This window comes from Haliotis asinina, chromosome 6 (assembly GCF_037392515.1).
Source record: "Haliotis asinina isolate JCU_RB_2024 chromosome 6, JCU_Hal_asi_v2, whole genome shotgun sequence".
Lineage (NCBI taxonomy): Eukaryota > Metazoa > Mollusca > Gastropoda > Lepetellida > Haliotidae > Haliotis > Haliotis asinina.
In genome coordinates, this window is record NC_090285.1 from 68383507 (window position 1) to 68652319 (window position 268813).

General features: G+C 40.3%; 9 protein-coding genes across 11 annotated transcripts; 6 read left to right on the top strand and 3 right to left on the bottom strand.

The window, feature by feature from the left end:
- Positions 1 to 86334: 86334 nt before the first annotated feature.
- On the top strand, positions 86335 to 89176 carry LOC137288016 (uncharacterized). Its single transcript, XM_067820375.1, has 2 exons — positions 86335 to 86343; positions 88190 to 89176. The coding sequence occupies exons 1-2, from the start codon at positions 86335 to 86337 to the stop codon at positions 89174 to 89176; spliced, it is 996 nt and encodes a 331-aa protein (XP_067676476.1).
- Positions 89177 to 121967: 32791 nt separating this feature from the next.
- On the bottom strand, positions 121968 to 137579 carry LOC137288106 (2-oxoisovalerate dehydrogenase subunit beta, mitochondrial-like). Its single transcript, XM_067820501.1, has 9 exons — positions 137418 to 137579; positions 133776 to 133853; positions 133050 to 133118; positions 132022 to 132155; positions 129577 to 129732; positions 126686 to 126857; positions 125256 to 125401; positions 124685 to 124771; positions 121968 to 123243 (listed from the first exon to the last, which is right to left on the bottom strand). The coding sequence occupies exons 1-9, from the start codon at positions 137551 to 137553 to the stop codon at positions 123103 to 123105; spliced, it is 1119 nt and encodes a 372-aa protein (XP_067676602.1). The 5' UTR covers positions 137554 to 137579; the 3' UTR covers positions 121968 to 123102.
- Positions 137580 to 137936: 357 nt separating this feature from the next.
- On the top strand, positions 137937 to 149297 carry LOC137288107 (arginyl-tRNA--protein transferase 1-like). Of its 3 annotated transcripts, none has more exons than XM_067820502.1 (10): positions 137937 to 138043; positions 138911 to 138974; positions 139465 to 139886; positions 140844 to 140971; positions 141313 to 141402; positions 142599 to 142760; positions 143154 to 143335; positions 143675 to 143774; positions 144879 to 144996; positions 146061 to 149297. In XM_067820502.1, the coding sequence occupies exons 1-10, from the start codon at positions 137950 to 137952 to the stop codon at positions 146237 to 146239; spliced, it is 1539 nt and encodes a 512-aa protein (XP_067676603.1). In that variant the 5' UTR covers positions 137937 to 137949; the 3' UTR covers positions 146240 to 149297. The 3 variants fall into 3 exon arrangements, with proteins under 3 accessions (XP_067676603.1, XP_067676604.1, XP_067676605.1); XM_067820503.1 differs by lacking the exon at positions 142599 to 142760 and adding an exon at positions 142404 to 142565 and having other exon boundaries at positions 137941 to 138043; XM_067820504.1 differs by having other exon boundaries at positions 137949 to 138043; positions 140850 to 140971.
- Positions 149298 to 156471: 7174 nt separating this feature from the next.
- Positions 156472 to 160909, top strand: LOC137288110 (uncharacterized). Its single transcript, XM_067820505.1, has 5 exons — positions 156472 to 156643; positions 157119 to 157431; positions 158032 to 158102; positions 158446 to 158755; positions 159326 to 160909. Exons 1-5 carry the CDS (start codon positions 156557 to 156559, stop codon positions 160048 to 160050), a joined length of 1506 nt encoding a protein of 501 aa, XP_067676606.1. The 5' UTR covers positions 156472 to 156556; the 3' UTR covers positions 160051 to 160909.
- Positions 160910 to 163114: 2205 nt separating this feature from the next.
- Positions 163115 to 168137, top strand: LOC137286911 (uncharacterized). The gene is made up of 5 exons (XM_067818936.1): positions 163115 to 163184; positions 163344 to 163668; positions 164530 to 164606; positions 164968 to 165307; positions 165461 to 168137. The coding sequence occupies exons 1-5, from the start codon at positions 163173 to 163175 to the stop codon at positions 166288 to 166290; spliced, it is 1584 nt and encodes a 527-aa protein (XP_067675037.1). The 5' UTR covers positions 163115 to 163172; the 3' UTR covers positions 166291 to 168137.
- A 1219-nt stretch (positions 168138 to 169356) lies between these two features.
- LOC137288111 (uncharacterized) lies at positions 169357 to 184537 on the top strand. Its single transcript, XM_067820506.1, has 5 exons — positions 169357 to 169804; positions 176791 to 177127; positions 177752 to 177831; positions 179184 to 179493; positions 180256 to 184537. Exons 1-5 carry the CDS (start codon positions 169796 to 169798, stop codon positions 181266 to 181268), a joined length of 1749 nt encoding a protein of 582 aa, XP_067676607.1. The 5' UTR covers positions 169357 to 169795; the 3' UTR covers positions 181269 to 184537.
- Positions 184538 to 185786: 1249 nt separating this feature from the next.
- LOC137286342 (inhibitor of Bruton tyrosine kinase-like) lies at positions 185787 to 233057 on the bottom strand. Its single transcript, XM_067818142.1, has 26 exons — positions 232916 to 233057; positions 222693 to 223297; positions 221999 to 222095; positions 221286 to 221410; positions 220593 to 220703; positions 214298 to 214383; positions 213793 to 213877; positions 209269 to 209386; positions 205071 to 205242; positions 203476 to 203599; positions 202518 to 202707; positions 202056 to 202221; positions 199390 to 199495; positions 198695 to 199152; positions 198464 to 198553; positions 198039 to 198159; positions 197103 to 197199; positions 196709 to 196810; positions 195870 to 195987; positions 195484 to 195544; positions 194507 to 194821; positions 193700 to 193929; positions 192537 to 192671; positions 191840 to 191992; positions 191442 to 191655; positions 185787 to 190071 (listed from the first exon to the last, which is right to left on the bottom strand). Exons 2-26 carry the CDS (start codon positions 223014 to 223016, stop codon positions 189928 to 189930), a joined length of 3942 nt encoding a protein of 1313 aa, XP_067674243.1. The 5' UTR covers positions 223017 to 223297; positions 232916 to 233057; the 3' UTR covers positions 185787 to 189927.
- Positions 233058 to 239277: 6220 nt separating this feature from the next.
- LOC137286931 (vacuolar protein sorting-associated protein 33B-like) lies at positions 239278 to 242903 on the bottom strand. The gene has a single exon (XM_067818971.1). It carries the CDS (start codon positions 242876 to 242878, stop codon positions 241091 to 241093), a length of 1788 nt encoding a protein of 595 aa, XP_067675072.1. The 5' UTR covers positions 242879 to 242903; the 3' UTR covers positions 239278 to 241090.
- Positions 242904 to 258665: 15762 nt separating this feature from the next.
- Positions 258666 to 263628, top strand: LOC137288017 (uncharacterized). Its single transcript, XM_067820376.1, has 3 exons — positions 258666 to 258696; positions 261681 to 263314; positions 263602 to 263628. The coding sequence occupies exons 1-3, from the start codon at positions 258666 to 258668 to the stop codon at positions 263626 to 263628; spliced, it is 1692 nt and encodes a 563-aa protein (XP_067676477.1).
- The last annotated feature ends 5185 nt before the right edge of the window (positions 263629 to 268813 follow it).

The window sequence follows — 268813 nt, forward strand, 5'->3', positions numbered from 1 at the left end:
GGCAGTATGACAGGGTACATTTCAATATTCTGGCAGTATGACAGGGTACATTTCAATATTCTGGCAGTATGACAGGGTATGTTTCAATATTCTGGCAGTATGACAGGGTATGTTTCAATATTCTGGCAGTATGACAGGGTATGTTTCAATATTCTGGCAGTATGACAGGGTATGTTTCAATATTCTGGCAGTATGACAGGGTATGTTTCAATATTCTGGCAGTATGACAGGGTATGTTTCAATATTCTGGCAGTATGACAGGGTATGTTTCAATATTCTGGCAGTATGACAGGGTATGTTTCAATATTCTGGCAGTATGACAGGGTATGTTTCAATATTCTGGCAGTATGACAGGGTATGTTTCAATATTCTGGCAGTATGACAGGGTATGTTTCAATGTTCTGGCAGTATGACAGGGTATGTTTCAATGTTCTGGCAGTATGACAGGGTATGTTTCAATATTCTGGCAGTATGACAGGGTATGTTTCAATATTCTGGCAGTATGACAGGGTATGTTTCAATATTCTGGCAGTATGACAGGGTATGTTTCAATATTCTGGCAGTATGACAGGGTATGTTTCAATATTCTGGCAGTATGACAGGGTATGTTTCAATATTCTGGCAGTATGACAGGGTATGTTTCAATATTCTGGCAGTATGACAGGGTATGTTTCAATATTCTGGCAGTATGACAGGGTATGTTTCAATATTCTGGCAGTATGACAGGGTATGTTTCAATGTTCTGGCAGTATGACAGGGTATGTTTCAATGTTCTGGCAGTATGACAGGGTATGTTTCAATATTCTGGCAGTATGACAGGGTACGTTTCAATATTCTGGCAGTATGACAGGGTACATTTCAATATTCTGGCAGTATGACAGGGTATGTTTCAATATTCTGGCAGTATGACAGGGTATGTTTCAATATTCTGGGAATATCACAGGATAGATTTCAATGTTCTGGAAATATTAACAAGGTACACAGCAGTATTCAGGGTATGTACTGAGTCAGTAGTGTTACACAAAGCTGGGGGCATTTCTGTATTCTGGCTCTATGTTATCAGTTTCCATGAAATCCCCAATATGATAACCAAATAATGGTTAATAGTTGTTGATATAAAAAATGAGTCAGCTCCTGAAGCAGTAAATGAAAGAATGTCTCATTAAGAAGTGATTTTGTTTGTTTGTTTGTTTGTTTGTTTAACCCTGTACTCAGCACTATTCCTGCTATATGGTGACAAACGAGTCTGGTCCAGACAATCCAGTGATCAACAGCATGGGCATAGATACACGCCACTGGGATACAATGAAATGTCAACCAAGTTAGTCACCTCTTTTGACAAGCATGGCTTGCTGCAGACCAATTCTAGCCTGGGTGTTTTGTGAAGAGTGAAATGAATGAGTGAGTGAAAGAGTGTGTGAATGAAGGAATGAAGGGGTAAGTGAAGAAAATGACCATGTCAGTAGGTGAGTTAAAGTGAGTGAGTGGAAGCAGTGGGTGGGTGGGTGGGTGAGTGAGTGTTTGAGTGAGTTACCATTAAACCAGCGATGATGATATAACAATGCTACAATATTGTTCACCTCTCTCCCTCAAGCAATTAACACTTAAATTCTTCAGTGTTCTACACAATTCCAGGTGTCTTAAAATATGCCACAACAAATACAAACCTTGCTTGCAAAGCTTAGCTTAAAATACAAAGAAAGACATTATTTTCTAAATGCTTTAATGAATCAGTTTCCCCGTTCTTGTTGCCTGTATGTGCATGTGGCATGGTGGGTCTACAGTCATCTTCCCAGGGCTGGGAACAGAAAATAGGTCGTCTTTGTTGCCACAAGCTTTTAGGTTGCCCTGTCAGGGTGCTTATATCCTTTCAATCATGGCTGTTTACAAACATGAATAATTCTGTTTGTCAGTGCTCTCATGCAAAATGCCAAAAACGATTTACAATTTCACATTGTTTGCTATGCTTTCTTTTTACCATCACATATCCTCCCCTAGAAGTCTTCTTTCTGCACTTCCAAACCAGGAAGTTGACAGTTTTTCATATTCAAAGAAATACAAAGTGATAATAAAAGGAAAGTTTAAACAAATATGAAATATGATGTTGAAATCCTGGAGATATTGCTGGTAAAACCAAGTACAGACAGCCTTTGATGTATGCAGCTGTTTAGAATGTCAATATGCCATCTGATGATTTCAAATTTGACATTCTGGTGAATGCATAAGGCAGCTTTGAGAGTGAGTGAGTGAGTGAGTGAGTGAGTGAGTGAGTGAGTGAGTGAGTGAGTGAGTGAGTGAGTGAGTGAGTGAGTGAGTGAGTGAGTGAGTGAGTGAGTGAGTGAGTGCTTATGTTTGTCACATTCAGCAGTTTTCCACCTATGTATCAGTTAGCCTATAAATGATCCATGCTGTCTGAGACCAGACCTGACCATCACGCCCCTTTGGTCACCTGTCGCCATGTCGCCCAGACCCTTTCTAGTCCCAAATCCTCACATGTATTCAAGAATCCACACACATACACAAGACTCACACGTACACTAGAATCACATGCACACTAAAATCCCCCTATGTAGATAAATAAAGATTTGTATCCCCTGACATGGTTCCTGAGAATCTTTACCCCTGGAGACCCTCTGTGACACAAACATGGTTCCTGAGAATCTTTACCCCTGGAGACCCTCTGTGGGACATGCATGGTTCCTGAGAACCTTTACCCTGGAGACCTTTTGTGGGACGTGCATGGTTCCTGAGAACCTTTACCCCTGGAGACTCTTTGTGGGACATGCATGGTTCCTGAGAACCTTTACCCCTGGAGACTCTTTGTGGGATGTGCATGGTTCCTGAGAACCTTTACCCCTGGAGACCCTTTGTGGGACATGCATGGTTCCTGTGAAGCTTTACCCCTGGAGACTCTTTGTGGGATGTGCATGGTTCCTGTGAAGCTTTACCCCTGGAGACTCTTTGTGGGACATGCATGGTTCCTGGAAACCTGTACTCCTGGACACTCTGTGAACGGACAAGCAGAGGTCCCTGGGAACATATTCTACCCTGGAATCTGTACTTCACTGTTACTTACAGGAAAAATTGTTCAAATATTATCAAACTGAGAATAAGTCTCCATGGCTCAAATCATTAATCATATTGTTGCTGAAAAGATCTGAGCCTGCAGGGACTGTGTTGATTGGGTTGGCTGCTAAATGTTTTCAAGTTTCAAGCATGTTCTCAAAGGACCACCCACTCTGGCCATTGATGCTCAGAAGCACCTGTATCTTACTGGTGTTGACAGTATCTTCCTAGTGAAGTAAAGAGTCTGCAACAGCAGATGTGACATCCTCATCTTCTGCTAGAGAGATTCTCTCTTCAGGTTTTCCTTCAAAGTGTACACAAAGTCTACATGGATGGCCTATGGAGTTAGCTGTTTCAGTTTGGGATGCTTGAAGACCGTGCAGTGACCAATTTTATCATGTTCATCAATGAAGCCACTTTGAGGTTGACAGAATTATGTGGCCTGGTTTGATTGGACATAGTCTGTAAACATGGGTAGCATTGTATGAAGTATATGTGCACTCTTGAGGGTGGACTAAACATGCTTCATACTTGTGGTGTTCGGGTGTGATTTATGACTTGTTTAGATCCCATATACAGCTATATCAAACATGGCTTATGCCAGTCATCTGAGCTGACAGATGTTGATATATATACACTGAGTGAGTGAGTGAGTGAGTGAGTGAGTGAGTGAGTGAGTGAGTGAGTGAGTGAGTGAGTGAGTGAGTGAGTGAGTGAGTGAGTGAGTGAGTGAGTGAGTGAGTGAGTGAGTGAGTGAGTGAGTGAGTGAGTGAGTGAGTGAGTGAGTGAGTGAGTGAGTGAGTGCTTATGTTTGTCACATTCAGCAGTTTTCCACCTATGTATCAGTTAGCCTATAAATGATCCATGCTGTCTGAGACCAGACCTGACCATCACGCCCCTTTGGTCACCTGTCGCCATGTCGCCCAGACCCTTTCTAGTCCCAAATCCTCACATGTATTCAAGAATCCACACACATACACAAGACTCACACGTACACTAGAATCACATGCACACTAAAATCCCCCTATGTAGATAAATAAAGATTTGTATCCCCTGACATGGTTCCTGAGAATCTTTACCCCTGGAGACCCTCTGTGACACAAACATGGTTCCTGAGAATCTTTACCCCTGGAGACCCTCTGTGGGACATGCATGGTTCCTGAGAACCTTTACCCTGGAGACCTTTTGTGGGACGTGCATGGTTCCTGAGAACCTTTACCCCTGGAGACTCTTTGTGGGACATGCATGGTTCCTGAGAACCTTTACCCCTGGAGACTCTTTGTGGGATGTGCATGGTTCCTGAGAACCTTTACCCCTGGAGACCCTTTGTGGGACATGCATGGTTCCTGTGAAGCTTTACCCCTGGAGACTCTTTGTGGGATGTGCATGGTTCCTGTGAAGCTTTACCCCTGGAGACTCTTTGTGGGACATGCATGGTTCCTGGAAACCTGTACTCCTGGACACTCTGTGAACGGACAAGCAGAGGTCCCTGGGAACATATTCTACCCTGGAATCTGTACTTCACTGTTACTTACAGGAAAAATTGTTCAAATATTATCAAACTGAGAATAAGTCTCCATGGCTCAAATCATTAATCATATTGTTGCTGAAAAGATCTGAGCCTGCAGGGACTGTGTTGATTGGGTTGGCTGCTAAATGTTTTCAAGTTTCAAGCATGTTCTCAAAGGACCACCCACTCTGGCCATTGATGCTCAGAAGCACCTGTATCTTACTGGTGTTGACAGTATCTTCCTAGTGAAGTAAAGAGTCTGCAACAGCAGATGTGACATCCTCATCTTCTGCTAGAGAGATTCTCTCTTCAGGTTTTCCTTCAAAGTGTACACAAAGTCTACATGGATGGCCTATGGAGTTAGCTGTTTCAGTTTGGGATGCTTGAAGACCGTGCAGTGACCAATTTTATCATGTTCATCAATGAAGCCACTTTGAGGTTGACAGAATTATGTGGCCTGGTTTGATTGGACATAGTCTGTAAACATGGGTAGCATTGTATGAAGTATATGTGCACTCTTGAGGGTGGACTAAACATGCTTCATACTTGTGGTGTTCGGGTGTGATTTATGACTTGTTTAGATCCCATATACAGCTATATCAAACATGGCTTATGCCAGTCATCTGAGCTGACAGATGTTGATATATATACACTGAGTGAGTGAGTGAGTGAGTGAGTGAGTGAGTGAGTGAGTGAGTGAGTGAGTGAGTGAGTGAGTGAGTTTTTTTTTCCATGGTGTTTTTGAGAAGTATCTGCACTCCAGACTACTCCATTACCCACTCACCACCTCACTGCAGGTGGCATGAGACGCAAGCCTTTACACTGAGTCTTTATGAATGCAATAAACATATTAACTCAGCATGTTTATTGCAACTTTATCCTAAAAACCAATTACACTCTGACTTCTCCTCAACCCTTGACATAACTCTGCCAAGCTCTGCTCTAATGTAAGGATGTAAAACAATACATAAATGTTGACTTTCATGATGAATTGCAGCAACAGATACGTAGCAATAACTTGAGGAATTCAGTTTGAAGCTTTTCAAGCATCTAGTAGCCCTAACAATTTATAAGTCAGAAACAAGAAAACAAATCATTAGCAGTATATACTGTACCCGTTCTTCATACTGAGACTGGGATCTATTTCATTACTGACTGGATTTTTTGTAATTGTAGGTGTCACAAATCTAGCTGTCCATTCCCACACACCAGTCAACTTGCTTACAACAAAGTTGTTAAATGTCTTTAGCTGAGGCTTTTGTCACAGTTAGGCTTAGACTAACACAATTTGTCTACACAATTTGTTAGTGTAGTATAAACATATGCTACACAAAAAGATGGAAAGGAAACTGAGACTTTATACATTTTAATTTCCTACAGCTGTGGAAATCTATACTGCCATATATTCTAGTTTTGTGTGGGCTTCCTTAGATATATTTGCTTCAGGATCTGTATGACAAACTACCTCAGATCCTGCCAAGTATAAAACACGAGATATGTGATACGGATATGTGCACTATATGTTCAGCAGTATACCCCATGTGTTATACCCATAAGAAACATCTTCCAAAAAAATTCCACAAGCCCGTTCCCTTAAATAACCATGAATGACTTATCAATTATTGATGACAACAAGACTTAAGCTAACCACATTCTGACCCACCTGTGGCATTCAGTGCAAATACATGCAAAGACAAGCCAGGTGTCCACTAAAAGAATGCATGGGATTACACACAGTACAAAAACATAGGAACAGTCTCAGAGATGTCAATGATTTATGTAATTAGGAAGTGTCTTCTTTATGTCCATTATAAAATGTTTCGAAAAGTTTACTCAGGACTTGTTGTGATCATGATCCAACAACTTGCAAGGAAGAGTTGTAGAATGTTCTCTGAATATTTTGTTGAAGGAGCATGCTCAACTGAACATCAAAAGGCATCCTATGCACTTGTTTGCTTGTCTTCCAGGTTGATGAATGAACTCCCAGTTCATAACGCACCTAGATGACCAGGAGGAATCTGTGTCACATGCTCATGAAATATACAACAAATCACATTTGCTTTTTATGTCTCTGCACTTTGTGTATTTTGATAAAGTGATATTACAAATACATCCGAAACTAGTTCACAGTGACAATGTTTTTTTTAATATCCTGCTGGCTACACCCGCCATGATTTGCCATCATCAAAACATGACATACAGTCATAAAACATGTGGGGCATGTGTACCTGTGTATAAACAGCCCTCACTCTTCTGTACCATTGTATGACGCAACAGCTCACTGAATTTCACAGACTCGTCGTGGAAGAAACCCAGTGTACTGAAATCTTCTAAGATGGATGTTATGTGATGTCATAAAGGTCCATCCACAAACAGTTTAGTCAATGCAGCACATTGTTTCCCTGTAACAAGCCAGTCTGTAAACCTTGGTAAATATACAAATGTGATGAACCTGCACCGACATAGTATTTGGATAAAAAGTGATAAACATAAAAGTCATCCATGACTAGAGAATGATATGTATTCTTATATTTCTCCCCATGAAGATCAAGGTTAGAGTTAGTTATCAGAAACTCATGCTTGTTGTAAGAAGTGACAAATGAGAGCAGGTGGTCTCCCCATGAAGTTCTTGGTTAGAACTAGCCATCAGCAACCCATTGTGAGGGGTGACACAGCTGATGTCCATCTGTTTCTTACTCCATCAGACTTCCATCTGTACCCAATCTGACTCCATCAAACTTCCATCTGTGCCCAATCTGACTCCATTAGACGTTCATCTGTCCCCAATCTGACTCCATCAGACTTCCATCTGTACCCAATCTGACTCCATCAGACTTCCATCTGTAGCCAATCTGGCTTCATCAGATGTCCATCTGTACTCAATCTGGCTCCATCAGATGTCCATCTGTACCCAATCTGACTCCATCAGACTTCCATCTGTAGCCAATCTGGCTTCATCAGATGTCCATCTGTACTCAATCTGACTTCATCAGACGTCCATCTGTTCCCAATCTACCTCCCATCAGATTTCCATCTGTACCTAATCTGCATGAGACGTCCATCTGTTAGTGATCTGGCTCCACCAAACTTCCATCTGTCCCCAGTCTGGTTCCGTCTAACTTCCTCCATCTGTCCCCAAGTATCAACAAAGATCTTGCCAAAACCCATTTCAAGTGGAACAATGACATCACAGCAGAGAATTATTGTCAGGAACAATGATAAAAAACATCAGTTAAAAGTCTAAAAGTCTTTTTGTGTGAGAATTTGATCAATATCTTTGGTGACAAATCTGGAAGCAATGACACTGTTTTGAATTTTTTTTGTTAGCGATTTTGAGGCCTGGTCACTTAACCTTTTTTCATAACAGGATTTTTCAGTCAGAGATGAGACAGAAAGGAAATAGTGAGTGAGTGAGTTTGGTTTTACGCCGCTTTTAGCAATATTCCAGCGATATCACGGCGGGGGACACCAGAAAATGGGCCTCACACATTGTACCCATGTGGGGAATCGAACCTGGGTCGTCGGCGTGACGAGCGAACGCTTTAACCACTAGACTACCCCACCGCCCCGGAAATAATATAAGTCAAGTATGATATGAGGTTAATATGGAAAGAATATGAGGTTAATATGGAAAGAATATGAGGTTAATATGGAAAGAATATGAGGCTAATATAGAAAGAATATGAGGTTAATATGGAAAGAATATGAGGTTAATATGGAAAGAATGCCCACAATATCATGTTTAGAAAAAGCAGATCTATCTTTCTGTCCATTATACTCAAGTAAAGTGTTTGCCAAGTTTACAGTAAATTGTTACAGATATATTTTTGTGTGATTGTTCTTGTAACACGGCTATGAAAGATGAGCTGTGGGGAGATGTATGCAGGAAGTGAGTGTGGTGTGATGCCATACATCACATGATGGGACTGTTAATAAATGGCACACAAACCTTCTTTTATCAAAATCTTACATTATCTGTCTCAAATAACCGTAAACCCCTTTGCAGGCGTCTTTAGTTTATATTGCTTTTATGGCCAGCCAAGGCATTATTCCATACAACGTGAACAGTCCCTATGTAAAATTAGTCAACTAGCCAATTAGCCAACGTTTCCAAGGTGTGAAAACCACACCTCCATTGAGATGAGGAAAAGAAAACATCATGTAGATTTGACCTTGTAACTGACTTCAGCTTTTAATAGACTAGCCTTCAGCTACAGTTTCCTCTTAACATGCATAATATCTGTCCCGACATTTAAAATGTACGGATATGTTGAGAGAACAGACTCAACACCAGTACGATAAACTAATAAACATACAGGAGCATCACCTCTTGAAGGCTCCAGGCAGAGTAAACATTTTGAAGCCACTTGAATATTGTACCAGACTACCACCATCATGAGCAAAATCTTAATTCTGGTGTCATGTAAACATTAAGCTTGAAAAAAAAGAGGTAAAGGTTTGGTGTGGTGTTTATGAGTCGTTTATAGACCCTTACTCCGATGTTAACGGTGTTAAAAACTGTATATGTCATTAACCTGTATTGCCTCTGTGAGACCTCAACCGCCATCATGACCAGAATGCTCCAACAGCTGCTAAAAAATAAACACTTCACATTTACAGTGCTATAATAGGACTTGGGTTGTTATGGAGCCATGGAGTGGCTTGCTGGAAAAGGTTCTCCCAGCGGTACATCATTTGGTCTTAATGCCTCCTTGACCCTCAACAACTTCAAGGTCACTCCATGCTCTGAGGTCTGGTAATGCATTTCGCAGATATGGCTGGTCATGGTATGGTCTGGAAAAACAATATGGCCTTTATAATCAATATTTTTTCACATGCCCCCAATGTCTTTGTAGAAAGTGCTTATCAGTAGCTTCTCAGATGCCCGGCTAGATATCAGGAGAGCACACATACACATGTGAGATAGATTCAGGATTATGAAGAAGCTTTATTAAGTACAATAAAAAATGTCTTGGTAGACCTAATCTGAACACACTGTTTCAAGTTGATATTGGCACTTAAAAGACAAGGTACAATGAAATACCCAAGAAAGATAGGACAAGGTCGTTTCGGGTCTCATTTGTGTTGTGCTCTGTAGGGGTCAGCGTAAGTACAATCAAATTATGCAAAACATAGCTAAAACAATCTGTTGACAGTAACATCTGTGCGTCACCACAGGTGGTTGTGTTTACAATCAAATAATGCAAAACATACCTACAACCAACTGTTTATGGTAACATCTGTGCTTCACCATAGGTGGTTGTGAGTACAATCACATAATACAAAACATAGCTAAAACAATCTGTTGACAGTAACATCTGTGCTTCACCGTAGGTGGTTGTGTGTACAATCACATAATACAAAGCATAACTAAAACCATGAGTTTAAGGTGCCATGGGTTATGTCCAATCAAATATCACAGAATGCTGCAGCTAGAAAATGTGGAATTACCAATCAGGCTAAGAAATCCCCAAACTAATATTTTGCAGAGTTTACGTTAAACCACGATCTGGCAAAATATGTTTGTTGTTGCAAGTGAAACAGCATATTAGTCAGGTTTCCAACTGTCCTGCCAAAATAGTAGGACATTGCACCAGTAGTCAACACCACAGGCCAACTCAACTTTGTGACAGATTTCAACCAGAGATGACATATTTCGGTCAACAATTCAGTGCGAAGTCAGTGCTTTAATGTTTTCAATGAGATGCTTTTGGCACTTACACTGGTTGGTTTTATAAATGAGTGACTTCAAATGGCAGTAAACATGTCAGATGCAGGACAGATGGGGTCTAACAACCAGACACTACCAGGGTATTGTATAGCCAGACACAACCAGGGTATTGTACAACCAGACACTACCAGGGTACTGTACAGCCAGACACTACCGGGGTACTGTATAGCCAGGCACTACCAGGGTACTGCGCAGCCAGACACTACCAGGGTACTGTACAGTCCAAGAATACTGCGGTACTGTATAGCCAGACACTACTAGGGTATTGTACAGTCAGGCACTAGCAGGGTACTGTACAGCTAGATGCTACCATGGAACTGTACAGCCAGGCACCACCAGGGTACTGTACAGCTAGACGCTACCAGGGTACTGTACAGCTAGACGCTACCATGGAACTGTACAGCCAGATACTACCAGGGTACTGTACAGCTGGATGCTACCAGGGTACTGTACAGCCAGACACTACCAGTGCACTGTACAGCTAGATGCTACTAGGGTACTGTACAACCAGACACTACCAAGGTACTGCACAGCCAGACACTACCAGGGTACTGTACAGCTAGATGTTACCACTACCATGGAACTGTACAGCCAGATACTACCAGGGTACTGTACAGCTGGATGCTACCAGGGTACTGTACAGCCAAACACTACCAGGGTACTGTACAGCTAGATGCTACTAGGGTACTGAACAACCAGACACTAACCAAGGTACTGTACAGCCAGACACTACCAGTGCACTGTACAGCTAGATGCTACTAGGGTACTGTACAACCAGACACTACCAAGGTACTGTACAGCCAGACACTACCAGGGTACTGTACAGCTAGATGCTACTAGGGTACTATACAGTCAGGCACTACAAGGGTACTGTATAACTAGACGCTACCAGGGTTCTGTATAGCCAGACACTACCATGGTAATGTACAGCTAGACGTTACCAAGGTACAGTACAGCTAGACACTACAAGGGTACTGTACAGCCAGACATTACCAGGATATTGTACATCCAGACAGTACCACGGTACTGTACAGCTAGACCCTACAATGGTACTGTACATCCAGACACCACCAAGAGTGAGTACCAGTGATAGAGCTAGCACCACTTATAGATACCATTCAGAAAATATTTCATTGTTTTCCAGACACTACCAGGCTACTGTACAACCAGACACTACCAAGAGTGAGTGTGTACCAGTGATAGAGTCAGTACCACTTACAGATATATACTATTCACAAAATATTTCATTGTTTTCCAGACACTACCAGGGTGCTGTACAACCAGACACTACCAAGAGTGAGTGCGTACCAGTGATAGAGTCAGTACCACTTACAGATATATACTATTCACAAAATCTTTCATTGTTTTCCAGTTAGTCTGCAGTGACATGATCTTTAACTTTTTTTAGCAGTATAATTACCTCCATCAAAACATAAAAGTGAAAAGATCTCATGGTTGATGAACACATTTAGTATGCATGACAACGAACTGTGTGTAACAATGCGTTAAGCAGAATGGACCCTGAGGGTATAAAGAGAGTTCAAAGCCAAATTTACCTCACTTTGAAACATTGTCCTCTGACTCAGATGTTACTGTGGCTAATTATTGAAATTTATGCTTCATCAAAACAAACCACAAAGCAAGATTATCTTAGGACATATATGGAAGATCAATACAGCAAGTCATAAGTCAGGTTTTGCTTCACACCACACGTCTGAACTGCTGTTCAGTGCTCCAAGTCATATCATACCCATCTAAAAATTCCACACTATATCACATTCCTTTTATCTGAATCCTAAACTATGATAAACAATATAAATTTGTTGTCTTTGATGACATCAAAGGAAACCCTACATCCCAGGGCCAAATGTGTCCTTTGATTCAAGCAGTGGCAGAGAAAATGTTGAATGTTAAGTGCATCTCCAGTTTAGAGATAGCTGACTGATAGAAGTTGGCTTCTTCATCACTATCATGATAGCCTTACTGAGAGAAAAAGTTGTCTTGGAACAGTAGCCTCTACATCAAGCTCATACATGCCACAGATCTTATCAGGACTAGGGCTGTGAGTGGGTTAAATCCTGCTCTGAACCGTATTTCTGATATAACATGGCAGGTGGAACAGGATTCAAACCCATTATGTATATGTTCTAATCTCAGAACATGTATACCCAAGAGAAGGAACTCTACACAATGACAATATGTCCCAATATGAAACATGCCCACAAAATACCATAAATGTCCTCCTGACATGCTTTTCTAAACTTTGTACATGATAAAAATAATAATATTTATGGGTAAAGTAATCAGTTGTTTCATGTACAGAATGGTCAGTTGCTCAATTCCATATTAGCCTCTGGCAAGTCCATATGTACTCTTCAAAAACTGTAGGGGAACCTGAACTTTGAAGTTGGGTAGAAAGAAAACCCATTTAGGAATGTTACAATGTCATTCATCTTGTGTATGCAGCATCATTACATGTTATCACCACACGCAAACACAATGCACAGTACGCACATGCACAACATGTCAGCCTCCTACACGTGCATGGGGTGTCATTATGAATCTTGGTGTTTTTTGCAGATTGATAAATCACTGTAGACCATTTCTGATAATTTTCTTGTGTCTGTGCATGGTCAGGGTTTTCAGGGTTCAATCACACACTACTGACTGAAATTTTCATGTCATACTCCAGTCACCTAACAAGGGGGATAACTGAAGAAAAGTAAGTAAAGGCAATGAAGGCAAGTTTCCCACATTGAGGGGCATATAATCTACTACAGCTCACTGTCAATATGTCAATGGACAAAGATACCCCAGTTCCATCCTGAATGGAATCCTATTCAAGGCTGTGATGTGATAAATGTTTTCTTTATAATGTAATCTTTATAATGCAGAAAGCAGCTTGTGATTATTCCTCTAAGACCTCTACATTCACGCCTGAGCAGGGGAGACAGACACACACACACACTCCCCCACATCTGGTTCCAGATCAGTGACTCCTCACAGTCTTTATGGTTACCAGTGACGCTGACCAGTTGTTTTTTTTACCAAATTGGATATCCCATGATATTATTTTAGGTAGGAAAAGTTGCTTTTGCTTTCAAATGATAACCAATTGACTTTCCTTAGTCTGTTCTCTCAGAGGCATGATGAGGAGATGGAAATTTGATGTAGTGAGTTTGACAGTTGGTGTCATCAGATGGCCATCAATGTCATGCTCACTCATGTCGCTGTTACCGAGGCCAGTAACAAGCATGTGGGAGGCCTCCACCACTGCTAACGTTGTCTACATAGTCAGTTACACACATCTCCCCCAGTCTTACACTAGTCTCCGAGGTAATAATTAATATAAGACAAGTATATAAATGGTATCTTCTTACTTATTGTATAACACAAAGTTTCTGGTCCACTTCTTGCCCCTTCTTCCAGCAAGAACTGGTCCAGAAACATTGTGTTATACAATAAATAAGAAGTTGCCATCCATATACTTGTTTTATATGTTCACCAACTTCTAAATACCTCTCAATAATCCAATGATTATTGGTTCAAAGGAAAATTTCTGGATAGTATCTAAATAACAGACTATGGAGACCTAAGAATCTGACTGTCCGCTTATCTAGACTTGCCCCGTGAAAGGGTAGAGCTTCTATACATGCCAGGACTTAGCACTCACTACAGCCTTAGAACAAGTGTAGTCCTCCCCATGATAAAGTACTGTCTTAACTATAGGGAGAATTTAAATGAAAATGAATGTCTTTGAACACATTTTGGAAGTGGTATACATAAAGCTGTGAATTTACAGATGTCAACTTTTTTATTTGAGGAGCACAACATTTCACCTAATAAAGGCGTAAGATATACACCGAAATGTAGTGTTCCTCAAATAAAGATGGCATCCATTATTTCTCACCTTCAAATGAGAAATAGTTTATTACATTCATCCACATGATAAAGATTATTCCATGAGTTCTTCAAAGCACTGTTACAAATCGGCAGACTAATATCATAGATATGTAAAACAAACAATTTGAAATAAATGTGTAAATTTCTTATTCTTTAATATTTGGGTCCCTCTTCTGGTTGAACATGTAAACTAGAAAACTGGGATGGATTATGGAGGAAAATCTCATTTAATATCTCGGTTCTGAAACTGAGGAAAACACCACAATAGGAGTTATTATCATTGAACAACCATTTACAAAGAAAAGTGATAATATTAAAAGTTATCAAAGGCCTGATGTGCCATGAAAGCTGGAAACTGACATCATTAAATGTGAGGATGAATTCACCAGGAAAGGGAAGCTGGTTTTTGAGAGGCAATAAAACATAGTACACAACAACAACAACAATCTCCATTCACATCAGTCGTTTGATGCAACAAAATTCTGAGTTAGAAAAACTACATGTTCCACTTTAAGCATATATATTCTAGAACATAGAAATTACATGTTTCACTTTAAACAACATATTCTAGGTTATGAAAACAATATGAATTTCAGGAAGTAACTTGTGTCTTAATTGTGTCTCAGAAAAAAACCCTGTGATTTCATGGTTTCCACTGAGCAATTCATATTTCAAAGTCTTGTTTCTCAGTGCATGATTACCCAGAAGTAACTCTCAATGGTTTTCAAGAAGTAACTTGTATCTCAATAGTGGTCAAGAAGTAACTTAAATTGTGTCTCAGTGGTTTAGGATTTCCAGCATGTGACTTAATGGTGTCTAAGGAGTAATGCCTTGTGTCTTCATGGCTTCCAAGGAGCAACGTGTCATAACATTTTCCAAGGAATTACTTGTTTATAAATGGTTTGCATGAAGTAAGTTGTTTCTAAATGGTTTCCGAGAAACAGACTTGCTTCTTAATTGTTTCTAAGAAGTAACCTGTTTCTAAAAAAAGGTTTCCAAGAAACAGTTTGTTTCTCAACGGTTTCCAAGGAATAGACTTGTTTCCCAATGGCTTCCAAGAAACAATGTCTGGGTCAATCATTTTCAAAGAGTAACATTTGTCTGAGGGGTTTCCAAGAAACAACCACTGATGGTTTCAAAGAAGTAACATGTGTCTTCATGATTTCCAGGAAATACTTGTTACACAAATTGTTTCCAAGAAATGGCTTGTTTCTCAATGGTAGCCAAAAGTTATTTATTGCTCAGTTGTTTCCACGAAATATCTGAGCCATGATTAGTGGTTTCCAAGATGTAACAATAGGAATTGGGATGTGTTAGTCTCTAAAGATTAGTGTTTTTTTCTTTAAATTTCCTGAAGCAGACAATGTGTTTGCTGATTGTGTTCTCATTGATTTGTCTGGTTCAGACTTGATAATTTACAGCTGCCATGTAGCTGGAATATTCATTTCATCTTTAGTTTTGAATTTGTCTTGGTGTTAGAAAGTATAAACACTATACACATCAGCGTTATCAACATTATTCAATGAACACAACATGCCTCAGCTCTAGGCGTAATCCCATGCTGTCAGTTAGTCTCATGGACATGACTGGTCATTATGAGGTCACACCTTACAAGGCCATATTGTTATTGACATACCTGTATGTGAATATCAGATCGATCTTGTGATAAACTTAAGTCTTGATGACGTGACCTGTGAGTGACGTGACATCAAATGTTATGCTGACTTACTGCTGACTACACTGCATTTTAATACATATAGTGAGTAGTAAGACATTCAAAACAAACTCAATCTAACATGAATGTGTTAAGCACTAGTCCATGTAAATGTTGTCCTGCTAATGAAGGAAACAGAATATGATTGCATTGCAAAGCCCAATATTGACAAGAATATTTTGTGATGCATGTTTGTTTCTTCACAAGTGACACCAAAAGTACATATTTGGCACAGCCATGTATATTTATCACTTTCACGGCTGAAAAGTAGAAGAAGACTGCACTGATTGTTGTATGTATGTGTCATTATTACACTCACCTATCTTTCTTGGTCAGTGTTTCTTGGTCAGAAAATTGCCACACAAAATATTACCTTGTATAGCACATTAAAAGGATGTCAACTATACCAGGCAGTGGAGTATCAATATTGACATACTTAGTACAGTGCCAGTGAACTGAGGGCAGATGAGCACCATTGGTCTGTACTTTGTCACCAGCCATCAGGTGAGCAAATGCTATGATCTAGAGAACATTTATATGTACATGTAAGAACAATAAAAGTGATAAGACGACGCAGGAGTAGGCTGACAGGGGAAGACAACACTTTTGCTGTTTTTACATACATGTACATATATATAAGTCTCATACCATTCATCTGATGACTGAACCTCACCCCACCTCTAAGCATCCAACAGCAACGTCTTTTTTTTAGTTAAAAATGCCAACGTTTGTCTAAAAGCTAAACCATCCTTATGTAGGCAATGTCCCTGCTAGCATTTCCTCAGAGCAGCACATGCATATTGCAAACCACTATTTTCCTATGACATTCTCTTGAAGTTGACATTTCTTAACCATGCATTTAAACTTCCAAAGATGTGTTTTGTGCTGTGTATTTCTTCCCTGTACACAAACAAGTGAATGGTAATGCTGAGATAATAACAATCAAACACTAATTTTATCAAATACTAGTAGTTGATATTTCCTTGATCAATATTACTTTTGTACGGAAGCGTATTAGCGCCACGGTGAAAATTTTTTTGAGTGTTACTATCTCCTACGTAGGATTTAATATCTCCTACGAAGGATTTAATATCTCCTATGTAGGACTTAGTATCTCCTACCTAGGACTTACTATCTCCTACGTAGGACTTATTATCACCTACGCAGGACTTACTATCTCCTACGTAGGACTTATTATCTCCTATGTAGGACTTAATATCTCCTACGTAGGATTTATTATCTCCTACGTAGGACTTATTATCTCCCACATAGGACTTAGTATCTATGGATCTTTAATATCTCCTACATAAGATTTAATATCTCTTATGTAGGACTTAGTATCTCCTACCTAGGACTTACTATCTCCTACGTAGGACTTATTATCACCTACGCAGGACTTACTATCTCCTACGTAGGACTTACTATCTCCTACATAGGACTTAATATCTCCCACGTAGGATTTATTATCTCCTACGTAGGACTTATTATCTCCCACATAGGACTTAGTATCTATGGATCTTTAATATCTCCTACATAAGATTTAATATCTCCTACGTAGGACTTATGATCTCCTACATAGGACTTATTATCTCCTACGTAGAACTTACTATCTCCTACGTAGGACTTTAAATCTCCTACGTAAGACTTACTATCTCCTACGTAGGATTTATTATCTCCCACATAGGACTTAATATCTGCTATGTAGGACTTACTACTTAGTATCTCCTACATAGGACTTAGTACTTAACATCTCCTACGTAGGACTTACTATGTCCTACGTAGGACTTAATACCTCCTATGTAGGACTTACTATCTCCTACGTAGGATTTAATATCTCCTACGTAAGACTTATTATCTCCCACATAGGACTTAGTATCTCCTGCGTAGGACTTACTACTTAGTATCTCCTACGTAGGACTTAGTACTTAACATCACCTACCTAGGACTTATTATCTCCTACATAGGACTTAGTATCTCCTACATAGGACTTATTATCACCTACGTAGGACTTACTATATCCTACATAGGACTTATTATCTCCTACGTAGGACTTAGTATCACCTACGTAGGACTTACTATCACCTACGTAATACCTACTATCTCCTACGTAGGAGATATCAGAAAGACTATGTAGGAGATAGTTAGTCCTACATAAGAAATAGTAAGTCCTACGTAGGAGATAGTGACACCAAAAAAAATGTTCGCCATGGCCCTAATATGCTGCTGTACTTTTGCGATTCTTTTTTGGAAGAGTTTATATGTCACCAACCTTGATCCATACAACCCATTACTTACATATAACTTATACTAATAACTAATACTTATATCATACCTCACCAACATATTACCTATATATGCTTGCACTCATCCTTTACAACCCATTACCAACTTATGTATCCAATGAAGTCCTCTACAACCCGTTACCAACATATGTAGCCAGTGTAGTCCTCTACAACCCTTTACTAACATATGTATCCAATGAAGTCCTCTACGACCCGTTACCAACATATGTATCCAATGAAGTCCTCTATGACCCGTTACCAACATATGTATCCAATGTAGTCCTTTACAACCCGTTACCAACATATGTATCCAATGTAGTCCTTTACAACCCGTTACCAACATATGTATCTAATGAAGTCCTCTACAACCCTTTACCAACATATGTATCCAATGTAGTCCTTTACAACCCGTTACTAACATATGTATCTAATGTAGTCCTTTACAACCCGTTACCAACATATGTATCCAATGTAGTCCTTTACAACCCGTTACCAACATATGTATCTAATGAAGTCCTCTACAACCCTTTACCAACATATGTATCCAATGAAGTCCTTTACAACCCGTTACCAACATATGTATCCAATGTAGTCCTTTACAACCCGTTACCAACATATGTATCCAATGAAGTCCTCTACAACCCGTTACCAACATATGTATCTAATGAAGTCCTCTACAACCCTTTACCAACATATGTATCCAATGAAGTCCTTTACAACCCGTTACCAACATATGTATCCAATGTAGTCCTTTACAACCCGTTAGCAACATATGTATCTAATGAAGTCCTTTACAACCCGTTAGCAACATATGTATCCAATGAAGTCCTCTACAACCCGTTACCAACATATGTATCCAATGTAGTCCTTTACAACCCGTTACCAACATATGTATCTAATGAAGTCCTTTACAACCCGTTAGCAACATATGTATCCAATGAAGTCCTCTACAACCCGTTACCAACATATGTATCCAATGTAGTCCTTTACAACCCGTTACTAACATATGTATCCAATGTAGTCCTTTACAACCCGTTAGCAACATATGTATCCAATGAAGTCCTCTACAACCCGTTACCAACATATGTATCCAATGTAGTCCTTTACAACCCGTTACTAACATATGTATCTAATGAAGTCCTCTACAACCCTTTACCAACATATGTATCCAATGAAGTCCTTTACAACCCGTTACCAACATATGTATCCAATGTAGTCCTTTACAACCCGTTAGCAACATATGTATCTAATGAAGTCCTTTACAACCCGTTAGCAACATATGTATCCAATGAAGTCCTCTACAACCCGTTACCAACATATGTATCCAATGTAGTCCTTTACAACCCGTTACCAACATATGTATCTAATGAAGTCCTTTACAACCCGTTAGCAACATATGTATCCAATGAAGTCCTCTACAACCCGTTACCAACATATGTATCCAATGTAGTCCTTTACAACCCGTTACTAACATATGTATCCAATGTAGTCCTTTACAACCCGTTAGCAACATATGTATCCAATGAAGTCCTCTACAACCCGTTACCAACATATGTATCCAATGTAGTCCTTTACAACCCGTTACTAACATATGTATCTAATGTAGTCCTTTACAACCCGTTACTAACATATGTATCTAATGAAGTCCTTTACAACCCGTTAGCAACATATGTATCCAATGTAGTCCTTTACAACCCGTTACTAACATATGTATCTAATGTAGTCCTTTACAACCCGTTACCAACATATGTATCCAATGTAGTCCTTTACAACCCGTTACTAACATATGTATCTAATGTAGTCCTTTACAACCCGTTACCAACATATGTATCCAATGAAGTCCTCTATGACCCTTTACCAACATATGTATCCAATGTAGTCCTTTACAACCCGTTACCAACATATGTATCCAATGTAGTCCTTTACAACCCGTTACCAACATATGTATCCAATGTAGTCCTTTACAACCCGTTACCAACATATGTATCTAATGAAGTCCTTTACAACCCGTTAGCAACATATGTATCCAATGAAGTCCTCTACAACCCGTTACCAACATATGTATCCAATGTAGTCCTCTACAACCCGTTACCAACATATGTATCTAATGAAGTCCTCTACAACCCTTTACCAACATATGTATCCAATGAAGTCCTTTACAACCCGTTACCAACATATGTATCCAATGTAGTCCTTTACAACCCGTTACCAACATATGTATCTAATGAAGTCCTTTACAACCCGTTAGCAACATATGTATCCAATGAAGTCCTCTACAACCCGTTACCAACATATGTATCCAATGTAGTCCTTTACAACCCGTTACCAACATATGTATCTAATGAAGTCCTTTACAACCCGTTAGCAACATATGTATCCAATGAAGTCCTCTACAACCCGTTACCAACATATGTATCCAATGTAGTCCTTTACAACCCGTTACTAACATATGTATCCAATGTAGTCCTTTACAACCCGTTAGCAACATATGTATCCAATGAAGTCCTCTACAACCCGTTACCAACATATGTATCCAATGTAGTCCTTTACAACCCGTTACTAACATATGTATCTAATGTAGTCCTTTACAACCCGTTACCAACATATGTATCTAATGAAGTCCTTTACAACCCGTTAGCAACATATGTATCCAATGAAGTCCTCTATGACCCTTTACCAACATATGTATCCAATGTAGTCCTTTACAACCCGTTACCAACATATGTATCCAATGTAGTCCTTTACAACCCGTTACCAACATATGTATCCAATGTAGTCCTTTACAACCCGTTACCAACATATGTATCTAATGAAGTCCTTTACAACCCGTTAGCAACATATGTATCCAATGAAGTCCTCTACAACCCGTTACCAACATATGTATCCAATGTAGTCCTTTACAACCCGTTACTAACATATGTATCTAATGTAGTCCTTTACAACCCGTTACCAACATATGTATCCAATGTAGTCCTTTACAACCCGTTACTAACATATGTATCCAATGAAGTCCTCTACAACCCGTTACCAACATATGTATCCAATGTAGTCCTTTACAACCCGTTACCAACATATGTATCCAATGTAGTCCTTTACAACCCGTTACCAACATATCTATCCAATGTAATCCTCTACAACCCGTTACCAACATATGTATCCAATGTAGTCCTTTACAACCCGTTAGCAACATATGTATCTAATGAAGTCCTTTACAACCCGTTACCAACATATGTATCCAATGTAGTCCTTTACAACCCTTTACCAACATATGTATCCAATGTAGTCCTTTACAACACGTTACCAACATATCTATCCAATGTAATCCTCTACAACCCGTTACCAACATATGTATCCAATGAAGTCCTCTATGACCCTTTACCAACATATGTATCCAATGTAGTCCTTTACAACCCGTTACTAACATATGTATCTAATGAAGTCCTTTACAACCCGTTACCAACATATGTATCCAATGTAGTCCTTTACAACCCGTTACTAACATATGTATCTAATGAAGTCCTTTACAACCCGTTACCAACATATGTATCTAATGAAGTCCTCTACAACCCGTTACCAACATATGTATCCAATGTAGTCCTTTACAACCCGTTACTAACATATGTATCTAATGTAGTCCTTTACAACCCGTTACCAACATATGTATCTAATGAAGTCCTCTACAACCCGTTACCAACATATGTATCCAATGAAGTACTTTACAACCCATTACCAACATATGTATCTAATGAAGTCCTCTACAACCCTTTACCAACATATGTATCCAGTGAAGTCCTTCACAATCCGTTACCAAAAAATTTGGCTAATGCATCCCTCTACAATCCTGTTTAAATGTATGCATCACACATGATGCCCACAACACCCTATAAACATATGTTTAAAATGTAGATCTCACAAAACTGTAGAAAACACATGTTAACAAAACTTGGGCCTCATGACACTATGAAAGATACAAATCCAATTCAGGCCCTTTACAAACATATGTATCCTACACGGTACTGTACAGCCTGTTACAAACATACCATGTATCATAGGCCTCTAGAACCCTTTACAAACATATGTATCAAACAAAGGCCTATAGAACCCTTTACAAACATATGTATCAAACAAAGGCCTCTAGAACCCTTTACAAACATATGTATCAAACAAAGGCCTCTAGAATTCTTTACAAACATGTGTATCAAACAAAGGCCTCTAGAACCCTTTACAAACATATGTATCAGACATAGGCCTCTGGAACCCTTTACAAACATATGTATCAAACAAAGGCCTCTAGAATCCTTTACCAACATATGTATCAAACAAAGGCCTCTAGAATCCTTTACCAACATATGTATCAAACAAAGGCCTCTAGAACCCTTTACCAACATAAGTATCAAACAAAGGCCTCTAGAACCCTTTACAAACATATGTATCAGACATAGGCCTCTGGAACCCTTTACAAACATATGTATCAAACAAAGGCCTCTAGAATCCTTTACCAACATATGTATCAAACAAAGGCCTATAGAACCCTTAACAAACAAATCTGTCAAACAAAGGCCTCACAACTCTTTCAGGAAAATCTCATCAATTAGGTGTGTACTGTGTACTGTACTCTCTTCCTCACATCTCACTTCTATAGACCATTTGACAATCTCCTTTGACACAGATCTCCTTTCCCTGGTAGAGTAAATACTACATCTGTTATAAAATATATCTTAGAAACTAACTTTGAGGTTAATATTTATGAAAATGTAAATTAAAATCTAAACAATTTTTAATAGATGTTTTGAAATACTGGGGCAACTCAGAGATATAAATTAATCATATTGGTTCGTACTTGAAAAAGTACTGTGGCTTGAGGTGTCATGGAGTGGCACTGTATTGATCCTGGGGTTTTAAGGACGCTCAGCCTCCTTAATCTGCCACAGCGTGCCACAACCTCTCTATTATAAAGCCTAACCTTTGACATATTCTCATCGAGTCTTTGTCAAATGTTGATTAATGGATCTCAGTTCTACAGCAACTACTTTTATTTTTACTTTTATTATTTCATGTGAATGTAAAGTTCGTGAATTCATTTAATGAGAGGGGTGTTTTGTAGGGTTACAGAGTTCAGTCCTTTCCCTCAGATGAAAATCCTTCTTCTGTCAATTATACTGATGGTTCAAGGTCACGCTGTCACAAGTGTCACATGTCTACAACAGATACGTCAGACTTATCATCCAAAACTATAACGCGCCACCAGATAGCATTTTGTCATGTAATTTTTCATAAGACCTAGCTATTACAAAACATTCTTCGTTTTGATACATGACAACCCAGCTCCATGGTTGAGTTGTTGAACCACAGCACAGTTCTAGATATTTGGACTTGTTTCTTTATCAATTTGCAAATAGGCAACAGAACTAAATTTTCATAAAACTGTGAAATTATATCATAAATGTAAAATTATATCATAAATGTGAAATTATATATAAAATGTGAAATTATATCAAAAAAGTGAAATTATATAAAAAATGTGAAATTATATCATAAATGTGAAATCATATAAAAAATGTGAAATTATATACAAAATGTGAAATTATATCATATAAGTGAAATTATATAAAAAATGTGAAAATATATCATAAATGTGAAATTATATGAAAAATGTGAAATCACATCATAAATATGAAATTACATCATAAATGTGAAATTATATATAAATGTGAAAATGAACTCCGGTCAACTCTCAACAAAGATGATCTTTCCTGATTCACATTGTTCCTGTGGACACTAAAACGTGACTTTGAAAGTAAAACCCTCAACCATGAAATGTTAGCCATGTATGGACACCGTGGTATGAATGGTCTGAATTTCACTGCACAGGAAAGTCTCATCTTTCTCTTGCTGTTGTCATGGTGGTAGGACCCTATCATTTTATGTTTGTCTCCCAGAAGCAGATATATAGCACATGTCCAGTGCAAATGCTTGTCTACCTAAAAGTAACCCATGAGGATTCTTTGGTTGACATGGTCCAGAGTAGCATATGCTTCTTATAACATGGAAACTGAGAAAGGTGGTCTGATTTGATGACCATCATCACTGTATGTCGGTTTCTGTGACACAACAAATTTAAAGTACTTTCCCTCAAGTGGGTTTCTAGGAAAATATATATCATGGACAAACAGTTTCAGTTTCTTTCACATGGGTTTCCAGGACAGAATAGGTCTAATGACCTGAAGGTTCTCTTCTTGTGGGTTTCTGGAACTGAACAGGTCTCAAGAACCAAAGGTATCTCTATTCCAGGTTCCAAGAACAGACTGGGTCTCAAAAACTGAAGGTTGTTCCCCTTTAGGTTTCCATAACAGAAGTGGTCTAAAGAATGTAACTCTCCTGTGGGTTTCTGGAACAGAACATGTCTCAAGAACCTAAGGCTTTCCTCCTGTGGGTTTCTGGAACAGAACAGGTCTCATGAACTGGAGGCTTTTCTAAATGCCACTTAGTATTCTCCTGTTGGTTTCTGGAACAGACCAGGCCTCAAGAACTAAAGGTTTATCTCCTGTAGATTTCTGGAACAGAACCAGCCTCAAGAAATCAAGGTTTATCTCCTGTGGGTTTCTGGAACAGAACAGGCCTCAAGAACTAAAGGTTTATCTCCTGTAGGTTTCTGGAACAGAACCAGCCTCAAGAACTAAAGGTTTCTCTCCAGTGGGTTTCTTGAACAGAAAGGCCTCAAGAACTGAAAGCTACTCTCCTGTCGTTATTCCAGAGCAGATGTCAGATCCCAATTACAAAATGAGTGTTTCCTTATTGATATTCTGAGAGAGAACAGGTTCCCTTTACCCAAAGGATTTTCACTTATAGGCAGTAAGATCCAGAACAGGCCTCAGTGTTCCATGGTCATTGAAGGGCCAACTCATTTGGAAAACATGGCAAGAAACTGAAATGAGAATAATTGTGTATTTAGTCAATCAATCAGTGTTTTGTCGGGTCTTGATTTGATTATTAACAGGCTGTTGGGATATAGACTGTAGACCAAAGAGTAAATAACACTCTCTTACACCTGACCTGTGTAGCCAATGGATGAATTAAGCTCTTCATGTGTTGCCATAACAACCAAAACCAGCAATGATGCAAGTAGACCAACTGTAAGTCCATAACATGTTGTACCTTCTTTTATGTTTGATATAACTGCAAAAACATTTCAGCTGTATTCTTTTGTATTGACACTTAGTACATCTCCTGTCACAGGCATTGTTACTGACTTTTTGAATGGGCATTGTGTGAAGTCTCAGGAGAAAGAAAAAATGTGTCTACTTGAACAGCTTCAGCTGACTTGTAGCTACATTTATTGGGAGACATCAAGTCAGTGCTATGGTTGCCAAAACTGTAGGTTTTATGTAACAACACTTCCATTATGAATCTGATCAGAAAAGGAAGGTTACATCATTAAATATTTCACAACTGTATTGCATTAAACCTGTGCTTACAAACATATTGCAGGCGCTGTTTCATGTGCTGGATGAGCTAGTGTAATACTTGACCCTAACAATGGGACAAATGGTATCGGGTGGTCAGGCTCGCTGACTTCACTGACCCATGTGATTGTATGCCATGACTGATGATCATGATATTGACCGCAGGATTGTCTGGTCCAGACTCCAAAAATTACAGACCACCAACATATAGCTGGAATATTGGTGGGTGTGGTGTAAAACTAGTCTCACTCACTCACTCACTCACTCACTCACTCACTCACTCACTCACTCACTCACTCACTCACTCACTCACTCACTCACTCACTCACTCACTCACTCACTCACTCACTCACTCACTCACTCACTACAGGCTGTTGGCTTGGGAGCACCGGGTGTTATGTGGCAGTCATTGTATGGTAGATACATAGTGCCATCTGTGTCAGAACACTGCATAGTCTACTTAATTATTCTATGTTGAACAAAACCTATACTTTCTCTTCCATCTGATAAGGTAAAAATTACATAATATTCTTCACATTTGATATAGAAAATTAATAATCCAAATGAGTTTTTGGCACATTGTGCAGAAAGACATCTGGCATCATACATATTTGAAGGTATTGACTGGAAATAATTTCACATGTAGATAACGTCAATTAGAGAAACCTCAAACAACGTGGAACTTGGTGTGCTGTATATCCTGTGCAAGCCTAGCTTGCAAGTTCCATCTTTCATGAGGTGATTAGTCCCTGCATAGGAGTACCATCAACACATTTCATTAAACATCTGTAGTGGTAAACTGTATCTGCTTATATAAAACATTAAGTAATTCTTCAATAAAATATGCAAAAACAAAACAGACCATAAGCACAATTCTAATGAGCTCCCATTTTTAACCTTTGGCCTTGACACACTAAATTAATAGTTTCAGACAGCGTACTTGGGGCAGTTTTTATATTTCTTAACAAAGAGCCATGATATGAATATATCCATATAGCCTCTATTTCACCATAATATGAATATTTGTATATAGTCTCTATTTCGCCATAATATGAATATATCTCTATAGTCTCTATTTCACCATAATATGAATATTTGTATATAGTCTCTATTTCACCATAATATGAATATATCTCTATAGTCTCTATTTCACCATAAAAAGCATTGTAGCTCAATATTTTAGTTTGACTCCTGAATGTCGGTAACAAAAATGAAGAGAAAAAAACATGAAACAAACTGTCATGGCCTAACTATGATAAATTATTTTGTCAACCAAATGGTTTTCTGGGTGAGAATAGGGGCTGGTCACCTAAGCCTGTCACCACAGATGGTCAGCAACATCAGTGTCTCCCAGTCCACACCTCAGTCATAGTACTATTTCACAAAGAAGGACGATTAACATTTTGTAACAAAAATGTCCAAATAATGCTGTCATTATTCTTTTCACAATTTTATTGCTTATGAATACATTTATTTTGAAAAAAATTTAGATTCTTTCCATGAACTTAAGGATAAATGTATTATAATAGCAGACGTAAGTGAGCTGTATCATCATCTTGGTTTGTTCCAGCCAATAACAGAGCATTTTGATGTCATGTGACCTCGGGTCAGCTGGGTTCCTCTGATAAAGTGGCAACATGTAAAAACAAGCATGTCAATGTCGGCCTGCTGGACACATGATGTAAACACAGACCTGGGGCCTGCACAAATACACATGACATGCAATAACACTCTATCCAGCTATAGACAGGCGTATTTGCACAGAGTACATGTCATATAGAATTACCACAGGCCACCTGCTCATAAGGTGTCCCCTTTATGTCAAGTCATACCTGTGTATAATGCCCCACCTGATACAGGTGACAGTAGCCACATATATTCTTCAGAAATATTCTCACAAAACATTTTCCATCGAGACCAGTAGGATGTGTCTTCCTTGTATGTTTATCTTAAGTCATATACACAGTCAGGTACTAAGTAATGAAGCCCACATTGTGTATGTTAGGTGAACATGTGACTTGCCTGTGCAAGTGTTTGTGATGTGTACCACTTAGGTGTGGAAGGACATGCGCACCCATGGACACAGGTTGTCATGGTTCTTTGACAGGTATAAAACACAAACTCATGGTATAGACAAAATGTTACACTGGATATATCATACCTTTGTGGCAATGGTATTTGTCATTTGTATTTAGAAAACTGGCTTACAGGGATCAAACTAAAATCCAAGACAATCTCTGCATCGCTATTGTTCATCTCTGTTACCATATCAAGAAACTGTCTCTGATTGGTCCTTTTGAAGTAACATACATCCTCAAGTAACATACACTCTATGGTGTTGAGGAGCAGTGAGGTAGCCTAGTGGTTAAAGCATTTGCTCATCATGCCACCCACCCAGGTTTGATTCCCCACATGGACAGAATGTGTAAAGCCCATGTCTGGTGTCCCTGCAGTCATACTGCTGGGACACTGCTGATAGAGGCGTAAAATCAAACTCAATCACTATCTGCTAAAATGGTCTGAGAAGTATTACAGCTGATTTATTGCTGTGACAAAAGGTATAAGAAATCCCTTTTGAACTAGGAAAATATAACAAACAAGTCTAAAATATTCAATATTATAGCTAAAATGGATAGAATTATCATTAAAACACCCACACGTTATCAGACATGAGCGGGTCACCGCAACTTGATAATGCCTACAAAATGCTTGATGACGGGACATTATCAAGTCTGTTGTTAGGTGTCGTCATAAGAAGCTCAGCTGTTGAAGTTCAATCACCTATGGCTCATTTGAACTTGAGCTCATTATTGGGCTCGTTTGAACTTGAGTTCATTACTGACGATATATCTTGCTCACATTCGTGACATGTACTATGCTATACTAAATGAAACTTGTTTCCACAGTGAGCAGTCAGGCATGGAGTGTCAATCTTGAATGTAGATGATGTCATTGACTAACAGATGTTGACAGGCAGAGGCACACAACTCCAGCATAATTCCGAGTGTAAGTCTGTATGTGTCCATCAACACAACAACCGGCCTTTATATGTACTGACACAGTGTTGGGAACATTTGAGTCCAGCATAGCTGTATTGCCATTCAGTTAGAACTTTCTCAATAGCTGAAAGTCAGCAAGATAAACAACCGCTCAAGGGAGGCAACTCTGAAGGGCTATCTAAAAAAGCGTGAAACTAAAATATTATTGCCAATGAGGATACATAATGCAATATGTGACCCTTAAATAACTATCACCTAATCAATGGTTATACAAATTAGAAAAAACACACTTTCGTAACAGAAGGCTTTGTCCTCTTCATGGGTTTTGTATGGACCAGAATATAGACACAAAACACTTGTAGTATACTTAATTTTTGTGGCATTATCTTTGGAGACTAAGTAAAATAGAATTGTTATCAGCAAGTACCACATCTCCTTCAGTCCTCTGTATCATACAGCTCTGCATTCTACACCTGTGTTTAACTTTCCTGCACTGAAAAGCTGAGTTCAGCATCAACTCAGATGTGTTTGTGGGTATTCTTGATATGAAAAAACAAACAGTCTTCCCACTCATCATCCTGACTCACTTTAACTTTGAAATTATGTTTTATTTATACATGCTGCTCCATCAGGTGTAGAGTGTGCAGAAAAAAATAACCTTTAACTAATCTGAAGCTCATTTCTCAATTTTAGTCTTACAGCTGTTGATCACATCCAATGAACACAAAACTGGCTCGTAGCCAGTCTAAACCGGCACTGTTTTCAGTGTTAAGTCCTTCAAATACGCAGGAAGGAGGCTCACATTGTGTACTGTACTTGGTCCTTCAAGTACACACTCAGTAACAAGGCCCACTTTGTGTACAGTGCTTCGGCCTTCAGGTACACACATAGTCACAAGGCCCACTTTGTGCACAGCACTTGGGCCTTCAGGTACACACTCAGTAACAAGGCCTGCAGTTGTACTCCACATTTGATAGTCTCTTGGTACATACACATAAAGGATTGTGTTCCTGCCTTACTTGATTAAATCTCCCATACGTTTAAACTAACAAAAATTCAGTTTGGTAAATGTCAAGCACATCCATCAAAATTTTATGTATAACATTCTTTGAGCTGTATGTATGAAAATATGCATGAGTGTGTTATATAAATGTTGTAGCTCAGATTGTGTAATGCTATATGCATATTATCAATGTATTATCATTAAAAAAAATATCATTAAGGTAGAAAATAGAGATTACAACTTAATATTAGTGATTATTAGTGATTATTATTAGTGGTTCTCTAGGAGTTGGTGAATCTGTAACAAAGGAGACAACTTCTTGTTTACTGCATCAAGCAATGTTTCACTGTAGATCCTTACACAGCTGACTTTCAGCCTGATAACAAAGTAGGAATCTTCCACAAGCTTTGCTTTGGGAATCAAACAAGCGGGCTATGGGGTAGCCTAGTGGTTAAAGCATTGGCTTGTCATGCCAAAAACCAGGGTTTGATTCTCCTAGGTACAATATGTGAAGCCCATTTCTGGTGTCCACAATCATGATCTTGCTAGGATATTGCTAAAAGTGGTGTATCCCAGGATATTGGTAAAAGTGGTGTGTCCCAGGATATTGCTAAACTCACACAATAAACAAGAAGTTGTTTTTCATAAACATGTATTGTTTTTTATTGACTCACTATCTTCTATAGGGCTAATCAAATAATCACCAGCAATATTACATGAAAATATGTTCTGGGGGAATATAATGACACATCACAGCATCGTTAGTGTTGCACAAAGATCTGATGTGTTTGCTTTCTGGAGTAGAAAATTGTCCAGTCACATGGAAATTATTTCTTTACATGATGATAAATTGTGCAAATATAACATACTGAATTAAAAAGGCAGAGTTAATGAATTGAAATGATCACTGATATCAGTTTTCAAACTGCAGCAGCATTTGACAAAGTAACACAACCCGTGCCATTAATGATGAACATTGTCCACTCTGGTAAAGGAAGTTGGCAGTATGGAGGATCATTGCTGTGATAAAACTTGATGACTAACAACACTACAGACTGTTACCCTGTGATGGCAGTCTAGTGTAGTTCAATCCATTTCTAGTTTCCTTTGTGTTTGAAAGAAAACCAAAACCATAAAACAGATAATGAGAGAGGAATAGCTAGCTACTTAATTTCTGTGCATATATTTGCTTACTAATGTTGATTTACAATGGTTTACTAGTTGTGCAGTTAACATTTAATTTCAGATCAGCAAATAAAATCAAGTCCTGACCTTATTGCCATGCCATTGACACTTTATGCTGTTCATTTTGGAACCCTGTGAATTGCTTTATTTACCCTGCTCATACATAATTCCTAGATGCCCAAGGTGACCTTATCAATATTCAGAGAATAGCCATCATGAAACACGTTGAAATGTAAATTCAAGTCTCATCCTAAACTCAGCGGGTATGATTGAAGAAATACAATAGATATGCTATACAGTTTCACTACAGCATTTCTAATGTTACCTTTAACAGTGAAAATGCTGTTAAATAGCAGCATCTAAATGTCACGGAGGTAAAGCATTGAAATTCGTCCAAATAAAATGTAATAAAATATTTCTCCTGATGATGCAGATTTCTTGCTGTCAACAGACAAATACATCCACCCACCAATGTTTCCATAAAGCAACAAGCTGTATGGTTGTGTGACATGCGTGTGGGAGTGTGGCAATCTGAAGTGCCCACAGCCACTAGCTGGTTAAAGATCACAGATAACAATTGCTTTACCAAGAATATTTTTTTTCCATTTGCATACAGATGTGCTGGCATAACTTGATAAGGCCATTAAAACAAGATATGTTTTTTGTTCTTTTAATAATTGGGGCTGTGGAGGAATCAATATATACTATGAGTATATCAGTTTATTGAAACACACAGGGTCTTTCTATTTAGATTTACTTGTGGTTCTACACCTTTGGCAACAAAAGGTTGAGGAATAAATAAATACTATGAGTATATCTATTTATTGAAACACACAGGGTCTTTCTATTTGGATTTTCTATCTAAGGAAAGGACATTATAGGTAAGAGGAGGACAGTCTATGTAAGAGCCGGAGAATCTGTGTACTAGTTTTATGTAGGAGGCAGTTATGAGCACATTTGCCGAAGTTAAGAGCGTAAGGTGTTGTGTTGGTTGTGATATGGTCATCATGTATTTGGGGGCATGATGTGATAGCTGAGAACTGACCTGTTGTCTCAGGGAGGTACATCTTTAAGTCTTTACCATTAATTTCAGATCAGCAAAATCTTAAGCATTAAGTTGGTGGCACAGTCACATGTGACCATGCAGGAGGAAATAGCTGGAGAATGAGGTAGAATATCTGTCAACTGTGTTACAGCTGCTGGCAATGCACCGGATGCTCACAATTGTGCATGTTATGAGAGATTTCTGCAAAAACATATTTACAGCTCATAACGAGGGAGAAAACAAACCTGACAGAAATTAGCCAATATTGTGTCTTTCCGTCTGCAGGGTGTACCTACTTAGTGAAAATATGCAGCACCAGGTTTAGATGGTGCTACAAGCTGTGGCAATGTCCAAAAAACCACTGGGCACATACCTTCACAAATACAGGACTGAATAAAATCAAGAGTTACACAGCTATCAGTAAATATTTGAAATCATGTTCTGCATGCTGAGATTACATATTCAAACCTAAAGGGAACATGCAATGTTGATTTGAAACATTATTTATTGCCTCAGCTTATTAGAAATGATTCAGAAAAAGCATCAACTCTCAATAATTCTGATTCAGATGGCTCTTTGTGAAAGATCTTAGTCAGCGCATTGAATACAATAAACAACATGGGATTTCTTCTTTGAGAAGCATTTAGAAGTTAGACCACGAGCAAATAATAACAAATGGATAAACAACTTGCCAGCTGTGAAAAAGTTGTATATTGTTATCAATCCCTGTTTGTTCGATTTCCTATTTTGTTTTCCTAAATAACTGCAGCGTCAGCATTATTTGCCCAGCCACCTGGCAGTGCAGCTTTTTGTAAGTATGCTTGTCTGTGGTGGGTAAGTCAGTTTAAATTTAATGGTAGAATGAGATTAGATATGTTGATCAATAAAGAAAAGAGCGATGGGCTTCCATCCAACACTGATGTTCAAGAGGTACTTCATTACCTGGCGCCTCCACAATAAGTGTGTACTGGTAACGGATGTCCTGGTAACGGATGCATTCTCATTTAAATCAGATTGCAATTCAGGCATGATACCTCTCCGTGTAAAGATCTGATGACATCTCTGTCATGAGGTCATGGTTGGTCAGTTTTATAGCCAATCAAGTAGCAGGTTTCATAAACACTTTGGTTTCATTTCATGGGAAATTTGTATCCTAGCAACAAATAATGGCACACAATTTGATTTCCTCATTTGTACACCATTTTGGGGGTGTACACCAAAAAATGTCAAATTTGTAAACATCTGCAATGATATAAAAACACATGAGACTTTACTACTTGCCATTCAGAACTCCATGATTTTGTTTCATTTCTGTGATTCAGATATGATATGCTTGTCTGAAAATGTTGTCCACTGTATGAGACTTTACTGGTTTCTTGTGTGGCTTTACAGCTGAAAAGTTCACCTGACACAACATTCAATGCAATTGTCCTGACAACTACTCAGATGATGTCTAACAGATTAAAAGGTTATAAAATGATCAAGTTTCATGTCCCTTTGAACAATGTTTCAGTAATATAATATCATAAAGCGGCTCTAATTGTGTATCCCCAGGTACAGGGAACATATCAAACTGATCAGGGTAAGAAGCGGTCATGGTGAAGTAGCATTATGGCTACAGCGATGGCTCGTTAACAGGTGAATCTGGGAATCAAACCAGCACCAGCACTGTGACAAAGGGATACAACTCTGTATGGCCGGTTGTGAAGCTTAAAGGAGAATATGAGAGAATTTCAATAATTTGCTGTGTGAAAAATAAAGTCATCAAAAACATATACTCAAAGTTTCAAGTACAAATAATGAATATTTATGTCTTAATCGTGAAAACAGTTTCTATTATCTCAGCTTTGGCCATTATGCATATTCCGCTGGAAGTCACGTGACCTTTCCGCTTGTGACATCAAATGTAACTAGTTTCCAAAGACCAAGTGCTCCAGTAATACAAGTTGTGTTGGTTCTGTCATTTTAGCAAATGGTACGATGGTTTATTCAGTTGCCTGGGGATCCATGGAATCATTGAACAATGAAAAGAGCCACCTCTTCATCCATTTTCCATGTATAAAGACATTTAGGTAAAAGAAATATTCTGATCATTCCGAGTCAGGAGCGCTTACTTTCAAGACCCGTTGACATCGGAATGCACTCACCACAGTCACACCTAAGACTATATTAAAGTACAATGAAACAGCTCTGTGTGTTTGAACTGTAATACCATCGTTTATGTAATTCATCTGTTTAAACAGATTAATTCATACTTCATGAATTAAGTTTATACATCACAATTTGGAACCTTAACAACATAAACTGAACTGATAAAACCGATTATACGACAGTTGTTAATATGACAAACTTACAAAAAGAGAAATGTTATTCAAAGATGTCCCACTTAGATAAACACTTCTAATGCATTTATCTTGCAAAAGCGGTTATTCTTGTATAAATACATTTATTATAATTGTTTGCCACCATTTCAAGCTCTCTCTACTCAACAAACATCTGTGCTATAGTAGCTTTATCATGGGCCTCTGACCCCCTAGCCTTATGAAATAAACACAAGCTGACGAACTTACTAGTCTGTGTTCCCGAGTTTTCCGATGTTGACATCAAGTAGTCAAAATGTTAAAATTGTAAGTAATTATAGCTACCTTTGTCTCCTGTTCTCATTGAAGTGGTCAAAAGCATGTCAAACTATCTCCCTCAAAGCTAGTAAAGTAATTTGCTCCATGTATAGATTATTTCATAACAGTAAGCATATTTCCTTCACAGTTGAATGTAAAACAGTTTATAGTAAAATCATGCCTGCATTACTATATGGTTCATGAATGGAGGGGCTAGGTATTTTGGATGCACAGAAAAGGTACAAACTACATACTTAAAATCTTTTCTAAATGTTTGCAAGTGTGCATCAAATAAGACCATATTGGGTGGGTGTGGTAGATACACACACGTTTCTGCTCAAAGGCGAGCTATAAAGTTTTGGTTAAAAATGGAATGGAATCACACCGCCTTCCTCACCAGTGTTATCTATTCCTATTAAGGCTTGATGAAAATGGTAAGCATACATGGGTTTCAGATGTCTGTCACTTATTTTTCAGAACTGGTGTACCATATATTTGGATAGAGCAAGATGCAGTGTGTGTGTGTGTGTGTGTGTGTGTGTGTGTGCGTGCGTGCGTGCGTGCGTGCGTGCGTGCGTGCGTGCGTGCGTGCGTGCGTGCGTGCGTGCGTGCGTGCGTGCGTGCGTGCGTGCGTGCGTGCGTGCGTGCGTGCGTGCGTGCGTGCGTGCGTGCGTGCGTGCGTGCGTGCGTGCGTGCGTGCGTGCGTGCGTGCGTGCGTGCGTGCGTGCGTGCGTGCGTGCGTGCGTGCGTGCGTGCGTGCGTGCGTGCGTGCGTGCGTGCGTGCGTGCGTGCGTGCGTGCGTGCGTGCGTGCGTGCGTGCGTGCGTGCGTGCGTGCGTGCGTGCGTGCGTGCGTGCGTGCGTGCGTGCGTGCGTGCGTGCGTGCGTGCGTGCGTGCGTGCGTGCGTGCGTGCGTGCGTGCGTGCGTGCGTGCGTGCGTGCGTGCGTGCGTGCGTGCGTGCGTGCGTGCGTGCGTGCGTGCGTGCGTGCGTGTGTGTTGTCTGAGTACACAGACAGACAAATACAATGTCTTACTATGTCTTTCTATCCAATAGAATTCCATACCTACCAGGTCAATACCACCCTGCCAGTAATGAAGAGGAAAGGGTATATGTCTACTGAACTCATCCTTGACACAGCTGGTTATTATGACTCTGTAGTACCCAAGGTACAGGGGTATATGTCAACTGCACTGGTCCCAGATGCAGTCGGTTGATATGACTCTGTAGTACCCAAGACACAGGGGTATATATCCACTATTTCGTTCCTGATGCACCAGGTTGACATGTCACTGCAGTACCCAAGGTACAGGAGTATACGTCCCAGATATACCTGGTATATATTCAGTATTAATGTCTGGTACATATTCAGTATTAATGCCTGGTATATATTCAGTATCAATGCCTGGTATATATTCAGTATTAATGCCTGGTATATATTCAGTATTACTACCCCTTTCATGTTTGACCGGTGTTGCCTCAAGCATCACTTAATTTCCCACAAAAACTGAACACTTCATTCCTTTAATGTACACATACCGTGTATATGTTTCACTTAGCAGGAAAACTCTGAGTCAGCAGTTTGAGTGTGGAATTAACTTTCTTCATTTCCTGAACTAAGCAAAGGTGTTTTTTATGCCCGGTCTTCTTTCTCTAGGCTTGCAGGGTTTTTTTCCAGAATGCTGGCTGTAACTGAGCAAGTGTCCTTGCTTCCTGTGATGTGCACATGGGTCCAAGAATGTGAGGTTTGTGGGAAAACAACATATGCTTAGCTGATATTCAGCTCTTGTTGCATCTGGTTGGAGGCATTAAATGTGTCATCCCATTGTGCTGTGTTTTGGAGGCACCCAGTGGTGTTGTGTCTCAATTCCATGGTGTGCCCAGAAGGCATCCCTTAATTGGTATTGAATTTCATTCATCTTGTATTGTATTTGGGGATCTCCTGGTGTTGCGTTCCTGGGATCCCATGATGTTGTACTGAACACTATGTATTAATTCTAATTTATTTCATTATGTGAACATCAAGATCTTTACACTATCAACAGCACATAGGACCATATGCTTTGATTTGATATGCTTCACATCCTGATTTTGACACTCCATTGTATAAATGGTATGCCATTGTTTACAAAGCTATTAAATTATCATATTAAGCATGCCCAGTAATATAAGCCATATCCAATGTGCTAGGCATTTCATATTCCAATTGTTAAAGCATGTTTTTCATGGTAGAAATGTAAAAATCACATTTGAAAGTAACACTGACTGTGGCTACTAAATTTACCTCTTTTTTGATTGTTTTACAGTCATTCTAATAAAATGTAACTTGAATGAACTTGATTATAATATTAATCTACATGAACAAACAGATGCATGTGAAGATTCTGAATTGTTATTCTTGAACTGATGTTTTGAAACCAAAATTAAGCATATATGGCATTATCTTCTAAATCAATTTGACTGCATGGATTATGTTTATATATATTCTAGTTGCTATTTCACCATTGTCTAGCTTGGCTTGTCTAATTTGCTGTAGACTTGAGTAAATATTACATCAGGTGCATATCCTCAGCAGTATTGAGTAGCACTATTCCCCATACAGGGGATGTGACAGTAACAGCGTGGAACCCTGATGGGATGGTCCATCATGCACCCCACCTCCGTTAACATCTGCGAGGTGGGAGAAGGGGAGGAGAGCTCAATTAACGCCATGTTCCCTAACAACCGGCCTTTATCTTGGCAATCCAACCCCCATGGAAACCTGAGGGACAATGAACACTGATGAGCATTTCAAATGATAGTCTCTTATCTTCCGTGTAACCTTCAGCTTTTGAGGACAGGAGGTCACTGTAGGGATGCATGTGCAGCTTCAAAACGCGTGGTTTATCAGTGGATATGTTTTGTAGTGTACTGACATTCAGCGGTGCCTGGAAGTAATGCCTTTTTTAACCAGGTTAAAATTATATATGCCATTATAACCAGGTTGGCCTATTAACCAGGTTGCATTATAACCAGGCTTCCATTATAACCACGTTGGCTTTTTTAACCAGGTTGACCATATAATCAGGTTGGCTTTTTAACCAGGTTGCCATTATGACCAGGCACGTTAAGGATGGACATGACTGACAATATAGAAATGTATAGAAAAGAACCAAAACATAATCAACAATTCATACTACATGTGTTTACTCCAACATGATTTATACAATTTCCATACATACAATGTGCAACTATCAATACAAGTTCCACATATACAATGTGTCACTATCAATACAAGTTCCACATATACAATGTGCAACTATCAATACAAGTTTCATATATACAATTTGTCACTATCAATACAAGTTCCATATATACAATGTGCAACTATCAATACAAGTTCCATACATACAATGTGTCACTATCAATACAAGTTCCATATATACAATGTGCAACTATCAATACAAGTTCCATATACACAATGTGTCACTATCAATACAAGTTCCATATATACAATGTGCAACTAACAATACAAGTTCCATATATACAATGTGCAACTATCAATACAAGTTCCATATATACAATGTGTCACTATCAATACAAGTTCCATATATACAATGTGCAACTATCAATACAAGTTCCATAAATACAATGTGCAACTATCAATACAATTTGGCTTAAAATGGCTTCAATGAAAGTTTGCCAATATGTTCTCAACTGAAATTATTATTCTTTCTATTAAACTTGAAATTCACTGAGCAGTTTATTTTCAATATCTACCTGAAATTATACTGCTTTTTAGAAAATTATAGCTGGTATGCCTATATTTATACTAACATGTTGTCATGACTGGTACATTATCCAGGAGTGCCTGTACCACAGCAGTGCAAGCAGCAGCAGGTGTCCAAGCAATTTACAATTATTTACCCCAAGAGAAATTCATGCTGACCGTTTTGTTGACCGATGAATCTCAGATGAGTAAGTAAACCAATACGACAGTGAAACATGAGTGAAGCATTAACTGAATGTGATTGTTGAATCGTGGTATGTACAGTGCATTCACAAGTGACACCTCCACCCTGCAGCAAGCTAGTCATCAAGCCTGGTGCTACTGCCTGCAGACAAACAGCTAAAGTACACTTGTTGTAGGACATACTTGAACTAAGAAATACTTTAGTGAACAATCACTGCCACACAATCAGACAAAGCATACAATTTGAACAAACAATATGTGAGATGACAGTAGCACTTGTTGAGGGTTTTTTAACTGCTTTGAACAAACACCTGCTACAATGAAATCTCACAGGTAGACAAGTTCCTAACAGAAGATGGCATCTGACCCACATGCACCTCTCACATCTGACACTTCATTCAATTAGTATATTTTCATTCCAACCTGTGAGAATGGAGACCTTTTATTAACTTCATTAATTAATTGTGAAGACATTAGTATGTATAAAATATCTTCAGAAATAACAATTACATACATTTATTACTCACCCAAGGAAGATACTGCAGTGTTATGTTTTTACGGCAATATTACACTAGTGTAATACCACTGGACATGTGACATCAGAGTGAGTGAGTGAGTGAGTGAGTGAGTGAGTGAGTGAGTGAGTGAGTGAGTGAGTGAGTGAGTGAGTGAGTGAGTGAGTGAGTGAGTGAGTGAGTGAGTGAGTGAGTGAGTGAGTGAGACTAGTTTTACACCACACCCACCAATATTCCAGCTATATGTTGGTGGTCTGTAATTTTTGGAGTCTGGACCAGACAATCCTGCGGTCAATATCATGATCATCAGTCATGGCATACAATCACATGGGTCAGTGAAGTCAGCGAGCCTGACCACCCGATACCATTTGTCCCATTGTTAGGGTCAAGTATTACACTAGCTCATCCAGCACATGAAACAGCGCCTGCAATATGTTTGTAAGCACAGGTTTAATGCAATACAGTTGTGAAATATTTAATGATGTAACCTTCCTTTTCTGATCAGATTCATAATGGAAGTGTTGTTACATAAAACCTACAGTTTTGGCAACCATAGCACTGACTTGATGTCTCCCAATAAATGTAGCTACAAGCTACAAGCAGATGAATGTGTGAGTGAATTCAGATGAGGGACTCGAATAACTAGGCCATACTTGGGGATAGAGGAAACAGCCTTCACACATTGTAGCCATGAACAGAATCAAACCTAGACCTTCCTTGTGATGAACAAATGGTCTAACCATGTGGCTACTGGACACAGGAGAAACTGACTGGTGTCAGCTGGGAACAGTGACTGTGATGGACAGAAACATGAGTTAATTATGACCTCACATATATTGTGGGCCCTCTATATCCCAACTTCACCTGTAGAGGCACACCAGGATTACATCAAGAGACTCCGGACTCTACAGAAACACAGCACAAAACAGGTACATGCACCAAACAAAGCAGTTCCGCAATGGCTTTGCTTGGAGTTAGCCAGACTGGCTCTGAGACTGATCCCACCCCACCTTGAGGGTGTTTACAATCAATTGCTCCGACGAGGGGCCATTGTTGACAAACAGATCATTGAGTGAAATGACAACTTAACTCACGTTTAGACAGTATTTTGTTATGCTATGAAGTCTGGTCAAGTAAACACTACTGATCTCCTTGAGCTCAATAAGAAAGAGGAAAAAAGGTAAGTGAAAACAGACCAAGACACCCAAGTCCATTGTTGACTTGACCTCTAGGTCAAGGTCAGGGTTACCTGATTGCACTTAGTGAGTGGTCTTCTTGAACACTAGTGATTTACTGTTCATGGAAATGGAATATTTTACAGAACACAAATCATGTAGTGTTGGTCTGCTTGCACAGCAGGTCTTGTTTAGTGAATTGCCGACAACTTGTCAGCTGAAGGTAAAACATGCTACTCCGAGAACCAGCAATCATACTGAAGCTATTTGTAACATTATTCCACCAGGATTAATATTCCTTAGATTCAAGCCAGGAAACTCAATGGCGTCGTAAATGTATTTGTACACAGAAAAGGATATAAAAACATATATATACTTAAAAGTGGTTCTGGATATATCAAATAGTTTCTGATCGTTTTCTTGTTTAATGTTTGTCCACAGACATACTGATGAAGGAGGGTCACACATGGTCGGTTAGAGAGCCAATTTAGAGTATCGGTGGGATAGAGAGACGCTTCAGAATGTTGCTATAGAGTGCTGGTAGGGTAAAGAGCCACATTAGAGTAGAGTGGGGTAGATTGCTGGTGTAGAGTGCCACTTTGGAGTGCTGGTGAGGTACAGAGCCACATTAGAGTGCTCATGGGGTAGAGAGCCATTTTAGAGTGCTGGTGGGGTAGAGAGCCACTTCAGAATGTTGCTGTAGAGTGTTGGTAGGGTAAAGAACCATTTTAGAGTGCTGGTGGGGTAGAGTGCCGCTTCAGAATGTTGCTGTAGAGTCTTGGTAGGGTAAAGAGCCACGTTAGAGTGCTGTGGGGTAGAGTGCCACTTCAGAATGTTGCTGTAGAGTCTTGGTAGGGTAGAGAGCCATTTTAGAGTGCTGGTGGGGTAGAGAGCCACTTCAGAATGTTGCTGTAGAGTGTTGGTAGGGTAGAGAGCCATTTTAGAGTGCTGGTGGGGTAGAGTGCCGCTTCAGAATGTTGCTGTAGAGTCTTGGTAGGGTAAAGAGCCACGTTAAGGTGCTGTGGGGTAGAGTGAAACTTCAGAATGTTGCTGTAGAGTCTTGGTAGGGTAGAGAGCCATTTTAGAGTGCTGGTGGGGTAGAGAGCCACTTCAGAATGTTGCTGTAGAGTCTTGGTAGGGTAGAGAGCCATTTTAGAGTGCTGGTGGGGTAGAGCGCCTCTTTGGAGTGCTGGTGGGGTAGAGTGCCACATTAGAGTGCCGATGGGTAAAGAGCCACTTTAGAGTGTTGGTGGGGTAGAGTGCAGCTTCATAGTGCTGGTGGGAGGGTAGCCACATTCATAGCACTGGTGGGGTAGAGAGCCACCTTAGACTGCTTGAGGGGTAGAGAGCCACTTTCATAGTGCTGGTGGAGTAGAGAGCCATGTTAGAGTGCTGGTAGGGTAGAGAGCCACTTTCATAGTGCCGGTGGGGTAGAGTGCCACTTTAGAGTGTTGGTGGGGTAGAGAGGCACTTCATAGTGCTGGTGGGGTAGAGAGCCACTTCATAGTGCTGGTGTGGTAAAGAGCCACCTTAGACTGCTGGAGGGGTAGAGAGCCACTTTCATAGTGCTGGTGGAGTAGAAAGCCATGTTAGAGTGCTGGTGGGGTAGAGAGTCACTTTCACTGCTGTCATTTGTTATCAGATAGAAAATAATTTGCGTTGTTGTTTTAAGGACTAAAAGGTCATTGTGACATACCATGACATGCTATTATACATCTGGTGAGGAAGTCAATATTTCATTCAACCAACATACTCTGGACAATTGACAACTGAGATTCAGAAATATATTTTAGTACAATCCAATAAAATATGCATTCATGCATTGAATGCATTCACTTCCAGTAAATACTAGACCCCTTTCCTGATAAGATATCTTGCTGCAAGGTATAGACAGAGAGGTTGAAAGACAAATGTCTGTTGGAACAAACAGATAAAGTCAACATACAGCTGAATGAGACAGCAGATAGTACATTGCTAAGATAAAATGAGAACCTGCAGAATTTTGACAGTCTTAAACCATAGGCTCCTGGGAACCAGTTAGTTATCCCTTACAACAAGCACTGGGTCCTGGGAACCAGTTAGTCATCCCTTACAACCTGCACAGGATCCTGGGAACCAGTTAGTTATCCCTTACAACCTGCACAGGATCCTGGGAACCAGTTAGTCATCCCTTACAACCTGCACAGGATCCTGGGAACCAGTTAGTCATCCCTTACAACATGCACAGGATCCTGGGAACCAGTTAGTCATCCCTTACAACCTGCACAGACTCCTGGGAACCAGTTAGTTATCCCTTACAACAAGCACTGGGTCCTGGGAACCAGTTAGTCATCCCTTACAACCTGCACAGGATCCTGGGAACCAGTTAGTCATCCCTTACAACCTGCACAGGATCCTGGGAACCAGTTAGTCATCCCTTACAACCTGCACAGGATCCTGGGAACCAGTTAGTCATCCCTTACAACAGGATCCTGGGAACCAGTTAGTCATCCCTTACAACCTGCACAGACTCCTGGGAACCAGTTAGTCATCCCTTACAACAGGATCCTGGGAACCAGTTAGTCATCCCTTACAACAGGATCCTGGGAACCAGTTAGTCATACCTTACAACCTGTAAAGAATCATGAGGACAAGTCAGCAGAGATGCCCAAACCCAAAGTGTTGCAAATAGTAGTTTCAATGTTCAAAATTAGTAGTTTGACCATACAATTAGTAATCAATTAATAAAATTTCCGCCGGAACTAAATGTGTCAAATCGCAAAGGTATTGAAATCAGGTTTGCTAAAATTACTTTTGTTACTTGCAATCATTCCAGTTCACATATGTCACTAAATATGATGAATGGAAGGTGCATGAGGTCTAAAAATATTTTTCATCATTGAATGTATCTGTTTTTGTCTATATATCTGAATTTTAATGCACTTTATTCAAATTTCGTAGGATTTCGTAGTGGATTCATATTGACTTAGTTTGAAGTTCGTAGAGGTTGGCATCTCTGAGTCAATCATCCCTTACAACCAGCACAGGATCCGGGGGACCAGTTAGTCATCTCTTACAACCAGCACAGGATACTGGGGACCAGTCAATCAGCCCTTACAACAAGCACAGGATACTGGGGACCAATCAGTCTTCCTTTACAACCAGCACAGGATCCGGGGGACCAGTTAGTCATCTCTTACAACCAGCACAGGATCCTGGGGACCAGTCAGTCATCCCTTACAACCAGCACAAGATACTGGGGACCAGTTAGTCATCTCTTACAACCAGCACAGGATACTGGGGACCAGTCAATCAGCCCTTACAACCAGCACAGGATCCTGGGGACCAATCAGTCTTCCCTTACAACCAGCACAGGATCCGGGGGACCAGTTAGTCATCTCTTACAACCAGCACAGGATACTGGGGACCAGTCAGTCAGTCCTTACAACCAGCACAGGATCCTGGGGACCAGTCAGTCAGCCCTTACAACCAGCACAGGATACTGGGGACCAGTCAGTCAGTCCTTACAACCAGCACAGGATACTGGGGACCAGTCAGTCAGCCCTTACAACCAGCACAGGATACTGGGGACCAGTCAGTCAGTCCTTACAACCAGCACAGGATACTGGGGACCAGTCAGTCAGTCCTTACAACCAGCACAGGATACTGGGGACCAGTCAGTCAGTCCTTACAACCAGCACAGGATACTGGGGACCAGTCAGTCAGTCCTTACAACCAGCACAGGATACTGGGAACCAGTCAGTCAGTCCTTACAACCAGCACAGGATCCTGGGGACCAGTCAGTCAGCCCTTACAACCAGCACAGGATCCTGGGGACCAGTCAGTCAGCCCTTACAACCAGCACAGGATCCTGGGGACCAGTCAGTCAGTCCTTACAACCAGCACAGGATCCGGGGGACTAGGATCATAGAATTATACTGACTTCTGCATGGGATATACCTGCGAGATGGACGGCAAAGGCTGTATGTATATGTGTTTGCATATACATGTTTGATGTACTTTAAAACATGCACTTAGATCAAGCAGAGAAAGCCATTGCAGAATCAACAGTGCACCTTTATCCACATTCCTCTTCACATTCTTCTTGTATGTTCTGTATGTTTATCCTCAAACATGTTCATTTAACACAATCTATGTGAGATGTCAGATGGCAGTATACAAGGACGGGTCAGTACAGGCAAACACAGGACGTCATCCCTTGCAAGAAGTACAAACTCTGGTGGAGGAGAAATACATGAGTGTCTCACACTCCTACAGTCTGTGTGTATGTGCTGCATCATGCTGTTGTTATCCATGTAAATACTGGAAACACAACACGTAGAGTGACTAATATGGACCTAACATGGACTTCACTTGAACATGATGTGGACTAGATATGGACCTAACTCAGACCTGATGTGAACCTCACTCTGACCTGATGTGAACCTCACTCTGACCTGATGTGAACCTCACTTGGACCAGTTGTGGACTTGACTTAGATGCAACTCGGACATGATATGGGCGTGCTGGATACATGTTTCTCAAGATAGTCACATCTCCATTCCCAGATGTGGCATTACACTGGCAAATTGAAAAATAACTCAGATTGAACATGTGTAAGTGGGATTCATTTACAGGTTTTAAGTTTTAGTGTCAGCAAGTGAGATGAGCTTAAAATGATAGAATGTTGATGGTTCTCTGTGTTTTTTATCATGGATGAAACATATCTTTGAGTGAGTCGTATATTCTCAGCCAAACAACAAAACTTCACACAGCTAAGCGCTTCAAATATGTACAGGTTGATACAGATAATATAACCCTACAAAGAGGAACAATGATAGCAGAAAAAGTCAGAAAAAGTTGATTTCCGTCACTGGCTGTAGAGTTGTCTGCCATTTCAACAAATTTCTTATCTGTGGACAATCTGCTGGAATAATGCGCATGCTAGGCACAGCATCTAGTTGTTGGAGACAGTTCACAGTGAAACATGATACTGTTTATCAGCAAATGGAGACAAAACAAAAAGTAACTTCACAGGAAAAGCATTACCTGTTCAGTGAACACTCGGGCTTCATGCATGGTAGAGCAACTTTTTGACTTTTTGACTTATGGAGTCTGCTTGTCTCCACAGCCGAGACAAAACCTTGTAATGGGTTGGCGATAGGGTTGATGGGGTGGTGGTTGGGAAGAAAACAATTGACAGTCATCACCCATGTGATGTGGGATTGAGTTGTGGGGGCCCAGGATTGAGTTGTGGGGGACTAGGATTGAGTTTTGGGGGACTGTTATTGAGTTGTGGGGGAGCGGGCTGGAGTTGTGGGGGAGCAGGATTGAGTTGTGGGGGAGGGGGCTGGAGTTGTAGGGGAAAGGGATTGAGTTGTGGGGGATGGGGATTGAGTTGTAGGGGAACAAGATTGAGTTGTGGGGGACTGGGATTGAGTTGTGGGGGACCAGGATTGATTTGTGGGGGACACAATTTGGATTATAAGATTATTGATGAATACAACAATCACACAAGGTTGTTGCATACAACCTTTCACCAGACTCAGACTATTACAAATGGCTATGAAATCAACTTTATTTTTAAAACTGAAAAACAGAGTCTCGTAACCTTTATAGCCATGCAGCCTGCTTCTCACCAGCTGTGTGTATATGAGCTAATACTCCATGTGGTGGTATGTAATATCACAGACCTGTTTACAAATGTGCCCAGATGTTGTATATACATTGGGCAGTAAGGAAACAGTCTACAGTGTAAGGGGTGTTATTGTCTACCGACAATGGTAAGAACAGGTGTGGGAAGGAATATGTATGGCAATCATACTAATCAGCAGAAACATTACTACCACTTCACTTATTCGTTAATAATCCATTTTCAGTAAATTTTCTAAGGTGTCTGTTAACTAGCTTACCATCTGCTTGGAAGAGAAGACTGATACAGCTGTGGACCAGCTCAAAGCACTGGAATGTTCCCGAGGGAATCTAGCAGAATGTCACATGATATCTGCAAGGGTTGAAGATGTCTTTCTGTATTATTTATTGTTTACCACATGGTTTACCCGATTCAGTGTTTGTTCACAACAGCCATCTTTGTGACTGCTGACAACTCATTGGATCCAAACTTTATCAGTCTTATAACAGTTTGGTCCAAATCATATCACAGCAACATACTCCTTTAGTGGAATAACATGTAAATCAACTAGATGATCCATGATTAGATATCACCTACTGCATGTGACCACACAAGTGGGCAAAATGGTATACAACCACCACCTTATCACCACCTTGATGAAGACATCACCACCATCATCACCACCATCACACCCCATCATCATTAGTACCACCCCATCATCACCACCATCACACCATCACCACCTCATCATTGTCATCACCACCCCATCATCACACCATCACCACCCCATCATCGTCATCACCACACCATCATCACACCATCACACCCCACCATCATCATCATCATCACCACCCCATCATCACCACCATCATCACCACCCCATCATCGTCATCACCACACCATCATCACCACCATCACACCCCACCACCATCATCATCATCATCATCATCACCCCATCATCACCACCCCATCATCGTCATCACCACACCATCATCACCACCATCACACCCCACCATCATCATCATCATCATCATCATCACCACCCCATCATCACCACCATCATCACCACCCCATCATCGTCATCACCACCCCATCATCACCACCATCTTCACACAGTCACACCCCATCGTCGTCATCCTCCTCCTCATCATCATGATTACCACCATCATCACTACCGCATCACCACTATCCCATCATCACCACTATCCCATGACCATCATCACTATCCCACCACCATCACCAACCCCCCAGTCATCACTATATCACCACCATCATCACTACCGCATCACCACCATCCCATGACCATCATCACTATCCCACCACCATCACCAACCCCCAATCATCACTATATCACCACCATCATCACTACCACATCACCACCATCCCATGACCATCATCACTATCCCACCACCATCACCAACCCCCCAATCATCACTATATCACCACCATCATCACTACCATCATCACCACCATCCCATGACCATCATCACTATCCCACCACCATCACCAACCCCCCAATCATCACTATATCACCACCATCATCACTACCACATCACCACCATCCCATGACCATCATCACTATCCCACCACCATCACCAACCCCCCCAATCATCACTATATCACCACCATCATCACTACCCCATAACCACCATCTGTCACTTTATCACATAACTACCACACCCATCATCATCACCACACCCTTTAAATAATCACACCCATCACCACTACCACCTGACGCTACCACCACCATCACCACCACCATCACCTCATCTATATGTACATATAGACACTATGTATATACACATCAATACATGCATTTAGTAAATGCCTATCTCTATCAATATGATGTCACATTCATATAGTGTGTGTATACTATTCTGTATGCTGTGTAATCAGTCAATGTATCTAAAATTTAGTCTTGAAGACAAACTCCACGGTAAATTACACATCCAGGCCTGGTAGGTGAGGTCTACTGTACCAATACCATGCCTGGACATCAAGTGTACAGTATTGTGTATCTCATATAGGACATGTGCTTTCAGCTCTTAATTGAAACATATTAGCTTGCTTTACTATCACTCAATCAACAGAACGGTCTTATTAAAAACATACAGTGAAAATGTAGGAAATTAGATGCAGTAGCTTGATAAATCCGACTGCGAATGTTTTGACTGAAGGGGGAGGTGGGAGGTGGGGGGTGGGGGTGGTGGGGTTAGGGGGTGGAACAAAGGGTCCACTGCCAGCTGTTGCCAGTGGTTACACTGCTCAAACTCCCACATGCTCCTACAGCCCTGTAAAAAGTTTAACAGATTGTCAAGCTCCTGCTTTCCTCAACACAGCATCATATTTTTTCTCAAAATGATCTCATTAAAGAAAACGGAAAATAAATAAATTTGTTACTATGGATAGTATGTCTTAATAGCAATGAAACAAATAGAGTTCTAGTCACATCTGAAAGTTATTCTCAAGTAGCACCGAATGTTTGAACATTTTAAGCGTTAATATGATCTGGGTAATATGATCACTACAGTTTGGAAACAAGGTGAGACAGCAATGCTTTAAAACTGATGTGGATGGATGGCTAAAATTAAGGATGATCCTTCACAAATTTAAATTTAGGCCTTAAAAACATGTGAAACAGCAGCTGCCAGTAGACTGGAAACTGATGAGAGTGGTGATCTAATCAAGGGAATAAGTGCTTGATTAGGTTGAAAGTAAATGGAACACGAAATGAGCTACATGCTGCAGTTAATGAGTGTAAAAAGTCTGTAATAACAGTGCATTCACAAGTAACCTGCCAGTCAGTCTGTGGTGAAAATAGGAGTTGTCAGTAGGTGACATGTCACATTACCTACTACCTAATCTGCAGGGGTTTGCATCCCTCCCTCTTTGTCCTGAAAGTTTATTTAATGACCATTGAAACTCTTTCTTTGAAAAATGTATCTGGCTAGTTCACCATTAAGTCACATGCAACACACCATCCAGTGACATTCAACTCACCATCTAATGTCACACACTTCACCATCCAATGATATGTAAGTCATCAACTAATCTCATGCAGTTCAATAACCAGTCACATGCAACTCATCATCTTATCTCATGCAGTTCAATAACCAGTCACATGCAACTCATCATCTTATCTTATGCAGTTCAATAACCAGTCACATGCAACTCATCATCTTATCTCACGCAGTTCAATAACCAGTCACATGCAACTCACCATCTTATCTCATGCAGTTCAATAACCAGTCACATGCAACTCATCATCTTATCTCATGCAGTTCAATAACCAGTCACATGCAACTCATCATCTTATCTCATGCAGTTCAATAGCCAGTCACATGCAACTCATCATCTTATCTCATGCAGTTCAATAACCAGTCACATGCAACTCATCATCTTATCTCATGCAGTTCAATAACCGGTCACATGCAACTCATCATCTTATCTCATGCAGTTCAATAACCAGTCACATGCAACTCATCATCTTATCTCATGCAGTTCACTATCCAGTCACATGCAACTCATCATCTTATCTCATGCAGTTCACTATCCAGTCACATGCAACTCATCATCTTATCTCATGCAGTTCAATAACCGGTCACATGCAACTCATCATCTTATCTCATGCAGTTCACTATCCAGTCACATGCAACTCATCATCTTATCTCATGCAGTTCACTATCCAGTCACATGCAACTCATCTTATCTCATGCAGTTCAATAACCAGTCACATGCAACTCATCATCTTATCTCATGCAGTTCAATAACCAGTCACATGCAACTCATCATCTTATCTCATGCAGTTCAATAACCAGTCACATGCAACTCATCATCTTATCTCATGCAGTTCAATAGACAGTCACATGCAACTCATCATCTTATCTCATGCAGTTCAATAACCAGTCACATGCAACTCATCATCTTATCTCATGCAGTTCAATAGCCAGTCACATGCAACTCATCATCTTATCTCATGCAGTTCAATAGCCAGTCACATGCAACTCATCATCTTATCTCATGCAGTTCAATAGCCAGTCACATGCAACTCATCATCTTATCTCATGCAGTTCAATAGCCAGTCACATGCAACTCATCATCTTATCTCATGCAGTTCAATAGCCAGTCACATGCAACTCATCATCTTATCTCATGCAGTTCAATAACCGGTCACATGCAACTCATCATCTTATCTCATGCAGTTCACTATCCAGTCACATGCAACTCATCATCTTATCTCATGCAGTTCACTATCCAGTCACATGCAACTCATCATCTTATCTCATGCAGTTCAATAGCCAGTCACATGCAACTCATCATCTTATCTCATGCAGTTCAATAACCGGTCACATGCAACTCATCATCTTATCTCATGCAGTTCACTATCCAGTCACATGCAACTCATCATCTTATCTCATGCAGTTCAATAGCCAGTCACATGCAACTCATCATCTTATCTCATGCAGTTCAATAACCAGTCACATGCAACTCATCATCTTATCTCATGCAGTTCAATAACCAGTCACATGCAACTCATCATCTTATCTCATGCAGTTCAATAGCCAGTCACATGCAACTCATCATCTTATCTCATGCAGTTCAATAACCAGTCACATGCAACTCATCATCTTATCTCATGCAGTTCAATAACCAGTCACATGCAACTCACCATCTTATCTCATGCAGTTCAATAACCGGTCACATGCAACTCATCATCTTATCTCATGCAGTTCAATAGCCAGTCACATGCAACTCATCATCTTATCTCATGCAGTTCACTATCCAGTCACATGCAACTCATCATCTTATCTCATGCAGTTCAATAGCCAGTCACATGCAACTCATCATCTTATCTCATGCAGTTCAATAACCGGTCACATGCAACTCACCATCTTATCTCATGCAGTTCAATAACCAGTCACATGCAACTCATCATCTTATCTCATGCAGTTCAATAACCAGTCACATGCAACTCACCATCTTATCTCATGCAGTTCAATAGCCAGTCACATGCAACTCATCATCTTATCTCATGCAGTTCAATAACCAGTCACATGCAACTCACCATCTTATCTCATGCAGTTCAATAACCGGTCACATGCAACTCATCATCTTATCTCATGCAGTTCAATAGCCAGTCACATGCAACTCATCATCTTATCTCATGCAGTTCACTATCCAGTCACATGCAACTCATCATCTTATCTCATGCAGTTCAATAGCCAGTCACATGCAACTCATCATCTTATCTCATGCAGTTCAATAACCGGTCACATGCAACTCACCATCTTATCTCATGCAGTTCAATAACCAGTCACATGCAACTCATCATCTTATCTCATGCAGTTCAATAACCAGTCACATGCAACTCACCATCTTATCTCATGCAGTTCAATAGCCAGTCACATGCAACTCATCATCTTATCTCATGCAGTTCAATAACCAGTCACATGCAACTCATCATCTTATCTCATGCAGTTCAATAACCAGTCACATGCAACTCACCATCTTATCTCATGCAGTTCACCATGAGATAAACATACCTACGATAAGGTAGCCATGTCTTTCCCCACATGCTACCCACCTTACAAACATTTCTCTCCTTATTCTGAGATACCTGATGTGGATGAGCAAGTTAACAAAACACCTCATCATGTTCGAGCATTAAATAGCTATTTATCAGATCACTTTTTGCTGTAAAATAATACCTTTGAATAACAAACATAATTGTTCCCCAGGCCCAAAGTGATTCCATGTCGTCGTTTTTAATCAATCATGTAATAAAAATGAGAGCCGATTTAATAAACCAAGTCTGTTATCTCTGTTTTTCAATGAAAAAGAGTTTGCATTGTGAGATATTTTCCTGGAAACTAGTCTGCAGGAGGAGCCACCAGTGGCCATCAACAAACACAGAAGTGCAAGCTCAAGAGTGATGATCATGAACGCCCAGATTAGAAGATGATGCAGCTGACATCTGTTGCTCAATAACAGAGCTGCAGCTGTACCATTATATCTTGTTTTGTAATCATGACCTTGGCCAAATCTTGGCTGGGCCATGCTGTCATGAAGTCATAAAAATCTGCAAAGACAACTGCTCCAAATAAAACAAGTAAAACACACCAATCATGTGTCTACGAGTGTGTTGAGCACTTATGGTCACCAACTGACACACGGTTAGTCTATTCAACAGGATACATGTTGTCATTCACCCTCTGACACATGGTTAGTCTATTCAACATGATACATGTTGTCATTCACCCTCTGACACATGGTTAGTCTATTCAACAGGATAGATGCTGTCATTCAACCTCTGACACATGGTTACTCTATTCAACAGGACAGATGTTGTCATTCACCCTCTGACACATGGTTAGTCTATTCAACAGGACAGATGTTGTCATTCACCCTCTGACACATGGTTACTCTATTCAACAGGATAGATGTTGTCATTCACCAACTGACACACGGTTAGTCTATTCAACAGGATACATGTTGTCATTCACCAACTGTCACACGGTTAGTCTATTCAACATGATACATGTTGTCATTCACCAACTGACACACGGTTAGTCTATTCAACAGGATACATGTTGTCATTCACCAACTGTCACACGGTTAGTTTATTCAACATGATACATGTTGTCATTCACCCTCTGACACATGGTTAGTCTATTCAACAGGATAGATGTTGTCATTCACCCTCTGACACATGGTAAGCCTATTCAACAGGATAGATGTTGTCATTCATCAACTGACACACGGTTAGTCTATCCAACAGGATACATGTTGTCATTCACCAACTGACACACGGTTAGTCTATCCAACAGGATACATGTTGTCATTCACCCTCTGACACATGCATATGGTTAGTCTATTCAACAGGATAGATGTTGTCATTCACCCTCTGACACACTCTTATTCTATTCAACAGGATAGATATTGTCATTCACCAACTGACACATGGTTAGTCTATTCAACAGGATAGATGTTGTCATTCACCAACTGACACGCGCTTAGTCTATTCAACAGGATAGATGTTGTCATTCACCCTCTGACACACGGTTAGTCTATCCAACAGGATACATGTTCTCATTCACCCTCTGACACATGCATATGGTTAGTCTATTCAACAGGATAGATGTTGTCATTCACCCTCTGACACACTCTTATTCTATTCAACAGGATAGATATTGTCATTCACCAACTGACACATGGTTAGTCTATTCAACAAGATAGATGTTGTCATTCACCAACTGACACACGGTTAGTCTATTCAACAGGATACATGTTGTGATTCACCCTCTGACACATGGTTAGCCTATTCAACAGGATAGATGTTGTCATTCACCAACTGCCACACGCTTAGTCTATTCAACAGGATAGATGTTGTCATTCACCAACTGACACGCGGTTAGTCTATCCAACAGGATAGATGTTGTCATTCACCCTCTGACACATGCATATGGTTAGTCTATTCAACAGGATAGATGTTGTCATTCACCCTCTGACACATGGTTAGTCTATTCAACAGGATAGATGCTGTCATTCACCCTCTGACACATGCATATGGTTAGTCTATTCAACAGGACAGATGTTGTCATTCACCCTCTGACACATGCTTAGTCTATTCAACAGGATAGATATTGTCATTCACCAACTGACACATGCTTAGTCTATTCAACAGGACAGATGTTGTCATTCACCAACTGACACACGGTTAGTCTATCCAACAGGATAGATGTTGTCATTCACCCTCTGACACATGCATATGGTTAGTCTATTCAACAGGATAGATGTTGTCATTCACCCTCTGACACACTCTTATTCTATTCAACAGGATAGATATTGTCATTCACCAACTGACACATGGTTAGTCTATTCAACAGGATAGATGTTGTCATTCACCAACTGACACGCGCTTAGTCTATTCAACAGGATAGATGTTGTCATTCACCAACTGACACACGCTTAGCCTATTCAACAGGATAGATGTTGTCATTCACCCTCTGACACGCGGTTAGTCTATTCAACAGGATACATGTTGTGATTCACCCTCTGACACATGGTTAGCCTATTCAACAGGATAGATGTTGTCATTCACCAACTGACACATGGTTGGTTAGTCTATTCAACAGGATAGATGTTGTTGGTCACCCACTGACAGTTGGTGAGTGCTGTTGACAGGAACAGATGCTGTCATTCATCCACTGATGATGAGTCTTGTTAACAGAACAGATCGTGCCATTCGCCCACTGACAGTGAGTACTGTTAACAGGGCAGATGCTGTTAATCACCCACTGACTAGAACTGATTTTAATAAGCTGTCATCCGATGACATAGTAACTTGAGCCCTAAGCAAAAACCAGTTTGCCTTTAACTTCTTTTGAGCAGTTAATAAGGATAAACTATACATCATTATTGTAGAAGTCTCAATAAAGAGGTTATCCAAAGACATGCCAAACCAAGTGTATTGCAGTTTTGCCTCCAATAAATGACTAGAGTGTGAAGAGTAGAGTGCTGAAATATTCTTTGTCTTACATATATTCATTGTATGAAAAGACAGCTTCCATATTCAATATGAAACTGGCACTTTCAATGTGCCAGGGATACCATCATGTCGACTGTCCATATATATATGGAAGTGACTTACAGTATGGTTCAAAATTATTGAGAATAGCTAAAGCATTTCATATTATTAAACGAGAACAAATCAGATAAAATTGAATGTATTGTGAAAGTGAACTGACCTTTTCATGTTGTGTAGGTAACAATTTAATATTTTATCAAGTCTCCTTGAGCTTCACGGCACAGTCTAAGACGGGTAGGCATACTTCCTATCAGAGAGGTTAGTGTCTCGTGAGTTATGCTGTCCCAGTATCGGACCACTTCTCTCTTCATGTCTTCAATTTTTGTCAACCCCGTTTGATTCACACATTCCTTCATCATCCCCCAAATGTTCTCAATGGGATTTAAGTCAGGACTATATGCAGGAAATGGTAATGCAGTCACATTTTTCTCCTGAAACCACTGCTTGGCATGTTTTGCGGTGTGTTTAGGATCATTATCTTGCTGCAAAATCCAGTCATTTCCATAAAACACATGTGCACTTGGAAGGAGAAAATTATCTAATATGTTAGTGTAGCGTTGACTTGTCAGATGTCCCTCAAACACAAACACCGGGGTCGTTCCTAATAAGGATATCCCTCCCCATACATGAAACTTTGGGCAGTATTTAGGTCGTCGATACAACGGTGCTGACGCAGATTTTGTCCATATTTTCACATTATTGGGATATACCCATATTGAGCTTTCATCAGTAAAAATCACATTTTCCCAGTCAAAGTTTTCATGTGCCAAACACCACTCAACACGCCTGTCTTTATGTTCTTGTCTCATGAGAGGAGAAGGAATTCCAGTCTTTTTCTCCCATCCAAGATCAATCAAATTTCTTCTAACTGTAGATTTTGATACAACTGTTGATCCCCTTTCTATCATTTCATACCTGATGTTGGAGATGCTTGCCCTTTGCTTTTTAGACGCTAAAATTCTCAGCCGGACGCGATCTGAGAAGTCCAATTTTCTGGGTCTCCCTGCTCCTTTCTGGTGCCCAAAATCCTTTCCCTCTTTAAAATTCTTCCTAATCCTATACACAGTAGAAAGAGGAGTTCCTGTTCTTTCTGCCAATGTATTTACATAATCAATTCCTTGATTACACAACTCAAAAATCAACCTTCTTTTATCTTCAGCAGACATTGTTCACAGTGCTGAGGAAAATGACGTCTGCTACAAATTCAGGGGAGGTAACTCTAATTGTACTATACTCAGTAGGCCAAGATGAGTTACCTCCCTTATACCATTACTTAGTTTTAAGTATCAGTGAATCAGCTGAGGTGTTAGGATAGGTCAAAGTAAGAAGAAAAATTCTCAATAATTATGAACCAGACTATATTAGCCCTCTGATGTGAGACAACCACTCACACTGTGCCAGCATCTTGCTGTGTATTCCAGCTGTTCTAGACACCTGATAGCCAAGCGCAGATATCATCTGTTTAACCTGACAGGAACAGACACAAATTATGATAAAATGGGTGGATTTTCCTTCCCGTTTTATCTCTCATTTAGATAACTGTAAGATAACTAAGACAATGTGATATCCTATCTAAGTTGATAAGTAGTTGTTGGGATAGAAGTACCACTGAGTCCGAGTTGTTGGAAGTCATCTGAAACATTCAGCAGAAGAAACAACTGTAGTGAAATACAATTAGTGTCAGTTGTCATGAGTAAGTGACTTACTAATGTGATTCTTGGATGGGTATTACACCACTGCTTGCAGTAATGTTCAAGAATAAACATCTACTGATGATTTCAGTTTAAGAGAATACTGATAAATATTCTAAAATGATCCACATTGTATATTTCATGTAACTATGTAAAGGTGTTTAAATTGTTAACTTTTACATTGCCAGTTGAACAATGTGTAGTAAAGGCAAATTATGAAGCATGTGTCTCTTATATGAGTTTTAAACTCAACTTAGTCCAAGAAATAAAAATATCTATTGATATATATATACTAGTGAAAAAAAGTAGTAGATATTCAACATTAGTTGTCACAACTATTGATATTTCATACATGTAATGAGATAAATAGTTTAACAGTGTAACATCTGTCACAGATTTGCATCAGTCGTTGATCATCAGATATTTTTGTTTGATGATTGGTCATTAACCATGAAAAGTCAGTAATGAACATTTCATGAATCCACCACTATTCTCAAGACATTATCTGATTCGACATGGCATACTTCTAATCAAACACTGAAAGTCAACTTTATTCGATCTCAAGCTTCTTGCAGGCCATCCTGAAACACATCAGTGAGCAATGACACCATAGGTGCCTCCAGGATGGCACCATGGTTACAGCTGCCCAGTGCCACACCCATAAATAACAGTTTTAAAGATGTTCTGCCAGTCACAGAGATGACAACTCCTGTCATTACAGAATTATAATGCTCATTCTGTCAAGGAGGTCCACTGTAAACTTTGATTATCTAAAAACATTTTCTCAACAGTGATTGGTTAAGGGCTGCTGTTCTCGACATCAGCAATGTCTTGCAGTATTGTGAAGGTCTGTCAGTTCTAGCACTGACCTCAGGCATAAAGACTTCTTCTGTGTAACCTATTACAAATCATCTGTCTGAGAAGCACTCAACCACAGCATCAGAACACAGACACTCTGATGAAAAAGTTCTGTATGCTATTTGTCATCCATGATTAACCAGTTTGACATCTGCCATCAATGTTATTAGTCTGTCAATATGTAACATATGTTATATTTGGGATTGCACTTTCGCAGTAAAGTACAGATTCTAGTACTTTAGTTTTGTTGGAGTCACATTCCAGATTTTCAGTCATATTGATACAAAATATTCCCATATGTTGTATCATGCATTCTTCTTTGTTTTGGTTCTTGGACATTTCTCATTCAATTCTTCATTCTTCGTGGACTTGTGAATGTGAACTCTCCACCTCTACATTGAATAACTGAACATGGTGATCTCCTGTAACAAGGTTATCTGACCATGATATTATGGATTATCAGTTGTATACAAGTTCAGCAAGTCAGCCCTAATGTTTCATAATGGTGACATCACAACTTCCATGAAGCTGTCAAAATGTGACTAAAAGGGCACCTTGGGAATAGTATTTAAAGAGATGTGTTTCCTTTCCGTATGTTTCAAGGAATGTGAGTGAATATATGGTCCAGAGATCCTTGAGTCTGCACTATGCTGTTCAAACAGAGGTTCGAACCCAGAATAATCCTGACCAGCATCATACCCATGCTCGTTTGTTTTACATTAATAGGAAAAATGTCCAAACCATGCAATAATGATAATGATTTCCTCCTGTTTGCATCTCAAGTACACTGTGACAACAGGCTCAACATTGTTCTCTGTTCCTCTTGGTGAATATGTCCTGATCTGATGAGGAGCTCACCCAGTCTGATCATGCCAGGATCATTGAACCCTATTTGCAGCATTTATCTGTTTAAATCTGTAAGGCTAAATAAAAAAGTGAAATGTTTCTCAGGCATCAGTGCGTCACTTATATGTGTGCACATAACAACTTTTTATAACCATTTCAGAAAAATAACTTTGACTTTGCAGCGCCCCAGTTATCCATTAGTCCACTATAAGAATGACTGTCTGTAAGAACAAGTGTGACCGACTCGACAACTCATTAACACATGCTAAACTTTCCAAGTTGTATTTCTGTGTGTTCCTCCCTCTGTCCTTCCGTCCCCGAAAAACATTTCATTTTTGTTTATGCCACCTAAACTATTATGGCAATAAGATTATATTTACCATGCACTCAAGCATGCTCAAAGCATTAACTTGATTTGTCTTGGAAGTATGCATCTCAAGCTGCCTATGAGATGCTTGAAAGTTAACAGTCATGTTAAAATGTCATCCTACCAGGTACCCATTGACTCTTGGAAGAATAGATGCACATTTTCATTGATGTCCGTTGCCTAAGGAGATACATATACTGCCTGTGCATCAGAGTGGAGTCAAGCCAAAGGCCTAGAAACTCTGAGGAGTGAACATGGTGACAGTGTAACTACTCTCCATGTTTCTTAGCTTCACTTGAAGTGTGACCTGTTGTACCCAGTACCACATACCACACACATCAAGTGTTGGTTGCGTAAAGACTCCTGGAGTCACATGTATAACTGTACTCAGTATGATGGGCTGCAAATAAGGCTGCTCTGCATATCACCACATCAGTGGCACAGAGGTTTGAATATCCATATAGATTAATTAACACCATCTGTATTGAAAAAAATATTCTTTCATGCAGAACTAGTCTGCAGGAAAGCAGTATATACTGTCAACCACAAATGTACAAACCAGGGTTAAACCCACTCTATATACTGCAGACTGCTACCTGATAACTGTAAATTGTTCTTTGCTTGTCAGCAGACAGACACAGTCCACACAAATCCTGTATATGTGTTATCTTCAGGTAGATTTGAGTCATAATTAATCAGAAGCAATTTTCTCACTACACACATAAATCTGCCGTTATGGTATGAATTGAAAAGATGCAGATTTCATCACAGCTCTCGTCATAATCCAGTTAAGGAAAGCTATTTAAGCTATTATGAAACTACCATAATACACCTGAGTGAGCAGCTTCTGGACGTATTATCTGACATTCTTATGAACATAAATAAATAAACTTTCATTAACATCCCTTGTTTATAATGGCAGGAGAAATCACATGAAACTAAATCCACAAGTGAACTGAATGATGACATGCCAGTTAGCTGTATGTGACATTTACAAGTAGGGTATATGGAACAGAACCTGACTCAACTGTATCATAACTGTGAATACTCAAAGCCAGTTAGAAAATGATCAAATGTAACATGTTTCATTTGGGATTTACTTTCTCAGTAAAGGAAACAGGGGTGTCTGAGTGGGTTAGATGGCTGACATTGTGTGCTGGCCATTTGATGCCTGACTCTCAGGGTGTGGGTTCATGAATCCCAGATAGGATCCGTACAGAGATGTGTAATCCCAAATATAACATGTGTTAAGTGTATCATTATTGGTCACATACTCCAGCTGGTCACACACTCCATGTAACACTTGATCTTGATAAACATCTTGATGTACATGTAGAAGGCCTTGCATAACACTGCTCCAACATATCTCGAGAGCTTGACATCCCTTATGAGCCACCACCATCTTTTCCATCAAGTGAATCCATGCGTTGACTTTCTTTATCAGAATGACCAATGTCCGTCAGTGCTGGCAAAAGACAATGGTATCTGAATGCTTACTTTATTCATACAGCTTGAAAAACAGGGTCAGCCCCAGAATTCATGGGTCAGTCAAGTAATCAGAGCCAGAACATTTTGTTTTAGGCCTGAGAGTTTCAGTGTCAAAATATCTGGATAATACAGCTGGAAAAGAGCAGCTTTGAATAACAAACCAATAACAAAACAAACATGAAATGAGAGAAAATCACCATTTATTGACATGAACAGTGTCGACAACAAACATGATTTCAGTGTCAAGCAAGGCATACTTACCCTTTCTGGTAGCATGAGGAGTACTTCAGAAAGTGTTCAGCCTTGAGCCTTCTACGCTCAATCAAATTTGTTTCAGCAGATAAGCAATACTGGTTAAATATTCAAAATATATATCAAATATTTACATACAGTATGTCGTACATGCTGACAGGCATCCAAATGCAAGAGATCTGATATCTGAGACAGCCTACAGCAGGAGGGATTTTTAGCTTGTATGTTCATTCACCAGAGCTCAGGTATGCACTGAGGAGCCATATTATGGCCATGTCTATAAACACAGCAAGAAATGATGAAATAAGACAAATATCACTACAGAAACAACTTCCATGCCTTCACCGATGTGGTCAAATGGACTTCTCAAGAGATACAGACAGGATCATGTCTTATACTCTCACCATTGTTCACTTGAGAAAACAAATGAATATAATGATTATGATAAACTTTAAATGAAGTCTATTTAATATAGCTCTAGCTAAATATTTGTCTTGGTGATTGAGATACCTGACAAGGAATCAGTCAGTTTGGGTTAAAGTAGGTAAATTTCCTTGTGAGCATTTTCCTCCCACAAAATAAACCGGATAATGTTAGAGAGATTATTATAAGCTAGCCACATTCGTTCAGGAATATAAAAGCTTCCAAATTAAAAGTTAGTAAACATGTCAAATTTTCTTCACTGAAGATGTTTATTTATTTGAAACATGTTCCCAAGAAATCATTTGCTGAAATGATAACTGACATTGAAATCTGTTTTAAACTGAGTTTCTACGATAATCAGATGCTGCGAATCAGGACTTCAGAAATGTAGTGCAAACAGAGATGCAGACGTCAAACAGAGGTGCAAACGTCAAACAGAGATGCAGACGTCAAACAGAGGTGCAAGCTTCATCTCAACAAAAATCTTGTGAGATTCATCTCAGAATCTACATACATCTTGTGAACTTCATCTCAGAATCCATATAAATCTTGTGAGCTTTATCTCAAATTCTGTAAAAATCGTGTGTGTTTCATCTAAAAATCTACACAAATCTCACAAGATTCATATCAAAATCTTTATACATTTGGTGAGCTCAATAACAAAATCTTAACATCTCTTGTGAGCTTAATCACAAAATCTCCATAAATCTGATGATCTTGCCACAAAATCTGTGTGAATCCCATAAGCTAAATCTGTAAATACACATTCAGAAATTAGGAGATGTCTATTTCTAAATGTTCATGAATGAAAGGCATTGCAACTTTAAAATCACATGAAGCAGGTGAGCTACAGCTATCACATGTTATCCTCAATCCCCTCATGTAATAATACAGATATGACACCTATCTCTGTCCCACAGTGACTATCAACATGATCATTCACATCACTAACAAGAGGATTAGAACACCCTCTTTGCCTAACCTTTAACCTTTGTATGGGTAAATGTCATCAATAATGAATGATGGCTGTTATCTATGAATAACTCATGGATGTGTGGATATCAAGGTGTTAAAGACTGGACCTGATAATCGATGAAGGTGCAACAACTGATGAGGTGTGCAGGTGCAAAGTACAAGTGATGAAGGACAGAGGAGCAAGCTACAACAGGTGATGGAGTATGGAGGTGCAAGCTTCAACAATTGATGTGGGGAAGGAGGTGCAAGCTACAACAGGTGATGAGTTATTGAGGTGCAAGCTTCATCCGGTGATGAGGGACAGAGGTGCAAGCTACAACTGTTTACAGGTGACGAGGAACTGAGATACACACTACAACAGGTGATGAGTTATGGAGGTGAAAGCTTCAAGAGGTGATGAGGGACTGAGATACAAACTACAACAGGTGATGAGTTATGGAGGTGAAAGCTTCAAGAGGTGATGAGGGACTGAGATACAAACTACAACAGGTGATGAGTTATGGAGGTGAAAGCTTCAAGAGGTGATGAGGGACTGAGATACAAACTACAACAGGTGATGAGTTATGGAGGTGAAAGCTTCAAGAGGTGATGAGGGACTGAGATACAAACTACAATAGGTGATGAGGGGCAGAGGTGTAAGCCACAGCAGGTGATTAAGTATGGAGGTGCAAACTTCAAGAGGTGATGAGGGACAGAGGTGCAAGCTACAACTGTTTACAGGTGACGAGGAACTGAGATACACACTACAACAGGTGATGAGTTATGGAGGTGAAAGCTTCAAGAGGTGATGAGGGACTGAGATACAAACTACAATAGGTGATGAGGGGCAGAGGTGTAAGCCACAGCAGGTGATTAAGTATGGAGGTGCAAACTTCAAGAGGTGATGAGGGACAGGATGCAAGCTACAACAGGTGAAAAGACAAGCACACAGGTATTGTAAAAGTTTCATTTACATACCAGTATTTGTCTTAATCCAGTACATTATTTGGTGCTCCTGGTTTGTGACTGGCCAACACTAATCCTGTTCACTCATCTTGGATTTAAATTACTCACAGTCCCATGAACCCTATCCACTGAGAAGTGAACCAGACGTGTTTTTACTGCTACTAGTTACCTAGGTGGGCCAAACCTGTAAGAAATGGGTGATTTTGTGTTTAACCTGATAAACAATTCACTAAGAGCTTTCTGTTATGAGACAACTAGAGCCATCTAATTATTTCATGTTTTTGCAGTCTGATTAAACCTTTGAGAAAACAATCACTGGTTTCACTCACTATAAACACACTGAGTTAGATTGAACAAGTATATATGGATGACAACTTATTTAATTCTAGAGCGCAACCTTTCAAATCAGGTTCTTGTATCATTTTCAAATGTTATATTTCCAACTTCTATGATGCTATCTGAATGTATTCAAACTGGATGAGTTTCATCTCAAATTCTTCATACATCTGGTGAGTTTCATCTCAAATTCTTCATACATCTGATGAGTTTCATCTCAAATTCTTCATACATCTGGTGAGTTTCATCTCAATTTCTTCATACATCTGATGAGTTTCATCTCAAATTCTTCATACATCTGGTGAGTTTCATCTCAATTTCTTCATACATCTGATGAGTTTCATCTCAAATTCTTCATACATCTGGTGAGTTTCATCTCAAATTCTTCATACATCTGATGAGTTTCATCTCAAATTCTTCATACATCTGATGAGTTTCATCTCAAATTCTTCATACATCTGGTGAGTTTCATCTCAAATTCTTCATACATCTGATGAGTTTCATCTCAAATTCTTCATACATCTGGTGAGTTTCATCTCAAATTCTTCATACATCTGGTGAGTTTCATCTCAAATTCTTCATACATCTGGTGAGTTTCATCTCAAATTCTTCATACATCTGGTGAGTTTCATCTCAAATTCTTCATACATCTGATGAGTTTCATCTCAAATTCTTCATACATCTGGTGAGTTTCATCTCAAATTCTTCATACATCTGGTGAGTTTCATCTCAAATTCTTCATACATCTGATGAGTTTCATCTCAAATTCTTCATACATCTGATGAGTTTCATCTCAAATTCTTCATACATCTGGTGAGTTTCATCTCAATTTCTTCATACATCTGATGAGTTTCATCTCAAATTCTTCATACATCTGGTGAGTTTCATCTCAAATTCTTCATACATCTGATGAGTTTCATCTCAAATTCTTCATACATCTGATGAGTTTCATCTCAAATTCTTCATACATCTGGTGAGTTTCATCTCAAATTCTTCATACATCTGGTGAGTTTCATCTCAAATTCTTCATACATCTGGTGAGTTTCATCTCAAATTCTTCATACATCTGGTGAGTTTCATCTCAAATTCTTCATACATCTGGTGAGTTTCATCTCAAATTCTTCATACATCTGATGAGTTTCATCTCAAATTCTTCATACATCTGGTGAGTTTCATCTCAAATTCTTCATACATCTGGTGAGTTTCATCTCAAATTCTTCATACATCTGGTGAGTTTCATCTCAATTTCTTCATACATCTGATGAGTTTCATCTCAAATTCTTCATACATCTGGTGAGTTTCATCTCAAATTCTTCATACATCTGATGAGTTTCATCTCAAATTCTTCATACATCTGATGAGTTTCATCTCAAATTCTTCATACATCTGGTGAGTTTCATCTCAAATTCTTCATACATCTGGTGAGTTTCATCTCAAATTCTTCATACATCTGGTGAGTTTCATCTCAAATTCTTCATACATCTGGTGAGTTTCATCTCAAATTCTTCATACATCTGGTGAGTTTCATCTCAAATTCTTCATACATCTGGTGAGTTTCATCTCAAATTCTTCATACATCTGGTGAGTTTCATCTCAAATTCTTCATACATCTGATGAGTTTCATCTCAAATTCTTCATACATCTGATGAGTTTCATCTCAAATTCTTCATACATCTGGTGAGTTTCATCTCAAATTCTTCATACATCTGATGAGTTTCATCTCAAATTCTTCATACATCTGGTGAGTTTCATCTCAAATTCTTCATACATCTGATGAGTTTCATCTCAAATTCTTCATACATCTGGTGAGTTTCATCTCAAATTCTTCATACATCTGATGAGTTTCATCTCAAATTCTTCATACATCTGGTGAGTTTCATCTCAAATTCTTCATACATCTGATGAGTTTCATCTCAAATTCTTCATACATCTGGTGAGTTTCATCTCAAATTCTTCATACATCTGATGAGTTTCATCTCAATTTCTTCATACATCTGGTGAGTTTCATCTCAATTTCTTCATAGACCTGATGTACAACATGTGATGCATTAAGAAGATCCCTTGCTACAAAAGGCCTCACAAACCTAGGTCTCCCGGGGAACTGTCAGACTTTGCAACAAAATAAGGTTTCATTGATTGGTCAAGAATGTCAACAGTCTCTCCTGATTTGTTTCCTGAATCCTAATATTGCCTTTCATAATGGTTCACTTGTCTATAGTACTGGATTGCAGAATGTAGTCATAAAATAACATTTTGATATGTATGTATGATTGAATCCAGTGAATACTGTGGCCATTGAGGTGATAATGTTTCATTCTCTTCCAGATCTACCAATTCCATTGAGTAAAGTGTTCAGATGAAAGATGGATTTTGTTGTGATTGACGACTGAGTCATTTGATTTGATGACAGGCCATCAGTCATCTGTACAAATCATCACACATTTGGAGTGTGTTGGACTGGCAATCTGGTGGGTAACATGTCCCTATGCATGGAGCTGTCTTGTGCTGTAGGAGAGAGTAATCTTACCAATCAGTATTTATTTCTCCATGATTCCTACTGACACGTGACACTGGTGTTAATACACGGATACTACTGAACAACACACAAAAGGGTGGATGGATAATTTGTTTACTGCCCTATTTCCACTACAAATCAAATATTGCTTCTTCTTCTTACAGTGGTCATTATCTTCAGTCTCAGCTGCACAGCTGCTGCAGCTGTGGGATGAAGCACACCCTCACAGCAATAATCATACATTGAATTAAGCTGTACACAGACAGCATATTGCTGATGAGGGACTTCATGCTAGCAGGTGCTTGTGTTGAGAATTCTCCACTGTGAGTACTTGTGGAGTGAGATTGAAGAAAATGGAGGCTGTTTAGTCAAAGATCAGTATTGAGTGTCTGTACATATTTTTTCTCACTTGTTGGATTGACATGGTCTTTGGTCATGGTTATTGCTAACATGAATAACTTTATTATGGTGGTGTTGGAACAGAGTGCGCAAGTGAGTTTAGTTTTACACCACACTCAACAATATTCCAGCTATATATTGGCCATCTGTAAGTAATAAAATCTGAGCTAGACAATCCAGTGATCAACAGCATGAGCATCAATCTACACAACTGGAATATGATCACTGCTAATCCAGATGAAGGGGTGGTGGCTGTGAGCACTGATGAAGGGTGGCTGGTAGTTTGTCTCACAGTCCCCGATCCTCATTACATGTAATTATTTTCCCTACTGCCAAGACCTCTCTGCAATGCTAAAGCCCTAAATGAAGCAAGTGTGGATTTCCTCAGGTTCAGAATCTTTTCTGGTCTCCCTGGGGCTCCTTTTCAGTTTATATGGGTTTGTTTGTTACTATCAAAATTATATCTATTTAGAGACTAAGCGTTAGTCAGGGCGATTGGCAGTGAAAGCTGGGATCAGTCATGGAGGGGATGAAGGGTGGATGACGATCTTCAGATGCTGCTGTAATCAACTGTGATGGGTAGGCATATCTAAGTAGGTGAAAACTGTCGGGAAAGAGACATTAGTGAAGAAAGAATATAAGCCAACTGTACATGTGGATTAAGGGAGGGGTGAGAGACCCTGAGGGTAATGGTGGTTCACCTGCAGGGGTGGGGGGCTGAAGGCAAACAAATATCACAATGCATATGTTACTCCATGAGGGGTAAGGTGCATCCATTGTACATCTGTATGGAGACATATACAGTGTAGGTGTGTGTGGGAGGACTACATGTGTAGTGGAGGTGGAGGTAGGGGGTGGAAGGTTTGGAGAGTGTCACATGCAATCTTTCAGCTGGGAAGGCTGCAAACAGAAGAAATGGGAAAAGAGAGATGGGTTTACAGGGGGAAGGCGGACACAGAGGAAGATGGAGATTTCGAAAAGCATTAACACCATAAACTCACACAGAGACCAACTACATACATGTTACATGTTTGCATGATTGTGAATACATTTCATTTATTGATTATCTACTTATCTCTGGTAGCTTGTTAGGAAGCGAGGTGTGATACTGTGTGACAAGACAGGTTTTCTGCACGCCACATCTACATGAAACAAATGTTGACACAGCTCACTCTGTCACTGTTCATCTGTTGGTAGTGTAAATGTTTCTTGCTAAAGACCCTTGATTCTAGTATCCCATGTTGGGTAACTGAGATGACCTTCATGGACGTCTGGGAAATTTTCAATAGCATGTCCCACTGTGCCACTGACTGTGTGTGGTGGTGCGGGAGGGGGGGGGGGGGGGGGTATTGGTTGCTCATATATGTTGCTCATTCAGTTCATCATTGGTTCGTCTGGTCCAGGGTCAGTTACTGACAATCTGCTCTACTTCAGCTGTAATGTCACAATTGTTTAAGAAATCACTTTTGTGTATTATTTTGTAACCTTGGCGTTATAGATGTAACATATCCAGAGAAGCTGTTCTTGCCAGGATGGAGGATTTCTACATGTCATGTAATATGTCATCACAGGTTCAACAGAAACACCTACCTCTCATTCAGGAATTGGTTCATACATTTAAGACAGGGATCTGGTGGTATATAATTGCTAAGTCTAGCAATAAATCTATTATGGTACAAATACTATGGAGATTTGGGATCCAGTACCAATGAGGAAAGAACATGTCTTTAGGTTTGAGTCAAGCTAAATGTAGACAGCAGACTTCTTCCTCAGTTAGAATACTAGCTTTATGTGTGTCACCATGTCATCATCATGCAAACCATGCTCTTGATCAAACATTTAATGTAATGATGTTTACGATGTTTAATGCCTTGTCACTGGTAACAAATACAGATTTTCCATCTAGATGCTGACTTTGACTACAGACCTATTGTCATGTCCGGCAGACGGGTTTGTAACACAAAAATATCTAGCATCTAGGTGTTCATTGTGGTTGCTGTGGTCATACACTGCATAAAAAGTAAGTAAAGTCACAAGATCAACACACTAAGTTCATTCCAGGACAAATTAAAAAATGCTCACTGAAACAGCTGACGCCAAACCTCATTTTTCCATGTCAGATTAAGAAACTGTGGTAGGCAAATTAGCTTGTTGCGGAACAAAGTTAATATTCTATGCTCCGTGACTGCTTGCTCTATTACCGCCAATCGTCACTGTTACGATCAGGGTGACTAAGAGTTTATAGTCTCTGCGTTGAAAGGGTAAACATAACAACCCAGTATGCATAATGAACTACAAGGTTACAAAGTTAGTTTTGAGTGATCTGGATCAAAATTAGAGTTCCAGTTTATTCAAGCCTCAGTTCAACAGTTAACCAAGCCAATAAGTATGTATGACCCAATAACAGATGTAATTATGAGGCAAAGAAGTCATCATTTCTGACCCACAAAGGGCATTATGTGAGATCTAATTTTCAGTGCTCGTCCTTCTGACAGAATGACCAAAAAAACTAATATAGAGGAACTTAACATTTCAGACACTTAACAACAGTAATCAACCTTTTCTAAAAAAAGTGCCATTCTTAGAACTATATATAGATAATGTTACAAGTAGTCTTATTGGACCTCTAATACGTTTTGACACAGTATTAACTGAAAAATATACCATGAACTATTAAGGTCCAGACGGCAATGTACAGCAGGACATTGTCCTGAAATGTTCTTTACTTGATGTTACTTGTTTTGGGTTTACAGGTAAAAATATCCTTAAATTACATTTTATATTTAATTTAAGATTCTTCTTCCTGTATTTGAAAGGTTATTTTAGCATATGTTTCGCTCCTTTGCTCACGAAGCCAGTCTTGCTGGAGTTGAACACAAGCATACATGACGTCTTTTCTCTTCTGTGTTGGTCATGTCACATGGTTACTTCCTCATCTGCAGATATTCTAAATGCCTGTCCAGACTTCGCATTTTACACGCATTTTTAACTAAACACATACATTTCATTTGGACAGAATATGAAAAAATATTCAGACTGTTTTCAACTATGAATGGTACTATATGGGTATCAGTGTCTTACAGCACATCCTCACATTTAAGTAATTCAATACATGTGATATTAATACAAAACGTATAGATCAAAGTTCAAGGAAAACTGTTAATGATAAAAGTTTAACACTTGCTATTCTATGTGACAATTGCACAAGTGAGGTCAACCCAGGCTACACCCAACTGTGAGTAACCTCCGAGTTATCAAGTCATCAGTGTCAAGTCACAGGTTATTATTGGCTGTACTGTAAGAAAATTACCCTGGATTCATATCTTGTGACTTTAGTCTACCAGTTGTTAGGAAAATTGCTGTGTGTTTGAGAGGATATAGCTGCTATATAGCATGCAGATTGGTCTGCTGAAAGCTTTGGTACACAACATGAAGGAGGAGAGCATACAGAACCTGACATAACAGAGGTACAGACTTGATATAACAGAAAGTAGAGAGCTTGATATAATGGAAAGTAGAGAGCTTGATATAACAGAAAGTAGAGAACTTGAGAGAACAGAAAGTACAGAGTTTGAGAGAATAGAAAGTAGAGAACATGATATAACAGAAAGTAGAGAACCTGAGACAACAGAAATGAAAGTAATAGCTTGATAAAACTGAATGTACAGAACTTGAGAGAACAGAAAGTACAGCACTTTGAACAGAAAGTACAGACCTGAGAGAACAGAAAGTAGAGAGCTTGAGTAGAGAGAACAGAAAGTACAGAACTTGAGAGAACAGAAAGCACAGCACTTCAAACAGAAAGTACAGACCTGAGAGAACAGAAAGTAGAGAGCTTAAGTAGAGAGAACAGAAAGTACAGAAATTGAGAGGACAGAAAGTAGAGAGCTTGAGAGAGCAGAAAGTAAAGCGTTTGATATAACAGAAAGTACAGAGCTTGAGAGGAAAGAAAATTAAGAAAACTTAAGGGACCAGAAAGTAGAGAGCATGAGAGAACAGAAAGTAGAGAACTTGAGAAAACATAAAGTAGAGAATTTGAGAGGACAGAAAGTAGAGAACTTAATATATCAGACAGTACAGCACTTTGGAGAACAGAAACTACAGAACTTGAGAGAACATAAAATAGAGTGCTTGAGAGACCAGAAAGTAGAGACCTTGAGAGGACAGAAAGTACAGAACGTGATAGATCTACAGTAGATAATTGTCTCTGTAAAAATAAGCATACTCCAATGCTGAAACAACAGCTGAGGTGGACAATGCCCTGTGTCACACACAGCTGAGGTAGATAATGCTCCATGTCATGCACAGATTAAGTGGACAATGCCCTGTGTCACACACAGCCGAAGTGGATAATGCTGTGTGTCACAAACAGCTGAGGTGGATAATGCCCTGTATCACTCACAGCTGAAGTGGATAATGCCCTGTGTCATACACAGCAGATGTGGATAATGCTGTGGCACACACAGCCAGGGTGGACAATGCCATGTGTCACACACAGCCAGGGTGGATAATGTTGTGTGTCACAAACAGCTGAGTTGGATAATGCCCTGTATCACAAACAGCTGAGTTGGATAATGCCCTGTATCACAAACAGCTGAGGTGGATAATGCCCTGTATCACACACAGCTGAGGTGGATAATGCCCTGTGTCACAAACAGCTGAGGTGGATAATGCCCTGTGTCACACACAGCTGAGGTGGATAATGCCCTGTGTCACACACAGCTGAGGTGGATAATGCCCTGTGTCACACACAGCTGAGGTGGATAATGCCCTGTATCACACACAGCTGAGGTGGATAATGCCCTGTGTCACACACAGCAGATGTGGATAATGCTGTGGCACACACAGCTGGAGTGGACAATGCCCTGTGTCACACACAGCCAGGGTGGACAATGCCCTTTGTCACACACAGCTGAGGTGGACAATGCCCTGTGTCACACACAGCTTGACAATGCAATGTTGGTTTTTATACTGATCTCAAACGAGAGGTGATCAAGTTCCATGGGTAAACACATTTTTATTGAAATAAGATAGATACATGAGAGAGCCAATTCATCATAACAATTAAATATATTTCAACTAGTTGTGATGCATCCATACAACCCCAAAATATATTTTTATTCAATTCAATTATTTTACCCACAAAAAATAACTGGATATCAACTTCATCTCAACTGTTCCTTCCTCAACTAGGCCATCTGAAATAGGGTTTCAGCTGGAACATTAATCAACAGAAATAGAGTGAAAGTGATAAAACAAGTGTGAAAGGTCACGACACAGTGCCCCTTGTCTTGGAACCACCAATCTATGGCACTGAAGATCCATCAGACCTATACATAACACAAACATATCATTATATTGGAGTTAAAGTATGATCAAACTCAAAGTTCAAAGTGTTCAGTTCCATGGAACTTTATCATGTGTACAAGATAGCAAGAGATATCAAGTGCCATTAGTTTGGAGGCTGGCACTGCACTTCTGGCAGCTTGGCAAGGCCATAAATTTTCAAGATCTCTTAAACGCTGTGGTGATGATACTTAGGAGTAACATGTTTTTAATGTCAGACCAGCTTTTGTTCTTGCCTTCTTCAGGAGTCTTTTGGAATTTTAAGTAATTGCATAATCTTTAAAATATATATTTTCCTGAAACTATTCTTTATGAACAGATATTATTTTATTAATTTGATCAAGACTTTTCTATGTCACTGTGTTTTTCATCATCCAAGACACTGATGGGCTCTGTGTAACTGAACCCATCTTACTCACTCACTCTGTAACACATACTTGGGTTGTCTGCTTCATAAATTTCGTCTCAAAGACTGGGAAGTTTTACAAAAAATAGGAAGTGAGGAGCCTCGTCAAAACCTGTTCATGTTGGAGGGCTGTTGACATTAATGAACTTGTGACTTCTGCACACAAACAGCAAAATATTTGTTAATCTTTCACAAATATGCAAACATACTCTACAAGGTGTGAAGCATGTTCAAGATGGTCCTGTTTGCAATGGCATCAGCAGCTTGAGCTGTCTTCCTTCATCTGCTTAAATAGTTTCATTAAAATCCTGCTTGTTTGTTAACTACCTCAAGTCTTAGGATGTTTAAATCTAACATTTTATGACTGTCTGGTAAGTAAGAGCCTATGGTCAGTGTACAGGAGCTTAATGCCCCTTGAGCAAGGCTGTATCTGCAAACTACTATGTTTGCAGGCTTTGTCTGATCATAACACTGATGGGAATCAAATCTGCTGACTTTATCCTGACAGGAAACTGATCCATGATTCAATAAATATGTTTATCTCCTGCCAATGTAGATATTTTCATGTAGTGATGTAAATACAAGAATAGGTAAATATATTAGGGCTTTCTCACTGTTCCACCACAAAAAAAGCATGGTGTCAGTCACACCGAGTTTATTCATAAGGCACACAGCAAGCCAGTCTTTTCGTGCAGGCTCAATATATTGCAAAGCTTTATTTTTTGATAGTATTCTGCAAATTTCATAGCAAAATTCATGTGTAAGCCCAGTTGCATGGCTATGATGAGGCCAGAGGCAAATAGTCTGTGGTGTGTTACAGATTCCTCCACTTCTAGTAGCACTGTAAATGACCATAGAAACATAGTGAGTTTCTGTACAATCACGCCATTAGTTTACAGAATTTTTAAGCATTTAGATATTTTTCGGAAATAGCTTTAATCCTCTTAAACCTTTACAGGACATACAGTTTGAAAGTGATGTTCCCCATTACTACATATACTACAAAATGGATATTCTCCCCTGATAATACCTACATATCTGTCTGTTTTAGTAAATAAATCATGTGCACTATCGTGAAAGAGCTATTCTAAACTTTCATAATGAAAAGATATGGTCCTGCTATTGGAGCTGTCTCAGATATAGTTATAGTAGTGATTTTCTTTGACCTAAGTGTACAGAAATTATGCTATTTGGGGGTGTTCTTACCTTTTAAGGCCAAACATACTGCATCAAAAAAGTAACTTCACAAAATGTTATTTCTAAAATAATGAATGCTTTTCCTCTCTATCCGAAATGGGATCCCTAACTTTCGACTCTTGAAAAACACTATCAAAACCCACTCAAACCTATCCATTCGTTGTGCAAATGACATTAGTGCCAAATCAGGTTTTGCATGTGCAGTCGATTACTTGATCTTCACATTGAAGTTTTCTTCATTTGCATGTGTTTGCATTGGCCTCAAGAATTGAAAAAAAACAACACTTTTGAACCAAAGTTCTAACCTTACTTTAAATGCCACGATTGTCATATGTGCATCATGAATGTGCTGTTGGCATGTTGCAAGCAGGATGATCAGTTATTGACGTCGCAAGAGCAATGGGATCCAGCCATCATACTGTGTAGGTCATCTACAACAAACTGGCACCACTTCTGATCCCCCAAGGTCGGGTTGTCCACGTGTGACGTCACGAGCAGAAGACCATCAAATCGTCCTACGTCACCACATGACAGATGTTTAGAGGCCAACTGTCCTCACAGACCATTTGAAATCGGTTGTGGGCTGCCAGTCTCCATTCTCGACGTCCATATTGTGACTTGACATTCTGTATACTCATGTTTTGGAACAGCGGTGTATCTAATGGAACTGATTGTGGCACTGTCAGTGTATCGAGTACATCACACAGATCTCAGCAATGAAATAATAACAACTTAACCATCTTGCCATCTCTTGTTCATTTATAGTGCCCTGAAGAAAGAATGTGAAGTTTCTTTTTTCACTCATTATAGCTTGTACAATACTTATGCATGCCTTCCAGTTTCTGTAACCAAAACTACCATTTATGTGTATATTTTAACTTTGGACGCAGCAATATATTTTCACATGGCTGTTTTCTTGGTTATCTTGAAGATGGTATATAAAATAGAATGAACTATTTTTAATAACTAGGTTAAATATGATGACTGTGGTTTCTAGAGAGTTTTTCTCTATACAGTATATATTAAGGTTTGCCTGCATGCAAGGTTCCATCACTTTATACATCATAAATACACATTAACTTAGTTGGTCTCCAGTATTAGATGGCACATAGCTGCACAATGTGTGTGTATGATTAGTTCAGATCCAACTATACAATGTGTCTCTACATTAGCCTGGACACAACTGTAGAAAATGTTTCTACCATTAGTTCAGACCTAACTATAGAATGTGTTTCTGCCATTAGCCTTCACCCAACAATAGAATGTCTCTACCATTAGCCTGGACCCAACAACAGAATGTGTCTCTGCATTAGACTGGACCCAACAGTAGAATGTGTCTCTACCATTAGTCTGGACCCAACAATAGAATGTGTCTCTGCCTTTAGACTGGACCCAACAGTAGAATGTGTCTCTGCCATTAGACTGGACCCAACAGTAGAATGTGTCTCTACCATTAGCCTGGACCCAACAATAGAATGTCTCTACCATTAGCCTGGACCTAACCATAGAACGTGTCTCTACCATTAGCCTGGACCCAACTACAGAATGTGTCTCTGCCATTAGCCTGGACCCAACCATAGAATGTGTCTCTGCCATTAGCCTGGACCCAACCATAGAATGTGTCTCTACCATTAGCCTGGACCCAACAACAGAATGTCTCTACCATTAGCCTGGACCTAAGCATAGAATGTGTCTCTGCCATTAGCCTGGACCCAACCATAGGATGTGTCTCTGCCATTAGCCTGGACCCAACAGTAGAATGTGTCTCTACCATTAGCCTGGACCCAACAACAGAATGTCTCTACCATTAGCCTGGACCTAACCATAGGATGTGTCTCTACCATTAGCCTGGACCCAACAACAGAATGTCTCTACCATTAGCCTGGACCTAACCATAGGATGTGTCTCTACCATTAGCCTGGACCTAAGCATAGAATGTGTCTCTACCATTAGCCTGGACCCAACAACAGAATGTGTCTCTACATTAGCCTGGGCCCAACCATAGAATGTCTCTACCATTAGCCTGGACCCAACAATAGACCCTACCATTAATTGGGAAGCAGCAACAGAAATAAATTGTCTCTAACCTAATGTATGGAGACCAAAGAACATGAGTGAATTTCAACAAATTTCAAAACAAGATTTTTATTTCTGAAAGTGTTATTTCATAAATCCTCAGCAAGGTTTGAAAGTTATTAGAAAACAAAACCAAGAAGCTGATAATTACAATAATTTCTTCTACCCTGTTGCCATGTGTCCTACTAAACACTGGTAACTATGAGGTGATGTTGCATGTGTCCAAAATCACAGTGTAATATATTTTCAAACACAGTTGCTCATACAAAGAACTTTGTCCTGAATAACAGATTCAGTTGCCTTGAGTAACTTCAATCTAATTAGTATCAACGTCTCAGGTAACACAAAGTAATAAGTTACAGAACTCGTTAGTATCATTTTATGTTTCTGGAGACTAATGAAAGCACTAAAGCAGAGTTGAAGGCCATGTTGATCAATCAACCCCACAGCTAAAGTATGATGAATACATTTCTGACAATACAGCTGCCCTCAACATACTCCCTGCATACAATAACGTAAGTGAATCAAACATGTGCCAGCAAGATAAACCCCATCAACCAGATCTGGGAGGAGAATTATACATCAACTGTCCTTTGTTCAAAGTCAGAATGTTCATTCATGTACAATGTCATATGTCGAGAGCTCAGTTACCTTTGACGTCCAAGGTGACTCAGTCATTCAATTGTACAGGGTCTACTAATAAATTGTCAACACAGGAGAATGCTGAACCCGTGAGAATGAAGGGAGCTGTGACATCATCAAGGCTTTCACACAAAGCCATGTTTGTGTTGCTGATGCACAGACAAAACCACACACCTGTTTTTACAGCAAGGTGCTACCAATGGCAGGGTCTAGGGACACTTCAGGAAGTTACCATCTGAAGTCTTGTAGGTGGGCTGTAGGGACACTTCCACACATTAGACCTGAAGTCTTGTATGTGAGGTGTAGGGACACTTCAGGAAGTTACCCTCTGAAGTCTTGTATGTGGGGTGTAGGGACACTTACCGAAGTAAAAGCTTCAATTTGTTTCGAGAAATCGAGATCTTCCACACATTAGACCTGAAGTCTTGTAGGTGGGCTATAGGGACACTTCCACACATTAGACGTGAAGTCTTGTATGTGAGGTGTAGGGACACTTCCACACATTAGACCTGAAGTCTTGTATGTGAGGTGTAGGGACACTTCCACACATTAGACCTGAAGTCTTGCATGTGAGGTGTAGGGACACTTCCACACATTAGACCTGAAGTCTTGTATGTGAGGTGTAGGGACACTTCCACACATTAGACCTGAAGTCTTGTATGTGAGGTGTAGGGACACTTCCACACATTAGACCTGAAGTCTTGTAGGTGGGCTGTAGGGACACTTCCACACATTAGACCTGAAATCTTGTATGTGAGGTGTAGGGACACTTCAGGAAGTTACCCTCTGAAGTCTTGTATGTGGGGTGTAGGGACACTTACCGAAGTAAAAGCTTCAATTTGTTTCGAGAAATCGAGATCTTCCACACATTAGACCTGAAGTCTTGTAGGTGGGCTATAGGGACACTTCCACACATTAGACCTGAAGTCTTGTATGTGAGGTGTAGGGACACTTCCACACATTAGACCTGAAGTCTTGTAGGTTGGCTGTAGGGACACTTCCACACATTAGACCTGAAGTCTTGTAGGTGGGCTGTAGGGACACTTCCACACATTAGACCTGAAGTCTTGTATGTGAGGTGTAGGGACACTTCCACACATTAGACCTGAAGTCTTGTATGTGAGGTGTAGGGACACTTCCACACATTAGACCTGAAGTCTTGTATGTGAGGTGTAGGGACACTTCAGGAAGTTACCCTCTGAAGTCTTGTATGTGGGGTGTAAGGACACTTACGGAAGTTACCCTCTGAAGTTTTGTATGTGGGGTGTAGGGGCACTTATTCTAAAAATGCAGTTAAGTTCAAAACTCAGTTTGAAATTTGAGTAAAAGCTTCAATTTGGTTTGAGAAATCGAGATCTGGTCTCTATGGTGCTCACTCAGGCCTTACTTTCAGACCTGGTCTAGATGGCGATCAGTTTGATCCAGACTTAGACTTGGTTTCTATGACGATGACCATTCCCATACTATATACTCAACACACACTATGACCTGATCCCAACTTACAACAAGCATGATTTCCCCTCGTTTTCCAGTTTTGTTCAGTTACAAAGTGTAAAAACATAAAATGTCTCTTAAATTTAAAACCCGAACAGGAAAGACGATGAAAAAGTTTGTAATCTTATCGGTCTTGTTTGCTTTCTAGATTCTCCTCTCAACACTAGCTTGTAATCTCAGTGTAATCATATGGGGCCTGTCACCAAACACAACCAGCTAGACCAGCTTGCTCTCATATTGTGTTTACACACAGAAAAACCTTGTTCCTTCTTAATCAAGAATTATTATGTTTGAACAATGTTAAAAATTCCTTAACAGGCAGCTCTCATTATTCCAAAATATGGCCTCACAGTGAGATGGTGCATACAAACCATATCCCTTATATTTCCTGTATGCTACTACTTCCCTAAAAATATCATTCTATTCTCCCCCTCAGCCGTGGCTGCCCTAGTTTTATGTGCTGTCATAATTTGCTGTGCAGTGTTGTGTCCCTTTGGCACAACAGACACCTAAGATATAAATCCTGCTTTGTCCTGATTGTGTTTCATGGCACAACAGACACCTATGATATAAATCCCACTTTGTCCTGATTTTGTTTCATGGCACAACAAACACCTAAGATATAAATCCCGCTTTGTCCTGATTGTGTTTCATATTAACAATATATGCTGTCCATGGAATGGTTCTCATTATGTCAATCACTGGATTGTGTGGGCCAGACTCGATTATTTACAGAATGCCATGATTTAGTTGGAATACTGACTCTTTGTACATAAACTCTAAATAACCTAAAGCGCACACTGAATTTACATCAGTTTCTCAAAAGCCCATCATACTTAATTTATGACTGCCATGGATCACCTTTGGAAGTGGAATATGATACAGAGTCTCGGCCTGGTAGTTGAGCATGCAGTGTTTCTGAGAAGTGGCTTCACTTATCTCACATAGCTGAGGAGCTTCTTGGAAACGTAAACAAAGATATACAGGGACTTTCTCAAAATCTCTGTGGCTATTTGTTCAGCTCTGTTGTAGAAGTGTCAACAGACGCCACTACCACTCAAAAGGGCAATGAGGAATTAAGGTCCTTATTGTTTGTACTGTGAGTGACCCCTAATTATTTGTAAACCTTTTGGTGGTCATCTGAGGACTTGTGGTAGCTTGCAGCTATTTATAGACATGACAAAACTGCAGCAAATGTGTGAGGGGCCTAAAGCATGGACTGGGTCAGTCTACCAGTGGGTCAGTGAAAGAGGGAAAGTGGTTTCACAAATATGTTGCTTCAGTCAAAGGTGATTATTGTGATTTGAAACCTCTAATCAATTCAGAAAGTGTTTAATAGTTTTGTGAAATTGCCATCAAATAAAACATTCAATAGGAGGTGGGAGATTTCACAAAAATAAATTTCATTATTTGACCAAGAAGTATTTATTGTTGGGGTACAAATACCAGGTACCCTAATGGCTTAATTTGTGGTTAATTCCATTCCCTCACAGGGTACTGACCAAGCTAGATTGAGATAAAATGGTGAAACAGGCCCTACTATGCACATATCCATGCTCAGTTCTGGGTGGTGGGGTAGCCTAGTGGTTAACTGTCTACTCATCACACTGAAAGCATGGCTTGAAATCCACATATGGGGGTACAAGATGTGAAGCCATTTCCTAGTGTCCCCTGCTGAGACATATGCGTAGTAAAACTCACTCACTCACTCACTCACTCACTCACTCACTCACTCACTCACTCACTCACTCACTCACTCACTCACTCACTCACTCACTCACTCACTCACTCACTCACTCACTCACTCACTCACTCACTCATGCCAGTGTTCATCTAATCCCAGTTTCAGTCACTGAAGTGAGGGTCCTTAAATTCCTGCTTGGTAACAGCAGCTAGATTAACTCAGCTCCACTCTGTTACATGGTTTCCAAACCTATAAATCTACGTTCACAGTAAGTCTGATCATCACTACTTATATCTAACATTTCCTTAATCCGACATTTTAAAGCACACTCCTGATCCTACTCAGCTAACAGTTCCAGTTGGTGCATCTGCCCAGGGAATCTATGTATTTGCTCTCATTCAACACTACCACCCTGTGAGTTGTGCATGAAGAACTTGCCAGCCGTGTGTTAGTCCATTAAAACATGAAACAGAGAATGGCATACTGAGGGTCTCTCCCATGAGCTAACGCATTCAGCAAGCAGACTGGCATTGCTGTACAGACATGTAAACTGGGAGTTGAGGGTTAACTGCTTCCCCTCCTGATTGTAGATACGTTGCCCTTTCATCCAGGTAACTCCTCACCTGTTGATCCATGTGTATTCTGGCTGGACAAATACTATCAGAGTAGTATATAGTGGAGTGTTCGGTGTCCTGTTGGTGGTGTGTTGGATATCCTTTTAGAGATTGTTGCGATCGATGTCTTTTCTGAGAATATTGTGTTCGGTGTCCTGTCAGTGGTGTGTTGGATGTCCTCTCAGAAAATGTTGTGTTCGGTGTCCTGTCAGTGGTGTGTTGGATGTCCTCTCAGAGAATGTTCAGTGTCCTATCTAAGAATGTTGTGATCGATGTCCTTTTACAGAATGTTGTGTTTGGTGTCCAGTCAGCAAATGTTGTGTTAGATGTCCTTTCTGAGAATGTTGTTTTTCAGTGTCCTGTCTGAGAATGTTGCATCCAGCGTCCTGAGAATGTTGTGTTTGGTGACCTATCAGAGAATGTTGTCTTGGGTGTCCTGTCTCTGAATGCTGAACTGGGTGTCCTGTCACAGACTGTTGTCTTGGGTGTCCTGTCTGGGAATATGGTTTTGGGTGTCCTGTCTGAGAATGTTTGTCTTGGGTGTTCTGTCTGAGAATGTGTGTCTTGACTGTTGGAATACTGACTCTTTGTACATAAACTCTAAATAACCTAAAGCGCACACTGAATTTACATCAGTTTCTCAAAAGCCCATCATACTTAATTTATGACTGCCATGGATCACCTTTGGAAGTGGAATATGATACAGAGTCTCGGCCTGGTAGTTGAGCATGCAGTGTTTCTGAGAAGTGGCTTCACTTATCTCACATAGCTGAGGAGCTTCTTGGAAACGTAAACAAAGATATACAGGGACTTTCTCAAAATCTCTGTGGCTATTTGTTCAGCTCTGTTGTAGAAGTGTCAACAGACGCCACTACCACTCAAAAGGGCAATGAGGAATTAAGGTCCTTATTGTTTGTACTGTGAGTGACCCCTAATTATTTGTAAACCTTTTGGTGGTCATCTGAGGACTTGTGGTAGCTTGCAGCTATTTATAGACATGACAAAACTGCAGCAAATGTGTGAGGGGCCTAAAGCATGGACTGGGTCAGTCTACCAGTGGGTCAGTGAAAGAGGGAAAGTGGTTTCACAAATATGTTGCTTCAGTCAAAGGTGATTATTGTGATTTGAAACCTCTAATCAATTCAGAAAGTGTTTAATAGTTTTGTGAAATTGCCATCAAATAAAACATTCAATAGGAGGTGGGAGATTTCACAAAAATAAATTTCATTATTTGACCAAGAAGTATTTATTGTTGGGGTACAAATACCAGGTACCCTAATGGCTTAATTTGTGGTTAATTCCATTCCCTCACAGGGTACTGACCAAGCTAGATTGAGATAAAATGGTGAAACAGGCCCTACTATGCACATATCCATGCTCAGTTCTGGGTGGTGGGGTAGCCTAGTGGTTAACTGTCTACTCATCACACTGAAAGCATGGCTTGAAATCCACATATGGGGGTACAAGATGTGAAGCCATTTCCTAGTGTCCCCTGCTGAGACATATGCGTAGTAAAACTCACTCACTCACTCACTCACTCACTCACTCACTCACTCACTCACTCACTCACTCACTCACTCACTCACTCACTCACTCACTCACTCACTCACTCACTCACTCACTCACTCACTCACTCACTCACTCACTCACTCACTCACTCACTCACTCACTCATGCCAGTGTTCATCTAATCCCAGTTTCAGTCACTGAAGTGAGGGTCCTTAAATTCCTGCTTGGTAACAGCAGCTAGATTAACTCAGCTCCACTCTGTTACATGGTTTCCAAACCTATAAATCTACGTTCACAGTAAGTCTGATCATCACTACTTATATCTAACATTTCCTTAATCCGACATTTTAAAGCACACTCCTGATCCTACTCAGCTAACAGTTCCAGTTGGTGCATCTGCCCAGGGAATCTATGTATTTGCTCTCATTCAACACTACCACCCTGTGAGTTGTGCATGAAGAACTTGCCAGCCGTGTGTTAGTCCATTAAAACATGAAACAGAGAATGGCATACTGAGGGTCTCTCCCATGAGCTAACGCATTCAGCAAGCAGACTGGCATTGCTGTACAGACATGTAAACTGGGAGTTGAGGGTTAACTGCTTCCCCTCCTGATTGTAGATACGTTGCCCTTTCATCCAGGTAACTCCTCACCTGTTGATCCATGTGTATTCTGGCTGGACAAATACTATCAGAGTAGTATATAGTGGAGTGTTCGGTGTCCTGTTGGTGGTGTGTTGGATATCCTTTTAGAGATTGTTGCGATCGATGTCTTTTCTGAGAATATTGTGTTCGGTGTCCTGTCAGTGGTGTGTTGGATGTCCTCTCAGAAAATGTTGTGTTCGGTGTCCTGTCAGTGGTGTGTTGGATGTCCTCTCAGAGAATGTTCAGTGTCCTATCTAAGAATGTTGTGATCGATGTCCTTTTACAGAATGTTGTGTTTGGTGTCCAGTCAGCAAATGTTGTGTTAGATGTCCTTTCTGAGAATGTTGTTTTTCAGTGTCCTGTCTGAGAATGTTGCATCCAGCGTCCTGAGAATGTTGTGTTTGGTGACCTATCAGAGAATGTTGTCTTGGGTGTCCTGTCTCTGAATGCTGAACTGGGTGTCCTGTCACAGACTGTTGTCTTGGGTGTCCTGTCTGGGAATATGGTTTTGGGTGTCCTGTCTGAGAATGTTTGTCTTGGGTGTTCTGTCTGAGAATGTGTGTCTTGACTGTTGGAATACTGACTCTTTGTACATAAACTCTAAATAACCTAAAGCGCACACTGAATTTACATCAGTTTCTCAAAAGCCCATCATACTTAATTTATGACTGCCATGGATCACCTTTGGAAGTGGAATATGATACAGAGTCTCGGCCTGGTAGTTGAGCATGCAGTGTTTCTGAGAAGTGGCTTCACTTATCTCACATAGCTGAGGAGCTTCTTGGAAACGTAAACAAAGATATACAGGGACTTTCTCAAAATCTCTGTGGCTATTTGTTCAGCTCTGTTGTAGAAGTGTCAACAGACGCCACTACCACTCAAAAGGGCAATGAGGAATTAAGGTCCTTATTGTTTGTACTGTGAGTGACCCCTAATTATTTGTAAACCTTTTGGTGGTCATCTGAGGACTTGTGGTAGCTTGCAGCTATTTATAGACATGACAAAACTGCAGCAAATGTGTGAGGGGCCTAAAGCATGGACTGGGTCAGTCTACCAGTGGGTCAGTGAAAGAGGGAAAGTGGTTTCACAAATATGTTGCTTCAGTCAAAGGTGATTATTGTGATTTGAAACCTCTAATCAATTCAGAAAGTGTTTAATAGTTTTGTGAAATTGCCATCAAATAAAACATTCAATAGGAGGTGGGAGATTTCACAAAAATAAATTTCATTATTTGACCAAGAAGTATTTATTGTTGGGGTACAAATACCAGGTACCCTAATGGCTTAATTTGTGGTTAATTCCATTCCCTCACAGGGTACTGACCAAGCTAGATTGAGATAAAATGGTGAAACAGGCCCTACTATGCACATATCCATGCTCAGTTCTGGGTGGTGGGGTAGCCTAGTGGTTAACTGTCTACTCATCACACTGAAAGCATGGCTTGAAATCCACATATGGGGGTACAAGATGTGAAGCCATTTCCTAGTGTCCCCTGCTGAGACATATGCGTAGTAAAACTCACTCACTCACTCACTCACTCACTCACTCACTCACTCACTCACTCACTCACTCACTCACTCACTCACTCACTCACTCACTCACTCACTCACTCACTCACTCACTCACTCACTCACTCACTCACTCACTCACTCACTCACTCATGCCAGTGTTCATCTAATCCCAGTTTCAGTCACTGAAGTGAGGGTCCTTAAATTCCTGCTTGGTAACAGCAGCTAGATTAACTCAGCTCCACTCTGTTACATGGTTTCCAAACCTATAAATCTACGTTCACAGTAAGTCTGATCATCACTACTTATATCTAACATTTCCTTAATCCGACATTTTAAAGCACACTCCTGATCCTACTCAGCTAACAGTTCCAGTTGGTGCATCTGCCCAGGGAATCTATGTATTTGCTCTCATTCAACACTACCACCCTGTGAGTTGTGCATGAAGAACTTGCCAGCCGTGTGTTAGTCCATTAAAACATGAAACAGAGAATGGCATACTGAGGGTCTCTCCCATGAGCTAACGCATTCAGCAAGCAGACTGGCATTGCTGTACAGACATGTAAACTGGGAGTTGAGGGTTAACTGCTTCCCCTCCTGATTGTAGATACGTTGCCCTTTCATCCAGGTAACTCCTCACCTGTTGATCCATGTGTATTCTGGCTGGACAAATACTATCAGAGTAGTATATAGTGGAGTGTTCGGTGTCCTGTTGGTGGTGTGTTGGATATCCTTTTAGAGATTGTTGCGATCGATGTCTTTTCTGAGAATATTGTGTTCGGTGTCCTGTCAGTGGTGTGTTGGATGTCCTCTCAGAAAATGTTGTGTTCGGTGTCCTGTCAGTGGTGTGTTGGATGTCCTCTCAGAGAATGTTCAGTGTCCTATCTAAGAATGTTGTGATCGATGTCCTTTTACAGAATGTTGTGTTTGGTGTCCAGTCAGCAAATGTTGTGTTAGATGTCCTTTCTGAGAATGTTGTTTTTCAGTGTCCTGTCTGAGAATGTTGCATCCAGCGTCCTGAGAATGTTGTGTTTGGTGACCTATCAGAGAATGTTGTCTTGGGTGTCCTGTCTCTGAATGCTGAACTGGGTGTCCTGTCACAGACTGTTGTCTTGGGTGTCCTGTCTGGGAATATGGTTTTGGGTGTCCTGTCTGAGAATGTTTGTCTTGGGTGTTCTGTCTGAGAATGTGTGTCTTGACTGTTGGAATACTGACTCTTTGTACATAAACTCTAAATAACCTAAAGCGCACACTGAATTTACATCAGTTTCTCAAAAGCCCATCATACTTAATTTATGACTGCCATGGATCACCTTTGGAAGTGGAATATGATACAGAGTCTCGGCCTGGTAGTTGAGCATGCAGTGTTTCTGAGAAGTGGCTTCACTTATCTCACATAGCTGAGGAGCTTCTTGGAAACGTAAACAAAGATATACAGGGACTTTCTCAAAATCTCTGTGGCTATTTGTTCAGCTCTGTTGTAGAAGTGTCAACAGACGCCACTACCACTCAAAAGGGCAATGAGGAATTAAGGTCCTTATTGTTTGTACTGTGAGTGACCCCTAATTATTTGTAAACCTTTTGGTGGTCATCTGAGGACTTGTGGTAGCTTGCAGCTATTTATAGACATGACAAAACTGCAGCAAATGTGTGAGGGGCCTAAAGCATGGACTGGGTCAGTCTACCAGTGGGTCAGTGAAAGAGGGAAAGTGGTTTCACAAATATGTTGCTTCAGTCAAAGGTGATTATTGTGATTTGAAACCTCTAATCAATTCAGAAAGTGTTTAATAGTTTTGTGAAATTGCCATCAAATAAAACATTCAATAGGAGGTGGGAGATTTCACAAAAATAAATTTCATTATTTGACCAAGAAGTATTTATTGTTGGGGTACAAATACCAGGTACCCTAATGGCTTAATCTGTGGTTAATTCCATTCCCTCACAGGGTACTGACCAAGCTAGATTGAGATAAAATGGTGAAACAGGCCCTACTATGCACATATCCATGCTCAGTTCTGGGTGGTGGGGTAGCCTAGTGGTTAACTGTCTACTCATCACACTGAAAGCATGGCTTGAAATCCACATATGGGGGTACAAGATGTGAAGCCATTTCCTAGTGTCCCCTGCTGAGACATATGCGTAGTAAAACTCACTCACTCACTCACTCACTCACTCACTCACTCACTCACTCACTCACTCACTCACTCACTCACTCACTCACTCACTCACTCACTCACTCACTCACTCACTCATGCCAGTGTTCATCTAATCCCAGTTTCAGTCACTGAAGTGAGGGTCCTTAAATTCCTGCTTGGTAACAGCAGCTAGATTAACTCAGCTCCACTCTGTTACATGGTTTCCAAACCTATAAATCTACGTTCACAGTAAGTCTGATCATCACTACTTATATCTAACATTTCCTTAATCCGACATTTTAAAGCACACTCCTGATCCTACTCAGCTAACAGTTCCAGTTGGTGCATCTGCCCAGGGAATCTATGTATTTGCTCTCATTCAACACTACCACCCTGTGAGTTGTGCATGAAGAACTTGCCAGCCGTGTGTTAGTCCATTAAAACATGAAACAGAGAATGGCATACTGAGGGTCTCTCCCATGAGCTAACACATTCAGCAAGCAGACTGGCATTGCTGTACAGACATGTAAACTGGGAGTTGAGGGTTAACTGCTTCCCCTCCTGATTGTAGATACGTTGCCCTTTCATCCAGGTAACTCCTCACCTGTTGATCCATGTGTATTCTGGCTGGACAAATACTATCAGAGTAGTATATAGTGGAGTGTTCGGTGTCCTGTTGGTGGTGTGTTGGATATCCTTTTAGAGATTGTTGCGATCGATGTCTTTTCTGAGAATATTGTGTTCGGTGTCCTGTCAGTGGTGTGTTGGATGTCCTCTCAGAAAATGTTGTGTTCGGTGTCCTGTCAGTGGTGTGTTGGATGTCCTCTCAGAGAATGTTCAGTGTCCTATCTAAGAATGTTGTGATCGATGTCCTTTTACAGAATGTTGTGTTTGGTGTCCAGTCAGCAAATGTTGTGTTAGATGTCCTTTCTGAGAATGTTGTTTTTCAGTGTCCTGTCTGAGAATGTTGCATCCAGCGTCCTGAGAATGTTGTGTTTGGTGACCTATCAGAGAATGTTGTCTTGGGTGTCCTGTCTCTGAATGCTGAACTGGGTGTCCTGTCACAGACTGTTGTCTTGGGTGTCCTGTCTGGGAATATGGTTTTGGGTGTCCTGTCTGAGAATGTTTGTCTTGGGTGTTCTGTCTGAGAATGTGTGTCTTGACTGTTGGAATACTGACTCTTTGTACATAAACTCTAAATAACCTAAAGCGCACACTGAATTTACATCAGTTTCTCAAAAGCCCATCATACTTAATTTATGACTGCCATGGATCACCTTTGGAAGTGGAATATGATACAGAGTCTCGGCCTGGTAGTTGAGCATGCAGTGTTTCTGAGAAGTGGCTTCACTTATCTCACATAGCTGAGGAGCTTCTTGGAAACGTAAACAAAGATATACAGGGACTTTCTCAAAATCTCTGTGGCTATTTGTTCAGCTCTGTTGTAGAAGTGTCAACAGACGCCACTACCACTCAAAAGGGCAATGAGGAATTAAGGTCCTTATTGTTTGTACTGTGAGTGACCCCTAATTATTTGTAAACCTTTTGGTGGTCATCTGAGGACTTGTGGTAGCTTGCAGCTATTTATAGACATGACAAAACTGCAGCAAATGTGTGAGGGGCCTAAATCATGGACTGGGTCAGTCTACCAGTGGGTCAGTGAAAGAGGGAAAGTGGTTTCACAAATATGTTGCTTCAGTCAAAGGTGATTATTGTGATTTGAAACCTCTAATCAATTCAGAAAGTGTTTAATAGTTTTGTGAAATTGCCATCAAATAAAACATTCAATAGGAGGTGGGAGATTTCACAAAAATAAATTTCATTATTTGACCAAGAAGTATTTATTGTTGGGGTACAAATACCAGGTACCCTAATGGCTTAATCTGTGGTTAATTCCATTCCCTCACAGGGTACTGACCAAGCTAGATTGAGATAAAATGGTGAAACAGGCCCTACTATGCACATATCCATGCTCAGTTCTGGGTGGTGGGGTAGCCTAGTGGTTAACTGTCTACTCATCACACTGAAAGCATGGCTTGAAATCCACATATGGGGGTACAAGATGTGAAGCCATTTCCTAGTGTCCCCTGCTGAGACATATGCGTAGTAAAACTCACTCACTCACTCACTCACTCACTCACTCACTCACTCACTCACTCACTCACTCACTCACTCACTCACTCACTCACTCACTCACTCACTCACTCACTCACTCACTCACTCACTCACTCACTCACTCACTCATGCCAGTGTTCATCTAATCCCAGTTTCAGTCACTGAAGTGAGGGTCCTTAAATTCCTGCTTGGTAACAGCAGCTAGATTAACTCAGCTCCACTCTGTTACATGGTTTCCAAACCTATAAATCTACGTTCACAGTAAGTCTGATCATCACTACTTATATCTAACATTTCCTTAATCCGACATTTTAAAGCACACTCCTGATCCTACTCAGCTAACAGTTCCAGTTGGTGCATCTGCCCAGGGAATCTATGTATTTGCTCTCATTCAACACTACCACCCTGTGAGTTGTGCATGAAGAACTTGCCAGCCGTGTGTTAGTCCATTAAAACATGAAACAGAGAATGGCATATTGAGGGTCTCTCCCATGAGCTAACGCATTCAGCAAGCAGACTGGCATTGCTGTACAGACATGTAAACTGGGAGTTGAGGGTTAACTGCTTCCCCTCCTGATTGTAGATACGTTGCCCTTTCATCCAGGTAACTCCTCACCTGTTGATCCATGTGTATTCTGGCTGGACAAATACTATCAGAGTAGTATATAGTGGAGTGTTCGGTGTCCTGTTGGTGGTGTGTTGGATATCCTTTTAGAGATTGTTGCGATCGATGTCTTTTCTGAGAATATTGTGTTCGGTGTCCTGTCAGTGGTGTGTTGGATGTCCTCTCAGAAAATGTTGTGTTCGGTGTCCTGTCAGTGGTGTGTTGGATGTCCTCTCAGAGAATGTTCAGTGTCCTATCTAAGAATGTTGTGATCGATGTCCTTTTACAGAATGTTGTTTTTCAGTGTCCTGTCTGAGAATGTTGCATCCAGCGTCCTGAGAATGTTGTGTTTGGTGACCTATCAGAGAATGTTGTCTTGGGTGTCCTGTCTCTGAATGCTGAACTGGGTGTCCTGTCACAGACTGTTGTCTTGGGTGTCCTGTCTGGGAATATGGTTTTGGGTGTCCTGTCTGAGAATGTTTGTCTTGGGTGTTCTGTCTGAGAATGTGTGTCTTGACTGTCCTGTCTCAGAATGCTACACTGGGTGTCCTGTCAGAGAATGTCAAATGCTACATTTGTATTGTTTCCTTATTCTTTTGTGTGACAGGAGATAATAAATATCATGAAACCTTTGCAAACTGATTTTTAACACCTTAATAATTGACATGATCATATTTGTGTGCATTAAATAAAGAACAAATTACTTGTGATTTTCAGCTAGCTAGTCAGCACTGCTTTAACAATATATTACCTCCATCTGCCTCAGCTACATCTGACCCACTTCTGTCTGACCCTTCTACATCTGTTCCTACCTCCACCTGTCCCACCTCCATCGGCTAGCATCTGCCCCACCTGTAACTGTCCTACCTCCATCTACCCCAACCTATCTATATCTGCACCACCTACATCTGTCCCACCAATATCTGCCTCCCCTGCATCTGGTCTGCCTTCATCTGCACCACCTACATCTGTCCCACCAGTATCTGCCTCCCCTGCATCTGGCCTGCCTTCATCTGCCCCACCTGCATCTGCTCCACCTCCACCTGTCCTACCTCCATCTGCAGCAACCTCTATCTCCACCACCAACATCTGGCTGACCTATGTCTGCCTCACCCACATCTGCCCCAACTACAGTTGCCCCATGTCTAACTGGCCCATCTGCATCTGCCTGACCTACATCTGCCCCACCTGCATCTGCCCCACCTGCATCTGCTCCAACTCTATCTGCACCTACAGCTGCCACACCTATATCTGTTACACCTACATCTGCCCATCCTCCATCTCCTCTGCCTGCATCTGTCCATCCTCCATATGCTCTGCCTGCATCTGCCCCACCTCTATCTGCACCTACAGATGGCCAACTATATCTGTTATACCTACATCTGCCCATCCTCCATCTGCTCCACCAGCATCTGCCCCACCTCTATCTGCACCTACAGCTGGCCCACCTATATCTGTTGCACCTACATCTGCCCATCCTCCATCTGCCCTACCTCTACCTGCACCTACAGCTGGCCCACCTATATCTGTTACACCTACATCTGCCCATCCTCCATCTGCTCCACCTGCATCTGCCCCACCTCTATCTGCACCTACAGCTGGCCCACCTGTATATGTACCTATATCTGCCAAACCTCCCTCTGCTCCACCTGCATCTGTGTCCTCTCACTCGTCTGCTATCTGCTGTTTACATCAACACATCACCATTTCAAGTATTATTCTTTTTCTTACACTAGTGTTTGCAACACTTTAATTTACCAGTTGATCATCAAGGCCTATGCTACCTAAAGGCTTTGAAATCTACAGGACCTGAATGAAATCTGCAGGCCCATTTGGTTAAAGGTAAACCAATAAAAACAAATAGACTACATTGTACACAGTTTCACACTGTTTCTATGAAATCAAGCGAAGCCTGTGGCACACAGAGGAGTTTGTATTTGTTAGACTGGTGTTGACATTTCACGCCAAAGTGCTGAAATACCAGGAAGTGAAGCCATAAGTTATTGTAACATGATGGATTGTGGATGATTCCCGAGAGTTCGTAAAGTAAAAACGGAGGAAACGGTCCAACTGAAAAATAATAATTTACAGACAAAAAAAGACATTATTTCCTGAAGGCCATAAGGGCCTGCACATATTTGAAACTGCCAGCCCGACACAATAACAACTGGCGCTGGGTCTCCTGGCCGATAGTTCTTGAATGCTGTGCATAACCATCGGTAATTCATAATTTATGTTTAAATATGCATATTACATCATGTACATTCCTTCCGGCCAGTAGGAGGGTATGATGGAATACTGTAACTAGGCATCAGCTTCATACTAGCTCTGTCAACAAGTTTCTGACATTACTTATTCCTGTAATCCAAGTGATACCCACTAAGAAATATACACCTGATGTTATGAAAGGTCAATAGATTAATACTACTTCACATCTGCCTAACATTTCCTGCTGCATCTCAAGCTTCACTTTGTGTCTGTGGGGATTATCTCCCTTGATTTGGGGTGTGGTCCATCATGTTTAATTGGGTTATTGGGATGTAGGATAGACAGCACTTGATATATTGTCACCAACAAGGTACTTATTAGCATTCTGACAGCTTGCGTGTTTGGAAACAATCTTAGACAAGGGAAGATTACTTGGGTGTCACACTTTTTGACTCATCAGTTGTATCTGGCGTAACTGGGTCACTGATCTACACCAATTCCACCAGACTGGTTGCTGCTCGTGTTATGAAATATTCCAGTGTAACCAGATGATATTCCCGAATTCTTCACTGGTTTGCCTCAAGTGTACATGATAGTATAAGGGCACATCCTCACATTGATCAACAATGATGAAACATTGTCTTGGAATTAATTGTGAAATGTACTCATCATTGTGACCCCTCAATATTTCAGTAACTTTACATTCATTTAGTAACTCAACAATGAACCAATCAATCAATGCATTGTCATTTAATGCTCTGAACAAAGGATGTTGTTTTCACACAGGCCCTATATGCCAGGATATGGCTGCATTCAGTCTGTGGAAGTAAACGTACACACACAAACACTAACTTTGGACAAATCCACAGTGCAAGGTAGCAATTATTAATCAACGTATTATCAATTAAATTATTTTTTCATTTGACTCTCACACAGCATCTCCACATGCATATAACATAACGTGTTATGTGTTTGTCACATCAAACCTTTATTTCTAAGGTTGAACAATCCATGCTGGCATTAGGAATACTGAATGGAAACCTTTGCCAGGTAATCTGAGTTGTGCAATATGTTAAGTTAAGTGGTAACATGATTAAACTTTCTCAGCTTCTTCCACTTTTTGTATGAACTTTGGACTCACACCTAGCTTTCTACAAATGGAATTAGTCCACATCTGACAGTCCACATACTTTTTGTACCCCTCATCTGTACACCTGGAGCCTGTTTCCAACATGACAAACTGTACAACTTGAGGCTGTCCTGTTATTGTGTCACAAATGTTTACATATAATGAATGCTGTAAGTGACTCTGAAGTACACCAGTCATGTCTCAGAGAAAGGTCAACTGAACATATTTAGATGTTTTAATCACTGCTACCAGCACAGCAAGCAAGTCCATCATGACATCCATCTCTAACTTCATACATGCCCAATAGTTCACATTAGACAGAAATAGAATAGAAACTTTATTCTTCACTAAACCTCAGTGATTAATAATAAAGTACTCGGTAATGAAAGGTCTTCTGGACAAAAGTATGACTTCATATATGCCTGATAGTTCACAATAAGTAGAAACAGAATCGAGACTCTATTCTTCTCTAAACTGTAGTGATTAATTGATGCAGTTCTTATGTTTTCACCTCTTTGGTGAAACCCATGAGTGAGGGTACCAGCAAACCAAGAAATCTGGGGTTCACATCTTTAAGTGGGTTTCTGCCATGCCAACATACACAATGAATGGCAGCACCTGAGACAACTGGACCATCCTGATCACACTTAGAATGGTAGTCTACTGATGCTATGCACAACATCGAGTCAAACAAACACTCAGCATCTAGGCTAAACTAAGGAGCCTTAACATCAAACTTCACCATTCAGAATCTTCCTACTTATCACACATTAGGCTACATGCTACAACATTTGAATGTCTGATGGGTGAAACATCCTTTGCAAGGCCTATTATATAGAGGTGTTGTTAAATTTCCATAAACCAGGAAAATGAAATTATGTCTAAGCTAGACAAAACACTAGGTTTGATGTGAATCTAACAGCATTACAATTTACAGATGCGACATCACAAATAGCACTCCAATCAAATTATGTATTAACATAATTGAGACAAGCTTTAATATGAGCAATAATCTGTTTACTTTGTTGAGAGATGTTTCACGTACAACTGGGAACATTGTGTAGCATGTTACCCACTCCCTATCCAATACCCCATGGAACACCTGCACATATGTTCTGCTTAAACACACTTTAGACTCATAAGGTTCACCATATAGCTGGAATATTGCTGACTGCGGCAAAAAACTAAACTCACCAAACCATAAGGTTCAAGGGTGAGGATGAGACTGACTGGAATATGAGTGAGTGAGTGAGCTTAGTTTTATCCTGCACTCAGCAATATTTCAAGCTATAAATACTCTGTAAATAATTACGCCTGGACCAGACTATCCAGTAATCAACAGCATGAGCATTGATCTGCACAATTGGGAATCGATGAAATGTGTCAACCTAGTGAGAAAACCTGACCACCCAATCGCAACAGTTGCCTCTTACAACACGGATGGGTTACTGAAGGCCAATACTCTAGCTAGAACCTTCACAGGAACAAAGACGATATGATTGGCTGTTGAATCCACATCTGTGCTGAGGCGACATCAGGATGCAGTGATTCCAGATCATATACCATGACTGACTGTAGATTGTTATACACTGACAGTTGAAGATCCTGATAATAAATCCTGTGTAGAAAGCAAATCAAGGAACAACCGACTCAACAGGTCCGATCCGGATGCTGAAGAACCAAAGGCAGCTACTTCAAAGGCACGTGATCTCTACTGTGTCTCAGCATGTGTCATTGCTGAATGATGATTAAGAAAACAGAATTAAAATTGTTTGAATGATCTACTTAACTCTGCGGTTCAAGTGGTCAAAGTGTCTCTTCAGTTCATGACAAAAATGTGAAAAAGATATACAGGAGAGCTGGTCCTATGGAGCAATAGTTCAGCTGGTCTTCAACCAGCTACAATAACGAAAGAAACAAAATATAACATTTTCACACAAACGTACTGATGAAAACCCATTTAAGTCAAAATAATTTGCAGAAATTGAATTGATCCTCACACACTTCAACGAAGATCAAAGAAATGAATTCTGGTGATGCGCACCTTGTCCAGGCAATGAGCACTCAATCCTCCTTTGAAAGAGCTGACATGGTGATCCTGGACAAATTCATCTCCAAGCTTAAAAATACTGGCTACATCAAATGGAATTCTAAGTGGAGTTACCCAGAGAGTGAAGGCAATAATTCCAACATAATTCTGTCCAATTTGACTTAGTAACATGATTGCCATGAAAACACCATTTCCAGCTGCTCAAAAGTCCCACTACGCAATGTTGTGACATGCACATCAATTTTGTTTTCACTCAAGTGCAATTCTCAGCGTTTAATATTTGCTGATACGCACAAAACCAATTACTGTCGTATTTTTATCATGATGATGAAATTAACTGTCCTTGTCGAAAGGTCAAACCTACAGAATCAAGGGCACAGTTGGAGGAATGTATAATTTTCTCATTATCAACAATCAAAACACCTACGCAAGCACTGTTTGGACGTATGTAACAATGAGCTCAATACATGTATTATGTGTCAAGAATTAGCAACCAAAGGTCACCTGACTTGCTGTGGACTTCTTGCTCAATGATACATATCACAGTAAAAAACATATGACATTTGATGACAATATGGTACAGATACAATATAACATTTGATAACATAATATGTAGAAGTCAAAGTCACTAGACTTTATCTAGTGCTTTGCAAGCATTCCCCGTAAAACACAGATGTACATCTGTGGGCTATAATCAGCTCATGTTTCACTATTCCCAGTGATCACCGAGAGCACACAATGTCTAATACCATGTTAAAGAATATACAAAATTACATATGTAACTTAATCATAAATTACGCTTTTGGGTTCTAGAAAGTGTTCACTGTATGTCTGGAGATATGTTTTTTTCACTAAATTATTTATACAAAACTGTTCACAATTAATTCAGCAAACTTGTGGATCAAGTTAAAGGCATTAGATCAGCAACTGCTGCAGGCTAGGCCAGATTACTACAGTTGACGCCTTAAATCACACATTTAGTGACACAGAATGGATGCATTAATCATAAAAGCCATATTATCACTTGTTAAAGTTTGTCTACATTATGTCAACATAACGGTAACTTGTCAAATTGTCCCATAAACAACATCCAGCTTTCAGCTGTACCAGGCTGCTATGCATATTATGCTACTAAACATAATCATTAAAATTTGCTTCCAGAATAATGCAATATTAATATAATTCTTCCAATCATTGCGTTAAATTTGTTAATTTATTAAATCCTATTCTACTAGGAATTTTTTAAACCAAACCTGTACAGCTGACGACAATTACCCACTTTGTTCAGGAGAAAACGTAGATGGTAATCCTCATCACTGCACACAAAACAAGGCCAAGCAGTTCTGGATATATAATTTCCTATAGTAAATCATTTCGTTTTGTGATGTTTTATCTAAAATATCATGACAGTTTGTTTGAACAATGCTTATTGACATCTAACTTCACAAAAGGATCTGTCTGGGCTCCACAAGTCTGGAATGGTGTTTTAGTAAATGTGATCTTGGCAATGACTACCTCCCTGACCTGAGATACATTTTAGTACATCACTTTTTTATTGCTGTTACTACCAGGACAAAATGGATGGAAGAACATCTGAAGAGTGTGCAATAAATAAAGTGTCACATAGGTTGTTTGGTGGCTGATACTTGCCTCATACTCACAGAATACACTATAAATACAGAAATTCTAGCAGACACTTACAGTCTACTCTGCTTTAAACAATGTCCTATGCCTTACGAGAAGATTTCATTGCTTTGCCTATCTTCTCCAATTCTCTGATATTTCTTTGATTTAATTTCTTTACTGTGGCAACATGGTATTTAGGCTGGAGGTGCACCATGGGAAACAAACGCTCCCTGGTCCAGCTCCTGCCATGGTGGATCTGTAATCCATGATTACACACGTGGGTGGGACATCAAGATCAAAGTCAGTAAAATAGCCACGATTTATCTCAATCATTTATGGAAATATGGGGGAAATTGCCAACATTAAACATTATCTAGCTTTGTTCATGAGGACAGAGCTGTAAACAGCAAACAGACGTTTTGGATTTCAACTCTCAAAATGATATTGTCCTTGATGATATCATAATATTTAGGCCTTATTGTTTATAATGTGCAAGTTACATAGGTGTGTTTGTGTAACACGGATTGTGGTCCATGTAACAAGGGTTGTAATGAGAGTAACAATGAGTGAGTGAGTGAGTGAGTGAGTGAGTGAGTGGGTGGGTGAGTGGGTGGGTGGGTGAGTGAGTGAGTGAGTGAGTGAGTGAGTGAGTGAGTGAGTGAGTGAGTGAGTGAGTTTAGTTATATGTCACATTCAGCACTATCCCAGGTATATTGTGTCAATCTGTAAATTATCAAGACTGGACCAGACAATCCAGTGATCAACAGCATGAGCATTAATCTGCACATTTTCTAAACAGATGACGTGTCAACCAAGCCAGCGAGTTTGGCCACCTGATTCCGTTAGCCGCCTCTTGTGACAAGCATGGGTTATTGAAGGCCAATATTCAAAACCGGACCTTCATGGGTCAGTGAGAGTAACAAGTATCACGGGTTGTATTAGAGTAACAAGTATCATGGGTTGTATTGGAGTAACAAGTATCATGGGTTGTATTGGAGTAACAAGTATCATGAGTTGTATTAGAGTAACAAGTATCATGGGTTGTATTAGGGTAACAAGTATCATGGGTTGTATTGGAGTAACAAGTATCATGGGTTGTATTAGGGTAACAAGTATCATGGGTTGTATTAGAGTAACAAGTATCATGGGTTGTATTGGAGTAACAAGTATCATGGGTTGTATTGGAGTAACAAGTATCATGGGTTGTATTGAAGTAACAAGTATCATGGGTTGTATTAGGGTAACAAGTATCATGGGTTGTATTGGAGTAACAAGTATCATGGGTTGTATTGGAGTAACAAGTATCATGGGTTGTATTGGAGTAACAAGTATCATGGGTTGTATTGGAGTAACAAGTATCATGGGTTGTATTGGAGTAACAAGTATCATGGGTTGTATTAGAGTAACAAGTATCATGGGTTGTATTGGAGTAACAAGTATCATGGGTTGTATTAGGGTAACAAGTATCATGGGTTGTATTAGAGTAACAAGTATCATGGGTTGTATTAGAGTAACAAGTATCACGGGTTGTATTAGGGTAACAAGTATCATGAGTTGTATTGGAGTAACAAGTATCATGGGTTGTATTAGAGTAACAAGTATCATGGGTTGTATTGGAGTAACAAGTATCATGAGTTGTATTGGAGTAACAAGTATCATGGGTTGTATTGGAGTAACAAGTATCATGGGTTGTATTGGCCACAGTAGGCAGAATGGACTGAACTGGGTTTACAGGAGGTCCAGTTAAGTGACAGACCCACTGTATCCCGTGGGCCAGCCTTTCTGCCCCAGCTGTCCAGTGTATCAGTTGAACAGGCAGGGCAGATCTCCTCTATACCACTTATGCAGTACAACCTGACAAGATATGTCATACTTAATCAGCAAAGGGTGTTTATTGTAATAAAAAAAAAAAAAAATTGACAACTGGGTGTTCATCAAGGAACTTGGCTTCCCTTTCCAGCAGCTTAAATGTGTGCGCCCAGTGATTAAATGTGCTCTACCTGGGCAGAATGCTCGTTCACAGCTGTCAGCAAACTCCTTGTTCCATCATAATTTTCAAGCACATCACAGCTGAGATATGGTTTTTATCATTAATCCGCTGCCATGGACTTAGCCCATTCACATTGTGTCTCAGCGATCATGTGTTAAGTGACTGGGGAAATCCCGAAGGAAAGCAGTAATATATTGGCATAATAATGTAAAGACACATATCAAATACATTTCAACACATCCCTATTCCAATAAATTGAGTTTGAAAGTGAAATACATGAGAATGATGTCTTTCCTTTTAACACACATAAGTTTCAATCCATCCACGATATCTCCAGAGTATACATTCTAGTAACTTTTCACCTTACCTTGGATGCATCTACGGCTCTGCCTGATGAATTTATTACTTCTCTTGCTTGGCTTTTTAGCCAATCAGGTGTCTACGCTGGGTAGTAGAGCGAACCAATCACAACTCACTTTCACTTTTTAGATTAACTAACTGATTAAACTAGGCAGCACAAATGATGCAGTGGTACTCTGAATGAGGTAGTAGGAGTTCTTGCATATATATTTTAAAAATTTCAGACCTGCCAATTTGTCTGTATAATTTTCCCCAAATCTGATTCGCACTGCGAACAAACCTTCGCAGCTGCATCTGCTATCTGATTGGCTACTGTGAGAATGTGATAACACGATGCCATTTAGAAAGTGGTCAAATGTAACATATGTCATATTTGGGATTTCACTTTCTTAGTAAAGTACAAATTCTAGTACTTTTTTTCGGTTGAGTCCCATCCGGGATTCGAACCCGCACCCTCAGAGTCAGGCACCTAATCGCCAGCACACAAAGTCAGCCGCCTAGCCCGCTCAGCCACCGCGACTTCCACAAAAATGAAAGTGAAATCCCAAATATGACATATGTTACATTTGACCACTTTCGAAATGGCATCGTGTAATCATAGCTTTCGGCCGTGGGAGCCGTGCCAATTTACACTCATCAGAGGGGTACACAAAGTGCGCAGTCTAGACTAGCAGTTGTCCGACTTTCATTTTTGTGGAAGTCGCGGTGGCTGAGCGGGCTAGGCGGCTGACTTTGTGTGCTGACGATTAGGTGCCTGACTCTGAGGGTGCGGGTTTGAATCCCGGATGGGACTCAACCGAAAAAAAGTACTAGAATTTGTACTTTACTAAGAAAGTGAAATCCCAAATATGACATATGTTACATTTGACCACTTTCTAAATGGCATCGTGTAATCATAGCTTTCGGCTGTGGGAGCCGTGCCAATTTACACTCATCAGAGGGGTACACAAAGTACGCAGTCTAGACTAGCAGTTGTCCGACTTTCATTTTTGTGGAAGTTGCGGTGGCTGAGCGGGCTAGGCGGCTGACTTTGTGTGCTGGCGATTAGGTGCCTGACTCTGAGGGTGCGGGTTCGAATCCCGGATGGGACTCAACCGAAAAAAAGTTCTAGAATTTGTACTTTACTAAGAAAGTGAAATCCCAAATATGACATATGTTACATTTGACCACTTTCTAAATGGCATCGTGTAATCATAGCTTTCGGTCGTGGGAGCCGTGCCAATTTACACTCATCAGAGGGGTACACAAAGTACGCAGTCTAGACTAGCAGTTGTCCGACTTTCATTTTTGTGGAAGTCGCGGTGGCTGAGCGGGCTAGGCGGCTGACTTTGTGTGCTGGCGATTAGGTGCCTGACTCTGAGGGTGCGGGTTCGAATCCCGGATGGGACTCAACCGAAAAAAAGTTCTAGAATTTGTACTTTACTAAGAAAGTGAAATCCCAAATATGACATATGTTACATTTGACCACTTTCTAAATGGCATCGTGTAATCATAGCTTTCGGTCGTGGGAGCCGTGCCAATTTACACTCATCAGAGGGGTACACAAAGTACGCAGTCTAGACTAGCAGTTGTCCGACTTTCATTTTTGTGGAAGTCGCGGTGGCTGAGCGGGCTAGGCGGCTGACTTTGTGTGCTGGCGATTAGGTGCCTGACTCTGAGGGTGTGGGTTCGAATCCCGGATGGGACTCAACCGAAAAAAAGTACTAGAATTTGTACTTTACTAAGAAAGTGAAATCCCAAATATGACATATGTTACATTTGACCACTTTCTAAATGGCATCGTGTAATCATAGCTTTCGGCCGTGGGAGCCGTGCCAATTTACACTCATCAGAGGGGTACACAAAGTACGCAGTCTAGACTAGCAGTTGTCCGACTTTCATTTTTGTGGAAGTTGCGGTGGCTGAGCAGGCTAGGCGGCTGACTTTGTGTGCTGGCGATTAGGTGCCTGACTCTGAGGGTGCGGGTTCGAATCCCGGATGGGACTCAACCGAAAAAAAGTTCTAGAATTTGTACTTTACTAAGAAAGTGAAATCCCAAATATGACATATGTTACTGTGAGAATGCACCGCCAGCAATTTGAGAGGTAACAAAAAACTGGGCTGAGCTATAGATGTATAGATGCATCCAAGGACTAGTAGCGACTTACCAGAATGTATACACTGGAGATATTGAGGATGCCTACAATGGTGCCTTGCAGTGAACTATTTTATAATCATAAGTTTCATTTATCAGATAATTTTGTATGATCATGGTTAATTTTTGCAAGACTTGACATACCCTCCAGTGGAGGTGAGTTGAGGTGAATACATAGTCGGCCTGTCAGTATGGACTCCAACACTTCAGGTATGAGGGGACATGCAGTCCACCATACCCACACGCTGTACTTTGAAGATTAACAGAGAGTTTCAAATGGTCAAGATTAAAGCCGTAATCTGTATTGCATCCTGTTGTTTCAACCAATGAATACTAGTGTCCTGGTTTCCCAAACCAGAAGGGATGCTATCTACTTGTCGTATATACAGAGTCTGTATGAACACGACTTATGTTATACAGATGTCAGTCCCCATTATTACCTCTCATCATGTTAAATCTACGGAGCAGTATGGAGCATTGTCAAAAGTTAACTGTAAATATTTCAGTATGATAGCTTCTACAAAAAGAGTGAAAAGACTGATGAGTCTACTGTCAGATATAACCATCAGCTGGAATACCTGTGATGTTCCATACACTGATAGTGGAATATATACTGGGATAGCTAAAAGCTAAGCCAAGTATCAATGAACAATGTGTCTGTAAAGAAATACAGGAGTCAAAAACTGTAGTACTGTTTGAGCTAAGAACAGTATAAGTCAACAATGTGTTGGCTAAGTAAGTCAACATTTCATGAATTATGCCTTGTAAAAGCCAATACTGTGAGCTAAGCTTTGGATAAGTCAACATTGTGTGAATTTAGGCCAGTATAAGTCAAAATGTGTTATGACTTGCAGAATTCAAGGTGTGTGTGCTAAGACTTGTATAAGTCAATGTTGTGTGTGCTAAGACTTGTTTAAGTCAATGTTGTGTTGGTTAAAACCTGTATAAGTCAATGTTGTGTAGGTTAAGACTTGTATAAGTCAATGTTGTGTGGGTTAACACTTGTATAAGTGAGTGCTGTGTAGGTTAAGACTTGTATAATTCAATGTTGTGTGGGTTAGCACTTGTATAAGTCAATGTTGTGTAGGTTAAGGCTTGTATAAGTCAATGGTGTGTGGGTTAACACTTGTATAAGTCAATGTTGTGTAGGTTAAGACTTGTATAAGCCACTGTTGTGTAGGTTAAGACTTGTAGAATTCAATGTTGTGTGGGTTAGCACTTGTATAAGTCAATATTGTGTAGATTAAGACTTGTATATGTCAATGTTGTGTGGATTAACACTTGTATAAGTCCATGCTGTGTGCGTTTACACTTGTATAATTCAACAATGTATGGGTTAAGGCTTGTATAATTCAACAATGTGTGGGTTAAGACATGAATTAGTCAACACTAAGACTCATTTAAGTCAGCACTGTGTGAGTTAAGTGAGGTTAATCCCTGTACAGGCCAAAATTAAATCTATGCCTGAATGTATTTAAGAAAGAAAAGCCTGAATGCTAGGCTACTCCAGTGTCCTGGTTTTGTATGAATGACAGACTATACTTGACATGGTGAGACAAGTGAGGTGAGTATCAGCTGAGCTGTTCAGTATTTCCTTACTATTTCACCTATTGTCATGTCTTCAGATCCAGACCCGTGAAGGTCCTGGGGTAGAAAAGGCCTTCAGCGACCCATGCTTGCCATAAAAGGCAACTATGCTTGTCATAAGGGGCGACTAACGAGATCGGGTGTTCAGGCTCGTTGACACATGTCATCGGTTCCCAATTGTGCAGATCGACGTTCATGTTGTTGATCACTGGACTGACTGGTCCAGACTCGATTATTTACGGACAGCTGCCTTATAGCTGGAATATTGCTGAGTGCGGCGTAAAACTAAACTCACTCACTCACTCACTCTTCAGGTCCAGTTTCCCTTCCGTGGCTAATATTGACACAAATCCCAGCAAGAAAACACCAAATATGGTGAGTGTGTATTACGACTGCTAATCACCACAGCACATAGACACATTACTGAATAAACAGATGACCAAACAGGAAGGGGAGTTCATGATACACTGCATCTTAACATGTGCTGTTGCAAAGCCTGGTGTATTAGCATGGGTCTGTTGCCGAGGCAACACGACAGGTCATACCTGGGGTAGCATGGCACTAAGGCCACTAGCCGACACAGCACACAGGAAGCGCAATGCACGGTCCCAGCTGCTCCAACTAACAGCTTTATTGAATAACTCTTGGATTTACGGTTGAGCATTTACAATCATTACTATGTTTCAGGGAATTGTTTTGCCATCTATTCAAAATCACTGAATAGATATTTGCAAAAATTCACAAACTGAAGTTTGAGTGTGTTAATTTATGACATACTTCAGCTATATGATGGTGTTCTGTAAAAAATGTCTGAGTCAGACAATCCAGTGACTGACACCATGAGCACATGGCTTTGCAGCTGGGTCACAATGTCATGTGTGAACCAAGTCAGTGTGCCACATCAATCAGTCCACACCTCTTATTACAAGCATGGGTTGCTCAGAGGAGGTGTTCAAACCCAGATCTTCATGTGGATTTGTTAAAGTATAGCTTTTTCAAATACAATTACACATGGAGGCACACCTCACAATAAGTAAACATCAGGTGACAGACACTTTCATGAAATTCTTCCATTCATTCTTTAACACTGTTTCAAAATACTTTCATCAATTCTTCAATCACCCTACTTTCAATGTTCCTCCATCCTTTAAAAGACACTTTTATGAAATTTCATTCATTGATCCTTTAACAGTGCCCTCTTTGAAAATTCTTTGATATATTATTGGATTGTGTACCCTGGTTACTGGCCACAACAGATAACATTGTACCTATCATTTCACTTCCCACCAGGTGTATACGGTTGATTATTAACCGTCACATAAACAAACTGACCGCCCATAGTTGATAACAGCATCAAATATTGACTGACTACCTTGACGGGATCAGTGTCAGCTATTGGATCATAAAGAAAATGTATGCTGAGACACACACTTGTATGTAGTAAGTTAAGCTGACATGGTTCTGTGAATGAGTTCCACTCCTGCCATCAGTCAGCCAACAACAGCCAGGCAGGACATATTGATTTTTGAATGGATTCTTGCAGGATGGCGCCGAATGACGTCAAAGCATGCCACGAGACAAGTAAAACCAGCAGAACTGGTAAACAGCTTAACTATATTACCAAGCTGAATGAAAATCGCCATGAGCTGAGCTTACTTCATTCACAGGGGAAGACCAAAGAGTCAATAAAGCTACAATGATTTCCATTCAAAAGACGGAGTTGGAATAATTTGAGGTTTCAGCCCACTACGTCATGTCACAACAGAAACAACTCGGTCAGAGATTAACCAAAACAAAATAATCAAGGATCTGAAGCTGTGTAAAGAGATAAAAACAGTTCTATTTCTGATGGTTGGGATAAATATAGAAGCAATTTGTTTGCAACTGCTTCAAGGGTGAATTTCTTATTGTCGTTTTCTGAATGTTAACTGAAAAGTAAAAGAGTCTCACTTAATTATCTTGTGATACAAGATACAATACCTCTTACTAATCTTGTGAGACAAGGTACAAGATGTCTTACTGATCTTGTGATACAAGATCTCTTTCTGATTTTGAACATTGTGATACAAGGTACAAGACATCTTACTGATCTTGAACACTGTGATACAAGATACAAGACATCTTACTAATCTTGATCATTGATCATTGTGATACAAGGTACAGGGTCTCTCAGTTGGATGGAGCTCCAGCTTGATTTTGTAACAATGGGTGGGTCCAAGTAAGTTGTTCAGTAGGAGTGGGGCCAAGTGTGTGGTTCAGTGAGGCCAAGTGAGTGGTTCAATGGGCCAAGAGTGTGGTTCAGTGGGCCAAGTGTGTGGTTCAGTGGGGCCAAGTGTGTGGTTCAATAGGAGTGGGGCCAAGTGTGTGGGTCAGTGGGGACAAGTGTGTGGGTCAGTGGGGGACAAGTGTGTGGGTCAGTTGAGGAGAGTAGGAATGTGTAAATGTGTGAATGGATATGATTTCAGGACAGAATGAGTAGTTTGTCAGATATTGTGACTGGAGGTCAATAATAATGTGGATGTCAGTAATAATAAGAATGAAATGTTCACTTCATCAATGATTCAAACTTGATTCATGATTTTCATCACCTGCCTTGCATCCCTACACTGTGAGGAACTACTACAACAGGAAGCCCTCTACTCCTGTCCAGCTGATCCTGTATGACATAACAGCACTGCAGGGCCAGGACCAGTTGGAAGCATCCCATAAATCGTTCTGGCGGTCCACGAAATGTTCAATCAATAGAAAGTATCGACTGAGCTATTTTCAGCTATCTTGTCCAAACTTAGCACAGTCCTCATTACGGTAGATTTCATGAAAGGGTAAATCAAGTCCAGGATGACATGATCAAATAACCAATGACCAGGACACAGGACTGCTGTGATGTGCCTGTCTTACATATACGTCAATTCCCTGTCTGCACCCAGACTTGCATGTCTGTGTTTATCATTTGGTCAGTTTAATAACCCAGTGTCACATATGGGCAATGGCTTTGCCATTCAAGTTGACATAAGTAACTCTCATCGGCCTAGTCGGGGCTCCTAGACAAAGATGACTTGCAGCTGCTTACAGAATAAATTAGCTAGCAGGAGGAACAGAGAAACGCTGACATCGTGCACTTCATAAATCTGATACATGCTAAATCAATAGTAAAATTTCAGTTTAAGAAACAATTTCTTTGATTAAATTTCTTCTAATATTTTCAGACCAATGAGGAAGTGCTCCATATATTGGTAAACACAAAAAACAGATTGAACTGAAAATCAGAACTATCAAATATGACAAAAAGTCTTAGAATACAACCTCTAATTGGGGCTGATTCACTCACATAATCAGTCAATCAAATTTTACTTTTATGATCATAAAATTGAACATTCATGATTTTTTTCAAAAGGAGTATTTTTCGTTATTTTTGTTATTTATTACAACAGCGAATGAGTGAGTGAGTTGATATTCCAGTAATCAACAGTATGAGCATCTCTCTGCACAATGGGGAACCGATGACATGTGCCAACCAAGTCAGCCAACCTGACCATCTGATCCCGTTACGACAAGCATAGTCACCTTTTATGGCAAGCATGGGTTACTGAAGGCCTATTCTATCCTGGACGTTCACAGATCACTTATCACAAGAAGATATGCAAGATGATAATGTATAGAAGCAAGGCAGGATAACAGCCAATTTTCTATAGTTTATTGGTAATGTGGTTGCTGTCTCTGTTGTGATAAATCAACACAGGCAACAAGGTCAAACAATGTCAAATAGATATTTGGTTATTATGGGTTACTGACTATACTGAATAATACATCAACTCCTGCCTCCATATAGCATTTGTTACCAATCTACACATTCATACCCAATATTTGTATCTGTTACCCATTTTTTGTGATATGTATTGTAAATGCCTTAATGTGAATTCGTTGCAGCTTTACACTAACACTTGATTGCCTCTTCCTGAGACTTGCTTCTGAATCCAAAGGTTAAGCTTGAATACAATCATTAAAGTCTACGGTCTTGTGTTGTCTTTCATCCTAGTGGTCGTCAAGGACCACAGGAGGTATCCTATTGGTCCTCTATCCACAGGAGGTATCCTATTGGTCCTCTATCCACAGGAGTCATCCTATTGGTCCTCTATCCACACGAGGTATCCTACTGGTCCTCTATCCACAGGAGTTATTATATTGGTCCTCTATCCACAGGAGGTATCCTACTGGTCCTCTATCCACAGGAGTTATTATATTGGTCCTCTATCCACAGGAGTTATTATATTGGTCCTCTATCCACAGGAGGTATCCTAGTGGTCCTCTATCCACACGAGGTATCCTACTGGTCCTCTATCCACAGGAGTTATTATATTGGTCCTCTATCCACAGGAGTTATTATATTGGTCCTCTATCCACAGGAGTTATTATATTGGTCCTCTATCCACAGGAGTTATTATATTGGTCCTCTATCCACAGGAGTTATTATATTGGTCCTCTATCCACAGGAGTTATTATATTGGTCCTCTATCCACAGGAGGTATCCTACTGGTCCTCTATCCACACGAGGTATCCTACTGGTCCTCTATCCACAGGAGTTATTATATTGGTCCTCTATCCACACGAGGTATCCTATTGGTCCTCTATCCACAGGAGTTATTATATTGGTCCTCTATCCACAGGAGTTATTATATTGGTCCTCTATCCACAGGAGGTATCCTATTGGTCCTCTATCCACACGAGGTATCCTACTGGTCCTCTATCCACAGGAGTTATTATATTGGTCCTCTATCCACAGGAGGTATCCTATTGGTCCTCTATCCACAGGAGGTATCCTATTGGTCCTCTATCCACAGGAGGTATCCTATTGGTCTTCTATCCACAGGAGGTATCCTATTGGTCCTCTATCCACAGGAGTCATCCTATTGGTCCTCTATCCACAGGAGGTATCCTATTGGTCCTCTATCCACACGAGGTATCCTACTGGTCCTCTATCCACAGGAGTTATTATATTGGCCCTCTATCCACAGGAGTTATCCTAGTGGTCCTCCAATCTGCAGGTTGTTCCACATGCCAGACAAGGTTGACGTCTGGTGAGGTGATCTACAGGTTGTTCCACATGCCAGACAAGGTTGACGTCTGCTGAGGTGATCTGCAGGTTGTTCCACATGCCAGACAAGGTTGACGTCTGCTGAGTTGATCTGCAGGTTGTTCCACATGCCAGACAAGGTTGACGTCTGCTGAGGTGATCTGCAGGTTGTTCCACATGCCAGACAAGGTTGACGTCTGCTGAGGAGAAGTGATCTGCAGCTGGCTCCACATGTCAGGTAAGGCTGAGGTCTGCTGAGGTGATCTGCAGCTGGCTACACATGTCATCACCAGTGTGCTCCACAAGTCGGACAGGAATGAGGTCTGCTGAGGTGATTTGCCGCTTGCTCCAATAATAATTAATAATGATTGGCTGCCTTTGGACACATGCATGATTTTGACCAATCATCACGATCCTTATGGCAGAGTGTACCGAAAAAGCACAATTAGAAACCAATATTTATCCAATAAAATCACTTCTTTTAACCGCGAAAATACCATGTTGCAGTGTATCATTGATGTTCAGAGCTTCTGAATGAATCAAGCAGTGCTCCCTATCAATTTTCCATGTTCCTTGAAATTCTATTTTAAAAGGTTAGAAGCATGCATGCATGCCTGTAATCAAGGTTAAATGTGTATCAAGATCAAAACATGTCACATTCCTATCGTCTTTCATACCTACAGGTGACTTTTAGAGGGCGTTGTCGTCAAGGGTGTGGAACTCTTGCTTGTTTACAACATCGAGAACATTCACAAATGCCATTACAGTGAATCTTTCCTAAACAGAGTAAAAATTGCAAACAAATATGCTGTTGTATTTTCCATTTTTTTCTCTCAAGTGGTGTTTGCTGAATAATAAGTAAATATTTGTCCAGTTGGCAAGGAAAAAAATGGAAATTTCCATTTTCTTTTTCTTTATTTCCATAACTGTACTGTTGACGGGTCTGTAATCCAGTTTATTAAAAAGGGTGGCATAATTGCTGTAATACACACTTGTCATCAGACACTGCTGCAGGACGTGATTCTTCAAAGGCATTTAGAAGTTGGCATAGTAATACAGGGCAAATTTTATGGATAGCAACTAAAATAAAACCCAAGAAGTTGCTATCCATAAAATTTGTCCTGTACTGCTGCAGGATGTCAAATTATTCCAACTCTGATACCATCCAAAATCATGACTGACCTGCGTCCATAGTGGTCATATCCTTCTCCATGTCAAGAAAATGCTTAGACCTGATAGGGGTGGTGGTGTGGCTTCGTGGTTCATGCCTTTGTTCGTCACACGAAAGACCTGGTTTTGATTCTCCACATGGACAGAATGTCTGAGGCCCATTTCTGGTGTCCCCTGCAGTGATATTGCTGGAATATTGTTAAAAGCAGCGTAAAACCGAACTCACTCACTCACTAAACTATACCTGCCCACAAGGTTGGTTCAGGGGGAATGCTTGTCCTCCAGGACTGGAGACCAGTCTCACTGATTACTCACTGATTACAGTGAGTAGAAACACCACAGGCCATCGACATATCTTTATACACCAACAGTCAGAAAGTGATGACTAACTATATGGTTGAATGGAAATGTTCCCGTGCTCTCTAACAATAAGCAAGGATGCTGTCATGATACAGGTTTCCTAGCACCTTGGGACCAAATCCTCTTCAGTCGAGGTCCAACAATGGTTACCAAGTCACTAAGACTTGAAAATATTAAACCTTACTACAAACTTCATTCCCCCAGTACTATTCGTTGATGGTTTATAACCTGACGTGGTCAAAGAAGAGCATAGGGTTAGAGAGAGTTCACAGGCTAAATTTTGCCCAATTATACCATATAACCAACTACTCCATAACCTTCACTTGTTAGCAAGCCATACAGTATTAGTGCTGTATGACCTTGAAGTATAATTTGGCTGTGTTGATCACAAGGTCACTAAAACTGCCAACTCAGCATAATGGCAGTAAGTGGAATACTTCTCCAGTGACAAGACTCATTTATTATCAAAAATTAACTGAACATCAACTGAGCCTTTCAAACAATTCAAATATGACAAATCTGACCCAGGACCTGTGGACTAGTGTGTTGAGCTGACATTTAGTCCATAATGAGCTGATAAGTCAGCTAATGTTGGCAATCAAAATATATGTTTAGGTCATTATATATACATTTGGGTAACTGGAACTACCAGCATGAGTGAATGAGTTTAGTTTTATGCCTCTTTAAGCTGTATTCCAGCGATACTATGGTGAGGGGCACCAGACATGGTCACATACTGTATCTGTGTGAGGAATTGAACCTGGGTGTTAAGCATGAGGAGGGAATGCTTTAATCACTATAATGAATCTACACAACCACCTCACTACCAGTATGACAGCTTGTAACATTAAACAAAAATGAAAACTAGTATGATACTATTTCAATACCAATACTTTTAAAAAAACATATAGATACGTTAAAATAAGGATCATGAAATATCACATAAATTGGTTTAGTTTTGTGAAGAGGATTGAGTGGGAAATACAATATACACACAAAAAGTTTACAATGCTTGCAGGGATGAGGAGTTTGATATAATATATCCAGTTGCATGGTTGGTTCAGGCAGGAAAATGGCTGCGTTCTTGTGCCTTGTTAATGCACTCAAGAGGCATAAATTCAAGAAATTCAGAAACTGAATTGAGTTTTTTGTTAAAACATACTTTCAACCACACAATGTACAACTAAAAGGATCTGTTTGTCTTCAACAGTGAAAGAACAATACAAAATTTTGTAAACCAACTAAATATAGTAACTGCCTCAAGCTGCATTTCAAATGTTGTAGTATGAATTATCTTAGTTCTTTAATGCCAAAATATCCCAGCTATAACTGGCATTACGTCACACATAAGAAGTAAGGAAGATGAAAGTCCACACAAATGTTTTCACAATGGCTGCTTGGAAGTTTAACCTATATTACTCAACATTTGCTCAAGAGCGAACTAGTCACATGAAGTCAAAAGTCTTCTCCTTAAGAGTTGTTGAGTAGTATACATGCAGATACGCAATTGCAGATACAAATCACATTTGATCGGACAGTAACAAAGCTAGACATATGATATGCTTGTATACATCGTATCATTTATCACATAACCTTGTCCCACCTTTATTGCTTTTGATGATACGACTTGGTTTACAACTGAACCACTGAAAATCATCTCTTTTTTCATAAACTCAAAGTTCCCAACTTTTAAATAAAAAAATGTTTGGTTACTTTATTCTTGATTTTGTAGCACTATGAAACTGTGCCCTGTGTAAATACATCACGGTGTATAAGTACTGTATTCAGTATTTGTATAAGGCTTTGTGAGAGCTGCAGACACATGTAGAACTTTCTTGTTAAGATAAAGTATTCTGTAATTACACCTTATTCATGAGAGATTTTATGTATTTATCACTAGCTGGCACTAGTTTGATGCACAGTTAGCTATACATAGATTGACTGATTGTTTGTCATTTAATGTTGCACACAGCAACATTCCAGCTATGTCGCAGCAGTCTATAAATAATTGAGTCTGGACCTGACAATCCAGTGATCAGTATCATGAACATCAGTCTACACAATTGGGTCACAACAACATGTGTCACCTCTTACGACAAGCATGAGGTGCAGTGATCGAAATAACGGCCTGTCTGACTCCCTGTGGCCAGTAAATTTTTAGTCGGACTGCCTGGAAATTCTCACCACCAGCCCGATTGTCTGGCTGAAATTTTTATGGTTGACCTACTTTCAGTTCCCTCTCAGGACGATCATTCCATTCTAATTGTCATGTCATATTTTGATTTTAGAAAGATGAATGAAAGTTTAAAGTCTATTCCATAATTATACAAGGACAACTCTTCAGCCAGTGAAGATAGCAGGACACAAAAACTGGCTGACTTAGTAAGCTATGCTATGATTGGATATCTGTAGTCACATGGTTCAATAAAATCCAATCAAAGAGAGTGTTACTTACTCGTTTGTATTTGTTACAAAATGGCTGCATTTTTGTAAGTTATTGCGAAAAAGTATGTTAAAAAGGTGGACAGGCAATTACTTTCAAGACGGGCAGGCAACATTTATGGGCCCCCAGCCCAGGTGTCAGGTTGAGTTGAAAAATTATTTCAATCACTGATGAGGTTCAACCTGAGATATAAACCTAGTGACACCAGAGACCATCTATTATATGGTCTCTGGTGACACCAACCAAATTCCAGTTACACTGCTTTAATTGTGATATGTGATGAACGAAATATGCTTTTGAATTATCCAGATGTATTAATCTGATCTGTGTCCACTCAAAAAATGGACTTAATACATGGTTATATTTACTTGCACCTGGTGCAAGTTAGACTGATAGCTAGGTTGCACTTTACTGTATTGGACTGAACCAGTCCAAGTAACAAAGCACTATATGTAGCCCTGTAAATGTTCATCAAGATAAACTTGAAGTTATATAAAAATCATGGAAACATGCCAAACTATATAACACATTGTTATCCCCTTAGAGTGAGAAAATAATAGGATAATTACACAATTATTCAACCATGCATCCATATTCAAAATGTGTATAATTTTGAATTGATACCTTCCGATTTTACTGTTTCCTGTTTAGATATCGACTTTCTGAAAATGACAAGGCATTGCAAAGCCAGAAAAAGAGAGATATACATTACTTATTTGTTATCATAAAAATACTGCATATAAACATACTGATATCAAATGTAGTATGAATAAATCATCTTGATCTGCAAGGAACATAACAACGCATGGCAAACTATCACTTTCTGATATCTTGGTCCAGGGGAGACAACTCTGAAAAAGGACATGAGATTCAGATTCTGAAGGGGTTCAAGTTACTGTGCATATACTCTTAAAAAAAAGAGTAGGCAATCTTCATTTTGTTTTTATTTACAATTGAAAATATTTAGGCGATGTTGATATGATACTATTGAATGTTTTGAGAGTGCATCACCACTTGCACTTCCTTACAACCATAATTATTTGGAATGTAGTTGCTTTTAAAAGCTGATAGGTGTATGGCATGTAATTTGCATGTATACAATTTTCATATTAAAACAAACAACTAGAAACAAACACTATAAAAATTATAGTGATTGTGATGCAAGATGTGTGTCAAAATTAATGTTCTAAATGATTTCTCAACCTTCTAGAAGAAACGTCAAAATCAAGAATGGGATCCCATGCACGTGTATGGGGTTACTGCTTTGTGCACGTGCATATCATGCGTTGTGTTTAGGGGTGGTAATAGAGGGAAATGGTGGTGTGTTCATAAGTTGTCTGTCTTTGAAACGTTACACTTCCTATCCAAACTGAAAGTTCATTATCGCCTACTTTTTGCAAAGAGTATATTATCCTAAGTCCTAAGAGTAATAAGTAGGATCAGAGCTCCAGATAATTATTCAAGCAATTGTGTATTTACTCTGTCTGTTTATGTGTGAGTAATTGCATTTCTTGAGGAGTAACTATCATTTTGTATACTCCCACCAGTTAAAAGTGAGTGAGTCTAGTTTTAGGCTACATTTAGCAATATTCCAGCCATATGGCAGCAGTCTGCAGATAATTGAGTCTGGACCAGACAATCCAGTGAACAACAGCATAAGCATCGATCTGTGCAATTGGGAACCGATCACATGTGTCAACCAAGTCAGCGAGCCTGACCACCCAATCCCGTTAGTCACCTCTTACGACACCAGTTAAAAGAATTGAGTACTTTTACACAGAGTTTCTTATCCTTATTAGTACTTAATTCTTCTAAATATATAAACATAAATGCATCTCAGTAGACTATTTGTTTCCAGTAATTGTCATATTGCCAAACACCTGACAGCCACTAGTAAATACTCAACATGGAAGTCATGTGACTTTTAGAATAAACCCCGGACAGTGGCTTCAGCAATAATGGTATATGTATATATTGGGATTGCCTACCAATAACTGATGCTTTTGATGAGCTTGGGTGCCACAACCAATCATAAGCAAGTCAGTTTCATTAACTGAGTAATGTATGCAGGGTATTATAGACCTATTGGGTTTTAAGTGATTCTTATGCAGTTTTTGTACTCCCAGATTTGTAATTAATTGAGTAAATGTGATTTTTATTGTGTAAAATACGTAAATACACGCTTTATCTGGAGTTCTGTAGGATATAACCCACGTGGTACTTTGTAAAGGTGTTTCATAACACCTTTGAGTGATTTGATTGGCTAGTACATGAACTTTGACATTACTGGTACTATACTACCGACAGAAAATATGGGAACCAAGAAATTGAATGTAGATGACTTTGACTGTGACAGGGTCCGTTATCGTGGCGTATCTCCCAAACACAACATCCAATGACAATGGAATTTCGCATAACGCATGCCCAGCGCGTGCTACACGTGTGCGTACAGAAGTTAACTCCTGTAAATGTACTGGAGAAGTCGCAATCACTAATGCAATAGAGATTGACAGTTACTGACAGAAATGCCTCTGAGGCAGTATCTCGGTGAAGCAACAAAATGGAGAATTGTGGGGATGATAGAGGAGGGGACATCATTATGTGAAGTTGCCCGGCAGATGGGTAAATCAAAAAGTGTAATTTCACACCTGTGGGATAAGTACCGTCAAACAGGTGGGGTTGCAACAAGACCTGGGCGTGGTAGACCAAAATCAACAACACCCCGACAAGATCGTCTCATTACGTTAATTGCTCTACGCGATAGGTTTAAATTGGCCCCTGCCATCAATAGAGAATTCTGCACACTCACTGGAAGACGCATTTCAACATCAACCGTTAAAAAGCGACTCTATCAAGCTCGTCTGAAAGCAAGACGGCCTTTTAAGGGTGTCACCCTTTCAGCTCACCATAAGTGCCAAAGATTGGCATGGGCTAGGCAGCATCAGGGACGGGCTATGCGCCACTGGCGTTACACCATGTTCTCTGATGAATCAAGGTTTTGCCTACGATTCACAGATGGCAGAAAAACGTTGTTGGCGTTGGAGCAGGGAGCGATATGCTAGAGCAGCAATTCTTGACCATGATCGATATGGGGGTATAGTGTCATGGTGTGGGGTGGGATTACACATGACAGACGATCAGATTTGGTCATCATCAACGGAGCCATGACTGGTCAGCGATACGTTGACCAAATATATGCGTCCTGTTGTGGCTCCATTGGCTAGAGTTATCGGTCGAAATTTTGTATTCCAAGATGATAATGCCAGACCACATCGGGCCCGAATTTTCTCCGCTTATCTCCGACAAGAAGGTATCCAGACATTGGACTGGCCCTCTAAGTCCCCAGACCTGTCCCCAATTGAACATCTCTGGGAAGTTCTTGGTCGAAGGGTGTACGCCAGGGACCCAGGACCCACCAACCTGGCCCAGCTTGGTGCAGCTCTCCAAGAGGAATGGCGGGCAATACCACGGGCAACCATCCGGAAATTGATTAACAGCATGCCATCAAGGTGCCGTGAATGTGTTGCCCAACATGGTGGACACACCAGATATTGAACTTGACACCTAAAATTGATTTAGTGGATATTTAAATCAGTTTCAAATTCGCTTTTATTTCATTAGTTCCCTTATTTCTTGTCGGTAGTATACTTTCATCACTCATTCCATTCATGATTTTCATTCAAGTTTACACACCTGAGAGCATGTAAAACGAAAACACTTCTATGGAATTAGATAAATTTATTTCATTTAGTGTGGTTACTAGCACTATTTTCAATTCTATGATAACTCAAGTTATTTCATTTAGTGTGGTTACTCACAATACTTTCAATTCTATGATAACTCAAGATTCTGTAATAAAAACCAAAAGGAAACAAACTATAAAAATATGTAAACAAGTACGTCTAGGCCTCTCATGAGTGTAAACAAATATGGCATCGCCCGTAAAAATTATTGATTTCATCAAAATTGATAGACAATTGGTTGGAGGAGTTGTGAATGTTATCAAGAGATTGAATACCCTCTGCGTGTATGTTGTCAGGACTGCACAGCAACACACAACATCAAAAGACGAGCGGCATTCTTGTATCTCTATCACTGCCACTGTCAGCCGCATCCATTCGCGTCCTCCCGCACAAACATATTGTCACTGCCATGCCTCCCATGGTTTCTTATGTAGGGGTCAAAAGCACTTCCCAGAATCTGAACATAATAGGCTTGAAATCGTCTTCGTTCGAGGTGGTAGGCTGTGTTTTCAGACCCAATTTTCAGTGGAGTCTTCAACATGAACATCGAATCTCGACAAGTGGGAATTCCAAACCGAGATGAGAAGGCGTCACTGGCATCCTGCGCAAAGTGTCGCCGAATTATTTACAGTAACTCGTCCTCCAATGAAGACCATTAAGCTCAACTATTTGAGACATACAGTTCCCTGTTATTCACATTCATCTTTGCTTTGAGTTTGCTGCGCCTAATTAAATGCTCCCTTGAATCTTCTTCTTTGTGAAAACTTCTCAACATGACGACTAGCCCAACAGTGATAGGCGACTGACTGCAGGCAAGATTTAGGTCACATAGTCAAGTTCAAAATATTTACACTTCACAAGTGTTTTCATGGATTCTATTATTGCTTTTGAAAACAAATCCTCAACTGAAAAGAATTAAATTTTGATTACGACTTTATTCTGTCTTGATTTGTTTATTTTCTTGTGATTAGGCACCATATAGGAAATACATTGCCTCTACGCAGCGTATGTTTTCCAGGAGTGAAGTGGTTGACATTCCAATCACCAGTATGATGTATTAATCTGCATTACATGAGCTTTTAGCGAGTGACAAACCAAAATTATTTCACTTGGGACGTAAACTTGATATGAAAGGGGATGTTCGTTTAATATCCTATAAATATGAAACTAGAATATGTTTCTGCGCCCTTTGGCATGAAAATATGTACTGCCTCTTACAGTAATTCTGGGTTGTATCCTGAGGACACAAAATATTGGAAAATGGAGCATCCAAAAAATACAAGTGCAGCCAAAGTATATATGATGCAAGGAATACTGTTATCATTCAGAGCAATCGCACAAAAGAGTATAAAGTAAACCCGTTTAAATCCACATGCAATAGTATCCCTGAACAGGGGTTGTAATACATTATGCCCATGAAAACGTGTGTCTAGAAATCATTCATTTGGTAACTTCCAGTTTGGGTTTTCATTCATGAGAAATTACATGCTTACTTAACACAGTTTATCAGCAAATTAGTACAAATAAGTACATTTAGCGGAAAACTTCAAACACTCAAGTATGAAAGGGGCCCACCTAAAAGTGACATGGTGGTCCCATCAAGAATCGGGACCCACATAAAAAAATTCCTAGGTTTATTACTACAGACTGTCTACCCATGCCAAAACTGCATTTTCCTGAATTATCCAAGATAATTCCACCCGTGAACATAAGGGGGGAATGTAGTTGGACTGTTGCAGAATAGAGACAGTAACTGCCACTTATTGACCATTGTATGTTTCCAGTGATCCTGATGGATATCTTTGTGGTGTTTTACTATTCGTCACATGGACAACACATTCAGCACAGAAGCAGGTGCATCAGCAACATGCGTAAGTCCTGTACCAGATCACTGAGTAAACATCTGAGTCCTGGCTCTTAAAACAACATACTCAAGACTACTATAAACAGGTCAAAAATGGTGAAAACTGGAATTTCCATTCCAATTCAAATATCAGCATTAACATTACTAATATAAGGGTAACGCTATTTTTCAGGGCATTATCATTTGCAGAAGCCTGAGGTCTTTCATTAACTGCCGGACGAAGGAGGGCAATTGAAAAGACCGAGGGTTTCTGAAAATGATAATGCCCTGAAAAATAGCATTACCGTTATTACAGCTAAAATGGATAGAATTTTTAATAAAATAAGAATAAAAACAGCAGCAACGGTTTAGAAGCATTTACTGCCAACAACAAAACGACGGAGGTCACTGACACACATTTTACAAATATAGACACGTCACAGAACAACACAAATGACGTCACTACTGAAAGTGACGACATTCGACCGTGACTTTTGCTCATACTACCAGCCGCCATTGTTTTCAGTGATCAACAACGTTAGACTTCAAGTTGATATTTTCATTGCTGTATGTTGTCATTTATGGTACAATTGTTATTGTTGGCACAGGCAGGAAAGTGCATAATGGCACAGGCACATGTGACGAATGTGAGCCAGGTATATGGTCAATAATGAAAGAGAAATAGCAAGTCAAGTTGCATATCCTTGGAAGAGAACTAGCAACAGACAAGTTACATATCCTTGATGAGTACTAGCAACAGACAGGTTCCATATCCTTGGAATAATCCTAACAAACTGCATAGTTACCAGTAGTTAATTATGTCATTCTTTTCATTAAATTTGTTGTTAAATCAAATGTGAAATACATGAATGTCTATATGCATATGCTTTTACAGATTTTGTACTGGAGACTTCAAAACAGGATAAAGTAAACTTTTCAGATTATTTGCATCGGTTAGATAAGTAGCTTGTTGACAGTGAGCCCTGAAGAATGAACCAACATGAGTTTACCCTCTCCAACAAGTTTAAACTGCTCGTTTCACATTAGAAACCTTCATTATCACTTGCCAATGATAATACTAGCCTGTGTTTACTTTCACAAGATGGCCTGTATGTAATAGCTGATGTGCTACCGACCCAACACATTAGACTGTTGCTAGTCCCTGCAGCTGCCAGTTTGTGCTTACAACAGGTCACCAGAATGGTTACTAGGGCTGTGCATTGTACAAAATTGTATTGCAATATATTGCAATATAGGTACCCATATTGTGATACGAATTGCAATGTATTTGGACCTTCAGTGTCTGACAATGTGTGGCATTAATTGTGCATGTCAATCCTACATTCTACATAGTAAGTCCCTAAACATATATGTTATGGTTCTGGTAACAGCAATCTCAAAATTAAGTTGGATACTATTTTCCTTTTTATACAATTTATAGGATTACAGCATGCATTTAGTCGTTTAAAAAGAAAGGAAAACATCTGTTATCAATAAGCATAGATTTTATTGCGTAACTCATAAAGATTATCACAAAAACTTCATATATGTTCTTTACCCAATATACTGATTCTCAGAAAAAATATTGCAATAGGTATCGTTTTAAAAGCATATTGTGATATATCTGTATACTGTTAATACTGTGCTGCCCTAATGGCTACTTGCCCAACAGATGACTAGCATGGCTACTTGCCCAACAGATGACTAGCATGGCTACTTGCCCAACAGATGACTAGCATGGCTACTTGCCCAACAGATGACTTGTACAGTTACTTGCCCAACAGATGACTAGTACAGTTACTTGCCCAACTGATGACTAGTATGACTTCCTGCCCAACTGATGACTAGCATGGTTTCTTGCCTAACAGATGACTTGTACTTTTACTTGCCCAACAGACGACTAGTATGGCTACTTGCCCAACAGATGACTATTACAGCTACTTGTCCAACAGATGACTATTACAGTTACTTGCCTAACAGATGACTAGTATGGTTACTTGCCTAACAGATGACTAGTACTTTTACTTGCCCAGCAGATGACGAGTATGGCTACTTGCCCAACAGATGACTAGTATGGTTACTTGCCCAACAGATGACTAGTATGGTTACTTGCCCAACAGATGACTAGTATGGTTACTTGCCTAACAGATGACTAGTACGGTTACTTGCGTAACAGATGACTAGTATGGCTACTTGCCTAACAGATGACTAGTATGGTTACTTGCCTAACAGATGACTAGTATGGCTACTTGCCTAACAGATGACTAGTATGGCTACTTGCCAAACAGATGACTAGTACAGCTACTTGCCTAACAGATGACTAGTATGGCTACTTGCCCAACAGATGACGAGTATGGTTACTTGCCTAACAGATGACTAGTATGGTTACTTGCCTAACAGATGACTAGTACGGTTACTTGCCTAACAGATGACTAGTATGGCTACTTGCCAAACAGATGACTAGTATGGTTACTTGCCCAACAGATGACTAGTATGGCTACTTGCCTAACAGATGACTAGTACGGTTACTTGCCAAACAGATGACTAGTATGGTTACTTGCCCAACAGATGACTAGTATGGTTACTTGCCTAACAGATGACTAGTACGGTTACTTGCCTAACAGATGACTAGTATGGCTACTTGCCCAACAGATGACTAGTATGGTTACTTGCCTAACAGATGACTAGTATGGCTACTTGCCTAACAGATGACTAGTATGGTTACTTGCCAAACAGATGACTAGTATGGTTACTTGCCCAACAGATGACTAGTATGGTTACTTGCCCAACAGATGACTAGTATGGCTACTTGCCCAACAGATGACTAGTATGGTTACTTGCCTAACAGATGACTAGTATGGTTACTTGCCTAACAGATGACTAGTATGGTTACTTGCCTAACAGATGACTAGTATGGTTACTTGCCTAACAGATGACTATTATGGCTACTTGCCTAACAGATGACAAGTATGGCTACTTGGCCAACAGATTCACACACTGTTGTCAAGGTTTTTGTGGAAGAAATGTACGCTGAAAATAAGGCTGCTTCTTCATCTTAGACCTAACAGACTAAACGAATACTGGCCCTGAATGAAGGCAAACATCCCAGCACTTGATCTCGTAGCCTACATACACAAAAGTGTGTATCCTGGGCCCCATTTCACAAAAGTCCTGTAAGCCTAAGGTCTCGTAAGTTTTCTCGTATCATTCCTGCTTCCTATGTTACAGTTTAGGAGGTACGAATGCTACCAGAAAAGTTGCGAGACCTTAGCCTTACGAGAGTTTTGTGAAACGGGGCCCTGGTGGGAATGTGACAATATGTCAAAGCATAATGTTCGCTGCCCCTCAGTATCGGGATACATAGAGGACCGAGACTATTGCAAAGTCCTCATTAGTGACCATTCATAATTTATGGCAATGAGGGTCCATTATGCATGCACAATGTTAATGACCCCACTAAAATTTATGTACAGAGGCCATGGCATACCCTCCCCAAAACGCTTTGCAGGTCACATACACAATCAATTACCCACCTTTCCACAATTTTGAAGCATAATCTTATAAAATTCATATTTACAACATTGATAACCCAACTACCTCCCCTGAACAAAATGGGTGACTAAATAATCATCATCACCCCCTCCTCCCCTAGCCCCCAACCATAAATCATGAATGGTCCCTCATACAGCACCATCATCACCACCAGCACTAGTGTTTTTAGAGTGAGTGAATGAATGAATTTAGTTTTATGCCACTTTTAGGAATATTCCATTGAGACACCAGACAGGAGCGCAACACATGGTGCCCATGTTTGGAATCAAACCCGGGTCTTCAGTGTGACGAGCAGATGCTTTAACCATTAGGCTACCCCACCACCCGTTTTCAGAAAATATTCACTGAAATGTACAAGGCATGTTGACACTGGACCCCCTATGCAGGCACTGAATGATCTATGTACCCAATAGATACATATGTAAGCCAAGATTTATTTTCCTTCCAAGGTTACAAAGGTATTTGTGAAATGCATGTTGGTAGGTTGGTAGGCAAAAATATAGACATCCTATGCATGTATATTTTCATAAGTAGCTATTCCTGTTTATTGCTGTGTGTGCAGTATTAATGAAGTTGGGCTGGTTCACATGACACAAGACATATTGTATTACATTGTATGCAACCTCTATATCAGTGCAGATGGCAGGAAAAGGAAAAGCAATGCTCAGGCATAATTTCCCACTTGTTTTTCAGGTGGTGTTCATGCACACAAGCTGACTAAATGTTTTAATACAGCTGCTATTAATACCTCTTTCTGATGGATTATGTCTCCTGTTTCACTATATGGATCAGCTCTTACGCATCATATAGCAGAACATATATAGTGAGAAATTGAAGAGATGAGAAGAATATAATAGGCCTTTATAATTATTTATGTAATCCATACAAAATTTATACAAACCTGTGGAGGTATTAAATGCTTTGAAGAACGTCTTCCTTGGGATACATATAAGCATTATTTTGCAATACTTTGCAGTAAAAATATTTACAAAAACAAAAACTTTGTCCTGTTTTGAGAGACCACCCTTACAGGGCCCTGCCAGAGTCCCCGAAAGCCAAGAGCAGGTAAATGTAGTCATCAACCTTGTACCTCATATTTCATGCTGAACAAATCAGACAGATTTCTGAACAAATCAGGGAGGCCGTATCCCAAGGAGGACTTTCTTAAAAGAATTCATAACCTCTACACGTTTGTATAATTCTATTTCTGAAGAAGTCCTCCTTGGGGTATATATAAGCATTAGACAGACTTGCAAAGACTCAAAAGTGGTATTCCGTCTGACAAACGTTACATTAAAGTGACAATCTGTAACCTTATGGAAATAGAAAATGACACTTATTGAGTCATCTGACCACTGATGTCACTCAGAGACCATATACCGGTATATGGTGTCTGTGTCACTCAAGGCAGGGTGTGTGACTAAGGTAGGGACCCATACTGTCAAGCCTGTATGTTGACTGGCTGCTCGATAACACACCCATCTATAAGTCCCAACCCCTAAAGCCAACATTAAGAAAAGTGGAAACATAAGGGACTCTTCAAAACAAAACTTGTCCATTGCACACGACCACTGAGAGGGGAAAAATGGAAAGTTAAAGCCAATCCCAATAGCAGGACTAAAAGCTACCACCAGTTGAGAGAACCGACTGGCCAAACCGAGCATGCTCACACAAGCGCTTGTCCAGCTGATAGAATTCAGCCAGCTCCATATAGCCACAGAGCAGATCCCAATGGGCAGTGCAGCAGCATACGCCTTCAAACCGAGCCTTTAATCCCTCAGGGGGAGTTAAGCCCTTGACCAGCCTTGCCCCTGCTAAAACCATCAAAAAGTTGTTTATTTTCACAGATGCCCTCCAGTGTTCAATATAACCCACCAGCCCAGAGGCCCAGTGCTGGGCTGGCAGTTTCAAATATGTGCTGACCATTATGGCCTTCAGTAAATTATCAGTCAATCATTTTCAACGAGAATGTTTCCCAATTTGTCCTTTCATGACATATGGGAATCATCCACCATCCATCATGTTATGATGACCTACAGTTTCACTGCCTGGTGTTTTAGCAATCTGGCACTGGAATGTCAAAACCAGCGTAACAAATATTAACTTCTCTCAGTGCCATTGGCTTCGCTTAAAACTGTGTACAATGTAGTCTATTTTGTTTTGGTTCTTTTTGCTTTTTTGGGTTTGACTTTAACCAAATGGGCCTGCAGATTTCAGTCAGGGCCTGTAGATTTTTAGGCCTGCAAATAGCTGCAGGCCCTGATGGCTCACTGATAAATTAAACTATTGCAAACATTGATACCCACACTTCTCTTATTATATGCTGCAAGAGTTTTCCACATGTCCAGCACATTCGCACTATGGTGTGTGTTACCGGATGCAGGAACCATGAAAACAGGAAGATAGATAGGCACTGTCACATGATAGGTTGAAAGGAATCTGTCAGCAGAATGCAATTCATGAATGAAAAAAAGCAACCTATAAATTCCATCTAGCGCCTATGCAGAAGAAAAGGAACCATACACACACGCTGTTACACTTTAACACTCAAAATACAGGGAAGGGCGAAGTAAACTTCTGAAAGGATCATCCACATCAATCACATAGAACAACAGCATGAAGAGTGAGGTACGATGTTGATGGCTAGAGTTACCTGCACTTGGCTGTAGGGTCCCTGCCGGGGAAGTTTTTGCTTTTGTAAATACTGTTACTGCAAAAATGGCTACAGCTGTCATGGGATTTTTAATGGACATAAAAATGCTTATGTGTACCCCAAGGAGGACTTCTGACTTCTGAGGAATATGTTGTTGCTAAAGATAGGTATTTTAGATGTTGTATGGGGCGGTGGGGGAGCCTAGTTGTTAAAATGTTCATCATGCTGAAGATACCCACATGGGTACAATGTGTGAAGCCCATTTCTGGTTTCGATTGCCATGATGTTGCTGGAATATTGTTAAAACTGGCATAAGACCTATCTCAGTCACTTTAGATGTTGCATAGACAGCCAGTGTATATGACAGTCAATCCCATACTAAGGCCCAAATATTGGCTTAAACAGGGTACCCCAAATATTGCCTTAAACGACTTACTCATCAAACCCAGGTCCACGATATAAATTAGAAACAAGACAATACCATAAGCAGGGGTGTACCTATGTGCCTGTTCAACAGCTAGGAGGATTTCAAGTATCAAGTTGTGGCGCTAAAATAGCTTCTAGAATAACGATCTGCAGCAATAAACCAACACCTTCAACAAAAACAACATCAAACAAACACAACTTAACACAACAATTCATTTCATGATTTATTTGATGCACACCCAGGCCAAACATGATTTCTCTGTACAATCAAAACATTCTCTCATAAATACAACAACAATCAATGTACAGATTAACTTCATGAGTTGGCCAAGTAGGTTCTAGAATCACACAAATCATCCTCCAAACATTCTCACCTTGCTGAAATGTGTGCACCAAGTTGTCAGGACAAGAGTTCTTGGAGACTTAACGCTAGTGGCCAACGACTCCTGTAGCACACTGACCCTGTGTATTGATGAGGACAATAGCTGAGATTTCATTATATTGAGATTGCTGTCACTCTTACAATCACACGACATTCACACGATACTGCAACGAAACCACCTTCCCCTGTACCGACACAGCCAGAGGTATCCTACACCACCCATTAGAACTGATATTTTTTCCACTTGAAAGTCTAAGGTCTGCCCTCATTTCTAGAGATGATTTGAAAATTGTGAATACCTTGAATATGTTGATGTGCAGAGATGCACACTGACGTTCTCAGGTGATGCTGCTTACTGTCTTGTGTCTATTCATATGTTCTGCTAGAACACTGACTATATCAACCTGACTAGTCTTCACCTCTGTCCCGACACAAAGTGCAGGGAGCTTCCACCTGACACATACATAGGTGACATCTGTTTCTGAATCGTGTCAAATCATATGATCAGACAATCTTCTTATCAGCTAGTTCTTAGGTTACACAAGCAGTCTGAATAATCAACACATAAGCACTGTGTTGCACATTCCTTTCCCTGTACATGTGCAAACTTAATCACATAGCACTGGATATAGATAAGCAGCTGTAGGAAAGCATCTTTCGCGAAGGAACTATTATTATAATTATTATTGAACCATCACATTTGAAGATGGACTTAATCAGTGAGATCCATAGTGTTTGGTCTGGGCTCTGGGTGATAGAGGTGCAGAGCTTGTAGCTCAAGTGGACACCCAAGTTGATGCAATTACATATATCACATGCCCCTCATGAGATGAGACTTCTATATCCTGAGGTACTATGTTCATCACAACTTGAGATAGTAGTTGAGACAATCTGAAGAGTATTTCTGTAGATGTTAATCACTGCAACAGTTTGAATGTCACAAAAAAATTGCCTAGTAGCTAAGCAACTTCTTGACTGCCTCAAAACAACGCCATTTGTCTGGCATGTAGAAGGGTTCGAACACACAAGCAAAGGGTGTGTCATATCCACAGATTCTCTGGATGGGAGCCTCAAGGTTCAGGAAGCATTCACTCTGTGGAGGGACAAACAATTACATTAATAAACTCATAACATTAGGCTTAACAGAAGGCGATACACAACATTCTTACTGTCTTCAATAAATACTCACAGTGTCACCATCTGAGCTACACAAATATATATACACTAACAGGACAAATTGTATGGATAACAACTTCTTTATTGCGTGACTGCGACGTTTCAGTACAGATTCTTGTACCGTTGTCAAGACGTCGCAATCACGCAATAAAGAAGTTGTTATCCAAACAATCTGTCCTATTTGTACACCTCAACTTCTAAAATGCCACTCAAACAAGTTATATATATACTAATAGTTAACTGAGTTAGTTTAATGCCACACATAGCAATATTCAAAATATATGGTTGTGGAGGTCTGTAGATATCAACTCTGCACCAGACAACCCAGTGATCAACAGCATAAACATCAATCTACCAATTGGGAACCGATAACAAGTGTCAACAATGTCTGCAAGCCTCACCACCTGATCCTGCTAGATGCCTCTTACGAGAAGCATGGGTTACTGAAGATCAATTCTAATCCAGATCTTCAAGGGTACCACATACTAATAACACGACCACTGTGACACAGTGGCATAAACATCACAAATTTGACGTTACACAAAAAAGTGGGGTGATTAATAACTGATTCTTGGTGCTATGTGTCTACTGACAAACATTCAGCATGAATGAGTTGATAATCTGTATTACGGTGTGGCATGGTATCTCACAGACTGCTATCACTGTAACACATGTGGTAGTTTATCTACAATATTTTACAGACCAACAATAAAATGAGTGAGTTAAGTTTTACTCTGCATTCAGCAATATTCCAGCTACATGGTGGCTGGCATTCTGTAAATAATTGAGTCTGGACCAGACATTCCAGTGATCAACAGCAGGGGCATTGATCTGCAAAATTTGGAACCAATGACATATGTCAACCAAGAAAACTAGCCTGACCACCCGATCCCGTTTATAACCTCTTATGACAAGCATAGTCACCTTTTCTGGCAAGCATGGGTTACTGAAGGCCTATTCTAACCCGTACCTTCACGGGTCTGAGTGGGGTTAACGGTATGGGTCAACACCAAAATGAGGTCATTTAGGCAGAATATGAACTATATAGGCTGGTTATGTGTACATGGGTCAATACAATCAAAATCAGGAGGCTGCCTGGCTCCACACTGAGAACAACAGTATCAAGTCATGGCCACATTTACCAAGCTTCATGGGTTGTCTAAACTGATGTTTGATGTCATTAAATGAGTACGTTGCCTAAATGGGGCTTTGTGCACAAAACTATTTTGAAACGTGACAGAACTACACTGCAGACACAACAATATTATGAGAATGAGGTAAATACCAATAATCACAATCCTGCAGTGATATATCATAAATAGAGAGTCTAATATTCCTTTGTTCTCATCAGCAGTTACCTGTATAGTTGCTGCAATTTCCGAAGCAAATCCCATTGTAACTGGTGCCTCGTGTGAGATCAGGACCTTACCTGTCTTCACAACTGACTGGAACATAAAGAGTGCGTGAGTAAGTTGGGTTTTGCGCTCCTTTTAGTAGTATTCCAGCAATATACTTTGAGCAACATACAGACAACCCTGCTGCTATGACTCTTAGTTTCACAGTTTTAAAGGAGACTTTGCAGACATGAAAGTTGCTACTGGCTATATGGACAAAAGCATTCGGACTAAGTCTACTTGAAGTGAATGCACCATGAATCAAGACAATCAGGACATCTTATCTTTATCTCAGCTCAAGACAACTGTTTTTTTGGGGGATAACGATATCTGGAATCTCCTTCAAGGTAACACTCACTTGTCTATGTATGTATGGCTACCACAAAATATATGGATGAAGACAATCCGCCCAAAGGTATGCTGCAGATGTGTTTAACAAAGAAGGCTTCTAAAATGTTTTGTCTCTTAAAAATTAGATTCATTAAAATTAGATCATTCTGACCTGCTAAAATCATAACTTGATAGCCCTTCTTACCTTACAGACTGTGTCAATGTCCCATGGCAGGATAGTTCGCAGGTCTATCAGTTCACACGAGACATTGAGTTTCTCCTGCGCCATTGTGGCTACTTCACGCAGAACATGGACCTGGGTTCCCCAGCCAATGAGTGTCACATCAGAACCTGCAGTGGACCAGAGTAAGGGAATGTACAGGATTGTAGTGAGTTATATCCCTCTCTCTTGCCATCCTTGAAACACATGGTCATACTTCAATTATGTACAGCACAGTTTCATGCCATCAGATAAATGTCATCTATTCTTACTAAATGTCTACATGACCAAAGTAGAAGATCGTCTAGATACATTTTTAAGGAAAGGCTATAAAAATCCCTTCCTGTGATTCTTTCAGAACTCAGAGTTTCAGATTGTCGTCGGTCAGCGGTCATAGATCGATAATATCTGTCTGTGACTTATGAATGAGTATGCTGATCGGACTTGTGACCGATGGTTTCCCAGGGAAAGTGGTCGTTACAATACCCTTTGAAATAAATTTTAAAATATTTATCATGGAAATAAAATTAATGTGAAAATGAAATGTTTGAAACCGGAAAGCACAACTAGTTGCTGTTCATTCGCAACAGCTCGATCCTCTCCGCGAGTCACGGAAAATACGTCCGCTCATTCGTAACTACTCGCCTCTTTCCGTGACCTACAAGAAGGCTTGCCGGAATGACACGAGTAGTTACGAATGTACATCAGCCGCAAATTAAGTTACGTGTCTTTTGATTGGTCGGGAATTATGCAGCTACGTTTTACGTGTTATAATTATGATCACTTCAGTAATGGTGGCGACACATGTAAACACGTGCATAAGCAAACCATGCAACTAAAGAAAACATTAAGCAGTCCATGTTGACTGGTTTTGTGACAAGGAAGAACCCATTTGATAAACAGGCACACATGGAGAGTACTTTCGTTCTCGAGAAACAAAAGCAAACACATGCTTGAGCGTTTCAAGGTAGATGGTTACAATTACAGTCGTGGCTGAGATACGACGCTGAGAGCGGCAAAATGACTTGTCAGTTGTGTGTAGATGCAAACAGAGACAATGCGTTCACTCAGGGTTGATGCAATTATAGATTGTCTAACATTGATGACCACGTGAAGGTAAAAGAGGAGACTGCTGTTCAATTTAAGAAAGTAACTGTAAACAGAACAATCTCTTCTTTTTCATGTGACAAAGTTGAAACTGTTAACTGGCTGTATACTGCCTGAAATGAACACTCTGAACACAGACAATTGTTGTATAGTTTTTTTAATCAATTTCTGGCGGACTTGCTGTTTGTTGCCACTGACCGGAACTTTTCCCCACCAAATGGTCAGTGACTTACCCTATCAGCTTAGACTCAAAAACAATGGAACTGTCCCTCCATAATGCAAGCAGGTGCTCTGACAGCCTCACTCACCTTCCAACACCACCTCTGCCTCTGAAAGTGGGATGGTGTAGTCTCCCGTTGGCACCTGTTCAATGGCTGCTCGGTACAGGATCTTTGGCTCAAAGAATATACAAGGATTAGGATCCTGGATGCAGCTCAACAGCAGCCCCTTGGTCTGAACTGGGCCCCTAGGGATCACAACCTGGCAACATGACAGTCTTCATTAACACATTATGTCTTAACCTTTAACCGGCCCAACCAACAGTCATTGTGCACTGCTGAAATAAAGCAACAAAGAACCCACAGAAATATGAAGTAAAACCATTATTATATTATCTTATCATGGTACACCTTACAAAGAGGTAGTCAGTGTGTCTAGACAAAGATTTCTGTCCTCATTTACCAGGCCCTGTTAACTAATTTCCCCTAACTGCCTGCCATCATCAGCCTGGGTTCATCCAAATGTCGTCCATGTCGCGAGCTCAGTGCTCAGACAAACATAATTGGCCTATTGATTCCGACTGATGTGTAAAGACCAGAGCATCAGCGTCCCATACTTTGGCCAGATTATTACTTTTAAGAAGGCACAGATAGCAACTGTCAGAAGGATCTCTCTCCTTCCTCCAAATTACCAGTATTAGACCACTAATGCTTATTGATTGTTTCTTGAATGCCTGCCTTGAGCAGAAAGTATTGACAAGGTTCTGAAGCTCACCTGCTCATGGAGACTTCATTCTATAAATACAGAACTGAATTGCTCCTTTTTGCCATGCCTTGGTAACAAAACATGCCACTAATCAGACCATGTATATATCATTCATGGTTCTTGAGCTCACCTGCTTCAGGAACAAGTTCTTCATTTAAAAGCAGAAGGGCTAATGAATGATTTGCCACACTCAGCAACATTTCAACTATATGGCAGGGAGTCTGTAAATAATTGAGCCTGGACCAGACAATCCAGTGATCAGCATCATAAGCATCGATCTATGCAGTTGGGATACGATGACATGTCAAGCAAGTCAGAAAGCCTGTGAACTTGTTTTCAAATCGGACGTAGTTCTGCTGAAGAGTATACCACCATAATTTGAAACTCAGCACTTTTGTAAATCTCTTTCTGCAAAGTGTGAGTGGTGAAAGCTGATCATATGCAGCATGCGTGTAACCACCTGTCACCTGATCACGATACAATTTCCTGTTAACTTCATCAAACAGCTTGTGTAACAATAGACTCAGATTATCGGGATCTTGCATACAGTCATACACATGATTTCTATTTTCAGGAATCAAATGATAATAAATATAAACAGAATATTACTTAGGTCACATGCATCATTATATAACTTCACATGCTGGAGCTTGAAAGACAGTCAATAGTATGCGAAATATGAGAAAAATCCTTGAATGTACAAGTGAATCCAACTGTATAACGGTTCAGCTTGCATACATTAATGGATATCAACATGTGGCAACTCAATATGTCAGTTTCTGATAATTATCTTTCTGAATGCATGACAGAATGTGCAGTAACGTTCATCAACATAGCTTTCTACTTCTGTAAAAGGAAACTTAACAAAACATGAATAGATTTGATTGCGATGGTGCCTGGTGTAGTCTTAAGTCCTTCTAAGGAAGATCTGAGCAAGACTCTTATCTACTGAAATAATTTTGGAACACAATTACATGTTAGTAGACCCGAAAGTACACAGACTACATAATATGTTGTCAAGTTTCATCAATGTCAGCTATCTTATTATGTTAACAATCTATACGACAAGAAATTTACTCTGAAATGCTCGCAAGTAAAATATATTTTTTCTTCTTTTGAGCACTTTTTTTCTGGGTCACACAGACCTCCATGAATTTTTGCAAGAATATCTTTATGTTTCTTAACTGTAGTCTCCATTCATGATACAACTTTGTTTGCCAATAGTTAGATAATTCATAAACCTTCCCATAAGATATTTGAGCAATCGAACTGAATTCCCTATAGGAAATGATATTTGTATGACCATGTCATTCTGTGACATGACAGCATGTGTTCAGTATTAATCTGACAGTGGAAACAGCTGACTACCATATTTAATTCAGACTCTCTTCCCTTGACTTCTGATCCCATATTATGAAAGAGCACGATACTGCCTTCTTATGCAATCAGACATTCTAAAAACGGGCAAGTTTATATAGTATCAATTTCCTAATATGAGTAAATGAGATAAATCCAGGTCTTTTTTCATTTAATGCCAAACTCAAATCTGGACCAGAAAATAACATCGATCCACAAAACTGGGTTATGATGTCATGCAACAGCCATGCCAGTGATCCTGACCACCCGATCCTATCTATCACCTCTGAGTGAGTGAGTTTAACTTTTACACAACACTCAGCAATATTCAAACAATATGGCATCAGTCTGTAAATAATGGAGTCTGGACCAGACAATCCAGTGATAAAAAGATAGAGCAGCAATCTGCTTAAGTGAGAACCGATGACATGCGGCAGCCCAATCCTGTTAGTCATCTCTTATGACAAGCATAGATGCCTTTTGGGACAAGCATGGATGCTGAAGACCTATCCTACCCCAGATTTTCATGGGTCGTCACCTCTTACAAGCAATGGTTGGTGAAGAACAATTCTAACCCCGACCTTCATAGGTTCAAATGCAAATCGTAAGTTTCACGATAGTCAGTATCAACTACAGAGCTACCAACTGCAATGCAATGTGAGAGGAAAAGTGACATAGGTCTACAATGTTAATAGGTTTCTGAACCCATAGCACAATTTCAGTCCTTCCTGACACCCCTTTCTGATATGTTAAAAAACAATTACTTTTCATTTTAACCTTCTGAAATGTAAGCAATATCAAGAATAACATTTCGTCATGAAATACAGATCATCTGTGGATATTGTTATCGTTATTTTACCTTAATGCCTGGCATATGACCAAAGAATGCCTCTGGCATCTGTGAGTGGTAGAGAGCCCCATGGCCAACAGCACCACAAGGAGCCCGAATTGTCAAGCCACCCACATCAAACAGGTTGCCTGTCCGGTAGCGGAACATGGCAGCCTCATTTCGAATCTGGAACAAGAAACACACCTGGAATCATACACATGTTTCACAATATTTATTCAAGACAACTGTTGGCCAATGAATGATTAACTGTGTAAGCATGGTAACTGTCTGTGACTGAAAGCATGTTTAACATCATGGCAACAGTGCATGACAGCATGCAATCAGGCAGAAAATAACCGATATTGCTCATAAATATGAGATAACTTTGATCAATACCCAAGTCTCTTTTTCATTTTCTCCGATGTTTGTCAAAGTTCTTTCAAAAATGACAAAAAGGATGATCAAAGCATGTTACATCTTAGTGGAAAAGGACATCCCCAACATTAATATCACAAATTTTCAAAAGAATTCTTATAAATAGCTATAATCTTCTCAAAAACTATGACATGGCTTCTTATTTTGGGGAAGTGGGAATTTTTAAATAGATTCCGCCTTCACCTGAACTGACTGTATCCGACGTTGACCTAAAACATGACAAAAACATTTGGTCAAACCTGTATAAGTCTTTGATGAGATACATATTTTCTGATGGCCATTTGACACACATAGCTGGTTTTGAAAACTTCAGCCACAACAAGATACAAATTAGGGCAAACTAAATCTTGTCCCATCAAATGACCTGCCCCATGCAAATTGTGCTTTTGATAGGAATTTGGAAAAACAATTTGATGTAAAACCCTCCTCTCTGAAAAAATACCTTCCAATTATTATCGTCTCTATGCAGGGAAAGTTTTCCCTTGTGAAGGAGATTAACAAATCATGTTGACAAATCAGTATTTATGAATTAGTTTCCTGTAAAACTGTAACTTCTTGACACATGCTGCTAAATTTAGGCTGATTTGAAAGCAAATTGCTGCTAGAAAGGGCTTTTTTGAAAAAGGGCTTAAACAAGTTAAGGGCCTTTGTACAGCAAAATGTTCACATTTCACGGAATTTTCAAGCCAGTCTGAATGTAATCAAGAATGGACCAGACAATCCAGTAATCAACAGCATGAGCATCAATCTATGCCATTAAGATACAATGACATGCGTCAACCAAGGCAGCAAGGCTGACCACCTGATTCTGTTCATCCCCTCATACAACAAACGTGCTGTAGAAGGTGAATTCTAACCCCAGTGTTTGCCCTGAAGCAGAAACCCTGCATATTTGATGTACAAATTATATGAAATATGCAGTGAATTTAAATGCTTGTGTCATTGTTGACGCAACGCTACTTGACCCTAAGTTCAGATAATCTAAGCTCACAATTCAGCTGTTGTTTAAAACTACTTAGTATATTTTTTGCCATTTAACTGCTCAGAGATGATTATATACCTGACCTACTATACCTTATTCGTTTATCGTTATGAATCACAGTTCAGGCCTTTGTTTCAAGTTCCAGACTGAAGTTGACTCCCAAAAACATTACCATGACTCCCTCTCATGACACCAGGGAGTCATGATGACATTTTCTTGTCAAAGGCAAACACTGTAACCCGGATCTTCAAAGGTCGTTGTACACTTGCAGTCAGGGAGTGAGTTGGTTTTTTCGTAAGCAATATTCCAGCAATATCACCAGGAATGGGATTCACACATTGTTCCCAAGATGGTAATGAAACATGGGGTCTTCAGCATGACTAGCGAACGCTTACACTCCCACTTCCCCTTTACACTTGGGACTCTGCTTCACACTAAATGCCACTGCCAGATTACAATGGGTCCAGGGTATTCATCATAATAAAACAAAGACTTGACACACTAGATGTCCTATGATGATGTTTCTCTGCTTGTCATCTGAGGGTTTTGCAGGATTATCAATCATGAATATTAAGGATTCACACATGAACTGCACCATACATAGTGGGCTGCCTCTGCATGTCACTCACACCCTCTTGAAAAGGAATTCCTGAACCTAAAAAATTCTTTTTGTCAAAGAAAAGCCAAGAGGTCTTGAGGTTGCCTGTCCTTGAGCAGAACACAAGTGTGCTTTAAGTTCATATTTTTATCAGTTTCCTGCAATTTGAAGCACTGACATCTGAATCACTAGTTAACAGATGCTATCTTCTTTGGATTGATGCTTAGCTTGAGCACAACATAAATAACTCAGAGAAGAGGGCTTGTGAATATCAAAGGTTGCACTGGTAACAGTACTTGAAAACTACCAAAACAGATCATGTGCACAATGCGCACACACAATCCACCAACTCTGGCCAAAGGGAGACAATTTTCCATCAGTGCCTAAGTTGACTTAGCAGTCAGTTCTCATACTGATAAAACACCAAAACTATTGTCACCATGGTTACTGTTCCACTTACCTGGTCAAAAGCAGGGAAGATGTAATCTGCAAACTGTATCTCTGCTATAGCTGTAGATCCAGCTGCTGCCAGGCCAATCCCGAAGGCAACGATTCCCTGTTCACTAAGCGGGCTGTTGAACACTCGTTCCTTACCTGTGTAGGTTTACAAGGTATGTTGTTTACACAATGGACTATATACATATATTCATGCATTATTATTTTTGATGTGTAAAATCAATAGTAAAAGTTTGGAGAAAATGAGCCGTTGTCACTAAGGTGACATAATCCCCCACAGCATATTATCAAATCAAACTTAACAAGAAAACAAAGTCATCAATATACCCAGCAATAGCAAAACACTCCACATGAATATGTCAGGTAGCTATGACTATGTCCAATGTTTTAGTGAGTTTTATGCCACATTCAGTAATATCCAGCACTATCCATCAATTTCAGCCAAAGTCAAACTTGTTGCCAAGGCAACGTAAAATATATTTAATTCAGAAAATCAAATAATAGGAGCTAACTTTGGTGAAAACGTATTGAACACTTTTCAAGTTCTCCCCCGAAAAAGAGCACCAACACTAATTTCAGTCAAAGTCAAACTTGCTGCCATGGAAACAAAAAAAGAATTATTGAAATCAGAAATCCAAAGCTATCAAAAGGCTCCAGTTTACTACCAGGTCTACGAATGTAAGAAGTTTGGTACAGAAATATTAAACAGTTTCACAGTTCTCTGCTCCACAAAAGACAAATGTGCGTGGACCCATGGACGCAAGCACGGATACACACATGGATGGAGTGCATGTTAATGCTGCAGGGGATAATTATGGTCCAAGTTCAACAATCAAAACTAAACAAATGAACTCCGCAAAATGTTACTTTTATTCATTCCTCACAAGACATTTTAGTATTAAATGGTTATTTCATTTTATTCCAGCTGACATTGTACATGGATCTATTACATTATCTATCAAGCAGGGCCCTAGCTGCCTCAAAAAGCAAACATTCTTATAGGTATGTTTTAGTAGTTATGGGAGGACTTACCATATTTATCCTTCAATCCCACTGTACATCGGAACACACCACCAAATGCAACATCCTCACCAAATACCACTGTAACAAAATTTTAACAGGAATAAACACTAGATTTCTTGGCAAAGGGTCAGTCAATAACAGGAGTTACATGCGACTGAAACCTAGTTTAAGGTATTTTCCACTCTATGGACAAAAGAACAACAGAAAGTACATAACATGAGAAAGGATAAGATTCTGTCCACACAATCTCAAGTCTGATCCATAAAACCAGTGGATGACAGCATGACCATTAAAATATACAATGTACATACAGTGACATTTTAGCTCTGATCTACGTAACTGGGATTTGATCCGGTCAGAGAGTCAGACCACTTGAACAGCATAGCTGACTCTTACGACAAAATAGGATTACTGGAGATAATTCTAACTGAGATCTTATAATATAAAATAAAGAAACATAGCATCGCATACTTTTTCATATTAAAAATATACCTGGTAAAACTTAACATAGAGTATGCACCTTTAGGACTGTATCCACTCAAATATGCCTTTACATTCTTTCAGAACTATAAGACAACATAGCATGTTGAACAACGTAACCAATATGCATATCAAAACATCTAGTGTTTTGAGATGTGTTGGGATATTTAAGTCTCAAGGTGCCAAACCTTGACTAGCTCCAGCTAGCAGTGGACCACAATTAATACACCTGCAGTAAAGATGGCAACAACTTACCAGCAGACGGATCTTTGCTGAGTGCAATATCTAGTGCATTGGTCACAGACTGGAATAAGTTCATTCGAGTTGTCTCCCCTGTCAACAGGAAAATATCTAGGTGTTAATAGTGTATGAAAGTAACACAACATAATTAAACATATTCCATTCAAAGGAACTACGTTCTCATTCTCGTTCTCAAAGTCACTTTATGTGCTTATTTACATAAATGATTTTGCAGGAAAATGAGTATAGACATTTCTGTGATGCAAATATCTCCCTCTCACAACATAGCTCTTAATCTGGGGAGATCGCTGCCACCAACTCGTGGAACCTATTCTTCTAAAATTATATGGCTCTAGAATCAGTCACCATTTTCACCATTGATTCATCATTCAAGCGTCTGTGAGGTTGGTTGCTAGAGAATTTAAATCAATACAACCCAAAACATTAAACATTTAATTCAGAAATTAGCACATATTCTGGCACAATGCTGGATAAATACATTAAATTCTTTGAAGGCTAATGCAAATTTATATTACTCATAGAACTTTTGACATTTTAGCTTTCATTGAAGACATTGTAAATCTTCACCACTGTCAAAATATGTAACTGAGACAACAACAATGTAAAGCATAGCAATATGTTATATTCCTATGTATATTCCCTAAATATTACTAATGATGTCAATTCTGTTATTCTTAGAGAGTTGCAACTGTAACACAGATTTCAGTAGTATTCCAGACGGACCTCTATGGCAATGGTCTGTAAATAATTAAAATGAAACAAAAATGAAAACTTAGATTAGATAGCATTAAAACTTGATTAGTTGTTTCTTCGCGGACCATAAATTGGTTTATTATGGACTACAATTTTGACTGGATCTACTTGTGTTCAACACTCTTCTCGCTGCATGAGGCGACACCGGTTTGAGAATCACAGATATAATAACCTGTCCATCAGAACAAAGGACACAGAATATAGAGACACAATCAAACTGATTCTGTTGTTTGATAATGCATAAAAGACTTTGAGTCTGATGCTTTTGGTGAACATCAGTAGTGAGTATAGTTTTATGCCACTTTTAGCAATGTCCCAGCAATATCACCGCACGGGATCATCACAGAAATAGGCTTCACACATTCAGTCACATTGCACCCTTGTGTGGGAATCAAACCCAGGTTTTCAGTGTGATGAGGAAACACTTGGGTTCATTGTGTGCACAGAAAGATGATCTGTTTGATGGGCATTTTAGAAGTATGGCGAGTCACATGAAAGTAAGATTCTTTAAGGATAACAACTTCTTTTTGTGTACTTGATGCGCCGTTTCAGATTCATATACTGTTGTCAAACAAAATCATATACACTAAAAGAAGTTGTTATCCATGAAGAATGTATATAGAGATGTTAGGTTTTGAAAATGATTGTTCTCTGAATTTGCCCTCGATCCAATCAAAAATAATCTCAATAGAGATGGTGAACTACTGCGTGGCTGGAATCTGTCATTTGTCCAAGCACAAAGCAGGACTTGAAACTGACAAGAGTTTGCACCAGTTTCCGTCTGATCCAATCATCCGAAAAAAAATGACTGTAGTTTGTTTGCTACCTACAGATATAAAAACATGTCATGTGTATCACACGTGCCTAATTACATGATGTATCAGACACGCGACTCGGGTGCATGAGTCATAAATCGATTTATTTTCTTTATGTCGTATAGTCTGATAGGTGTTAAGTTCAAATTGCACATGGTCAATGACTGAAGCTGTGTACTGCATGTTGTCTTTAGCAGACAGGCAGACAGACATATAGGTGTCAATAAACCAGACATTGAGCTCTCTCTGTGACAGAGACTGCTTACCATAATCAACAAGTTGTTTTACGTAACGAGTAGATTATTTACTTGTTTGTGCACACAACCAAGCTTAGATTACTGCCCACGACCTCAGACTCTGGGCATGCATACTGTTTCAAGCTCCGCGAAACTATTCACTGCGCATGCGTTAGCACAGCTGTTGAAACCAGTTTTTCCCCCAGTGCTGGGGGAAATTTAATGCAACGTTTGAACTCCGATTTCGCGGGCTTTTTTGTCATCGCATTTTTTTTAACTTTATAGGTTAAATTGGCAGTTTTTATGACTTGTTTCGGTAAGTGCATACCGAAAGCTACGAAAATCTGCAAAGTTGTGTTTTACGTTGCATGTGACCTTTAAATAATTACACCACACATGAGAAATGTCAGATAGAAACTTTGATTGCTACATATCCATGACATGCTCAGTACCTGGAATAAACTTTATCATGTCAAGGTAATCTGAGTGCTGGGCCACTAATTAGACCACACTGGCATTCACCAAAGCACACCTTTTTCTGGATATCATGTTCTTGTTGAGTGGCTCACACTAACTGGCATGTGCTGAATACTCATGCTAATTAATATGGCACTGGATGGACAAAACAAGCCTTCAGTTGATTCCCTTCAAACCTGGACAATACAGACTAGAGATCAATATTGTGAGTACTGATTCATGAAATCAGAATACAATTACATACACATGAATCTTGAGTAAATAATATTGATGTTTGTTTGCTCTTTACATAACTTAACTTCTGGATTTCAATTGTCAATAAAACGTCTCACAAGAGGAACTGGGCATCCACCCTACTGATGAAACTGTTTGTGCAATCCAATCGTGCATGTACTTCCCCGATATAGCACTAGCAATGAAATGGCCCAAATCACCAGAATGTCAAATTCAGCTTGCTTTGGGATATATTTAGTGTTAAGTATGCATGTCAGTTTGTAACTTTGGTTTTTGAGTGGGGCTGGGTGAGTGAGTGAGTTTAGTTCTACGCTGCACTGAGCAATATTCCAGCTAAATGGCGGCGGTCTGTACATAATCAAGCCTGGACCACACAATCCAGTGATCAACGACATGAGCTTTGATCTGCGCAATTGCGGAACCAATGACACATGTCAACCAAGTCAGCGAGCCTGACCACCCAATCCCGTAGGGTTATAGCTAAAACAGCACCACAGCAGAATGGCACCTAAATCGTTTGGTGAAAATGGCACCATACTGGCGAAAACTTTCTTGGCATACTTACCTAATATATTTTTTATTTATATTTCTGCAAAACACTAAAGTCCACTTACCTAATATATATGTTTTTATTTCACAAAGTCTACTTAATAAACACTAAAGTGATCATATCAATGTTCATCCAATGTTCACAAAACACTAAAGTCATATCAATGTTTATCCTTTTCAAATTTTATATGGTGACGTTTTCGCCATAACATTTGTAGCCGTTTTCGCCAAGGGGAGGTTCTGTTGTGTCCAAATGGTGCCGTTTTGCTTTGGTGACGTTTTAGCCTGCACCCATCCCGTTAGTCACCTCTTACGACAAGCATAGTCGCCTTTTACAAGCATAGTCGCCTTTTAAGACAAGCATGGGTTGCTGAAGCCCTATTCTACCCCGGACCTTCACGTGTCAGTGGGGTTGGAGGTATAGGAGGAACTCATACCGACTTGACTAGCACAGGTTTCTGGGAACCTATTGTGTTCTCCGGAATCACCATTCATGCTAGATCTACCCTTTTTTCAGTCTTGCCATTAAATGATGCATCATGATTTTGCTAAAATGCGAACATATTCAATACCATGCTCTGGCGGCGGTGTGTCTGGAACATAGCTGAATGAGGTTGCGGTTCGAACTCCAACTGTCGTTGATGCTCTTGACAGGATATGTCTGAAATATTTGGAGGAAACACGAACTGTTCGCAAGGCACTCGCCATCTTGTGCGGAGTTAATAATTTCAGGAAATAATTCTTTTGGTTGATATTATTTCAGAAATATCCTGAAATCATGAACAGAACATTCTTCATTAGTTACGTTATCTATGTGTATTATGACATAATCGTTGTAAATATTCTGAACTGTCTTACGCACGCAACAGAACCGCAGAATAAAGGTCTATCGAAAAAGAAAGCACGATGCGAAAAAGTTGCTTTTCTGTTGGCGTTATTTTATCCCAACATTCATCCCAAACATCGTAAACAAATAAATACTTTAACAAAAACATGGGTTGTGGTATCCTGAGGTACAAATTATGCTGAATGGGTACAGATTGTTATTTTTATTTATTCTTCTTCCACGATGTTTCGAATTTAACAATTTCCAGCAAGACTGTCATGGCGTCGGCAAGAAGCATTGTCGAGTACCTCGGTGACCACGAACGTTATCGTTGTGGTTACTGCGGATCCTCGGATACTAACTATTCCCATGGTGAATTGAAAATTATTGCAAGATTTCTCGGAAACATTATACACTCTAATCTCAAGAGTTTAAAAGTGTGAATTCTAGAGTATGTTGTCAAGGAAAACATTGTGATATTCCACTGAATTATTCAATACGATTTTGTGCGAGTGATGCGCTAATTATACATACACCATAACGCATGCTATTATGCACCATGACAGTTAGCTCGTCATTCTGTTTTAAGTGGGTCAGCATGTTCTCTATGTTTTTGTTGTCACAAACAAACGCAATTTGCACGCGACGCGGAAGTAAATGCTACACACTGCAATGTTACTCATTTCGCGACGACAGTGACGTCATACAGCCCATGGGATCCATTTCGAAACAAATAACAACCAAATCATGTGGCCCCCCTAAGTAACTGAAGGAATTACGCAAATTTGAAGGAATTGCATCTCAAGTGTAAACAAACGCAGCCCACTCGCAAAACAGTTTGGAGTGTCAGCCAGTCAAGAACTATCATTAAAATATTGGTATAGTTCACTATTTCTTGAACATCAGCACTATTTTGCTCCAGTTGATACCCATTTGCCAACATTTTAAAATTGTCAACAGGATCTGCATCATATTTAATCCTGGCGTTGCTGTCTTCTTAAAAACAAGATGCTGGTGTTTCCTCACCTGAAAACTTGTTCTTTCAATACAACTATAAAGTAAAACATACCCAGTTGCTCTATGAGGATGATTATTTGGAAAATGATATCTCAACTTTGGTAATACTAAAATGTTGGTTCAAAATGTTCCACTGTTACAAATGGGTAATGCTGAACAAACTTGAACATATATCAGCGTAATGCTACCACAGCACAAACTAGCATGAACTTTGTTTTGTAGGTATGTGGGCTCATTCCATGACAGTACAAGACTATGAAGACCTCATCAACAGAGGCTGGAGGCGGTAAATATAGAATTTCATCTTGACTTGCAAGATCAGTTGGTTTTGAGGAGCATTAAAAAATGATGCTACATGACATATTTTTATGTTTACCTTAACCCAGTCACTTCTACAGTCATTTGACTCAAAAAAGAACTAATGAATTGCAATGTAGCTTGAAAACTAATTAACATCCAATGCTCAATGAAAGGCTGATCTTTATCAAAACATCAGACTAATAAACTATCGTTAAAGTACTGATATAGTTCACTATTTTTGACAAGGGAGGAGTGCAGACAAAGACAGCCAACTGTTCAAGAAGCATGTGCACAAGTGCTGACAAAGTTATCAGACTTCTAAGATAAAAAAGTGTTTACCGAGTGATATTTCACCGAGATATATCCTGGTAACTTTTACAAGTTTCATCTGATCCTTAGAAATGTTGTACAAAACAATGTAATATTGATGAAAAAGAATGCAAATAATATGTTTTAATCATTTTGTTTCATGTCAGGAGTGGCAAGTACTGCTACAAGCCCACCATGAAGGTGACATGCTGTCCACACTACACAATCAAACAAGATGCTCCTAGTTTTAAAATGAGCAAATCCCATAAAAAGGTTATAAAACGTGTGAACAAGTTTCTTATTCATGGAATAAAGAAAAGTGATAAGAGTGACAAAATAGACAGTGAACCATCTGATACACATGGTGGTGAAAATCTTGAACGATTAGAAAATATATTACCCAGTGACTTAAAACTTAAAGCTGATGGTGTGAAGCTCAAAACAGAGTTGGAAGGTTCAAGTTCACAGATCAATTCAAAGGGAGATGTCACTGATAAAGGTTCATCAGAAGCAAGCACAAGCAGACAAGCTAACAGCAAAGAAAAGGCAATGGATACAGAAGTTAGACAACCCCATCAACCTCAGCCAGGTACTAATCAAGCTGTGACAGTACACAGTAATCATTATTTCATCTAGTATCCACTTGCCACTTGGTGAAATGTACAGCAGGGTTATCATGCCTTGTAGCTTTCAGTGAAATGTCCAGGTTCAGTTCTGTTTGGGGCAGACTGGCAACTGCTATATTCATGTTATGGCACAGTTTGTGACTTTAGCCACTGATTCAAGAGACTTATGTTTGAAGCATTTTTTTTTCTCTGGAAAGAAGAATTTATATTAGTACACAGAGCAAGGCAAAACATACTGAACATATGTATTAAATATCCGAACAGGTCAGAAGAAACTGCTGGTTCTTAGTATAATTTAGGTTATCAGGCAGTGAAAGTAGCCAAAGCAGATTTGCTGGGACAGCTAATTTACTGAACCTGGTTCCCTATTACAATCTTTTGTTAGTTTCATACCTGACCGTACAAGAAGTAGTGGACAAAACTTGGCAGTGCCAGAGGGTTTTATGTCTTCATTATCTTTCCTTGATCACTGTAGGTGCCGAGTACCATGATGGAGAACATGTTTGAGCAGTAGCCTTACCAAGTCTGTATGGAAGTCTAACAAATGTAGACCAATCTTGAATAATCGGTAAAAGATCAGTTCCGTGTAGTATGGTGTTTCTTATTTTGTAAAATATGTTTGATATCTTTTCATGAAGGGGTGGTGATGTAGCCTGTTTAACTGTTTGCTTGTCATGCCTAAGACCCGGGCTTGATTCCCCACATGGGTACAGTGTATGAGATCCATTTCCTGTGTCCCTGTCATGATATTGCTGAAATATTGCTAATCCCACTTTTCATGAAAGCTGCTGTAAGGTATTCCTTTCATGATCATGAATTTGTGTTCACGCAGCATTGACATGACAGATTTTCTGTGACCTCAATATCACGATAGACGATGATATACCCATATAGAATCATGAATAAAAGTGGTTATGCAGGTTCAGGAGCAGACCCAAGTTTACCGCCGAGCAGAAAAGCCAAGGATATACGCAGGGAGCGGAAACTGCAGAAGCTGACAGACAAGGGAATGGATGCAGAGGCTGCTGCAGCAGCTGTACAAAGCAAGGTGAGGGGCAAAACTTTCATCCTGTAACTATCAGGGCATCATGTAATCAGTTAATGTGCTTCCTGTTCACAGAAAAAATCACGGTGGGGCCAAAGAGACACAGATCAAAACTCTTTGTACCCTGAACATGCACTTCAGAAGATATTATGGTGTACCTTGTACCTCCACCTTTCATGATGCAGGTTTCATCTGTATGGTAAATGTCTAGGGCATTTGTCAAACTGTTTGAAGATATGAAAGTTGTTCCTTGAAAGGACTACAAAACTCAGATTGCTTTTGGATCAGAACATGCTGGCTTCCTTTTAAAACAAATGTTGTATGTGTTGTTTTGCATATTCCAGAAGCTACAACGCATGGACTCTGAAATGAAGAGCTTAGAGGATTACCTCAATGAACCAGAACAGGCCCCCAATGTGGCTCACAAACTTCAAGTAGGTGGAGACAACTCTGAGTCACACTCTTCCTTTCTGAATTATTTGCCAAAAGCACAAGGTTCTAATTTGAAAATATTTCAAATATTTATCTGAGTATAGCCTTGACATGCTGAACAGAAAACATGATTATGGCAGAAATTACTTGTCTTGTTTCCTCATTTGATGTCTGTGCAAGCCAGATCTGTGTATACTGATAGTTAGACCAGGGTACAAGTGACATTATCTATTACAGTCATCATATAATTGTAACAGATGAGCTTAATGATCGTAATAACATACAACAGTTGATACCTGAACATGCTGAAAGAGACTGCCGTAATATTGCTTAACTTAAGCTTAGCTGTCCCATTGCTCTAAACATTACCATCCAGGTGATGAGAGGAGGTCTGCTGGCCGTGGGTTTGAATTCCCAATTATGATCCTTGGTCTGCTAGTACCATTTCTGTGTTTCCGGTCTTCAGCAACCCATGCTTGTCGTAATTGGCTTCCCAACATTAAAATAAAATACTCTTAAACCCAAGCAGTAACCAGACAGTTTTTGCTGTACTGTGTATAAGCCCATGTATCTCTACACAACCGTATAAAGCTGCTGAAAATATTTCTTGGCACTTTTGGACAAGTGATCTAAGCCCTAACATGTTCAAAAACTCCCATGCTATATAATCCCTTTGCAGGCCAGGTTGTTGTCATACCTGAATATCCAATGTGTCAACTCACTATCCTATACCCAGGAACCATTCACCTCAACATTCAGGAAGTGATATCACCATCTTCATCTCTGCTGTTATTCTCTCCATTGCACAAACATTCTCTAGCTCATGAAAGTAATTTAACTGGTCATTTGTTTCAGTGTTTGTATATGACCAAAACACAGAGCTACAATATCACATATCACCATGGTATATTGGTATTTATGAGATTAGAGAACTGAGAAATACCACATGGGATAAACCACTTTGTATCAAGGTGGACCAAGTGACTCATCTGTCCTCTTTCAGATCCGTCTTGTGCGATCATCACCCAAAAGTGAAGAGTTTGTGTCGTCTTTCAAAGCTGCCCACACTGTTTATAGCAATTACCAAATGACTATTCACAAAGACCCACCTGGAAAACCCAATCAGAAACAGTATACACGCTTTTTAGTGGATTCTCCATTACAGGTAAATTTCATGTCATCTTCTTTCTCTTTGTAGACCCGACTCATACTTGTAAACCCCCACTCAAATGACTACAGAACAAGTTTTACTGAATCTCACCAAGTGTTTAAGAAATACCAGATGTCTGTTCACAAAGAAGGCGAAAGTGACTGTAGTAAACAAAACTTCACGGAATTCTTGGCAAACTCTCCATTGGAGGTAGGAGATCAAACCATGTTACAAATCATTCCTTTCCTTGCCAAGCTTTTATGCATGCTTTGCCATTATTATTAATTATTGTTGATCTTGCTGCCAGTGAGTGAACTCCCGGGATGACGCTGACATCACAGCTAACATAGCTTCTGATTAGTTTTATGTAGCTGATGTGTATTCCCTGCTTTCAGTTAATTCATTTTTGTTCTAATTTTTGTGAGGTGTCTTTTCAAACACAGTAGTCGAATAGACTCACATTGCATAGATATATTGTTGTTATAATAGACACATACTTCATGCACTTGTTATTGATGTAGTGAACACACATTACTTACAGTAACAACTGCCATAAGACATACTGGTACACACTGACAATCTTTGCAACTCATATACTTGCAGCCAATGAGCAGAGATGGAGGTCCTTCACATGGGTACGGATCTTTCCATCAACATTACATCCTTGATGGTAAGATCATCGCTGTCGGCGTCATCGACATCCTTCCTCACTGCATATCATCAGTCTACCTCTACTATGATCCGGAGTACAGCTTCATGTCCCTGGGCACCTACTCAGCTCTAAGGTAGGGCTGCAGTGACTAGTGTATTGATCACTGGGTAGTATTACATTCATTGTAGTGTTGATGTAACTGGGAAATAATAACATATTGAGGTGTTAAAAAGCCAAACATTCAATGACAGAAAGTGATTTAACAATTTGATTGTCAGGAGTGGCTAGTGGCCAGTTTGGTGATCCAGGATATGTCCCTGGTCATGTGCATAGGATAAAGTCAGCTCATCGCTCAATATAAGTGCTTCAATGTTATATATAAATATATTATTATTATGTACATGTTTCATTGTATGTAACAGATTCATTGTCATTGTTTGTAATGTCCAACTTGGTACATCTTTTGCATCAGGGAGATAGCGTTTGTGCGGAAACTGCAGCAGAGGACACCGGAACTGAGGTTCTACTATATGGGCTACTACATACACTCCTGTCCCAAGATGAGATACAAGGTAACACATTTCATGACACGACACACAGGCTCATTTCTTTGTCATTCATTTTGCATTGTGGGCATGGGGGCACTTGCCTCCCTTGGGTGTGGCAGAAACCTATGACTGGATTCATCAATGTAGTAAATGTTTATCACCTGCTTGACATCGATCTTGACACCTTGATATGACACCTTGATATGACAGAAATGTTGTTTGAAGCATCTCTCTCATATTGAAGTTCTCATTTGAAGTATGTATAATCAAGGATTAATAATTATTTGTAGTGGAAAACAATTATCACCAGTGATCAATAAGAACATTTTATCTCTGACAAGAAAATATCAAAACAGCCAGACATTTCAGATGTAGTAAATGCCCCAAGTCTGTTTTGTATCAGTGGAACTAACAGATTGTAGTGAGTGTGCTTTTACACTGGTACTAGCTTTATTTCATAAATATCAGATGCCTGGGGGTGGTGGAGAAGCCGAGTGGTTAAAGTGTTCGCTTGTCACACTGAAGACCCGGGTTTGATTCCCCACATGGGTACAATGTGTGAAGCCCATTTGTGGTTTCTCCCTCCATTATATTGGTGGAATGTTGCTAAAAGTGCTGTAATACCCAACTCACTCACTCACTCACTCCTGTGAAGATCCATATTGATCTTCAGCAAGCCATGCTTGTTTCAAGGAGCAACTAACAGAACTGGATGGTCATGGTCTGACTTTGTTGATACATGTCATCATATACCAGATTTGTAGATAGATGCTGATACGGTTCATCACTGGATTGTCTGGCCCAGACCCAATTATTTATGAAAAACATGGGCATAGAGCTTGAATATTTTTAGTGTGACAACAAACCAACCATGGCATTTAACAACAAACCAACCAGCCAACCAGCCAACCAATCAGGTGACAGCAGACATCTACTTCCCACATCATATCTGTCTGATTACCTAACCCAGGCCTTTCTCAAGAAGAGCTAATGATGTAAGGTCAAAGCATAGTCATTCCCTTCCGTTACATCTGACTTACATTTGTGATTGTCAGAGATCATTTTCACTAACCTACTGTTGTCCCAGACTGACTGACTGACTGTACAGACATGATGCAATTCTTTCAGGGTCAGTACTTTCCTTCCTACCTGGCTTGTCCAGAGGTCTACACCTGGGTCCCCATTGACAAGTGTCGGCCCAAGCTGGACGCCAGTCGCTATGCCAGACTAGAAGAGGATGGCGTAGGTGAGTAATGTGAGATCTAGTGGGTTGATCTGGGCAAACTGTCTGAGGCCAGACTAGAGATCCAGTAAGCTTGAGGTGGTGGGATCACATACACCTGTGAATGGGTGTATAAATCTTGAAGTCATTAACTGACTCTTTCACTGTCACAACCCCTAGTGTACAATACACAACACTGTGCACTTAAGAGAACCCACGAATCCATTAGGAAAAGACCAGATGGTGGCCACATGAATATGTGTAAACAGCGAGTTGCATGTACAGCAATGTGCAGTGCACCTGGACAAAGTACTGTGACTATGTGTCCCAGTCCACTCAGCTGCGAATGGGTACCTTGTAAGGATGGGTTGAAAGAACTGTATCATCCCCAGGGAGTTCAGATTGATATTATGAAGTGCCACTGAGATTGACATCCTGTGATCGAGGGAAAAGTGAGGCACCTGTGATTGATTATAATGATTTTAGTTGTCTGACCATTCTTACCTGGCAGCAGAATTGTACAGTAACCAGTGAAAATTCACATTAGTGATATAATGCTGTCACTTGTTGGGAGTGGCTCATTTTGTACTTACGCTCTGCATTGTATCTGAGTGTTTTATGTTGTCTTCAGTTGTCTCAACCTGCTATTTGATCCAGAGATATGGGTGTAGACTTTGGAGAGATATGGATGTAGACTTAGGAGAGATATGGGTGTAGATTTAGGAGGGATATGGGTGTAGATTTCGGTGTATTTAACATTGTGGTAGTGGTGAGTGAGTCTAGTTTTACGCCATTTACATCATTTCGCAATGTTCGTGCAATATCACAGCATTAAGCATTGCACCCATGTGAGAAATCAAATCTGGGTGTTCCGCATGACAAATGAATGCCTTAACCACAAGGCTACCTCCTCACCCTCCTTGTAGTGATAAATCATGGAGATTGCAGATCAAGATTTGTATAAGTGTTTCTGCACACATGGAACCATTATCCAATCCAGTAAACAGACACACTGAACACAGCCAAATCCTGGAGACCACGTGTAGATGAGGGTCTGAGAAGAGGTTCATTTGCTGTTTGTGTTGCAGAAGACGACAATGGCAACATTGACCTGGACCGTGTACTGGTTCTCTATGATTCGGAGGCCATGCCGTACGAGGTGTACAGTTTCCTGAAACCCAACGCTAATGATGAGGGGGAAGTGAAGGAGTACGCCATGTTGGCAGGGAAGACCTGTGCAGAGCGAATGTTGCTGTTCAGGAAGTAGATCCCAGGGAGTGAAAGCAGGCTGCAGGATTACTCTCATATAAGTCAGAGATGCCAGTACCAATATGATGCAAGTAGTACTTTCAAAAATCAAAATTAGTAGTTTGACCATAAAATTAGTAGTCATCTAAATACATAAAATCATGATAGATTCTGAGAAAGATAAAATGAAACTAATCTAAGAGTGAGTGTAAAGCTTTAATTTCACATATCTCCATATTATCACTTAACATTTCTTTCCATCATCACATTTTGGCAAAAAAGTGTTTAATTGACTACAATAAAAATATTTGTCTGTACCTGTACATCTGAATTTTAAAGAATTCTCTTCAAATTTCATAGAATTTCATAAGCAAATCGTAGAGGCTGTCATCTCTATCTGAGTGTATCCTTTGTGTGTACAGATGACAGTCTCAAAGTGTTCTTTGTACATACAGATGGCAGTCTCAGAGTGGTCTTTGTACATACTAGTGCTTGTATTGATATGTCATTTTTATGTACAGAGGGCACTCTTGATGTGTCCTCTGTGTGAACAGGTGCCTATCTTTGTATGTGATCTGTATTCATAGGGTAGTTACAGCATGTCTTCTGTATGCACGAGGCCATGACAGTGAGCATGGTGAGTGTTCTGTATAACGTGTGTTTGGGCAATGGGTTCACCAAGCATAGTGCAATGTTGGAGGTGCGTTCCCTGCTGTCATTCTATTGCTGCAATATGGCACTAAGTGTGACCAAACTCACTCATTCAGAAACCATAGACAACTATTGCTACTTTCCTTTTCATGTATTACTGGAGAAAATGATGCTTGTAATTACTGGCAGTGTGTGTGTTCTTCATGGAGAAACATTAGAGAAACTTGCAGTTGTGCTTCTCGGAACTCATGGAAACAAATCTATATTTATACCTGATGCAATTCAGTATCAGATCCATTTCCATTCACTGATATGCGTGAATAATACTAGCGGACATAATTCAGTATGGACAACAACTTGAAGCTGATACCATGAAAGGTATTGTTGTATGATCTCAGAGTATCGTTTTCTTTTGTGTATTTATGTGCATTGGATGTAGATCACGTGCAGTTGTACATTTTGAGGCCACTGTGATTGGACCTTATTTATGCTTTGCTAGACTAGGCCACAGAAATGGATTTGATATCAATAAAAGGCTGTGATTTGTAGTGAAAACTGTGTGAAGCTTTACTGCTCTACTAATCATTTGTTAGTTTAGATTTTCAAGCTAAAATCACAAGCAGCAGAGAAGATAATATTGAACATAGCTTTACTCATCGTTTGTTAGTTTAGATTTTCAGGCTAAAATCACATGCAGCAGGGAAGATAATATTGAACATATTTATGAGAAACTGAAGCTTCTGTTGTTTGTGGTCTCGAGAGAACCTAGACATGTGAACATTTTTTCATTTAACTGAGCATTGTTAGAAATGATCTCTTAAGCCTAAGAAGTAGTTTCTCCTTATGAAATTTGGCTCTTTGAAAACAAATGTCGACTACATTTGTGTATTTTCACATGTAAATATTGTGATGAACATAATGGAAGTAATTTTGTGTGGTTCTTGGCTTCTCATATAAAAGTTGAGTGTTTGGTTAAAATGTGTCAAGGATTTGTGTGTCTCCAAACAGACAAAGTTTTTCTAGAGAATTCTCAATCATTTCTTTAGATAACAAATTGCCATAAAAAGCATCAGGGATACTTCGATAACTGAAAATCATTTATCTTAATGCAACACTTATGCAGTAGTGAGTGAACATTGATCAAATAAACACTTCCATGTTAACAGCTACCTCCTTGGTACTGTGGTTCCTTGTAAGAAAGTATGGTCTGTCATGTGGTTTCCTGGCTTTGTGACGGAAATTACAGATTTGCCACTTGACACATGCTGGATGTGAGCGAGTTAACATTGCTTACGTCACATCAGCAATGTTGCAGCTATTCGTGTCAAACCCCTGGTGGGCAGGGTCAGTGTGTTTTGTTACTCCTTTTGTTAATGATTTGTTAAGTTGGTCACATAGTGGCAGATGTATTCACTAAGAGTCAGGGTGTATGTTCTTGTTATGGATAAGTTATTGTGTAGTTATGTGATAGTAGTGGCTGGCTGTGTTGTTGTTAGTTCAAACCCCAACAGACTGTTGCAGTCAGTCATGAGTCAGTCACATACTCCATGTCTTGTCAGCTGCATGAGGAATGCTTTTACTGACACTGTTGTATTAGGTTGAGGTGCAGATCTTCACAGTTCGTCTTAGTCAGTGTGTCAGGGGCTACTAACATTGATAGCCATTACACTTCAACAGTTCTCAGTGCTGTGATTTTTGTACTACACTGTCCAGCAGGACACAGTATGATGTCTGAGGACCAAAGTGCAGACTAAAGGCTGACTAGTCAATTGTTTTGTCGCATTTGTGATGCATTACACTGATGATAAATTTTGTGGAGTTGCAACTGTCATATATGACATGAACCAGACTTATGCAGAAAGCTGAGTGCTATGGTACTTAAAAGAGCTGCTTTTGACACCATGTGCCTAAAACAATCGCCAACAGTTGTTTGGGCTACCTGCAAAAAGGATATATGTACAGATTTGATGGCAAACTTTGTTTTGTTTCAACCACTTTAACCTGATGTCAGAGCTTGATGTAAACAGGTGACGTGGTTCTCTCAGACAGTACAACTTACTGTGCAGGGTTGTGTCCAGATCAGGAGTCCGGATTATATATATATATATATATATTACTCAAAAGTTGAAGAACACAATTTTTCATTTAAACTGTCATCTGAAAAATAATGTGTCCTTTTATTTTTGGGGGAGTAGAAAAACAAACTTTGATTAGTATAATTGGTACTCTTTAAAGTCACCCTTTCTCAAAGCTGGACATCCCATCATGGTAAATAACAAAGCAGTGATTGCTCATTTACTTCCTCTTTAGGCAAACCAATCCACAGTTTGTCTGTTTGTATCTGGTTATGTGAAGGTTTCATCACTGACTGTCTCTAGTGTGCATACTGTCTCTACTAATGTCTCAATAAAAACATACCTTTTTTTCTTCTGGTGTTTATTTCAATTATTGGAAGACTGGCAGTTGTGGTGAGAAGTATGATCATTTTAGTTTCAGGCAATAAATTTAGCTAGTTGATGGCTGAATGGTAATAAAAATACTAATGATATGTTTATATGGCTGCAACAATACAGTTTGATTCATTGAAGAATTGAATCTGACACCTTGGTTTTGATTTTCAATTACCACTAAACATGATTGGTTGACTTTGATCTAATTATTCGTGAGAGAACATGATGAATTCAGAAATGAGGCTGCGAATTAGGGTTTATTTTTGCGGTGGATACATAAGAAATACACTACTGACATGCTGACACGATGAGGTGCTTATTTATGTTTACTTCACTCACATTCACAGTCAAAAAGTCACCATGTGTTCCTCCGTTGTTTTTCGTTGTCATTCTCAAGGTTCCACTACACTATATCAATATCACATGCTGCCCGAGCGAGGACCGTATGGAAACAACTCAAACGGACAGAGGCCTGTGACAGCTGTGATTGGATGAAATAGTGTAAGATGTGTATGTGTTTTAAAAGCACATCCACCCTGTTATTAAAACTGACCACAATTTTAAGTATTTAGTGCTGTCATTTTTATCACCATGGGTTATGCTTATGTGTGTACATATATTTTGAAGTAGCTGACATTCGGTGCAGAGCTGGGGGTTGATGTGTTCCACTTCCTGTGCTTGGCAAATGTGCCGGACAAGTTGGCCACAACTTGTGTTTTATTGTAGCTGAGAGGCCAGACTGTGCCTATGTGTACATGGAATGGCTGTTGATAGCCTGGATATTTTTTAAAAAAATATAAGGTTACTATAGAAGTCTATGGGAAAACATTTGGTGTTGTGTAACCTGTAGGGTTCCAGCACATTTCAGTAATTCATACTTTACATGCTTTCCTGTGTTTATTTCACCATGGAAACAAGTCAGTATTAATGTGGAGGCAAATTTAAAGGTAATGGGAGTAGAGATGGGGCTATTTTGAGTGGAATAGATTGTTGTAGTGTTGTGAATATGAACGTTGCTTCGTTTTGAGGACCAACAGTGGTAATAGACCCCTATGGTGAGTTCAACCCTTGATTAATGGTTACCTGCTTCTAAATTTGTTGGAACTGATGAATTTGACAACAAAGTAAGCCAAAATCAACACTATTATAACAATGTGAGTGTCTGAGGTAATCCCCTGAGGGTCAAATTAAAGTTAAATGATAAGAAAATCATGAAATATGTTCACTGCACAGCAGAACATGTCACAAACCCTTGTTTTAAATGTAAACATTGAAGCATATGGTCAATTCTTTCTGTCTGGCCCCTTTTGCATGTGAATCAACTTAATTTTCTTTCCTTTTTAAAACAATCCCCCTTTTTAACACATATGACTTTCAAAATTATTTTTTGTTTTATCTACAACTGTCTCATTGCTGTTTTGGATTTTATGATTTGACATTTAATATAATAGCAACATTATTTTCAGCTTGCAGAATGCCTGTTGATGAATGGGGAGGTGTGTATGCACACATACAGCAGAAACAGAAGCCTTCACATCCAATGTGGTATTTCGACAAGCCGGTCTGAAGTCTGTTGTTGACTGCGTCTAATCAAGCACACGCCCTTTTCTTCGATATGTCTTACCACCTTGTAGCAGTCGCAGTACTTGGATATGTAGGTACATACAGTACATTTAAGTTCCCCAGTCCAGTTAAAACACCACAATGTCTGACTGGTAACTTCCACCACTAGGTCATCGTTATCCATTAGAAGTTTCTGACCATGCACTCTTAATGCCTCACTGTGCACTATTTCTTTTTGCCAGACATGAATTAAGGGCTGTACATGAACCCAAGAAGTTGATTAGATGTAAATAATAACAACTGACCCTTGCAGAGTGGGTCTGACCACAAATTTTATTGACTTGAGAGTGTGTGATGTCTTAAATTATCTCCCTTGTTTACCCATATACAATATGTCTTCTTGTCACCCAGTAACCCATAAATTATTGCAGAGAAACACTGTTTTTAGCTGATACTGTCAAATACTGTTAACTGTGAATAGAAATATTCAGTTTTGGGCAGGTTAACCAATAGATTTTTGAAATTATGAGGATATTTTCACTTTGTACCCTCTAAACTGGCTTATACATGAAACTGTCAAGTCTAACAACCTGAAAACAATACACAGTAAATAGTTTTGATTTCCTGGAAGTTTTTTAGAGTCTTAGCTTGATGAATCAATAGATTCAAGCATAAGTTCCTATCATGCTGTGGTCTAAAAGTGATTTCATCTGTTTAAGGGGTCATTTGCCTTGATCGACGAACAGGCGGCAGGGTACTCTGATCAGTGTTCCAGACAGCTAGGCATTATGCATCTCCTCACTTAATACTTTCTGACAAACTTCATCAACCAGCCTTACATATGTCAAGATGCTAAAGCTGCTTAATGTGAAATCTCTCCAATTTCTGGCCTGTATTCCATGATTTTGGTCGTTCAAAATATATTCTGGGTTGATATGATCTAGGCAGCCCCAGTCATGTATGGAATCAACCCATGACCCCCTTCTTTTGTGAAATAGGAGTAAACTCCCATGGTATATACATGATTTGAAAACTTTCTCTATGAAAGCAGAAATGCATTTTCGCAAAGCTTTGATGAAGTAAACATGATGTAACTCTTACACCTCTATCAGTGCAGCAAATCTCTTTATTCTTTTGCCATAATAGATATGTTGGACAGAAAAAAATATTGAGGTTTCATGCAGTTTTATTTTTTTTCTGAGAAGTTACATGTATATACAGTACATAAATCACAGATTGGCCTAGTGCAGATGCAGATCATTTTTTCTACAGGTTCCACTACACTATATCAATATCACATGCTGCCCGAGCGAGGACCGTATGGAAACAACTCAAACGGACAGAGGCCTGTGACAGCTGTGATTGGATGAAATAGTGTAAGATGTGTATGTGTTTTAAAAGCACATCCACCCTGTTATTAAAACTGACCACAATTTTAAGTATTTAGTGCTGTCATTTTTATCACCATGGGTTATGCTTATGTGTGTACATATATTTTGAAGTAGCTGACATTCGGTGCAGAGCTGGGGGTTGATGTGTTCCGCTTCCTGTGCTTGGCAAATGTGCCGGACAAGTTGGCCACAACTTGTGTTTTATTGTAGCTGAGAGGCCAGACTGTGCCCATGTGTACATGGAATGGCTGTTGATAGCCTGGATATTTTTAAAAAAAATATAAGGTTACTATAGAAGTCTATGGGAAAACATTTGGTGTTGTGTAACCTCAAAAGGCACCTGGCGGTCCAAGGGACATAACCCTTCTTAACATGATCATAGAGGACCACCACAAAAAACATGTCTCTTCACAACCTAGCAAAATCATTCACAAAACATCCAACACTAATCATCCAGTCAGAACTGTTGTTAGTAGACATCATCAAGATGATGATGCTAAACAAATTTAACTCTTGAGTGTTAAAAGCAATCTGTAGTTTTTACTTCTATGAAGAATTGAATCGAAGGTCCATTATAAAAATATAATTGAGGTGAATTGTTGTATAGCACCTAGTTGCCACTAGATGGTGCTCAACGATGCTGTGTGATAGAGTCATGAATAGGAGAAAACACACACAGGTGGCAATAGCAGCAATGTACACAGTAATATTAGAGGAGCTTTGAGAAGGCAATATGGAAAGGATGACATTTAAAAGGGGACTCTGAGGATAGCGAGTTCACAAGTTCCCATCCTAGCTGAACTATAATCGTCAACAAAACTAGGGGAACTTCTTTTTTGGTTTAAGACTGAAAAAAATTGGGAGATTGATCGGAGTCAAATAATTCTGATGTGATAATAATGAATGTTTTGAGAGACATCACCACTTGCACTTCCTTATGACCACAGTTGTTTGTATAGTAATCACTCTTGACAGATGATTGGTGTATTACCGGGTATGTGAAATTTGTTGGTGTGCAATTTTCATTTTCAAGCAAACATCTACAAACAGTAACAAGTGTGTGATGCAGGATGAATGTCAAAATTGTGTATGGGGTTATAGTGCAGGGCTCAATTATCTCATGTGTTTTGTTATGAGGGGGTGATAAAAAAAAAAATAAATGGTGGCGACTTCATTAGGCGTCTGTCTTCGAAACATTGCTTATAATTCCTATCCAAATTGAAAGGTCAGGTTCCCCTACATGTTTTTTAGCTTACCAAAGCTGGTTTGTTTCACTCATGGTAAACGTGGTCTGTGACACTTAACAGACCTTCTAACAATGGATCTGGTGACAGTACTCTATACACACCTCACAGAGTCACAGTTTATTCTGGAGAAGGGAATGTGAACTGCTGGCCATTAGCAGAAAAAACCCCTTCAGTTTGAGTTACTAATAATATGTGCTGTGTTGGGGCTGAGATAATGTGCTTGAACTGACGTGATAGAGATGACTCACCTGTCGGTATTGACAAAGGGAATTCTATTGTTATCCATTATGAAAAATGTCAAGACTATTGATACACTTTATCTAATGAGAACATTCATTTTAGGCTATGGTGGTGGATGGTCATCAAGAGACAAGGATCTCTACCACTCACTTACCCATCCATTTACCACATAACACCAATCCCTCCAACCCACCATCCATGTACTGTATATATCCCACCCTTGTACTGCCTGTGTTCAACATGCCACTCACTCACCCACCCTTATACTGCATACCACTCACCCATCAGCCCTTGTACAACATAACACCCACCAATCCACCCTTACATTGCATAGCACCCACCCATCAACCCTAGTACAACATACCACCCACTCATCCACCCTTATACTGCATACCACCCACCCTTATACTGAATACCACCCACCCACCAAGCCTTGCACAACATACCACCCATTCAACCACCCTTTTACTGCATACCACCAACCCTTATACTGAATACCACCCACCTATCAACCCTTGTACACCACAAACTCATCAAACCCTTTTACTGCATATCACCCACCCTTATACTGAATACTCATCCACCCTTATACTGCATACCACCCATCTATCAACCCTTGTACACCATAAACTCATCAAACCCTTTTACTGCATACCACCCACCCTTATACTGAATACTCATCCACCCTTATACTGCATACCACCCACCCATATCCTACATACCACCCACCATCAGCCCTTGTACAACATACCAACCACTCATCCATCCTTACACTGCATACCACCAACCCTTATACTACATACCACCCACCCATTAGCCTCTGTACAACATTATACCCACTCATCCACCCTTATACTGCATACCACCCACCCATCAACTCATGTACAACATACCCTCTACTCATTCACCCTTACACTGCATACCACCAACCCTTATACTGAATACCACCACCCATGAACCCCTATACAACATACCACACACTCATCTACCCTCATACTGCATACCACCAACCCATCAGCCCTTGTACAACATATGACCCACTCATCCACCCTCACACTGCATACCACCCACCCATCAACCCTTGTACAACATACCACCCACTCATCCACCCTCACACTGCATACCACCAACCCTTATACTGAATACCACCCACCCATCAGCCCCTGTACAACATACCACCCACTCATCCACCTTTATACTGCATACCACCAACCCTTATTCTGAATAACACCCACCCATCAGCTCCTATACAACATACCACCCACTCATCTACCCTTATACTGCATACCACCAACCATCAGCCCTTGTACAACATACCCCAACTCATCCACTCTTATACTACATACCACCCATCCACACACCCATCAACCCTTGTACAACATACCACCCACTCATCCACCCTTATACTTCACACCACCCACCCATCAGACCTTGTACAACATACCATCCACTCATCCACCCCTGTACTGCATACCACCCACCCATGAACTACTACCCACCCACCAATCCACCCTTATGCTCCATACCAGCCACCCTTGTACTTCATAACACCCACCTTGTACTCTATACCAGCCATATCACGGGACACCCCCTTATGTATTACATGCCATCACACCCATCTAACCTTGGTTTATATGTGTAGTAACATTATTTTCTCTAAAATTTGCGAGAACTGATGAGTTGAAGCATACAAATGACAGTGGAAGAAGGTGATATCATGAAACAGGATGAATGTGACAAGCTGTGTAACTGTAAGGTATCATAAGTCGCTAGATATGTGTAATGTGATGAAATGTTGACATGTGGCTGTGGATTGGTGTGTTATATTTTATAAACAAATGCCTGAGAAATAAATGTTGGCTTTCTTACAGAAAAATATTTTTTCTTGTTTCTATCAAAAGTGGAAGAGACGTGATAATTTATACAGCCAGGTGCCACTGATCCTTCAGGTTTCCCTTCCACAGTTTCTGTTTATCAGTAACATATCTGTGGTCAGGTGATCAACTAAGTCATGACTCCCTTCCTCAGTCATGAAGCCAACAAGCTGTGATCAGGCCTACCATACAAACAGCAAACAGATCATCAAAACTAAACTTATATACACCAAAACAGAACAAAAATCACCAAATTTGGAAAGTAAACTTCCGAAACTGCAACAATATCCTCTAAAACCAAACAAACTCTCTGGAACAGAAAACTTATTATTTAAACTGGAAACAAAACTTGCGTATATAGTGAGCTACAACAGCACCTGAGAATGGTCGCAGAGCATACAAAATGGCCTATATTCTTACTTCTCAGTGTCAGGCTTGTAATTCTGCACAATGTAGTATCATATGTATTATATTTGTATCATAATTTCTAAATATACACAGCAGTTATAACACCTATATTTGTATCCTATGCAATGCCAGTCAAATTGTGCAAGCCTTATTATGCGCATTCCAAAAACCTTTGAGCTCCTGTGACCTTGATCTATAAATAGGTGGGGTTTGCCAGGTCAAATTGACCTGCTGATAACCGTCAGCGACAAGCCAGTCTCTGAGTATTTGATTGCAGATTTAGACATGAAGGTGATATTCGACATTTGAATAAAAATGCCTGAAATACGCAGGGAATTTTACATATATGTAAATCTGCAACACATCCACATACAGGTGATACCTCTGTCAGCAGCAGCAGCAGCAGCATGGACTGGACCGAACAGTTGGTCAGACCAGAAGCTTCTATTGGGGAATCCCCTGATGGAATACCCAACAGTTTCACACACTAAAAACACTGCTTATCAACAGGCATGACTGTAGTATATATACAAGCTATGAGGGTCTTGTGTCACTCATTACAACTGAACAAGATGGATGTGCATCATCGTATAAGCATGGTGAGGATATTGTTCATTGTGATTGCAATGTTTTTGACACATTGAGTTTCATACATAAAGATCGTAATTGAGCTAATCAAGAACATGTTCACTTGCAGACAGGCAATCATGTAAACAGGCAATTAAGGGTCTGAGATAGGCATCTACCTTTCCTGGTGTATCATTGTTTTATTATATGCGTACTTACCTCCACATATTGATTTATAAAGCGTTTATATATTCCCTTTATATATTACCTGGTGTAAGAATATGTATGCAATCAGATCATAGTAATCATTCTTTTGACTTTCTTTATAGAAATGTAAATAAATGTCTAATATAGTATCTGATCAAAGACTGTATTATCATTATTTCATATTTGTTGCTTAAAATCATAAGTCAAGCAAAGAATCTATTGATTCTGTTAACTATCCAAACCTCACTTTAAAAATATTTAATAAAGTAAATATGATTGTTTGCTTTATACTTTTCTCAGAATTCAACATGCTCATGGCTCTCATTCAAACTGTCTGGATGCACTGAACCAGTAGTGAGACTACACATAAAGTGTGAGCTAGGTATATCCCACATGATGGTGGTTGTCAACAACAAACAGGGGTCACTCGAAAACCTGTTGTTCCTGAAGGCTGGTAATGACTTGGAACAGTTTGTCCTGGCACAGGACACAGTTCAGGTGTTTGGCCTGAAGATTGACACTGGACAGAGCAGCAGCAGATACCCGCTTGCAACGTCATATGCCGTGGAAACAAGTCACAAAATTGTCATATCTCCAGCTACCCTGACACAAGGTATGAGAACATTGCTGTTTCAGGTGACCATTTTGTGATGGTATAATTGGCATCACACCAAATATATACTGAACTACAAAAGAAACATTACCCTACCAAAAAGGTACCAGATTTTGTATTGGATAAAAAAACCGTTAAACATGTTGTCAAGACGCAGTAACTAAAGTAATGGTGGGACAAGGTTTTAGTGTTTATGTCATGAAAATGATACTTCACGTGCATCCCGAGGCACTGTGATCTGAAATACCATTTTTATTAAACTCGTTAAAGATTTAGTATCAAACTCACTTTCACTCGTTTGATGCCAAATCATTAACTCGTTTAATGAAAACGGTATTACATGGAAGGTCTTTTAGTATCCTCTATGTCTTCCTTTGCAAACATAAGTACCATCCCAACATATTTACCATGTTTAACAGGGTCAAGACTTTCAAGGTTTTACTGAATATACCTGACAGCAAAGTTGATATGAAAACATGAACTATGACTAATTGTGGTTTTGATTGTTGTAAATATTCAAATGCAAATATTTAAGTTCAAAATACCTGTCATAATTCTTTTGTATGAATGAAACTTTGAAGTGTTGCCTTTGTTTCACAGAGGTGTACTTGAGATGTGGGATGCTGTTCTCTTTACCTGATCACATGACACACGTGTTGGGAGATTCTCAGGTGAATGAAGCTTCTTGCTTGTATTGTTGCTAAGCAACACTGAATCTGACATTTCCTTGCAGTTAGTAACATTGGGCATAGTTTTATCTTCTGAGACAGAGGCATGTATTATTCAGTCTTAATTGGATATCTGTGTTCTGACTCTTACATGAAGTAAAGTATGAATCCAACTGACATGATTTTTTTTTTCAGTCATTTAGTACTATCTGACGAGGAAACAATATTTGAAGTAGGTTATATTTTATTACTGCAGATAAATATCTTATCAGGACATAAACTCATTAAACTTGCCTTATGAAATTGAAAACCTTTCATTTTGTTAAAAAATATATTAAAATTTCAGGATGACCTTGAGATGGAGGTGGAGCACAAGCCACCATTGACCTACAGCCTTAAACCTACTGGACCATCAGACAGTGAGGCAGGTCTGTGTGTTGTGTTCTGTGAGAGAAGTCAGAAGGAGTATGTTGTGCTGTCATCCCAACCGATCAGTGCTGGCATCCCACTCTTGCCCGTCCGTCAATCCAGGAACATCTACAGAGTCAAGGTCATGGGACTGAAAGGTTCCAGGGTGATCTCTACTAGGCATGGGCGAGTTGTGGGTGGAGTGTACACACCACGTTGTGCGTCAGACATCATGACTATTAAGACATGTAAGTTGGCTCAGCTTTCAGCAGTGAATATAAAGCAAGTGATTTAAAAATGTCACTCTCAGCAGTATTTTAGTCAATGCTATGCAGGAAATGGTCTGTGCCTCTGACACGGTTAAATACATAAGTTTCCCATGGAGTACAAAAACAGGGATACAGATAGGATCAGGGCCCTGTTTCACAAAGCTCTTGTAAACCCAAGATCTCGTAAGTTTTCTTGTAGCATTCATACCTCCTATACTGTAAGATAGACTTACGACAGTCGTAGTGCTATAAGACCTTTGTGAAACAGGGCCCTGGAGAGTTTCCTTGAAGGGTGTACAGGGGTCAGATTTCATTGTGTGTTATGCTATTCTGATTGCACTCTATACCTGAATATGTACTTAGTATGCACATATGTATCATATATTCTTAATGTTCCCTTTCCATAACACCTATAGAAATTCGTGGACACTGGTATGTAGCATCATTCTCTCATTTGGGGTATTAATATGGCCAAGTAAATCAGAATGTTTCTCACAGTTTTGACCAACTGACTTCTGATAGTATTTTAACAGTTTGTTTTGTTTTCAGGCAATACAAAGGAAGATCTCCAGAGGCTTCTGTACAAAGCAGAAATCTTTTGTTCCAAGAACCAACAAAATCCAAGCAAGTACAATGTTAAGAAGTTCTACCGCAACAAATCTGAAAGCTACTTTGATGACATCATGTCCAACAGAAATGGTGTGATGGAGAAATACATTAAGGACAACAATGGTGACCCATATTGTCCGATCAACAACGAAATCTGTGGCCTCTTCTTCAGTGGATCCAAACACAGAAAGAAAATACCCAACTTCTCCTACTTTGGCAATAGACGTTTTTTCATTCCAGTGGAGGAGCTGTTCACATCTGACACAAGGATGTTTTTCTCGGACTTCTACTGTCACAAACAAACACATTATGTGACAGCTGTCCTCACAAAGAGGGGGTCAGTTGAAGACACATTCTGTGAGGAGAGACTCCCTGAACTGGACTTGCAGTCTAACCCATTCTTCACCACAAGAGATGATTATATCTTGGGGAAGACATTCACGATGACATCTGTCAACAGGTTCCATGTGGAGTTTCTCTACACTGAAGATATCGACATCAGTGAAATGATGGCCAAATACGGGAAGGACAAAATGTTTAAACGAGTGCCCACTCGGGGAAGGGGTAGCAGCAAGAAGGAGGGAATCCCAAAGAAGCTTAACTGCCCGGACTGCAGTTTTGACAAGAGATTTGAACATGAGGATTTGACACAATGGTGGTTTTAAGACAATATGCCCTTTCTCAATGACATCATATATGCCATATGTGAATGCCACACAGTCATATTCATTCTTGGTGCCAGTTTCCAGTGGCGTATATTGTATTAGCAGATACACCAACTTCATGTGGAATATACATGTTTATCATGGTTGTGTTGTATGCATATCAGTTTTATCATCTTTACTGATCAACGACATATTTGCTATGTAATTACTGTCATGGAGATAATACATGCTTTTTTTGTACCAATTCTGTGCCTCAGTGCTGGCTTACATTGTGATACTTATACACTGTTTCCGTGACAATAATACATGTTTCTGCTTGGAGCAATACTGTGTTACAGCCAAATACTTGCATTAGTTTTCCCATTTGTATGTATATTATTCCTGACATCATATCTAAGCTATGTATAGTCAGAATAATTTTGTATACAGTTCCAGAATACCTTAAATACTGAGATTAAACATGTTTATATTCTTATGCCGATTATATACCTCCGGTGCTTTCCATAAAGCAATGGTTGGATATGGTTTGTTCCTTTTTGTCAAATCCAATTTGCCTTTTTACAGATAGTTGAGTAATGAATAGATTCCATGTTTTAATTTTCAGCCTTCATCTTCTGATATTTTTGTGTTTTTTTAAGCAATCTGTGTTGTTTATAATGTTGGTTGTGTTTCTTGAGATTTCTTAAGATATATGATGACATTTTCCTTTTGCCAAGGGTATAAGCACTTGTTTGTTATGTTGTTGGCATGCCTTTTTCTAAAAAATTATATGTATACACATTTCCACATATATTTACTTCTGTTACATGTGAAACCATTTATGGTTTGTGATCCTTTTAGAATAAACTTATATTTTTCATACTGTGTCTATTTTTGTCAGTTTTTAGGTATGAAATCAATTAAATCCAAGCCAATTATAGTGAGTGAATGAGTTAGATTTGATGCTGCCTTTAGCAATATTCCAGAAATATCAAGGTGGAGAACACCAGGAATGGGCTCATCCACTGTACTCATGTGGGGAATCAAATGAATGTCTTAAACACTTTGTTATCCAACCATTCTTTGGTCTTGTAGAAACACCAGACTTACATTCAGGATATTTAGTGGTTGGAATCATATGGCAGCACAGTTTCTGATTCTGTACCAGATTATTCAGTGTTTGAGTTTTTATACTTTGACAATTTTTTGCAAAAAAATTATAAATATATTGGTTTAGTTGAAAATACAGACAAGCAAATGCCATGATGATACTTAAATTATATTTAAGCAAACAGATCTGTCACAGACAATGAAAGACTACACTTGAAATGCAGGAATCCCTCAACAATTACCCATAAATCCCTTGTGACCAGGCACTTTCCACAGAACTATTACAAACATGTCACGGCAACATGTCCGCTGTGGAGGTACATATTTACTCGGAAACTTAGTTTCTCATGCATGATGTGGATTAGAAAGGCTTGTACAAAACATCGAATAAAAATTGTGATCCTATTCCAGATATACGGTTGAAAAAGTAAATTTTGGAAGAGAAGTAACATTTCGTAACATTCCCTCAACTCAAAATGTGCCCAGCCACCAAACTACCATCCAGGCACTACCTAGCTGTGAGGAAAGAAGGCAGATACAAGCCACCCAAGGAAATATACCTGTACTGCTCAACCACGATATTCCAATCTAGCAGGCAGCTGTCAAGGCATGTGTTCCACACAGAGGCATTTGTCATTGGCTGTGTGACATTGGTGTAAAGAGAAAGTAGGTTAGTGCATTTCAAAGAAAGACAGATACTTGTTCCAAGAATTCATTTTATACCTGGAAACACCTACACAATACAACTGTGTTGTGTTTCTTGAAGCTTATACATAATACATTGACATACCCCATCATTAACTGAGCAGCCTGGCACGTTACAGCATAGACTCTATCTGTTTTGTGGTATGACTGCAGAAAGCAGCATGGAGGGAATATAAAACTGCACCATGCTAAAGATTTAAAGAATACATGAATGAGGGTTCACATACAATGTCCAAAAAGATGCCTAACCTGTGTAGAGTTTACACAAGCGCCACTCCCTGTCAGAGCTAGTATTACTGTGAAGTCGTGCAAGATAACGTGATTGTCTGTGACCTCATTCGATCATCTGTCCTTCACCAATGAATGTGTTCACGACAGCAGGGTGTGTGGAGACTGGCCAGCCAATCAACCGAGGCCTTAATCAACTTCTAATCTATGACTTCTAATGCTTTGATTCGTCAGTCCCTAACTGCATAATACCAATGTATGTTAAAAGATGGTACTACTCGTTGCGCACTTGTGGACACACATAAGCGCATGCATGCAAATGCATATTCAGAACCTAAGGAAATCTAGACTTGCTTCATGTAGGGCTTTAGCATCACAGTGAGGGCTAGGAAAAATAATGTGGTTCCGGGACTGTGAGACAGACTAACACACACATATATAGACACACATAGATCGTCATGCTCTCTCTTCTGAGAACCCTTCAGCTATTCACAAGTCTCAGTCCCAACTGAGCATACAAAACATGCAGTATTAAGGAACTAATGTGAATAGGCTATAATGCTATATTTAGATCACGAGTGATGTAGCACTATCATGAACAACAACACATGCCCTTATAGGGATGAACAACAACATATGCCCTAATATAGCATCAGCAGTGAACAAATCAACAATCTCCACCTGCACTTGCTTAAAATGCCCAACTTTTGATTTTACTTCCGTGTAAGACCTATTATTCCGATGAAGTCCTTTGCATTACTCCTGTATATGCCTGCTCACTTGGAAGAACATGAAAACAGTACCTGCAATTTAAAACCTTTTCTGTTTAGCACCTTTTTGATTAACAGAAATCCACAGATTTTATCATGCGCTTGTCAAAATGTTTTTGTCAGTAGTACATTGTCTGGGCTGTACCAAATATGCACCTTTGTACATATCAATTGCTCTTTATCTCACTAGAATATTTCATGAGGGAAATCACCACTGGAAAGTACGCTGGTTTCAGGCCTACAAATAGACATGACGTATCTGAATCTGCCGACATACTTGTGGATGTGCCTGTATAAGTAAGTAGCATCGGCAGTCCCACAATCAATACCATGGAGAATTATGTAAGTAAACGTTGTCAAGACTCTTTATAAATGTACATGTTTCATTTTGAAAGTTATATCAATCCATATAACAACAAATATTACAAATCTATTTGTGACACCTTGATATCATTCGTGAAGTGAAAAAAAAATCTAGCATGTATGTTCTCTTTTTCACAGAATTCCTACAAATCAACTCTCCAGTTCAGGGATACAAAAGCTGATCCTCCTCGCCTAAAACTAAACATCAAATGGCGTGACATGTCGCATGTCCTCGTGAATGTCAGTGACAAGCATGGTCAAATGAAACAGCTATTGCTCTTGGAAAGAAGCAAAACCAATGCTTTAATATGGTCTGGATTTTCAATCTCTGAGCAGTTTGTTGTCCAGGTTTATGGTCTGAAGGAGTCCACTCCAACAATTCCATCCCGACATCCTCCTACTACTGTCTACTCAGTGGAGGCAGGAAAGAAAGTTGTCCTTTCTTGTGTCTCAGGACTTCAAGGTGGGTCAATATTGGACTAAAAAGTTGAACTGGGGTTTAATATTGAGTCTGAGATCACTGCACTTATAAAGCAATATGTGGGATGGTTCTGACTGATGACTGAAGCCTAACTAACTGAGATACAATCCCTTGGTTTAATATGGATATTACGCAACTCCCAGTATCCTGTCTCCGAACTGACCACTCACTGTTTTGTCCTTGTAATACAGAGAACCAGTGTAATTATGAGTAGCATATATTAGCATCTGTTGCTATGATACAACCAGGGATCAAACCAGGCACGAGAGGCAGACACTGTATCCATAGGGCCATGGAAACAAAAGTGGCCTTCAGTGAGAAAGGGATGCTGTAAAGCTATAACTATCTGTGAGGCCACAGAGACAGAAGTGGCTTTGAGTGAGTAAGGGGTGCTGTGAACCTATCAAAATCCATAAAGCTACAGAGACAGAAGTGGCTTTGAGTGAGTAAGGGGTGCTGTGAACCTATCAAAATCCATAAAGCTACAGAGACAGAAGTGGCTTTGAGTGAGTAAGGGATGCTGTGAACCTATCTGTATCCATAAGGCCTCAGAGAAAGACATGGCCTTCAGTGAGAGAGGGATGCTGTGAACCTGTCGAAATCCATAAGGCCACAGAGACAGAAGTGGCCTTCAGTGAGTGAGGGGTGCTGTGAACCTATCACTGCATCCCCATACTGCCAGCCTGATCCTTGGATACAGATAGATGATGACCCAGAAGTCACTAAAATGTTTTACACACCCAACAATTTCCCATGACTAACAGAAAAACAAGTCTAACATGGTCAATATATTTGTTTTGGTCGTGCAAGTGAAACACAATGTTGTTACTGTATATTTTACAGTGAGGGAGGATGTAGACCTGCGTGGTGGGCAACATTATTACTTTCGAGACAAACTGATTGACATCCTGAAGACAGAGGTGAGCCGAGTGTATCAATCAGAAGGTCATTCAGACCAGTCCCACTGATGGATGACTTCTTGCTCTGTTTGATAACTCAACATGTTGATGAAGAGTCAAAGTACGATCTCAAGCTTTAATGCACCTTCACCAGGGCTGAAAAAATGTACTTGTGTTATTGAAAATAAGACATAGGAATTGAGTTTTCTTTTTCAAAATGTGACCTTTTTCGAAATATGTACCCCTCAAACAGTTCAACAGAACCATATTTTCATCATCAGAGATTGTTTTGAGCCTTTTTGAAACATCTGATAATTTCTTCAGAAATGTTAAAAATATTGAAATCACATATGAGATTTATAAATGGTATGAACTTGACCAGGGCAAACTCATGATGAAGGTGGAAGAGAAGCCTCATCTGGGCACCCAGACAGGACACAGACCTCCAGTAGAATACGTCCTCCAACCTACAGTATCTTCCAGGAGTGCAGCACATATGTGTGTCATTGTCTGTGAGAGAAGTCAGAAGGAATATGTCATAATGTCATCCCACCCAGTGAGGACCACCATTCCACTCCTACCCATCTGCGAGTCCAGAACCAACTACAAGGTCAAGGCTATTCAACTAAACGATTGTCAAGTGTACACTTCTGACCAGCCCTCTCCTGTCTTCTATAGTTACACACCTCATAAATCAACAGAAATGTTCCCCATTAGGACTTGTAAGTTGGACATTTTTTTCTTCACTTGTCTCAATAGTGGTATTCTTTCACGGAAATTGAATCTTGAAAACTGAGAGAAATTGCTGACTGATTTCATAATCTAGATCTATAAAACTTTGAAGACAATATTAACTGAACTTACTCATGTTTTAGGTATGTCAAAAGAGGAACTACAAGAGCTACAAAACAGGGCAGAAAATTTCTGTCGATTCAACTCCAGGTATCCTGGGAAATATAACATCACACAGTTCTACCGCAATAAGCGTAAACACTACTATGCAAACATCATGTCCAATAGGGGTGGAGTGATGGAGAAGTATATCAAAGACAACAATGGTGACCCATATTCTGCAATCAACCACAAAATTAATGGCCTCTTCTTCAGCGGATCACTGGACACACGCACCATGAATCCCCCAGACTTCTCCTACTTTGGAGATACCAGACTTTTCATCCCAGCAGAGGTACTTTTTACATCAGACACCAGGATGTACTTTGCAGACTTCTTTTGTCATAACAAAGTACATTATGTCACAGCAGTTCTCACAAAGAGGAGCTCAGAAGAAGACAGATTCTGTGAGGACAGACTCATTGAGCTGGACTTAAAAGATAATCCTTTTTTCATCATCAAAGAACACACTGAAAGGGCAGCACATCGCCTAGATCAGCTGGCTGGGTTATCCAGCAGTTTCCAGTCTCTGTCAATGTCCCATGGATATGCTGGGTCATACGCCAGGCATATTTCACCCTACAATATGTACTCCCACCAGAATGTTGTCAGAAAGACATTTACCATGGTGTCTGTCAACAGGTTTCATGTGGAATTTCTGTACACTGAGGATGTCGACATCAAGGGCTTGACTGAGAGATGTGGACAAGGCAATGTCTATTTCCGGCAGGTCAGAGGTTTAGGGGTGAGCAAGGTGGATGGAATTCCAAAGAATCCCCACTGTCCAATATGTAACCTTCCCCCCAAGGCCTAAAGAACAGATGCCAGTGACATCTTCATATTCAAAGGAAGTTTCTTACATCATGTGCAACCTTCAAACAATGATCCTCTCTTTTTGGAAAGAATTTCCGAATGTCTGTGATTTGAAAATGTGCTAAATGTTACAGTGTTGAATTGTATGTATTGCCTATCTTGTCCAGAGAATGATACACTATAATGCATGTTTTATATCTAATGACTGAATTACAGAATGGCATGGTCCGTTGGATGAACGGATAGACTGAAGTGTGGAATGGCATGGTCAGTTGGATTGACTGATAGACTTAAGTACGGAATGGTATGGTCAGTTGGATGGACTGATAGATTGAAGTACGGAATGGCGTGGTCAGTTGGATGGACTGATAGACTGAAGTGTTGAATGGCGTGGTCAGTTGGATGGACTTAGAGACTGAAGTGTTGAATGGCATGGTCAGTTGGATGGACTGATAGACTGAAGTACGGAATGGCATGTTCAGTTGGATGGACTGATAGACTGAAGTGTTGAATGGCGTGGTCAGTTGGATGGACTGAGAGACTGAAGTGTTGAATGGCATGGTCAGTTGGATGGACTGATAGAGTGAAGTGCAGAATGGCGTGGTCAGTTGGATGGACTGAGAGACTGAAGTGTTGAATGGCATGGTCAGTTGGATGGACTGAGAGACTGAAGTGTTGAATGGCATGGTCAGTTGGATGGACTGATAGACTGAAGTACGGAATGGCATGGTCAGTTGGATGGACTGAGAGACTGAATTGTTGAATGGCATGGTCAGTTGGATGGACTGATAGAGTGAAGTGCGGAATGCCGTGGTCAGTTGGATGGACTGAGAGACTGAAGTGTTGAATGGCATGGTCAGTTGGATGGACTAATAGACTGAAGTACGGAATGGCGTGGTCAGTTGGATGGACTGATAGACTGAAGTACGGAATGGCGTGGTCAGATGGATGGACTGATAGACTGAAGTGTTGAATGGCATGGTCAGTTGGATGGACTGATAGACTGGAGTACGGAATGGCGTGGTCAGTTGGATGGACTGCTGTAGTGAGAGTGTTGGAAACTGTAGACAACTGCAAGAGTTGGGTGATACTCCATCTTATTGATTATTCTCTTTGGTTTATTTACAGAACTAACAAGTACTTACAGTCCATTTGCTGCAAACTCGTACTGATAAAATAGCAAACAAATATACATTTCAGTAAGAAATTGTCTTACCAAATATTACCAAGAAGAGCAGGAAAGGTTGGCAAAACTCAGCTATCGATATTGTTAAGAGTGTGTATTTTCTGTATATTTTTGTTATTAATTCAGTAATAATTATTATTGGGTCACAACATTTAGTGTTTTGAATATTAATTATGATTGGTCACATTTTGTTTTAATAGCTACCTCACGCATTCTGGTTTTCCGGAATTTATCTGCTCCTAGTTTTTGATGTGTTTACTTCCGGGAGACTTATTCTAGGGCATTCTGCAGTGTTGACGATGTTTGTTTGAGCCCGAACTTTCGGGAAATGACTCAGTAAATATACAAAAAGGCTTGTTGCCATGTGGAGGGCGAAACTCACACACATTCATTCATATTTGCTGGAGTTACTGCCAACACTTGAAAACCCGTCCACGCCTGACCTACATTATCTGCTGTCAGACCATCACTGTGTTTACATTCTGCCATAGTTGATTCTCTCTCACACCAAGACTTTGGTGAGTTTGCTATATTGTATTTTGTGACCCACTGACTTAGATTTAGTCTCTCTTGAATTGTATTTGTAATTAGCATTCTTATATTGACTTGTGACTTTGTATACCTTGCTCTCCTTGCATATTAGTACAGAATTTGAACGTTAACGACTTGTTTCTGTTCTGTTTTGTTGGTTCACAGAGGATTTCTTAAATTGTTGTCACAGTAAATTCTTAACCGTAACAATATGTATAGTCCTAAAGACTGCATATACTATCAAGGTTATATATTGCTTGACCAAGCTAATTGTAATGGCAATATGGCACTTTTTTGTGGTGTCCAGCATTCAGTATTACTGTTTTGTTTGTTGCTAATGCCACTGTACTTTCCAGTGACAAGCATCATGAACATTGATCAAAGTAATTTGTAAGGTGAAAACATGACTCAGATTGTGGGAGGGAAAACTTTGAAAATAATGCATAGGTATATTACTTCCTGTCTATCCTTTAACTAAATAGTTTAAGTTGACAGAGAAATTTAAAAAATATATTGACAATAAATATGCTTTCTTGAACAAGCGTTTCATGCCAGAGGGACTAACATTTCTTGCATTTTACACATTTATGTCAAAAAACTTCCAGCTATTTGTTTTGAAGGTATTTATGGGAAGACAATAAACTGGAGCCTGACCACCCTCTCCCATTAGTTGCCTCTTACAACAAGCGTGAGTTTCTGAAGACCATTTCTAACCTGGACCTACACTAGAAATTATGTAGTAGTTGTAATTGTAGTATAGCCATATAGCTGGAAAATTGCTTATTGAAGAGTTAAACAACAAATACATATCAGTTGTAATTGCATAGTTGTACTAGTTGTAAATTTTGATGCTCAAAGTCAAACCTGAAGTTATTCAAAAGAGGGAAGTGGGATAAACCACATGTACCATATATCAGAATCAAACTAACACCATCTGCATAACAAGATAACCCATCAGCCCCCATACCCACAACACTAAACATGCTGTCCACAAACAGAGGAGACTGTATTAAACAAAAAGACAAAGTCATCAAATCCCCCTCAATGGCAAAATACTCGTCATGTCTGCTAGTTATGATGATGTCAAAAGTTCTTGGTGTGTATAAGACAAAGTGGAAGGGGAGTATTCTGCTCCAGAAAGGAGTACAGTCACCAAATTCAGTCAAAGACAAACTTGTTGCCATGGAAACACACAAAAAAAGTATTTCATTCAGATATCCAAAACTACCCAAACTGGTACTAATTCTGCTCCAGAAAAGACGCATGTGTATGGAAGAACAAACTGATAGACAGAGAGCATTTTAATGCCCCTGCAAAATGCGTTGCAGGGGATAAAATATGATGAAAGGCAGTCAAGACTTACAGTTGGACACAAAGGTTCACTGTACTGAGGTATTGAGGTCGGTGAATAATTATTCTCCATTGTCTGCAGCAGAATTGCATAGTTCCATGAAGAAACAGTAGTGCCAAGAATAACTGAGTTTCCCAGAAATGAAAGTGAAAGTTGTGCATTTCTTCGAAATGAGATTGGCTGATTCACTGCTCATAACCGGATAAGCTGTGTATGGTAGTGTTCAACACAACATACTCTGGATTGGTGCACTTCCTCTTTTTCTCAAAATCATGTCAATGCTTCAGAGAAACGTACCTTCTCATGATCATGCATACCAACCAGTGGTGCCAGTCTGACCATTCACCAATTTTCCAGGAAGCACATAGTTTATCTGGAACACTTGTGATTGTATGATTTGTAATCTGTCTTGACTAACATTTTACAGTTGGATCCACCATGCCCAGCGTAAGTATATTATAACAATTATTCTAGTGAATGGTGAATGGTCATCACATCCTAGAGAGTGTGTCTCATTTTGTAGTTATATTTTTAATTGGAAATTTTACCTTTCAACATTTCAGTACATATTGACTGCAACTTCAAGGTCACATGCAACCAAAACAACAAACATAATTAAAACACAATTATCACTTGTTCATGATATATAATATGCATTGCTGACTATGAAAAAAGAAATAAACAAAATTATCAGCATACAGTCGCAAATCAAAACTGCAATATTTTGTACTTGGGTCTGCTACACTCAAAACGAAGGACCTCTGAAAGCGAACACATTCAGAACCGTTGATGTGCATTCAAGTTCATTGGTTGGCTCATTGCTGACACACTTAAAGGTATCAGAATCTGCAAAGTTGTGTTTTACGTTGCGTGTGACCTTTAATGGAGACAGGTATATTATGGTTTTATAGCCTAGGGATAGGTGATGTTGTTGGTGATAGGGGCTAGGTGATGTTGGTGGTGATAGGGGCTACGTCATGTTGGTGGTGATAGGGGCTAGGTCATGTTGGTGGTGATAGGGGCTAGGTCATGTTGGTGACAATAGGGGCTACGTCATGTTGGTGATGATAGGGGCTAGGTCATGTTGGTGGTGATAGGGGCTAGGTCATGTTGGTGATGATAGGGGCTAGGTCATGTTGGTGGTGATAGGGGCTACGTCATGCTGGTGACAATAGGGGCTAGGTCATGTTGGTGGTGATAGGGGCTAGGTCATGTTGGTGGTGATAGGGGCTACGTCATGTTGGTGGTGATAGGGGCTAGGTCATGTTGGTGATGATAGGGGCTAGGTCATGTTGGTGATGATAGGGGCTAGGTCATGTTGGTGATGATAGGGGCTAGGTCATGTTGGTGGTGATAGGGGCTAGGTCATGTTGGTGGTGATAGGGGCTAGGTCATGTTGGTGGTGATAGGGGCTACGTCATGCTGGTGACAATAGGGGCTAGGTCATGTTGGTGGTGATAGGGGCTAGGTCATGTTGGTGGTGATAGGGGCTAGGTCATGTTGGTGATGATAGGGGCTAGGTCATGTTGGTGGTGATAGGGGCTAGGTCATGTTGGTGGTGATAGGGGCTAGGTCATGTTGGTGGTGATAGGGGCTACGTCATGTTGGTGGCAATAGGGGCTAGGTCATGTTGGTGGTGATAGGGGCTAGGTCATGTTGGTGGTGATAGGGGCTAGGTCATGTTGGTGACAATAGGGGCTAGGTCATGTTGGTGATGATAGGGGCTAGGTCATGTTGGTGGTGATAGGGGCTAGGTCATGTTGGTGATGATAGGGGCTAGGTCATGTTGGTGGTGATAGGGGCTACGTCATGCTGGTGACAATAGGGGCTAGGTCATGTTGGTGGTGATAGGGGCTAGGTCATGTTGGTGGTGATAGGGGCTAGGTCATGTTGGTGGTGATAGGGGCTACGTCATGTTGGTGATGATAGGGGCTAGGTCATGTTGGTGGTGATAGGGGCTAGGTCATGTTGGTGACAATAGGGGCTAGGTCATGTTGGTGGTGATAGGGGCTAGGTCATGTTGGTGGTGATAGGGGCTAGGTCATGTTGGTGGTGAAAGGGGCTACATCATGTTGGTGACAATAGGGGCTAGGTCATGTTGGTGGTGATAGGGGCTAGGTCATGTTGGTGATGATAGGGGCTAGGTCATGTTGGTGACAATAGGGGCTAGGTCATGTTGGTGGTGATAGGGGCTAGGTCATGTTGGTGACAATAGTGGCTAGGTCATGTTGGTGGTGATAGGGGCTAGGTCATGTTGGTGGTGATAGGGGCTAGGTCATGTTGGTGACAATAGGGGCTAGGTCATGTTGGTGGTGATAGGGGCTAGGTCATGTTGGTGGTGATAGGGGCTAGGTCATGTTGGTGATGATAGGGGCTAGGTCATGTTGGTGACAATAGGGGCTACGTCATGTTGGTGACAATAGGGGCTAGGTCATGTTGGTGGTGATAGGGGCTAGGTCATGTTGGTGGTGATAGGAGTTACGTCATGTTGGTGGCAATAGGGACTAGGTCATGTTGGTGGTGATAGGGGCTAGGTCATGTTGGTGGTGATAGGGGCTAGGTCATGTTGGTGATGATAGGGGCTAGGTCATGTTGGTGGTGATAGGGGCTAGGTCATGTTGGTGGTGATAGGGGTTAGGTCATTTTGGTGGTGATAGGGGCTAGGACATGTTAGTGGTGATAGGGGCTACGTCATGTTGGTGACAATAGGGGCTAGGTCATGTTGGTGATGATAGGGCTAGGTCATGTTGGTGGTGATAGGAGCTACGTCATGTTGGTGGCAATAGGGACTAGGTCATGTTGGTGGTGACAAGGGCTAAGTCATGTTGGTGGTGAGTAAAATTTGTCCTGTTTCATAGTTGATAGGGCTAGTCATGTTGATGTTGACTGGGAGTGGGTCAAGTTTCTGTTCATAGTGGTTAGGCTTATATGCAAGCATGCATGTGTATATGGGTGTTGAAGCTGACAGCGATCAACATGGACATACCAAGGACATTACAGAGGTTGGGGAGGGTCTGAATGTAGCCAGGTGGGGGATATGGTCACTTCTGAGATCATGTCAAATGAAGGCAATGTCATGCATTATGGTTGATCTGGTGTCAGACATGATTAGTTGGTAATAATAATAATAATGCACATTTATAATGCGCCTTTTCCTCGCCCTTAGGTATGTTCAAAGCGCTACAGAAATAAATAGAAATATGTACAAAGATGAAGATGGGTTAAATTATGTGAAGTATACTGAGAAAAGGTGGGTTTTCAGTTTTGCTTTGAAACTGTCAAAACTTTTAGAGTCTTTGATATCACATGGAAGAGCATTCCAGAGGACTGGTGCTGTGTAGGAGAAGCTGCGGTGTCCGAAAGATTTCAGTCTGTAGGTGGGTATCACAAGAATATTCTGAGAGTTGGAACGGAGGGTGCGGGCTGGTACATATGGGTGAAGCAGGTTAGACAGGTAGGAAGGGGCCAAGCCACGAAGACATTTATATGTCAGGCAGAGTATTTTGAAGTCAATTCTTGCTTTGACTGGTAGCCAGTGGAGTTCTTTCAGGATAGGAGTGATGTGGGCACATTTGGAAGTTCTACTGATAATGCGGGCAGAGGTGTTTTGTATCCTCTGCAGTTTAACAGCCAGATTGGAGTTAATGCCAGAAAGAACACTGTTACAATAGTCGAGCCTGGATGTTACCAGAGCTCGAACCAGGGCTTGAGTTGCTGCAGAAGTCAAGTACTGGCCAAGATTCCTCACAACATCTGATGGGCAGATATCCGCATCTGCAACTTTGAGGATGACAGCTTCCACCTTGCTTAGTTGTTGTCTTGTGCCTACAAGGAGAGCTTCGGTTTTCGTGTCGTTCAGCTTGAGCTTATTTGTAGTCATCCACGACTTTATGTCTAGTGTACAGTCAGCGATGCGTTGAAGAGACTCATTCAACTCTGATGGGTGAAAGGATTCCAGAAGCTGTATGTCATCAGCATAAACATGATGAGACATGCCGTGATCACTGACAATGTTTCCAACATGCCCTGTGTACAGTACAAACAGAACCGGACCAAGAACCGATCCTTGGGGCACCCCACAGGAGACAGTCACAGCAGGAGAGCGCTCTCTGCCCACAAGGACCGATTGATGCCGGTCTGTCAAGTAAGAGGAAACCCACTGAAAGACAAGGTCACACAGTCCATAATGATGCTTCAATCTAGTCAGGAGTTTAGGGTGGTCAACGGTATCGAAAGCCGCGGATAAGTCCAACATGACGAGAGCTGAAATCTTACCCTCATCAGTAGCACGTTGAAGTTTGTCTGTTACCTGGAGCAATGCTGTCTCTGTACTGTAGTACTGCCGGTAGGCAGACTGGAAAGAATCAAGGAGATCATGGCTTAATAGATGTTCTTTGAGACAGGAGTGAACTGCTTTCTCAATGATTTTAGATATGAAAGGCAAGTTTGAGACAGGCCGAAAGTTTTTCAGGTCCTGCGGATCCAGGCCAGACTTTTTCAATAGTGGTCTGACCACCGCCCCCTTGAAACTGTTTGGGAACACACCATTCTGAAGACTTGTATTAACAATCATAGTGATGGGGGAGATCAGCAGGTCCAGGTGCTTTATCAGAAGTTTGGTTGGAATTGGATCAGAGTCACAAGAAGTGGGTTTTGACGAACGAATGAGTTGTACAATATCCTGGGGACTAAATGTTCTGAAATGCGACAGGGGGCTACCTACAAACACTGGTTCACTGAAATCACCATTACAAGTAAGACCATGACGAATTTTCTCTATTTTTGAGATAAAGAAGGAGTTGAATGAGTTTGCCAGTTCCTTCTGTTCCTCTGCTGGAGTCTGAGTATCTTGGTCTCGTCCCTTTCCAAGTAGTTTGCCCATGAACCGATATAGGGATGCTGGCTTACCCATGCTGTCGGCTATGCTCTGGAGACAATAGTTCCTTTTAGCTGAAATAATCATGTGTCTGGTATCATTGCAACACTGCCGATATATTTGCCGATGTATCTCTAGCCGAGTACTACGCCATTGTCTCTCTGCTCTGCGCCGAATACACTTCGAGTGACGTACAGTCTCATCATACCATGGGGCATGAGGACGAAGGATCACAGTCTTCTCAACTGCAGGAGCGTGCTTATCCAGAAGTGATGTAAGAGTATCACAGAAGAGTTGAACAAGTTCATCAACGTCGGAAGGAGGATCACTCAGTAGTTTTGAGTTCAATAAATCAAGCCTGAAAGTCTCAGATGGGATTTTACTGATGTTTCGACAGGGCAAAACCAATCGTTCGTTCTCCGGCTTTGTCAGCCTTAAGTTGAAAAAGACACTGAAGTGGTCTGAAATCTGCTGGTCCTTGACCTGAACGTCACAAACAAGTTTGAGATCACTGTGGGTGATAACCCAGTCCAGAATATTTCCAGACTTATGAGTCGGCATGATGACATGCTGAGTCAAAGAGTGGTAACAACACTAACAAAAATCGGGAACAGAGGCCAGGGGATATAAGGGTGGATGTGCCTTATTTCCCACTGAAAATAGTCACTAATATCCCACACTGTGCATTCACTAGCAGCAAGGGCAAACTCAACATACCAACATAAATCGCACTGCGGTCTTTAGCTATCAATAATTCAGTGCAGCGTTTCTGAAGCACTGACCACCCAAAGCAACAGCCAGGGACATGGCATCTGATCTGTCTGACCAGAACGTTTGTGACAGTGTGATTTAATCACAGAGAGTCTGCACCATATCTGGCAAGGGTTACTGAGATCCATATTCCCATGGAATCATCACATGATATTTTTGACGATCATCTTCATCAAAGTCTGCCCCTACTGTAGAGACAGCCAATCATGTTAATGGGGTGTGTCCATATACAACCCTTCGCCATCCCCCACTATATGCAACATCTCTTGCTGTCAATGATAACCTGTGGAGTCTTATCGAGTCCATGTAGTGACCAGCAGGTGCCCTAAGTTTTGGACCACCAGCTAGTCTCCGAAATGAACATATTTTACTGAAAAAAACGTTCATAGTGAAAAAAATAATATAATGAAATGGAACCCTGAGACTTTCTTCATTTTCAGAAGCTAAGGAAATCTAGACTTGCCACATTTTTCTAGGATGCTATGACTGCCATTTATGGATGCTATCACTGCCGTTTTGTATGCTCAGTGACCATTCTCGGGCACTGTTGTAGCTGATACGTGAGTTTTGTTTCCATTTCAAATGATTAGGTTTCTTAATAATTACAGAGCGTTTGTTTTGGTTTTAGAGGATATTGTTGCTGTTTTGGAAGTTTATTTTCCTACTTTGGTGATTTTTGTTCTGATTTGGTTTATAGTTTTTGATGATTTGTTCACTGTTAGTATGGTAGGCCTGACCTTGAACTGCAGCTGAATAGCTGTAAAGTCTCTGCAGGGCCAAAGTGGCAGCTAAATGGGATGAGGATAGGCATTTCAACTCTGAGGGGCAGATGCTGTACCCTGACAATTGGGTACTCTGTGAGACAGGAACCATCTCTCACTAGGGCCCTGGCTGGTCTTAGGCAAGGATCTATCCATTGCACTGTCTGGGAATGTTCAGCTCAGCCAGGGATAGGAACAATCTCTCGCTAGAGCCCTGGCTGGTCTTAGGCAAGGATCTATCCATTGCACTGTCTGGGAATGTTCAGCTCAGCCAGGGATAGGAACAATCTCTCACTAGAGCCCTGGCTGGTCTTACGTGAAGGATCTATCCATTGCACTGTTAGTATGTTCAGCTCAGCCAGGAATAGTCCCATGTAGCCTCAGAAATATTCCTGCTATATGGTGGCAGGGTGTAAATACCTGAATCTGGACCAGACTATCCAGTGACCAGCATCATGAGCATTGATCAGCACATTTGGGATTTGATGACATGTATCAACAAAGTAATCTGTGAGGTGATTTCAATGTTTGAGGGAAAAAATGAAAAAAAATGGAGGACATTAAGTCCTAACTGTCATTTAACCAAACATTTTAAGTTCAAAGAAAAAAATATATATATTTATAGACTGGTGTCAGATGGACTAATATTTCATGTATTTTATACAATTACGTCAAAAACTTTCAAGCTCTTTGGACTGAAGCTATTGCATGGAAAGATGATAGATCACAGGGGGGGCATAGACTGCTTTTTGCAGGGATGATATCACCAAGTATTGTTTCCCACATTGCGTCTCATAATGAAATATGTAACAGAGTACAGTAAGGTGTAACACTGTGGAGTGGGACACTATAGGAAGGCCTAATTTACTGCATTGCATCTTATAACGAAATATGTGACAGTGTACAGTAAGGTGTAACATTGTAATGTGGGACACTAAAGGAAGGTCTTATTTACCACATTCATTCATATATTTACCAAAAGAATATATGCATCCAGGTAAAAATCATTGTTATTCTAATTTCAGTGTTACCATGCATCTGTAATTTCATTCAAAACCAGTGAAACATCCCCAGCAGTGTTGAAGCTGAACATAACATGGGGGGACAATACCCACGTTGTTGTGGCTGTCAACAACCAGTACAACCACCTGGAACGTATCCTGCTTCTGGAGAAATGTGAGTTCTACAACTTCCTGTGGTCAGGATTCTCCAAGTCCCAACTGAACAGTGTGCTGGTGTGGGGCCTTACGGACAACCCAGGTACTGCTGCCGTCAATGGCCCCATCAACGACCCCATGCTGGAATTATACAATGTGGGAACATCCAGGAAAGTTTCAGTTCCACAATTTGGTGAACCAGAAGGTATGTGCAGTTATATACTCAAGGTAGTCATTGTGTTTTGTGACACCAAACTGTTGTCTCTATAAAACCCCACATTAACAAGTCCCAGAGTGCTTCGATAAAATTCCATGCTAACAAGTCCCAGAGTGCTTCGATAAAACTGATTATCTAGCCTCATGTAAGAATGTCGAGTTTTGATTGGTCCACGTGACTCTGATAAAATACCATCTACATCCATCACGATCCGCCAGCGGGAGTATAAAAGTCGTATGTGAGAAAAACGAAGTGAGAAAAATGTGCATTGACAAGCCTTGCATCATCACATTCACTTTGTTCATATAAACTCCCCAAATGCCTCCTTACCATTTTTCAGACAGAAATACATGCAGGATGTCATGATACAGATGTTTAAATCTGCCGGTTTGAATTTAACCCTTCTCTAGATTCTTGTGTAGTTATACTACTGAATACTGAGTTCAATAGACCAAGGGGAATAGCACCATGTTCCGGCTGGTCACCAAGCTAAAGGTTTCAAAGCCATGAAATATCTTCATTTAGAGTCACAATAGTGCTTCAAATTAGAACTCATACATGCTTGAAGCAAGTGAGCTGAAAGTTGCTTTGTTTCTGATTTGTCTGTGACAGAGAGAATACATGACATTGACATTGCTGGTGAGAATATCTTCTGTTCAAGTCATCGCATGATAGACTCGATGAACACACAGGTACGTTCCTGCACTTCTATGAACCACATAATGGACTCAATGAAAACACAGGTACGTTCCTGCACTTATATCAACCAAATGATGGACTCAATGAAAACACAGACCTGTATATTCCTACACTTATATAAACCATATGACCACCTTGATGAAAACACAGGTACATTCCTACAAACTGACATAAACCACATGAAACAGGATCACTATTTTACGTTTCTTGGTAGATGTATTATGCAGCACTCAGCAATATTCCAGTAATGTCATCAGTCTGTAAATAATTGAGTCTGGACCAAACAATCCAGTGATCAACTTCATGAGTATCGATCTATGCAACTGGGATACAAAGACATGTGTCAACTTGATCCCATTAGTATTAACATACTTTATCATGCAATGGGTAATGTTCTCGGCAGGATAAAGCCAATGGATATTTTTGGTATCCGTTGGGGTCATATATGGATACTGATACAAATTAGAGAGGTCATATGCAAATTTTAGGGACTACTTTCACACTGTAAACAAACATGGTGTCACGCCCATCTATCAGCGATTGTGTCCAGATTGATGGCCGTGGTTACGGTACTGTGAGTGCCTTGATAAGAGAGGCGTCTTGCAATTATTGACTTGGACAGCAGACATAAAAATCTTGAATGAACAGTTTGACACTTTGTCAGCTGACAAGTGCGCTTGTAAAATGCCTCGCGAACATTGTATTTGTTGTTCAAAAGTTTAACTGAAATTTTCCCAGATTCCACACGTTTTTCGTCATTTTTCAAACTAAGTTAATATTTGTTGACAACAATACACGCTTTGACATAGAAGCTGATTGGGAACTACACGACATAATGCAGTCAAATAAGTGATCAGTAGAAAACTGCGTCACAGAGCTTGTGACGTTACGTATTATTATGCACATATTTGTGACGTCATAGATATGCGGGCACATCTCAGGAAGTTCAGTTTCATGATCTGTGGCAAATGAAATCACATTTCTTACAATTTTAAAATAAGAGTGACATTGTATGATAATTAGGTGTATTTAGCTCACCAAGGCTGACTAAATACAATGTTTATTCCCAATGCAGGATATTAACCATCCCAAACACACTCGCGAGGAGTACTGACAAGAAAAGAATCTACCATTTTCAGTTTTTCACTTAACTGAATTTCCACTTAATACCATCATATGGATGCTCGGTATACAGAAAATGCACCTGTAGTCAGAATATGCCATTTGGCAATACACATGATACAGATCTGCAGTGGAGACTAGAGGACCATGGAGAATCTGAAATTAGAAAAATGGAATAAAAAATATTTAAAATTAAATGTTACATTTATTGGCAAAATTTCAGGATGACCTTATGATGGAGGTGGAGCACAAACCACCATTGACCTACAGCCTTAAACCTACTGGACCATCTGAGAGTGAGGCAGGTCTGTGTGTTGTGTTCTGTGAGAAAAGTCAGAAGGAGTATGTTGTGCTGTCATCCCAACCTATCAGTGCTGGCATCCCACTCCTGCCCATCTGTCAGTCCAGAACCAAGTACAAGGTCAAGGCTCTTGGGTTAACAAACAACAAAGGTCACACATTCAGACAGCCATCTCGAGTGTGTGAACAAAACACCCCAAGTGGAAGCTCAAGAATCATGGACATCAAGACCTGTAAGTAATTTCAGCAGTGTTCTCATCGCCATGACTCTCTAAATATTCTCACTAAGGCCAGACCAGTCTTATTTCTTGTTTTATGGATCCACCTGCTGTATTTTTTCAAGAATAAGAAAAAAAAAAAAAAAATGAATTTTTACTGCTTAAAAAATATAATTCTAATACTTTTATTGGTTCAAAATACAAACTTACATGAAAACTATTGTTTGGATTGTTTTTGGCCCCATATGCACTTCATAAATTGCTAAAAGTAAAATACTTTGAGTATAAAGGATATTGCTTGATTGGTGATATTATTTTTTATTGTTTTCCCCTCCTGCCCTTTGCTCTGGCCAAATGAACACTAAAGACAAAAATCACTCTATATTTCATAGTATTTACAACCAGTTTAAGGAACGCTTCATTTTATTATGAAAAACTGTGAAAGATTGCATAAACTGACAATAACATGTTGGTTAAGTCCCAGGAAGTCAGGTCCATTAACACACATTGAGCCTCACATTTGAACACTAGCAATCTCCTCAGTTCTAGACATGTAAATGGTTTTATGCAACTTTAGTTGATAAGTAAGAGAGGAATGCCAATAACTGGCTTTACAGGATGTAGGAAATGCTGCAACCACAAAGCTGTCCCATTGCTCCAACATCAAAATCTATCTAGAACATATTTCATCCACACTGTCCCACCAATGGCAATGACATAATATTTCCAAATGTCTGGAGCAAACTCAAGAGTTACTTGTCATCATGTTCTCAACAGGCATGTCCAAAGAAGATCTTGGAAAACTCCTGGAGAAGGCAGAAAGATACTGTAGGGACAACGCCCTAAGTCCCAGGAAATATGCCATCACGCAGATGTATCGAAATAAACCAGCATCTTACTTTGATAACATCATGTATAACAGAAACGGAGTGATGGAGAAATACATGAAGGACAACAATGGTGACCCATATTCTGCCATCAACCACAAGATCAGTGGCCTCTTCTTCAGCGGATCATTTGACACAAGGGAAACAAATCCTCCACAAAGGCCACCAAACTTCTCCTACTTTGGCGAAAGCAGACTTTTCATCCCAGCAGAGGTACTGTTTACATCAGACACCAGGATGTACTTTGCAGACTTCTTTTGTCACAACAAAGTACATTATGTCACAGCAGTTGTCACTAAGATTGGATCTGAGGAAGACAGATTCTGTGAAGACAGACTCATTGAGCTGGATTTGAAGAGCAACCCATTTTTTACAGTCATAGAAGACATCTCATATAGAAGAAATGAGACACCAATCTTAGCTAATTCTGTAAATAGTGACAATCATCATCCAGCATCACAAGACCTCTCTCCTCCAGAAACATCCGGGGCCAGTCAAATCTCTCCTCCAGAAACACCAGGGGCCAGTCAAATCTCTCCTCCAGAAACACCAGTGACCAGTCAAGTCTCTACTCCAGAAACACCAGTGGCCAGTCAAATCTCTCCTCCAGAAACACCTGGGGCCAGTCAAATCTCTCCTCCAGAAACACCAGTGGCAAGTCCAGCCTTTTCTTCATATACCAGCCAAGAGGACATAAAAAAAACATTCATGATGACATCTGTCAACAGGTTCCACACAGAGTTTCTGTACACTGAGGATGTCGACATCAAGGGCCTGACAAACAAATATGGGGTGAACAAAGTTTACCGAAGGGTGGTTAAAACTCGAGGCAAGGGGCATAGTTTTCAAGATGGTATTCCAAAGAAAGCTTACTGTGGAATTTGCAACCTTGAAAACTGTTAATACAAGATATCAAGTTTCTGTCTCTTGTTTAAGTCTATAGTTTACAATATTCCAGTTGACAAATGAAACATGAAAACAATGACAGTTTGTAAAGTAGTCTGTCTCACTGTCCCTGGACTAGCCCTACCTGCAATGCTAAAGCCCTAAACAAAGCAAGTCTATATTTCCTCAGGTTCTGATGCTCCCACTGGGGCTCCCTTCAATTTAAATGGGCCTATTTGTCACCATCAAAATGATTTACAATTACAGCTGAAACGTTAGTCTATGGGTAGAAATGTGAGGCTTTACTAACTCACATACATCATCAATGTCGTCAAACATTTCATAAACTGATGGTCATGTTTGAAATAAATCCTGATGGTCAGGTGGCCTTGTCAAAGCCCATTTGTTAAAGGTAAAGCTTCAGGTGCTCCTGAATTCCAATGCTGTGTTCGATACGAGAAACACTCTAACCGAGTAATTTGGGCTATGTGCTTGTCCATTTTGTTACAAAAAGCTTTGTATTTTTTGTGCATTTTTAACATGGGCAGACATGTAGCAAGCCGATTTTTTCATGTAAGCCTGATAGGCTGCAAAGCTTTATGTTAAGATAGTGTTGGGGGCTTGCCAAACCTTTTTAGCAACAATCACTTGTAAACCCGGGCCTTTTCAGAATGGTAGAAATACCCCTGATGAGCAGAAACATCTATACAGGAATTATAAAAATATTAATGTGACCATTATGAAGAAAAGAATATGCTAGTAGTGAAGCTTTTGATGTGGTGAGGGCACTGCAGAAGCACAGGAACACCAGTAAATGAATTTTGACACTTCAGCACAATGTGACAAACTGAGAGTGGAACCAGCATGGGATTTTTTCCACTTACAATTTGGAAGCAGGAACGCCTACGCTTCAGAGACTTATGGTTGCTGGAAGCAGCAAAGATGAAAATCCCATTCTGCATCCACATCAACTATAAAACCATTGCTTGAATCTGACATCAGACTTTGTAGGCACATTCAACCACCAGTGTGTATTTGTGCGTGCATTTACAAACCTGTTGTGATATCAATACAACATGAACATAGTTTTGTTTTGTTGCAGTAAATTTTTTTTTATCTTAAGTTTCTATTTCCAAGGAATACATGCAACATACATCAGGCACTTATTGAATACATACATGTATACATATGAACTTTTAAAGTCACCATCACCATATAGGTGTTCAGTAGTCAAAGAATTTGATAATGATGGTACAACCTCCTATAATTATTCCATGCAGGACCATAGTAGGTCGACGTTGTACAACAACCTTCGCGCTAAGACCATAAGCCAATGTTAAGGTATGGGAGTTACGGTCACCATAGCGCTAAGACCTTAAACCAATGTTAAGTTATGGGAGTTCCGGTCACCATAGCGCTAAGACTACCTTAAACCTATGTTAAGGTATGGGAGTTGCGGTCACCATAGCGCTAAGACTACCTTAAACCTATGTTAAGGTATGGGAGTTGCGGTCACCATAGCGCTAAGACTACCTTAAACCTATGTTAAGGTATGGGAGTTGCGGTCACCATAGCGCTAAGACTACCTTAAACCTATGTTAAGGTATGGGAGTTGCGGTCACCATAGCAGTAAGATCACTTAGAACAATGGCATCCTGGAGATAGTTACACATAAAAGGAAATTTGTATCAAATAACTGTATACATACTACCAGGTTTCAAGTCACTGTCATCATGGAAATGTACAGTGATCATCGCCACACTAATGACAATGTCTGATTAGTAATATGCAAAGTTTACGCAGATTAAGTGTGGCCTCAGATCTATAATCACATGACACTGTATTATCATTAACCAGTCATCATCATTACTCAGATAATGATCACTAGAAAGCTATTTTGTGTATATGCATGTATGTATTCAATACGAAGTGCCTGCTATATGTAAGTCTTACCATTACCTAGACCTACTGTGGTCCTACGTGGAATTATTAAAGGATGATTCAATATTATTGTGTTCGGAGAGTGTGGACAGATGACCAAAATGTAAAAAAGTTACTTTGGTCAGTGCAAAGGAAATCATTTAAATCTTGTAAATAAGTATTAGTTCGTAACATAGTCAGAGTAATCTTGTATTGGAAATATTTCTAATTTATTCTGTGTACATTAATTGGGCATTAAATTAATATTCTCCCATTTTCATTTCAGAAAAATTGTCCTTCTAATATTTCCCATAAGTTCTCTGTTGTTTTAACAAAGGTAAATCACATAGTATTGATAATAATACTTTTCTTTCCATTTTTTATCAAGCTTATAGTAAATGGTGAAAATGGCTATACTTGTTTATTTTATAACATCTTAGCAGACACTGCTGTTCTTATTGTAGGAGTCAAGGTCTACATTCGTAATGCTGTGGTATTCAAGGAAATTAGTGTCAACAAATAAACAGCTTTTAATATATTACAGGGAGTGAATAATACCATTTTGATTTATAATGTGGCTCACAAATGTAATTCCCTTTTCCTCCAATTTCTTGAAAAAAAAGAAAAGTTTTCCTTCTATTAAGATGTTAAATCCTCATCCTTGCCATTTCTTACAATCTTTTTGGTTGATGTGTACAATATTAGTCATGCCTCTTATTTCAAACAGGATCATTTCCACAGTAACTGATGACAGATACTATACCTGATCCCGTCACCATTTTGTTTGGATAATTTGTATTTTGCTAAAGTAGAGTTTATTGGTTCTTTAACATTTCCGATATATTCTGTATCATATAGAAGAGACTTGTTAAATTTCCAAACCCTTTACCTCTTTCCAATTCTGTGAAATTTATTGTTATACTTATCAGAGAATGATCAGACTCATTGCTTGGTATGATTTCTGTATTATCAACAGAGTACATTAGATTGTGTGATATTAAAAAGAAATCCAATCTGTATTGCTTTAATGGTATTGGTTGTCTCCATGTTTTAGTAATTTGTTAATTGTTGTGTGGCTTGAAAATATATACATGTCAATATAATAATGTACAATGTATTTCAACAGTGCACAGGGTGATGCAAACAGATGAATTTGTCAGTATGCACATATATACACTATGACTGGCTGTTCCAGTAGATATATCTAGGGTGAGATCAAGTAATAATCAAGTTAACTCAGTAACAGATACATGTATATCTTGGGTGAGATCAAGTTAATCAGTAATAGATATATCTTGCTTGACAATGGTTCAAGAATCTGTACTGACACGTCACGCTCATGAATAAAAGAAGTTGTCACCCATAAAGTTTGTTCTATATTGTACTTCCCAACTTCTAGATTGCCAGTCAAAGTTTGAAAGAAGTCCTATTAGTTATGACTGTGACCACATCCTACACTATTAGGAATTGTCCCACCTTGTGATGGACAAGGTAAAACACTCACTTCAATTGATTATTGAATTATCCTTGATTATCGAGTCCTGAATAACCTGTACATGACATAAAAAGCTCTGTTCCTCATATTAGTCTCTTACTTTGCACTGCATTCCAATTACTCAAGACCTTGAAACAAACAACCAATCAAATTATGAAGGGGTTAAAAGATCTCATCTCCTGATGCCCAGGAAAAGTCAGTTTTCATTTCTGGCAATCAAGTAATGGTATCTTACTTGTCTGTGGGCTACTAGAGATAATTTCCGCTTATGGTTTCAAACTGCAAATAAACATGGATTTAATTTCATATCTGCATAATTTCATAACGTAGCTATTGCAATAATAATAAATTAGAGCTATCATTATTTAGAATTTATCACTCTTCATCTTGCAAGTGGCTTTTAAAACAAATTCTGAACTCCTGTTATGTCTTTTGTAAATAACAGATCTTCATTCAGAATTGCAAACTCATCAAATATCCAGATACATGTATATTAAAAAATGCGTAGAAACATCTTGCACACATCCTGCAATTTTACTTATCCATTGCTGGGCAAAGTAAAACCTTCATTCAACCATATAGTTCTAAAGCCAGCACTGCAAAATGGACATTCAGCAAGATAACACCCACTTGAAATGTATTCTATTTATTAGGATTATCTCAAGGGGTTATGTTTAGTCATAGAGGTAGGGGTAGGAGGAGGTTGTCTTTATGAAAAAAAACCACCTTTTCTAAGGGAAAGAATGATACAAAAAAAACAAAAAAAAGGGACGGAATTACAGGTGGAAATCTTTATGGACAGTCCAGGACATAATCATTCAATAAAATATATCATACTGTGAGGTTTTAGTGCCACAGTGACGTCTTACTGACACACTTACTCTTTCCAAACCAGTGTGTAAATATGTATCAGTACTTCAACAAAAAGTTGTGTGAGTTGGGGAGTTGGAATTTATGCCACTATTAGCACAATTCCAATGATATCCTGGAGGGTGAACCAGACACATGTACCCACATGTGAGGAATCAAACCTGGACCTTCACTGTGAGAAGTGAACGCTTTAACCACAAGGCTACCCCAGTACAGTTGTGAACAGGAAATAGAAGCAACACCAAATCCTATTTTTTTCCCACATTTATTTCTTCAACAAAATAACAGTATGGAGCCTACCCAACAATCAACAAATCTTGTTATCATGTACAACTGACCCATCATAAATACCTGTCTATTTCACATTTAAGGGTCTGTCCCACAAAGGCATCTTAACCACCATACTTTATCAGAGATGTATAACTGTTGTTACACTACCATTGACTTGTGGAACTGTGTCTCCTTTCACAATGCAACCTTTACTAAGGTTACCCATAACTCTCATTCATAACATGGCATGAAGGTTACCTAAGTCCAAGGTAGCCTTAGCGCAATGTTAAAGAATGGGAGTTATGGTTAACCTTAGTAAAGGTTGCTTTGTGAAAGGAGCCCCTGGGCTCTGAATGATGCTTGGGATGGTATGCATCTGTCAGTTATTCTTTCCTGAAAAATGAACTTGCTGAATGTTTTAAGCACAGCCCCCTCAAATACGAAATGGAACAGGAAGGACTGGGGCAGACAATGATGAACAACACTAGTAAAGTAGGTGACATCAGGTGTGACATCAGCACTGAATATTACCAGCGCAGCATATCCAAATATTGCAAACCATGACATCACACATGATATGCACAATGTGTATCTTTCAAAACACCAAATCCTTTTCCACTGCACATCAAACATAATCATTTATGGCGAATTCTAACACAGAAACAATTGGATGCCTTAAACTAAAATAAGTATGAGTCAGACATAATTGGACATTATGAATTCCAACAAAAGACTGGTTAGTTATCTAAATCTCACTATTCCTCCAATATACTCAGACTATAGCGAAAATCATGCAATCATGTAGGTCGTAATCTACTATACTGGTAGAACAGATGTAGTACACACCAACAGCACAGTGTCATACAGATGAAATTCTTCAGCCATGAAAACAGCCATGTAACATGAAAAGCCATTTTTTATATACTGACCATGCCTTGAGTTCACACCTCAAAATACATAAAGTGTGTCACAATAAAACCAACTGACAATGAAATTTGAACAATTCATTACAATCTGTTGATTATCCATATGATGCACATAGTACATCTGGAAAAAAACAAAACACTTTTACATTACTTTTTTTGTGCAGAGTATACTTGAACACTTTCAATGACTTTCAAATTCAACTTTGGGAATCTAACAACCAAATTCATTGAAAATGCTGAAAATATATACATTTTGTTACAAACAATGCTGAAAATATATACATTTTGTTACAAAACAATTCAATGTTGCAATATTGCATCATCTTGCAACATAATGGCAAAAAATGTACACTGAGAAATATTTCCTGGTTAACAATCACGTGATAGATTTGTTGAGGCAGATCCTAAACAGCAGTCATACACCAAAACATTCAGTGCAGGCAAACTTGCACCTTATTGGTCCGTCATCAAGTTAGAATAGCACATAATCAGAACCGTATTTCAATCTGGACTGACATGAACATGGCATATAGGAACCACTGCCATTAACAAATATTGTCATCTATCAATACAATAAATAACAAACGAATCTGATAACTATGAGTAATCACATACTTTGGTGGAGAATGCTGCAACCACAACCTCAATGGACATGGCAATGTGTATACACAAACAGTATCAGTTTACAAGTATTTACAAATATACAACATTCTTGGAATGGCATTTAGAAGTCATACACATAAAGGCAAGGATTTTAAGGATGACAGGTTCTTTACTGTGATGGCCATACTGATGAAGGAGTAGGAATATACATCAACATGTTGTGTCCGTCACAATAAAGAAGTTAACATCCATAAAATTCTTGTCTTTATATATACAATATGTCCAGATGGACAAACCTATTCCAAGTCCATTCAATAAATGATGGATTCAAACTGTGAAGTCATGAAAACTGCCTCCAAAACACACCAAACAGTAACTGTACAGTTTTTCACATCTTAAGTTGTCTATAGTCGTCATTCCTTACACATCACAATCTTATTCTCGCCAACTTTGGTCTCAGCACAGAATTTTTGTTGGTCATGTGAGTAATTTGATTGGATGCCATTAATATTCAGTCAAAAACCAATGTAACGTGGAGACTTGTCCTAGTTTATCAATGACAAGAGAACGAAGAAATGAAATTCATGATGTTTATTTAGATGTTCCACTACCTATACTGATGTTCCTGGTATACTCACATCTTGACTTCACCATATTCATGCTTTAGACAAAAGCTTTGTGATAAGATAATGTACAATTACTTACATAATTGTATAATTTTCAAGTTATTTACAATTCTCAGCAGTTAAAGATAAATATTTTGTCTTCTGCTGTTATTTGCATTCTTTGGGAATCTGATACATTGTGTATGAGCAGTTAAGGTGATTACCTGCTTGCCTGAAAGACTTGAATAAGTTATGCTACGACTCCAAAATGACACACATAAAATCTCCATTTAAATTTTCATCATGTTAAGAAAACATGTTGTTTGTAAACATGATGGCACTTGATACCTACCACAATGTATACACTAAATAATTCACTCAACTCCCTCAATACACTATGTACAAACAGTTATCCTCACAGACGCTAACATCTTCTGTCTAACCATGACTAGAAGTGATGCTACTTTCAAAGAGTTAAAATTGTTTACAATACTACACTCCAACGTACGCAAATACACTTCCATATGAAGCTTATCAACAATGATTGTTTCACGCACAACAGACCACTGTTGATGGAACACAAACACCATTGTCAAGAACAACAGACAGCTTTGTTACATGACCTCACAATGGCAATGATGTTACAACAAATGACAATGCTTGCCAACGTAAGACACCTGTATGTACACAGCTGGTACAAATATTACATGAAGATGGGGGTCAGGAGAATGTTATTCACACAGAATCACAAGTCTTCGAGTTCAATTCATGGAACAAATATATAGGTAATCTACTGTACAGTAACATCATGACAGTTGCAATAAAATATACAAAATCTCATGAAACCAGCACCATCTGTTATATGTACACTGAGGTAACTATCCTCTTCCAAAGAAAAGGTAACAGTCGAAGGAATGGAAGAACAAAACATGCAATCACTGCTCTCTGTAAGTGTTTTCCCACTTCCGAAGCAAACACTGAAGAAAAGAATTGAAGATGTGCCCAACTGTGTATAATTGCTGTGTATGACACAACAATATGAACAATATCTAAACCAAACTATACACATGGAATATCAACAAGCTCCTGCCCAATACCAACTTCATGAAACAAGAGAATGACTTCATAAGCCTGGTATTACATGGTGATGTACTTACTTATTAATTGCTTACACTTATTTATTAAATCTACCCATGAAGATCTGTGGGAATTTTGGTTCTGTGTTAGTTGTATCACACCATGTCATACTTAAGTGAGCCTAAGGTTTAAACTGATGTACGGGTTTAAAGGGGTACTACTACGAGGAAAAACAGCTACAGCTTTGGTGCTAAGAAACCTAGAAACATAATACCTGGAAACACTGTCAGGGATAACCAGAATTTGGTCACATATTGAAAACAGACCCAAGGAACACATCTCTGCTGATGAACAAAGTATTGCACCTGTTAATGATGGGGAGTTATTATTTGAGGTTACCAGCAGAGCTCATCCATCTACATATGCTCCTGCTACTATTATATCTGTAGCTGCCTTGAACATCCTGTACTCATCTGTCAAATTCCAGAATGAAATCAGGTATATGATCTTCAAAAACCCACTACCATATGATTTTCATTATTTATACGAATTTAATCACAAAAAAATAATTGTTTTTCAAGTAATCAAGCATGGAAAGGCAAGGCCAACATCTTTCCTTTGACAAGAGGTTGAAATTTGACAGCAATGTGACTATGTTTATACCGCCACTACTATCAAACATATGTCTAAGAAGTGATGGTTGTATCAAGCCGATAATGATGTCAACGCCACACTACACTGTCCTTCTCAGCAGTCTGACCACACAGTTGTCATTCAATGCTATGAAATAATGGCATCATGATTTGGCTGGTCTCCAGCTGTTCAAAGTCAGTCCAGAGTTGATGATCTTGACAAAGTTGTCTTGTTGTTGCAGTTTGGTTGTAGGATACTGGCTTCGTTGTGTTATTGACTCAGAACTTGGCCAGATTTGGTCTCTGTTTACTGACTGACCACAAGGGAGCGGCAGCAGCCTGTGAGACTCGCTCCACGGTGATGTATTCATCCTGGTTCTCCTGGTACTGCAGCAGCAGCTGCTGGATGGCCTGCTCCTCGATCTGCAACACAAGAGACAGGCTGAACCATACATGATCTGCAACACATGGGCTGTGTCATAAAAGATCTGCAACACATTGGCTGTCTCATACATGATCTGTAATGCAAGAGACAGGCTGAACCATACATGATCTGCAACACATGGGCTGTGTCATACATGATCTGCAACACATGGGCTGTGTCATACATGATCTGTAATGCAAGAGACAGGCTGAACCATACATGATCTGCAACACATGGGCTGTGTCATACATGATCTGCAACACATGGGCTGTGTCATAAAAGATCTGCAACACATTGGCTGTCTCATACATGATCTGCAACACAAGAGACAGGCTGAACCATACATGATCTGCAACACATGGGCTGTGTCATACATGATCTGCAACACATGGGCTGTGTCATACATGATCTGTAATGCAAGAGACAGGCTGAACCATACATGATCTGCAACACATGGGCTGTGTCATACATGATCTGCAGAACAAGAAACAGACTGTATCATACATGATCTGCAACACATGGGCCGTGTCATACATGATCTGCAACACAAGAGACAGGCTGAACCATACACGATCTGCAACACATGGTCTGTGTCATACATGATCTGCAGCACAAGATACAGGCTGTATCATACATGATTTGCAACACAATACACAGGTTGTGTCATTCATGATCCACAACTCAACACACAGACTGTGTCATATATAATCTGTAACACAACATACAGGCTGTGTCATGCATGATCTACAACACCACACACAGACTGTGTCATACATGATCTGCAACACAACACACTTGCTATGTCATACTTTACAGGTATCATTTTCGGCAGGGATTTGGGGATAATTACCCACTGAAATACAAAATATCCCATAAGAATTTTAACATGGGGAGAAATTCCCATTAGTTATGCATGCATACACTATGTAATAATATTGAAATATCCAATAGTTTCTTCTGAAAATGTCATGTTTTCCCAGATTAAGGAAGAGATTTCCCGCCATTGACCATCTGCTCCAGAGTGATCCCTGCAACACAACACACAGGCTGTCATACACAATCTGCAACACAACACACAGGCTGTGTCATGCATGACCTGCAATACAGCACACAGGCTGTGTCATACATGATCTGTAACACAACACACACACTGTGTCATACATGATCTGCAACACAAGACAGGCTGCTTCATACAGAAGGTTCAACACAGTTTTTCCAGTTCAGACTCGAGGAAAGAGACAATATTATTGACAGACGATACATTAAACTTTCTTCCCTTCATGAGAAACTGACAACTTTTTCATAGTACAAGGGCTTGAAGTACATTCACATAGCTGATGAAAGAGATTATATGAAATGACAACTCTACCTGGATCATACTGAGCGGCTTCTTGCTTGCGTAGTCCAAGGTCTTCTTCCTAGCCTGCTCATCACGTAAGATGTCTGAGAACGAGACACCCGAGGCAGGGGGACTGCTGGTCTCAGTCATCAGCCAGGGATTGCTGGGCGTGGCTGGGATAGCCACTGTTTCACACTGGCTTGAGGGGAACGACCGAGATGCTTTTCGTGATGGCATTCCCCAGCTGTAATGTTTGTTTTAATAAAACGGTAAAAACACAACTTGCTATGTGAAAGAAAACAATTGTTCTATCTTAAACAAACTGACAAATCAACAGGGAGGGAACATAATGATGAACAGGAGATATATTAGTTTGAAATGTAAATCAGTGCTGTTAGTAGTAACCATAACAACAGAAACATGCTCACCTAAAATGTTCTCCTGATGTAGCAGGTTTCCTTGATGCAGATGTGGGTTTGGCAGTTGTCTTGATGGTGGTTGTGTTGTTACTGTCCCCGGGGCTTGTTTTGTCCTCCAACAGCAGGTCTCTGAATGACTGCACCACTTTGCTCACCGACCCCCTACAGGACAACACAAGACATTGAGAAAAAAACACACATCAGTGAATCCCTCCAGGACAACACAAGACATTCAGAAAAATACACATCAGTGAACCATCTCCAGGACAACACAAGACATTAAGAAAAACACACATCAGTGAACCACCTCCAGGACAACACTGCTGTCGACACATCAAGATGGATGCTTTTCTGCTGCGTATTCCTCACCAAATTAGTGATGGCATTTGGACAGTGTTTCAGCTATAAAACTGTTCATTATGTAGGAGGACCATGGCATCCCTTATGAATAATTTCAGCAAAGTTCCGTTACTGCAATAACCAATCAAAACTACAAGAACTATGTGTATCACATTATTTCTTTTACTGTACTCATGGAAATAAATAAGGGAACCCATGACAGGAGTTGCTACATGCTTTTTCCCCCACAGTGCTTTACAAAGCATCTGTAGAAACCTGGAAAAGAATACAGGAACACTTTTGCTTTGATGTGTTCCCTTATTTGTTTCCATGAGTATATACAGACTTTTGCAATCTGGCATCTTACCATGGACATGCATTTTGTTTGGCTGATGCTGGGGATGTTGGTGATGTTGGCGCCTCTTTTTGAGCCGCAGTGTTCTGTGCAGCCTTGTTCTGCTGCTTCTTGACCTCCTTCCAGGACACCTTCCCACCAGGGGCCCTGACGCAGAAAAACATGATGTCTCAACACTGGTGCTGAAGTAATGAGTAATGACATATGTCACAGCTCATCAATGTTGTCAGCCTCTGGACATTATCAATACAGAAATCATTACCTCATACTTCCTTCAACTCATATTAACATGTGAGTGTCATCCTGATGATGTGAAATGGGGCCAAACATTGGTTTTGTAGCACTTACACAACTATATTTGCATGAGGATGAGTGTTTCTCTGTGTGAGCATATACATGCATATTTCTCTCTCTTGTACTAGTCTGGGTGAGTTAATATTAATTAACATTTCAATATTGTGAGTTAATATTTAACGTCACATCGGCAATACCTCAGCCACATCATGACAAAATCAAAAATGAAAACAGGCTGAAGAGTAAGTGAGTGAATCAATATTTATGGTCACATCAGCAATATTGCAGCCATATCGTGACAAGAACATACTTGACATACAAGAGGAATATATGCATATTATCATAAACCTGTCGAAGAAGGACAGTGAAACAACTAGAATATCACAGTTAGAATTTAAACTTGCATGGAAGGTTAAAACTAATAGCACTATCTGGACAGTACAAAATAAAACCTGGCTATGGACTGCCAACAACTGAAGGTAGGTCACCATACTAGGGACCATGGGGACTGTACCAATCTGGATGAAAAATTATTTACAGAGCCACTGAGACATTATGTGTAGTTCAACATGGACACAGTGCTGTATCCTGAATCTAGGCCAACCATTCCTATTTTGTGTCAGCCAAATGACAAGCACCTCATTAGTTAACAAGTTTGGGGACTGGGGACTGGAGGTGGGTGGGAAGTTGGGGGGAAGGCGGGGTTGAGAGTTGGGTGTATTTCACTTTGAGCAATATTCCAGCAATATCAATGCAGGGGACACCAGAAATGTGTTTCATTCATTATACCCATGTGGGGAATCAACCTCAGCGTACACTTTACCCACAAGGCTACCCCACTGCCCTAATGCTGAGGTCAGAAGCATAGCCATGACACTCACCTCTTCTCTGTGCTGTGTCTCAAGTGGATCTTCTGCTGACTCATGATGTCTCGGAGGCTAACCCCACCAGTAGGGCTCTGGGGTGAGGGCTCCAGGAGTGGGGGAGAGCTTGCTCCCCATACTCCCCTAGGGGAAGTGGAACTGCTGCACCCCCAGGGATTATCTTTCCCTCTCCCAGGTACAGGGATATTGGTACTGGGGGTGGTACTAGCATGATCTACTGGTTTCATCTGAAAAAGTATATGAACCAAATAAAAGCAATTTCTACACTGACACAGGGAAACCTTTCTCTTTAAACATTAGTTCAGCCTGGGAATCTATGTTAGAGAGTCAATTTCCATTAGCACTTAAATCAGATACACATGATATACAGGCATCAAATATGACTGAATATAATACTCTGGAGAATTAATTACTGGGTTCTAGTAGACTTCACTTCTCATTTGTCAGGTGTGCTTTATGACATACAACTAAACATCCTATGATTACACAATGCCATTTAGAAAAAGGTCAAATGCAACATAAATCATATTTGGGATTTCACTTTCTTAATAAAGAGTGAGTGAGTGAGTGTTCCTAATAAAGAACAAATTCTAGTACTTTTTAGTGGAAGTTGCGGTGGCTGAGCGGGCTAGGGGGCTGACTTTGTGTTCTGGCAATTAGGTGCCTGACTCTGAGGGTGTGGGTTCGAATCCTGTATGGGACTGAACCCAAAAAAGTACTAGAATTTGTACTTTATTAAGAAAGTGAAATCCCAAATATGATATGTGTTGCACTAAATATCCTTCACAACTAAACTAGACTTACTGGTGTAGCTTCTGGTGTTTTCTCCTCATGATGTTCCTTTTCTTCTTCATCCCTTCCTTCCTCCACACTTATATCCGAGCTTATGGAAAAATGTCTGTCTCCGCGAGAGGGGAAATCATCAGATCTACCCTTGTCTGTATCGTCACTTGTGCTTTTGGTCCGACTGCGTCTCTTTTTAGGTTTGTGTTTCTTTGATGATAGGTCCAGGCTGGGCTTGTCATCCTCATCCTGGTACTTGGCTGCCAGCATTTCCAGGTAGTCCCGCTCTGGAGCACCACTGTACGGGGTGATCAGTCTCCTACACATGCATGGAAGCTGTGGAGATGAATGGTTGAAACTATACTTTACAATGGTATCTCCCAGCAAGTGATGATAGAGGAAGGCCTTAGTGACTACATGGTACATATGACTACTGTATGGGGTTTCTCAGCTATAGTTCCTGGGGTCAGTAATCCCTGCGGTCAATTGAGGCTTCGATTGGCAGTTTCAGGACCACCAGGGCAAGTCTAATGGTGAAAGTATTTGCTCTTCAGGCCGTAGGCCCAGGTTTGATTTCTCACATGAGTAATATATGTGAAGCCCTGCCATGATATTGCTGAAATATTGCTAAAAAGGCATAAAACTATACACACTGACTCATTCAACACATGCAAGACTCAACATCCAAGAAGGTTCATGATGGATCATGAAGCCCCTTAATATTACATTTCCATGTTTGAAATAGAATTCACAGAACAGACAATTAAAACTTTATCAAGTTTATTATATTTTGCCTCATTCTGCAACACTCCCGGTACATATGACTGTGAGTACATAACCACGACTGGCCTGGACAAACCACTGACTGATATTATGATCAACTATTGTATGGTACAAGAACATGCTGCCCAGCCTGACGCCTGATCCATTTTGTCATCTCGTACAAAATTTGTTATAACATACATGCATACCGCACAGTGGCACGTTCCCAGTCTCACCTTGTCTCGGTAGTATTCCTTCAGCTCCTGCATCGTGTCCTCACTAAGCACATCCAGATACCTGAAGAGCAGTCGCAATATAGCATAACATGGATTACACGGCCTTGAGGCAATCTTTCCAGACATATTGTTGAATATAGTGAAACAGAACTTGAAGCTTTCACGTCTCATTATGTGAATATTGCACAGAGTAACAACAACTGCTGCACAATTTCTATTTTATTCATGATCAACTACTTCTGGTAGGTAGATAACCTATGGTTTTATCAAATAATAAACACTTCAATTTTATCAGTTTCCAAACACAATATGGTGTAATGATGTAGGGCAATGCATTCTAGGATTATAAGCCAAACATGACAGACAGAGAGAAATTGTGAACAAACCTTCCTTCCAGGAGAGCTGCCAAGTTAAGGGAGATAAACTGTTGACATGTTGCCCTCAGCTGAGTGGCGTTGTACATGGATGCAAACTCCAGGATCTCCCCAACATTGCGGAATGTTACTACAACATACAGACAAATGGTACACAGAGTCACACACCTGACACAGAGTCACACACCTGACAGAGTCACACACACACCTCACAGTCACATACACACTTGACACAGAGTCACAAACACACTTGACACAGTCACACACTTGACACACAGTCACACACACACTTGACACAGAGTCTCCTGATGGATTTAACCTCTTTACATATTTGATGTCTTTCAGCAATGTTTCAACACTCATGTTAGTGCAATGACTGTCATAAATATGAGAGTTACCATCATGTTAGTGCACTGACTGTCGTAAGTGTGAGGGTTACCATCATGTTAGTGCACTGACTGTCGTAAGTGTGAGGGTTACCATCATGTTAGTGCACTGACTGTCGTAAGTGTGAGGGTTACCATCATGTTAGTGCACTGACTGTCGTAAGTGTGAGGGTTACCATCATGTTAGTGCACTGACTGTCGTAAGTGTGAGGGTTACCATCATGTTAGTGCACTGACTGTCGAAAGTGTGAGGGTTACCATCATGTTAGTGCACTGACTGTCGTAGGTATGTGGGTCACAGTCATGTCAGTGCACTGACTGTCGTAAGTGTGAGGGTTACAGTCGTCGTAGTGCACTGACAGTCGTAAGTATGAGAGTTACAGAGAGTTGGCAGGTCCCAACACTAAGATTGAGGAAAGGACCCTGGTGAGGAACAAGCAAAGATTATAGCAACAGTGCACTCACTGAGATTGGCCAGTGACACTTCACACATTTCCTTGAGTCTCGTAACAAGAAGTTGATCAGCTACCACCAGCACATTGCACAACAGCTCCACCTTCTGGCAGTCTGCAACACAGCAGATCAGTACCTACAGGACTTCAAGATGACTACATGATTTATCGTAGGACAATATTTCTGAATGAAGTGCATAATCATGAATAATCTTATTGTTAGCTATCAAATAACGGGCCTATGATGAAAGCAAAGAAATGACTGCACTGCCATTTGATGTCAACATGTGAACTCATTCAAACCTACTTCATATGGACTTTCTGTCAACCTTACAATCACTGCGGAATTCAACATATCTATATACTATCTTTAACACCTGTAAAATCACTGCAGAGATTGAACACACCTGTGACGATCCGAGACTCATCACTGTACAGGTAGTCCAACAGTATGGACAGCACCTCCCCTGGCACAGGCAGTGTCAGAGACGTCGTGTCTGATGTCTGCAATAAACACAGGCCAGAAATTAGGTACTATTTTCCAGCTGAAACCAAATTTAGTGAATGGGTGTTTGCTTTCAGATCTTCTGAAAGATCAAAACATAACAACTGAAATTTATAGCAATTCCATTTTTTCTATAGTATTGTCATATATACACCCTTAACTTCATATCAACACTATGCCTTTCTGATTCCCCTCAATTCTTCTCTGCATACCTGCTTGCTTCTCTCCTTGCTTCTCTCCATTCCTCCTTGCTTCTCTGCACCCCTCCCTTCATCTCTTTATCCTCTACCTTCATCTCAATATTCCCTCCCTTCATCGCTGTATCCTCTCTCTACATCTTTGTATTCCCTCCCTTATTCTGTATCCTCTCTCTTCAACTCTGTATCCCCTCCCTTCATCTCTATATTCCCTTCTTTCATCTCCATATCCCCTCCCTTTCATCTCTGTATCCCCTCCCATCATTTCTGTATCCCACACTTCATCTCTTTAGTCCCTCCTTCATCTCTGTATCCCATCCCTTCATCTCTGCATCCCTTCCCTTCAACTCTGTATCCCCTCCCTTCATCTCTATATTCCCTCCCTTCATCTCTATATTCCCTCCCTTCATCTCCATATCCCCTACCTTTCATCTCTGTATCCCCTCCCATCATTTCTGTATCCCACACTTCATCTCTTTAGTCCCTCCTTCATCTCTGTATCCCTTCCCTTCATCTCTGTATCCCTTCCCTTCAGCTCTGTATCCCTTCCCTTCATCTCTATATTCCTTCCCCTCATCTCTGTATCCCGTCCCTCCATCTCCGTATCCCTTCCCTTCATCTCTGTATCCCCTCATCCTCACCTCCATCCAGCCACAGCCCAGCATACTGTGGAAATACTCTAGTCGAGCCACCAGCACACACTTGTGACACTTTATCGCTGTACCATCCTCAGCCTCGATACTCACATCACACAGCTCAGGGCTGAAATATCACATAATGCAACATACAGCATACATAGGAATATACTGAAGCATTATGTCAACAATGTGTCACTGTTTATGACCAAGCTCCCAAGTCCTGTCACAAATATGTACAACCGAATGAACACGCCTGTACTTCCTACCACCTGGAGTCACATGGACATGGAGTATTAGTTCTTTGTACGTTTCTTTTACACCAGAATCACCAATATTCTACCTATATGGTCGCAGTCTGGGAATAACTGAGTCTGGTCACTTCTTTGTACTCCTACATCAAGAAATATCAATACTAATCTCTAACTTACAGCTTCATGCGGTCAAACTTGACCTTTGGAGGAGACAGAAACTTCCCAGCAGACAGCACAAAGCCATTGAGGTACTTGACTGCATCCAGTCTGAAAAAATATGTTGCCATCATGACAGTTCATTGTTATATTTATCAGTTTTATCTTACCAGCTCATAGGAACACATTTGTAAATAAGAATTTCAAAATGATTCAAAGAAATTTTAACTCATTATTGTACATTTAACCCACCTTTTTGAAAGCCCTTTGACACCCAGTTCTTTGGCAACCTCTTGTAAATATCGGACTGGGTTTTTAGCAGTGTTGTGTGGGTCTGTGTTCTCCTTATGTACATATTTCTTCTTCTTTTGATTAACTTCATATGCCGACATTTTGGACAAATTTTTAGAAATAAGTAGATCTGAGTTATCTTTCTTTAGATCAGCATCGCCTTGACCTTTTTCCTGACCTTCATCCTTTACAATAACAGGGCTGAACTTAGTTCCAACTTGAAGCAGATCACAAGTGTCGTTGTAGATGTACTGAAGGACTTGTTCCATGATCTCCGTGGGAACAGAAGGAATATGTATCACAGGTGCCTCGCCAGGAAATTCCCTGTCAGTGTTTGTCAAATTAAGTACTTTGTTTCGGAAAAAGTCACATTTTGAGACTAGGATGTACTTGTGACATGGCCATCTCTGATTCCCTGCCTGCAAACAGTGAGGAAGCGTTAGGAATGCTATTTGTCTACCTGCTTGAATACCTGCTCAGTGATGTCATAGTCACACGTCACAAAACCAGTACAACGTCATCATATAGAGGACCATGCTTGTCAAAACACCTACATAATGACATCATGTATAGAGCCATATTTGTCACAACAATCACACTATGAGGTCATGAATAGCATCATACTTTTTACAATAATATACATCATACATAGTTACCTGTACAATGACATCATGTATTGGATCGTATTCATCTGCTTCATCCCTCAGTCGCTGGAAGTCACAAGAGATCACTGAGTGGTTCACAGATGGAATGTCGGACAAGCTGTAAAAGAATACATTGTGACATTTGATCATCAATGCTTCACTAGTCTGAAAAGTACTACCCTCATCACTCATGAATATAGAAGTACTACCCTCATCACTCATGAATACAGAAGTACTACCCTCATCACTCATGAATACAGACGTACTACCCTCACCATTCATGAATATATAAGTACTACAATCATCACTCATGAATATAGAAGTACTACCCTCATCACTCATGAATACAGAAGTACTACCCTCATCACTCATGAATATAGACGTACTACCCTCACCATTCATGAATATAGACGTACTACCCTCACCATTCATGAATATAGACGTACTACCCTCACCATTCATGAATATAGAAGTACTACCCTCATCACTCATGAATACAGAAGTACTACCCTCATCACTCATGAATATAGACGTACTACCCTCACCATTCATGAATATAGAAGTACTACAATCATCACTCATGAATATAGAAGTACTACCCTCATCACTCATGAATACAGAAGTACTACCCTCACCACTCATGAATATAGAAGTACTACCCTCATCACTCATGAATATAGAAGTACTACTCTCACCATTCATGAATATAGAAGTACTACCCTCATCACTCATGAATATAGAAGTACTACCCTCACCATTCATGAATACAGAAGTACTACCCTCATCACTCATGAATATAGACGTACTACCCTCACCATTCATGAATATAGAAGTACTACCCTCATCACTCATGAATACAGAAGTACTACCCTCATCACTCATGAATACAGAAGTACTACCCTCACCACTCATGAATATAGAAGTACTACCCTCATCACTCATGAATATAGAAGTACTACCCTCACCATTCATGAATATAGAAGTACTACCCTCACCACTCATGAATACAGAAGTACTACCCTCACCACTCATGAATATAGAAGTACTACCCTCATCACTCATGAATATAGACGTACTACCCTCACCATTCATGAATATAGACGTACTACCCTCACCATTCATGAATATAGAAGTACTACCCTCATCACTCATGAATATGGACAGATGCTATGCACATATTTCGTATACCAGCATATAAACCTTACTGTTTGGCTAAGTTGTTCAGGTTAGTAAAATCCCTTTAGGCTGAAATGGTTTGTCCACACACTGACTAATCATGCTCCTAAATGCAGCATGTTGGCTGTGTAGAAGCACAAAAAAATGAGAAAAACAAAATGTGCATCTCTGATATTTTGCAAAATGCTTGATGAGAACTGGCATAATAGGGCATGGAATCAGTGGACATACATCTCAGCTGACAGAAAACCACTGAAATTATGCCACAGCTAAAAGCATAAGAAAGAGAGAGGGCCATAGGTATGAGGCAGATGGCCGCCTAAAAACAGCCATATTGCAAGGGTCCTGAACTGTAAACATGATACCACCATCAGGCTGTTCCAGTGTTACAGGCAGACTGGCAGCACCCACAGGAAGATCGCCATCTGCATACTCTTCATCTGCCCAACCACGTCATCATGGCAACGGAAACAGTGGCAACAGCTCTAGGACATGTCATCAGTCAATGTACCGTGCTAAGACGTCTACATGCAGCAGGTATCAGAGCTCGACCCAGGAACATTGTCACCCTTGGCTACAGCTTGAAAGGACTGTATGAAATTGGCAGTGAGTATTTTTACTGACAAAAGTCAATTCACTATGTTCCACAATGATGGCTGGGTGCGAGCAAACTTTTGCATGTGAGAAAAACTAGCGCCGAACTGCATCAAAGGTGTGCATCGAGACAGTATGATGGTGTGGGAAAGAATTTGTGAGAATCAACATACATGATTGGTCATCATACGTGGAAACTTGAATGCTCAGACATAACATTCTTCAACTCATGGAAATACCATTTCTTCACCAGCAGCAACAGGGAATACTTCTGCAGTATGACAACGCATCCAGAACTTCTTGAAAGCCAATGATATCCAAGTTCTTAAATAGCCTGCTGGACTTTAACCCCACAGAGAACTTGTGGGATCACCTGAATTGCCAGGTGAAAAGACAACCATGTACCCCAGTGAACTGACAAGAACTTGCAAGCCCTCTCAAGATACCAAATGACATCATTCATTTGCTGACGACATCAATGACACTGCAAGTCTTGGCGTGTATTGTTGCTAGAGGTGTCGTAATCACCACTCAGGATGTGTGCGCATGACCAGAGAATTGAAATGACTGACATGTTCCATGACTGGCTCTTGCTGTGTCTGTAACTGTGCCATTCCTATCCTTCTGTCCATTATGTGACACATGCACTTTATCTGTGATAAGTTTCTCATAGTCACTGTTGGTGCATTGTACCAAAAGCTGGCTTCATCAAATGTACTATAATTTGAACACACTGTTTTGCTTTTTATCCACCATTCATAAGGGTGTTCACTTTCTTTTGATCACTAGTTTACCTACTAGACAAGTCCTATTCTCTCTGTTGACCTACAAGTCATGTCCTACCCTTGCTCTTGTCCTTCTTTAACTGTGGACCTAGAAATTAGGTGCTTCACTTTCTGCTGACCTACCAGCCATGAGGCAGAGCTTGCAGAACCATCAAGTTGTTGTTGCGGCGATCAGCAGAGATTTTGGTAGCTCGATGTATATTGGGGATCCTCTTGACAGGCACCATCTCCACCTCATCCTTCAACATTAGGTCAATCAGAGTTGGCTTCGCAAAGTCATCAGTGACTTCTGAAAACACATCATTTGCACCACTTTCAGTACCATTCCAGTATTCACACACTGTATTCCTGATGCCATCAAAATCAAGTTCCTCCAATAAGCAAACTACTCTATCACACTATCACAGATAAAGCTGAATGCAGCACCAAAGGCTTCTGTCTTCAAAATTCACTTAAGTCTAGGCTTCAGATTGTTATATTTTGATGTCAGCAAATAAGTATCAAATGATTGTCGTCCTCATCAACACAGTGCTGCAAGTACCTCACGACCAGAGTTAAGCTATGATGCACACAACAATATCTTACTTCTATGAGCAATAACTTCCTTTGGGGGCAGGTATTTTGTGCCTGGCCAGTAGCCCATGAACCCCTCCCCGGCATCAGTGATAAAGGCTACAGTCTTATCACTGAACACAACATCAACAACAAAGAGTTGTCGCTTGATGGACCACTGACAGCGACGAAGTATGGGGCTGGACTCTCTCCAAATAAACACCTTTCAAAGGAAAGAGTGAGCGAGTGAGTGAGTGATTATGATTTTACTTTGCTTTTAGCAATACCAATGTCACGAGAGGAGTGACTGAGTGAGTTTAGTTTTACGCTGCACTCAGCAATACTCCAGCTATATGGCGGCGGTCTGTAAATAATCGAGTCTGGACAGACAATCCAGTGATCAACAACATGAGCATTGATCTGCACAACTGGGAACCGATGACATGTGCCAACCAAGTTAGCGAGTCTGACCACCCGTTAGTTGCCTCTTACGACAAGCATAGTCGCCTTTTATGGCAAGCATGGGTTGCTGAAGGCCTATTCTACCGTGGGACCTTCACCAGTCACTTCACGAGAGGATCATGTCAAAACAGAATATAATAAAAATACAGTGTGCATAAGTAAGTTATATTTTGTCAATGGGGTATTTATTAGATTTATCATATTGTAACAAGCATTTCAAGATACCCACCATGAACCAAACAATTTTTCCATACATTGTTTTTTGTAATCACACAGATGATATTCAAGAAAGAACCCATTGTTGCATATCTATTATGGTGCAGATGAATGAAGAAGCATCTTTACACCTACAACCATGTTACTGCACATGCCAAATACCCAACTCAGCAAACTTGAGGACTTTAGATGACAACGGCCACCCATGCCATAGTTGATAACTGTTCAATCAATCTGTCAACTGACACTGACAAGCTGTCTCCTGCCCACTACATAGAGATCTCACAGCTTGTTCACGATGTATACTACATACTTGGTTGGACACAGAAAGCAGCGCAATGCTGAGATCCGATCCCCCCTTCTCCCGCAGCCTGGCTTCCTCAGCATTGTAGTCCAGCTTCCCTCCATGCACCAGGACCTTGCTTATCTCCAGCCATCTGTACACACAGAATTCTTTGTTTCATTCAGCAATATTTCAGTTACAATTAGTTACACAGTGTGTTGTAAGGGTGTACGGGACTGTAAGATCTTTTGGCTGCAGAAATACAGAATTTACAAGGGTCTTACAGCCATGTACACCCTTCCAAAACACCTTGTGAAGGATTTAAATTTAAATACACTTGAGATCTTTTAATTTAGCTTATATTTAGCGTCATATTTCATGAACGGTCATAAAGGGAGATAAGTCAGGATAGCTCAGTTTATGATTAAAAGTATCAATTTAAGATTTTGTTACAAGACGTGAAATACAGAAACATTTTATTTTGGATACAATGGTTACATTTATTGACACAAACAAATATGAAACTGTGGCAACAATTTCATTTCTCTGTTTATACTCATAATTGTAAATGTCAACTCTAAAATTTCGAAGTGATCAGCCACATTCCATCTAAGGTCATGGTCATTCGTACGACCTGTCTAGTGTGTCATGTGACAGATTTGATGGGGTGTACAGTTCGTATGCTTTTGTATGCTTTGGATATTAACCAATCAGAATTCAACAAATGTATAGTAAGCCTATTAAAAACCTGTGACCAGTACATAACCAAGTATGGACCAGACAACCCTGTGACCAGTACATAATCAAGTATGGACCAGACAACCCTGTGACCAGTACATAATCAAGTATGGACCAGACAACCCTGTGACTAGTACATAATCAAGTATGGACCAGACAACCCTGTGACTAGTACATAATCAAGTATGGACCAGACAACCCTGTGACCAGTACATACTCAAGTATGGACCAGACAACCCTGTGACCAGTACATACTCAAGTATGGACCAGACAACCCTGTGACCAGTACATACTCAAGTATGGACCAGTACATAATGTGCGGACAAGACAATCCAGTGACTGACATTATAGAAAGCATGCCATGCCCAGGGGGTCACGGATCAAAGAGTCCAAGTCAACTCTTACAGCGGGTACTAGATCAACTAGATCATTGTGGTGGCAATGCAGCATCCACAGTTTAACTCTCTACAACATCTCTCGACATCTCATAGTGCAGAGATAAACTGAACGCATCAACCTTATGTTCTGAACTTGGATAAACACTGCTCTGATCTGTATTTCTCTGTGCCCAGTTACACAACTGTCAGTTCATATTTGGATGATTGTCTAAAGTGATGTATGTCACTCTACTGAACAACTCAACCATTTGTATGGTGATGAGAGAAAGAGGTTCCAAGGAGAATCTGGGGTTCAAATTCACATCAGCAACAATATGAAAATCTGCACATCCAATTGTAATGCCTATGACCACTGTACCTCTCAACAAAACAACTAATGCAGCCTGATACTGCACATACACAGTGCCTTACAGTAAGTGTAAACGAATTTAAACCGTCTTCATTAGCATACTGCAACAATTTCTGGCTTACATATTCAGTGTGCCTTACTTTGACATTATCCTGCGACACTGGTATTCATGAAGAACAAAGATGTCCCCTTTCATGGTAAGACAGGCCGTAGCGGCATCAGAGCAAGAGACAGACTTGATGGTGATGTCCTTCTGACTGAGGGCGGACACCAGGCGGGGCTGGCTCTGCAGTTTCTCTCCCTTCTGATGGCCTGTCAGAACATCACTTACATTTCAGAAACATCAATTACATCTCAGAAACATCACTCAGAAACATCACTTACATGTCAGCAACATCACTTACATTTCAATTTCATCACTAACATGTCAGAATCATCACTTACATGCCATAAACATCACTTGCATATTAGAAACATCACTTACATTTCAATAACATCACTCAGATTTTAGAAACATCACTTACATGTCAGAAATATCACTTACATTTCAGAAACAAGACTTAGATGTTAGAATGTAATTTTCTGAACATAACTGATATTTAATTCTTATCCTGACTCATACTTAATTACATGTCTCCATCTTCTTTCTGAAAGTTAGTGGAACACTTGAAATCCCTTGATGTTTCCTCCTTCAAAACAGGACGTACAATCACACTCATCCATGAGTACCCTCCCTTTCCCCTATGTTTTGGTACCAATATTGGTCACATGACCAGCCATTATTGTCCCTCTCTCTGGGAAATTGTATCCCAAACACTGGAATTTGCAGGGAATTTGCAAGTGACATGAACGGGTGGCTGGAGGGGTTGACCTCATGAGTCAGGATAAGTATAAAATATCAATTTTATTTAAAAAATTACATAATTTTCCTTATCCTGACTCATGCTTAGTTGCTTACAGTATCCGGCGGATATAATGGCCACTTCTTGGATACATTCTTCCTACAACACATCCTGAATGTCCCCCCCCAAGGGAACTATAACGGCACTGTAATTCTCCTGTTTCTTCCAAAGTCCAACTGGTATTTGGGGTGGGGGGGAGCCACACTGTCAAATTATACACCTATATGTGTGGTCACATAACTTACGTTTAGCTAGTTAAATGTGTCTATCGTAACTTGGTGCTAGACATGTTCATCTGCTAAGTTACAACCCATGAACCACAAATTTTCCAAATACGTATTGGGTTTATGATCACTCATGCAAGTCTGTCTCAACATGCACATGGACTTTCAACCAACAACCCCTTTCATTGAAGGTATCGACAAGTCATTTGATAATGGAGAGCCATTTTCAGTGCCTTTGAGGAACCGTTAACTGTTGTGCTACAAGAGGGCCGAATTGGTGAATGCCTGAGACATCTCCCATGGCAATGTCTCTGAAATAGTGATTTGCAAACACCATTTCTGATTTATGTAACTGAGCAATTACTGCATATAGCAGACAATGTAGATGCCATGAAACCATTGTTCATGTGATTTCTGCAGATGTCTCTGTAGACAATGGAATAAACTGACGGTTATATTTCCACCTCTTTTTTTGTGTCTGTTACAAATGAATCTTGAGAGGTCTAACTGGACACCAAGACAGATCCTGCATAACGTGTGGTTCATGCACTGTAGATAACGCTGGAATATGAAAGGCATGAATTTCTGACATCTGGGTTGCCGTGGCTAAGGCAAGTAAAATGACTCGTCGATGATTTTGAATAGTTGACGGTCTTGTTGATCCTTGCTTGTTTATATAATATGCCACTGTGGAATTGTCAGTGTGGACCTTGAGTATTGCACTCCTTAAGGCTTCTGACCAATGTTGTATTGCTTGATTGCTGCCTTCATTTCCGACTGACTGATGTGCCACCAGAAATCCTGACTGGACCATTTCCCTGCTGCCAACTTTCTTGTCGAAATGAGCTTACCCATCCTTGAAAAGATGCATCCAAGTGGAGATGAGTGTTGCAGTCTGGCTTTGATAAATAAGTTCCTGAGTCCACCATAGGAAATATGGTTTTAGAATGTCCAGTAACTGTATCGGGTTCGCGCTGGTCACAAACCATTGAAGCAGCCATAACTGTAACCTCCCCCAAAAAGTCATGTCCTGGGCGGAGGTCAGCAGACCTAGAAGGCATTTCCAATTTTGAAGTTTCAATGGAGAGAGTACAGTTTACGATATTCCAGTTTGGATCTTGATCCATCGATTGTTTGGGAACCATTATGAGGTTGAGAGGTGTAATGAAGCATATTGTGGTATCATGGCTTGAATCATAGCTCATCATTCTTCCAGTAATCTGCATCCATGGAATCTGCGTTTCTGGCATCCTCCAGACTTCTAATAGTTGAGATGACTGATGGTGATGATCTTCACTAAAGTGAATGTTCATGCAGGTCCTCCTCTTCATCCAAGAGATCATGCATGCATGAATGGGTGACTGCTGAACGCAGCCTGATTACATAACTCCCTTTGTAGTGGTGTATAATGATAATTTATGTCCCTTTGGCAAACTCCATGTGTGAATCCTTTAGCGTATCTTCTAGATGTGAATCCATTCATGCATCTTCTAACCATAGCTCCTTACATGCATCATCTAAACATACATTCCTTTGCACATCTTCCATCCTGTATGAATCCTAAAAACATTATAATCCCTGCATGCAATTGGTGAAGACATCCTATGTCTGTATGAAGAATGATCCCTCAACCAAACATCCTCCTGTGGTGAAGGGTCCTGCACACAGGCGTACGTGCCTCCATATATGAGGGAGAAGACAATGCAGAATGCTGTCGTTAGTGATATGGGGATCTTCTACATGGAGAATACTTGTTACTATGACTTGTAGAATGTCTTCCTTGGAAAATTACTGCTGAGCCAACAATCGTGGAAGTATCCAGAGATGAGGATGATCAACAAGAACGTAAATGTTCACGCATTTCCTCTTTAATATTTATATGGGTTTATGAGTAAGATGTGCCTTCATGAGTGATGACAGTCAATGAAGGTGCCTTCTTGGCAGACCTCTCTTCCGTGAAGCATCCATCTATTAAGGACATCGTACACTGCATAAATTGTTCCATGAAGACTCCAAGATGAAAATCTTGCACTGAATGTGTTGACCTTCATGAAGGTGAGAATTCTTCTGAGAATACAGATGTCACTTCTGACTTACGATGGTGCGCTGTATTGGCAGAGCTGCCATCCTTAGTAGAATATGTCTGCAGTGAAGGTAGATCGTCCCATGACTTATGCTGCATAGATGTTGAAGATGAGGTTAGCCTTTGAGGCAAGTTGCCAGGAAGCACAACGAGCTCTTGATGTAGCAGATGATGACACCTTCTTCTGTGATGAAGATGATTTAAAATGCTAAGCCTGTGACACGGATGATTCTCTCGATCTGTAGATCTCTGGTGCAGCAGCTGTCACCAAATCGGAGTCATACTCCTCAGTCACGTCCAGCATATGGAATAGCAAACATCAGCTGTAGTAATCAGCACACAGTTCTTAGCAGAAACATTAGTCTCACCAGACACAACTGATGAATATCGTCTTACCATGCCCCTTTCACGTCAAATATTGGCAAACAGATATTGATTAAATTCTGCAGACAATAAATGTCATCAAAGATCACAGTTGGAAGAATAAACCATAGTGCAAGATGGACATAATCAAACTAATTTTCATCAAAATGTAAACAAAGTATGAACCATGATCACAAGCTGGAAACATGTATAAAAGACATAAATTATACACAAATTTTACATCATATAATTAAATATACCGACCGAAAACCATACACAACAAAATTTAGAGAAGATAATCTGAAAGATCAAGAAAAGAAGTGCCTACAGGAACCCCAAGTTGCCCATACAACATTCCTGTTGGGCAAGAAGGAGAGAGTGGCAAATATGGCCATTCATGTGACCAATCTAGACACCAAAACAGAGAGGAAAGGGAGAGTACTCATGGGTGAGTGTGAATTTACATCCTCTTTTTAAAAAGTGAACTTTAAGGGATTTCAAGTATTCTACTAACTTTCGAATGGAAGAGGGAGACAAGCAACTAAGCATGAGTCAGGATAAGGAAAAATAACAACACTTTGATTTCAGAGACAAGACATACATGTAAGAAACAGCACTCACATTTCAGAAACAACACTTTCATTTCTGAAACAACTCTTACAGTGCAGGACTATACTAACATGGCAGAAACAGTACAATTAAACTGGCAAAGAAAGAGCAATGTCCATTTCATTAATACAACATGTGTTCGGTCTGTCAGACTGACCCAGCTGGCCGGCATTGAGCCCAAACGTGAAGACAGCATCAGCGGTGTAGACAACAGTGTGGAAATTGCCCACACACACTCCTAGGACATTCCTCCCCTTCCACAACTTGGCATAGATCTGAAAAACACAAAAGTAAGTTCAGGAATCTATTTCTGGCAAATCGCCATGATCAGAGAGTGATGTGACCTTTCATCTTACCGATAGCTAATGATACTGGGCCTCATGCCATGTGGCAGCGATGATTACTGCAGTATTGCCACTTGGACACCGAGGGTAATGACAGCACCATGTTTGATTATCACAGTATTGCCACTTGGACACCGAGGGTAATGACAGAACCATGTTTGATTATCACAGTATTGCCACTTGGACACCGAGGGTAATGACAGAACCATGTTTGATTATCACAGTATTGCCACTTGGACACCGAGGGTAATGACAGCACCATGTTTGATTATCACAGTATTGCCACTTGGACACCGAGGGTAATGACAGCACCATGTGTGATTACCACAGTACTGCCACTTGGACACCGAGGGTAATGACAGAACCATGTTTGATTATCACAGTATTGCCACTTGGACACCGAGGGTAATGACAGCACCATGTGTGATTACCACAGTACTGCCACTTGGACACCGAGGGTAATGACAGAACCATGTTTGATTACCACAGTATTGCCACTTGGACACCGAGGGTAATGACAGAACCATGTTTGATTACCACAGTACTGCCACTTGGACACCGAGGGTAATGACAGAACCATGTTTGATTACCACAGTATTGCCACTTGGACACCGAGGGTAATGACAGAACCATGTTTGATTATCACAGTATTGCCACTTGGACACCGAGGGTAATGACAGAACCATGTTTGATTACCACAGTACTGCCACTTGGACACCGAGGGTAATGACAGAACCATGTTTGATTACCACAGTATTGCCACTTGGACACCGAGGGTAATGACAGAACCATGTTTGATTACCACAGTACTGCCACTTGGACACCGAGGGTAATGACAGAACCATGTTTGATTACCACAGTACTGCCACTTGGACACCGAGGGTAATGACAGAACCATGTTTGATTACCACAGTACTGCCACTTGGACACCGAGGGTAATGACAGAACCATGTTTGATTACCACAGTACTGCCACTTGGACACCGAGGGTAATGACAGAACCATGTTTGATTATCACAGTACTGCCACTTGGACACCGAGGGTAATGACAGCACCATGTGTGATTACCACAGTACTGCCACTTGGACACCGAGGGTAATGACAGCACCATGTGTGATTACCACAGTACTGCCACTTGGACACCGAGGGTAATGACAGCACCATGTGTGATTACCACAGTACTGCCACTTGGACACCGAGGGTAATGACAGCACAAAGTCTGATTACCACAGTACTGCCACTTGGACACCGAGGGTAATGACAGCACAAAGTCTGATTACCACAGTACTGCCACTTGGACACCGAGGGTAATGACAGCACCATGTGTGATTACCACAGTACTGCCACTTGGACACCGAGAGTAATGACAGAACCATGTCTGATTACCACAGTACTGCCACTTGGACACCGAGGGTAATGACAGAACCATGTGTGATTACCACAGTACTGCCACTTGGACACTGAGGGTAATGACAGAACCATGTGTGATTACCACAGTACTGCCACTTGGACACCGAGGGTAATGACAGAACCATGTGTGATTACCACAGTACTGCCACTTGGACACTGAGGGTAATGACAGAACCATGTGTGATTACCACAGTACTGCCACTTGGACACTGAGGGTAATGACAGAACCATGTGTGATTACCACAGTACTGCCACTTGGACACTGAGGGTAATGACAGAACCATGTTTGATTACCACAGTACTGCCACTTGGACACCGAGGGTAATGACAGAACCATGTTTGATTACCACAGTACTGCCACTTGGACACCGAGGGTAATGACAGAACCATGTTTGATTACCACAGTATTGCCACTTGGACACCGAGGGTAATGACAGCACAAAGTCTGATTACCACAGTACTGCCACTTGGACACTGAGGGTAATGACAGAACCATGTTTGATTACCACAGTACTGCCACTTGGACACCGAGGGTAATGACAGAACCATGTTTGATTATCACAGTATTGCCACTTGGACACCGAGGGTAATGACAGAACCATGTTTGATTATCACAGTATTGTAACTTGAACACTGAGGGTAATGACAGAACCATGTCTGATTACCACAGTATTGTAACTTGGACACTGAGGGTAATGACAGCACAAAGTCTGATTACCACAGTATTGCCACTTGGACACCGAGGGTAATGACAGAACCATGTTTGATTATCACAGTATTGTAACTTGAACACTGAGGGTAATGACAGAACCATGTCTGATTACCACAGTATTGTAACTTGGACACTGAGGGTAATGACAGCACAAAGTCTGATTACCACAGTACTGCCACTTGGACACTGAGGGTAATGACAGCACCATGTGTGATTACCACAGTATTGCCACTTGGACACCGAGGGTAATGACAGAACCATGTTTGATTATCACAGTATTGTAACTTGGACACCGAGGGTAATGACAGAACCATGTCTGATTACCACAGTATTGTAACTTGGACACTGAGGGTAATGACAGCACAAAGTCTGATTACCACAGTATTGCCACTTGGACACCGAGGGTAATGACAGAACCATGTTTGATTATCACAGTATTGTAACTTGAACACTGAGGGTAATGACAGAACCATGTCTGATTACCACAGTATTGTAACTTGGACACTGAGGGTAATGACAGCACAAAGTCTGATTACCACAGTACTGCCACTTGGACACTGAGGGTAATGACAGCACCATGTCTGATTACCACAGTACTGCCACTTGGACACTGAGGGTAAAAAACAGCATCATGTGTAATTACCACAGTATTGTAACTTGGACACCGAGGGTAATGACAGCACCATGTCTGATTACCACAGCATTGTAACTTGGACACTGAGGGTAATGACAGCACCGGGTGTGATTACCACAGCATTGTAACTTGGACACCAAGGGTAATGACAGCACCGTGTGTGATTACCACAGTATTGTAACTTGGACACTGAGGGTAATGACAGCACCATGTCTGATTACCACAGTACTGCCACTTGGACACTGAGGGTAATGACAGCACCAAGTGTGATTACCACAGTATTGTAACTTGGACACCGAGGGTAATGACAGCACCGGGTGTGATTACCACAGTATTGTAACTTGGACACTGAGGGTAATGACAGCACCATGTCTGATTACCACAGTACTGCCACTTGGACACTGAGGGTAAAAAACAGCATCATGTGTAATTACCACAGCATTGTAACTTGGACACTGAGGGTAATGACAGCACCATGTCTGATTACCACAGTACTGCCACTTGGACACTGAGGGTAATGACAGCACCATGTCTGATTACCACAGTATTGTAACTTGGACACCAAGGGTAATGTCAGCACCATGTCTGATTACCACAGCATTGTAACTTGGACACTGAGGGTAATGACAGAACCATGTCTGATTACCACAGCATTGTAACTTGGACAGTGAGGGTAATGACAGCACCATGTCTGATTACCACAGCATTGTAACTTGGACACTGAGGGTAATGACAGCACCGGGTGTGATTACCACAGCATTGTAACTTGGACACCGAGGGTAATGACAGCACCGGGTGTGATTACCACAGCATTGTAACTTGGACACTGAGGGTAATGACAGCACCATGTCTGATTACCACAGCATTGTAACTTGGACACTGAGGGTAATGACAGCACCGGGTGTGATTACCACAGCATTGTAACTTGGACACCGAGGGTAATGACAGCACCATGTCTGATTACCACAGTACTGCCACTTGGACACCGAGGGTAATGACAGCACCGGGTGTGATTACCACAGCATTGTAACTTGGACACTGAGGGTAATGACAGCACCATGTGTGATTACCACAGTATTGTAACTTGGACACCAAGGGTAATGACAGCACCATGTCTGATTACCACAGTACTGCCACTTGGACACTGAGGGTAAAAAACAGCATCATGTGTAATTACCACAGTATTGTAACTTGGACACCGAGGGTAATGACAGCACCATGTCTGATTACCACAGCATTGTAACTTGGACACTGAGGGTAATGACAGCACCGGGTGTGATTACCACAGCATTGTAACTTGGACACCGAGGGTAATGACAGCACCATGTGTAATTACCACAGCATTGTAACTTGGACACTGAGGGTAATGACAGCACCGTGTGTGATTACCACAGCATTGTAACTTGGACACTGAGGGTAATGACAGCACCATGTGTGATTACCACAGTATTGTAACTTGGACACCGAGGGTAATGACAGTGACAGGTAGCAGTGATAATTACCACAGTAATGCCACATGGACACTAAGGGTATTTACAGAACCAGGTTAAAGGCAGAAGTCCGAGTTTTAACACTAACTCACCGGTCTTGGTTTCACAGATTTGTCAGGTGGAGGGAACAGACCAAGCTGATGGAAGGTATTTAGTCCACAAGTGAAGATTGCTCCACTGAAGTATCAAAGTGAAACAAAGGATACACATAGCATAGAAATGAAATTTAATTTCTAACAAGTATTCTAGTTGCAATACAAGTCCTGAGGTAAACAGCAATTTCACAACATGGTGCTGTCATTACTTCTTGATCATGGCATGACCCATCGCAGTCATGTCAAGGCCAGTGGCTGACAATACAACAACCAGGGCCCTTAGCCCTTAGATTTCTTAACTAAATTACAGTCAATGTGTTAAGAAAGGGCCTAAGAAGCTTGAAGAGTTACAGAAATTTCGAGAATAGCCAGTCTGATCTTATTGGAAGGTTGGCTAAAAGTACTGATTTGTAGAGGTTACAAGTTATTCATCATTTTCAAAATTTCCTTTATCATTAGGAGGCAGCAATGTGTCTGACGCACATCAAGAGCAATGACGCACCTCTCCATCAGCATGACGGTGTGGTCCCTGGCAGCAGCTATCTGTACACATGTCTCGTGCCTCACAGTCTTCACCATCATTGGCACCTGAAGTCAAAGTACTCACTGATTGCTTTGTGGTTGTTAAATTTATACAAACCTGTAGAGGTTATGAATTCTTTGAAGAAAGTCCTCCTTGGGGTACATATAAGCATTTTTATGTCCATTAAAAATCCCTACGACAGTTGTAACTATTTTGATAATAAAATATTTACAAAACAAAAAACTCGTTTTTGTCTTGTGAGACCACCCTTATAGGGCCCCTCAGGCCCCCTACAGCCAAGAGCAGGTAACTCTGGCTGTCTACCTCTCACCTCACTTTTCATGCTGAACGTATCAGACAGAATGAGGGGAGGAGGGTGGCCGTACCCCAAGGAGGACTTTCTTCAAAGAATTCATAACCTCTACAGGTTTGTATAATTCTTTTTCAGAAGAAGTCCTCCTTGGGGTACATATAAGCATTAAACAGACTCCCAAAGATAAGCAATAGGGAGTGGTATTCTGTCTGACAGCACAGTCCATTCGATCGAAGTGCGAATCTACAACCATATGGAAATAGAAAAGGCACCTACCTTGTCACCTGACCGCTGATGTCAATCAAGGCGGGGGGGCATGACAAAGCTGAGCACCCGCTTGTCAAAGCTTATATTCCCATTGGCCAAAAATTGGGAAACCCCAAATAACAAACCCCGTCCAACCCAAACAAAGTTTATAGACATGGACATAGGGGAAACTTGCCAAACTGGAAAACCTGTCCATACCACATTAGCAAGCTAAGCGGGGAAATGGATAGGAAAGTAAGGCACCAAGCCAAGGGAGGGCGGGATTAAAAAACCATCACCAAATACCACCACCAGTCAAATGGGAAGGGATAGCAACCCACCACCAAGTGCAAACATATATAGTCTACAAATCTCAATCAGCTCAAGCAGAGCTACTCTGTCCACTGCGAAGAACTGACTGACCGAACTCTCGGGAGTGTCTGTCCAGTTGGTAATGCCGGATGAACGTGCTCGGACGGCTCCAAATAGCCACTGAGCAGATCTCCTCAATGGGCAGAGCAGCGGCATACGCTTTTGACATGGCCACTGCTCTTACTGAGCAAGCTTTCAACCCCTCTGGGGAAGATAAGCCCTTATGTATGTAGGCCATGCAGATTGCCGATACAATCCATAGGGATACAGTTTGTGTATTAGCCGGACAACCAGTTTTGCCACCGCCATAACAGCAAAATAGCTGTTTCTCCTTACGGAGTAAGGCTGTTCTCTTAATGTAAGCTTTTAGAGTTTTCCGAACGTCCAATATATGAGCCTTACGGCGTGTATCGTGAGATGACGCAGGAAGCGTAAACACAGGAAGATCGATAGGTGCTTTCATATGAAACGAGTGATCAATCTTCGGGCGGTATGAACCCGGTAAGCGTATGCTCACCCGATCCTTATGGAACACTGTTAATTCTGGGTCTGAAGACATGGCATGTAAATCGCCTACACGTCTACCCGAAGTAACCGCCACCAAGAAAGCCGTTTTCCAACTTAACAGTTGCAATGACAGGTTGGCCAAGTCATAAAAGAGAGGAGAGGACAACCAATCCAAAGCTATAGACAAATCCCATGGAGGACTTGTCTGTCTAATGACCGGACGCAGTCTGTCCATGCCTGCAAGAAAACGCTGTACTAGGGGGTGTTGTCCCAACAAGGCACCCTCGACGGGTATGTGGAAGGCTGAAATAGCCGTGGAGTAGCCTCAAATCGTAGAAGCGGCTAAACCCGATTCTAAACGAGACTGTAAGAACTCCAATACTTCAACTACAGTCGAAGAAAAGGGATCGAGAATCCCTCTATTTCCACACCAGTGCGTATAACAGGCCCATCTATCCTCATACTGTACATTTGTGGAATCCCTCCACGAAGCCAGAATTGTGTCTGCAACTGATGCAGGTATTCCGCTCTTTTGGAGACGATTCCGGACAGTGGCCATGCCACCCACTGATTCGCAGGATTGGGGTGAGGATGGCCGTCCTGGGAGTGTAGGTTTGGTCGCCGTGGTAATAGTACAGGCGGTTGCGCTAGTGACCTGAGTACTACCGGAAACCAGCGTTGAGACGGCCACAGAGGTGCGAGAAGCACTAGTAGCCACGCTGGTTGGGTGGCAAGCTGAGACAGAACTTTGGAAATCAGGGGAATTGGCAGAAACGCCCACAAGACCCTGTCCGTCCAGTCCAGCTTGAAGGCGTCGGCGGCAATTGCTCTCGGATCCGGAATCCGAGAACAAAAAAACGGAATCTGGTTTCGTCACTCCAAAGGCAAACAGATCCACCTGGAATGACCCAAACAACTGGGAGATAATCCCGAATTCTCCTGATCGAGCAACCACTCGTGGGGAGCTAGAACACGTCGTGAGAGCGCATCTGCACACACGTTGTCGACCCCTGGGAGATAGACAGGCATAACCCATATGCTGAACTGATCGCACCATAGCAGAAACTGCCACGCCTCCTGAAGGAGGGACGGAGACACAGTGCCGCCTTGCTTCAGAATGTAGGACACCGCCGTCTGGTTGTCCATCTCTAGACGAACCACTCGGCTTCTAACCTGATCCACGAAGCGTTCGAACACCAACCTCACAGCTCTCAACTCTAGCACATTGATGTGCAAGGTCGCCTCGTGGTCGGACCATAGTCCAGACACCGTGAGGTTGCCTTGGACACCCCCCCACCCTGTGAGGGAAGCATCCGTCTGAACTGTGAGCAACGGTACTGGAGTCATCAGAGGTAAACCTTTGGATAGATTCCCGGTATCTGTCCACCACCGCAAGTGAGGTATCAACCACTGGGGAACAGACAGATCTTCTCGTAGCTCTCCAAGTGGGACCACTGTTGTGTTAACGCCTGCTGAATGGGACGCATTCTCAGACGTGCACGCCAAACTATGTCCACCGTCGCCGCCATGTTGCCTAGCAACTGAAGCCACGTTTGTGCTGAGGCCGTGGGGGAACCGTAACACTATGCTCTGTACCTTGATAATGCGCTCTTGGGACAGAAAAAACGCCCTCAGGTTGTCTCGAACCTCGCCCCCAAGAAAACCAGATCCTGCGTCGGCACCAGTTCTGATTTTTTTAGATTGATAACCTAACCTGGCCTGGTGAGAATATCCATCACTGACTGTGTGCATTCTCGACTTAGGTGTTGGGAGAGCCCGCTGAGGATCCAGTCGTCCAGGTACGGGAAACAAAAGTTGCCCTGCGCCCTGGCGACCTGAGCTGGTACTAGCATGAGTTTGGTGAACACCCATGGCGCCATGGAGAAGCCGAAGGGGAGCACATGAAACTGGTAGCAAACACTGTCGAAGGAAAACCGAATGTATTTCCTGAACTTGGGATGCATCGGTACATGGAGGTATGCGTCTTTGAGGTCGATTGATGTAAGCCAATCCCCTGCCTCTACAGACGAGATCACTGACCTCGGTGTCTCCATCTTGAAAGACTGCACCTCTAGCAGATTGTTCAAACCCTTGAGATTTAGAATGGGTCTGAACCCTCCGTCCTTTTTGGTCACCAGGAAATAAGTGGAGTAGAACCCCATATTCTCCTGTCCCAATGGAACCATCTCTATGGCTCCCTTGTCCAGTAAAGACTGAATTTTGGCACGGAGGATTGCCACCTTTTCTGGCGATTTTGGCACCGGAGTGCAGCGAATCCCGGCAAAAGGAGGAGGCTCTCGCTTCCACTGTGGCATGTGGCCATCCCTGAGTGTGGACAGGACCCAGGGATTGGAAGTGACTCTCTCCCATTCCCGGAAGAATAAGAGGTGACCACCCACAGGAATTTCTGGTAAAAGGCAAAGTGTCCCGGCCGACCGCAGAGAGATTGCCGCTTGCAACGGGACAACTGAGGGCTCCGGAGGTATGCTTACTGGGAAGCCGGGGCCGACTTCCCCTTCCTCTGAAAAGGCGGCTGAGAAGCTGCCTTGCCCTTGCCTTTACCCTTGCCCTTGCTCTTGCGTGCCTGTAGTGGAGCAGTCCACTTCGGCGCATCCTTAGCCTGAGCCTCAGGATAGCTTGAGCTGAGGACCGAAGGCCGCGCGCGAGAGGTGGAGGGTTGTTCAAGCAATGGCTTAGAGTCCTTGAATTGACTAATTGCCTCCGCAGCCTCCCTAACTACTGTCAAAGCCCCAAGGAACAGAGTCGAGCCCATCCGGAAAGGCAGAGACAGCAGTGCCTGCTGTGTAACCGGTGAATACCTGGCGACAGACAGCCATAGCCTAAGAAGGCCCATCACAGCACACATCATCTGACTCGCGCAAGAGCGCATCGAGTTGCGCGCCAAATGTGAATGCACCTCCGTAAGTTGCTGCTCTAACGTGGACGAGGAAACATCCTCGTCCCCGTCCTCCTGTGTCACCAGCTGCCTCTGCGGGACAGAGAGGTAGACTGAGTGCACCGCAACCTTAATTTGCTGCACGGCATTCCGATATTGCTCCTCAAAGGAGCGGTAAACCGAGTACAACACCTGGTTCGATGAGGTAAAAGGCGGCAAGCGACGACCCTGACGAGCCGACGCCTGGCTGTGGCCAGACGACCCCCCAAGTGCGATCAAGGCATACACGCACTCGTTGACAACGGGAGGGTCAAACAGCGCATCCTCCCCCACTGAGTAGCGGCAGTTAAGCTCTGGAACTTCGGACCGCAAGCAACTACCCGACAGGAACGGATTAATTACCTCACTGATAAGTGAAGGTAAAATACGCAATTGAGTCTCGGCCACCCTACACGGAGCAAACGCTTCCCCAGGAAGGCGAAACTCCGCGGGATCGGGTGCGTCCAAAGGGACGACCACCTGCGGCAAAACTACCGCGATACGCTCGTGCCGGAGATCGGACATCGCGTCCGTGATCAAGGACCGGACAGATGACATCTGTTGCTGTAAAAGTGACAAAATATCTGATAACGTGAGTGGTGCGGGGGGTGGAATTTTAGAGGTAGAGGGGAGAGGAGAAGAGGAGGGTACATCCCCCGACTTAGCCCGCTTGACCCCTGGGCCTTCTGAAGAAGAGCTAGAGCTCTTCTTACCCTTACCCTTGCCCTTTTTGGAGGGTGGGTCCTGAGCCCAAATATCTCCCCCCCTACCTGTAACAGGTTGTTATAAAACAAGAAGTCGGCCGCCCGGCTCTTGATTGTGCGTGGTGAAAAAGCCCTGCATTTTTCACAGACTTGATCGTCATGATGTTCCTCCGCTAAGCACCTCAGACAAATTACATGTGGGTCTTGAGGTGGAAGTGTATTCCCACACGAAGTGCAGGGGCGGAACTGTAACAATCAGAACCAACCTAATGGTAACTGATGTATATAAAACATACACAATTAAACACATTATATGCAAAATATAAATGCACAGGCGATAATAAATTGCTAAGCCCAAAATGAAGTACATTTAACCCAGCTTAACACATTGTATAAGTGGCTAAATGCAATATACAGGCGTGTACATATAATTGTGTGACACCATGATAGAAGACGAAAATTCTTCATGTACCCATTTTGACTGAAACACGCAAAAAATGGGATAAAACATCCCAGCATGTAAGAACACGCAACATACAGGAAAATGTGGCGCAGGCGAAACACTTCCTCTAAAAAGAAGCCATAAAGACCACCATCTTGCCAGCCACATGGCAGGAAGACAGGACCTGTCTGGCAAAAGTTACAACAATTTATGAATGAAAATTTCAGCCATGAAATTCCAACTAACGCCCGTGCGAAAGGAAAGGAACCATACATACAGTTGCTGATTATTATCAAAATAGTTACAACTGTCGTAGGGATTTTTAATGGACATAAAAATGCTTATATGTACCCCAAGGAGGACTTCTTCAGAAAAAGAATTAATATTATAGACAATGACTCACAATGTCACACTGACACATCACCAACCAGTTACCAGGCTGACAACCAGTTAGTTTCCTCTCACTGCCTGCACAGACTGCCGGCAACCAGACCCCTCCCAGAATCACTACTAGTTCTCAAATCATTTATCACCTCAAAAGCAATGGTGAGGCTGAAGACATCTGTGATGGGTGGGACTGATCCTGGGCAAGCAGCAAAGCAAACACAAAACAAATAATCAAGACCTCAAGAGGAAGTATATACAGATAACTGAGGGTTTTATCCATAGTTAAGAGCATGAACCTGACTGGAACATAATTTGATGAAATTTGAAAGAAAACCTCCAGTCAAGCGAGTCTGAAGGAAGTGTCTTACCACACATGGCAATTCGTTCTCATGTCCGAGGCGCCCACCATGTCCGTGTCCGCAGGTGTACACCTCTCCTGACTGGGACAGAAACACGGTGTGATACTTGCACAAGACCATCTGGAACACAAAACAATGTCAGTGAGTCATCCAGAAATACTATTTGAGAGTGAGTGGGTGGGTGAGTGAGTGAGTGAGTGAGTGAGTGAGTGGGTGGGTGAGTGAGTGAGTGAGTAACCCACCACCCTGACTGCAGAGTGTAAATCTGTGTAACTCTCTGTCTAAGTTCAAGTTCTTCTGGACTAGATTTGCACAAAGCTCTACTTATTTCTAGTGGCTGTAGGAGCCACAGTAGCCATTTGGAGGTGCACCTTTGCGATCCTGAACCCCTATTCCCGATGCTACTCTATCTATCTCAAGAATATGAACCTTCACAGTCCTATAATTAACACATATACCACTGACTTAAAGAGATATGACCTATGACTTTGTGATCTACAGCACACTAACCCAGCCAGGTCATAGCCTCGAAGGTCCAAGCAACTATGTGCCTCTTCCACTCATTAGCAAAGACATAAGTTGTCACAGTTTGAGTGCTAAGGTTTCCAATGAATGACTTCAAAAACAATGAACTGCTGGGATTCATTTTCAAACTCATAATGACAGACATTATTGGCAGACATTAATGTCAGTACATCTTACATCTTTCAGTGATACTCCGGTCCTCTTGAACTCATCAATCACTTCAGGAAATGATCTGGACTGACCACTAGCATGGCCAAGGTTGAAGTTTGGGTTGTCTCCCCATGCATACACCTCATTAGGCTCTGAAAAGTCAGTAAACATATATTATCCCACAGAAAATATCTCAATAATTCAAAGAATTTGTTAAAAGAAATATCTGCCAATCCATCTTAAAACCAATTTACAGATTCTGAGATGAGATTGTGTGACAAAAGATGTATCTACACTTTATCCTCCTTAATCCACGCTGTTCCCCCATTGACATACCCAGTATTAACATAGTCAGATGTAGAGTAAGGCCATCGCTCAGATGTACACGTGACCTCTGAAAGTGATATTTTAGCGAGTGTGAAATAAGTCCCAATGTCTTGCATCAACACTGATAAAACAATTGTCAGATTGTGAATCCCCTTGATAGTAGCAGATATTGTGCTGCCTTACTAACATGTTGTTAAATTTATTTCCCTATCATCTAGTATTACTGAGCAACAGTCCTTATATTACAAGGAATGTCACTTGATGCTAGGGTAACCACTCTCACACAAAATCTTCCTAGGTGACAATTCATATCAGAACTATCTACTGCCATTATCTGTACTTGTTGGTATGACGTTGAAATTCAAATGTGATAGTTGCTGCTTTTCTGTGCAGTAATATGGAGACAACTATACCTTTCAAACTGTATGTGATTTCCCTGGGCTTGTCCTTCATAACAATATCAAGAGCAGATAATCCTTCATGGTCGTTGGTGTACAGATCAGTGCCATGCTGAAACATAGTTTCATATCTCACACAAATACAAGTCACAAAACATCATATAGTGTGTACAGCCATGTACTCAACTTGTCCATGGAAAAACAGCTCATTTTCTCAGGATTTGTACTAACACAACATACACAGCGAGGCTAAAATGTATATTCTACTGGAACCACATTTTTGTTTAATCTGGATTGCTGTCTAATCTGGACAGAAATCATGTGCAAGCAATAGTCTGGTTTTCAACAGATTCTGCTGAAGACTGGGACACTTGAAGATGAATGTCATTCAATACAACACATTTTAACCTGGAAAATTAAGCATATTTTATGCTGAAAAGTAAAAATGTCTGTGCATGTGGTCACAGCTGTCATAAGTACCAATCTGTGCAAAATACACAATACTGGTGTTGCTAATCTGAGTAAACATGAGTTAATGCCCTGTTATCAGTGTTATAAAATAGTATAGAATGAGTAGTTATATACTTAGGAGTTTCTCAGTGCTTAGAAGACTTTGTGGGTCAGGGGTTAAATATGTTCAAAGTCTTATGACACCTTTGTTGAATGCAAGCTAACGGCACTGTTTCCCTGTCATTCCCTGTCTCCATACCTGTATCAGTTGTCTGGCAACAAGTAACTGGCCATAGAACAGAGCCCGATGTAGCGCTGTCCACCCAGACTCGGAGTCCTTGTCAGTCATATCTCCAGCTTTCTCTGCCAACAGCCATTCTACAATGTCTGCCTTTCCACACGCAGCTGCCATGTGTAGAGCTGACCTTCCCATGGTGTCCTTGATCTTAGTCACATTGTGACAGAGACGTGAATAGGCCTTTACTTCTTTGAGAGTTCCTTTTGAGATTGATGAATGGAACTCCAGAGCATGTCTTTTTGATCGACATCTTGGTCGACACTCTGGTTCAAACAACCAAGACATTGTAAATAATGACTGATGATACAAAAATATTCTGAAATTTTAGTCCTGAGCCTAAACTTAATAAACCACAATTTATTCTTGGATGAAACACTGGAAGCAAAGTTTCTTGTTATTGTAGCCAATAGCTCTTCTTCTCCCGGCACTGGTCACACTCTCCCGACCAATCAACCTCTGTCACGGCCTGCCTTTCCAGCCTCCCTCTCCTTCGACCCCCACCTCACCACGCCCTCAGAGGGCAGACATCTCTGAACGTTCAACAAGCCATAATTGTAGGAGTACCACTGAAAAAAATCATTAGACTGATTTAGTTCAGGTTTGATGGAAAACATCAATATAAACAATCCAATCAGCCCACCTCAATATATATGATTGATTATTCCACCATTTCTTAGTGGTTACACCTGTTTAACAAGCCATGCAAAATGAAATACAATGGATATAACACATTCTTTTTTTGATTTTCACTAGTCAGCAAAACTGATGTGCACATGCCTAAAATAAATAGCGTTTTTAAAAAACAGAAATATATTTCCTGAATACCTCACATCTCAGATTAGCAGGCTTATTTCATTTACCATCTTTTCTACATACCAATGTAATGCACATAGTGTATAAAACATATACATGTACTGTCATTTCCTATTCTCGAGGTACTTACAGATATCAGCTGAAAAAATAATACAAACAGTTCTTTTTACAGGAATGCATGTTGTTTTTAAAAGATGAGACTCTCCCGCTAACATATGCATCTATCAACAGTAGAGGACGTAACGTGTACGCGAGACGGTCTCCCGTTACGCGTACAAGTGACTACCTGAGAGGGGGTCACTCCTACGCGTGACTCCCTGATCACAGAGAGAGAAATTCTGCATGTCACACAAAAACATGTCTAAAATTGTTATTTGTGAAAATAATTAAACAAAATTTGCTACAGTCATTGACAGATGGTCAAGTTATTGGATGACGTGAATGAAAACATAAAAAGAGGAAATTAAATTGTCAAATAATGACAAAAATGTGCAAAATTTGAGTAAAAATTGGCGATATTCAACAGCGAATTTCACCTATGTGCATAATTTTCAGAAACTTACATTTAGTATTTTCTGAAAGCTCATTTATCGTAGATTCATAATATATATGCAGCTTTCGATGCACACCAACGCACACCTGTTTGTTATTGTGTTGAAACATGTTTACTTTCTTCGAAACCGCGCGAATCGTCTCGCGTAGAAGTGACCGGGTTAGCGTGTCATTAATGGGAGGTAACTGATGCCTGACTAAATTGCCCAGTCAAAACATCCGTCTTGAGTCTGAGACTGTGTGAAGCGTACGTAATGTACATGGCGATATTTCTTGCGTTAAACAAAATCACGAATAACATTTTTTCATACGGACTACTCTTTTGTTGGAAGTATAATCGTTGGAAAACACGATTAAGAGTGGGGGTCACTTCTACCGATGTAAAAACAGTTTTACGTTTCATGTTAGCTGCCATACCAGTAGATATTAGACTTCAGACGACAATTTTCACCTATGTGTACACTTCACATAAACATGATTTTCATATTTTCTGAAAGCTTATTCAACGCAGATTTACCTCGTACATGTACTTGTTCGTGTACATTAACGCACATAGGTGTATCATCGTGTTGAAATAAACCTATCTTCCTCCCACCGCTCGTCACAGACACACACAGCGTCCTCACAATTTCGTTACGCGTACGAGAGACGCTACCCAGAAGCACGAACAAAAGTAGTCAGTTTTTGACGGCAATTTTCACCTATGTGCACATTTCACACAAACATGATCTTTATATTTTCTGAAAGTTTGTTCCATGCAGAATTACCTCGTATAAGTACTTGTTCGCGTACACGAATGCACATAGGTGTACAATCGCGATCAAACACATCTACTTTCAACCCACCGCTCGTCACAGACACACACAGCGTCCTCACAATTTCGTTACGCGTACGAGGGACGCTTCCCAGAAGCACGAACAAAAGTAGTTAGCCTTTGACGACAATTTTCACCTATGTGCACATTTCACACAAACATGATCTTTATATTTTCTGAAAGTTTGTTCCATGCAGAATTACCTCGTATAAGTACCTGTTCGTGTACACGAATGCACATAGGTGTACAATCGCGATCAAACACATCTACTTTCCACCCACCGCTGGTCACAAACACACACAGCGTCCTCACAATTTCGTTACGCGTACGAGAGACGCTTCCCAGAAGCACGAACAAAAGTAGTCAGCCTTTGACGACAATTTTCACCTATGTGCACATTTCACACACACATGATCTTTATATTTTCTGAAAGCATGTTCCATGCAGATTTGCCTCGTACAAGTACTTGTTCGTGTACACGAATGCACATAGGTGTACAATCGCGATGAAACACATCTACTTTCTAGCCACCGCTCGTCACAGACACACAAACGGCCTCACAATTTCGTTACGCGTACGAGAGACGCTACCCAGAAGCACGAACAAAAGTAGTCAGTTTTTGACGACAATTTTCACCTATGTGCACATTTCACACAAACATGGTCTTTATATTTTCTGAAGGCTTGTTCCATGCAGATTTACCTCGTATAAGTACCTGTTTGTGTACACGAATGCACATAGGTGTACAATCGCGATCAAACACATCTACTTTCCACCCACCGCCCGTCACAGACACACAAACGGCCTCACAATTTCGTTACGCGTACGAGAGACGCTACCCAGAAGCACGAACAAAAGTAGTCAGTTTTTGACGGCAGTTTTCACCTATGTGCACATTTCACACAAACACGATCTTTATATTTTCTGAAAGCTTGTTCCATGCAGATTTACTTCGTATAAGTACTTGTTCGTGTACACGAATGCACATAGGTGTACAATCGCGATGAAACACATCTACTTTCTAGCCACCGCTCGTCACAGACACACAAACGGCCTCACAATTTCGTTACGCGTACGAGAGACGCTACCCAGAAGCACGAACAAAAGTAGTCAGTTTTTTGACGGCAATTTTCACCTATGTGCACATTTCACACAAACATGATCTTTATATTTTCTGAAAGCTTGTTCCATGCAGATTTACTTCGTATAAGTACTTGTTCGTGTACACGAGTGCACATAGGTGTACAATCGCGATCAAACACATCTACTTTCCACCCACCGCCCGTCACAGACACACAAACGGCCTCACAATTTCGTTACGCGTACGAGAGACGCTACCCAGAAGCACGAACAAAAGTAGTCAGTTTTTGACGGCAGTTTTCACCTATGTGCACATTTCACACAAACATGATCTTTATATTTTCTGAAAGCTTGTTCCATGCAGATTTACCTCGTATAAGTACTTGTTCGTGTACACGAATGCACATAGGTGTACAATCGCGATCAAACACATCTACTTTCTAGCCACCGCTCGTCACAGACACACAAACGGCCTCACAATTTCGTTACGCGTACGAGAGACGCTACCCAGAAGCACGAACAAAAGTAGTCAGTTTTTGACGGCAATTTTCACCTATGTGCACATTTCACACAAACATGATCTTTATATTTTCTGAAAGCTTGTTCCATGCAGATTTACTTCGTATAAGTACTTGTTCGTGTACACGAGTGCACATAGGTGTACAATCGCGATGAAACACATCTACTTTCCTGCTACTGGCCACAGACACACACACCGCCCTCACAACATCAACAGACGTTCGAGAGGCAAAAGTGGTCGGTTTTGACGACGATTTTTACATATGTGCCAGTGTCATAGAAACATTAACTTAACATGTTCTGAAAGCATATTCAATGCAGATTTACACCATACAAGTACTTGTTCAAGTACACGAACGCACATAGGTGTGGCATCGCGTTGAAACACATCTACTTTCCTCCCACTGCTCGTCAGACACTCAAACCTTACTCACAAGATCGTTACGACTACGAGAGACGCCTTCTGCCACGGGAGCAGACCTGGTGCACAATATGTTCACTCGCATCAAGTGGTAAGTAACTTCGGAGGACTGCATGATCTTTAATAGTTTAAGCAAAATGTATTCTTGAACACACTGTATGCAGGAATTACCACTCATTTCCTTAAGTTTTATGTCATTGTCATCAACACGTAATATTATAGAAATGCGATTTCTCCACTTTTAAACAGATGACGTGAATTAGATAAAAAAAAAGAGTTATTTAGACGGAGATTTATGTATTCATATATATTGTTTCCAGTCTAAGTAAACTTAGCCTCAGTACTTTTCCTTACGCTCCACTACTGAATCTAACAAAACCTTATGGGAGGTCGCGTCAGGTAACCTTTGGGACTGACCAATCAGAACACAGCTTTCCAAATCGCGAAAGTGGACATTCGCACACACCTTTTGAACTTTTTATCTCGAAAAGGTTCGTAACCGAACGATTCCGAATGTTATTTAGCGTATGATCGCTTCTGGGTGATTCACACGGCGCACATTACAACCATGACAACAGAGTAAACTGTCTCCGAAAACAGTGTTTTGGCAATATTCAAGGGATCTCATCTTGCAGAAATATTAGCCAATGGTAACCATGTCAACAGAAACCCCAAAGCGTATATATCGCAGGTCAAATATCTGTATTTTCTGCGGATTGTTGTTTGTGGAGAGATCTGTGCCCCTAAGTAGTAGCCGTTGTCTGATTGGTTAAATCTATATAACCGTCTCGCTATTGATTGGACGGTCATAGGTCGCTCAAAGGTTGCCTGATGCGACCTTCTGCTAGGGTTTGTTAAACTCAGTGGTGGAGTTTAAGGAATAACATTGAGACTGAGTTTACTTAGACTGACATTGTTTCAAAGCTGTATTATTAGTCAACTACAGCAATAAAATCAGTCGAGCCACCCCTGTTACACACGGAAGATGCCACTTCCCTGTGCAGATTTTGCTCACCTACAAATCAACTGAATTTTTGTCACAACTGAATAAACATGATTCTGTCTTTTACCAGCTTAACAACACCAAACAAAATAGTTAGCATTTACTTGTGCGTTTTTAAGTTTACCACGGACGATAAAAGCATCGTAAGCAGGAAACTGCACTGTGGCTGGCAGTGTCCACAAGACAGCCGTGTCAACTGTCTGCAAATATGCTGTCTCCAAACCCAATAAATGGGTATCCAGTCTCCTACCTGTATATTCAGGGCTAATGAACTGCAGTCATAAACTATGCCTGACTGCATCCTCTTCATTCCCGCTTAATCATTGCTGGAAAACAGTGTCGTGTGTGATATTGCATAATCTGTGTGAAATTTATTTGTGTTTCATTCCGTCAGGGGACAAATACAATTCGCCGTACTGAATAATTTTGAACATGCACCTGTGTCCGAGAATATACAACTATTTCCATAGTTATACTAAATACATATAAAACATTCAGTGAAAGGTTACGTAATTATGACAAATAATGCAAACCTCCCTGGTATACACATATTTCTTCATTCTGCAGATGATGGCTAAAAAGGCTGTCCAAACCAACATGCTGGACTGTAGCTAGGTCTGGTTGTCTTCCCCTGTCCATGCTGTCGTCCAGGAAGGAAAACCCTTCCTATTTCACGCATATACATAGAATATATATTTCTGTGTTGGCTTTGAATGTATTGTTTTTATCTATGAATACTATTTAAACCATCTACCAAAGTAAAAGATAGGAAAGCCGATGATAGTGTTGACAACGACGCACAGCACTTTCAAGTACTCTTCGAAGATAATCAGTACAAGAATAACTCCTTCATACCAAAACAGAACACTTTGAAAAACATTATAACATTAGGAAATAAAAATCTGTTTATAAGTCGTCGATCAGGAATGCTATGGACAATATTTTGAGTTTGTAATCATCTGGAACAACTTTACTCCTTTCTTCCTCATGAATATGTCATCTCATTATCACGTGAGAGATCGTTATCACGTGGTCAGTTCAATCGGAATGAAGTAAGAAAACGCTATTTTGCCCACCTCCATGCGACTTGAATATTTGTCACCACAAAATAAACATTTCTATGAATACATGTAATTAGCATTTAATTATATGTTTTCAAGCTATCATAAAATATACCTCGAACGACAAAGGCACCGTAAACAGGAAATTACACAATCGCCCCCCGTGTCCACCAGACAGCCGTGTAAACTGTCTGCAAACTCATTAGATGTATACACCCTGAAGTAACGTGCTGTACTGCATCACACCTGTTGCCTGTCTCCACCTGTATATTCAGTGATACCCAACTACAGTCATTAATTATGCCTGGCCGCGTTCGGCCCAGTCTTCACTCCAGTGTCACGTGTGTGATACAAAAAATTGCGTAATCCAAATGAAAGTTAATTGTGTTGCATTCGGCCAAAAAGATGAACCAAGACAAGCACAATTCGCCGCACTGATGTATTTGAAATATGTACCTGTGTTTCATAACCATAGCTGTACTACATACATCTAAAACATTCAGTGAAAGCTTCATACATTTTCGTTTTTATAACAAATAATGCAATGTTCAATGGAATGTGCGTGTTCCCTCATTCTGCCTACTCCTGGCGGAAACGGGCATTTGGCCGTTCCCAGTCCAACGCAGCATGCAGGATTATATACGGGGCTGGTTGTCTTCCACTGGCCATGCTGTCTTCCAGGAACGAAAACCTTTTCTGTTTCAAGCATATACATATAATATGTGTAAACAAGAAAGTCCCAGTTTTTACCTGAAGTAGATCTGGTAATGTGTGTTGTTAGTTTTGTTGTAGAAAAGGTATATATGCAAATACGTATGTATTCGATCTAATTGAAGTTGCCTGTATGTGTACAGGGTAAGTGAAACAACACATTCTTACCTTAATATACTGTGCACACTGAAGGGGATGGAGGAATGATGTCTTCCAGGATGAGGGATGTTAAGCAAATCGTCGACATGATGCACAATTCTTCAGAAAATGATCATTTGTAGAATTAACATGAGCTTACCTACTGCGTAATGTATCCGCCAGGTCATATGGAGTTTGATCGAAAGAGGGGGCGAAAGATATTACAACCTGCAGGGGGCGTTAAGTTTCCTTATTTAAATTTGTATTTTCGTACTTTTTTCATTTCGAAATTATGTCACAAAGTGTGATTTCTTTTTTTAAATGCCTTTATCAAATCATGTCAATTTCCGAAGGCATAAATTAGGTTCAAGTTACTTATATGCATTTTCATGATCAACAAGTCATCATTCGCAAGCTGGACCGTACAGAGGAACACCATCCTCAACTTGCAATAAGCAAACACGAGATCAGTGAGCCGCTCAACCAAAAACATTATAACAGTTACCGTCTAATTAGTTTGTTTTCTTCCCAACTTCTGTCATTTTACACAATGCACATCTATTTACGGTGGTCTTAAAAGAAACATCATTTCTCTTTCAAGAGGTTCAGAAACGTTTGCATTTGGTTCGGTTCCAATGGTGAACACTAGCTAAGACTACAAATCTGTTTGCTGTAATCGTCTTGGCAATGAAGTATTGCAGATTCATACCCGTGGAGATATTCAGAGAGATATGCATCATAGCCTAATTTTCATACATCAATAACATTTTTTCAGATCTGTTTACAAAATAGTGTGTATACCGATGAAACTGCATACTCACTTCCTTCGGATAACACCTCACATACGAGGGGTTCACGCTTCATTTGATTGGCTGAAACAGTCGCGCACGTTTACAGAGACTGTATGTTCTGTAAAACAGCATGCACGGCTAATGTGGGCATAAACTGATATGTACTCTGGAAGATACGATATCCACATGTCAACACCATGAGCTGTAATGAAATATGGAAGCAGGTATTTTAGTATAACACTAATTTTGATCAGTACGAGATGTCAGCTTTGGCTGGCACCGCGAGTCCCTTTTTTCAGTGTGCTGTGTGGAGTTACACAATGGACGTACGTCACTTCCGAAAAATATGCAAATGATTTAATAGTTTTCGCAGGATTACTTTTGACGAAATTGGCAAAGTTTTGATTCATGCAAGATGCGGTGGGGGTCGTATTAGTTTCAAAATATTCTGTAACTTTCTGCAAGATGAATACGTTGACATTTCCACCAGTAATACATTCAAATGAAATAAATCACCTTTTCATGAGCGATTAATTGATTTTTGTGTAATTGGCATATGTAAACAGCCGACCTTGGGCGTGGTATTCTGCTTTCCCGATGTTTTCACGTGCCGAAAATATCGAAAATAGAGAGGCCAAGTATGGATCAACCTAGGATGATTGTAAATATTTTGTCGGCCAAACAACTTGTATTCTGCAGGTTGTAATCTGTTCAGTGCAAATGACGAAAGCGTGGCATCCGAGATCGAAAAACCTGTTCATTCACGACTGTCAAGTACCCCACTACCCTTGGGGATTTTACGGGACGCTTTAATTACCCTGCATCGTGTTCGCACCCAATCGAGGTGGTTCCACGGTGATTGAATTAATTAGGGGGAAGCGCTTCAGTTAGTACCGCGGAGCGCACCGTCTCGCGGACAAGAGACGATAGGCCGTCTCGCGTACACGTTACGTCTCGGACTGATCAACTGCTTGATCCCTCAGGCCACAATTTCTCGAAACGAACTTAAATTTTCACTCAAATCTCAAACTCAGTTTGAGTTTGACAATTTGAAACAGCTGAATTTTTAACTCTGCTGCATTTTTTAAAATAAAAAGTCCAAACAAAGAAAGAATTCTGTCCACAAAACTCAGATTGTCTATTAAGTTTGAGTTTTATACTCATTTCCGTTCATTCTGGAAAATGATTGTTCCTGTGTTTTCTCAAATTTGAGCTAAAACATGAACTTAAGTAAAAACTCAGACTTAAGTTTGTTTCGAGAAATCGGGGCCAAGTGTACTACCACTCTTGAGCTTGATTAAAAACAAGGTCATCTGCCACTGACTTGTTGAGTCGTCTCCCATTCTCGCGGCATAACAAGGAAATAACATAAATAAGTTTAAGGAAGGGAATCCTGTCAGAAAAGGGTGAGAAAAAGTTACGATTTTTCCAAGTTGGTGAAAACTCACCAATATTTGTTACATTGCAAAATTTTGATCATTCACAGACTTGGGCCACTTCCTAATTACCGGTCAGAGACTAAATAACCATTAAGTATCACGCATCGACGATCTCGGCAGAAAATGTGTGTACCACGAGGATAGGAGATGGCCATATACAAGTACATACAGATATCCCTGATCATGCTGACCATGCCTCAATTTTCTCAGTTCTGAAAATGGAGAAAGTCACTGAGCTCCTATTTATTATATTTATGATTGTTTTCTGTAAAGTAAGTTCAGATCAGAGACCAGATGTTAGTCTAGGAGGTTATGTTTTGGACTATATCCCAATCCTTCAATTCTATTCCAAATATGACAGACAGAAATCTGAACAAAGTAGGACTAAACATGTTTGTCTCATTGAAGCAAGACAAACTACAAATAGTTTTCATTAATCATCTGGACTTGTATTTAAATGGTGGGACATGCAAGCTGATGACGGTAACAGCACCCACTCACAGATGTAAACCTGCTAAAATGGTTCATGGAGCTTATCCATGGCTACAAGTATGTCATAAGTGATAAGCCTTTGACACTAAGAGCTATGCATGAAGTGAGCCATCAGTGAAGCTGTCACTCTTATCAACAGCAGACTTGCCCCTGACAGTCACTGAACGGCAGAGTTTACCCTGGTTACAATATCACTCAGAATAAATTGAAGCTATGGTAATGTACTTAATACATACATCTCAAATAACCAAAGTGTCAAAAGTAGCACAAATGACATTTCACAATTTTCTGACTCCCGCACTTCTGTATTTGGTACATTCATATTTATCAGTCAGACAACGTGTACTTACGTAAGTTAGTCCACGAAGGAAGTCATCTGGTTTGAGGAGGAAGAGACACATGAAACGCTGACAATCATTGCACAAGTTGATGTCACAGAACATCTACTGGAGGCAGCCATCTTCTTTTCGTGGCGTTGGAACGCTTCAAAATGCACTGCGCTCACGTCAAAAACAGCACATGACCAAAATGGGAATCAACGCATTAATCAGCACTTGGATCACTTGCTCAAAACTGCTCATGCAGACTTGACATCTTAATCAAGTTTTATCTAAGACATACATATCATGATGAGAAGTCCATGGTCTCTGTAGGGCTGCACGTATTACAGGTATGCCAGTATATCGGAATACCCTTTTCAAACAATGGGTATTGGATTATTTATAGTGACAACAGGTATATATTGTGTAAAGAACACACATGGAGTTTTTGTGATTTTATTAATGATTTAAAAGAGCATACTGTAATGCAATAAATTGTATAACGAAATAGAAGAGAATCCCTAACTATGTAACTTAATTCTGAGATTGCTGTTACCAGAACCATAACATATATCAGGGAGACTAGATCTATATAGAGGGGGAGAAGAAACTCCCCGTAAAGCTCCTGAACGTATGTCTCGGGTCGTTACGTAACCAGTGTAGCCAATATGGCGGCAGCGTAGTATTTAAAATCGAGCCCGGTTTATTTTCATCAGCTGATTAAATTCGTTGAGTGTTGTGACCACTGGAATCCTACATGTAGAAGATAAGTTATCTATTTTGTCACTTCAGTTTAAGTCAAATAATTGGTATTAGTGTCAGTATTAGGACAGTAGATTTGCAGTAAAGTTTCAAGTCGGTATGTTATAGCTTACTGGCTTCCATTCTCGATTCACCGCGAAGATAGACTAAATTGTGCCGATAAAACCTTCTTTCACACATTTGTTAAACTTTTAGAAGGGAAACATGCCTTTAGATGAAATGTATTTGCAAGTAATAGTGATAGTTTTATGACTTAAAAATTATTAGGGGGTGTTTGATGGGTGTGAAAAACATGACATCTTGCCGATCTGTTCTGATCCGCCATTGAAATGCTACACGCCGTTCTTTGAGTGTTTCTACTTATTTCTTCAATAACATCTGTCACATACACCTTTAATTCTTATGAGGGGAATACACTATCAGGTGAAATGTGTTTGCAACTAATAGTGATAGTTTCAGATGCAACATATGTCATATTTGGGATTTCACTTTCTTAGTAAAGTACAAATTCTAGTACTTTTTTTCGGTTGAGTCCCATCCGGGATTCGAACCCGCACCCTCAGAGTCAGGCACCCAATCGCCAGCACACAAAGTCAGCCGCCTAGCCCGCTCAGCCACCGCGACTTCTGAGCGTAATGATAGTTTCAGAGTCTAAAAGTGAATGTTAGGGTGTATTTGAGGTGTGTGAAATATATGACATATCGCCGATCTGATCTGATCCGCCATTGATGCGTGTGATGCTTGAGGGTTATAGTTCTATAACTTCTTTCTTTCTTGTTGATCTTATTATTGGACAAAACTGGAAAGGTGTTTACAACACTTTGTGACAGTTTTACACTTTCTGTTTTTGAGGGCAGTGTGACAGTGTCAGTTATTTTTTTGTTTATGTCCATTCTATTCCCCACATGCAATAAGATATCTGAATATATTTTTGATGTATACAAAAATGTCTCAAAGTAGATTTTTTAAAACTCTGATGTTAACATGTGTCCTCGCGATACTTTTGCGTTCTTTAACATGTTTTGGGAGGGAAGTCCGCGGTGTATTATTTATTCTTTCATTTATTCACACATGTACTTCTTTTTTATTCTTTTTCTTTATTTCCTTCATTCATTTAGGAGATACACATCATGTGTTGGCCAATTTCCGGGTGTTATTGAGTATTTGAAGCACGGGAATGCATTTGGAACCGACGGCGTGCTTCAAATACTCAGTCACACCCGGAAATTGGCCAACACATTATGTTTATCGACATTGTAAACAAAAAAGTAAACCAAAGGGGGTTTACTGTCTGCACTCGTTTACATCGAGTAGGGGTACAACAGTGAAGTGTCATCAGCTGGCCGTATCAGCTGGTTCCCATGGTAGCATCTGGAGTTGCTCATTTGTGACGTCATCCTAACTTTACGTCACAATATGATTTGAATTACGTCAGCACTGTTGATGACACAAAGTTAACAAAACAATTGTTTACGTGTCAGTACGCAGTGAATAGTCTTGCAGTTTCCGGAAATCTAATACCATTTGATCATGTTTTTCAACCAGATTACAGAACACAGTAACTTTTGGTTTACAATCAGTTATAATTCTTGCTCTAATTACGTAAATTAGTACAAATGGTAAAGAAAGCAAGCGAGTGACCCATCCCTGTTGTAGAGTATCCCTGCGTATATGTCAGGGGACTTAAAATGTAGAGAATAGGATTGACGTGCACAACTAGTATCACTCACTGTCCAGACCCTTACTTCCCGATACATCGTAAAACGGGTACCTGGGCTCTTATTCTCGAAACGTTCGTAGCCCTAAGAATTTGTAACTTTGATCGTACCCAATGTGTTACGAATAGGCCTAAGAAGTTCGTAGGGCTACGAACTTTCGAGAATAGCTAGCCTGAATCGCAGAAGACACTAAGCTTCTAGCTCACTGCATATTTAGAGATCAGTATTACAAAATGCCGTATGATACCACACACCATATGTCGGCGTTATTAGGGAGTCTCTGGTGAGACCAGTACACAACCTTGCTCGAGATATGCTTCGTCAAAAGGTATAGATGTACTGTATAAAATGCGTCTAACATGAAACTGAAATTCCTTGATTCCGCTTTTTGAATATCCAAACAAATCCAACATTCTCTAATACTACTGAATACAGACGTGCATATTTAAGTACCTTCAAAACTGGTACGCAGTGAAATGGCTCTTTCCTCATGTACGTGACGTAGAATAGGTCCTCAGCAACTCATGCTTGTCGTAGGAGGCGACACACGGTCAGGTTCGGTGATTTCACTGACACATGTATGTCATCATATCCAACTGCGTCGATCGATGCTCATACTGTTGATCACTGGATTGTCCGTACTGAATAATTTACAAACTTCCGCCATATACTTGGAATACTGCTTAGCAATTTAATTGACAAAACAACAGACAGACGAGATAGGACGTTCCATAAGTTATCGTTGCTAAAATTGTATAGACCGTCACCTTAGTTCCAAGATGGCTTTGTGGATCTGGTTAGTAGTTCCATAGGTACAATGTATTGGAGTCGGCCGATTATGTTTAGCCATTGTAGATTCAGACTTTACTTATATGTATGTTCCCGATGTGTGTCTGCCCCGTTCTCTGAGGATTACAATGTTTGTTATAGGAGGTGACTGGTTGAATCGCTTGATTTCATGCCATTGATCTTAACAGGGAGACTATAAAGATTATCCCTGCTCTTAATAATACTAACTGCCAGTCAGTTTGTATGATTGGGTACAGATTTAGAAAACGATCATACCATTCACATGTTGCGAATTTTGTGCAGACATGCCAGTTTCGGGTAAACATTGTTCAGGAACATGAACATTTGTAATTGACAGTGAAACGTGTGCATGTGCTGCTGAACATTTTGGAGACAATAACCCAGCGGAAAGCTGCCCCGGTATTGTTTTAAACTCAAGCCTTTTTTTTTACTTGGGTGTCAGTCACGTCAGGATTTGTTTGTTCGTTTATTTGCTGTTTACGTCTCACTCGGTGTTTATTGTTTGAGGTCGCACTCAGCAATATTCTAGTTTTATGAAGACAAATGGCGCATGTTTCATCAGAACTACTGTGTTACGAAACCATGGCCAATGTGCCCCGAAACGTGGAGGTGAGCTACAAGTATGAGAATGAGTAGGCTGACCTTTGGTTTCACAGCTGGAACCTTCGTGAGCGACGTCAGTGACGACATGTACTTGTTATCCTACGATTTACGGACCGTCACATGACTGTAAGACGTGACTGGTGTCAAGGGCGTCGTTAACGTTTGACGTACAGAACGTTCAGTTTGGTAGTGGTTCAGTCATAGCGTTTGGTAGGACTTTGACTGATCACCTTAGACGTGTCACAGGTAAGTACTGCCGTGAAAACATCCTAGAGTAACAGGTTGTGACATCTGCGCCCCAACATGGGCGACATTGACGTGTTTTGTGTTTCATAATGGCACCGCAAGATCAGACAAGATTCATACGCTACTGAGTAACCCCTACAGGAGAACATAACCACCTTAGCATGGCCGACTCTCAGTACAGACATGTCACCACACATGGGACAAATCAGAGATGCCCTTGAACGGCGCGTCAAGGGTCTACGTCACAGTCAGCAAGCACCCACCGCTCTTAAGGAACTTTTGAAAGAGCCACTGATCCAGACTGCTTTGTTTCTCGCCTAATTACGGAACCAAGCTGCAAGCCCGTCAGCACCTGCTCCCTCGACGGTGACTGACACGTGGACTGAGCCACTATCCACCATGTCAAGATTTCTTCAACCTAAACAGTGGGAGATTAGAAAGGGTGTATGCTCATCAGATGCCCTTATTCCAAGATATCCCCATCATTGCTTGTCTCATTGTAATAAATTTATAGTATTCCAACAATGTAGGCTTTTTCAGATTTTCTAATACCTGGGTTTAACCTATTTCTGTCATTTTTACCTCGACATTTCCTCATGTTATGTAAAAGTATGATGTCTACATGCACTTAGCGAGCCATTTGTTTGTATGTCTGATAGGTTGCAAAGCTTTATACATAGATAATATTAAGGGTTGCCCAAACTTTCATAGCAAATATCATGTGTAAGCACAGCCTTTCTCATGATTGTAGCTACGCCCATGGTCGATTACCCTATGATAATAACAAGAGTCATCAGAAGATGACATGTCCCCCCGGCCCCCACATATTTGAAAGGACAAATCATCTGACAGTTACTTATTGTGTTTTTAGACCAAGTCTGAATTGTTCAAATGATGTTCATGAAAAATATATATGCCATATATCTGTAATAATAAAAAGTCACCATTTCAAGATTTGTCTCATATATCTGCCAAGATCTTTTGAAAGATATGAAATGGTTTTCGAGTTGTGCTCCCTAAACAAAGTCAGCAACGTGTTCATGGAACCGAGACAATAATACATCACAAAAACCTGTAAATAGCAAAAGGCACCACTCTGCTACCAAGTAACACTGACAGATATTAAGAAGTTTTTGAGTTCTGCTCCAGAAACAGAACACACCTCTCACTTTTGAGAGTAAGTCCGAAATGTTTCCATGGAAACCAATAAAATAATAAATCACAAAAAAATGTAAGTAGCAAAAGGCACCACTTTAGGTTCAGAATGATATATCTACCAAGTTTTGAAGAAAAATATTGAATGGTTTTTGAGTTCTGCTCCGGAAACGAAGCCCATCCCTCCATTTTGAGACTAAGTCCGAAACGTTTCCATAGAAACCGAGAAAATAATAAATCACAAAAACATGTAACTACCAAAAGGCACCACTTTGGGGTCTCCCACACATATCTACCAAGTAACACTGATAGATATTAAGAAGATTTTGAGTTCTGCTCCGGAAACAAAACACACCTCTCACTTTTAAGAGTAAGTCTGAAACATTTCCATGGAAACCGAGAAAATAATAAATCACAAAAACTTGTACATAGCAAAAGGCACTACTTCAGCTTCTGACTGATATATCTACCAAGTTTTACAGAAAAATATTGAACGGTTTTTGAGTTCTGCTCCAGAAACGAAGCCCATCCCACCATTTTGAGACTATGCCCGAAACGTTTCCATGGAAACCAAGAAAATAATAAATCACAAAAACCTGTACATAGCAAAAGGCACCACTTTAGGTTCTGATTGATATATCTACCAAGTTTTGTAGAAAAATATTGAAAGGTTTTTGAGTTCTGTTCCAGAAACGAAGACCATCCTACCATTTTGAGACTACAAAAAATATTGCAGAAAAATATTGAACGGTTTCTGAGTTATACTCCGGAAACAAAATGATTACGGACGGACGGATGGACGGAGGGACGGACAGACAAGGCGTCGACTATATCCCCCTGCATTACATGCCGGGGGGATAAAAAGCCTTCTCCCAGGAGTATTTCCGTCTTACTCTTCTCCACTCTCTTACTCACCTTTGTTACATTGTCCAGATTTCATCAGTGGTCACTGTGGTAAAAAGATGAGCTTCAAGCATGCTTCAGCTAAGTCTACCATAATGGTCCAGACTGTAGTGTCTCAGCTGAAGTGACCTTGAAGAAGACCTCTTCCACTAAGGTTCTAAAAAATATCAAACCCGTCAACACTGAGAGTATTTAGAGAGGATATTTTATTTCACTTAATCATGAATAACAGTTTAAATTTGCTTACAACAGGAAGGCGGAATGTACCAGATTCTCGTATTATCCAGTTTCTGGATAGTGCTTTTCAGCAGGGTCAACGTATTTATAAAGCCAGCCATAACGACAACTGTGATTATCTCCCTTGAATACATCATGCTGGTCAGTACACTGTCTATGTAAACCAGCAGCACACCCTCATAATATACACGTCAACAAGAGAAAACAGAATATCACAGTACCTTCAGGGTGGTCAGTCTGATTTAATATGCAGAATATCTAGTTCTGCTCAATCTAAGAAGCCGTCAGTGACCAGGTTTTGTTACAGATGTACTGGGACCAGCAAGTTCAAGGCAGCACTGTCAAACACCACCATTTGCACTTGTAGAAGACTTAATGAGGTGTCATCGTACCAGATGTCATTAACATTATCACCTGTTTCTACTCTAGAATTAGTATACAAGGTGCTGTGCACAGTGTGATCAGTTCACACCTGACACTGTGTGATTTGTTCACACCCCACACTGTGTGATGAGGTTACCCCTGACACAAAGTGTTTAGTTCACATCTAAAACGGTGTGATTTGTTCACACCTGAAACTGTGTGATGAGTTCACACCCGACGCTGCAAGATTATTTCACACCCAACACTGTGTGATCAGTTCACACCCAACACTGTGTGATGGGTTCACATCTGACACTGGATGATCAGTTCACACATGACACTGTGTGATGGGTTCACACCCGACACTGGATGATCAGTTCACATCCAACACTGTGTGATAGGTTCACACCTGACACTGTATGATGGGTTCACATCCGACACTGTGAAATTACATCACACCCAACACTGTGTGATGGGTTCACACCTGACACTGTGTGATGGGTTCACACCCGACACTGTGTGATGAGTTCACATCCGACACTGTGAAATTACATCACACCCAACACTGTGTGATGGTTCACACCTGACACTGGACGATCAGTTCACACCCAATACTGTGTGATGAATTCACAGCTGACTTTGTGTGATGAGTTCACACTTGACTTTGTGTGAAGAGTTCACACCTGACATTGTGTGACTAGTTCACACCTGACACTGGATGATGAGTTCACACCTGACACTGTGTGATGAGTTGACATCTGACACTGTGTGATGAGTTCACACCTGACACTGGGTGATCAGTTCACACCTGACACAGCGTGATTTCACACCTGACAAGGTGTGATGAGTTCACACCTGACACTGTGTCATTAGTTCACACCCGACACTGGATGATCAGTTCACACCCAACACTGGATGATGAGTTCACATCTGACACTGTGTGATTAGTTTACACCTGATGCGTCCATTGTCTTACTGAGTGAAATTAAGGAAGAAAGAATGAAATGATCATAATCAGATTAACAGTTTTTGACAATCCTTGATATGTTTGTAGTAATGTCACAAAACATCTTCACTGTGGTACACACTGTACTACAGGAACATCTGGTAAAGTCTGTTTTCAGGCTCAGTTCACAATATTCACATTCATGCTTATGTATTAAAAGTATAAACTCATTACACACGTATCTCATGATAACAAGATAATAATGGTCAAATATATATTTATTGTTGTCATCACAAATGGAAAGCTGAATCTTGTAGTTGCTCATTCTCTACAGACATTGTTGTACTGGAAAAGAATAAAAACTGTTTTGAACACATATTCTTTTTCCATGTTTACTACATATACAGATTTTAACACACTTTACCACAGACAATGCACTATCAAATAGCTTCTATTAATATTTCATTGCAGGACAGATTTGAGGAAGGAATCTCCTGTCATGATGGCAGTTGTAGCTATGACAACTTTCCGACTAAACTGTCGTACTAAATATCGGAGAGCAGCAATTTCACTGAAGGTGCATCCTCCTAGGAAATACACAAGTACAGTGTCTGATTTACTCTTGCTTCCGTTGGGTCGTGTCTTATCATGGCGGATGATGCCACCTGGTAGCAGCTTGATTATCTCCTCCATGCCAGCAAGCCCCCCACGCTCTAGAATCTGTTCAACAACTTTACACAGTAATGGTGTGTATGCTCCACTAAAGACATAAGACATGTCATTAGGACTCCGCAAGTTGATGTCGTCTGGTGACTTTGGAATCAGATTTAGCTTTTTGGCAAGTGTTCTAAACTGTGAAGGCTTGGCGATGCCTGGTAGGGACTTTGGTTTGCCTGGAGTCTGGCTGGTTGTTTGCTCCTCTAACAGACCAGTTCTCTTGAGCTGGTAGAGGTCAACCATGTGTTCATAGCCCTTACTTTGCAGGAACTGATTGGTTATGCTCTTGTAGGTGCTAGACACTAATCCCCCTTGGGTCAAGGACAGCAAGCACAGTAGTTTCAGTGGTGATGAACTGGAAACCTGCTTACATAGACTATCTTCAATGTATGTTAGATTTTCTTTGGTTTCAATTCCCTCCAGGACACTATGCTCGGCTTTAATGTATTCCTCAAAGTCCTCACTTTTCTTCTTCTTCATTATTGCTTCACAAGCACCAATGTGGTAAGTCAAAGTTCGGTGCTGTTGCTTTAAATCTTTGAGGTCATTTGAAACAAAGTTCTTCATATCACCAACTGTTTTCAAATCTTTCTTTTTGTCATAACCAGTTTGTAACTCTTTTGTTTTCGAACTCAAGTAGGTGAACACATTAGAAAAATGACGATCTCGGATAACCCTGTAGACCTCATCTTGAGAAGTTAGCAGTTGCTTCACATCTTGAGTTTTACCAGTCACCTCTTGGCCGAAATTGATAATACTGCACTCAATTTTAAATCTTTCGTCCAGAAGTGCCTCATAAGTCATTGGGGTGCAGAGAGGTGTGACATAATCAACATTCCTATCAACCAGAATCAGTTGTCCAATCTGACTTTTGCTGTCTGCTGGGTGTGGGGTCCCTGAAAGTCCTCTCATTGATTCCATAAGTTCATACACCATCTTGGATCCCTTACCAACACAAAACACATCTGGGATAATTCCAAAGAAATTTTCAAGATTAACCAAAGAAGATGCCACAGTATGTATCCAAGTGTAGTCCTCATCAATGTAGAATGAAGTGAAAAAGTCCGGTAATTCCAGTGACATCAGGTCTGTATCCAGAGGTATCAGGTCCAACGGTAATTCTTCAATAGTGACGTATCCCAAAACACCTTCACATTCCAAAATCATTTCACAAAGTTCCAATTTTCTAGGAACTAACACTATGGTGTACAGACGCTTATCTCCCCGATTCAGCTCTGCGTTAATCTGATCGGCAATTACTTTCATCATTACCATTTTAGCACGAACAATATAAATTCTTCTCTCACTTCCGTGAATGACTTTCTGAGTAGGGTCAAGTTTGAAAATCTTCTCGACACCATGCTGCTTGAGGAATGAAATACCGGCAAACCTGTCAAATGGCTTTGTTAGTTCACCGTCTATTACCAGATCCTTTTCCTCAGAAACTGTCATCAGCAAATGCCCTAACTGGTCTCGCAGGACCTGTGTTACTATTTGAAAGTCCATCTTGCCAGGCCAGAGAACTCCACACATTCTGAGGTTTCTGACCGCCCACTTCCGCCGTCCAAGCGCTGTTTGGAGCTCAATTATTTCATGCGGCACTATTCTGAAACATTACTCATCCTTTCGCGTACACCACCTCATGTTGGGGTGGACATTCATTGCGGTTTAGGTTGCTTTCAAGATTATTGCTCTTATATCGCGAAGCATATACGCGTACATGCGCAAAGTCGAACGCCGGGCAGGACAACAACAAGCATCATGTTGAATTATGCTGACGGCGGTGGAACCACTATATGTTTTTAATGACAGTATTCAATATAAACCCGGATAATAAGTGAACGCCGGGACAACTAGGTGAGTTCTATCGTTTTATCTCCGTGGTATGACTCTGAGTTTGCATAATGGTGGTGTGCCCGGTCCAAATCGCGCATACAGGATACGCAATTGGTTGTTTATGATACATTTTGAAGAGATTCCGCAAAATATTCTGTAACGTTGGTGATGCCGCTCGCTGCTTCTTGAAGATTCTCAGCAAAAATAGTTATTACTGTACCTCGCTGGTAGCTATTTTTGAGTGAGTGAGTAAGGCTTTACGCTGTTCAGCAATATCACGGCGGGGCTTTACACATTGTACATATAGTACACCCATTTACACATAGTAATTCATCAAATGTCTTTCTTAGACGGTGTTGCGGTGGCCAGTTGTAAATTTGAAGCGTACGACTTGAGCTCATTCCTTGGACTGATTCTGAGTATAAAGCGCATTCCTGGTGATCTTGCTGAAATATTGCCAAAAGCGGATTAAACGGAACTCGTAATATCTATCCGACCCCAACTCGTTTTGTATAAGGTCACATATAGGCAGACCAAGCAAGCGTGGTAAATAAATGTAAACAATTCAGAATCAAACTTCATGCAAGTTTTATCATACATACGCGCGCGTGTGTGTGCCTGTGCGTGTCTCGGCTTTCACACACAGTCCACCCTTACTGACCATCACCAAAGTTACGCGGCTGACCGGGAAACAAGCATTGCAACAATGGGATGTTGAAGCGCCCATAAAATGTGTGTCAGTTCTGGGTACACAACCATGCACATAGTACAGTAGAATTAATTAGTTCGTGAAGGACATATTGATTCATCATGACCCATCGCCGCGGAGAGCATTCAGCTGGCGCCCGATCCTCTCTACGAATCAACACCTGATTGAGATGTTGAGAGGCGGAACCCAGGTTACGTTTTAGAATCCCCAGCCAAAACCAGCAGGTATAGATATACCGAACAAAGGTAGTGAAGGACCTTTGGGTGATTATATTCTAAACCTAAACTTTCATAATTCGTGTATAAACAGACAAGAATTGATCCATACATTATTTTGCCCAGCATATGTCACTGCCTGTCATTGCGCTAAAATGTTTGACACCAACTACCTCGTATTATCACACTTTGACTAGTAGAAAAAATAAACTGTCGACAACATATTAACTGTCCACTATAAGAAAGAAAATTAATTACGTCTGCATACTAGTATGTATATACATTCCTCAGTCAGATGCGCAGCATCGTCACGACATCTGAAACAACACCCAGCGTTTGTGTTACGAATTTGACTCTAATCGCCAACGCAAGTCTATAAAGCTTGGAACAATTTCTAGCCCGGACCAACCTGCACGAGACAGTGTGGATCCATTATTTCGACAGGGGTAATGTAGTGGACGCAAGGTCCACTCATAAGACTGGAATCGTTGTCCCTATGATTATTGCCAAACTGTGTGAAAAATATCACGAATTTCAATTTAACTTACTACGAGTGTCCCATTGGTAATAATAGGCGAGCCGAAGAGATGATGAACTTTCGTTTGAGACAGCCATGGGCAATGGAGCCTCGTATCAGCTCACACGGACGACATGCACTATGACAATCACATCTTCATTCAGTTTAAGATAGTTTACCTGCAGGAGTGACCCATTTGGGTGTCTGCCCATATATAACACACAAGAGTAACACTGAGTCACTGAAACACAGTTTTGTACATCATGGTGGTGTATTTTATGCACAGAGTGAAAAACTCAGTCAAGTCATCTTTGATCAGAGGAATGTCGGTTGTACACGGCGATAAGCACTCAGTAGGTTCAGGTGGGTTCATGTTGTCAAGTTTCACGCTGAATTCAGTTGGCCCAACATTGACACAACAACGGCGTGAGCAAGGGGGTCAACGTACGTCAACCCACACCAATGACACAGTCCTGTTTCACATAGGTTTTTCACTGTAGGAACGGCTTTGATAACAAAGTTAAGTTGTCGTCGGAGTGATGCATGAAGTAATGAAGCCGTTCATGCATTATGGACTTACACCTGGCGATGTATCCGCTGGAACTTGTGAAGATCAGAGTCATCTGCCAACCGACTTTTCCAGGGTGCCACATGGTACTCCCCGACTGACCTCGTCACTATTTTCTTCCATTTCGAACTTCCTGTGAAGGACACTGATACTAGGAACTTTTCTAAGTGACAACAGAATAGGTACTTCGTGAGCACCCCGACTACATCAGGCACTTGTCCAGACGATGACGTTGTGTACGTAGCACATCAACCGGGATAATCTGGTGTCCATGGTCAAGAGACCACCCACGAAACACAACTTCCGCTCATCTATAACTGTCTCTAGAGGCAACACGCCAAGGAGTCCACGAAAACTATCAGTTCGAGTTTGTCCCTTACGCTTGTCACAATCCTATGATCGTGAGTTCCAGTCCGATAATGCCATGTTTGTGGGTTTCCCCCAAGTAGCTCCGGACCTTTCTTTCAAATCAGGGTGACATATCGAGATACCCAAAACAGCTCACCCATTTAAATACACAATATCAGTCTGCACAAACACTACGTTACAGACGCCAACGAACCAGCCAGTATCTAGAAACTAAAGCAACGACAATACTTTTCTTAGATGTTTTCACAACACATCTGTGTGGATTTTTGTCTTTAAATAGAGGTGATGGATGGGGCCCATGTCCCTTCAAACCATCCTGGCAACACGACTTTTATTACCAAACGTTTTATTCGCTTTACGGCACTGAGAGTACTGGCGCTATGACTAGTCGTTGACGCTGAACGAAGGTCTCAGCAATACGATCACTTTGAAGGACGTAGTCAAGGTCACCAAGTCCCGTACTGGGTGTAAAGCTCCCACGATGATTGATGTGGTTATCAATACACTTGCAGTGTTCTGGCCCCTTCCATATCAGTGGCTCTTCCAATTTCCTTACTTCTTTTCGGGAATAAACTTTGGAATGTCATGTTTTTTGACCGGGATAAAATTAAATTATCACACACATTGCAAACAAATCACGTCTAAATTTTCTTTTTCTTTTCTTTTTCTTTTTGAGAGGGCAAATGTTAAGGATGCAGTTCCCACAGTGGCGGAATTCTGCTTCTATAATGTCCCATGCCTCAGCGCGCATTTTGAGAGTCAGGACAAGTACATCATCCCATGTTATGCCAGTGATCTGAATAAGTACAATATCAATTTTGATAAATATGGATTTCATTTTCACAACAAATAATATATACTATACAAATATAAATCCTATACACTAAATGAATGTTATACAAGGCCCCGACCTTTTATGATAGGCAGCTAGCTATATCATGCTATTTATACTACTGTTTTAATTGAAACTTAATTGTTAAAAATACTGGCAACTGATCACAGATGACGAAACATATAAGTTTCCAAATACAGGATGTGAAATAACCCTTACATAAAAAAAACACCCACTCTTTCTTATCGTATTGCAGGTTATATGTCACCCGATCCGTAACGTTAAAAGTTCTTTAAATACTTATTGTGATGATATTTCGATCATTAAATACTTGACAGTGGTAACCCATAGTGGTGGGGTGGGTGGTGGTTGTGTGTGTGTGTGCGTGCATACATGCAGGGGTGTGCATCCCACCTTTCTGAAATTTGGTTAAATGACCACTGAAACTCAAGTGAAAATGAAGTCTGCACCCCCCGTTTTCTCAATAGTGTGCACCCCATTCTCAAAAGGCTGTATCCGCCCCTGCATTTCTTGATGACGATCTGTATGAAGCGCTTTAAAACTCCCATCAGCGAGGAAGTTCCATCGGTGTGCAGTACACCTGTACCTGTATTTTAAAAATGTATACTTGTCTTACATATTGTACAGCTTATGACAAAATAATATCTTGCGAAGGCATGGTTCTGTAAAACGTGGTGTCTGTAGATGTATTGTATGGTTTATGCGCAATGTTTTGGCAGTTTCTGTATTGGATTTTGGTACTATTTGTCTCTTTAGTTTCTGATCGGTTTGTGTATAGCTTGTGTCCAGTATTTCTGCTTTGTTTCTGTGCATCTCTTGTACAGTTTCTGATGTATAATAGGACGTTTCTGAGGACTACTTCTTGTCCCTTGACCGGTGGTTGCAGGCTTCCCCTCCTCCCATCATGGGTGTCTCGGCTTGCCCGTTCTACAGGCTCCCCCTCCTCCCTTCACAGGTGTCTTGGCTTGCCCTTTTTCCAGGCTTCCTTCTCGACTTTTCACCAGAGTGTACGTTACTTCTTTATCCTTCAACAGACGTCTCAGAGTTACTCCTCGCCTCTCGCCCGGTGCCTCGGTGTTAGGTTTTCACCCTTCACCTGGTGTTCAAGTGCTACTTCTTTTCCCTCAGCATGTGTCTGAGAGTTACTCCTTGCCTCTTCACCAAGCGTTAGGTTTAGACACCTCAGTAGGACCTGGTGTCCAAGTGCTACTTCTTGGCCGTCTCATCTAATGTTCCTTCTTGTCCATTTATCAGAGCTCGTACAATAACTGTTTCCATGCAAACTGCGTGTTTTAGGAACATTCCTTAATACACAAAGCAAGCGAGTGAATATATTCCTAACAAACATATGTTTTAAGAACATAACTGAGTTTAAGGCTACTTTCATGTTGAGTGACAAAATAAGTGAGTGATTTTAGATTAAAAGCTGCTTTGTACAAAGTGTTAGGGATGTTGAGAGTGAACCAAGTTCAGCGGTGGACACGAATACATGATTAACATCATACGGTCATTATCATATCGAGGTCCATCTGTTAACTGCGCCCATTATCTCGTACACTGGTCTATGGAAATTGGACCTTTTCCATCGCCAATGGCAACACACTGAAATATGACGACGGATTATATGTATACATGATAGAAGTGAAGTTACGGATTTGAATTGTTGGAAGTACTCAACACTACCGATAAAAAGTCTCATGTGGACAACAGTTCCCCAGTGTGATCTTCGTTTGATAGTTGTTTCAAAATCAATTTCTGCCTAATCGTAGTCCGCGTGATGTATACACAAATTTGCTGGTGCAGTTATAAATACGAATTTGCCCGGCAGTGGTAACGGTGAGACTGGACATCGGTCAATGAAACTGTGTGGCACGCTAACTATAGAACGCTAATTACGAAATGACAGTGTCGGGAGCTGATTCTTATTGGTGCCTGTGGGAGGATTGTGGTTGGCACTGTGGAGGAGTTGATGAACGCTAAGTCGGTGTAGTCAGACAGGAAGGTGGGTGTTGCTGTTTTTGTCTAAGCCTAGAGAGCTGTAACCATGTCGTATATAGAGCTGTAACAATCAACTGGATGCAACTACAGCCCACCACTGTATGGGACTGTAGCACATCACTTCTTGAATGGACAGGAAGGTATGGCAGGCAAGGCGTGTGTGTGCTTGCAAGAACCCACACCTTTTGGGGTTGGGACTAGACAGGGCTTGTCGGATCTTGTTCCCGTGAATACAGGTTGAAAACCACTCTCTTGAATCAGGTTGCTTGATGTTGTCAGAATAATCGGATTCAGAGGGGTCGCAGGTTTGCGCAGCCGCGTTTGCCCTGAAAGCTTATTAAATGACCATTGAAACTGTCCCGTTTATCAAGTGTGAGTAGTGCTGAGTGCAGCGTAAAACTTGACTCGCACATAGTAGTGAATGAGTTTAGTTTTACGACGCACTTAGCAATATTCCAGCTACATGGCGTCGGTCTGTAAATAATCACGTCTGGACCTGACAGTCCAGTGATCAACTGCATGAACATCGCTCTACACAACTGGGATACGTTGACATATGTCAATCAAGTCAGTGAGCCCCACTGCCCCATCCCTTAGTCGCCTCTTACTACAGGCATGTTTTAGTGAAGATCAGTTCTAACCTGGATCTTCAGGGGCCACTCATAATAAGTAGTAGTGAAGTTGTACAATGCCTATATCTTTCAGCTGCAGATGTTCAATGCTGCTATTGTCAGCAATATCAAGAGACCAGTTTGTCAGCTTTGATAAAGAAGTGTTTTTTTTTTCAGATTTGTTTTGAACATCTCAATTGATGTTACAATCAATATAATAGATGGTTTCTGATGTTGTAGATTTTAGTTCCATGGGCACTGAGTTCCATAGTTTAGGAGTATTGGCAGAGAATGATCTTCCTGTAAACTTTTTGTGTTTGATTGTAAGCAGGCATTAGAACACAAGTAGGATGGTACAAGCTTTTTCAGATGACCTGGTGAGTTCAGAGTGGAATAGAATGTGTTAAAATGAGGACTTTGAATTGGATCGTCTGCTTGAACTTAAGCCACTGCAGCTACTTCACTCATTCACTCACTCACTCACTCATCTTGATATGTAATATAATACCCAGTGTGTAACATCTGGTTTGGTTGATTGGTTTTACAGTATTAGGGCAACATGGGCCAGTGAAAGGCCTATTTACGCCCAACACATTGACTTCAATTAAATAACAACTGTATATAACATCTGGCTTTGATTGCAGAGTTGTCTCACATTGCCATATCAGGATCCACTGAGAATCCATGCTTTAATGTTTTATTGGTGCTGATCATCTTTGACCAACATCCAAATTTCTAATAATTCTGTGTCTGGTTGTGATTTGATGGAAACTCTCACTGACTATCCCACTCATGCTGGTAGTTTTAATCCAGAAATATATTGCCTCCAACTATTACAGGGTTATTCTAGTGAAAAACACCTTTTTTTATTGATGTCCCAGCTAGCTTACACTAAAGGCTGAATCGGCAGTGTCACATCCTCACTCCCATCCATCTGATCCCCACAGTAATGAATGTTCTTGTCAAAACTGGCTAGGAGACCAGGCTTTCTTTAGTTCGCTGCAGTGGAGGTAAAAGGGAAAGACACATATAACCCAATCAATGACTGGCCTCTGCCTCAGTAATGAATGCCAGTAGTTGATCACACACACCTTCAGGTTGGATCCACACAACTGCCCTGTATAACGTGATACAGCTAGGGATGGGGGAACACTGGGCTCCCTAGACAGTGCTTCCCCTAGCCACAAAAGCCTGCATGAGTTGATTTTTACCCATCCTTTGTTCTATTGTTAGGGTCATTTTCTGTGCAGAGTTCAATCCCTTAGTCATGCCAGGATCTGATCAGTTTGCTATTTCATCCTCCTTGTCAGTAAGCGAGGCAGGTTCCTTCAAACATTACTTTGTGTCAGGGTATGAAACTATCAAAACGTTTCAGCCACACCACAGGGATGGTTAGATGTGAACCTTGACAGCCGCGACAAAAACTTACCTGGCTGCAAATAATACAGGTTTGACAAGCAACATAGTTTATTATCAATTCGGAATTCATTATTTATTCTTACGAGTGGATTAATAATGATTTATTATACTGAAATAATGATCAGTATCTTTATATGTATGTCTTAAATTTTAACCCAACTATCTGGCAGGTGAATTAGAGAATGTGGCTGTCCATGTTGAAAATGCCTTATCCTGGGTGTTCGTGCAGGCAGGTATTTTGAACACTGCTTTGTATACACACAAGATACAAGTGGTACAAGTTACTGTGTGTCTGGACAGATGGTTTTCTAATTGTAATAAACTGAGGAGAACTTTGATACTGTTCAAAGTTTTTTCACCAAACTTAACACATAGACAGGTCTATAGGTGAACTGATGTACTTTTATTTTTCGCGATTTTAGGAGCTTTTACAGAAACAACTTTCATGCTTGTCTTTCTGACAATTATTCATTATTGCCTGGGACATTGTCCGCTTGTTTGTTTGTGCAGCATCTTCGGATTATAGCAGTACAACATCTGGTGAAGACCATGTCAGTTGGAGGTCAGAAGTCTTTTGATGGCAATTCTCTGCCAGAGGGAGCAAATCTCATCAAGTTCACACTACATATTCAATTTTAAATCAAATGATTAGTTATATACCTCTGATTTTCCAACACAGTATGTTTATCTCCTGATTACTGCATCTGCTCAAATGTGTTGAAAAGACGTTTTCTGTCAAAAGTCACTTAACATGGCTTGAATGTTGCAGAGTGCAGTTTTTCGCAGAAAACAAACACTACATGAAGTCAGTGGAAAGACTGTGTCTGCCAGAGGTCACATGTCTTATGAAGACTATTTCTGCACGAGCTCTGTGTGTCCTGAAAACAAATCTCTGTCATGGTTCACATGTTTTGGAAAGAAAATCTGTGTCTGAGTTCATCTCTCATAAAAACAATTTCTGCAAAAGTTTGTGAATGTCATCAAAACACATCCCTGCCATCACTGATGTTTCCATGAAGATAATCTTTGCCAGTGGTTATGTCTTCAGTAGAGAATTTTTGCAGGTGGTCTTCTACGTCTGAAAATCGTGAAGGTCGGGGGTAGAATGAGCCTTCAGCAACCCATGCTTGCCATAAAAGGTGAATATGTTTGTTGTAAGAGGTGACTAACAGGATCGGGTGGTCAGGCTTGCTGACTTGGTTGACACATGTCATTGGCTCCCAGTTGCACAGATCAATGCTCGTCGTGTTCATCAGTGGATTGTCTGGTCCAGACTTGATTATTACAGATCGCCGCCATATAGCTGGAATATTGCTGAATGCAGCATAAAACCAAACTGACTCACTTACTCTATGCCTGAAAGCACATCTCGGTCAGTGCTCAGATGTTTTGTAAAGAAGATCTCTGCCAGAAGTTTAAGCTGGTATAGAATTTCTGCAAGAGGTGACAAGTCGGTGAAACATGTGTAAGACTTGGTGAACTGCTGTGGTTGCATAACAATTGCATCTCAAGGGCAAGTGTACCTATTGCGCGAAGTCATCCAGTCAATGATGACACAAAACAAAACGACAGTAATAATGTGCATTAAAACAGAAGTCTTAGTTAGGGTTTCCAAGTTCCGACTTCACAGTCCAGATGAAACCTAAAACACAACTGAAAGGTTAAAATGGCTTATTGTCACCTAGACAGTGCAGGTGGTTATCCAGAATGTACACCTAATCCTAGTAAATAAATTGATAAGATGTAATAAATGGATATTACATGATTTATATTACTACAATTTGCAGGTGTATTGTTGGCCATATAATAATATAATACATTCTATTATTGTTGGATAAACAGTGACTTCACTTTCTCGTCAAGTGGGGAAACATCCTAAACTATGATTGATATAACAACATACTACATATCTAGCAAGAAATAACTGTGATTGCTATTTCACAGAATCAATTGGTATGGTTGCATGGTCAGTGCTAAGCCTGTTGGCAACATTTGATTGCGTAACACCAGATACGAAAAGAATGAGAAAATAAACTTAGAAAATGAACAAAGTATGGAGATGACAAATGCTGAATGATTATGCTATTAGGCATCATTAGTACTTACAAATACACTGGAAAAAGTGACACGAGACCATAGTAGGCTTTTAACTGTTATGACAAGCTTGAAACAGTCGAAGGGACCCTGGTTTGTTTACATCCAGTGCAGCCATATTGTAATGCAGCTGGAAGGAAGCTGAAGAGTGCCGAGAAGATCCGAACACTGCCAGAGTTGTGTGCTGCTCAGCGAAGAGCTCCGCACTGGTCAGTGAGCATGATAATAATCACCACTAATTGCCTTGTGATGACTCAATGATATTTTAACTGAGTACAATGGAAAATGGAACAATGATACAGCTACTTTAATGTAGCATAAAATGGCATAAGAGTTATTTTGTTAACAGCAACAAGTATTAAAAAAAATGGAATTTTTAATTTAGCAAATGAGCTAGAGACAATGTTGACAAGCAGATCAAATAAGCAAGTTACAATTCTAAACACACAAAAAGTACTTTGCTAAAATTAATTTCTTGAGGGAAGTATGTTACAATGAGTACTTGTCATTTGTACTGTCCATCAAGTTCACATTTGGACAGTCATAGATGAGTGACATTTTGCCAGTTTGGCACAGCAAGAACAATTGATGACAGTGACCCAAACACTTGTTTTGAATTTGGATTTATCAAAATTTTAAAAAATGTATTAACTTGAAAACTGCACACAATTACTTATGCTGGAGGGGTCGTCGGCACAGGTATTACAGAAATGAACCCCAGGTACCTTTCTGTCTACAGAAGTGTACCCTAGACAAAGTAAATGTACAGAATCATACCCCAGGATGATTCCATCCTGCATCCCAGTCAGCGCTGAACCACTTTCTCGAACCCATACTTTTATTCCTGCATGTCAAACCTGGGACAAACTTGACATGGCAGTGTGTGTTGATCAGGAACAACAATATTCCTTCCTTGGTGAATAAGGTGAATTCACAAGGTGAATAAAACAATTGTTGATGCCCAGAAAGAGCTCAAAGTCAGGCGACCTAGAACAGCACCACAAACCGATTTCAGTTTTGGCTTGAGTAAAGTGGACTCGTCTGCTGTTTAAGGTACATTCTGTACATTTACTCTGGCTGGGGTACACTTCTGTATACAGAAAGGTACCTTTGGTTCATTTCTGTAGTACCTGTGCCGAAAACGACCCCTTCAGCTTTACATATCCTGCTAACAACAAACCTATACATAGGAACCTAATACAGAAGACCCTAGTAGCAATTTGGAGTTCTTGCTTAAAACACAATCCAGAGGTTAAGATGCCTTCTTTTCACCAAGACAGTGCAGGCAGAAAGAATAAGATTTCGAACTTGGGAGTCGGTCCCACGGTCCCTCTTTTGCCCCTGTCATGTGACAACATAACCCCTGGGGATTGGCTGAAAGCCCCCAAATCACCCAAATACAACTGGTAAAGAGTGGGGTATTGGGTTACCTGTGCAAGGGCCTGAGACAAAATATCCAGCCTTTACACATGGAACCCGATTGTACACTTTGTGCTGAATTATAAAGGTGACCCCGTTTATTGAGTCAATGTTTTGTGTCTTGTCCAGTAGTGATGCAGTTCTAATAAAAGCACCCAAGACTTCAACTCACCGTGTTTTATTGATTCTGTTTAAAAGCATTGGTGAACTGCCTGATCCCTCGCAGTGACTCTGTGCTTACCAAGTTGCTTTCAGTACTTGACAGGCTGGTTACTGTACTTAACGAGCTGGTTACAGCTCCCACAAATAGAAGACTGCAACTAACCATGACGTTAATGTTTGAGGTCTTTCTGCTGTAACTGACCTCAGGTTGGTAGAACCACGCCAAGGCAAAATAAAATCACAGTTAATGGACGTCTCTGGTATTTGTAGAGAGAGACTGAGTGAAAAAGAAAGAAATTGAATTAACCATCTGGTTCTAATCACATGAAACCTGCCTGAGGAACTTTATTGACTTCTCATCAATTTCATAAAAACTTTCTTCTTTTGGTTTTGTTTTAATGGATTTTGTTTTTGAAACTCTTGTGGCAAACCTGAACACTAATTCAAAAGCCATGTTAATTGAACTCAGATAGTTTTTAGATGGCTGAACATAAAGATTAGTGTTGTTTGGATGACAGGATCATAAATTTGTAGAAAGCAATTTTTACAAGACTTATTCACTTTTGACATATTTCCACGACCTCTCTATTTTACATTTCGAGAGTAAGTAAGTCATTGTAGTGTCAGTGTTTTGTGGTATGAAAGCATCTGGTCTTACATCGGTTGAATGGTATCCATGTTATTAAGATCAGATCGATGATATTTGAACTCAGATCTGTATCACTTGAATGGTATCGGTAGTAGTTAAGCGCAGATCCATGGTATTTGAACTCAGATCTGTATCACTTGAATGGTATCGGTAGTAGTTAAGCTCAGATCCATGGTATTTGAACTCAGATCTGTGGTAGAAGCACTGTGATGCATGTTAGGGAAACTCAGAGAAGTAAAGTCCAGATTCCAGGACATGGAAATTGCAGTAACATCAAGAAACATTGCTACAAATTAATGGCCCTTAAGTAATGTGACGTAATGAGACCTCACTGGAAATTACACTGGAAGAAGATAAGTTCACTTATGTTTTGTAATTGTATGTGATTTAGATCCCAGGTCACTAAACACATGACATTTTTTCCTCACTAACATCTCATAGACTAACAACACAGACACATGAAAATAATGCAAGACAATATTTTCCTTTTGTGTCCTGACATTAGGTATATGCACCACCGAAATACAACAGTTATCAGTGATGTTTTTGTCTTAAGCAGATCTGACAGAACCTATTCGTGGCAAACACTTAACCATCATGGACTTTCAAGTTGTCAGAAAATTTGAAGAAGAACTCTGAATGCAAGAGTGTTCAAACATTTTCTGCTTTGATGAACTACAAATGTATAATGAAGGCGAGAGTCTTGTCCCTGAATACCATGTCCAGTAAACTGAAGTGATAACAAACTTTATACAGCCAGTATTTACTTTGTTATATCCCATCAACTAACCCTAGTTTGTTACATGAATGTCGGCTAAAATACAAGGCAATTTCCAGTATCAAATAGTTCATTATATCCAGTCTTCACAATCTCTGACTGTGAAACAAGATGCTATGAAGATAGTTATCATTACTGTGTAGACAGTTCAGAAAAATGCAGGTTTTCAAGGCCCCTGTTTTTCAGATTGTGGCCACATACTCTGATTACACTGTAAAGTCTTATGGGGTCTTATGGGTGTCAGTGATGACATCTTGATAAGAATTTATTTTTTTCAGTGGTACGACTGATAAAATAGAGGAAAATACAACTTATGATATAAAATTTAAGATAAATATATAAAGAATATAGTCCTTCACACACAATTTAATTTATGTAATATTCCTGTACAATAGTAGTAGATGTGGAAATAGAAAACAGTAGCATCTAGAGTATATAGTGAATCCACTCTTATGTAAAGATGTTTAATGTGAAAATGTTCAAATACTGCAGGTGTTTTTGCAATTAATGTTTAAATATCTGAAGGTAGTATTTTTTCAAAATGTTCATATATAAGTATGACTTCTTGATTCATTGTAACGGATTTGACTTGGCGTCAAACCTGGGTATCATATTGGGTATTTACGGTATTTCCAGAAAGTGTAGTACAATGCCACAACCTTCGATGTTTTCATCAGTGTCCTGTTTGTCCCTGTTTGTACTAACTTTCATATCCTTCAGGGGTAATCTGAGTCCTGCAACAGAAATAATGCTGCCTGTGATTTGAAAGATCATTAGGAAGATCGACTGACCATTACTGGAAATTTCCATGGCAATATTTGAAGAATTCAACACCAGCATGCTGAATGTGGATATTAAGGTGAAAACATCTACGTGGGCAGGGAATTGTATTTCTGGATGAGTGGTTGTCATGGAAACTAATCAGTGCAGTGACATTCATAGTATCCTAACTGTTTGATTTTAAGCAAGAAATTGTCAAGAGAAAAAGGTACCTGTTTGAAGACTGTAGGGGTCTTGGGAAAATTGATTACCTGTCAAGGGAAGTAAACCTCCCATATGACAATTCGATTTATGTGGCTTAAAGAAAACCACATGTTGGCCATTAAAGCATTCATTGATTTCGAAAGGTCACTATACTAAGTCAAATGTACTTCAGATGCTGATGGCACACTGCACTGGGACCAGATAGGTTCACCTCATGGGCAAATGATGATGCTTCTTCTGAGCCATTATGGGTGTAAGAGCAGAAAAGAAATATTTGATAGTTTCACATGGTTTTTGAAAGTGGAGTACTGTTTATAGACCCAGTCCATGATTCACTCTGAGAATATTGGATGTTAACATACATTGTATTCATTATGTACAAAGTTAGATATATATATTTGCCAGTATATCTAAAATTGAATTGCTTCATGATTTATGATATAATGATTACAAAGTGAGATTCTCAGCCATGGACCTTTGAATCATGAAGGGATTTAATTCTCACCAAATGGTCACATCAGCTGGCTCACCCATGACTCTACATATGATCCTTGCATGTTAGATTAGTGACTGCTAGAACAGGGATGGATTGTATAGGACAAACTACTGATACTTTCAGTGGGAAACATGAAAGTTATGGGTGATGTAAGGTGGGATAAGGGAGTTATAGCATGCAACATGTAAGGTGAGATATGGGAGTTATAGCCTTTTGTATGCTGTAACTCCAGTATCCCGCCTTACAAGTTGTATAGAGTCTTTGAAGGGCATTTAGAAGTGATACACATAAAGACAAGAGGTTTTATGGATGACAACTTCTTCATCATTTACCTGAAGAACATACTTCAAAACATTGTGACTCTTCACAGTTGTCATCCATAAAAACTTTTGTCTTTATGTGTATCACTTCTAAATGCCCTTCAAAGACTCCATACAGCATGTAAGGTTGGATGTTGGAGTTATAGCACATAAAATGTTTGGTGGGGTATTGGAGTTATAGCATACAAAATGTATGGTGGGGTATTGGAGTTATAGCATGCAACTTGTAAGGTGGGATATTGGAGTTAAAGCATTAAAAATGTATATTGTAATATTGAAAGTTTATGGTGTGACAAAGAATTGAAGTTGTAGCAAACAAAATTTACTGGGTGATATTAAAGTTATATTTTATACAAAGAAGGCTAGTGCAGTATGACTTCATTGTATGTCAGAAGGCTTCTAAGTACAATAAGATTTCAGCATGGTAATTGAAAGGGCTTGTACGTTATCATTTCAGCATAGTCTCTCACAGAGCTAGTACAATTATACTTCAGCATTGTATCCTGGAAGGTTGGTACCATAAAACATTCATGTCAACACTACTACAAGCAGTACAAGTGAAGTAATCTGTAACGCAAGTGTAGCGGCCACAAAATTTCCGAGTCCCATGCTGGGATTCGAACGACGGACCTTCTGATCCGAAATCGGACGCCTTCTCCACATGACCAAAGAGGTTAACCCCATCAGCAAGCTGACAAGGTAAGGATGTCATCTTTGGGATGACTCCACGCCCTGCTACACAAGGTTAAATGCAAGTTCTCCTGTCTATCCATAGGTAGCACTATCACATAGCATGTAGATTATTATGGTATAAAGTGACAGGACTGAAGAATGGTATTCGTTGTATTCTGCTTTTGATCCATCAGCGTAATGATATTTTGTGTCAGGATTAGTGGACCAGGATGTAGCATGTTCCGAGAGTGTGCTTACATCCGAGATACTTTCCTAGCTCAAGTCACATTGATGATATGTCTGTGTGTACATGACACTCTTTTGCCTTGAGAGATAAAGAAGTCCCAGTTGTGATGAATTACAGAGATCAGCTTGATACATGCTCCTAATTGTTATGTTTTACCATCTCTCACAGGGCTGAAGTGATCATGGAGATGCACAATTGAGGATTCTAGTACGCACAGTATCAGCCCTTGCTTTCTGCCAAAATTCATTGATTTTCCCAAGCCCGTGACTGAAATAATATCGCTGTTTGGCTCGTCCTCCTGTGGGAGCACCATGTTGCGAACAAGGCTGACGCCAGTTCCACAAGTGATATTTGAAATTCTGGATAATTTGTTAAATACTGTTACCTGCAGTCCACTGTTCAACATGGCGGAGAGGACAGCTTGGACATTGCTGCGTAGGTGGTGACCAGACAGACTTTTTGTAATTGGTCATTTGAGTCGTAAGTATGCTCTTGTTGATTAACTGTTATCTCTTACAGATGAGAACTGTGCTTAATACCATCTACATAATATAATAATGCCGTGCATAAACATCTGTGCAGTGTGTGTACAACTTGTCCATCACATGTCTTCTTAGTCGGTTGTGACAGAGACTGTAATGTCATTCACAACTTGGAATCCTGCTGGTCTTTTTCGAGACATTCCTACATTTCATTAACTGATATAAAGTGATTACTCATTACTTGGATTACATGTTGACAGTCACCAGTATGTCAGAACCAGACCTTAGTTCTCAACAGTGCTAGTGATAAGAGAAATAATTCTGACAGACAGACGTTTCAACAGTCTCTCCCTGCTAGTCACTGTATTATGTATCACTGAAAAATATTACCCATGTTATCCTTGAGTAATAGTGCTTTTGGGGAAACTGTGAAGTTTCAAATGCATAGTTTGATCCCTTGTGAGTTGATTACAGACTGGGGTCAGCTTTTGGCGATGTCAGCTTAATGGCTGCATATATCTCTTCTCCAATGTTTCTGTATCAGCTAAAATGTCTGTTCCAGAATGCATCTGAAATCACCCACAATTGATTTTTGTGAATTGCTGAAATGGTCATTTGAACCTTCCCTGCGGCCTATTAAGAAAAGTGATCTGTCATAGCGAGTTGAGCGATTCCCTTGACAGAGACTCTGATGCAGGCTCACTGTGATGGCCATGGCAAGATGTTGAGAAGAGGACAGTTATCAGTCTCTTGCTAAAATTGATCGATTCTGTCATATATGTCCACGTGAAAGGAATAAGGAAGATTTTGAAATAGTGTTGGGCAAGCATTTTAGTGGGAGAATCTTTCAATCCTTTTGTATTGAGCAAGAGCAAGGATCAGCATGGTGATTGTGAGCATGTTATGTTAGACTGTCACGTTTCCTTTGTTTAAGAGATGAGTGTTACATTATGCCCATATTTGCCAACTTGAAGCAAAAATATGTTAGCTTTCGAGAGGCGCAGGTTAGAAACTGCATTAAAATGGTGAACATCTGTAAATATTCTTGTTTGCTGATAAATTGGTGGTTCAGTATTATTCAACAGTAAAGCCAAAAGTTCATCTCTCTTCCAACCCCCCAGCCACATTATTTCCTTATCTGTCAATCTTTCTGCAGTGTTACAGCAAGTCTGTAATTCCTCATCTTCTCAAACTTCAGTTGCTCACTAGGGTTCCCTTTAAACAAAATAATTTGTTTCTATCAAAATTGTATATATTCAGAAACTAAGGATTATCCTAAACAGGGTTGACATACTCTGGTGTCTTGGTTGTCAGGACTGTTAACAACCAATGATTGGTTGTGATTTCCTTATAATCAGCAGGGCAATAAACACCCAGTTTGTTGGATTATCAGTGGATGATATGCACTGATATGATGTACTGACTGTTATATCTGTTTATAGCTATAATTGATGGAATTATCATTAAGATGTCATTCATTCATCATATCATTGTTCTATGACGTGTCTATATTTGTAGAAAGTGTGTCCGTGACCTCCGTCGCTTGTTGTTAGCAGTAAATGCTTCTAAACTGCTGCCATTTTTTTTACTCTTATTTTATTAAAAATTCATTTTAACTATAATAAGGGTAACGCTTTTTTCAGAGCATTATCATTTGCAGGAGCCCTCGGTCTTTTCAACTGCCCTCCTTCGTCGGGCAGTGAATGAAAGACCTTGGGCTTCTGCAAATGATAATGCCCTGACAAATAGAGTTACCCTTATAATAGTCAGTAAGGTGATATATACCGGTGTTGATATACTGACAGTGATATTTGTGCAGTCAGTGAGATACCTCTTTCTGCTGTGATATATTGACTGTGATAGCTGTATTGTCAGTGAGATACCTCTCTCTGTGCTGGTTCAGATTAGAGCCTTTCCAAGGGGCCTCCTTTATGATGAATAATTCCATCAAAGTCTTAAACAACTGGAATCTATAGAGAAAATGAGCCACAGAAATGAAATTGCAAAAAAGGACATAGAACCTTTCCTGGAGGCTCATGAATTATTGAGGACATTTAATTGAAAGAACAGGTCTGAGGCATGGAGCCATAGTGACAGATCAGAGAGGGAATTCCAAGTCAAGATTGGTAATCACACTATATTAATATTTAATCACTTCTTTTCACTTTTGGCCATTCTGTAATTGTCACGCTGTCACATCTAATTAACAATAGATGGACATGGTTTGGCCACCTGAAGAAGTTACCACGACCAGGGTGTATATATCAACAAGTGCAACAGAAAGAAAGGATTTGGCTGTTTGTATTAGCAACATCATGTAGAACAAAAAAGGAAAATTTCCATCTTCTCGATATAAAAGAAATTTTTTCGTCCTGAAATGCTTCGTTCTGTATTCAGATTTGCTTGTCTGTATTCTTAGTCATGTCTACCTGAAACAGTTAGAATGTGTTACCTCCCAGTTGCCCTTCACTTTGTTGAGAGTGTTGTGAGCATGTAGGTCTTGTAATGGTAGAGGAAGAAAAGCTGCATCAGCAAAGCAGATCTGGAACAGAGCTCCTTATCAGGCTAACGTGTCATCTTACCATTATGGAATTGGTCTGGGCTTACACTCTTGACCTCTGGTTTACATGTTCTTGGCCAGCTACCGTATGTTTGACCCTGTGATACAACTTCAGTGATGTAAATTGGAGAAATGGAATCACTTACATGTTGCTTACATATGAGAATTGTGGCTCACCAGTCTCGAGTCATTGACAGTGTACTGTGCGATCCATTTATAGTTGCTCTGTTATCAGCTTAAAGATAGCACCAAGTGCTCCTTTCCTGGCATCGTTTATCCCCCTACATGAAGTATTCCATTGATATGTAATGAAGTCATGTGTTACTGAAGGTCTTTTTGCCATTTTTGTATACTGCTGGGTTTATTGCTGTTTCTAGACCCCAGCAACACTGTTGCTTTGTTGCTGACTCTGGACTTCACCAACACTGTTGCTTTGTTGCTGACTCTGGACTTCACCAACACTGTTGCCTTATTGCTGACACTGGACTTCACCAACACTGTTGCCTTATTGCTGACTCAAGACTTCACCAACACTGTTGTTGTACTGCTTATTCAGGATTTCACCAACACTGTTGCCTTATTGCTGACTCTGGACTTCACCAACACTGTTGCCTTATTGCTGACTCAAGACTTCACCAGCACTGTTGCCTTATTGCTGACTCAAGACTTCACCAACACTGTTGTTGTACTGCTTATTCAGGATTTCACCAACACTGTTGCCTTATTGCTGACTCAAGACTTCACCAACACTGTTGCCTTATTGCTGACTCAAGACTTCATCAACACTGTTGTTGTACTGCTTATTCAGGATTTCACCAACACTGTTGCCTTATTGCTGACTCAAGACTTCACCAGCACTGTTGCCTTATTGCTGACTCTGGACTTCACCAACACTGTTTTGGTTCTGTTGACTCAAGACTTCACCAACACTGTTGTTGTTCTGTTGACTCAAGACTTCACCAACACTGTTTTGGTTCTGTTGACTCAAGACTTCACCAATACTGTTGTGGTTCTGTTGACTCTGGACTTCACCAACACTGTTGCCTTATTGCTGACTTTGGACTTCACCAACAATGTTGTTGTTCTGTTGGCTCTGGACTTCACCAACACTGTTGCCTTATTGCTGACTTTGGACTTCACCAACAATGTTGTGGTTCTGTTGACTCTGGACTTCACCAACACTGTTGCCTTATTGCTGACTTTGGACTTCACCAACAATGTTGTGGTTCTGTTGACTCTGGACTTCACCAACACTGTTGCCTTATTGCTGACTTTGGACTTCACCAACAATGTTTTGGTTCTGTTGACTCAAGACTTCACCAACACTGTTGTGGTTCTGTTGGCTCTGGACTTCACCAACACTGTTGTGGTTCTGTTGGCTCTGGACTTCACCAACAATGTTGTGGTTCTGTTGGCTCTGGACTTCACCAACACTGTTGTTGTTCTGTTGACTCTGGACTTCACCAACACTGTTGTGGTTCTGTTGGCTCTGGACTTCACCAACACTGTTGTTGTTCTGTTGACTCTGGACTTCACCAACACTGTTGTTGTTCTGTTGACTCTGGACTTCACCAACTCTGTTGCCTTATTGCTGACTCTGGACTTCACCAACACTGTTGTTGTTCTGTTGACTCTGGACTTCACCAACACTGTTGTTGTTCTGTTGACTCTGGACTTCACCAACACTGTTGTTGTTCTGTTGACTCTGGACTTCACCAACACTGTTGTTGTTCTGTTGACTCTGGACTTCACCAACACTGTTGTGGTTCTGTTGGCTCTGGACTTCACCAACACTGTTGTTGTTCTGTTGACTCTGGACTTCACCAACACTGTTGTTGTTCTGTTGACTCCGGACTTCACCAACACTGTTGTTGTTCTGTTGACTCTGGACTTCACCAACACTGTTGTGGTTCTGTTGGCTCTGGACTTCACCAACACTGTTGTTGTTCTGTTGGCTCTGGACTTCACCAACACTGTTGGTGTTCTGTTGGCTCTGGACTTCACCAACACTGTTGGTGTTCTGCTGACTGGTCCATGCTCTATCCAACACAGTTTTAATTACTGTACACAAGGGTTTTGTATCTCTTCAGCTTCCAGTGATAGTATAACAAGTCATCTTTTTCTTTTAATTCAGGGAGACATGGAGATGTATGAGAAATGTTTGGGTGAAATTTTATGCTAACTTACTGCAGTCTGTTAATTGGTATAGTATATTATAGACGGTATATATGTGTGAAGTATTTTTACTCTGTGGACATCATTTTTGCAGCAATAATTATGTCCTTCATCATGTTACAGAATATGGTGGGGAATGTCATGGTTTAATCATAATTGGAGTCAACCATTAAAATACAAAATGATTCCCATCTTGGTGTGGCTTGCTCTAATAACTGTCTTTAAGAAGCATTGCATTTCATTAGCAGGGAAATGACTGTGACCACTATTGGCCATACTTGATGACTCAGGTCATTAAGGGCTGTTTTTAAGATCTAATGAGACTGGAAATATGAAGGGTGGGTCGGACATAACCCTCATGTTATTATTGGAAGCTTTAATGGCTTACTTCTTTCTTCTGTGTAATCCTTTTGAAAATGGCTTTTGGAGATCATGACTCCGTTGTGTTGCTTGGAATAAGACTAAGAACTGTGAAAGCAGTTTCTAGGGAAATACATTTATAATGAACCCTGGAACTAGATTTCTGGAAGATGTAACTTCACGACAAGGTCAGAAGTGGTTGTGAGGAAAACTGTGTGTAGATGCTGGTTTCTTGTATTTGAAATATCGCTTTACTTATCGGTTTATAGTCTGGTGTCAACTGTATGGGCTCTTTATTGACTGATCTCTCCCTGGTGAAGACAGCGTTCCATGATATTGATGGCATTCCGCTCTTTTGCATTCTTTTATTTGTAAGAATTGAATCAGTGATGCAGAAAATTTGGTGTAGTGATTCGATCTAGTGTTATTGACTTAATGTTTATGGTCCTCATGAGATTTCTTGTAAGTTGTCAGGCTGCTTGTAATGCCCATTGTGAAACTGATTATGATAACCATTGTCACGCTGGTTGTAATACTTATTGTTATGCTGATTGCATATACCCATTGTTGTGCTAATTATATACCCATTGTTGTGCTAATTATATACCTCTTTTTATGCTGCTTTTATATACCCATTGTTGTGCTAATTATATACCCCTTTTTATGCTGCTTTTATATACCCATTGTTGTGCTAATTATATACCCCTTTTTATGCTGCTTTTATATACCCATTGTTGTGCTAATTATATACCCCTTTTTATGCTGCTTTTATATACCCATTGTTGTGCTAATTATATACCCCTTTTTATGCTGCTTTTATATACCCATTGTTGTGCTAATTATATACCTCTTTTTATGCTGCTTTTATATACCCATTGTTGTGCTAATTATATACCTCTTTTTATGCTGCTTTTATATACCCATTGTTGTGCTAATTATATACCTCTTTTTATGCTGCTTTTATATACCCATTGTTGTGCTAATTATATACCTCTTTTTATGCTGCTTTTATATACCCATTGTTGTGCTAATTATATACCTCTTTTTATGCTGCTTTTATATACCCATTGTTGTGCTAATTATATACCTCTTTTTATGCTGCTTTTATATACCCATTGTTGTGCTAATTATATACCTCTTTTTATGCTGCTTTTATATACCTATTGTTGTGCTAATTATATACCTCTTTTTATGCTGCTTTTATATACCCATTGTTGTGCTAATTATATACCTCTTTTTATGCTGCTTTTATATACCCATTGTTGTGCTAATTATATACCTCTTTTTATGCTGCTTTTATATACCCATTGTTGTGCTAGTTATATACCTATTGTTGTGCTAATTATATACCTATTGTTGTGCTGATTGTAGTACCTCATGTGATACTGTTTGTCATGTTGAGTGTAATACTCGATGATATGGCTCCAGTGACATGGTGCGTGCATGCGTGTGAGCGAGTGAGTGAGATGGACAGAGAGAGAGAGAGAGGTGGGGGAGGTTTTCAGTGGAGACATCTGGGCTCAGTGTCTCTGTGTCTCTCTTGCTGGTTGGTGGTCCGAACCACTGCTTGTACTTGTATGTTTAACCCTTGGATACCATGTTGCTGTTTAACATGGACACATCACACACTGCATTAGTACACCAGCTCCAACATGCCCACATCTTCTTGTCTCATTCCTGCATACTGAGGGACATGTACCATCTTTAGTTGTTGGTTTGACTGGGCCAGGGATCAAACCATAGACCCTCAGCTCTGTGGGGTCGACTCTCAATCCAGTAAACCAATGGTTAATTGAGTAGGTTAATCAGTAACTATGACGACTGATTTAAGTATTTATGTATTTTACATCATCGACTTTAAGGTCAGTGCACAAGGTCTTTTGTGCTCTCTATTGATTAAACTGAATTATTGATCAGTGAAAGTGTATGTAAATAATTGCTTTTGATCCTTTTCATTTACTGGGATATTCGAAGAGGCAAATCTGATGGGAAAAAACCTGCATTTGATGTTAAGAAGAAAGTTAATCACTTAGTACAACAGTTCTTTAGGAGCTGATATTCATGGGTCAGATTCAGGAGAAATTACTCTGTGAAATATGACAGTGATGACGTCACTAGTAACAGGATGACTCCCTGGTTTTTGTCTAAACAATTTGATTTATTGGTAACCTGTGGTGAACTGGCTCATGTATTTTCATCGTTCATGTAAAAAGTGATTTTAATGTCTTTAGCAGCAGTGACCTTGGAGTCCCTGTACAGTGTCAATAGAAACAGTGTCAGTTGAGCACACAATGCAGAGGCTCAGTCGAATTTGGATAGCAGTTGATGGGGGAAATATAACAGTAAAGAAATATCATTGTTGTTTCACATACACTGCTGCAGATCAGTTGGGTGCATTACTTTCACAAACTGTTGGCAAGTTTACTATTTTGTATCATTCGGTCATGTCCGATTAAATAAATGAGACTAAGTTACATTTATTGTTTGTTACCAACAAAAGCGTCAGATAAAGCTGACTGTCAGATAACTGGAGGTCGGATTAGCAAGATGTCATGTGATACACATAAATAATGTTTATGTATTGTGACACACATAAAGTGTGTGTGTGTGTGTGTGTGTGTGTGTGTGTGTGTGTGTGTGTGTGTGTGTGTGTGTGTGTGTGTGTGTGTGTGTGTGTGTGTGTGTGTGTGTGTGTGTGTGTGTGTGTGTGTGTGTGTGTGTGAGAGAGAAGGGAGAGAGAGAGAGAGAGAAATATATCATTGGTTGAAAATTCTAAGTCTTTTTTCTGTTATCTGCTATAAATAGTTATCAGAACCCTGTATATTTACTGATACTGGCCAAAATGTGCCTACATCAGTCATATAAACATATACAAAATTATGTTAATAGGACAAAATTTATAATTAAAATGACACATTGCCAGAATTAATTTCCGATGGTATAATAATAGTGCAGATAAAATATTTTTACGCCCACTGAATCAGAAAACATTTCCATGATATTAATGTGTGTGTTTCTACTGAATCACCCGTAGATTGCCAGGAACCATGTGCATAGCTGACTGCTGTGTCCAGCTCTGTTTACAAGATAAATACACTTGGTAATTTAGATATCTGCATGTAAGACAATGCCCAACAAAAACAAAAATTATGGATGAAAAGATAAACAGTCTTACCTAATGATGTTTAATTGTACGTCTTTACTGAGGTCATTTTCCATTTTCTTTACATGGAGCGATATGATGTTGTTTTGGTGTTATCTAGGGTCTTATGTGGTTATAAACTCTGGGAACATAAGTGTACATATAGGCTGCTTTCACCCATGTCCCTTCAGGAACTACACAGGACAACTTACAGGCTAAACTTTCCTTATATGTGACAGTAGATAATAGTACGAGAATTTGGAACCAAACTTATTCTGGGACCAACATTTATATGATCAAAGTTACTCTTTCTATTTAAGTACACACATGGATTAAGGGATTGCAAAGGCTATAATTATTTTTATCGCCATATTGTCTGTTTGATTCATATCATAATTTTGTTTGTTTGCATGATAATTTGGACACTATTGGTGAACCACTTGTTGCAATCAGAGGGGAGCATCACCTACAATATCTGTACTTGTCATTCAGCAAACATCAAGTGTCAGCATAAATATCAAGTTAGAGCTTGTTAACATACAGAATTACTTGATTTAATTGTTGATGAGCAAATATGGGGGCCAGTCATCTAACAACTGCTCGGAAACGGCAACTTACTGGCGTGTGAAATGTGATTGGGTGAAGTTGTTAGAGATGTTGGTTGTCATAGACTGACTATGAGTTAACTGGTCAGTAAAGATCAGCAACTTAATGATGTTGAAGACTGTCAGCATTCAGTGACAACTCATAGAGAAGATACAGGCCCAGAATTATAACATGTCATCCATCCATGTAAAGTGAATTGGTCAAAACCGTGGCTTACACATCATCATTTGGCATTTGTCTGAAATCACCTAAAATCGGGGAGTTGTGGACTTATATTGTTTTTTCAAGCTCAGCGTCACTGGAATTAGAGTTCTTGGGAGACGGTTTTAGTTCACGATTAAAGCCCAAGCTCTTCTTGGTGCCACGGAAACACTGTATATGCACAAGACAATATCTTGAGCCAGTTTGGTGGACATTTCACATGACTGTACACATGGCTGTGTGACGGTCAGCCAAAATTTGAATGGACAGTAGCAAAGCAGGAAACTCCCCAAAATATCAGCCATACCTCAGGGCTTTGTAGATGTAAAGCTTGCCAGCCCTGACCAAAACTTACCTGTCCACAAAATATATTACTCAAAAAAAAAACAAATGCCTTAAGGTTCAGTAATACAGGGCAATCATGAAGGAAATCTGAATGAACATTAACGGTCCAATGCTGCAAGAAATGTTACGTCACAAATGACAAGTGTTCCAAGGTCGCAGAGCGGAATGTTATTGGCGGAGGTTATGCTAGGTATTAACATCATTCTTGGTCATTGATACTTATGTGATTTCTTCAAGATTCCATTCTTAAATCTTGAAAATGACTGCCTTGTTAATGGCTATAAATTTCAGCACTATGAAAAGAGTCAATTGTTGCCATGTTTGCTTCAATGACAAAAACAATTATTCATTCTTTTTGTCTATGAGTTTGCTTTTTCTTATTCCTTGAGGGTAAAATAATCCAGATAGTAAGTAAAACTCAGATTGAAATGATGAGCGACGAGTTTGTCTCTCTTGTGTGTGACATCTGCAAAAGTGTTCAGACAATCTGGTTCTGAACGCCCTTTTGGTTTCACCAACATATTGTTTCTTACACGAGTTGCAAGTGAGTAGGTACACCACATTGCGACTTTGGCAGTGGTGCTCAAGGTTCCTGTATCTCCAGCCCGTGTGGGTACTATAAAAGTGCTTTCTGGAGTTGATTTTTCTGCAGACTTTGCACAAGTGATCATGACAGGGATT

Coding starts and splice junctions, on each gene's coding strand:
- LOC137288017 (XM_067820376.1), top strand. CDS start 258,666: ATGGCGGAGAGGACAGCTTGGACATTGCTGC. Junction 258,697..261,680: donor GACAGCTTGGACATTGCTGC/GTAGGTGGTGAC, acceptor TGCTGTTTCTAG/ACCCCAGCAACACTGTTGCT. Junction 263,315..263,601: donor CTCTGGACTTCACCAACACT/GTTGGTGTTCTG, acceptor ATCATGTTACAG/AATATGGTGGGGAATGTCAT.
- LOC137288107 (XM_067820502.1), top strand. CDS start 137,950: ATGGCGTCGGCAAGAAGCATTGTCGAGTACCTCGGTGACCACGAACGT. Junction 138,975..139,464: donor ATCAACAGAGGCTGGAGGCG/GTAAATATAGAA, acceptor GTTTCATGTCAG/GAGTGGCAAGTACTGCTACA. Junction 143,775..144,878: donor GTCCCAAGATGAGATACAAG/GTAACACATTTC, acceptor CAATTCTTTCAG/GGTCAGTACTTTCCTTCCTA.
- LOC137286911 (XM_067818936.1), top strand. Junction 163,669..164,529: donor TTGTGTCTCAGGACTTCAAG/GTGGGTCAATAT, acceptor TATATTTTACAG/TGAGGGAGGATGTAGACCTG. Junction 164,607..164,967: donor TTGACATCCTGAAGACAGAG/GTGAGCCGAGTG, acceptor GAACTTGACCAG/GGCAAACTCATGATGAAGGT.
- LOC137288106 (XM_067820501.1), bottom strand. CDS start 137,553: ATGGCGAGTGCCTTGCGAACAGTTCGTGTTTCCTCCAAATATTTCAGA. Junction 124,772..125,255: donor ACATTGACACAGTCTGTAAG/GTAAGAAGGGCT, acceptor TTTATGTTCCAG/TCAGTTGTGAAGACAGGTAA. Junction 123,244..124,684: donor AAATTGCAGCAACTATACAG/GTAACTGCTGAT, acceptor GTCCCTCCACAG/AGTGAATGCTTCCTGAACCT.
- LOC137286931 (XM_067818971.1), bottom strand. CDS start 242,878: ATGTGTGGAGTTCTCTGGCCTGGCAAGATGGACTTTCAAATAGTAACA.
- LOC137288110 (XM_067820505.1), top strand. CDS start 156,557: ATGACTGTAGTATATATACAAGCTATGAGGGTCTTGTGTCACTCATTA. Junction 156,644..157,118: donor TGCATCATCGTATAAGCATG/GTGAGGATATTG, acceptor TACTTTTCTCAG/AATTCAACATGCTCATGGCT. Junction 157,432..158,031: donor TCCAGCTACCCTGACACAAG/GTATGAGAACAT, acceptor TTTGTTTCACAG/AGGTGTACTTGAGATGTGGG.
- LOC137286342 (XM_067818142.1), bottom strand. CDS start 223,016: ATGTCTTGGTTGTTTGAACCAGAGTGTCGACCAAGATGTCGATCAAAA. Junction 202,708..203,475: donor TGCTTTCTGTGTCCAACCAA/GTATGTAGTATA, acceptor TTCCTTTGAAAG/GTGTTTATTTGGAGAGAGTC. Junction 191,993..192,536: donor AAACAAAATGCATGTCCATG/GTAAGATGCCAG, acceptor GTTGTCCTGTAG/GGGGTCGGTGAGCAAAGTGG.
- LOC137288111 (XM_067820506.1), top strand. Junction 177,128..177,751: donor ACAATTTGGTGAACCAGAAG/GTATGTGCAGTT, acceptor TGTCTGTGACAG/AGAGAATACATGACATTGAC. Junction 177,832..179,183: donor TAGACTCGATGAACACACAG/GTACGTTCCTGC, acceptor GCAAAATTTCAG/GATGACCTTATGATGGAGGT.